This window comes from Haliotis rufescens, unplaced genomic scaffold (genome assembly GCF_023055435.1).
Source record: "Haliotis rufescens isolate VD_foot unplaced genomic scaffold, xgHalRufe1.0.p SCAF_6, whole genome shotgun sequence".
NCBI lineage: Eukaryota > Metazoa > Mollusca > Gastropoda > Lepetellida > Haliotidae > Haliotis > Haliotis rufescens.
The window spans coordinates 6,767,358-7,045,043 of NW_025964334.1; the positions used below are offsets into that span (position 1 = coordinate 6,767,358).

A 277,686-nucleotide genomic window follows, 5' to 3' on the forward strand; every position below is an offset into this window, starting at 1 on the left:
TTACTCACCCACTCTCATCTTGGATGATGACAAGTTTGAACCGGCATTTCGGCATCAGGCCATACTCACACGAGATGTGAACTCATCCCAGTCTGGTCGGTAAGACTGTGTGACTCAGTATCAGTGGATCAGCCGATATAATATCCTCTACAGCAACCCTTGTAATTGTAATGTGGACAACGCCAGTTGATATCAGCTTCCGGTATTTCAGTCATGTTTGTATTAGCGTGTCCCGCATAACTCACTCGCCTCCAGTTACTGCTGCCATCAGTAAGAGGAGCTTGTAAACCGAGGCGCCAGATAATCTGGTTCCCTGTTGCTATTCCGTCCTGTGACTGGGCGCATGTATTAAGCTGGGGACTGTCTTTCCGCAACTGTCAGTGAGTGCCAGTTTAAGTTGCCAGATTGAAGACTGCGAGATTACTTTTGATGTTTCACATGCTGCTCAGGGATACTGAGATACATGTTGTTTTATTTCCATCTGAATGAGTGTCGAATGTGGTGATGGCAAACCAAGAATCAGGTCGAATCCGGGATTTGAACCTACAAACCAGGATCCTGAAGCAATGGAGGTCCGGAAGGCACAGTAGGATTATTGACAACAATGACCTCATGCCCTCTTAGCCTTCAAGTTCGACAGAAAAGACATTAGGTACGAAGATTTGACACTGGACAAGTTTGCGCAAGGCTACATTGAGGTAATCACCCAGATACTGACGGATCTCCGTAAAAACAATACCGCATAGATCACACGCAAAGGTTAATGTACCATGCCTGCTCGTTCCGAAATAGGAGGTAATCACCCAGATGCTGACGGCTCTCCGTAAAAACAATACCGCATAGATCACACGCAAAGGTTAATGTACCATGCCTGCTCGTTCCAAATGAAATGTGTCCCAGATTACCACGATGCTGTGTTGGTGGAGATCGAGCGGGGTCGGCGCCGTTGGGGACACTCGACCTGGACACTTCCTCCACTTGTTTGCCGCCTTCAGAAGGGAATGAGGAAAGGAAGCAACAGTGGGTTTGGTCCAAGTTTCAAAGCGGACAGTGTGAAGACGGTCGAAAAAAGGACTTTGCGATGGTGGGAAACGCAAAAGATGGGTCAAAGATGGCGTGTGTGTGTGTGTGTGGCTGCTTGTACTAGTCCGGACTGATGCCGATTTGTAGTGCAAGCGACTGAGATACCATGCCGCAGTTTAACATGAATACCCCACTCAGACACAGTGTACCGACTCCGAGCCGACAAGTCCTTGTTTTAGCCCCTTAATGCCGAGCGCCAGACAGGGTAACAACAAGTACCATCTTTTAACGTCTTTCGGTATGACGCGGCCGGGGATCGAATCCCGGACCTTCCGCTCTCCGGGCGGACGCTCTACCACTAGACCACGGAGGCGGTCCCTCCACATGGAGGTAAGTGACTACTTGCCTCGCCAGTTCCCAAATGCGCCTTGCCTCGACCCTGTTGCCTGATTCGCCTTGTCAGGAGTCAGTCTCGTCTGTATCGCCACATTGCATGGAGAACGGTCTTACGCCACGCCCACCGTCTTGCAATACCTTGCCTGCTTGCAGTGTCAGCATTACTCCATATAGGAAACAGAGCTTCATCCAACCGATTCTCAACAACCATAGGATAGTGCTGCAGTCCCGACCCAATAAATATGTGGATGTCCACATACCGGTGTCTTCTACATGGAACATCACTTTTCTGCGTGAACATCTACAAGCATATTGGGACAGAGACATTGTCGAATTACTGTACGTCACCCCAAGCTCCAGCGCTCGAACACACCAAGAGGCCCTCACCTACCTCACCTTACGACAAGCATAGTCGCCTTTTACGGCAAACATGGGTTGCTGAAGACCTATTCTACCCCGGATCTTCACGGCAAGCATGGGTTGCTGAAGACCTGTTCTACCCCGGAATCTTCACGGCAAGCATGGGTTGCTGAAGACCTATTCTACCTCGGATCTTCACAGGTCTGGTAGCACTTGGTGCCACTTTCGTGCTACTTTCGAACCCAACCCTCTAATGAATGAACTTGTTCTCTCCCCCCTTAATACAGTGGACAAGGATTATAGAAAGAAACGGGGGGGGGGGGGGGGGGGGGTGGGGGGTGGGGGGGGGGTGTGGTCTTAGTTGGCCCCCAGGGTCCTCAGTGAACGATGGAATCGACAAGTACCTAGACAGAGATATTTGCTTGGCCTACCCTACAGTTGACTCACTTTTGGACATTCACTATCAAACATAATAATATTCCCCTTCTGATCTTGCCTTATATAACCAGCTTTGCCTTCCTTTTTAACCTAGGTATTTCAAACTTCCATGGACCGCCTCCGTGGTCTAGTGGTAGAGCGTCCGCCGGAGAGCGGAAGAGCGGAAGGTCCGGGGTTCGATCCCCGGCCGCGTCATACCAAAACACGTTAAAAGATGGTACTTGTTGCTACCCTGTCTGGCGCTCGGCATTAAAGGGCTAAAACAAGGACTGGTCGGCTCGGAGTCAGTATACTTTGTCTGAGTGGGGTATCCATGTTTAACTGCGGCATGATATCACAGTGTGCTAGCACTATAAATCGGCATCAGTCCGGACTAGTACAAGCAGCCACACACACACATGCACGTCGCTATATAAGCGCAATAATCTTGGACGCGACGTTAAACCCAATTTCACCTCACCTCACCTCAAACTTCCATGTATATTCTAACTTATGTACTGTTGTAACCTTGCCTGGTAACACCACTTTAAATCTGCCAAATAAATTTTCATTATTTTACCCACCCTGTGTTGTGTGTTTTAATATGTGAGGAAAGCCCGAAGTGTCACAAGTGACAGGTGTTTACCGTTTGGTCGTTTTAAAAATGAAATTTTCCCACTTTTAAAGGCCGAGGGAGTCGAAGACCAAGTAGCAAAAATTTAACACCTTCCAATTTAACGTCAGCATCATTTCAGCCATAGAGCGACAGCCTGCCATCACGAACATATGTTATCTCAAATATACAACGCCGTACCGAGTCCTGGTGTCATGACGTCCATCTGTTCACGAACACGATCCGACAGATACAATTTATATGCGATCGATGTTTTATGGATATCTAATATTCCTAGTTAATGAATCACAACGTCTGCCGCTGGACCACCTGTTAATGAGGAATGTATATATTATATACTTATCATATACATCACAGAAAAGAGCGAGGGGCGGTGGGGTAGCCTAATGGTTAAAGCGTTAGCTCGTCACGCCGAAGACCCGGGTTCGATTCCCCACATGTGTGAAGCCCATTTTCAGGAGTCCCCAGTCGGGATATTGATGCGAATGCATGTTTTAAAGTATGAATGTATTGTTCTATTATGGCTTACATACAAACTTTCTTATGTTCCCATACACCACACATCATTTAACAAAGGCATCCCTTGAATACACGCTGGGTCAATCGACGCATCAAGAAATTATAGAAGATTACCTCTGTTTCCTTAAGGGGCGGGGGAGATAGCCTAGTGGTTGAACCGTTTACTCGTTACGCGGCCCGTGTTTGTTTCCGATGTCCCCTGCCACTACTACTTGAGTGAGTGAGTGAGTTGATTTACGTCGCAGTCGGCAATATTACAGCTATAACATTACGCCACGTATATAAATGGGGGACAGGCAAACCAATTGTTGACTTGAGCAACGCCGTCGGGGTAGGATAACGCGGAACCAGTCAGGTCACCGTGCTGGGGTGCTACTCGAACCCCGACCCCACGGGGAAGGTAGATATGACACAAGACACCCGATCTTCCGATTCTTTCAACAAGAAGGCATACGAGTTGAGAAAATGTTAGATTTTGATTATGACAGGCTATTGCAAGCAGTGAGTGAGTATTGTTTTACGCTGCTTGTAGCAATATTCCAGTAACATCACGGCGGAAGACACCAGAAATGGGCTTCACACACGTTGTACCCAAGTTGGGAGTCAAACCCGGTCCTACAGCATGATGGAGAATGCCTTTACCACTTACTTATCCCGTCGTCCAGGTAACGCAAGCAAGTTATACAGAGGCACTAGTGAGTTACACAGAAACACTAATGAATTATACAGATGTCAGGGAGTTATACAGAGGCACTAGTGAGTTATAACCCACGCGACTTAAATACGTGTTATTAACCAAAGATGTATTCCCTTCCCGTGTCAAGCAACCAACTTTCAATCATAATCAGGGTGTTATGTTTCCATGCAGAATCAACAGCTGGCAGCATAAACATTTAGCGACTGGTATAAATTATATACTTTTCCATCGTAACGCGACACGGCTGACAACCATGCACTGCGTCATATGACTTGTGGAGACCGGACCGCATACACCACAACTATGGATTACTGTAGGGGACTAGTTGTCCAGTTGCATTTTTGATTGACTGGTCTCCTGTCTACATGCACGCGCGAACCAACAGTGGAACCAGTTTTACATGCGCAAAGATTTCTGCGCGAACCTACAATGGAACCAGACAGGACACTGTCAAGACACATTAAGTAAAATAATTATCATGATATAATGTTATGATATTTTACATACTTAACCAGTAGAAGTGATGATATTATGGAACTCCACACATCGTTAAGCCTGTTTTTGGCCTGTTAGTGTCATAAGGTTGTGACATGGTTTGGTGTATACACATACTAATGGCATATGGCGTGCGTCGACTGACACTTTAAAGCCAAATACCGCTCTCACGTGAAAGTTTGTACATTAGTGATATGTTTAATGCATCATGCACGTGTTTCTGCCCGTGATCTGTTAACGTATAGTTATGTTAGATTTAGTATAAGTTTATTTTCCAACGATATCTGCCTCACTACTAAACACAGAACCTGACGTCATTTTTTTACATACAGACACGAAAAAACCGTTATCTGTGTACCTTCTTGTTTGTTTTGTTTTGTTTGTTTGTTTGTTTGTTGGTTTGTTGTTTGGCGCCGCACTCAGCAATATTCCAGCTTTATGACGGCGGTCTGTAAATAATCGAGTCTGGACCAGACAATCTAGTGATTGATATCATGAGCATCTATCCACGCAATTGGGATACGATGACATGCATCAACCAAGTCAGCGAGTCTGACCACTCGATCCCATTAGTTGCCTCTTACGACATGTAGTTTTACATTAAATTGTCACAAAAGATTATTTACAGACCGCCGTCATATAGCTGGAATATTGCTGAGTGCGGCGTTGAACAACAAACAAACAAACATCTAGGTTATCGGATGTTTATGTACATTTACTATGGATGAGTATCACAATGACTATTCCCTGGCTGGGATGTCGTGATGAAACTAGTAACTATGCAGTGTTGTATGCAGACCATGTCCCTTGATACATGCTACGCCCGAGGGCCAACCGACTATAGATGGTTCTGGCCATGTGTATGACAGTGTATAGCATATCGTGAAAATTTGGTGTTAATAAAGGCAATTAGCTGATCGATGGAGCGTACAACGTGACACGTGTGTCTTTCCTAAACGCAAGGTTAACAAAAGGTCATGTATGTTATTGTGTAGTCATCATACTGGTATGGCCTCGTGCAGCGCACCTGACCCTGAATGGAAGTATTAAACCACCTACCGCGTCAGCTGTCACGGACCGCTGTATATTGGGATGCGGGTGTTTGTTTATTTGTGGGTTGTTTAACGCCACACTCAGCAATATTCCAACTATATGACGGCGGTCTGTAAATAATCGAGTCTCGACCACACAATCCAGTGATTGATATCATGAGCATCGATCCACGCAAATGGGATACCATGACATGCATCAACCAAGTAGCGAGCCTGACCACCCAATCCCGTTAGTTGCCTTTTACGACATGTGCTACATGGGCAGCTGATGTTACATATGAACAGCTGATGTTACATATAGAAATCTTAAGTTACATGTGTAAAGCTGATGTTACATATGGACAGCTGATGTTACATATGGGGTCTTATGTTACATGTGGAAAGCTGATGTTACATATGGACAGCTGATGTTACATATGGACAGCTGATGTTACATATGGACAGCTGATGTTACATAAGTACAGCTGATGTTACATATGTACAGCTGATGTTACATATAGGCAGTCGATGTTATATTCTGAGATCTTATGTTACTTGTGGACAGCTAATGTTACATATGGACAGTTGATGTTACATATGGAGATCTTATGTTACATATGGACAGCTGATGTTACATATGGACAGCTGATGTTACATTTGGACAGCTGATGTTACATATGGACAGCTGATGTTACATTTGGACAGCTGATGTTACATATGGACAGCTGATGTTACATATGGACAGCTGGTGTTACATATGGAGATCTTATGTTACATGTGGACAGCTGATGTTACATATGGACAGCTGATGTTACATATGGACATCTGATGTTACATATGAACAGCTGGTGTTACATATGGAGATCTTATGTTACATATGGAAATCTGATGTTACATATGAACAGCTGGTGTTAGGTATGGACAGCTGGTGTTACATATGGAGATCGTATGTTACATATGGACAGCTGATGTTACATATGGGCAGCTGATGTTACATATGGGCAGCTGAATTTACCCATGGACAGCTGATGTTACATATGGAGATCTTATGTTACATATGATTAGCTGGTGTTAGATGTGGACAGCTGATGTTACATATGGACAGCTGATGTTACATATGGGCAGCTGATGTTACATATGGAGATTTGATGTTACATATGGACAGCTGATGTTACATATAGGCAGCTGAATTTACCCATGGACAGCTGATGTTACATATGGAGATCTTATGTTACATATGAATAGCTGGTGTTAGATGTGGACAGCTGATGTTACATATGGACAGCTGATGTTACATATGGGCAGCTGATGTTACATATGGAGATTTGATGTTACATATGGACAGCTGATGTTACATATGGGCAACTGATGTTACATACGGGCAGGTGATGTTACATATGGAGATCTTATGTTACATGGGAACAGCTGATATGGTATTAAGGTTAAATTGCAAAATCTAATCTGGATGTTTGGAAAATACTTGAAGACTAACACAACGTGTTCACCACAGTTTTTGAGTTCAAGGTAGGAGAAGAATTACAAACGAAATTAAAAGAACAATTACATGTTATCACAAGATCACTACTTTGAAGAGTTTCGAGAAATTTGATCACCAACTCATCCATCTATCAGATTCTTTGCTTTGATCTTGTCATACCTCTACAGGGAGGGGGTTTAACACCCTTTCAACAGAATTTCAGTTACAGCACGGTTTGTCATCTTGATGTGGAAGGAAAGCCCAAATTGATGCGGGCGATGTACGTAACCTTATGGTGAAAACCCCCTATCACTGGTATTTTGGTAATAAAACCCCCTAGCACTGGTATTGTGGTAATAAAACCCACTAGCACTGGTATTTTGGTAATAAAACCCACTAGCACTGGTATTTTGGTATCAAAACCCACTAGCACTGGTAGTTTTGTAATGAAACCCACTACCACTTGAATTTTGGTAATACATCCCACTAAAACTGGTATTTTGATAATAAAGCCCACAAGCACTGGTATTTTGATAATAAAGCCCACTAGCACTGGTATTTTGATAATAAAGCCCACTAGCACTGGTATTTTGGTAATAAAGACCACTAGCACTGGTATTTTGGTAATAAAGCCCACTAGCTCTGGTATTTTGATAATAAAGCCCACTAGCACTGGTATTTTGGTAATAAAGCCCACTAGCTCTGGTATTTTGGTAATAAAGCCGAAAGCACTGGTATTTTGGTTGGTGAATCCATCGGCGTAAACAACAAAGCCAGGGAGTTGATGGGGATGTGACCAGGGACGTGTGAAGCTGACCTCACTGAACTAATGAGCCGTGCAGCAAAGTAAAGTGAGGAGTAACCTGCTTGGGTGATGTGGACGAATGTATTTAGGCATTGCCCTTAAGGTCACAGCCGATACAGGCCATGTCCAGGGGGTCACTGTGGCTAATTGGGTGAATATTCTTCCAAAGCATGACCTTGAAGTCAGCCATTCATATGCAAGCAAAATCATTTAAACAGATATAGGACATCTTAGTATGGAAACGGGTATTTATCGGATTCCATACACTATATTTCCAATTTGCCCGCCTTTGATTTTGTTTCGAAATGAAAAGCATGCTCCATTGAAAAGAAGGATCTTATGAACATTTTTTAAGCATCAAATAGCAACATGTCTTTGATATTCCACATATTTCACACACCCTATTTCTGATAGCTATCATGTGGCCATTTTGATTTTTTTAAATTGAATGTTGGGAGGATATTATGAATATTCTCCGGATTCAATGAAAAACAAAATATCCAATGGTTTGGGAGGGCAAGAGGTTGGGGGAGAAACTTCATCTCCGCCTCCCCAGAAATATAGTAATTTGTTTGTTTTGTTTTCTGTTTATTTGTTTGGGTTATGTTTGGCTTGTTTGAGCTTTTAATGACAAAACAACATCGGAAACACCTAGAAACAACATCGGAAAAACCTAGAAACAACATCGGAAACACCTAGAAACAACATCGGAAGCACAAAGAAACAGCATCGGGAAAACCTAGACACAACATCGGGAACACCTAGAAACAACATCGGGAACACCCAGAAACAACATCGGGAACACCCAGAAACAACATCGGAGGCACCCAGAAACAACATCGGGAACACCTAGAAACAATATCGGAGGCACCCAGAAACAACATCGGGAACACCTAGAAACAACATCGGGAACACCTCGAAACAACATCGGAAACACCTAGAAACAACATCGGAAACACCTAGAAACAACATCGGGAACACCTAGAAACAACATCGGGAACACCTAGAAACAACATCGGGAACACCTAGAAACAACATCGGGAACACCCAGAAACAACATCGGGAACACCTAGAAACAACATCGGAAACACCTCGAAACAACATCGGGAACACCCAGAAACAACATCGGGAACACCCAGAAACAACATCGGGAACACCCAGAAAGTACATCGGAGGCACCCAGAAACAACATCGGGAACACCTAGAAACAACATCGGGAACACCTAGAAACAACATCGGGAACACCTAGAAACAACATCGGGAACACCCAGAAAGTACATCGGAGGCACCCAGAAACAACATCGGGAACACCTAGAAACAACATCGGGAACACCTAGAAACAACATCGGAAACACCTAGAAACAACATCGAAAACACCTAGAAACAACATCGGGAACACCCAGAAACAACATCGGGAACACCCAGAAACAACATCGGAAACACCTAGAAACAACATCGGCAACACCTAGAAACAACATCGGAAACACCTAGAAACAACATCGAAAACACCTAGAAACAACATCGGGAACACCTAGAAACAACATCGGAAGCACCAAGAAACAACATCGGGAAAACCTAGAAACAACATCGGAGGCACCTAGAAACAACATCGGGAACACCTAGAAACAACATCGGGAACACCCAGAAACAACATCGGGAACACCTAGAAACAACATCGGGAACACCCAGAAACAACATCGGGAACACCTAAAAACAATATCGGGAACACCTAGAAACAACATCAGTGCAAATTCGGGTTTCGAACCCACGACCATAGGTTTCTGCGCACCTAAGGGACACAACTCTGTACAGTGAATTGCGGTGCCTTAGACCACTGGGCCATCCAACCAGTGCCATGACTTCAAGTTGCGACTCATCACAATGTCAGTTTATGAATGCGTGTAAGTAAATTGTCGAACTATCATGCAAAACATGTGTGAAGAAATCACCAAGCCGTTAATTCGTATTCAGTTTATATTAAAGACATGCACAGTCACCTGCCTGTTGGTCTATCAGGAAGCGGTATCACCCCACAGATAACATCCTTACCTTGTTGGTCTATCAGGGAGCGGTGTCACCCCACAGATGACACCCCTACCTTGTTGGTCTATCAGAGAGCGGTGACACCCCACAGATGACACCCCTACCTTGTTGGTCTATCAGGGGGCGGTGACACCCCACAGATGACATCCTTACCGTGTTGGTCTATCAGGGAGCGGTGACACCCCACAGATGACATCCTTACCTTGTTGGTCTATCAGGGAGCGGTGTCACCCCACAGATGACATCCTTACCTTGTTGGTCTATCAGGGAGCGGTGTCACCCCACAGATGACACCTTACCTTGTTTGTCTATCAGGGAGCGGTGTCACCCCACAGATGACTCCCTTACCTTGTTGGTCTATCAAGGAACGGTGTCACCCCACAGATGACACCCCTACCTTGTTGGTCTATCAGGGAGCGGTGTCACCCCACAGATGACATCCTTACCTTGTTGGTCTATCAGGGAGCGGTGTCACCCCACAGATGACACCTTACCTTGTTGGTCTATCAGGGAGCGGTGTCACCCCACAGATGACATCCTTACCTTGTTGGTCTATCAGGGAGCGGTGTCACCCCCACAGATGACATCCTTACCTTGTTGGTGGTCAGGGAGCGGTGTCACCCCACAGATGACATCCTTACCTTGTTGGTGGTCAGGGAGTGGTGTCACCCCACAGATGACATCCCTACCTTGTTGGTCTATCAGGGAGCGGTGTCACACCACAGATGACATCCTTACCTTGTTGGTCTATCAGGGAGCGGTGTCACCCCACAGATGACATCCTTACCTTGTTGGTCTATCAGGGGGCGGTGACACCCCACAGATGACATCCCTACCTTGTTGGTCTATCAGGGGGCGGTGACACCCCACAGATGACACCCTTACCTTGTTGTTCTATCAGGGGGCGGTGTCACCCCACAGATGACATCCTTACCTTGTTGGTCTATCAGGGAGCGGTGTCACCCCACAGATGACACCCCTACCTTGTTGGTCTATCAGGGAGCGGTGTCACCCCACAGATGACATCCCTACCTCGTTGGTGGTGGTCAGGGAGCGGTGTCACCCCTTACCTTATCAGCCTACTCACGGGGCTAGCTTCCTTGGGCATGTGTTCGACCTCGGATCAGAAGTCCGTGATTCGAATCCCAGCACGGGACTCGGAAAATTTAGGCCCGACCAATGCGAGGCTGATCCCTTTCAAGGACAATGTATGATAAAGGAACGCTTTGACCCAAGGGGTATATGCACGATGAAGACTTGAACCAATCGTTTTGAAAGTTATCCGCTGTGTTTTCATATGCATGAGAGTTGGACATGGATCGTTTCATCAACTGAACGTGGGGACGTGTAACAACTATAAATGAACATGACAGCCTAGAACGTCTCTAAAAGAGGTTTTTAGGAAGCGTTTTTTCTGATATTTGAACATGAGCATGTCTTTGCCTCACGCTGATTTATATAGGAGATGTAGATAAAAACAGTACAAACACTGGGGGGAAAGTTCATCTCGGGTCACTGACGTGCTCCTGCTTACGTTTTCTCTTTCCACGGAATATCGTCCTATTTCATTCACTTTGGCCTTACGTAGCTAATCATGTCAAAACCAAGCCATGCATGTATAAGAAAGGACGAAAGATTGTAAGCCATCTGAACATGTTTGAGAATGTTCATACCGATTTCAAATGTGACATATCCGGTATCACAAAACAGCCCTTACCTCGCCCTGTGAGGTATATAAAACCCTGTCCCAACTATGCTGCAAAGACGATACTCTGAAAGGGGTGTCTGTCATTTGCATTCATCTAAAATAAACCAAGTTTACAAAAGTCACTTAAATTTGAACTCACGAGAAGAATACACCACATGTGAATTTTGTGTGTAAACTTTTATTCATACCTCAGTCCTTTTGAGGCTGTATTCTTTTCACGTTTGCCTTTTCTACGTGCTATGGGTATGCTACGCTATTTTTGTCATATGAAACATATATATTATTGAATTGTTTCTCTCGCATCACCAAGCCAAGCCTTTAACCGTAACAATCGTTCATAGCGTTTTCTCCCCGCGATCGAACCTGCATATATTGAATGTAATCCACTGCTGCATTGAAATGAATGTTAATGTAACAAAGGAATATTTAGAATATACCAGTCTGCAACGCAGGGCACACTAAGGATGCTCACCGAAAACAAAGACCATCACAACTGCGGTAATAAAGCTCTTCTGATATTTCGTCCACGCGCACGATGCGAGTGCACCAAATCAGTAAACGTACCTGTAGATGACTTGTCCGAGTGTTCACCAACGCGCCGAACCACCACTGGTTGTGCCGATTGCCCAGCTGCTGAATGAATATACAGGTATATACGGTCGAGAGACACATGCATATACAGCGCTCTGTTCCGCATGCGCGAGTCGTCCCCAGCTGGTTGTGGATGACGTTCTGTCGACCTCTCTCTCTCTGACCTGGCGATGAAGGTTCGGTCACGCTTCAGCGCTTGTCGATAATCAATTAGACAAGAGACAATTGGATAAAGGATGTCCCATTTCCGAGAGAATAGATGAGTGAGTGAGTGAGTTGGGTTTAACGCCGCTTTTAACAGTATTCCAGTTATATCACGGCGTGTCAGCTTAATGTGGGAGGAAAGCCCGAAGTGATGCAGGTCTCAGACGTTTACCACATCGGAGAAACCCACGAGCACTGGTATGGTGCTGTCAAACCTAGAAACAAAATGGGGGGGGAACCGGGATTCGAACCAACATTCATACGTTTCTGCATACTCTGAACAGCAAATCGCGGCGCCTTAGACGACCCGTGCCTCCTGGTACAAGTACGAAGTGGGATGTAAGTTACATTTGGTTTCCCACGTTTCCTTCAGTTAGCAACGAAATGTGTGTTGTGTAGCAAAGTAAATCTCTGACCAGGAACATTCAAAACGTCAGAGACACTTTACAGACACTGCCCTCCGGAAGGGGGCACGGGTGGCCCAGTCGTCTAAGGCGCCGCAATTCGCTGTGCAGAGTTGCGTACCTTTGGCACGCCAGAAACCTATGATTGTGGGTTCGAATCCCGGTTCGCCCCAATTATGTTTCTAGGTTTGTCAGCACCATACCCGTGCTCGTGGGTTTCACCGAAGTGGTAAACGTCTAAGACCTGCATCACTTCGGACTTTCCTTCCAAAATTAAGCTGACACTCTGCGATATAACTGGAATAATGTTAAAAGCGGCGTTTAACCCAACTCACTCACTACCCTCTGGAAGACCAAGACCTTCTATACACTACCCCTGGCATAGATGATCATGAATACTCTGTAGAAAATCCTGCTAAGAGAATATTCTACGAAAAAATAGGATGGCGTCACTGGAGGATATAAAACCTGTATTTGCACCTATTTCCGCGGGAGTACATTGAGGGAATGCATACAGACGATGACCATGACAACAAGTAAAAACAACAATCTTACAATCAAAACAACCTCCGTACTACGACTGTCGTAGGTCTATGTTACAATATGGGAGTGACCTTCACCCTAGCAGTGAGATCGCTTTGTACAACGTCACCCGGGGGTACATACAGGGGTCGACGAGGGGGGGGGGGGGGGGGGGGTACATGCAGGGGGTGGGGAGGGCACGTACTCCTTTGTCGGACATTTCATTTCCGCATGTCAAATGTGAACACATGAACGAAGACGGTAACAGTCCATTACGACCCCCGATGATCACACCATATATAGCTGTTGTACATCACATCTGTGAGACGCCACTTCTTTAAGAACACGTGACCTGCAGGCCCAGTATGGAGCATCTTCCAACTGTACAAACACATCTCCCCGTGTCGTCATGGCGTCGATCAACATTCATAGTCAGGAAACAATACATAAACATCTACAATTATCTGCCATGGTGCTTTGCGTGATATAAATCGGAAATCGGTTTGCAACAATGGGTTTCAACAGCTGGTGTCATGACAATACGATAATAACGGTACAAAACGGGTCATGAACCGTTTGATATAAAACAAGTCATTGAAATAGATGTCGTTTCTAATTGGCAGGGCATCTGTGCGATCATGGGTACTGTGCACGACCTTTCTTGTACCACATAAATTAAACGCCCAGCACTTACTGGTAAACGTTTGTCAAAATACAGTAAATATAAATTCTCTGTTTAATTTATATCATTGTGATAAGGGTCCAACTATTGCATATTCTTGCCCGAAGAAATGCTCCACTGAACATGGTGGATGTTTTGAGAAAACAGTCTGGCTCATCTTTTCAGAGAAAAAATTGTATGTACGACCACGACATCCAAGAATTAATATCAGTAATTATTTGATGATATCCTGAAATACATAAATAAAAAAAGGTGACTATGCTTGTTGTGGCGACTAACGGGATCGGGTGCTCAGGCTTGCTGACTTGGTTGATGCATGTCATCGTATCCCAATTGCGTGGATCGATGCTCATGATATCAATCACTGGACTGTCTGGTCCAGACTCGATTATTTACAGACCGCCGTCATATAGTTTGAATATTGCTGAGTGCGGCGTTAAACAACAAACAAATGAACAACAAAACAAGCTATAATTGGCAATGGCAGTGGATCCAATTACTTTTTGTCTGAAGTTAGTTGATTTTTCAGAAAAGGAACTGAGGTACTGGTGTAAATAAAACAATAATTGATATAACAACAAAAGAATCATGACTGAATTACAGATATGAATTGAATTATTGATATCTTGAAAAGAATGATTGATATAAATAAATAAATTGAGATACAATTAATCCAGTTCACGACATCATTAATAAAGTTATACTATGAAGTCTTAAACATACATCATTATTATATTTCAAGACATGAAAAAGCAATTCCTGACTTCAATAAAATAATTAATTTATTGGTAAATCGGTAAAACATGTGAAAACGGCTTGCCTTGCGACAAAGTGGGGGATAAGATTCTCAGAGATAGAGCTGGAATCATCGCTCACCTCCTGTATGTCTGAGCTGGAAACGCCGCTCACCCCATGTATGAGCTAGAATCTCCGCCCACCCCGTGTATGTCTGAGCTGGAATCTCCGCCCACCCCGTGTATGTCTGAGCTGGAATCTCCGCCCACCCCGTGTATGTCTGAGCTGGAATCTCCGCCCACCCCGTGTATGTCTGAGCTGGAATCTCCGCCCACCCCGTGTATATCTGAGCTGGAATCTCCGCCGACCCTGTGTATATCTGAGCTGGAATCTCCGCCCACCCCGTGTATGTCTGAGCTGGAATCTCCGCCCACCCCGTGTATGTCTGAGCTGGAATCTCCGCCCACCCCGTGTATGTCTGAGCTGGAATCTCCGCCCACCCCGTGTATGTCTGAGCTGGAATCTCCGCCCACCCCGTGTATGTCTGAGCTGGAATCTCCGCCCACCCCGTGTATATCTGAGCTGGAATCTCCGCCCACCCCGTGTATATCTGAGCTGGAATCTCCGCCCACCTCGTGTATATCTGAGCTGGAATCTCCGCCCACCCCGTGTATGTCTGAGCTGGAATCTCCGCCCACCCCGTGTATGTCTGAGCTGGAATCTCCGCCCACCCCGTGTATGTCTGAGCTGGAATCTCCGCCCACCCCGTGTATGTCTGAGCTGGAATCTCCGCCCACCCCGTGTATGTCTGAGCTGGAATCTACGCCCACCCCGTGTATGTCTGAGCTGGAATCTCCGCCCACCCCGTGTATATCTGAGCTGGAATCTCCGCCCACCTCCTGTATGTCTGAGCTGGAATCTCCGCTCACCTCCTGTATGTCTGAGCTGGAATCTCCGCCCACCCCGTGTATGTCTGAGCTGGAAACGCCGCCCTCCCATGTATGTCTCAGCTGGAATCTCCGCTCACCTCCTGTATGTCTGAGCTTGAATCTCCGCTCACCTCCTGTATGTCTGAGCTGGAATCTCCGCTCACCCCGTGTATGTCTGAGCTGGAATCTCCGTTCACCCCATGTATGTCTGATCTAGAATCTCCGCTCACCCCGTGTATGTCTGAGCTGGAATCTCCGCCCACCTCCTGTATGTCTGAGCTGGAATCTCCGCTCACCCCGTGTATGTCTGAGCTGGAATCTCCGCTCACCTCCTGTATGTCTGAGCTTGAATCTCCGCTCAACTCCTGTATGTCTGAGCTGAAGACTCCACTCACCTCATGTATATCTGAGCTGGAATCTCCGCCGCCACGCTATGTATGTCTGAGCTGGAATCTCCGCTCACCCCATGTATGTCTGAGCTGGAATCTCCGCTCACCTTATCTATGTCTGAGCTGGAATCTCCGCTCACCTAATGTATGCCTGAGCTGGAATCTCCGCTCACCTAATGTATGCCTGAGCTGGAATCTCCGCTCACCCCATGTATGTCTGAGCTGGAATCTCCACTCAACTTATGTATGTCTGAGCTGGAATCTCCGCTCACCTAATGTATGCCTGAGCTGTGCAACTTCGCACATCATTTTGTTTTTGACGTTTTAGTATGTATTCCGTTCAATGTGTTTATGTTGTTGTTGTTCCGGAACGATGATGCTTGTGATGTCCTCCCTCCCCCCTTCCCCCTAAGAGTTAATGTCCCGGAGACGGCATGACGTTCATTGTCAACACTTTACATGTTTGCATACACCAAGTTCCGTTCAAGTTTCGTTAGGCTATAGATCGTCACCTTGACAACGTTCTAACTGCCATGCTTCACTTTCTTTCCCGCGATCTCTGGTCATGCCACGATAGTGATTCCTCAGCATCTAGTGTCCTCGTCGCATCTCTCCATGACACAGTGCGTAAGATGGATTTAACGCCGCTTTGAACAAAATTTCAGTTACATGACGGCGTGACAGTTTGGTATGGGAGCGAAGCCCGAAGCGATGCCGATCTTAGACATTTACTACTTTGGCGGAACACAGGCACAGGTTGGTGCTGAAACACCTAGAAACATAATCTTGGATTCGAACCCATTATCATAGGATAATGGCGCGTCTAAGGGACGCAGTTTGTCAGCACCATACCCGTGCTTTGGTTTCACCGAAGTGGTAAACGTCTGAGACCTGACACGCCATGATATAACTGGAATACTGTTAAAAGCGGCGTTAAACCCAACTCACTCACTCACTCACTCTAAGGGACGCAACCCTATACGGCGAATTGACGCGTCTACGAGATATTATATATACACCATTTAAAACTATAGAAGTGCATCATTTAGAAACGATATAAGGGGGAATGGTTTGTATTAGATTTATTTACTTTAGAAAAGATAGATGGGTTGTTTAATCAGATATGTCATATCCGGGGTAGAAATGTCTTCAGCAACCCATGATTGCCGTGAAAGTTGACTATGACTAACGGGATCGGGTGGCCAGGCTCGCTGACTTGGTTGACAAACAACAACTATAATTTATGAAAGATAGAAGGGTTGTTTAATCAGATATATCATACATATAATTTAGAAAAGGAAGATGGGTTGTTTCACCAGATATATCATTTACATAATTTATGAAAGATAGAAGGGTTGTTTAATCAGATATATCATACATATAATTTAGAAAAGAAAGATGGGTTGTTTAATCAGATATATCATTTACATAATTTATGAAAGATAGAAGGGTTGTTTAATCAGATATATCATTTACATAATTTATGAAAGATAGAAGGGTTGTTTAATCAGATATATCATACATATATTTTAGAAAAGAAAGATGGGTTGTTTAATCAGATATATCATTTACATAATTTATGAAAGATAGAAGGGTTGTTTAATCAAATATATTATACATATAATTTAGAAAAGAAAGTTGGGTTGTTTTATCAAATATATCATTTACATAATTTATGAAAGATAGAAGGGTTGTTTAATCAGATATATCATACATATAATTTAGAAAAGTAGATGTGTTGTTTAATCAGATATATCATTTACATAATTTATGAAAGATAGAAGGGTTGTTTAATCAGATATATCATACATATAATTTAGAAAAGAAAGATGGGTTGTTTAATCAGATATATCATTTACATAATTTATGAAAGATAGGAGGGTTGTTTAATCAGATATATCATAAATATAATTTAGAAAAGGAAGATGGGTTGTTTAATCAGATATATCATTTACATAATTTATGAAAGATAGAAGGGTTGTTTAATCAAATATATCATACATATAATTTAGAAAAGAAAGATGGGTTGTTTAATCAGATATATCATTTACATAATTTATAAAAGTTAGAAGGGTTGTTTAATCAGATATATCATAAATATAATTTAGAAAAGAAAGATGGGTTGTTTAATCAGATATATCATTTACATAATTTATGAAAGATAGAATGGTTGTTTAATCAGATATATCATACATATAATTTAGAAAAGGAAGATGGGTTGTTTAATCAGATATATCATTTACATAATTTATGAAAGATAGAAGGGTTGTTTAATCAGATATATCATACATATATTTTAGAAAAGATAGATGGGTTGTTTATAACAAATATTATTTGGAAAAGATATTGTATCGGATATGTTAACTTCATCATTTGAAACGAATGAGGAAAGGGGTTGTAACGGATATGATAGATGGAGACAAAGATCTGTTTCGGATGTATTAAATACAACATTTAGAAACGATATAAGCGGTAATGGTTTGTATAAGATATACTAGTATATTTTTTGTTTGTTTGTTGTTTAACGCCGCACTCAGCAATATTCCAGCTATATGACGGCGGTCTGTAAATAATCGAGTCTGGATCAGACAATCCAGTGATTGACATCATGAGCATCGATCCGCGCAATTGGGATCGATGATATGCATCAACCAAGTCAGCGAGCCTGACCACCCGATCACGTTCGTCGCCTTTTACGACAAGCATAGTCGCCTTTTACGGCAAGCATGGGTTGCTGAAGACCTATTCTACCCCGGAATCTTCACGGGTCACTAGTATATAAAATGAGTCAATTTCCCTAATATACATAATATCGTTGCTGATGTTGTCATAACCATTGGTTAGTTGTTCCTGGCTGTGATTTGACCGTGAGGGGGTGAAATGGAGTTTAACGTCGCTTTCGGGATCATTGCACTTACATAGCCCGATGGCAGGGTAACAAAAGTACATTCGTATAAAGCTTTTTGGTATGACGCGGCGGGAATATAGGCCTTAAATAACGCGGACAATAAACCGACATAAATAACATTCTTCTCTTACATTCACACTGTAGTCAAAACACAACTATATAACATCTTAACATCTAATGGTTTATTATCAATGTATACAAGATACAGTGCAGATAATACTCTTAGCGAGAGTCCCTCGATACAACGCAGCGGTTCATGTAATGTTTGACGCATATGGCTTATGCTACTTCACTGGTAAGGATGAGGAAGGCACCATCCATGTTGGAATATAGTGAACATTGACAGTGAGCGAAGAAATGTGCAAACGCTGTGATCTGCTATAGAGTTAGTCGGCGGTGCTACGGGTCATTTATAGGGTGCTGGAAACCTAGCCTGTCGACCATAACTGAGTTCTCCACTATAGCTTGGCAATATCCATGGTCTTGTTCTCATGTCTAGGTTCACACGCTTGTGTAGAGTGTGTTTGCTGTTTAATGCTGGTTGGTTGGTTGGTGTGTTGTTTAACGCCACACTCAGCAATATTCCATCTATATGACGGCGGTCTGTAAATAATCGAGTCTGGACCACACAATCCAGCGATGGACATCATGAGCATCGACCTACGCAAGTGGGCTACAATGATATGCATCAACCAAGTCAGAGAGCCTGACCACCCGATCCCGTTCGTCGCCTCTCACACAAGCGTAAGTTGCTGAAGACCTATTCTACAACCTGGATGTTCACGTGATCATCATGTATGGGTGTGTTTTTTTCAAAATGAGGTCAATGTCATATATGTAGATATTTTCAAAAGATAAATTCGGAATACATGTACATGAAAGAAAAAAAAAGGTTCTTAGATCATTTTCGTGTTGAATACATCATACAATTTCAGTTAGCAGACCAAGCGATGTTTGGACGACTAATCAAATATAGCTGGGACTTTCACTTGACCCTGGTCTATATGGACCATATTAACATGGCCTTTAGACTCTTTGTCAACATTGTTGACATGATAGCAGCGAAATCAACAGGTAACCCGTAGCAACGTATGTGCAACAGAGCGTGCTGTCATCCCAATGACTCAGCCTTTTCCTGTTATATTTGGTTGAATTGATAAGAGTGTAACAAAACAAATGACGTTTCGATAAAATAATGATAATGATTATCAACAAATGTATGCATCCAAAACGCTAATAACATTATACATTCAATGTCGGCCATGACTGGAGTTGAACGTTTAATCACACAATACAGACTTGATGCCGCAGTTCCTGCGACCAACTTGAAAAGGAAGCACCTCAAAAATCCTTAACAAAGACATTCTCTCAAGAACGAAGAGCATTGAATGTGCCTCGTTTGTCCAGCGCTTAGTCTCTGAAAATATATAACTTTAATAGAAACAAACAACTCCATTCAAAATGCTCCAGTGTGATGGGAGATTCAGAACCTGTAGAAAATCTAGACTTGCTTCATTTGGAGTTATAGCATTACAGCAAGGGCTGGGCGAAAGGGAAAATAATATGATTCAGGGACTGGGGCACACTAGTGTCTCGTTCTCTAAATTGAAAATAATATAACAGAGTCTCTAGTTGTCTCGACATAAGAACACCACAGATAAAATACATGATTTATACTACACACAATACACTATAATGTATTACATAAATACTGACAGAGTATGTACAACGTTTGATAGTATAAATACATACATATAATAATCACACTGTATACATTATTCATACATATAATCACACTGTACAATCATGGCATTGTGAAACAGCGGTACATGCCTCGCGTAGTACATGTAATGTCACTGATGGAAACGGGGTGGGGATGGGCACTCATGCACATGGGTGGTGGGGAAGCGTAGTGGTCCGGGTTCGATTTCCAACGAGGGTACGTGTGAAGCCCACTTTCCAGTGCCCCACGCCGTGTTATTGCAGGAATATTGCTAGAAGCGGCGTAAAATCCTTCTCAGGTAAATGGACAATTTTAATGACAAACCTTGACCATTTATAAACGAATAATGCCAGCTGCCGGGTGATAGAAACAAAATCTCCATATGCTATTCAATGAAACCTCGTTAACTACTAGTGACCCACGAAACTAGGTCGCGTTATCCCTGTATGAGAAAAGCGGAGCGTTGTTGGGGACGCTGTGAGGATCCCAATGTTTCTCCTCAAGCGACGTGTGGTCAGAGGCGGGCGGGCTGGACAGGTTTCGCCGTACATTACGTGTGCCCTCATTTCCATTTAAGCATTTATAAGGAATCTGCATATATTTTACAACAAAGTCAATCTGTATCGTTTCTATTATAAAGATGTTATGAAAACTGTACAAAATGTGCTCAGTACAGGAAACATACCTCAGCACTCGATTATTACCTATGTCCCTTAATCCTGAAATAGTACATTGGAACAAATATATAAGGCCTTGTTTCTAATCGATGTACTCTTTTTGTGGAAATACGACAATAGTAATGTAGTTCTAGCAACATGACAAATGTACATGGGCAAGAATTAAAAATATTCAGTCTGATGTTAGCTTTTATACCTACGGCTGGTAAAGCATCGTCGAGACGTTGCCATAAGATACATATATCTTACGTGCGGTATAGTAGATGTGTTTCTGACAACAGGTCTGTACAAAATATACCAGATTTAAGCACCGCGTACGATACATTTTTATATGAACTTTCAATTTAATGGCAAAACACAAACATTTTTGTTTACGATGATACATTCTCAAAATGAAAAATTAATTAATTAAACATTAAGAATCCTTTATCTATTGACACGTGACTAGTAGAAAATGTAACATGTTGTACGACTCGCGTCTGTAACTGATTTACTTCAGGTCAATGGTAATTTGACCTTGAATACTTCTGTCCCCCTTGCGTCCTCTGCTACTTTCTATATATGACCCAGTCCTTGCGACCACGTGGAGGAGTGAGTGAGTATGGTTTTTCGCCGCTTTAGGAGGAACGCAAAGTGTGAATGTTAACATTTATCAAAATGACATCAGTGGCATATGTAGGTATTCACAAGATTGTTTGTTGTTTTACGCCCCACGCAGCAATATTCCAGCTACATGACGGCGGTCTGTAAATAATCGAGTCTGGACCAGACAATCCAGTGATTAACATCATGAGCATCGATCCACGACATTGAGATACGATGGTATGCATCAACCAAGTCAGCGAGCCTGACCACCCGATCCCATTATTCGTCTCTTACGACAAGCATAGTCGCCTCGCCGGCAAGCATAGGTTACTGAAGACCCATTCTACCCCGGATCATCACGGGTAGAGTTATGATAAGATATTTACAAGAGATACATGGAAGTTAGGTAGAGATGAAAATATAGAACTTGTTCTGTTTTTCCAGGTGTATAGCTTGTACGTAATGGTGTCAACTTAAAGGACGCATCGCAACAGTGTAAGCCAATGAGTGAGTGAGTGAGTATGGTTTCACGCCGCTTTTAGCAATATTCCAGCAATATCACGGCGGGGGACACCAGAAATGGGCTTCACACATTGTACCAATGTCGGGAATCGAACCCGGGTCTTCGGCGTGACGAGCGAACGCTTTAACCACTAGGCTACCCGACCGCCCCTGTAAGCCAATGAATGAGTGGATGAGAAGGCAATGCGTGTTTTGAGCAGGTGTGACAGTTATGGCATTCCGAGGATCACCTCGCAATAAAATATCAGATTGAATTTCTTGTTTGCAGCTATCAAGGTCGCTTTATGTCTACGAGAATCTGGAACCGAGAAAGCTATTCACTTGAATATGCTTACCCAACGACTGTCCTTGTGACCTGTAACTGACCTCGATTTTCAGGTGTCTGACGGACACGGAGTTACATTGTGGAGGACTCATACATTGTAGTTAGTCTTGATGCGAGTCCAAACATTGTAATTACGTCTCTGTTGGCGCATCCTCGATAATGCAGAGCACTATATCTCCATACTATCGTGATAAATACCCTGGACCCATTCTCCACCATAGCTTCGTCATGAGTAAAAGCCGAAACAAATTTTAAATTCCACGCACAGAGAAATTCTTTGCGAAGTTACAGATCAGAGAATTAAGATGTTACGTCACTTTCAAAACGAATCAATGGTGTTGAATGGGTCCAAGCTAATTGTATCAGAACAAAAATGGTGATAACTGGATTATCAATGATGCTGTGTGTGTGGTTTCAATCTCGTGTGTTTCACAAAGTTGTCCGTTCCCTGCTGAACACGCTGAAGCGTCTCTTGATGGTTGCGCGGATCTGTTTCGGCGACCCGAGCGGCACGTGTGACAGCTTGCGCTGGCTCTTCGTGGAACCCTCTCGCTTTTCTATCACCTGGAACAAAACATACATCCGTCAGTCCTATTTATAAACTTCCAAGTTGTTCAAAATGCGCCTCCGGCAATATTCAAATATCACGACGCTGACATCAAGAAATCTACCCAAATGGAGAATTAATCCTGGACCTTCGGAATGACAAGCGGGCGCTTTAACCACTAGCCTACCAACAATACCCTTAACACAACTAGGATTTTACCAAGAAAGAAACAATCACAGCCTAAACTTTCTACACTGATTGAAATCCCATCACAGGGGTTAACGCTGTGTTCCCATACACCTGCCCGCACCAGGTAACCTGGCCACGTGTCGACAGCGCAGATTATTTTGGTGGTCCGTCTGCCTCAGACAAATCTTAGCGGCCTAAAAGTCACGGCAGCTATTTCCTGCCTGGCGACTTCATAATTACTCTATTTTCCAATAAACGCCGACGGTGATGCCCGTGTCACGTGAAACAACATAATCTGAGTCACGTGCTTGTACGTGAATCAAGGCCAACCTTGCTACATTTACGCTGAAGCATCATGTGTATTATTAACTGCGTTTTCAGATGTACTGGAGTGATACCTCGACGGATATCATAAATATATTGAGAGTGAGTGAGTATGTATTTACGCCGCTTACAACAATGTCGGGGACATACATACGCTTCACACCAACATTGCATCAAACAAGAGTCAAAGCAACATGTGTGGGCGTGTTAATTACCACGTCATCACCTCAGACTGTCAAGACATATACATAGTAAAACGTCGAAGTCGTAGTGATTATCGAGAGTGTTATTCACATTTCGCGAGATAAAAACTCAAGGATGATATTTATCCTATCAAAATGGACATTTCTTGAAAAGCGCACTTTGCAATTTTTTGTCCTTTCTGTTAGTAATATTCCTTATCGGTGGAATGGTTTGTGTTTACTCTATAAGTACTAGCGCACATGCAGCCATCTTCGTAAATTAATGTGAGGAATCGAACCCGGGCTTCGACGTGACGAGCCAACGCTTTAACCACTAGACTACTCCACAGCCCCGTCGAGATGAGTGAGTGAGTGAGTGAGTATGGTTTTACGCCGCTTTTAGCAATATTCCAGCAATATCACGGCGGGGGACACTAGAAATGGGCTTCACACATTGTACCCATGTCGGGAATCGAACCCGGGTCTTCTGCGTGACGAGCGAACGCTTTAACCACTAGGCTACCCGACCGCCCCCCGTCGAGATGATGAAGGTCAACTTAACGATCCCGAGACCCCGCAACGCTTGTAGCTTTCGTTTTCGTTGAGAAAAAACAAAATTATCATTTGTATTTTTTCCTTCATGGTCGACACATTATGGGTGAGGTAATAATTCCACAAGTCAAGATCAATCAGAGCTATTCTGTTAGCGCGATCGTTAGTTTACTATTCTATGATAAAACGCACTTGTTCATCGCAAAAGTATGTCTTGTTACCGTATGTAATTATCATAGCATCTTACACAAGAAGTGAGATGTCAAGAAACTAAACCCGCATTAGTCAAAATCAGCGCGCACCCAATTGTATCAATACATTGCGCGTACGAGGGGAACAAATTCGTGATTTCCCGTTAACGCTTTGCTGATAACGCCCTCTGTTGTGAGAATTGGTTTCCTTACTTTCAGCGGAAGTCGGCAACGAACCATTAGCAACAAATCTGTACTTGTCCTTAACCAGGCGGTACTTTAGCACCGAAACAGCCTTGCCTGTTTCTTGGCTCACAAAGGCATAGCCTGATTTACATGTGGCCGAGGCAAGATAGACACCTATCTGTAGTTTATGCTAGAACCCCTGTGTATTGGTTAACAACACAACTTTCAGGGAGCAGATAAACCCGTCATCGGCTATTGCACGGAAACTCAAACAATAAATCCATCAAGATAATTAGAAGAAGCGTTTCTTAGTTCAGCAAACAAATATAATTGAGAAAGGAATGTTTGTGAACATAGTCATGATGTCGGGTGTTGTTGCGTTAACCGAGATTTCGCGAAAAACTTAACGAGATGTTAAACTCTGCCTCCAGTTTTGTTGAGGAAAACAACTGATAAAGACGTCCTGGTGCCATATACTAATAATGAACACGTTAATACTATTGACCTTTCTGTAAGCCGCAACACTGCCAGGCTATAAGAAACAATTAATGATGTTTTCAATGTGCGTTTGAAGAACGGTAAAACGGACTGATGTGTAAATGTGGATGACATAATCATGATAATGGCTCATCTACACGATAACATATTTATAAACAAACAACAGTAGATGAATTTGAACATTTTTCTTCTCATTTTGTTTCACCATGTCCGGTTATGACCTGCTTCGGGATTATCCTCCATTACCGGAAGTGACTTAGGGATCAAGATCTGTCCGGTACTGACATACAAGATTAAGATAGACCAGCTTAGGGATTATCCTCCATTACAGGAAGTGACGTAGGGATCAAGATCTGTCCGGTACTGACACCCAAGATTAAGATAGACCAGCTTAGGGATTATCCTCCATTAGAGGAAGTGACGTCGGGATTAAGATCTGTCCGGTACTGACACTCAATATTAAGATAGACCAGCTTAGGGATTATCCTCCATTACAGGAAGTGGCGTAGGGATCAAGATCTGTCCTCTAATGACACCCAAGATTAAAATAGTACAGCTTAGGGATTATCCTCCATTAGAGGAAGTGACGTAGGGATCAAGATCTGTCCGGTACTGACACCCAAGATTCAAATAGACCAGCTTAGGGATTATCCTCCATTAGAGGAAGTGACGTAGGGATCAAGATCTGTCCGTAACTGACACCCAAGATTAAGATAGATCAGCTTAGGGATTATCCTCCATTACAGGAAGTGACGTAGGGATCAAGATCTGTCCTCTAATGACACCCAAGATTAAGATAGACCAGCTTAGGGATTATCCTCCATTAGAGGAAGTGACGTAGGGATCAAGATCTGTCCGGTACTGACACCCAAGATTCAAATAGACCAGCTTAGGGATCATCCTCCATTTGAGGAAGTGACGTAGGGATCAAGATCTGTCCGTAACTGACACCCAAGATTAAGATAGACCAGCTTAGGGATTATCCTCCATTACAGGAAGTGACGTAGGGATCAAATTCTGTCCGGTACTGACATACAAGATTAAGATAGACCAGCTTAGGAATTATCCTCCATTACAGGAAGTGACGTAGGGATCATGATCTGTCCGGTAATGACACCCAAGATTAAGATAGACCAGCTTAGGGATTATCCTCCATTACAGGACGTGACGTAGGGAACATGATCTGTCCGGTAATGACACCCAAGATTAAGATAGACCAGCTTAGGGATTATCCTCTATTACAGGAAGTGACGTAGGGATCAAGATATGTCCTCTAATGACACCCAAGATTAAGATAGACCAGCTTAGATTATCCTCTATTACAGGAAGTGACGTAGGGATCGAGATCTGTCCTCTAATGACACCCAAGATTATGATAGATCAGCTTAGGGATCATCCTCTATTACAGGAAGTGACGTAGGGATCAAGATCTGTTCTCTAATGACACCCAAGATTAAGATAGATCAGCTTAGGGATTATCCTCAATACAGGAAGTGACGTAGGGATCAAGATCTGTCCTCTAATGACACCCAAGATTAAGATAGTACAGCTTAGGGATTATCCTCCATTAAAGGAAGTGGCGTAGGGATCAAGATCTGTCCGGTACTGACACCCAAGATTAAGATAGACCAGCTTAGGGATTATCCTCTATTAGGGGAAGTGACGTAGGGATCAAGATCTGTCCGGTACTGACACCCAAGATTAAGATAGACCAGCTTAGGGATTATCCTCCATTACATACAGGAAGTGACGTAGGGATCAAGATCTGTCCTCCAAGACACCCAATATTAAGATAGATCAGCTTAGGGATTATCCTCGATTACAGGAAGTGACGTAGGGATCAAGATCTGTCCGGTACTGACACCCAAGATTAAGATAGATCAGCTTAGGGATTATCCTCTATTAGAGGAAGTGACGTAGGGATCATGATCTGTCCGGTACTGACGCCCAAGATTTAGATAGATCGCTTAGGGATTATCCTTATTTTCAGGAAGTGACGTAGGGATCATGATCTGTCCGGTACTGACACCCAAGAATAAGATAGACCAGCTTACGGATTATCCTCCATTAGAGGAAGTGACGTAGGGATCAAGTTCTGTCCGGTAATGACACCTAAGATCAAGGTAGATTAGCCCTAGCCATATACTCGTTGATATGATGCATGTTATATCGCCTATGATACCCGCACCAATTGCATTGCATCGAATAATCATTTCTTGTTTGGTCATTCTTAGCCTATCCGTGAAGATCTGGGGTTAGCACTGGTCTTCAGCAACCCATGCTTGTCGAAAGAGGCGACCAGCGGGATCGGTGACCAGGCTCGGTCACTTGGTTGATGCATGTTAATTGCAGGTCAATTGTCCGGTCCATACTCGATTATTTACAGACCGCTGCTATACAGCTGGAATATTGCTGAAGGTGGCGTTAAGCAACAAACAAACGTTTTCATTTTTAGCTACATATCAAACAAAGATGAGTGTAGCATACGGAAAAAGCCGAGTTGACCCGAATGCACTGACCTTCCTGATGAGGCTGTGGAATGCATCAACAACGCCGTCGGAGTCCTCGCACGCTGAACACTCCGTGCTGAGGAAGACGACGCCTTGGTACTCGCTGTCGAAGTTGTTGAGCGACCGCGATAACACCCTGAAAACAAAGGACACCTATATCACCTGCATGTTTCATACAACATACGCCCGTGTGCTGAACATGTGATAACGAATGTTATGACACGGGCATAGCCATCGTTGTTATGACAGAGCATAAGACGGTTTTCATAAACATATTTGCTTTACATATCTAAAGTATTTTGCGGGCAGCTAGGAAAACAAGTAAAAACATGATGATTTGACGTTTCGATTCATCATCATTTACGCCTGGTGAAAGACGATCTACGCGACCGATAACCCATGTCATATAGGGTTTTTATGCCCTGTGGAATCTTGATTCGACATATATTCGAGACTGATCGTTCTCTGATGTCGACGTTTTGAATATATAATGTAATATAGGTAGGAGTGAGTGAATATCCGAAGCAGATTTAAACCCATCCGATCCGATCAGATCCGATACGATCCGATATGTCTTACTTATCCCTAAAATGCAATACGCCACGTGTCGTATATGTGACCAACAATCGGCGTCACATGTACTTACTGTACATTGAATAGCATATACAATATAAAACGACAAAGCCATGAAATAACCATGCAGTTTCGATTATCCCATGAAAAAGATTTCAATTGGGGGTAAAATGAGAGATTAAGGTTAAAATTATGTGAATGGATCATTGAAAGTCAGTGATGACACCAGGTGCTTGGGAAAAGGGTAAGCATGTCCTGCCCCACAAGAATACTTCTATACTTGAAATGTCTACAAATTGTGTTTCGTGAGATATGTTTTGCAAAAAGAGTGGTACTTTTGATTCAATTATTGGTCTGTGGGTGAGTTTTTGTGCCCCTTATCCCAAGAAATATTTTCATACATTTTACCAATGTGAAAGGTAATGGCGCTTATGGATGGTTGAATTAATGTTATCAAACAATCATATCACCATTGAATTATTTCCCATAACCCGATATCCTCTGTATTCTATATTGGAAATTATCCTGACATACAAACAACACTCAGCTAGTTTTATCTAGTTACGGTTTTGTTCATATTCTTTACCTCAGGTGGTCCATATCACATTTATTCCCCAGCACCAACACTGGAAGATTGGGGTTTGACTTCCGGTCCCGCTTGAGCCAATCTACAATATTCTCTGCGACTTCATAGCTCTGTCTGTCTGTGATGGAGTAGACCACCACAACTGCGTCAACTTTAGAAAAGATTTCTTTTGAAGACGAGCGGCGCTCCAAGATCTGGAAATAAACCAGATAAATAAATACAAACGACAACAGATAGAAGTATGTATTGTTTTTGTGGTGCGACTAAAATACTTACATGGGATCGGAATCACTGAACGTCAACAACAACAAAAACGTTTGGGGATTTTTATTTTGTTTTTATATGGCTCTCAAAAGAGTTTATTGTCCATCCTATAATTGCTCAATGTTATAAGCGTGCGAAAAAGGATATTGTGAGGTATTTCTTTGACACTGCGGATTCACAATTGTTTCTATTCATGGTTTACCAATATATTCCATGGCAGCGATTTTGAGTTCTTGGTCAGATTTGGGAACAAAGGAAACTTCAAAGATATGAGTTTGGTTTAACCCTTTGAAAAATATTTCAGTTGTAACGGCGTAAGATCTTAATGTCGACAAAAAAGTGACGCAGGTGATACAGAAAAAAGTTAGGTTTGTTTGTTTGTTGCTTAACGCCGCACTCAGCAATATTCCAGCTATATTGCGGCGGTCTGTAAATAATCGAGTCTGGACCAGACAATCCAGTGATTGCCATCATGAGCATCGATCCACGCAATTGAGATACGATGACATGCATAGTCGCCTTTTACGGTAAACATGGGTTGCTGAAGACCTATTCTACCCCGGATCTTCACGGGTCACCAGTTAGGTAAAACCAAGAGGATCGAGTAAGGTGCAGCCACACCAAGGATCATAGCGGGGTCGAAACTTGGAATCGAACCAACGAACGGCGAATTCACGGAAGCAACTACTACTAGCAGTAGTGCTGATAGTGCCAGTGCTGGCGGTGGTGGTGATTGTAGTAGTGATAGCGTTAGGTCACATTTTTTTAAATTTAATGTTGCGAGGATTTATTCCAGCTTTTCCATACAAGGTCGGTCGAACTATAATTAAAAATAAATAGCCATGTCAATCAGTTATTTACTTATAAGAAAGTCACCTTGCCGTGGCGTTAAAACTGGAACTGGCTTCTTGAATCACTGTTAGTGATGTACATAGACATGGAATTTATATATAACACTTTATGTTGTATAAGAGGGTCTATAAATAAATATTTTGATGTTTAATTTATTTCTTTTCCAGCTGTTTTTCGGCAGGGGCGGTGGGCCCGTGAAACGAAAAAAATATATGGAAAATTAGTGGCAGTGGTTGTACGAGTAGTAGTAGTAGTAGTAGTAGTAGTAGTAGTAGTAGTAGTAGTAGTTGTTGTTGTTGTTGTTGTTGTTGTTGTTGTTGTTGTTGTTGTTGTTGTTGTTGTTGTTGTAATGGTAGAAATACCAGCTGCCATCAATGGCGACCTAAGCTATAGAAGACCTAAATTGGCGCTGTCTGGACGCAGTGCAGCTCAATTGGTCGGCTTTTAAATTTCACAATCTGAATTCCAAGTAAGAATTTAAAAGACACGACGTAAATAATGTGCCATTTTAATTAAATCCTGAAGATGTCGTAATTGCGTAGGCAACAGAAAAGACATAACAACTACGATATAAACCGTCAGTAAGATCCTAAAAGACAGGTCAATTTGTCCCCAAAACACTCACACTTCATCTTTGACGTTTTCGATTGTCAAATAAATTGCTAAGGATGTGTGGCAATTTTTAAGTAAACACTGCATTCATCAAGTTAAAACATCCATGTCACCCGCCTCTGTATCAGACCTGACGTGAGGCACCAGATTAGGAAGCTATGCATCAACCAGTGCACGTTTACTATGTTGCAGCCATGTAAATACACGCGTTGTGTCGTGCATCCCGATATCACGGTTGGCAGGTGCCCGACTGAGACATACCAACCCCTCTAATTACACAGTGTCGAGTGACTGAGATATGGTGCTAGTGTTTTTCGGAATAAAAGTATAAACCAAAAAAATGTTAAAATGATGTACACCATTTATCTATTTCTATGCCCAGCGCAGTGAACTTGCTTTAAGATACACATCAGCTATCTGACGCCTCCGTGGTCTTGTGGTAGAGGGTCCGCCCGGTGAGCGGAAGGTCGGGGGTTCGATCCCCGGCCGCGTCATACCAAAATCAGTATACAGTGTTTGAGTGGGGTATTCATGTTAAACTGCGGTATGGTATCTCAGTGGGCGAGCACTATAAAATCGACATGAGTCTGGACTAGTACAAGCAGCCACACACACACGCGCGCGCATGCACGTCGATATATAAGTGCAATAATCTTGAACGCGAGCACCCCATTTCACCCCACCCCATTCAACTGTCGCACTCAAAGGTACCAGACTCTAAATGTGTCAACCTTGGAAGTTAAAGACAATGGAATGTTACGACTTTTTACTAATATTGTAACATCTCGTCAAGACTGACATTTCGTGTCTGTAATGGTAAGATTTTAAGTTACGGACTTTTAAACCTATTGGTAAGACTGACGAGCATGTTGCTTCACAATTAATCTGAGGCACAGTTTTAGCAATATTTCTGTAATATCCCGTTTGGGAACAGCACAGAAATGGTTTTCACACATGGTGGGGAATAGAACCCGGGTATTCGGCGTAACGAGAAAACACTTTTACCACTAGGCTACCCCGCAGCCCCAGAAGGTGTGATGTGTGTGTGATGCACATGGATTGTAGACAATGGCATGTCACGTGTCTACTTCATCATGGCAAGCACCTGTTGACTGCATGGAGAGCGGGTTGTTTACCTTCCGCGGCATTGATTGACATACGTTTGCGAAACCAAAAAAACTCCCACCGTTATCTTGCCAACATACACTAGACACAAAGGCATTAGGAAGACACGAGACACCAGCAACATGAGACAAATGGCATTCCGTTGACCATGTTTTTTCACTAGTGTCACTACGCAAGCACGTGTTGGTTGGTGTATTTCGTAATTAAACTCCATCTGCACATTTGAAAAAATCCCTCGTGAACCCAAAGCATTACTGTGTGTAAATCAAATTTGTTTGTTTGTTTCTTTGTTGTATAACGCCGCACTCAGCAGTATTCCAGCTATATGACGGCGGTCTGTAAATAATCGAATCTGGACCAGACAATCCAATAATTGATATCATGAGCATCGATCCACGCAATTGGAATACGATGACTTACATCAACCAATGCAGTGAGTCTGACCACCCGATCCCGTTAGTCGCCTTTTACGGCAAGCATGGGTTGCTGAAGACCTATTCTACCCCAGATCTTCACGGGTATCTCCACATAGGTACAGTGACTGAAGCCCCTGCCCTGAGTGAAGGAAACCTGCCGTTAAAAGCGACGTTAAATCATTTTCACTCACTCATAACAAGCACTTGCACATATTCAACAGTCGATTTAGAAAAATACAACTACGAACACTATTTGTTAAAATTCCAACCGAGAAGTCTTCCGTCTACTCCAGACTAGCTGTTTTTTTAATGGAGTACAACGTGTATGTCCCAATCTGCGTTGATAAACCACAGTGCCCAGCTGATGGCAATGCATGGCCCCCGTTCGTGAGTACTCGTGTCATTCCGGGACAAACCTTGCAGCTAACGGTGACGAATGAATGCCCGTGAACCACTTCGTCCTTCTTGAGCAGAACACGTTGTAGAATGTAAAACACATACTTGTAAGTTGACATGATACATCTCATGCCTCTCAGGAAGCTGCACGTGCAAACCCGCTTGCAACTGCACACCGAGGGAAGGGTTGTCCTGACCAGCACGTGGGAGTTGGCTCCCGATCTCTGCTGCATATCCTGCCGTAACGGCTTATTTACATCACATCGACGGTAGGTTGGGGTGGCCTGGTGTGGGTACAAAGCGATCACTCCTCACGCTGGGCCCGGGCTAGACTAACATTTAGTCTCTGAAATCTTATGTTACACAACATCCTTCTTGACTCTAAAAATAAAAAAGAATTTCCCTATGCTGATTTCAGCTGTGGAATAGAGCTAGCTTGAGCTGGCTAGACTTGCTTTTGTATGCGTTTCTAGATTTTTTTTCCATAAAATAAATATATTCCATGGTCATGGTGCAGGACTAGGCCCGGGCTCAAAGCCCGAACTCCCCTTCATGATACTGCCGCACGATCGCATCCAAAAGCGGGAGAGATATGACAATCGGTAATTATAGATGGGAGAAAAGGTTCAGGACATCGACGTGAGGATTGTGAGAATACCCCGGAAATACCCACCTGAGCATAAAATGGACTTGTCCGACATTGCCGGGGTCGTATTCTATCGAGGGTGTCATCATTATTTAAATACGGGCAATCTTTTGTAAAACTTGACTGTACATTTTATCATCATCCTTAAAGAGGCTGTACATAATGTTCATATATAAGAATTAAACGACTCGTCGCTGCGCCCTTCATGGTTTATTCTCCCTGCAGCGTTTTATTGTACGATAAATAACTACCACCCGTCGTTTATTTCTTTGATAAGTAGGTAAAACTATACTCACTCTCTCTCATTATTTACACTCAATAACTCACTATACAGAGAGACTTAACGGAGAAACAAACGAAAGTACACTGAGTTTGTTTGTTATGTAATTGAAAATTGAAAGAAGTGTTCGTTCCTGCCATAGTATTCTGTGGCTGGGTAATGTTGTGTAAACATAAATTGGTTCAATGAAGATTTGGGTTAGAAATGGATTTGAAACCACATGGTCCCTTTCATATTTGAAATGTAAATATGTGCGGATAAAAGCAAATTTATTGACTTTCAAAGGTGAGATAGCAAGAGAACAATTATCAGTTGTGTATTATGCGAAAACATAGTTTTACTTTTTAATGTTTTAAATGAAACTATATTTTAAATAATAAAACCATGAAGAAGTATTCTTAAAGTGTTGACTACGCAACAGTACAGTTCATTTTTTAAATATAATATCGCTAACTAAAGATATTTACAACTGAAAATCAAACATAGGATGAAAGCAACTGAGAGATATAGTTTCTTTTGCTCGTGAGTTTATCAAACGTGTCTCGGCAGTAACAAGCGAGCGGGGTTTAACGTCGCTTTCAACACTATTTAAAACGTATTGATAATCAGGTCTTTGAAAGGCATTTAGAAGTGGCACACATAAGGAAGAGAATATATGGATGTCAACTTCTTTATGAGAAACACAATGTTTCGGAGTATATGCTTACTCCTTCATCAGGTGAAATGATTATATAATAATGTTACAATAATTAAAGTTATATTACAGCGCGTCAGCAGGATCAGGGGTGAAAGCCATCTTGCCGAGGCAAGGGAGTTAATTGACTCTTAAAAGTCCACAGTCAGTTAACTCCCTTGCCTCGGGTGAAAGCCCGTTTATGAAAGAATACCCAGATGCAAATCTGCCGCAAAAGGCGACTATGCTTGTCGTAAGAGGCGACTAACGGGATCGGGTCACGGTGGTCAGACTCGCTGACTTGGTTGATGCATGTCATCGTATCCCAATCGCGTGGATCGATGCTCATGATGTCAATCGCTGGATTATCTGGTCCAGACCGCCGTGATATAACAAACAAAGAAAGTTGTTTGGGTCGTTAGGTCAAGGGCAAATAACCCTGGCAATGTTAAACATCAGTGTATGGAACATCCAACCCTTGCTTCATGTAAACCGAGAACACCATTACAATCTTCACAAAGAATGAGGTGTATCTGTGGCCATTTTGGCCCACGCTGTTTGTAATAAAAGCTCCTGTGATCTGTGTTCAAAGCCTTCAAGGGGACCTGTGGTGTCATGTTACACAAAGATGAGTTATTTTGGCAGTTCGGGGTTATTTTGGAACCAAACAGGTGGGGCACGGTACATGTATACAATATTGTAAAACAAACGTGCTGATTGGTTAAAAGATGTAGCAGTATGGGACTTATTACATGTTGTTTTAGAAAGCAGATCACTTTAACCCTTGGAGTCTGGACAGCTTCTGAACGAATAAAGGCGTAGGCATGATTAACGTTTATATCTTCTGGTCTCGGTTTAAGCCTTTTTGGTCATAATGTATTCATGTACGGGGGACCGTCACTTTGAATTTACAATAAATTCAAATGTCAGTCATTGTTTGGTGACGTAACGTGCAGTTTAAGTGTCGTCAAGGACATGTTATTTATGTTGCATAGGTTCGCAAGGAGAAATTGTTGCCAAATAATTGCTGATATTTTTTTATTTACAATATTGATAAACATAATGTGTTTTCATATTTGATGCCCATTTATTCTTAAATTTGAAATTTCTCTGCAAAATTGCCCCATTTTGTCCGCCACAAAGAGTTAAGATTCTAAAGTAGAATTTAAAAAAAAACCATGCCAGTCTATGATGGTTTTAGAAGTCTAGATTTCCTGATTTTTAATGTGGAGGTCCTAACTTCGTTCCTGGATTACGTGAGAATGAACTTAACGCTGTTAAAACAGAGAATAGATAAGCTCACCTTTCCGCTGACGTCAGTAATTCGCAGCGTCACCTGGCGGTCGTCCACATACACAGGCCGTTCGTACGTCACTTCCTCCAGTTGCGCAAACTCGGTGAGATACCTGCGCGTTAAGAAGCGGACCACCAGAGCTGAAAGGAGATAGGTAAATGGCAGCGTGAAAGATAAAGAAAGTCCCACCTGGGTCAAAATGCATGGCTAATTAGTCAGGAGGTAGACCATAATTAGAGCCGACAGGGAGATCTGAAATGTCGACAGCATATCTGATTTCCAGACGGAGCGCCCAAATAACCGTCGACTGATGATACTGTGGGGGATTAAATCAGATAAAAAGCACAGGACCATTTGTTAACCTGGTTTAGAGCTAACATTCATCAGCATCCTCGAGATTAACACACAAAAATACCATCAGACATCTTGCGGTCTCGAATAAGGTTAGTCACACAGAGAATATTAGATTTGCAGTAAACATTTGATGTTTCAATAAATATATTAACATTATGTATGCAGAAACCGTATTTCCTCTATTAGACGCCAGATATCAAATACACGTCATACGCTCTGTTAAAAAAATATAAGCCGGGACTCTTTTTGATGCCCGGTCTCTAAAACTGTGATACGTTAGTGATTATTAATTACCGTTTCCTGCAAATGTACGCTTTGTACGAATATAGAATTTGGGATAGGTGACGTAGTGAGTTGTCACTAATTAGCATTAAACAGAATAGACGCCGGACCTTTGATAGAAGCCGGATCCACGGCTTTGAGGGCGTCGAATGGAGGAAATACGTTATGGCATTTCCATATATGACCAACATGTGTGTTCTCAACTCAGCAGCACGGGACTATATTGCTCTAGTGCGCGTGCTATATTACTAGAGATACTATGTTGACAATTATATATTTTTACACATATGCTAGTGTTTATATATTACTCAAAGAAAAACGGTTTTAACGAAGGAGTTCAAGCTTAAACAGTTTGCTGTGTATTGTGACTTTATCGTTGGTGATACGTTAGTGATTATTAATTACCGTTTCCTGCAAATGTACGCTTTGTACGAATAAAGAATTTGGGATAAGTGACGCAGTGAGTTGTCACTAATAAGCATTCAACAGAATAGACGCCGGACCTTCGATAGAAGCCGGATCCACGGCTTTGAGGGCGTCGAATGGAGGAAATACGTTATGGCATTTCCATATATGACCAACATGTGTGTTCTCAACTCAGCAGCACGGGACTATATTGCTCTAGTGGCACGTGCTATATTACTAGAGATACTATGTTGACAATTATATATTTTTACACATATGCTAGTGTTTATATATTACTCAAAGAAAAACGGTTTTAACGAAGGAGTTCAAGCTTAAACAGTTTGCTGTGTATTGTGACTTTATCTTTGGAGGACACCCATGTTCACAGCCAGTCCAGTAAAAGCAAAATGATTTGAAGCGGAACAAATATATCAAATCTTTTTGGGTGAACATCTTACGAATGTCAGCTAATAGATAACAAATATACGACAGAGGTCAATGCGAAAATATATCGTTTGTCTCCATGGCGTAATCTCCAAGCAACATCTTACCAATGCTCGTGGGTTTCACCAAAATGATAAACGTCAAAGAAACGGGTTTGATACTACACATGGGCACAATTTGTGAATCTGTCTTTGTGTTTCCACGCTGTGATTTTGCAGTACAATCCACAGTAAAACTCGATACCTCATTCACTGTCTTCCGTGAAGATCCGGGTCAGAATAGGTCTTCAGCAACCCATGCTTGCCGTAAAAGACGACTATGCTTGTCGTAAGAGGTGACTAATGGGATCGGGTGGTCAGGCTCGCTGTCTTAGTTGATGCATGTCATCGTATCCCAATAGCGTAGATCGATGCTCATGATGTCAATCACTGGATTATTTACAGACCGCCGTCATATAGCTGGAATATTGTTGAGTGCGGCGTTAAACAACAAGCAAACAGACATTAATTCACTCACTCACTCACACAATCAGCAACATCGTGTATCGCACCCACACATGAATTAACAACGCTCCTTAAAGGAGTACTCGACTCGAGCAAATTGGCAGTCCAAGCAAATTTTAATTGAAGTCGTTCAAACACCACTTCGTCTCTTAACTTGAATCAAATGGTATGATGGTCATCATTGTAACGGTTAATGATTATCTAATTACACGGAGACAATGTTTCATACCGGAGCAAGCTACATAGAATAGGTGAAAAGGAACAAATGGTCCCCTTGCATAAAATTTAAATTAAGTGAGTGCATGAGTAAGGTGGATTTTACGACGCTTTTAACAATATTCCAGCTTTATCACGGCGGCGAACACAAGAAATGGGCTCCGCACATTGTACCCATGTAGTGAATTGAACCCTGGCCTTTGGCGTGACGAGCGAACGATTTAACCACTAGGCTACCCTCCCCTCCCCACCATCTTCAATTTGGCAAATGCTTTCTGAATACCTCCACGGGGAGGAAGGGGGGTATTTTGAAAAACATAAATCTGTTCACGAAAATGCTAGAAAAACATAGTTTGTCATCAGATCGTTCCAAAAACAATAAAAATCCGGATCTCAGCAGATAACAAGGTTTCTTGGTAGCTATCTTCAACAGTTGGTATTTACCCTCTACGGTCGTCTCAAGCACTTGCTGGCTGCAGAAATATATATCGTCGTTGATTAACATGTCCACTTACACTCGTTTAATGAGCATGTAATTACCGTGCAGGGATAAGCGAGCTCATGGGCCATACATTGGATGTTCTATTTCCGCTGACACCCGTAAGCTCCATCAGGGACTCGACAATGTTTGGAATGTGTATTAGTTCTCGCTACAGTGGGAACTACCAATCCGTAGCTGTCTCCGAGTACATCGCTCGGATTCCCGCACTATCAGTGGTCCCAGACTACAGCCGTGGAATTATTATGGAAGTGATTTGCCTGAGATGTGGTCCAATTAGACCTGTTAACAGCGGAGTAAACAGAGTCGGACGTATAGTATTCCCGGCGGGGTAGCCAACCCAGGAATGAGTTATTAACAAGTGAGGGCTTAGGAAGTTAGATGTGACGCAGGTCGGAGATGTTAACCTCATTGGTGGACTAGGTATCACCGGAATGGTGCAGACTGACCGAGCATCATAATCAGGACGAATCGTGGAATCAGCAGATCCTGGCAGCTAAGGGACGCAACTTTATATAGCGAGTCGTGAGGCACCTTGCGCAGGTGGTGAGATCTCAAACATGGGAAATTATTCTTTAAGTACCTTTTCTGATTTTCACCTAAATGCAATATGGGCCTTCCAAACAGTAAATGCTGTGCATGTGTGACTGGTGCAGAGAGTATAATTCAACTCGAACGACATGCATAGTTACTAAGAAACAATTCTATCCCGTAATTCACATGCAAGTTCCAACTGTAAATGAATCTGGCATATATCCTAATACCCAAAACGCACTGATATGCGAATCAACTTATATGCATGGATATCCTCTCAGTCTGTTATTCCATGATACGCAAGCTGATTACTTATACCATGAAGGGGCGGTGGGGTAGCCTAGTGGTAAAAGCGTTCGCTCGTCACGCCGAAGGTCCAGGGTTCCGTTCCCTACATGGCTACAATGAGTGAAGCCCATCGTAGGTGTCTCCCGCCGTGTTATTGCTGCAATTTTGCTAAAAGTGGCGTAAAACCAAACTCACTCACTTACACCATGTACATACAAATATAACTCTAGGCAAGGTCGAGCGGTTGTTGTTGGTGATAAAATAAGATAATGCCCACGTGTAACTAGAGTGTGATATGATGTATAATCATTACACTGCTGGTCTGACATACATGTACAGCAAATTTGAGTTACCTGTCAAAAATGGATTTTGAATGAGTGGATCCAACTTGCTTGGACTGCCAATTTGCGCGAGCCCAGCAAAAATAACTTAAATAATTATACACAGACTAAGCATGGCACACTATTACTTACTAAATAAACATAAACATATTCCAATTGAAGATCTAATGGAACATAGTTATTATTTATTCTTGCGTTTCCCGCCATGATGTTGCTGGAATATTGCTAAAAGCGGCGTAAAATCATGCTCACTCACTTATTATATCATTTATGTCTTACTGATTTACCCAAGCCCTGTGAAGCTTAACTGTTTTCAATTTTAAAATAACTTGAATATCGTTCCTAAACACCGACTGGTCTAACCTATACTGAATCAACTATTCCCTGTCTCTAATGGCATCCATCCTCTTTGAAATGACATTACCCAATTTCACGTCCATCATTAAGCCGTACCTCGGGACGCCCATTGATTTGGCTTAGACATTCAACTTTGAAATTCGACCAACCTTCAATCTCTTTGCTCTTAAATGATGCATTTATATCAGTGAACGCATAGAGCGGTTTCCTGTCTGATAATTTAACGAAGTTGCTATAATGAACATGTTATAATCTAGTTATTCTGTCAGAAACGCCATTCGGCCTGGTCGGAGTGTCTCTGTGAGGCGCGTTATGACGTATATATACCGTGCTAAAGAGCATGGCAGGGGATAACGTGACTAGCGTAAATATCAACCATGTGCGGCAAAGTTACAGCAAATAAATTCATCGTAATTAACAAATCAGTGGTATATATTATATATGGTGGTAGTATGTTGTTTCGATAAAGAATTTGCATTTTTTGGTTTTGAAACATGAAGAATTTAAGCAATATCCCAATAGCTGTTTTAGTTCAGGATACCGTTGTACAAAGCGTTCTTAGCGCTAAGGTGATCGTAACTCCCATACCTTAACATAGACTTACGACAGTCGTAGCGCAATGGTTGTTTTGTACAACGGCACCCAGATCAATACTATTGTTTTGGCCCTTGATCTTGGTAGTGCTAATTATGAGTTTAGATAGAAGGTGTGTTTTTTATTAATGATTTCGAACGATTTCTATTTTAGGAAAGGGCTCAAAGATCTTTAGCTTTTGACATACAAAATTAGTTAATTAATATTGGTTTTTAGACGCATATTCCCTCTATAGCATATGGTGTGCTGTAAATACTCGACCCTGGGACAGGCAGACCGGTGGTTGATAGCATGAGCACCGTGTCGTGGTAAGATGAGCCACAATAAGCCATGTCGCATGTTGTAGTCCATCTTCCCGAGGCAAGGGAGTCAAGTGACTATAAAAGTCCAGTTTTCATCTTCTTTTCAGCCGAACTAAGCTGGAATTATGGAGTTATATTTTGGCTGGACAAACGAGTCTATGCATAGTCCAATCGAAATCGCGTAACGAAATTGACATCCGGTTCGTAAACTGTCGTGCAGATTACGGTCGACTGCAGGATTTGGGAATCGAACTCGGATTGCCCGTGTGACAAGTGACTGGATAACCCTAATGGCCTATGTTTACACGACGGTTCCGAAGAGAAATTTTAAAAAATAAATAAACCTTCTGATCATATTATGTTGTGGTTCTACAGCAAGATTGATGTCATGAAGTTGTATATCAGAATGTATATAAGTCAACAGACGGTGTGATGTACCCTGCGTGCGACCCTATGTACCCCCGAGCCGTCAGGCTCACATAGACTCACACAAGGTACATCACACCATATGCCCCGAGGGATCGGCTGACCGCGTACGCTGTAGGTGTTGTACTTTTATATATTTCCTTGATTTTCATACAGAGTACGACTACTTTAATTGGCATAACTTCAAAAGTTATTGACACCATTCTAGGGCAGAACGCGGTGTAAATGTGAGTGGGGTTGGTTATACCCCGCTTTGAACCGTATTTTGGTAGTTTCAATGTGTGACCACTTAATGTGAGATGTGGACATATTGGGTACATGTAATACAACACGTTTTGCGGAGGTTGCTGTTTCCAATTTTTCAGCTATATGAAAATATGTAAATAATCAAGTGTGGACCAGGCAATCCAGTGACTGACATCATGAGCATCGATCCACGCAATTAGGATACGATAACATGCATCAACAAAGTCAGCGATCCTAACTACCCGATCCTGTTGGTCGCCTCTTACGGCAAGCATGGCTAGCTGAAGACCTATTCTAACACGGATCTTCACGGGTCTTCGGGAAGTTCAATGAGTCATCTGGGCCTTCGATCAAAGACGACCAGCTTCGAAATGATGAGTGAGTGAGTGAGTGGGATTTTACGCGACCCGTTTGTACACCCGATTGTTCGGCAAAAACGAGGCTACCTAGACTTGAACAAGTCTCTAAGGCAATACTTATTAGTTTAAATCAATTTCCAGATTATATCAATAATAAGAACAAGTTGTCCCATTGATGACTTGCGCCTTTAATGTCTGCTTAACTAACCTTTCCTATCATGAAGATTAAATTTAGATTCATGGACTTATCTTTAGGGGCGGTCGGGTAGCCTAGTGGTTAAGGCATTCGCTCGTCACGCCGAAGACCCGGGTTCGAATCCCGACATGGGTACAATGTGTGAAGCCCATTTCTGGTGTCCCCCGCCGTGATATTGCTGGAATATTGCTAAAAGCGTCGTAAAACCAAACTCACTTACTCACTCACTTATCTTTAAGTACAGCCTTGGAGCATGCAGAGATGAGAAGTCTTTTCTACCACTGTTGAATCTGAGCATGGACAAGCTTGGAGAACATGGAACCATTTCTATTCTTCAACCCCCATAAGTGTGGTAAAATAGCGAAAATTCATTGTGTTGTGAAATAGATATAGAGTATAGGAAAACCTTACCAGGCGTAACTTGTGTTAGCGATAGAAACACTTTTAGTCCACTAGTCCTTATAATGACAACATATAGCAAAACTCCTAAAAAGGGCAAATTTCTACTCATCCTTAGGATACCTTAACTATTGAAAAAGACTATAGGACTAGTGCCTATTTCTGAACACTGAATTAAAGAAAAGACTTCGGTCAAGAGTAACAGATGAACGCTAGAGTGTTGCGCCCTGTCTTGTAGTCTGTAAGGTATTACGTTTTATTGGTGTATATTTTGAGCAAATTCATTGTATTTGTCTATATTCATTTCAGATATTAATTGGATGGTGTATTATCTATTATTGGTGATTTATTCAATGTTACTATTTTGGGAAAATAGGGTGTACTATCTATTATTGGCGATTTATTCAATGGAACTATTTTGGGAAAATAGGATGTACTATCTTTTATTGGCGATTTATTCAATGGAACTATTTTGGGGAAATAGCATCTTTCAACATGCACTGTGCAAACTAAGTACTGTGCATGTTTCACAGAATTCTCTGGCGATTATTGCTATTGCGCTAGTTCTATATATCAGGCGAGTTGCATCTGCAGGTGTACGTGCGCGCAATTAAGGTAATTAGTAGAAATTACGCCTTTTAAGATTACATCATGATCTGATAGGTGTTACCTGTGAAATTAGTTAAAACCCATTATGAATTATCTATTTCACATACCCGAGATATCAATTTCCCCATTAATGGAGAATATTTTTTTACAGATAATAGTTTAGTTCAAAATGTTTGTTACAAGATATCACACTGGTGACTGTGGAATACACTCACACCAGAAGCCTTATCTGACTAATAGAACGATAACACCTAATGTACCACTTGTTAGTTAATCCTTATTCAACATTGCGAGAACATATCACAACATAATCTATGTGTCATTGTGTATTGTTTGTTTGTTGTTTAACGCCGCACTCAGAAATATTCCAGCTATATGACGGCGGTCTGGAAATAATCTAGTCTGGACCAGACAATCCAGTGATTGAAAACATGAGCATCGATCAACGCCATTGGGATACGATGACATGCATCAACCAAGTCAGCGATCCTAACCACCCGATCCCGTTAGTCGCCTTTCACGACAAGCATGGGTTGCTGAAGACCTATTCAACCCGGATCTTCACGGGTCGCCCCGTGTTTAACAGGCAAGACCCATGGCGTTCCTAAGCCGCGTCCAGCGTTAAGAATAACTACGAAAACATCCACAGCCGCATTGCATATAGCTATAGCAGTTGGAGACATTTACTAGCTCCGACATACGTGGAAAGACTAATATATATTCTCCGAAATAAAGTGATCTATAACGTGACATAAATATTATTTCTGCAAAACGTGAGGTGTGTGGCTGTTTGTACTAGTCCGAATCTGATCCCGATTTATTGTGCTCGCCCACTGAGAAACCATGCCGCAGTTAAACATGAATACCCCACCCAGACACAGTATACTGACTCCAAGCCGACCATTCCTTGTTATAGTGCCTTAATGCCGAGCGCCAGACAGGGTAACAACAAGTACCATCTCTCAACGTCTTTTGGTATGACGCGGCCGGGAATCGAACGCCGAACCTTCCGCTCTCCGGGCGGACGCTCTACCACTAGACCACGGAGGTGGTCATTTCTGCAAAAGGACCCTTGGGAACTAACGAACCATCAAATCTCTACGTTTCAGGTTAGAGCTGCAAAAGGGATGAGAGTGCACGGATGATATGTGTGAAAGTTTTATTATATATATATATATATGCTTTGTGGTCTTAAGATAGACTAAACATGAACAAGTGCTTGCTTTATTTGGTTTCGTGGAAGCTGATCAAGTTAGTTCATATTCCACCCTGGTTGTCAGTGGTTTGTTGTTTGTTGGTTTGTTGTTTAACGCAGCACTCAGCAATATTCCAGCTATATGACGGCGGTCTGTAAATAATCGAGTCCGGACCAGACAATCCAGTGATTGATATCATGAGCATCGATCTACGCAATTGGGATCGATGACATGCATAAACCAAGTCAGCGAGCTTGACCACCCGATCCCGTTAGTCGCCTCTTACGACAAACATAGTCGCCTTTTACGACAAGCATGGGTTGCTGAAAAGCTATTCTGCCCCGGATCTTTACGGTCGGTTGTCAGTAGTACTCAAGATACAATGTACGTGTGAATCAAGTTAATTTAACGCAATAGCTGAACAAACGTGCCCACCAATTTGTTTTTACCCAGAAGGTAAATAAAATGTTCTTGAACATTGAGCTGGAGAACAGTACAGTGGCTTCCTACATACCACAAGTCCTTTGAAACATTTAGCGAGCTATCATTAAGTTTAATTGCAGAACAAAGCTTAGGACAAGCGGAAGGATTTAACGGTATGTCTGTAACCGCCTACTGTCTGGTTAACCACGGGAACGGGAAGTAGGAGTGGAGACGCGGCCTATCCTTTGGGTTGTATACCCTACCTACAAACAGTTGTCTTTATGTAGAGTAGAGCAGCAGGCCAATAATGTCTTTACTTACACCCGAAACGCCCCATTCATGTGAATATAAGGCCGGGCTCGCTACATTCTTTTAATGTTAGATTATGTTAGTATACTTCCGTGAAGTGAGTGAGTGAGTGAGTGAGTGAGGTTTTACGCCGCTTTTAGCAATATTCCAGCAATATCACGGCGGGGGACACCAGAAATGGGCTTCACACATTGTACCCATGTCGGGAATCGAACCCGGGTCTTCGGCGTGACGAGCAAACGCTTTAACCACGAGGCTACCCGACCGCCCCACTTTCGTTAAGACCTAAGTGTATACTAAAACCAAACGCATCATTCCTATGGTACTTGATAAAATATGATAAAATATGAAGAAATAATTTTGTATTCCATTTCTTTCAAGAAAATAGCACATTCACAACGACACGGAAAATTAAATATGAAAATCTTTTGAAACAAAAGATAAAGAAATCCTCCAAGGCGTATGAACCTGCATCGGATTACAACCTCGATGAGTTGCAAAAAGGACATAAAAAAATTACTCACCAGTTTTTCCAACTCCTTCTTTACCAAGAACAAGAATTTGAATTGGTCCCTTCATAGCGGTGCTTGTCACATTTGTCCAGTCTAGTCCAATATATATATCCAAGTCCCCGCTAATCGCTAATGTAGCTGTACTTCCTGGAAATGAGAGCAGATGAGTGAGCTTCCTTGTCTTCACGCCGAGCAGACGATAACTATCGGCTGCTCTTCTGACAGCTGCGCGTGGCGCGTGCTGTAACGAGATCTCGTTCTCGCGATGCCCGTACATCCCGCTGTCACAGGTCGTGCATTCCATAACATTTTGCATGGAACTATTGAGGAGGCTTGTTTTTAGCCTAGAAAATATTCTATAACAATACAGCTTATTTTTTTACCAGAAAAACATGACATATCGATTACCGTTTCGTTGATTTAGTGTACCAACTTGCACGGTGTGCGCTCGTGGAAAAGCATATGTCAGTGCACAACAAGCTCGGATTACAAAATATTATCATAATGAAAAATAACATTACCGCAAGAAGGCATTAACACTTTATCCTTCGTGAATTCCGTATACCATATAAAAGACGATGTTACAAAAAACAACAACCTTTTATTAATCAATAACGGTGTAAATTTATCAACTAGCTGCAACTTGGAAATCATATCGCATTGATTTGTGACCATGTTACAAATTAATTAAATATATCAATTAATACATTCCTAATGATAACGCTATCAATATGAAACACGTGCGTGCTTTTTGATTATGATAACGATCTGGCAAAAAGCCCTTTCTCAGATCGTGCATGATTGTTATGAAATATGATATGAAACATGCTTGAATCTAGCTCAGGGGACGTGTCATGAAAAACGGCGAAGTTGTTGATAGGATATAAAGGAACGTTCACTCATTCATTAACTCTAGGAGGGGTGGGCATTAAGTGCGCTAGTTTAACATCAGGGACGAAATGGTCATGGTTGTGGCAGTTCGTTTTGACTTCCAAGGAACGTTTTCTTTCAAAAGTAACTTTCATGAGAAGAGCATATGGAGCGTGCGGTTCTCTCCCACCCTCTGTAGCTGTCAGGGGGACATGCAGTATCCGAATTCTGTTTGGTCTTACTCTTTATCACCTGCTAATTTAAGTTGATGGATTTTCACACTTTGAAAATGTTACTGCCTTGTAGTACTCGTAGATTACTATTAATTGGATTTAGGTGGTCGTATATTTTGTCCTTGCCCAACTTACTGTGGCCTTGAGGATCCCGGAGATGGGTGGTACCCGTCCGATTCGGACACCTTGGATCATCATTGATTCGCGAACACCTGGTGCCATCGCTACTGTTTCAATGATTCGCGAACACTTGGAATCATCGCTAACGTTTCAATGATTCGCGAACACCTGGAATCATCGCTAACGTTTCAATTTAACGCGAACACCTGGATTCATCACTACTGTTTCAATTATTCGCGAACACCTGGTATATTCACTAACGTTTCAATGATTCGCGAACACCTGGAATCATCGCTAACGTTTCAATTTAACGCGAACACCTGGATTCATCACTACTGTTTCAATTATTCGCGAACACCTGGTATATTCACTAACGCTTCAATGATTCGCAAACACCTGGTATCATCACTAACGTTTCAATGATTCGCGAACACCTGGTATATTCACTAACGCTTCAATGATTCGCAAACACCTGGTATCATCACTAACCCTTCAATGATTCGCGAACACCTGCTGTCATCACTGACGTTTCAATGATTTGCGAACACCTGGAATCATCTCTACTGTTTCAATGATTCGCGAACACCTGCTGTCATCACTAACGTTTCAATAATTCGCGAACACCTGGCATCATCACTAACGTTTCAATGATTCGCGAACACCTGGTATTATCACTGACGTTTCAATGATTTGCGAACACCTGGAATCATCTCTACTGTTTCAATGATTCGCGAACACCTGCTGTCATCACTAACGTTTCAATAATTCGCGAACACCTGGCATCATCACTAACGTTTCAATGATTCGCGAACACCTGGCATCATCACTAACGTTTCAATGATTTGCGAACACCTGGAATCATCTCTACTGTTTCAATTATTCGCGAACACCTGGTATATTCACTAACGCTTCAATGAATCGCGAACACCTTGTGTCATCACTAACGTTTCAATGATTCGAGAACACCTGGTATCATGGCTAACGTTTCAATGATTCGCGAACACCTGGAATCATGGCTAACGTTTCAATGATTCGCGAACACCTGGTATCATGGCTAACGTTTCAATGATTCGCGAACACCTGGTATCATGGCTAACGTTTCAATGATTCGCAAACACCTGGTATCATCACTAACCCTTCAATGATTCGCGAACACCTGCTGTCATCACTAACGTTTCAATAATTCGCAAACACCTGGTATCATCACTAACGTTTCAATGATTCGCGAACACCTGGTATCATCACTAACGTTTCAATGATTCGCGAAAACCTGGTATTATAACAAACGTTTCAATGATTTGCGAACACCTGGTATCATCACAAACGTTTCAATGATTCGCGAACACCTGGTATCATCACTAACGTTTCAATGATTCAGGAGAGTAGGTACTGAGATGTATATATACTCACTAACATAAGACAAGCGGCAGCGGCTGTGTGTTTGTAATTGACCTTCACCTCGAGCCATGGTGTCCATGCATCTATATAGAACCCGTGAAGATCCGGGTTTGAATAGGTCTTCAGCAACCCATGCTTGCCATCAGAGGCGACTGTGCTTGTCGTAAGAGTCGACTAACGGGATTGGGTGGTCAGGCTCGCTGACTTGGTTGATGCATGTCATCGTATCCCAATTGCGTGAATAGATGCCCATGATATCAATCACTGGATTGTCTGGTCCAGACACGATTATTTACAGACCGCCGTCAAATAGCTGGAACATTGCTGAGTGCGGCGTTAAACAACAAACAAACAAACAAAACGTCTCGTCGCGGCTCCCGGCGTTCCAGTAAATGCCCGGACAGAAGTACATGACAGGGTCACGTGATGGTCGTGAAGAAAATATACACATTTCTGTTGAAGGTCATTTAATAATTATGTTCAGTTATTGGTAGTATATGAATTAATAATTAATGATTAATGTGGTTTCATAAGAAAAAAACTAATGCGGCATGTCGTCGCCATTGGGAAAGTTAGTAGGATATACAGAAGCTGTTTGGGAGGGTCGACGCAAGAAACTTATATTCAAGGAAGGTTAACTGTTTCGTACAAAATAAAACAACAAAAAGACAAAAAATCCGAGGCCAGTTCTCATCGTTGGGTGATTCTTTGTTAGACTAACATTTAGTCTCTTTTATGAAAATATTTTAAGGTTTAGTGATATTTTCATTCAGGATACAACAGGAAAGATCCCAGATATTCTTTTCATCATCAAAAGTTAAAGAAATCTCGATGCGACAGTATTGTAGACTTGCTTGGGAGTTTGGGTATTTTGGTTTCAGGGTATAGTAGTCTGTCATACAGACCCTGAAATATATATATATCCAATACAGCCCATGCAAGTCTAAAATAGTTGGCAAGTCTAGATTTCTACAGTTTGGGCTCCATATATATCTGAAATGAACATTTTGTTACAGAAAAATGTAGTTGTTAAAGTATACTGTGGCATCGAGATTTCACCCACCCACCCACCCACCCACACACACACACACACACACGCACAAAACAAAAAAATAAAAATAATGTGCAATAATAATGGACGCGACGTTAAACGCCATTTCTCCTCAACTTTTACGGGAAGGATGGGTTGCTGAAGACGTATTCTACCCCGGATCTTCACGAGTCTATTTATTACAGAAAAAAAGTTATCGCCTATAATATGTATATTATTAAAATACTTTAACAAGTATACTTTACTGTAAAGTATAATCATTACAGAGACTAGATGCCAGTCTAGTTCAAGGGGCACGCTTCGTTGTGTGAGAACATGGTATCAGGTATCACAAGCTCCCATCGCGGCCGTGACCAACTGAGTCATCCGGGTCATCCCGTTCACGTAAACAGATTGGTTCAGCCGATGATGCCGACAAAGGTATGACGATATAGATACTTATCTCTGATGACGTGATGTTATCACTCCCTGGAGCGGCCCAGCAGGCAATGTCTGTGCATGGTACATCGCACGTGCAGTACTGGACGCCCAGAAGGTATTACATAACTCCCACACATCTGCACGCGGGATAACGAACACGCGTACTGGTACAAAGAGACAAGCAAAGCACATCCGCCATGGGGGAACTCATTCGTGGAGAATCATGGGGAGAGTCTTAGAGGGGGGCATCTGAATCAGACGAACCGTCGCTCAGCTAAATTAATTACTTCTTAATTGCTTTCGGAATTACACGCGGAAGGCCTGGGTTCGATTCATATGGGTACAATCTATGAACAGTCGTAGTATGACAGGAAGATTGCTAAATCAGGTCATTCCTTCAGCAATAACCAGTTGGGAGTTTTTTTCTTGTTCTTATACACTGTTCTTGTTGACTTTCTGAGTTTAGTCAAACAGGATACAGCTTTTTTAAAGAGAGGGAGGGTGTGCGTGCGTCAGTGCGCGGGTTTGTCCGATTGGGCGGGGATCACAGTTTCACAGTTGAAAGTGTGTGTACTTCAAATAAACAAAATGTTAGATAAATGTAAATAATTCATTCGGGAAGCGATTTACGTTTGTAAGACAAACATTACTGAAATAATTGTTATTTTTGTTGAAACCAACTCTATCGGTAACATGGGTTTTGTGTATACTAACACGATTAGGATGCTTCGAAAAGGGGCACTCCTGCATCATTTACACCGTCCTCCGGACCGTCCTATGTATATTTGAGACAAGGAATATCACAACACGCATCATATGATGGCAAAATGATAAAAGTTGGACTGATGGACAAGCTAAACGTTGGATAGTTTTTTTGTTTTTCAAAGACCGCTGAAGTCCTTTGAAAAATGTGCATAAAGCTCGTTTATTCAGTACAGTAAATTAACGTCGGGTACTAGATTTACTTTAATTACGGTATGACAAACCTAGAAACATAATCGGGGCGCACCGGGATTCGAACCCGCAATCATAGGTTTCTGGCGTGCTAAAGGGACGCAACTCTGCACAGCGACTCGCGACGCCTTAGACGACTTGGCTACCCGTGCCCTCGCTTGACCATAGAAGCAAAAACCATATCAACCTGTTCATTGGTGCCGAAAAAGGGCCGTATTCCAAAGATGACGTCACTTCCGGCGTAGCGGCGGACATGTTTGTGCCAGGTGTATAATTTTGTATGTTTGTTTAATTTAATGCCACACACAGCAATAGTCAATCTCTGTAAATAATCGAGTCTGGGCCAGACAATCCAGTGATTAACATCATCAGCATCGATCAACCATGTCAGCGAGCCTGACCACGCATCCCGTTAGTCGCCTCTTACAAGAGGGGCGGTCGGGTAGCCTAGTGGTTAAAGCGTTCGCTCGTCACGCCGAAGACCCGGGTTCGATTCCCGACATGGGTACAATGTGTGAAGCCCATTTCTGGTGTCCCCCGCCGTGATATTGCTGGAATATTGCTAAAAGCGGCGTAAAACCATACTCACTCACTCACTCACTTACGACAAGAATGGGTTCGTCACGGGTATTCCCGGGATCTTCACGGGTCGCCAGATGTATAAAAGAGATGTTTCTAACCATGAGTGTATTAATCCGCCAACGGTTTAATTATAATTTTGAAATAATAACAATGTTTAAAGAAAATTATCAGAAAAGTGAATGAGTAAAATAAAAAGGTTCGATTTTAAGAATGTACTAGGTTCAGGCACATTAACAGTCCGGGTAATTAAGTTGGATTCAAGTCGTTCAAATACCACTTTGTCTTCTGACTCAACTCTTATTATGTATTATATTAATCTGACAGGTAATTGTTACTTTTATTATACAGAAACAATGACCCAATGTCACGCAAGTGATTACAACATCTAAACTTAGACTGGGCAGTAGACGGTGGAGCGTAATCGACCTATGACCTTTAGGCCAAGGACGGCTGATAAAGGTAAAATATACTGATGGAAATAAATGAGGGAACACTTTTAGACACAGTAATATGATATGCTATCATGGGTTCCCGGTCGTGACTATCAAACGCGTTGGAAACAATGCGCACAAATACATCTCAATATTTGATTCTGGCATGTTGAAAATGTCTTCGCGCTGTTTCGAATGTACTGACAGTAAAGCTTATTTCCCTATACTTTCATTGTCCCCTTATTCGTTTCCTTCAGTATATTAACAGTTGAAGCTTCAAGTCTAAATTTCAACAAGAGAACCAGGCTTACCTGCCAAGGGCCGCGTTCAGGTGGTATATGTTACTGGAGGAGAACAGGTACCTTATATACTCAGAAGTGTAAACTGACGTATTTCAAGAATCAACGCAATGTGCCCCTTGAACCCGACTTTGAAACACGATAACAAAAGTCCTGGATCGAGAAAGAAAACACATGCATTGTGGTTTCATCGGTATGTCAAACACGGAAACAATACCCTTCTTACTACATGTCTGTTAGCGAGTCTGGAACTGTAGCGCATGATGTCTGCATCTGGTCGTTTAAACTCATTAACGTCATCGCACGTGGTGCACGTGCAAGGACGTTAGCATGTGTTGGAGTGTATGGTCGCGATGTTTACGCTTGTAAACCAACGTGACTGACGTTCCGTGCTCCTGTTCAAGAGGCGAAATTCCTTTGTTGTGGTAGTAAAACTAGGACGTTCAATGCAGGTATTTGTGGTGCGGTGTTTTCAAATGAATTGTGTAGGGCTGTTGCCATGTTTCTTTCACACACAAACACGTGTTATTGTAGAAGGAGACGGACTCATTGATGACGTGTCATGCGTTGATTGGATGAGACGGGTTATTAATGTCTGCAATACACGTCGCTGGCTTTACCGTACTCGTGGAGGAGAGTCTGGGAATGTTTATTACAAGGTGCGCGTTTGACATTTTGGTAATTAAAGTTCTTGGAGATGCACAACACGAAGGATGTCGACACCATACCTCCATAACACCTTCAAATATCCGCTCAGAACGACAAAGAATGCTTGACATGCTGCTATGCATAAATTAGATGGTTTCCTCGCTGGGTTTGCAATTTACGTTGAAGGTTATGATTGTGCAAAGCACCTTTTAGCAACACCTATAAGAGGTGTCGATCCCGGACAGGCGATGAACTTTACGAATGCATTAACTTTGGGGTCAACAATCCGACACAGCGTTAAAAATGAGTGTTTCATTCAGACGGTGGGTGAGCATCGTTGGTCATGTCAGTTATGCGGGTTCGATCCCTCGTGTGGATATAAATATGTCACACCATGAATGTCAAAACAGCTGTCTGACCGAGAATGGCCTGTGAGGAGTCCAATACACTTCTACTACCATGCTTTCCATACACTTCTACTATCATGCTTTCCATACACTTCTACTATCATGCTTTCCATACACTTGTACTACCATGCTTTCCATACACTTCTACTACCATGCTTTCCATACACTTCTACTACCATGCTTTCCATACACTTCTACTACCATGCTTTCCCTACACTTTTACTACCATGCTTTCCATACACTTCTACTACCATGCTTTCCCTACACTTGTACTACCATGCTTTCCATACACGTGTACTATCATGCTTTCCATACACTTCTACTACCATCCTCTCCTTACACTTCTACTACCATGCTTTCCATACACTTCTACTACCATGCTTTCCATACACTTGTACTACCATGCTTTCCATACACTTGTACTACCATGCTTTCCATACACTTCTACTACCATGCTTTCCATACACTTCTACTACCATGCTTTCCATACACTTCTACCACCATGCTTTCCATACACTTCTACTACCATGCTTTCCATACACTTCTACCACCATGCTTTCCATACACTTCTACTACCATGCTTTCCATACACTTCTACTACCATGCTTTCCATACACTTGTACTACCATGCTTTCCATACACTTCTACTACCATGCTGTTCATACACTTCTACTACCATGCTTTCCATACACTTCTACTACCATGCTTTCCATACACTTGTACTACCATGCTTTCCATACACTTCTACTACCATGCTGTTCATACACTTCTACTACCATGCTTTCCATACACTTGTACTACCATGCTTTCCATACACTTCTACTACCATGCTGTTCATACACTTGTACTACCACGCTTTCCATACACTTCTACTACCATGCTTTCCATACACTTCTACTACCATGCTTTCCATACACTTCTACTACCATGCTTTCCATACACTTGTACTACCATGCTTTCCATACACTTCTACTACCATGCTTTCCATACACTTCTACTACCATGCTTTCCTTACACTTCTACTACCATGCTTTCCATACACTTCTACTGCCATGCTTTCCATACACTTCTACTATCATGCTTTCAATACACTTGTACTACCATGCTTTCAATACACTTCTACTACCATGCTTTCCATACACTTCTACTACCATGTTTTCCATACACTTCTACTATCATGCTTTCCATACACTTCTACTACCACGCTTTCCATACACTTGTACTACCATGCTGTTCATACACTTGTACTACCATGCTTTCCATACACTTGTACTACCATGCTTTCCATACACTTCTACTACCATGCTTTCCATACACTTCTACTACCATGCTTTCAATACACTTCTACTACCATGCTTTCCATACACTTCTACTACCATGCTTTCCTTACTCTTGTACTACCATGCTTTCCATACACTTCTACTACCATGCTTTCCATACACTTCTATTACCATGTTTTCCATACACTTGTACTACCATGCTTTCCATACACTTCTACTACCATGCTTTCCATACACTTCTACTACCATGCTTTCCATACACTTCTACTACCATGCTTTTCCATACACTTCTACTACCATGCTTTCCATACACTTCTACTACCATGCTTTCCATACACTTCTACTACCATGCTTTCCATACACTTATACTACCATGCTTTCCATACACTTCTACTACCATCCTCTCCTTACACTTCTACTACCATGCTTTCCATACACTTCTACTACCATGCTTTCCATACACTTCTACTACCATGCTTTCAATACACTTCTACTACCATGCTTTCCATACACTTCTATTACCATGTTTTCCATACACTTGTACTACCATGCTTTCCATACACTTCCACTACCATGCTTTTCATGCTCTTCTGTGCTTTCCCTACACTAGAAATGTACTATCAAGAAAACACACAGAGAGCTGGTTTGCACATTAAAGAGACGCTTGGCAAGGGGCCGACGACAGTCGCATCACCTTTGACTCAAGTCATGCATAGACCTCTATCATTGCCTCCTCACTTAAACTTTATGGTTACCATCAAACAATTTGCCTACCCTAATATATTTGAGAAAGTGTTTGTTCCAGAAAATACTTGAAATATTTTTTAAGAAATCAGGTCTTACAAAAAAAGCTACTATCGCTCTGTACGGTCGGTCCCAAAGTCTTGGATAACGATATTCGTTGGTTTTGAGAAAGTTACAATCTCATTAATTTCAGACCTATTCTTGACACGATAGGAGTAAACGATCTTATATTATTCTGTGACTGTTTATTTGTGCCCTTGGATTGGAAATATGTGCAGTAGATCATGTAACAATCATGTGAACAAACTGTGCACCGACAAGGATAACTTACTTACTTGCGACTGGGATTTCGTCTGAACAGCCGCAACAGCTCCGTAGTCTTAACGCTGGTGAAGACAACTGTTTCCTGAGGCCTGTGGCGTGGTCAGTGATCGCTTGTCTGGATGGTGATCACAGGCCTAGCTGAGTTCAAGTGGCTATATATCAATGTGATCGTCAGATATCGGACGTCTTCCTTATCAAGTCATAATGTTGAGTGCCTTGCACTCAAGCGTACCTTTAGGGTCTTGAATAAGTCATTAACAATATCATCGGAAACGTGAACTTTGTGTAAGGCAGTACACGCATAGGTAAAACCCGTTGTGATTATCTTGAACTGCACACACACACGAACGCACACACATAGTGAGTGAGTGAGTTTGGTTTTACGCCGCTTTTAGCAATATTCCAGCAATATCACGGCGGAGGACACCAGAAATGGGCTTCACACATTGTACCCATGTCGGGATTCGAACCCGGGTCTTCGGCGTGACGAGCGAACGCTTTAACCACAAGGCTACCCGACCGCCCCGCACACATATAGACACTCACAAACACAACGCATAGACACACAGACATGCACAGACACGCACGCACAAACACACACGGACCACAGAAGCACGCACACACTCACACAAACACACGCACGAACCCACCCATACATACAGTCACGTACACACAAACACACCACACAGACACTCACACAGACATAAACAGACAGGCAGGCACGCACGCACGAGCACAAATACACACGTACCACAGACACATTCACACAAAAATACGCATGCACACATTCACACAAACGCACGCACACACACATACAGACACGCGCGCGCACAGAAACACACACACACAGACATGCACAGACACACACGTACGCAAGTAAACACACACATACAGACACGCGCGCACACAAATACACACACACACAGCACTCACACAGACATGCAGAGACACGCACGCACGCAAGTACACACACACACACAGACATGCACAGACACGCACGCACGGAATAACACACACACACACAAACACACGCACCACAGAAACACTGATGCACGCACACACAAACAGACACGCACGCACACTGAGACGTAAGCTCATACACAAGTACGCAAGCGCGTAAGCACGCACACACACACGCGTAATCTGTGAGGAATGCCGACAAACGTTGTGACCACAGGTCATAATCGACATTACTGACCACGTCCATCCGGCAAGAGGGGTAACGGATTCGACGTCTCTGACACCGGCTACTTGTGTCCAGCTGTGTTGTGACGTCGTGACATGAGGTGGTAGAGACTGTATACTTGACGTGCAGTGTCACACACGTGTCAAAGTTTGTGAACCAATAAATTCTGATATGGGTGAGCATTATTACAGATTCATGAATGAGGTGATGAGTGAGTGAGTATGGTTTTACGCCGCTTTTAGCAATATTCTAATATCACTGAGGGGGACGCCAGAAATGGACTTCACACAGTGCCGGGTCTTCGGCGTGACGAGCGAACGCTTTGACCACTAGGCTACCCGACCGCCCTACGGCGGTGATGAGAATGCATACTACATAGTACAGGACTAGTATATGAATTGAAGATCCGGGGTAGAATAGGTCTTCAGCAACCCATGCTTGCTGTAAAAGGCGACTATACTTGTCGTAAGAGGTGACTAAAGGGATCGGGTGGTCAGGCTCACTGACCTGGTAGAAACATGGCATCGATCCCAATTGGGTGGATCGATGCTCATGATGTCAATCACTGGATTGTCTGGTTCAGACTCGATTATTTACAGACCGTCATATAGCTGGAATATTGCTGAGAGCGGCGTAAAACAACAAACCAACCAAACAACCAAGTATAGGAATTAAACGATTCGCTATGCGCTGTTTTGTAAATACGTTTAGATGAAATCCGAAATACCAGTGAGTGAAAGTTTAACGCTACAACCTTCAATATCACAGCCACCACACGGCGGCCTGTAAATTATCTGGGCCTGACAAACCAGTGACTGAAAGTATGAGCAACAAACCACGTCATCAGGGAATGATGACATGCAATCAACTAAGTCACAAAGTCTAAAAACTTGTCTTCCAAAGTCGCCTCTGTCAAACGCAGGGATATTGGGTGGTGAGGTGAGGTGGGGTGAAATAGGGTTTAACGTCGCGTCCAAGATTACTGCACTTATATAGCGACGTGCATGTACATGTGTGTGTTTGTGTGGCTGCTTGTACTAGTCCGGACTGATGCCGATTTATAGTGCTAGCTCACTGAGATACAATGCCGCAGTTTAACATGAATGCCCCACTCAGACACAGTATACTGTCTCCGAGCCGACCAGTCCTTGTTTTAGCCCCTTAATGCCGAGCGCCAGACAGGGTAACAACAAGTACTATCTTTTAACGTCTTTTGGTATGACGCGGCCGGGGATCGAACCCCGGACCTTCCACTCTCCGGGCGGACGCTCTACCCCTAGACCACGGAGGCGGTCGCAGGGATATTGGGGACCCGGAATCGCCAAGCAGTATTTTTAATAATGGAGTTGCGGGTAAAGCGTTCCCTCGTCACACCGAAGACCCGGGTTTAATTCCCCACATGGGTACAATGTGTGAAGCCCATTTCTGGTGTTCCCTGACGTGATATTGCTGGAATATTGCTAAAAGCGGCGTAAAACCATACTCACTCAGCCATTCGCCCACGCGCCGTGGTGTACGGCTATATTTATATAACGCGTCTACACTGACAGCAAGTACATCACTGTTGTTGTTTTGAATGAAAGAGTGACAATGTACTGACATCATGACGCAATCATTGGGGTTGTTTGTAGGGATGGGCGTTCAGGTATTTTTTTTCCCTCCAAGAGGAAATTCCAAATAATGAACCAGGAAGCTCACCTCAACCACATGTGCGTGCATTTTCAGTTGGTTAAAACAATTTATGCATCAGACGTGCAGGTGTTTTATGCACACGCTGAACTCGTTAGTCACGAATTTGCCCCAATGGTTTCACCACGACATCACGAGTCGCGTTCAAAGAAACGTCAAAGGTTGCAAAAGCACCACTTGAACCGGATCCACATCTCCAGTTTTACAATCCGGTTTGAGTGAACTGTTTTCGGAATGGTTTAACACCTGCAGATCCCAGAGCGTTCACGTGGGTGTTTGTTTACGCGCGAGTGATTTATGATCGGCCTGTAACTGACATGGGTGACCAGTCTGCCAGTGCCGATATCACGCTATCTCAAAGCCAAGACCTTTCAAAGATGAATTAGCAGTCAAAACAAAACCAGATTAGACTGGATGATAGCTACCTATTTGTAGCAGCACGCTGTATGGTCAGATGGAACCGGTCAGTTCTGCTCAATGCACGGATGGACGGATGACGGTATCTGTTATTAGTTGTAGGATGCTAGTGTTTGTTTACCATTTCCTTATGACTCTGATCGCAATACAAAGCTACAGGTAATAACATCACGGGTTAAGATACTGACGTACAAGTGTTTATTCTGTTATGCGTGTTAATAATCAATATAGTTGATGTGTGCCTGGAGTTATTTTAGTAATGGTGGGTTTAGTTTGTTTGTTAGTTGTTTAACGCCACGCTCAGCAATATTCCAGCTTTATTGCGGCGGTCTGTAAATAATCGAGTCTGGACCAGACAATCCAGTGATTGACATCATGAGCATCGATCTACGCAATTGGGATATCATGACATGAATCAATCACCCGATCCCGTTAGCCGCCTCTCACGACAAGCATAATAACCTTTTACAGCAAGCATTGGTTGCCTATTCTCTGCCGTTTTTTCGCCTAATTTTCAACAATGTCGCTTGAGTGGACGTCACCGACTTCAACGGCAAGCTGAGCGTGTTTGTGGTTAATTTCATACATACCATTTACCTCTTTACTAACAGTTAAAACTCGACACCTGAATAAACATTTCAGTCCCAATACAAAATATTACTCGGTCATTTCTAGGTTACAGAATGTTACAGATCTAGGCCCTGTATGTTTACATGGAACATGTTCAGGAATAACGGGAATCGACTGTATTTTTATACATGTCCATCCTACTGAGACTGAGTACGGGTGGCCCAGTCGTCCAAGGCGCCGCGATTCGCTGTGCAGAGCTCCGTGCCTTGGACACGCCAGAAACCTATGATTGTGGGTTCGAATCCCGGTTCGCCCCGATTATGTTTTTAGGTTTGTCAGCACCATACCCTTGCTCGTGGGTTTCACCGAAGTAAACGTCTACAGTGACTGTAGGCCCAGTGGAAAAACTGTAGGCCCAGTGGAAAAACTGTAGGCCCAGAGGAAAAACTGTAGGCCCAGTGGAAAAACTGTAGGCCCAGTGGAAAAAACTGTAGGCCCAGTGGAAAAACTGTAGGCCCAGTGGAAAAACTGTAGGCCCAGTGGAAAAAACTGTAGGCCCAGTGGAAAAACTGTAGGCCCAGTGGAAAAAACTGTAGGCCCAGTGGAAAAACTGTAGGCCCAAACATTTCAGCTGAACCAGGGAGGTATGCTCTTGCAAACACAACCTGTCAACCAGTCAACCAGAAGCTTTTACTGCTATCACACCGAGTTCTCAGAGAAAATAATAATAAAAGGAATTTTAAGTACGATTTATCATCACATAGTTCCCGATCATAGTGGCTTTCCGCTCTGTGATATGAAAAAATACCAGGAAATACCTCCGTTGTCGAAGCTTTCTATAAATAACACGTGCGAAGATTCGTTCCATAGTTGGTGTCGTTGGAAAGCTCTGAACATCAATACTATTACAGTAATCTCGCCAGGAGTATTTTCGTATTTAGATTTCAGATTAAAACGAAAGTGTTTGGCTAATTCGTGTTATGGTGAACGCTTAACGCAGGAAATCATGCCTGTGACAAAGATTTCTCATGCATATATTTTGACACTAAATATCGTGTGCGAAAAATCGAGGCGGCAAATGCCGAGGTGTGTCATTTGACTTACATTACACGATTGCACGAAACATGGAAATAATATCTTAGATGTAAGTTAATTAGTTTGACCATTTGTGGGTGAGTGAGTGAGTTGGGTTTAACGCCGCTTTTAACAGTATTCCAGCTTTAAGTGGGAGGAAAGCCCGAAGTGATGCAGGTCTCAGACGTTTACCACTTCGGTGAAACCCTCGCCCACGGGTATGGTATGGTGCTGACAAACCTAGAAACATAATCGGGGCGAACCGGGATTCGAACCCACAATAAACGGTTTCTGGCGTGTCCAAGGGACGCAACTCTGCACAGTGAATCGCAGGGCCTCAAGTGACTGGGCCACCCGTGCCCCCTGACCACTATTGGAAATATTTTTGTTGATTTTATTTATGACTTTATTTAATTTATTTACGATTGCTTGAATCGTCTTTAAATTGCTCTTTTCATGTTTGATATGAGCCCGTTGTCGAAGCATTTGTCCCAGAGTTTCTTTTGCAATAACATTGCGGGAATTAGTTCATAATTTTAAATCTATTGATAAAATATGATAAATTGAAATAAAATACGTATTTTCTCACTTTGTGAAAAAGTGATAGATTTAATAAATAAAAGATAAGACAGGTAGGTTGTAGAAACTATATATTATTTTGTCGGGGCTACGATGTGGCCGATACACCGGCCTCCGGTGCTGAAAGAGTTAACAGCGGAGTTCTGTGAAGCTGGACCCCGTTTCACCAAGCAATCTCCATGTTATGATTCATTTACCATGTTTACAGCTTAAAATAAACAGCAGGCAGAATGGGCCCGCTGAAATTTAAAACTCCCAGCCCGAGAACAAATCTGTCGGCCTCGCGCCTACGTGCCGATGTCTGTTTCGAGCACTGCAATCCAGTGATTGATATTATGAGCAACGATCCACGCCATCGAGAAACGTTGACACGTCATCAAGACATCGAGCCTTACCACCCGATCTACCAAGTCGCCTCTTGCCACCAGCATAATGGCGGGGACCTTTGGGGAATCCCGCGAGCACGGGTGTGGTGATGTCATATCAATACTAACAAATAACAAGGTCAATTCTTGGGTTTCTGTGTTTTCCAGGTGAACAAATGTGACTTGCCTTTGCATGTGTATGTGACGGGTGCCACCTGTGGGGCAGGATATGCTCACCGTCTCTGTGTGTGGCTGCTTGTACTAGCTTGGACAAATGCCGATTTTATAGTGTTAGGCCACTGACATACCATGCTGCAGTTTAACATGTATACCCCACTCACAGAAAACTGACTCCGAGCCGACACCTTGTTTTAGCCCCGTTTTAGCACCTTGTTTTAGACAATAACTGGTTGCTCGAGATGAGAAAGGGATGAGTACTGTCTGCTAGAGCTGAGAAGGGGATGAGTGCTGGCTGCTAGAGCTGAGAAGGGGATGAGTGCTGGCTGCTAGAGCTGAGAATGGGATGAGTACTGTCTGCTAGAGCTGAGAAGGGGATGAGTGCTGTCTGCTAGAGCTGAGAAGGGGTGAGTATAGGCTGCTAGAGCTGGGCAGGGGATGAGTGCTGGCTGCTAGAGCTGAGAATGGGATGAGTACTGTCTGCTAGAGCTGAGAAGGGGATGAGTGCTGTCTGCTAGAGCTGAGAAGGGGTGAGTATAGGCTGCTAGAGCTGGGAAGGGGATGAGTACTGGCTGCTAGAGCTGAGAAGGGGTGAGTACTGGCTGCTAGAGCTGGGAAGGGGATGAGTACTGGCTGATAGAGCTGGAAAGGGGGTGAGTACTGGCTGCTAGAGCTGGGAAGGGGATGAGTACTGGCTGCTAGAGCTGGGAAGGGGATGAGTACTGGCTGATAGAGCTGGAAAGGGGATGAGTACTGGCTGCTAGAGCTGGGAAGGGGATGAGTACTGGCTGCTAGAGCTGGGAAGGGGATGAGTACTGGCTGCTAGAGCTGAGAAGGGGTGAGTACTGGCTGCTAAAGCTGGGAAGGGGATGAGTACTGGCTGATAGAGATGGGAAGGGTGTGAGTACTGGCTGCTAGAGCTGAGAAGGGGTGAGTATAGGCTGATAGAGCTGGAAGGGGATGAGTACTGGCTGATAGAGCTGGGAAGGGTGTGAGTACTGGCTGCTAGAGCTGGGAAGGGTGTGAGTACTGGCTGCTAGAGCTGGGAAGGGGATGAGTACTGGCTGATAGAGCTGGGAAGGGGATGAGTACTGGCTGCTAGAGCTGGAAGGGGATCAGTACTGGCTGATAGAGCTGGGAAGGGGATCAGTACTGGCTGATAGATCTGGGAAGGGTGTGAGTACTGGCTGATAGAGCTGGAAGGGGATCAGTACTGGCTGATAGATCTGGGAAGGGGATGAGTACTGGCTGATAGAGCTGGAAGGGGATCAGTACTGGCTGATAGAGCTGGGAAGGGTGTGAGTACTGGCTGATAGAGCTGGGAAGGGTGTGAGTACTGGCTGCTAGAGCTGGGAAGGGGATGAATACTGGCTGCTAGAGCTGGGAAGGGGATGAGTACTGGCTGCTAGAGCTGGAAGGGGATCAGAACTGGCTGATAGAGCTGGAAGGGGATCAGTACTGGCTGATAGAGCTGGGAAGGGTGTGAGTACTGGCTGATAGAGCTGGGAAGGGTGTGAGTACTGGCTGATAGAGCTGGCAAGGGGATGAGTACTGGCTGATAGAGCTGGGAAGGGGATCAGTACTGGCTGATAGATCTGGGAAGGGTGTGAGTACTGGCTGATAGAGCTGGAAGGGGATCAGTACTGGCTGATAGAGCTGGGAAGGGTGTGAGTACTGGCTGATAGAGCTGGGAAGGGTGTGAGTACTGGCTGCTAGAGCTGGGAAGGGTGTGAGTACTGGCTGATAGAGCTGGGAAGGGGATCAGTACTGGCTGATAGAGCTGGAAGGGTGTGAGTACTGGCTGATAGAGCTGGGAAGGGTGTGAGTACTGGCTGATAGAGCTGGGAAGGGTGTGAGTACTGGCTGATAGAGCTGGGAAGGGGATCAGTACTGGCTGATAGAGATGGAAAGGGGATGAGTACTGGCTGATAGAGCTGGGAAGGGTGTGAGTACTGGCTGATAGAGCTGGGAAGGGGATCAGTACTGGCTGATAGAGATGGAAAGGGGATGAGTACTGGCTGATAGAGCTGGGAAGGGTGTGAGTACTGGCTGATAGAGCTGGGAAGGGGGTGAGTACTGGCTGATAGAGCTGGGAAGGGGATGAGTATTGGCTGATAGAGCTGGGAAGGGTGTGAGTACTGGCTGATAGAGCTGGGAAGGGGATGAGTACTGGCTGATAGAGCTGGGAAGGGGATCAGTACTGGCTGATAGAGATGGAAAGGGGATGAGTACTGGCTGATAGAGCTGGGAAGGGGATCAGTACTGGCTGATAGAGCTGGGAAGGGTGTGAGTACTGGCTGATAGAGCTGGGAAGGGTGTGAGTACTGGCTGATAGAGCTGGGAAGGGTGTGAGTACTGGCTGATAGAGCTGGGAAGGGGATCAGTACTGGCTGATAGAGATGGAAAGGGGATGAGTACTGGCTGATAGAGCTGGGAAGGGTGTGAGTACTGGCTGATAGAGCTGGGAAGGGTGTGAGTACTGGCTGATAGAGCTGGGAAGGGGATGAGTATTGGCTGATAGAGCTGGGAAGGGTGTGAGTACTGGCTGATAGAGCTGGGAAGGGGATGAGTACTGGCTGATAGAGCTGGGAAGGGGATCAGTACTGGCTGCTAGAGCTGGGAAGGGTGTGAGTACTGGCTGATAGAGCTGGGAAGGGTGTGAGTACTGGCTGATAGAGCTGGGAAGGGTGTGAGTACTGGCTGATAGAGCTGGGAAGGGTGTGAGTACTGGCTGATAGAGCTGGGAAGGGGATCAGTACTGGCTGATAGAGATGGAAAGGGGATGAGTACTGGCTGATAGAGCTGGGAAGGGTGTGAGTACTGGCTGATAGAGCTGGGAAGGGGATCAGTACTGGCTGATAGAGATGGAAAGGGGATGAGTACTGGCTGATAGAGCTGGGAAGGGTGTGAGTACTGGCTGATAGAGCTGGGAAGGGGATCAGTACTGGCTGATAGAGATGGAAAGGGGATGAGTACTGGCTGATAGAGCTGGGAAGGGTGTGAGTACTGGCTGATAGAGCTGGCAAGGGGATGAGTATTGGCTGATAGAGCTGGGAAGGGTGTGAGTACTGGCTGATAGAGCTGGGAAGGGGATGAGTACTGGCTGATAGAGATGGGAAGGGTGTGAGTACTGGCTGATAGAGCTGGGAAGGGGATCAGTACTGGCTGATAGAGATGGAAAGGGGATGAGTACTGGCTGATAGAGCTGGGAAGGGTGTGAGTACTGGCTGATAGAGCTGGGAAGGGGATCAGTACTGGCTGATAGAGATGGAAAGGGGATGAGTACTGGCTGCTAGAGCTGGAAAGGGGATGAGTACTGGCTGATAGAGCTGGGAAGGGTGTGAGTACTGGCTGATAGAGCTGGGAAGGGTGTGAGTACTGGCTGATAGAGCTGGGAAGGGGATGAGTACTGGCTGATAGAGCTGGGAAGGGGATGAGTACTGGCTGATAGAGCTGGGAAGGGGATGAGTATTGGCTGATAGAGCTGGGAAGGGGATGAGTATTGGCTACTAGAATTGGAAAGGGGATCAGTACTGGCTGATAGAGCGAAAAGGGGGATGAGTACTGGTTGCTAGAGCTGGAAAGGGGACGAGTACTGGCTGCTAGAGCTGGAAAGGGGGATGAGTACTGGTTGCTAGAGCTGGAAAGGGGACGAGTACTGGCTGCTAGAGCTGGAAAGGGGGATGAGTACTGGTTGCTAGATCTGGAAAGGGGATTAGTACTGGTTGCTAGAGATGGAAAGGGGGTGAGTACTGGCTGCTAGATCTGGAAAGGGGACGAGTACTGGCTGCTAGATCTGGAAAGGGGGTGAGTACTGGCTGCTAGAGCTGGAAAGGGGGTGAGTACTGGCTGCTAGAGCTGGAAAGGGGACGAGTACTGGCTGCTAGAGCTGGAAAGGGGACGAGTACTGGCTGCTAGAGCTGGAAAGGGGGTGAGTACTGGCTGCTAGAGCTGAAAAGGGGACGAGTACTGGCTGCTAGAGCTGGAAAGGGGATGAGTATAGGCTGCTAGAGCTGGAAAGGGGGTGAGTACTGGCTGCTAGAGCTGAAAAGGGGACGAGTACTGGCTGCTAGAGCTGGAAAGGGGACGAGTACTGGCTGCTAGAGCTGGGAAGGGGATGAGTACTGGCTGCTAGAGCTGGGAAGGGGACGAGTATAGGCTGCTAGAGCTGGGAAGGGGACGAGTATAGGCTGCTAGAGCTGGGAAGGGGTGAGTACTGGCTGCTAGATCTGGAAAGGGGGTGAGTACTGGCTGCTAGAGCTGGAAAGGGGACGAGTACTGGCTGCTAGAGCTGGAAAGGGGGTGAGTACTGGCTGCTAGAGCTGGAAAGGGGGTGAGTACTGGCTGCTAGAGCTGGAAAGGGGACGAGTACTGGCTGCTAGAGCTGGAAAGGGGGTGAGTACTGGCTGCTAGAGATGGAAAGGGGATTAGTACTGGCTGATAGAGTTGGGAAGGGGATGAGTACTGGCTGCTAGAGATCGAAAGGGGATTAGTACTGGCTGCTAGAGCTGGAAAGGGGACGAGTACTGGCTGCTAGAGCTGGGAAGGGGATTAGTACTGGCTGCTAGAATTGGAAAGGGGATCAGTACTGGCTGATAGAGCTGGAAATGGGGTGAGTACTGGTTGCTAGAGCTGGAAAGGGGGTGAGTACTGGCTGCTAGAGATCGAAAGGGGGTGAGTACTGGCTGCTAGAGCTGGAAAGGGGATGAGTACTGGCTGCTAGATCTGGAAAGGGGGTGAGTACTGGCTGCTAGATCTGGAAAGGGGGTGAGTACTGGCTGCTAGATCTAGGTAGGTGGTGAGTGCTGGCTGCTAGAGCTGGGAAGGGGCGAGTACTGGCCGCTAGAGCTGGAAAGGGGACAAGTATTGGCTGCTAGATCTGGAAAGGGGGTGAGTACTGGCTGCTAGATCTAGGTAGGTGGTGAGTGCTGGCTGCTAGAGCTGGGAAGGGGCGAGTACTGGCCGCTAGAGCTGGAAAGGGGACAAGTATTGGCTGCTAGATCTGGAAAGGGGGTGAGTACTGGCTGCTAGATCTAGGTAGGTGGTGAGTGCTGGCTGCTAGAGCTGGAAAGGGGGTGAGTGCTGGCCGCTAGAGCTGGAAAGGGGACGAGTACTGGCTGCTAGATCTGGAAATGGGGTGAGTACTGGCCGCTAGAGCTGGAAAGGGGACGAGTACTGGCCGCTAGAGCTGGAAAGGGGACAAGTATTGGCTGCTAGATCTGGAAAGGGGGTGAGTACTGGCTGCTAGATCTAGGTAGGTGGTGAGTGCTGGCTGCTAGAGCTGGAAAGGGGATGAGTGTCGGCTGCTAGAGCTGGGAAGGGGTGAGAATGGGATGGGGGTTCTGTAGGAGAGACCGACAGCACCAGTGTTTATTTTTGAAACACGCTTCATCAACCCCACAACTGATTAAGATTAATGTTAGGGACTGCGTGATTCTGTACACTCCAATACACATATCACTCGCAGCTGTTCCGTTACTGCAGTGATCTACTAGAACACGTTTTCAGATAACCAGGTGTCATGTATCGACCGAACGCACCCAGTGACATCATGTGAGAATACCTTCAGAGACAGGAAGATTGGGAAGTTTGATTTAAGTAAGGGAGTGAGTGTGTTGGGTTCAATACCTCTTTGTCATGGCGTGTCAGCTTAATGTGGGAGGAAAGCCCGAAGTAATGCAGGTCTTAAACATTTGTGTGAAACCTACGAGTACGGGTATGGTGCCGATATACCTATATACCCATATACTAATAATCAGGACGAACCGGGATTCGAACCCGCGATCATAGGTTTCCATCACTCCCAAGGGTCGCAACTTAGAATGTTAATTCAATGTGATATGTCCTACTATAAGGTGCATCCTAATCCTAAACTTGCCATCAAAAGACTTGTTAGATAATTAATCGTTTGAACGGTTTTAAGGGAAATAAATAATTCCAATACTTGTGAAAATGCCAACATGCCTGCTATACTCAACACGTCAATCCACACGCCCCCCCCCCCCCCCCCCCCCCCCCATACAGCTGTGCGTGAAAGATTGTGCTTCATACAATCGTTTACACGGAGCTGAGACAAAGATTTACGTCAAGAGTCTGACAGCCTGGTCGTTTAAATGGCAGACAGTTAAACATGCATGTTATTGTTTAGTTTTTGCAATTAACCAAACTTTAAATTGTACTCGAGGACCTCAGACACGCCAGGGCTTAAACATGCGCAAGAATTTTCGGGATGCTCCAAAAGCTGATGGAAAGAGAGTGACAAAAGCGAGCCACGCCTTCAACCTTGAGTGAGTGAGTATACTCCCCTAGGCGCTGAGAATGAAACACTGATCAGCTGACAGGGATAATACTACACTGTATTAGTAGCAGGAGTAGTAGTAGCAGTAGTAGTGGTAGTAGTAGTAGTAGCAGTAGTAGTAGTAGTAGTAGTTGTCGTAGTAGTAGTAGTTTTCACTAATTCTTAATTTGTATATCATTATCATTATTATTATTATTATTATTAGTGCGTTGTATCATGGCTTCTATATACGTATCAGAATACTTCATGTGTGTACATATAAACACGAGTTGTAACACGCCACGCCTTCAACCTTGAGTGAGTGAGTATACTCCCCAAGGCGCTGAGAATGAAACACCGATCAGCTGACAGGGATAATACTATTAGTAGCAGGAGTAGAAGTAGTAGTAGCAGTAGTAGTAGTAGTAGTAGTAGTAGTGGTAGTAGTAGTAGTAGTGGTAGTAGTAGTGGTAGTAGTAGTAGTAGTAGTAGTGGTAGTAGTAGTAGTAGTGGTAGTAGTAGTAGTAGTAGTGGTAGTAGTGGTAGTAGTAGTAGAAGTGGTAGTAGTAGTAGTAGTGGTAGTAGTAGTAGTAGTGGTAGTAGTAGTGGTAGTAGTAGTAGTGGTAGTAGTAGTGGTAGTAGTAGTAGTAGTAGTAGTGGTAGTAGTAGTAGTAGTGGTAGTAGTAGTAGTAGTAGTAGTAGTAGTGGTAGTAGTAGTAGTAGTAGTGGTAGTAGTAGTAGTAGTGGTAGTAGTAGTAGCTGTTTTCACTAATTCTTATATTGTATATTTTTATTATTATTATTAGTGCGTTGTATCATGGCTTCTATATACGTATCAGAATACTTCATGTGTGTACATATAAACACGAGTTGTAACAGCATCAAGTGTATAATTGATGTTTCGCTATTCCGAGTGACGCGTTTCCTGGCAGTTTGATACAGACTCCGCATCTTAGACAGTGTTCCCACGACAACCAACATCCCTTGTAAGACCGACCGCCTCCGTGGCCTAGTGGTAGAGTGTTCACCCGGGGAGCGGAAGGCCAGGCGTTCGATCCCCGACAGCGTCATACTAAAAGACGTTAAAAGATGGTACTTGATGTTACCCTGTCTGGCGCTCGGCATTAAGGGGCTAAAACAAGGACTGGTCAGCTCGGAGTCAGTATACTGTGTCTGAGAGGAGTATTCATAATAAACAACGGCATTGTATCTCAGTGGGCTAGCGCTATAAAATCGGCATTAGTCCGGACTAGTACAAGCAGCCACACACTCCTGAATTCACGTCGTAACATATAAGTGCAATTATCTTGGACGCGACGTCAAAACCCATTTCACCTCACCTTGTTATTTTTCCCTACCTTCAAACACCTTCACATTATCCTTGTTTCCTAAACAAAATCGACAAAAATAATTTTAACATACCAGGTGTTTCTTCTAATGCTGCACCCACGTGCCGGGTGCCTCTGATCCCGAGATAAGCTGTACAATGACTGAGCCCTTCATACAAATTCCAAAGCGATGGGATGGTTTACACAGGAAATAACGTTTACGCGATGGTCACAACACAAATAGCGCACACGCATCATGACAAGTGAACTAGTTCCCCGTGTACCGTAAATACCGATATCCTTTTGTTTATGTTCGTGTCGTTCGCGCGCGATTTGGCCATTGGAGAGAAATATTTTTGTTCGTGATTAGGTAAATATTATGGTTTAAGTACACAATAACGTTCCACGGAGGCACGTTATATGAATAACAGGGTCATAATTTCCTTAAATGACCTTAATTATCAACATACCCAAACAGACAACCCTGATGCCTGAATTGCATGTGAACGTAGGTACCCATTAACGTTTGTTTAATTGTTTGTTTATTGTTTAACGCCTAACCCAACAATATTCATATATGAAAAGAAATGTACTGAAGGTCAACGGTCTGAAGTATTCATAATCATTAATGTAGAACAGTGAGTCGGAACATGACTTGGTTGCCCCTGACAACTGAAATGGCACTATCAAACAATCATTTTGACATTTGTGTATTTTACACAAAACACACTATTAATTTGTTTTACTCGATTATTTTCAGACCGCCGTCATGTAGCTGGACTATTGCTGAGTGCGGCGTTAAACAACAAACAAAACAAAACCTATAATGGTAAACCTAAAGAAACCCGGTACATCACTTAAGAGAGGCCACACTCGGGTCAATTGACAGGCATTACAAGTTTGATCCAAGTCACTCTATTGCCTCTATTTGGATCCAGAACATTTAAAGTTTATGTTGTGTATCAATCTTGATGTGAAAGAGATAACTGTAGGGAGATCCTGGAACAGTTACACACAGGTGCAAATACAACGTTTGAAAACGACTGGATATAGGCGCTATAGTGTGTGGAGTGTAGCCACCCCCCCCCCCCCCCCCCCCCCCACCCCCCCCCCCCCCACCCCCCCACACCCCACCCTTAATGTCTTGCGCATGCAATGCATATCTATATACAAATCGTACTCGATATAACAAGTCAAAGATATCTACCACTGTGGCATTTCTCTTTCTCACAATTTAAACCAGCTCTTAATGAGTCTCTACAGAACTCAAAATAGTATTAGTGAGATTTGAAAAAAAAACAGCCGTTAAATTTGAAAAACAATATCAGTTAAATTTGAGGGGAAAAATACAGCTAAATTTGAAAAAAATATATTCAGCTTATTTTGTTTAGTAAAAGACTGCCGTCCTTTGTGTAATGTCGATCAATCTTGAATTACTGATCACTGAGGTACGAAAACCGGAATAACATTTATCCTTTAGTACAGCCTTGGGGAGATTAGACAACCAGTGGGTTGTGACTTTTGCAAGTTATAATTCGGCAGTATAGTTGATGCGGCGCGAAATACATGTAGGTAACGTGTCTACGTCCATCGAAGTCATCGCAGGCACGGCGGACAGCGTTATACTGCCCTGCTGGAGATTCATGTATAAACAAGACAGTGAACTGAGGGTATAAAACCTGGTCCAGACCTCTGACCCTAGAATCGTCCCAGTGTGTCGCTAACGTACACTGTGAATCTCAGCACAGGGTGACTGCAGCTTGGGGGTCAGTTTGACCAGCGAGCGCAACCCAACAACCCAACAACTCACAGTCAGTTCTATCCAATGTGTACACCCAAAGCTGAGATAATACTATGGGTGGGGTTATTTACTGACGTTTAAATCTTTGAAAGAAATGTTTCAAAATCATATAATGATTTTATTTCTTCACCTCTGGCATTTTTCCTTTGGAAACTTCAAAACTTAAACCACATGAAAAGGACTGTTTTTATTACAAACTTATATTCTTATTGTTTTCATTACATTACGTACATTATCTTAATCTGATTAGGACGGTCGGGAAGCCTAGTGGTTAAAGCGTTCGCTCGTCACGCCGAAGACCCGGGTTCGATTCCCTACATGGGTACAATGTGTGAAGCCCATTTCTGGTGTCCCCCGCCGTGATATTGCTGGAATAGTGCTAAAAGCGGCGTAAAACCATGCTCACTCAATCACTCACTTAATCTGGTTAGTCGCTATATGGCTGAAATAATGCCGAAGCGACGTTAAATTTTAACTTATTCACTTAATCTGATAAACTAAAAGATTAACTGTCAGTGTACAGTATTCTTAATCGTGCATGTGCACAATGTACACAATGTACATGCAGTAAAGTCAGCTGCTTAAAACGCTTAAAAGATAATTCGCATTATCACAAGGATATGTAATGTTTTCTTTCATCTCACTGATCATCTTTTACAAACTATGTCAGCCATGGTGATATATTACATCGCTTGTGTCGGCCACCTGCGTCGATGATTGACATATGCCGCTGCGCTCTCACGTTTTGCACGTGCAACACGGGCACCTGTGATGTCAATTTCTCCGTTGCATTCCACCTGTCTGACTTTTCTTAAAATTACATTTTTTATCCATTCGAGTGAGTCAGTTACGTTGAAAAATCATGTTAAAAATTTAAAAAGATGTTATTGGTGTAGATAACTTGTGAATCTGTGGTTTATTTCATAGAAGCACATGTTTCTTTTATTATTTGATGACCTATCATTAAAAACTTGGAAGATATGAGTATGATAAGACATGTACTTTCATTTAATTGAACTATTTACACTCTGTGTAATTTTGATCTTGACAACATGAAAAAGGATTTTTAAAGAGGTTTTTAGTAACGTTTCCCAGTTCGCATACTCCGTATATATATGAGGGTTGGAAAGTTTATTTGTGTAAATGTGTGTTTTAATAAGGAGGACAACTTAAAGCAATTTCAGTCTGCTCTCGTCCAAAATTGTTGTTAACATGGGAAATACGCACGGCAAATAGGATAGTTTTACTCTCTAATCATCCGGGTACTCTGGACCGACGACCCGGGATAAACCAGAGATATTTTTTGTGAACACTTGACTGTCTACCTGGTTTATCGATGGATTGGTATTGGTTGATTGGGTGTCTCCTATCAGTGACTACTTTCGTCGATTGGGTAAACAAACATGGCGACTAAATGATTTTTTTAAGGGAGCGTTCAACTGATGAAGATGGTATAATTATTTCACGTATTAAAAAACTCAGTGTAAATCTCTGTATATATGTATATCGAAACCCGTCAGTCACAAAGGCTCGAATAGGTCTTCAGCAACCCATGCTTGCCGTAAAAAGGCGACTATGCTTTTCGTAAGAGGCGACTGACGGGATTGGGTGGTCAGGCTCGAGGTGGTTGATGCAAGTCATCGATCCCAATTACGTGGATCGTCTAGTCCAGACTCGATAACTTACAGATCGCCGTCATGCAGCTGAAATATTGCTGTGTGTGGCGTTAAACAACAAACAAACCCAAAGCAAACTTTATCGATAAGTGCTGATATCTTGACATATCATGTCAAAAGGGGACGAAGCACCCACAGGGGCTCCTATTGGAGATAATACGGTGTATTTTTTCTCTCAACGTCACCTTGAGGTGGCTTCCTTGAACCCAATCCCCGAGCACGCGCCTATTTATAAATATTATAAATATATCCCTACATGTGGAGCCGAAGTAAGTGATACAAAATACTATTGCCCCTCAGACAAGGAAGTGCAAGAGAGGTCACGTGGTAGTGGCACTTTTATACAAGGACGGAACCTCCAATGGCCGTTGTGTGGACATAATCTCGTTTATTACACCTGTCACAAACAATTGGTCCCAACATCCCCAACTAACTTGAACCATTTCCTAAGGACTATTAATACGCGGTCATCTCCGACTTACCACTGGAAATATACATCGTTATCCGAATAATATATTTTGGCGTACGTACTGTCGCGTGAGAAAGTGCCCGACACAATGTCTGAACAGAAAGGTATTTATAACATAAAATATATTTTGGCTTTGGTTTTTAAAGTAGGCGTGACGTTGGGTAGATGGGTAGGGTGATCATTTAATTTTGAAATCTGGACTAGACGAACCACTGGTTAAAATATGGCTAGGTGAGGTAAAATAGTGTTTAACTTCGTGTTCACGTTTGCTTCAATTGTATGACGAGGTGCATGCACGTGTGTGGCTGCTTGTACCAGGCTATGCCGCTGTTAAATTTTGGGTTGTTTGTTTGCTTGCTGTTTAGTGTCGCACTCAAACAAACCAGTCTGGAGTCTGGACCAGACAAACCAGTGGTGGAGAGAATGAGCAATAGTCTGTATGTGACCAAGACTGAAGTTCGGACAAGAATCACGTTATTCACGCCTTCATAACGTTATATTGTTGGTTGGTTGGTTTGTTGTTTAACGCCGCACACAGCAATATTCCAGCTATATGACGGCGGTCTGTAAATAATCAAGTCTGGAACAGACAATCCAGTGATTGACATCATGAGCATCGATCCACGCAATTGGGATCGATGACATGCATCAACCAAGTCAGCGAGCCTGACCACCCGATCCCGCTAGTCGCCTTTTACGACAAGCATAGTCGCCTTTTACGGTAAGCATGGGTTGCTGAAGACCTATTCTACCCCGGAATCTTCACGGGTACATAACGTTATATAAAAGTCTGATGCTGATTTTGCACTTGTCTTCACAAGCTGCCAGAGTGCAATTAAATGACCCCGATTGGATGTTGTTTTATGCTTGCAGCAGCCAATACCCCGTAAAGATCCGGAGTAGAATAGGTCTTCAGCAACCCAAACTTGTCATAAGAGGCGACTATGCTTGTCGCAAGAGGCGATAAACTGGATCGGGGGGGGGGGGGGGGGGGGGGGGGGGGGGGCAGGCTCACTGGCTTGGTTGATGCACGTCATCGTATCTCAATTGCTCATGATGGGTCGATGCTCATGATGTCAATCACTGAATTGTCTGGTCTAGACAGAATATTTGTCATCTTCCCGAGGCAAGAGAGTTAACCGACTATAAAAGTCCAGTTTCCACCCTTGCCGAACTAGGCTGGCATTATAAGAGTTACATTTTGGCTGGACAGACGAGTCTATGCATAGTCCAATCAATATCGCTCAACCAAATCGAAATCCGGTCCGTAAACTGTCGTGCAGATTTTGGTCGATTGCAGGATTTGCAAAGCATGTGCAATATAGATCTTGATTAGCGACTGATCTTCTTGACTGGGCAGCGCTATTTTGTTTGAAGCAAATGCAAGCGATACAAGGGGTGGAATCTGATTGGTCCAAAGGAGAGGCTTAGAGGGGACATTACTCGTAATAACCACTGGTGGCAATCGAGCCCAGGAATTCCAGCCTATTTCGGCAAGGGTGGAAACTGGACTTTTGTAGTCAGTTAACTCTCTTGCCTCGGGAAGATGTTATTTACAGACCTCCGTCATATAGCTGGACTATTGCTGAATGCGGCGTAAAACAACAAAGCATTTTTCTGCTTCCTAATGTCTATAGACGTTACTGCAAGGTATTCACAAAATAAATACAAGATACAATTGACTAGAGATGTGTTTATTCGTCATCTATAGAAAATATTTATCTAAATACAGTGTGAGACAATGTTAGAACAAAAATGGTTTAAATTATATAATAAATAGTCACATACAAAATCTGTAACATGTATGCCATACAATCTACGCTATACAGTGCCGTCAAACACTGAGGCCTCTGAGGATGGGTTAAATGACAAAACAAATTGCTGCATTATCTCCCCTTAAGAGTTCTTTTCACACCCAGGTTATTCTCTATTGCCAGGATTCAAATAACATTAAAATTCAATTATTTACTTCTAAACAAAATTTTGAGTCAAACTCATTAAAATAAGATCTTAGGACTCACTACTGCAACTTTGTTTAGTGGTAGGAGAACTAAGATCGGATTTTCATTTGATTTTGAATCAGAATTCTCTTAAACAAATAACTTACCGATTCTTACAAGTTTGCGAATTATTGATTATGTGCTTAGAACATTAAAATCTATCAACAACAAGCATATCCGTAAGTGATCATATTTACCTCAGTTTAATGAAATTTGTTATAAATGGACTTTCTCAAAATATTAATTTTGTTCTATATTTGTGAAGTTAAGGTTGAAAGATTAATGAGAATGTTATTTCGACTGATAGCAGTATACTAAAACCAATGACTGCGTAAACACGTGTGTCTTTGATTGGTCAACATTTGCAATAAAACCATCAGCAGAGCAATTAATTCGAATTTATCTCAAACTGACATTATGTTTTATAAAATGTAGCCAATTCATTTCACACTCAAAGACCCTATGCCACCATGTTACCTCTTTCTTTGATTAACACAACATCAACTTATATTGAGATTCTTTAACCCACACATTGTTATGACAGAACATATGCCCATCTCCGCTGATCTTCTGGAATCATATTTTTAAAAGAATAGGCTGTCGGTCACTTGTGCCAAATTTATTTGAGTTTCAGAGCCAAGTAATTATTATTAGTTTCTATAATGGCTAACACTACAATCTAAAGCACCCATTGTTCAATTAAAGGTCCAGCTATGAAACATGTTTGGTTGTAATTCATTCAACCTAGTTATTTTGTTGTAAACACACTTGGAATGATGAACTGGAGCAGAATTATTTTTTTTAAAAACAAAAAATTAAAGAATTAAAGTTTGTTAGTTTGAATATAACTCCTCTTTATAATAAAATACTTAGTATTATGAGATTTGTGAGGAAAGAGAGTAACCTCCCTTTAGGAATAGATAAACAAGCTTAATTTAAATTCATTTTTTAAATAAACATGTCATCAACCGCTTCCTGTAATTCGTAATACTATTATTTTGCACATATATTTGGCAGATTATTAATGAAATTTAGAAATATTATTTTAAGGGTCAGCATATACCTAAACCTAATAACAAAGGCCAACACAGTTCGGAGTAACAGCAACGTCATGATACAGCATCTACTTTGGCAATTGTGAAAACAATTACAGTTGAACAACCAAGGATGTAAGGGTGACAATGAATTTCGAGCACTGTGATGAAGAGTATGATGCATAACGTGAATCATTGATGGAGAAATATGGTGTTAACGTGTTGATATTATGGAATGAAAACAATGTACACATTATATAATGAAATATTAATATTAGTGAAAAATTCAGATCAAAGAAATTGTTACTTCATTCATCTTACTATATTTTAATGAAACACATAACTGGATACTGAGGAATTGATATAAAAATTAATTAATCAAAACATTGTTAACTTTAATGAACAAAAAGGCACCAAAGTCATACAAAATTCAATAAGTCACACACATGAAATGAATGTATATATAAAACAAATTGACACATTTGTTATTTTATCAAACATTAGAATGAGCGAGTTAGGTTTAACACCGCTTTGAACAGTATTCCAGTCATATTACAGGTGTGTTAGCTTAATGGAGAAGGAAAGCCGTAAGTGACGGAGGTCTTAGACGCTTACCACTTTGGTGAAACCCACAAGCACGAGTATGGTGCTAACAAACCTAGAAACATAATCAGGGCGAACAAGGATTCGAACCCGAGATCACAGGTTTCTCGCATGTCCAAGGGACGCAAATCTGCACTGTGAATTGCGGCGCCTTAGATGTCTGGGCCACCCATGCCCCCATCCAACTATTTCAGTGCAGGTATTATACAAACATTCTGAAATATCTTTCACTTTTGAAAATGAACTTGGAATATATTTACATTGGTTCTACTTCAATACATGTCAATAAAATCAAAAAGGATACAATCCTTTGGATGTTTCATCATCTTCTCATGATAATTGCTTCAAATATTTACACAGTACAAAAGAGAAATATATCATGTAATGGAAGTTAAATTGACTGTTGTTTACAGTTTAAAATACTTTTCCACAAATACATATTTCATGAAAGGGCATTGTTTTACAGGAGGAACTATGCTCAGTTATCAAAGGTACCAAATCTGCATTATAGTATCTTAAATACCCTTGCCCATTCACTGTCTTTGTCTTGAGCCTCATTTGAATAATGTTATAAATAGCCAGCCAATCAAATGAATCAGATGGATGAGAGAAATTCTCTTTTAAGTAAGTGGTAAGTAACAAAGTGGTCCAGGGTATTTATCACAATGGCTTGGCTTGGCTTGGCTTGGATTGCTTGGTTGGTTGGTTGGTTGGTTTGTTGTTTAACGCTGCACTCAGCAATATTCCAGCTATATGACAGCGGTCTGTAAATAATCGAGTCTGGACCAGACAATCCAGTGATTAATTTCATGAGCATCGATCCACGCGATTGGGATCGATGACATGCATCAACCAAGTCTGTCTGTTACGAGACATAATACCCTGGATCACTTGGGATGAGAAGAAACAAGCTGTTATAAAATGTATTAAATTCCTTATGTCTATCATCATATACAGATTTCTCAGTAGGGATAATGCATAATTACACCATGTGTTTACAGGTCTGTAGCTCTTTGAAGACAAGCAAATACTCACAATACTTCTAAATAATGAAACATCACTATAATGATAAATGTAACCATGGCAACATATCAAGTAAACAAGTATATTTCTAAATACTATGTACAGCATAACTGAATCTTAGTCTGTCAATAAATATTTCATGACGACAAATATTGCACTTCAAATAATTCCCAAATTCATGTGGGTTGGAAACTTAAACCTCATTATAATTAACAGTTGTTATCAATATTTCTGTACTCTCTTTGTTAATCTGTGTTAAATCTCCCAACCTCTGCAGGCACACCGAGATGTGACGACCTGGCCTCATCTGGGGTTACTACACCCCATCATCCCTTCCTGTTTCAGCTGTTCAACTACTGGGGGCTACGCATTGACCAATCAGATGTGTGCTGATGTGATTTACTATTCACTCATTGGCTACAAATCCTAAAATGCTTTTATACACCAGTCTTTTCCCGATTCACTTTCACATACATATATTTTCTTTCATCGTAGGTGATGATGAACAAGGATTTTAGACCCAGTACTGGTTTTGCCAAAAAGGAAAGATAAAAAACAATTGGCTAAAAAGGAAAGATAAAAAACACAACAATTGGCTAAAAAGTGAAACACTTATGTTAAATGACTGAGTGAGTATGGTTTTAAGTCGCTTTTAGCAATATTCCAGCTGGGGGACACCAGAAATGGACTTCACACATTGTACCCATGTGGGGATTTGAACCCGGGTCTTCAGCCTGACGAGCGAACACTTTAACCACTAGGCTTCCCCACGGCCCCTTTTATGGTAAATGAACAAATGAGACTGTGGTCAACACTGCAGACTAGACAATTCTTACCAACCAAATCTTGTGTCCACATCTCCAACATGTCTACTAGTGGTTCTTCTGCTCTACATTACACTTGAGAATCACAGGTGTCGTGATTCACCATGAATCTAACCAGCCGATACAACACAATGATTCACGTTTTAAATCAATATTGATTTCCTAAAAGCCTTAAACCTGCCTTACACCTAATGGATCCTGTATTAACTGCACATATTCCATGAGATAAAATACTGTAAAAGATCGTATTATAATATCAGTATAATTTTAGCCAAAAATTAATCAGTCATGCAATGAAAACAAAGTAGTAGATAGCAACAAGCTCTCGTCAGCTGTGCCACATGCACAAATTAAATATGGTGACTTAAGTACAGCAATGTGTATTGATACCCGAGATAGGTGTATCATGACACCTCTATAAGAAAATATTTAATATCCATTTGATTCTTGTTTTAATGCTGCCCTCAGCAATATTCCTGCTATATGACAGTGGCCTGTAAATACTCAAGTCTGGACCAGACAATCCAGTGATCAATATCATGAGCACAATCCACTTCAACAGAGTACAAACACATGCAATCAACCAAGTCACCGAGCCTGACCACAAATCTATTTAGTCCCTTCCTAACCTGGGCCCCGTTCCACAAAGCGATCTTAGGGCTAAGTTGATTGTAACTCACTAAGTACACGATCTTAAATTTTGGTTACGATCAGCCGCCCGTTCCACAAAGCAATCTTAACCGAGAGAGTTGTAAGTTAAGATCAAAATGCTAAGTTGCTCCGGACCAACTTAGGATCGCTAAAATCAATCTTAAATATTGTACCATAACAACAAAGATGGCCATATTTCGACAATGCGTCGTCTGCTAAACATTACCAAGGGAGGCCACTCTTAGGGAAACTTTCGTATCTTCATGGCTGAAGATTCCGATCTTTGTTAAGATCGGCTACTTAAGAACTTGTAAAGTTACAATCGCCCTAAGATCGCTTTGTGGAACGGGCGTAAACTTTAGCTAAGACGATTTTATAATCGACGTAAGTCTCTAAGATTGATTGTAGTTACGATCGCTTTGTGGAACGGGGCCCTGGGGACCTCTTCTTACCCTGAAATACCCACAGGAGATTTGAGATTTCAACATGGGCCCTTTGCATTTAAAAGAATCAATAACATCACAACATATTTTCATTTTTCACTTCCATATGGTTTCTTGGACAACATACATATCAACAAATTCTCAAGCCATGTAACAAATGCCTACTAACAATTAGTAAAATATGATTCCAGGCTCAGGTACGACGACAAAAATCTGTCAGATTAAAAAAAAGATGCGTATCGTTCAAATGAAAATTGTTCATAAATGTAGCACTCTTGATATGCAATATTAACTGAGATTCTAAAACATATTCACCCTTAAACAAATGATACATGGGGGTGACATTCCTGGTAAAATGCATCTAAAAGTTTGACGTGAGCATGAAATCTTTGAACACAATACCTACAACACCGGTCAACAAACATGGCCGGCCCATCTGCAGGCAAACATCTGGATTTCTCGGAACAAGATGAAGGGACATTACATGAACTCTGTCAATGAGTGAGTAGGTCGGGTTTTGGGTAAGGGTTGCTTTGAACAGTATCTTGGTTCTAAACATACTTTTTGCTCCCTTCAATTTAATATACTTATCCTGGGGTGCCAGCGATACAAAACATGGATCCTCAAGTTTGAGACGTGTTTAGCTATTGGTACATATCAAACATGTGACCACAAAATTAATTTGGCAATTGGAATTGACAGCTCCCTCAAATAAAGTTAAGTCATGTCATCTGATTTGGAAAATTAATTCATTTCAAAATAATGAATCTAAAAGTTAAAAAAATGTTATAACTTAAAATTTCTAAAAAAAAGTTATCACAAACTAAATTAAGAATACACAATATACAAATAATGACCACGATTAATGATGATATGACACTATTTCTTCAATTATGCGTTCTTCACATCCTTGACCATGGACCAGTTGCTTCTACAGATATATTTTGGGTTTGATACGGATGACAGGATGCTATAAACAGTCTACAATCAAATCACACTCATGTGAGATGAATTCTCAGGGTAACCGATAATTGAGATGAGTCGTCACATTTATTGATTAAAAAACGTGTTGAATCTGATAAAAAATGATAGGATAATTGTGCCCCATACAATAACGATTGAAGCTGTGGAGTTCCTGTGATGCATACAAGGAAGTAAGTCCCTTGTTGGGAAAATATACTACTCTAAAGAAGTTAAGGAACACCGAGTTTTTCATATCATGACAAGCCAGAATCATATGAAACAAGTGAAATGAAATACTCATATCCCCCGCCAATATGACATGTCTGGTTGTGTGGAAGGCATTAGCCCCTGTGAACTATCAAAACGCACCAGTTTACCACTAGACCTATCTATGTGCCAAGTTTGGTGATTAAATATTGTAAGATTTTCACGATCTGTTTCGGAAAGGAGCACTACCACCATTTTCAGTCAAAGTCGTGGCCATGGAAACTCGAAAAAAATATTGAGTGAGTGAGTGAGTGAGTGAGTATGGTTTTACGCCGCTTTTAGCAATATTACAGCAATATCACAGCGGGGGACACCAGAAATGGGCTTCACACAATGTACGCATGTCAGGAATCGAACCCAGGTCTTCAGCGTGACGAGCGAACGCTTTAACCACTAGGCTACCCGACCGCCCCGCACCGTATAGATACTCACAAACACATCACCTATCTATATGCAAAGTTTAGTTAAGAAATCTCTCCTCGTTTTCTAAATCTCTATGGAAACGAAATGCGACCGATGGACAGCACCCATTCCTGTATCCCCCTTCCACTTCATGGCGGAGGAAAGAATTGGTGTTCTTTAACATCTCTGGAGTAGTATATTTGTTACGATGAAACAGATCATGTCCTCCAACAGCAATGGTTACTGGCAGCTGGTTGTTTCATATACCAAGTAAAAATTGACAATGAATGTCACAAAAGTCTTTGGTAAAACAATAACTAAGTACTTAAACAAACATTTCAAAACACATCATTAACAATACGGGTTACTTCACCAAAAAATGTCTCAAAAATACTGAAAAGTGCATCAACTTTGGTCAAACAACATAAATAACATATCTTATTCAAAGATATTGACATTTCAGTAACAATATTCGTAAATGTCGACAAATACGAAAAAATAAAATTACGTGATTAACAGGCAGATAATTAAGTTTAGGATTAAACTTATGGTGAATATAAGAACTTCCACTTGTTCTGACAAAATATTTCGTCTACAGACTCAATTCATTTGAAAATTTACAACCGCAAATCAGGTTTGATAAAATCTTGAACACACTCGCCATCATTTCATGAAGCACGTCACCGATTGTGACGTGGCAGTTTTGGGTCTTGCCCACAATAGCTCAACAATGACATGCACACAGCGATATCCAGTTCCCTTCGGATATATTTCTGACTGTACAAATGCTGCAATAAATTGGACTGGTTCCTGGTTGCACTTGAGCTGCAGCACCTTCATGTCCCCTTTGATCTATTGAAATAGCACTGATCTGTCCAGCGTCCATGACCTTGTTAATGAGACACACAACATGCTGCTGTGCATGACCAATGTACGGCGCCATAAACCGTACCACTTCCTGTGCACAATCCCAACAGCTTTCCCTCCAAATTTTTTATGTACTAAACAAAACAAAAAGTCTGATCATAAAGTACAATACTGGATTTTCCCCCATTTGGTAATCATGTTACATAGGATATGCTAAAGGACAAAATGGCTTCTGTCAAACTCAGAGTCCCAGTTCCATGTATCATGGCAACACCTCGAAAAGTATGCAGTCTGTATCCCCGATACCAGCTGAATGTTGCCATGTCTCCAGCCAGAAAGAGTTTCCTGTGTTATGTTTAGCATCAGCCGTTCGTTGAGTTAAAGTATTGAACGCTACCCAATACCAAGGCCACAGGAAATCGATTACTTGTTTTCCGATTCAATAGATTAAATGCATTTCGCTTCATGAGATTTTGTGAAAATGTTGGTGCTGGGTCTACCATTGGAAAGTATTACAGCCCTACCTTGTGGTGAACATGTGGTACAGATGGATGCAGATTGCCAAAATTTACAAATTTGGAAATCCACAAACCCATATATGGCACAATCTCATTAAAATCAGACCTTAGTTCTCGCTACCGCTAACCAAAGATCTGAGGACATCCCATTAGGGGTCACGTCAGAACGACCTTTCATCTGACCAATCAGTATGTTGCTTACCAGATTATGAAAGTGACAGTCGGAATGTGATTTCTAATCATGCAATCTCGAAAACTTTCGACCATCTATTAGCCATTCAAGAATGTTTTTTTGTTTGGGTTTTAAAATTTGTAATCGAGAATTTGTCAAAATATGTTTCGAAGCGTAGTCGCCAATTTGAAATTTGTGCCGTAAAGCACGAGAAAGCTGCCTTCTGATTGGTCATTCCATTGGTCAGTCAAAGTTCGCGCAAGGTCGGCCTGACATGACCCGTAATGGGATGTCCTCAGATCTTTGTTTAGCGGAAGCGAGAACAAAGATCTGATTTTAATGAGATTGAGATATGGCATGGCCTGAACGCTGTTCGGGACAAATCCATGATTTAAACACCAAACAGAAGATCATGCCTGCAACCTGGACCACTTGCTCCCCATGATGAGTGAGTGAGGTTTTATGCCACTTCAGGCAACATGCTGGGAGACTCCAGAAATGGGTTTCATATATTGTACCATATTGGATTCAAACCCTGGTCTGACAAGCGAATGCTTTAACCATTGGACCACCTCACCTCTACTTTAATGATACAGCATGTGGGGTTGCATCTTACATCACCTGCCTGGCCAAAGAAGTCTTCTACCCAGGGTGCACTGACAAACAGATCTTAACCTATCAATTTCTGTCTCAAGGACATTTTTTGATTGTAAAGGTACACACTAAAAGAAAAAATAAGCAAGAAACTATTAAAAACTTATACAAGAATGTCAACCTGTTTCTTTCTCTTATTAACAGCTGCTGAATCTGTTGTGAGAACATTTAGAACATAATATTAAAGAATCTTTAACAAATTTAAAAGTACTAATCCCTTAACAGTGAAAAACTGCATTCCAGCCATTAGCTGTTTATCATAATACATTTCTGTAAAGGTCTTCAATACCACTAACACAACAATGTATCCATAACGTTGTACGCTTTCTTACAAAAATGTGCCTTGACCATTGTCTGGAAACACTGGTAAGGGGAGACAACTTGTGTTCAAGGGAGGTAATCAGCATACAACGATGTGCCTTCAACATTGTCTGGATACAGTCAGCTCACTTGGTAAGGGGAGACAACTTGTGTTCAAGGGAGGTAATCAGCATACAACAATGTGCCTTCAACATTGTCTGGATGCAGACAGCTCACTGGTAAGAGGAGACAACTTGTGTTCAAGGGAGGTAATCAGCATCCTTCAGGCAGCTGGAATGCATCTTGTGCAACTGTGACTGCTATGGGTGACAGACGCTCGGTCTTCACTTCATAAACACTACTCAAATCAAATGGCGGGGAATCGGGCTCCTGAAATTATAAATTGTTACCAAATTAAAACATGCATATGAGTGTAGCTTGACAACTAGTTACATATGTCACAAAAGGTCAAGGCGCATCATGTGAAATGACAAGGTCTGTTTGGCCAGTAAATATTTTTGGACCTGACGTGCTGATGTCTGACATTTTGAACTGAAATTGTGCCGGAAATAATCTGCAATTAATGTTTTTGACAACGTGTTACTCACTGTTTTAATGAGGATACCATCTCCCCCCTCTTCCTTTGAATGGAACCTCCCTCCTTCTCCTCGCGCTCGATTCAATGCGTGTCGGTGTCGTGACTCGTGAAGATATTTCTGGAACAAAAGTCAATTATATAGTCAACTTAACAAACACTCAAACAACTAAAGCCTCTCTTTCACACGAAGATCAAAATTGTATAGGTAATCTCGATACTAAGAGGTAAAACTGTCATAGTATTTCAAGTGAGGAAGTATTGCATTGATTTTTTTCCTTATTACATGAACACGATGAATACATAACATTTCTAATTATAAGAATCCGGTAATCTTTTTGGTTCAAATTACACATTAAAGTGCAAAGTGAGCGAATAAGTGAGTTTTGCTTCATGCTTCTTTGAACAATGTTTCATTATCATTGGGGCGTGTCAGCTTGATGGGAGAGAGTGAGTGAGTGAGTGAGTGAGTGAGTGAGTGAGTATGGCTTTATGCCCCTTTTAGCAATATTCCAGCAATATCACAGCAGGGGACACCAGAAATAGGCTTCACACATTGGACCAATGTGGGAAATTGAACCTGGGCCTTCGGCGTGATGTGTGAACGTTTTAGTCACTTGGCTACCCCACCGCCCCATAAGCCCAAAATGAAGTAACCACTTTAATGAATCGGGCTGACAGGGCAAACCAGGATTAAGACCCTAGATCATAGGATTCTGGCATGCCTAAGGGTAGCAACTCTGTACATCAAGTTACAGAACTGGACCAATGGTGCAATGTTAGTGCCATGTTAAACTGATGTCATTCAAACTTTTTCACATATTACTTCAATACCTCAACAAGCGGGGTAGAAAAGGTCTTCAGCAACCAATGCTTGCTGTTAAAGGCGACTAAAGGGATAGGATGGTTAGGCTTGCTGACTTGGTTGATGCATGTCATCGTACTCCAATTGCGTGATCGATGCTCATGACATCAATCACTGGATTATCTGATCCAGACTCGATTATTTACAGACCACCGCCATACAGCTGGACTATTGCTGAGTGCGGCGTTAAACAACAAACACACAAGAAAACATGTTCATGAAGTAAAGGCGACAGTTTAACAGCTTCGTGTAGATCTGATCATCAGATTCTGATGTTACAGTTTTCGTCAAGAACACAAGACATCACAACATCTCTACACAAAACCGACAACTTCCAAGAGACTCAGCAGAGAAAAAATGCAAACATGCAAGAAATCAAACTGATTTCAATGAATGGTAAAAAAATGTGTTAAAAAATGCTAAGAACAAGAATCAGGGCCAGTTCGACAAGGCAATCTCAGCGCTAAGACAGTTGTAAGTCTAACATGCAACAGTAAACCACCACAACCAATACATACTTTTTTCCCAGTCCCAAATTTATAAACATAGCAATGAAAACAAGCTATCAGACACGAGCAGATTGAGAAAGTGACCTTTTATGCCGCTTTTAGCATTAGGTAAAAAACACCAAAATACTTGTATTTTGGTTGGTGCACCTATACCAACAGGCTTACATCTTCCTGAGGCAAGGGAGTTAACTGACTATAAAAGTCCAATTTCCACCCTCACCGAACTAGGCTGGTATTATGGAGTTAGGTTTTGGCTGGACTAACGAGTCTATGCATAGTCCAATTAAGATTGCGCAATGAAATCAAAATCTGGTTCAGTCGATTGCAGGATTTGCAAAGCATGTGCACCGCCAAATCGTTGTCAACGGATATTTTCCAAATCTTTTCATGTTTTTAATGAAGGTGCTCATGTGATTTGATGCACTTCAAGACCAACCCGGTCTTAGGTCGCCATAACAGGAGGTACCGGGGGAGGCTACTCTACTGACCTGGAATCCCAGCTTGGAGAGATGGTAGTATTGCTTGAGGGCGACCATAGGCGAATCCAGTGGGGGGGGGGGGGGGGAAGGTTTCCCATTTCCCAGAGATATTTCGGACCCCTCCCTTTCAAAAATCCTGGATTGCCCATGGTGACTTTGACAAGAAAGAAGGTGTGTTTGTGACCAATTTGCTGGAGGCTGAGTGAGTGAGAGTTACCTCCCTTGGTCATGAATACTCTGTTTATGATTTTGAGTCAAATGTATTCAATTGGGGTAATGCAAATAGACCTTAAAAATTTTGCTTGTTTTCTTTTTTTTGGTCTTATACGATGAGTTTGGAAAACAGGTTAGACAGGTGTGCTGTAAACATATTAAGGTTATGTGCTACATAAAGTAAAACAAAGAAAAAAATTAAAAATTTATCATTTGTGAACTTGAATAGCATGAACAGAGCACTTGTTATGTGAGACTAGCAGAAATCTTCCCATTGATGTTTACTTCTTATCATTGCATTTGGTTACCATAGTTACAGTGAGTGAGTGAGTGAGAGTGGTTTTATGCCGCTTTTAGCAATATTCCAGTATTATCATGGCGGGGACACCAGAAATTGGCTTCGCACATTGTACCCATGTCGGGAATCTAACCCGGGTCTTTGGTGTGACCAACTTTAACCACTAGGCTACCAGACCCCCCCCCCCCCCCCCCCAAGTTACAGAAAGAAAGTCAGCGCAACAGAGCTGGACACGGAAATGACTTAAACTAGAAGCAAATTAATATTTAATGCTGCATCTCAGACACATAGCGACGAGATGAAAACTAGAAAAAGATAACACTTGTAAACAGAATCTTATAACAGCAATCATTTGTGTCTCAGTAGGTTTTTTCCAATATTTTAGGATTTAGTTTTTCTTAAAACAACCCTTTTTACAAAGTACAAGTGAAAACTATTGTCAGGTGAAATAAAGAAAAAAATCCATTAACTTATAAGAAATGCCCATCAAAGAAGATGGAGTGGCTTCTGTTACAAAAGGATCAATATGTGTTAACGGTAATTCCTGTTTCAAAACTGACGGACTGATTGTGTTTGATGTTCTTTCCCTCACTTGTGAAATATCAGGTCACCTCCCTCAAAAACTTGTCCGAGGTAATAAGAGGTAATAAGAAAAACATCCTTTCAACATCACATTCATCCTGACAAAAGATATGAAAATGCTGTTGTAGTTGTGATGAAAATTAACTCTGATATGATATGTTCAATATGGCTGCCTTGGAGGCCATGTTCCTGACTCAGGTTACAACCCTATAATTTCAAAAATGCAACCGTTCAATGAACAGACAGATGAACACAACATGAGACAAGGTGAGCTAACACACACACACACAAACCGACTGTGAGACACCAGGTGAGCTAACACATACATACCGACCATGCACATACACAATATAAGAATCGGGCAGATCAACCTATGTCTCACCAAAAGTCGTTCTCACCCGTCTCTCTTTAGATATTTTGCCGTCTGCCTCTAACTTGGCACGGGCTTGACGGCGTTTCAGTATCCGATGATACTGCTTTGCGTTTACATATAATGGTTCATCATCATCAACAATTTCTGGACAGGTGAGCGGGACTCTTTGAACGGTGGGGGTGTTTGTGGAACCGGGAACAACCTGCAATCAAGAACACATTTTTGGAATTTCCCAAAGAAATAGTTGCTAAAGTGATTATCTTATCTCCATGTCAGAATGCTGACATCTGATTGGTCCATGTGATTTTTGATAAAATATCACATATTCCCCCCTGGGAAGGAAATCAATTTCTCTATGGGAGAATACACGAATGCCAGGATGCACATTGATTTCTAAATGGGATAATAAATCTCTTGCACCCCGTAACAAAGCAAAAAGATGCATGTTCTTTATGACTATGAGTCAATGAAAGTCAAGTGACACATCACAAAGTTTACTTCTGCTCGGTCAACCAGTTGTCATACTGGTCTTGGAGGTTTATGACTTTAGGTTGGTTGGTTTGTTGTTTTACGCCACACTCGGCAATATTCCAGCTATATGACGCCGGACTGTAAATAATCAAGTCTGGACCAGACAATGCAGTGATTAATATCATAAGCATCGATCCACACAATTGGGATCGATGACATGCTTCAACCAAGTCAGCGAGCCTGACCACCCTATCCCGTTAGTCGCCTCTTGCGACAAGCATAGTCGCCTTTTCCAGCAAGCATGGGTTGCTGAAGACCTATTCTACCCCGGATCTTCACGGGTCTTAGGGCTTTGGGGAAACCTTCAAGCACGGTGCTGATAAACCCAGAAACTTAATCAGGGAGAAAACAATATTTAAACCCAACATCATTTCAAAGTTGCCTGCACAGAGAATTGTAGTGCCTTAGATAATTGGGTCACTCCTACCCACAGCCTCTTGCAACAAAACTTCGAGGCGAGTTCTGCCTGAAATGACCCGGGGGATCTCATTGATCCAGTTACCTACCATGACAACATTTCCATTGTCGGCGTTGTTGGTGACAGGCATCGGCGACGGTGACTGTGTTGTGGTCTGTGGCGCACTCACCACCTGATTGGCGTCAGGCATCACTGGAGTTTGGGTGGACGGATAGGCTACCTGGTACACTCCTGTGGGAGAGACGCATCACGTGTGAGATACTAGCCCATGGCATGGGTTCAAGGGGGTTCAACACCCCTCTTTTGGAGTGAGTGAGTGAGTGAGTGAGTATGGTTTTACGCTGCTTTTAGCAATATTCCAGCAATATCACAGCGGGGGACACTAGAAATGGGCTTCATGCATTGTACCCATGTCGGGCTACAAACCCGGGTCTTCGGCGTGACGAGCGAATGCTTTAACCACTAGGCTACCCGACCGCCCCTTAGAGTGAGTGAGTTGGGTTTAATGTCACTTTGAACAGTATTCCAGTTATATCATGGCGTGTCAGCTTAATGTGGGAGGAAACCTCCAAGTGAAGCAGGTCTCAGACCTTTACCACTTCGGTGAAACCCATGAGCATCAGGGTGAACAATGGTGAACCGGGATTCCAACCCACAATCAGAGGGACGTAACTCTGCACAGCAAATTCTGGTGAGGTGAAATTAGGTTTAATGTCACGTCAAAGATTATTACACTTACATAGCGATGTGCATGCATGTGGGTGGGTTGACATGCGTAGGTTACGTGTGGCTGCTTGTACTAGTTCGGACTGATGCTGATTTATAGGGCTAGCCCACTGAGATACCATGCCGCAGTTTTAACATAAACATCCCACTCAGATACAGCAAACTGACTCCGAGCCGACCAGTCCTTGTTTTTGCCCCCTAATGCAGAGGCAGGGTAACAACAAATACCATCTTTTAATGTCGTCTGGTACGACGCGGCCAGATCGCACCACGGATCTTCGGTTCTCCGGGTGGACACACTACCACTAGACCACGGAGGCAGTCCTGTCCTTTTGGAAATCACATATGAACCCCAAAATGTAGCCCACCCCTAAAAAAGACCCTAGGAGACTGTCACTGACCTGACTTATGTATTGATAAATTTAAGAAACTCCAACCTTATTTTGGTACACAAATCTAAAGTGAGTTAAAATCAGAGGAAAAGACTTACGAGTGCGAATAGTGATGACAAATAGTTATGGCAAAAAGACGTTTTCAATTTGTTTATTATCAGATCTAAATGCTGGTAACACTCATACACAGTTTCAACTCTATAGTTTTAACTGAGATCATAAAACTTTATTACCGTATTTTCTTGAGTAAAGTGCGCACCCGTATATAATGCGCACCCCCCTCTAGCAGGTTCAATATTTTGAAAAAAAGAAGAAATTTGAATATTATGCGCAGAAAAAATTTACACCGTACCCTTTCAGCGAAGTCCGGCAAACGAACGGGTGATGAGAAACTTCGTCAGCATTGTCAGTACAAATTCGAAATTTGAGATAAAAAAATCACCAGACATGTTTATTTACCGATTAAATAGTATTTATTGTTCTGCTAGGCATTGTTTTATATCCAGGGATTAAGATTACCTTGTGTATTGTCTCGTAAACTAAGCCGGAAACAGCAATCAGCTGTACACACGTTTTCTTGGAATCGACCGGTGATTCGGTCAAGACACACCCAATGATATAACTTTATAGGATTTTTAATGCAAGGATCGGCAACAATTGTATCTGAAACTATTTTTTTTATCAGGAATAATATATTCCATTATTTACTTAATTATATGCAGCCTTTACTAAACATATTTAAAATAATAATAACCCGAAGCGAAGCAGCTGATCGCTATTCCCGGGTATTATTTTTTACATGGAACCAATCTGACCAGTCACCGTCAAGGCTCACGCGCACATGATCGCGTGATAGCGAGAATTTCATGTTGACATAGAATCGTCAAACAAAAACAAATATGACTTTTAACGAATCAAAGTATGTCATTTATGATATATGTATCCATTCTCTGTCAACTAAAGTTTGTTTCAAGGCGTCAATAGCGGTATTCTGACCATGGTTGCTGTTAATAACGGTGAGTTGTGCGATATTCCGATCGCTTCACACACGATTTCGCCGAAATTAATAAAAACAATATTAAAAGGAATTTTGAATAAAATTAATGAAATAAGTTACAAACATAAGTCCCGATATACAAATAACACTTTTTATAGCCAGACAGTGTAATTACATGATTATTTTGCGTACTTCAGTATGGATTTGTTGACATGGTATTTCCGGTGTTTCTTGCTCACGGTAATGTCTTTCCATGGGGGAAAAAAACATCCAAACTCATAATTCGTGTATAATGCGCACCCCCTTCCACACAGCTGTGTTTTTTGGAAAAAAAGTGCGCACTATACTCAAGAAAATACGGTAAATGTATGAGGGCAAGTGAAAATATTGCAGGTCGAGTACAAAATAATATCTACTTGCCCTGCAGGATGACAAGTTCAGTTTAAAAAGAAAATTTGACCCTGCATCCCAATTGCTACAGATTTGGGCATATTCCACTGAACACAAAACAACACAAGCAGTTGTTCATCGGAATTGAATTTACACCATAGACCATAAATAGATCATATACAAATGCTTTAAGCAAAGTTCTAAATCATTGTTTCAACTGGTTATGGAAAGATGTTTTCTACTTGAAACAGGGATTGGAAGGAAAATTCAAGGAATCTTCAAGACAGGCCTCAAAATTCAAAGACAAGGTCATTCAGCATGTGCACAGTCCATTTCCTTACCTTGTGACTGGAGTTGCGCCTGAGCAGAGTTATCTGCCCCTGCTACATGCTGCTGCCACAGTATCTGACCGTTCTGAGCATTGATGAACTGCCCGAGAACCTGATTCTGTGTCTGAGGCTGCTGAATAAATACCTGGAAGCACATAGCATCACCATGGAAGAGCGGAGTCTCATGTGGTTTACTCAAAATGTACTGAACACTACTGAGATTCTGTTTAAGGAGAAAGGAGGTTTTAGTTCAAAATGTGGACATGAAGGACGTCATTTCTATTGTCATTCCGACCTCACATCACAATAAGATTCGAATGAATTCAACAATGGCGTCTGGATGATGGAAACAATACAATGTTGTCTAGTGACGTGATGTGACTCTAGGGCACACACAATTTATATGAACCCCGATATGTGTGCCCTCGTAGGTAATAAAGTGCCTTATTCAAGTGTGGTGACTTTATAGCATAGACAGCTGTCAAATATGGCAATGTCTGACATTCAAATTAAGAATTGACTTCAATATTTTTTGCATTTATGGAAGTATGAACAGTGAGCACATTGGTTTTTATGTTGATTTGTCCATAATCGCAAAACATATTGCAGTAAATTCTTTTAAATAAAAAGAGTCAACAATAATTACTTAACCCTTAACCCAAATACCCTTTGGTCAACTTGCTGATCTACCATTTGGGTGCAAGAAATAATTTAACGACGGTAAAATTGTATTTTCCTGAACTGTTTTATGCCAAAACAAGTCGCCAGATATCAGTTATAGCTATAGATGAATAATTACATCAGTGCTCAAACATTTGCATCATCAGTCAGGCTTGAATCTGAATATAGGGCCATGAATTGTTGGCTCGTCAAAACATGTCATCTTTCAAGATGGGGTGCACCAATAGAATATAATACAATTACTGTAATCGACGAAATAACCGCCCTGGGTGCTCTCAAAATTAGAAATAGGGGGCTCTTATTAGAATATTATTTTGGTGAAAAAAACAGAGTTGAAAGATAACATTCGTGGTTTATGCTGACAGCCTTAAATGTTTATGTACGACAGATATATTTTTCCAGAATTTAATTCCCCATAATTAACGGTGCATATAACACACGAGTGCGTATTATACGCGAATAAATCAATCTTGTGTACATTGATCAATCGGAAGGGGTTCTAATTGGGATTGTTCACTTGCGAATATATTAGCAAATATCGCCATGGGCGCTTATTAGAGCAGGGCGCTTATTACGTCGAATACGGTATCCTTAAATGAGATCACCATTTGTGGAAAAACCTCCCATGAGCATGCTTACACACTGCTATAAAAAGTATTTCATTAATACTGCCTCCTATGAGTTTAATTACAGAGGAAACCCACAGGGGTGCAGACAAATGACAGAATAAAGATTGTAGTCTGGGCCAATGAAGGATCAGAAATATATCAGCAGATCCTGGCACTGGTAAGGGATGCAACTCTGCACAGAGTCAGTCCAAGCCTGTGAGCACCGCACAGCTTGGATACCAGTTTACTGTACATGACATGTTTGAAAGTGACTATTTGAGACAGAGTGTGGTGGACGTACTGGTTGCGAGACGTTCTGGTGCTGGTTCTGAGGCATGGCCTGGTTTCCAGCATACAGGGGCAGCTGAAGAGAAGGAGGAGACGAGGGTTGGTGCCCGGAATCGGGTCATGAAACACAATCATGGCTTAATGTGAGTGAGTGAGTATGGTTTTACGCCGCTTTTAGCAATATTCCAGCAATATCACGGCGTGGGACAACAGAAATGGGCTTCACACATTGTACCCATGTCGGGATTCAAACCCGGGTCTTCGGCCTGACGAGCCAACGCTTTAACCACTAGGCCACCCGACCGCCCCCTGGCTTAATGTGAGTTGTATTCATGCATACTACTTAAAAAGTTAAAGAACACCAATCTTTTCATATGACCATAGTTAATGTGTCATGGCTGTTTGTGTTTGAATCGGGTCATGAAACAATCATCAGCGGTTGGTTAGTTGGTTGGTTTGTTGCACACAACAAAATTCCAGCTATATGACGGTGGTCTGTAAATAATCGAGTCTGGACCAGACAATCCAGTGATTAATATCATGAGCATCAATCCACGAATTTGGGATCGATGACATGCATCAACCAAGTCAGCGAGCCTGACCACCCGATCCCGCTAGTCGCCTTTTACGACAAGCATAGTCACCTTTTACAGCAAGCATGGGTTGCTGAAGACCTATTCTACCCCGGAATCTTCACGGGTCTAGAAACTAGCAGTTTTAGTCCACTAGTCCTTATAACAACATATAGCAAAACCCTTAAAAATGGCAAATTTCTAGTAGTCCTTGGGATACCTTAACTATTGGGCAGTTTGGGAAGGACTATAGGACTAGTGCAAATTTCTAATGCTGTAGCATGGCTTATGTGAGCTGTATTTATGCATACTACTCAAATGAACATAACGAACACAGACCTTTTTGCATGACTACAGTTTATGTCATGCCTAATGGGTATTGCAACTCACAGCCTTTCAACAGTGAGTACTCTTAACTTGTTTTGAGTAGTATGTATATTTATTCCAAGTAGTTGTTTATATGGGTGGGGTTTCATAAACAGAGTGGGGACTAACACAATTTCACTGTTTTAAGTATTTTATAAAATATTCTAATGTAATGGTTCTTACCTGCTGCAGAATTTGTCCATTCTGTCCCTGAAGCTGTATAGTCTGTGGGAACTGGCCCTGAATCTGTATATGTTGTCCCTGGGGCAGGGTCTGCAGCATGAAGGACTGTCCTTGCAGGAGGCCATTCTGCCCAAGCTGGATCAGCTGACAACACAACACATGGTCAGGGCTGCATGGTTACATAACACATGGTCAGGGCTGGATGGTTACACAACACATGGTCAGGGCTGCATGGTTACACAACACATGGTCAGGGCTGGATGGTTGTATAACACATGGCCAGGTCTGGATGGTTACACAACATGGTCAGGGCTGGATGGTTGTATAACACATGGTCAGGGCTGGATGGTTGTATAACACATGGTCAGGGCTGGATGGTTGTATAACACATGGTCAGGTCTGGATGGTTACACAACATGGTCAGGGCTGGATGGTTGTATAACACATGGTCAGGTCTGGATTGTTACACAACTTGGTCAGGGCTGCATGGTTACACTGTAGGGAGATTTACCTTAGTTCCTAACTTGCAACAGGATACCTATAATATCAAGTTGCAATTGTTTTTTGTTTGTTTGTTGTTTAATGCCACACTCAGCAATATTCCAGCTATATGACGGAGGTATGTAAATAATCAAGTCTGGACCAGACAATCCAGTGATTGACATCATGTGCGTCAATCTACGCAATTGGGATACGATGACATGCATCAACCAAGTCAGCAAGCCTGACCACCCGATCCCATAAGTCGCCCCTTACGACAAGCATAGTCAGTCACCTTTGGGGGCCAGCATAGGTTGCTGTGCCCCTTTTCTACCCGGGATCTTCACAGGTTAGTTTTTCCTACAATACCAGATATTTAGGATTCAAAACCCTTGGCAATGACAAATTGGAAAAAATTATTCATTTTGTTCAAAATTGAGATTTATCTAACATTTTATAGCTCTTTCTTTCAGTTAACCTTAAAGGGTATTTAACATTGCATTCAATGAACTAATGTAAAACAAAGCGCTTCATCTTTAAATGTCCTGTTGTCAGACAATGAAATACAATTCACCTCAGCAAAGCCATAACATTATCATGACTAAATTGGGACTTTGTTATTCCAAGTTGGTAATTCTGTACTGCCATTTGCTGACTATCGACCTCTGGTGTGGTCTATGTAACTTCCTGCATAAAACAATCCCTATATGATATGTGAAGTCAGACCAGTTTTCTATCTGTGAAAGAGCAGTATTCCATTATCAATGGGAATTACTTATGACAAACTAAGAGTTGTACTGAACCACTGATACACTTTGTGACAATTATGGTGTATTAGATCTCGTTCCATGGTAAAGTAAGACAAGATCGACAACATGAAAACCCCAAACAAGACATCAGTGGGGAGAATAAAAAATGTTAATACAGTCAAGTCTCGTTAATCCGACACTCGTTAATCCGACACTCGGCTTTATCCGACACAAATGATGGGAACCGATTGATTCAGCGCTATTTAGTCCCGTTAATCCGACATTCTCGCACTCCGACTCCGACACACCTAATTTGCAACGAATTACCGAAATCACTCATTAATCAGTCTCGTTAATCCGACACAGTGGTCAGCGTACTCCGTGGTCATCTGCCCGCGAGTACACAACCCCGTGTTTTGACACGCACCGGCTGCAGAGATTAACCTTAACAATTAACACTAGATGCCGGGATCATAAAGAATTTCAAGCTTTATTATAAGAAACAAATGAAATTACACCTCGACAATGTTGATGCTGAAGAACCACCAGCCCTAGACGTCAAGCGAACAGGGGACTTTGAGAAATGTGCCTTCAAAATGTGAGAAACAGAAAACACTGACAGACTATTTTAAGTAGATGAAGCAAGTTGTTAAGACAGTAGCACTTGCATTTACACGAGGAAACACACGGTTATTATCTATCGTGAAGATGTCCGATTTTCGATCACAAATCACTTAATTTCGTTAATCCGACATACTCGTTAATCCGACACAATCATGTGCAACCAACGATGTCGGATTAACGAGACTTGACTGTATTTGCAGTCAGTAGTATTCCAGCTACATTCAGGGGTTAATCTGGACCTGCAGTGGCCCATATTCGGCTTCAAGTCTGCAGCCAATGCTACTACAAATTCCCAAATTTAAACTACAAAAATCAGCGATAGAAACTAACTGTTTTAGTCCACTAGTCCTTATGATAACAGAGCAAAACCCTTAAAAATATAATAAAAATGGCAAATTTCTACTAGTTCTTACGATACCTTAACTATTGGGCAATTTGACAAGGACTACAGGACTAGTGCCAATTTCTACACTGAAAATTTCCCAATTCCTATAGTTACAACCAATGATATAGCATTGTAGTGGTGACATGTATTTCAATTGTAACCAATAAAGATGCTCGAGAAGGCTCTAACGCTTAGTTTTACAACACTATTGCATTGAAAGCAATACTAAAATACCTCTTAATTGTTATTTCATTAAGCATGTTAATCATTTCCCTGCTGTTTACCCAGTATACTTAAGCGAAAGTATATTTAGCATAAAAATCGTCCCAACATGGTATATTTTTTATTAAATGTGATTTCTAAGTGTATAGCTAAGGCACTGTGAACAAACCTGTGGCTGTGCCTGGAGTTGTCCCCCTTGCAAGGGGAACTGGATGGTCTGAAAGGGAGACTGCACTACGGACACTCCGTTCTGACTTGCATCATACGAGTTCTGCACTTGGAGCTGCTCCATTGGACCACATGGGGTCTGGGCAAACATAGGAATCAACATTATCACAGTATGACGTGACACAGAAAATGTGCATCCAGTACGTACAATCGTACAGATTGGACGCATGAAGAAATATATATTGCATCCCAAATATGCCCACAACCCACAATAGTATTCCTCATACCAAATTCTTGACATGAAATTTAAAATTCCTGTAATTTAAGAAATTATCCATTACAGTACACTACACCATTTCATTACTTTTCAGGACCTTATATTTCCTGCGAGGCGTTAGTCGCCTCTTACGACAAGCATAGTCGCTTTTTACAGCAAGCATATGTTGCTGAAGACCTATTCTACCCTGGATCTTCACGGGTCTAATTACTATCAATAATGCTTTAATATTTATCTACCAATAACAAAATGCTCAGTAATCATGGCTTTCTGATCAACCATATTATCTTGTTAAAGGAAACAGAATTATTTTGTTTAACGATAGTCTGGAATATTCCAGCTATGGCACATGGGCCTGTATACAATACAATCTGTGCCAGATAAACCAGCTTTTGGTGTTGTGGGTATTTTACCCATGCATTTTAAAATCATTGGGTATCAGTAATTCTATCAGGGTATTCAAATTTCTGTTACCCACTAGTTTTTATACATGTGGGTATTTATTTAATTAAGTTAAATATTTAAAAACACTATTCATCTAGTCCCTGCAAACTGGTGTCGTGTGGGTTTGAGAGCTTTATAGGACTCAAAATACCACGATACTTCCACAAGAAAGTGTGATGGCAAATGATCATGATGTAACTGTCATCGTGGAGTTTAGCAAGGTTGACGGAATGCCCGTTTATAATTACAAAATAAGTTGCTGATTTGCTAATTGAATCGAAGGGTTACTTCACAATATTTTGATGATACACACAAGATTTATTTTTGTAGCGTATCTGTAATGTTTGTTGCGTATTTGATAAGCTTGAATTTTATTTTACTGTGTATTTCTGCATTTCTGATGCGTATTTTATGCAGATACGCAGCTTATCTGGAGCTCTGATTAGGACATAAATATTCTGTATTCACTCATCAACAAAAATGAGATGTAATTGTCAATCTACAACCCTTCACAGTTTCTATTCTCGATCAACCCAAACACTTAACAACAAAAAATATGCTAAAAAAATTTGTTTTTGATATAAATATTTCACATAAAGGTTGTAGTTCATTTATAAAAATGTAAATTGCATCATCCAAACACTTACCTAACAAAACAAGTAACAGATTATTGAAGATCAAACAGCTTTACTGAAAGTCAACGAAAAGACTTCCTTTTTTCCAGTTTCACTACAATTATGTCCTTGACTCAAATACAAGGATCGTAAACCTTTCATTTGCTCAACACAGAATAGACACTTAGCATGCTTAATAGTAGTCTGTCTTACAGACCCTGATACAAATATATATCAAATACAGCCCATGCAAGTCTATAATGTTTGGCAAGTCTAGATTACTGCAGTACTATTTCTGAAAGTGAAGAGAGTCACTGGGCTCCTTTTTATTATATTTTTATTAAGATAACTGAACAACTGTGTTTTTATGTACGATATGTTCATTTAGAGACTAGATGTTAGTCCAGCTTAATGGTCATAAAACTAATTGATAATTACAACACATCTGTGCCATAAAACTAACCATGGTAACCGACCAATGAGAGTCCACTACACACAAAAAGAGAATGGACACAGAAAAAGAAAATAAATGTGTCCGTCCGGAGGGACACATAATAATATCCGTTGTACTTACAGTGCATCAAGAGCAGTTATGGGTGTCTGTTATTTCATCAATCAATGACCACATGATCATTTACTCATTGTAGACTCTAAAGTAATTATCAAAACGTACAGTATACTACATCATTTGATTACTTTACAGGACGTCATATAGCCTACAAAGACCTAGTCGGTCATACAGACCCTGATACAAATATATCCAATACAGCCCATGCAAGTCTATAATGTTTGGCAAGTCTAGATTACCACAGTACTATTTCTGAAAATGAAGTCTCTGGACTCCTTTTTATTGACATGATTAAGATAATTTAACAACTGTTTGTTTTTTCTGTAAGATATGTTCATTTCAGAGACTAGAGGATAGTCTAGCAAAGATTATGATTGGGGGTCCTTTGGTAAAACACTGACCATGAACACTGCAAAGCCATAAACTGTGCTTATTGACACCACAAAGCCATAAAAGTGTTTATCTACGGTGTATACAATATTTGCTGACAATGCTTTGATCACACCATCTTTTATGCCACTTATTTAGTAAATACAGTACCTTCAAAACCCAATTTAGCAATCTGTGATGAAAAAAAATAATAATAATAAAATTATTATGAAGTTTGCAGGACAAGTCTAACATGAGGCTATCAAGCTATCCTATTGACAGAGGTATCGGGTTAACATTTACATTGAACACATGGTTTAGATGTTGGCCAATATGTATATTTATCTATTAAAATGTGATTTTATAATAAAACATTTGATCATTCATATAAAAATCCACAAAAAAAAATCATGTCAATAATTCATCAGAAGCATAAAGTCATGCCTACCCAGGATAGGCGGAAATTATCTAGGCTGTTTGGGGGTAATTTCCCCAACAGGAACAATGAAAGGGCGAAAGGAATGGTATTTTACCAAGATATTTAGAAGTAGTCTATTCTGGTATGTTTATATTATGAAATAGGGACATACCCAAACAACGTCTACCTTGTGTCTACTCGCCCACTCGCTGTCAAATTGATTTTTACACCATGATGCGTAGTTCGTACAATGGGATCTAACACTGAACGGGGATACTGGATCTAATCGGTCACTATCAAGCAATTTCATTGAGATCGACCAGACATGGGACAAGATCGCGGCACATTTTGAACACTACAGAGTAAACATGGTACTCTAGAACGTAGAAACAGCTCCATTCACTCAATCAACAAAAACAACAAGGCACATTCGTTGTTCTTACTAGAACATGGGAAAACAAAGACAATGACCTAAATTCTCGTGATTCCGAATAAATTTGCACGAGCCATCGAGATTCACGTGCGCTTTCCCGTACAAATGTATTTTCAAAACATTCAAATATCTCGACAAATACGCAAGGAGTACACACAACGATTACAGAAGCACAATGAATAAGAAGATAATTTGCGGACTTACATTGGGCCGGTGATTTCAGTGCGGTGCCGAGGTGATTGGTTATGGAAATCAAGCCGAGATGGACAACGAATCATGAGAAACTACCCTTGCGCACCTCGTCCGCCATTGGCTCTGGCCATTGTGTACAATCCCTCCCTCGTTGAAGCAAGTCTCTGCTAAAACCTTTTTTTATTGCGAGGTAACTGTATCTACAACTTTACGGGAATGATGCTGTTTAGTTTATGTGAGGTCTGTTCCTTTACTAATGAAATACATATCGTAACTCAAACTGAAAATGACAATTTCTAAAGTCACACGAGGGGGTGTTACCAGTCGATAGAACAGCCGAACGCGAGGTCACGAAAATGTCACCGCCTGTCAATAATCACCACGTGACAGACAGCACATGGAAGATGGGCTATGGCAGAGAGTTGGACGAGGGAGAATGACGGTTTGCCTCGTCGTGTTTATTCATGGGTATTGCACTACGTTTTCAAAAGCGTTATCGCACGTTCTTGTACGCTACAGACTCTTGTACACGCAACTGATAGCTGTTTTACCTGTCGGTGTTCAGTAAATGTGAATTTGAGCTTCAAAGTTGTAGCCACATGTTGCATTTCCTTTTGTTACCGGAAACCGCCATGCTCGCGAAACAGAATTTCAAATGTGTGAGAATGTAGCATGTTTGTGGCTTCTGCGTGAATAAAACTATCGATAACGGTGTGCCGTGCGTGTATAATTTCTGCTGTATTTGTGTCAGCGTATGTTCGATGTTGTCAGATTCCCAATGAAATGTTGTTCAATACCTTCTACTTACACGGTTGGCTGCATCGACCGTGTTGACAGTGATTGTGGGCGGAGTCTAACCCACGTTTCTTGATAGTTTGTGGTGGAGGCTTAATCTTGTTTACTTAAGTTACTGGCTGAAGAGCCCGACAAAGCTGAAGAGTATCGACCACTCAGTATCAGTCTTTGACAAACTTAGTACTTATGTTGATTGTTTCATTGTCTTCAATAAGCCTATTGTAAAGTCTTATGAGCTGAATTGTTTGAGAGGCATTTCTTGTGAGCCCTTGTCAAAAACGTAAGAAACTTTGGTTTCTACTCTTTGAGAGACATTTTAAGGTTAGACAATGTCCCATCCCATCCACCCCAAATCCTAGAGAACATGTGTGAACCATCTAGATCACCTGTCCCCATGGATGTGGAAACATAGGTTGGCCCACCTTCTGGCCCAGATCGAACCATCAGTATAAAAAGACAAGGTGCCAATTCTGTTGCTGTTGCCAATTCTGATGTGAAATCAGCGCTGTAGCTTATTTTGTATTCACTAGGCCTGGATGTAGGGGCAAGAAGTATCCCTGAAACATGGTTAGAAATAATAAAGAAGTTACCAATAAATGTACCAGTCTTTAGATTACTCAACTGAATCAGGTATTTCTTTAAATAGGCGGGGTACGTGGTCGGGTAGCCTAGTGGTTAAAGCGTTCGCTCGTCACGCCGAAGACACGAGTTCAATTCCCGACATGGGTACAATGTGTGAAGACCATTTCTGGTGTCCCCCGCCGTGATATTGCGGGAATATTGCTAAAAGCGACGTAAAACCAAACTCACTCACTCAGTTTAAATAGGCTTCAGTGTGTTGCATGTTGACTAAACTGGCAGACAGGCGGTGTGGGGATGACAGAGCATAATAATTACCTGAGTCCCTATGACATGTCCTGGAGGCAAGCGTGCCTTCTCTCTCTCCCTCTCTCTCTCTCTCTCTCTCTCTCTGCGGGCTCCACTTCAATTTATTAGATAAGATAATTTTGTTCTATGACAAAATGTTAGTATCTCGCATGCAGAGCTCTAGTACCAATAGTTGTGAGGGGGATACAACATGCAGTCAAGACAGACGCATTTGCATCCTTTCTTAAGTTTTCATGCATATAGGATCAGGGTTGAAATGATACATTGGTGCACCTGGTGCATCATGAGTTTTCATGCGATGATACAATACACGATACATTTTTTTCTGTAACAATACAAGATGATATACTTGCTGAAATAATCTACTCACTATTTGTTAATTCGTTTTTGTTGTCGTGCCAGAAATATGGGATCGGTTTGCCCTGATAATGTTGCTTGGTTTGTCAGAACCATATTTATTCTTGTGAATATGATCATTGGGATTTTTATGACTCTTTGTGAAACCAGCAATAGTTCTCACAATTAAATCTCGTTTTCAGGGTGCCAACAGTTATGGTCAGCTAGCCCAAGGACATAAAGATGATGTCCTTGAACCAAGGGAAGTAACTTGCGTGCCTGATGATATCCTCAGTATCTGTGGTGGAGGGGGGCACACGCTGGCAATAACAAGTGAGGAACTGCTTTGATGTCACCATTGTGAGAATGTCTTTGTGCATCTTGTATTTGTCCAGACCAGACACTTCAACGTGACTGGAGAACGATTGCCCCGTGGAGAAGTGTCTGGCTTCGATTCCGCACATCAGGACAATGTGTGAAGCCCATTGCTGGTGTACTCTGTGTTATTGCTGGAATATTGCTAAAAGTGGCATAAAGCCATACTCACTCTGACATTGGGAATTTTATTTAACTCATGTCTGGAGCAAATGTCATTAAAATTCCCAAATTCAAATTAACATCCTTTCCAATTTGTGATACTGTAGAAATGACAAGTTTTAATGCCTTTAGGAGACCAAATGATAAAGAGGAAGAGCCTTTGTTGTTTAAGATTAAACAATTTACATGCAAGGGGCACTTAGTTTGGAATTCCAGATCAATCCCTGATTGTACCTATGTTTTTGCAGGAAATGGCAAGTTACTTTCATGTGGATCTGATGAGAAAGGTCAGGCAGGTAAAGGTCATGATAAGACGACCTTGACATCTGTCGAAGAACTGGAAGATCAACAGATAATAAAGGCAGCAGGTGGTTGGGATTTTACCCTTGCTCTGTCTGGTTAGTATATGTGTATAAGGAGGAACAATTGCTTCTGTTAAGCACGTTAAGAGTCGAATATGCCTAATTCAAAACAAATTGAATGGAACGCTAGAGTTTATCTTACCACTACAGATGTTGTCAGCCTTGTTCCAGTACGATCGCATTGTGGAACAGAGCCCTAAAGCTTTCCATGTTGTCTTATGCAAAGGGTGGAAATACAATAAAATGATTCATATCCATGGTCTGTGGCAGGAAACCTTGACAGGCCTTGCATTTTGTGTATTGACCCCGGTCAGAGAAAGTTTAATCAACCCTGTGATACCAGGTGAGAGTTTGTCTGAGCACAATGCACCAGTCGGACGAGGCCACTGAAAGCTTCAGGTGGTCAGACTTGGTGACTTGATGTGTGTCGTACCCTGGTGGTCAGACCTCCTGACTTGGCTGATGTGTGTCGTACACTGGTGGTGTGGGACACAATTCATGTTATCAAATACTGGTTTGGACCCGTGAAACCTGGGTTGGAATAGGTCTTCAGCAACCCATGCTTGCCTAAGAGGCGACTATGATTTGGGTGTTAGACTCGTTGACTTGGTTGATGCATGTCATTGTATCCAAATTGCGTGGATCGATGCTCATGTCAGTCACTGGTTTGTCTGGTCCAGACTCGTTTATTTACAGACCGCCGTCATATAGCTGTAATATTACTGAGTGTGGTGTAACAACAAACAAACAAATACTGGTTTGTCTGGACCGGACCTGAGTATTTACATCAGCCGTCATGGTATGGCTGGAATATCTTGAGACTACGGTTGGTTGGTTGGTTGGGTGGTTTTAATGCTGCACTCAGCAGTATTCCAGCTATATGACGGCAGTCTGTGAATAATCGAGTCTGGGCCAGACAATCCATTGATTGATATCATGAGCATTGATCTACGCAATTGGGATCGATGACATGCATCAACCAAGTCAGCAAGCCTGACCACCCGATCCCGTTAGTCGTCTTTTACGACAAGCATAGTCGCCTTTTACGGCAAGCATGGGTTCTACCCCGGATCTTCATGGGCCTTGAGACTATGGCTTTATACAAGCATGATGAACATGGTAAAGTAAAAAGACCTTGACATCACTCTCCCTCTTGTCTCCAGTTAAAGGAGAAGTGTTTTCCTGGGGCTCCAATGCTTTTGGGCAGCTTGGATATCACACTACAAAGTCTTCTTCTATTCCCGTGAGTAGAGAAGAGATATTTGATCACATTTGACGATATACAGGAATATAACCGATATACAGGAATTTTGTACAGAGCTACAGATAAGCTGCGTATTTGCATAAAATACCCCCCCACCCCTCCAAATATTCAAAACCCAATGACTTTCAATTAACTTGCGTACAGAAATGCATGCATTAAATGAAAAACTCAAATGTATAATAACAGCGTGTGTAAATACCCAATGAAGCTTTTTCAGCATGCGTACAATCGAGCTAATATTCGAAACACAGTTTCGAGCTAATTTCCTTTCCAAGTCAAGCCTATAGTTAGAACCCTTATATACGTCTAAAACATTATTTATTTATTTTTGAAATCTCAAAATATTTTACTCATTAGAGGAAAAACCCAATAGAGTGATGAATAGATTAGTGAAAAAATATTGGTTACCCTATGAAAAATGTGATAACCCAATTTAAATAGAAACCTTTGAGTAAAAACTCTATTGCTCAAAAGGTTATCTGGAGTTTTGATTGTAATACAGCTGTTGGCAATACACATATTGCAATACAAACTTTATGTATCAATATTTTCCGTTACAGAAGAATTAATATATGATTATATAAATTATATCAACTATTGAGGCACTTGGATGGACTGGATTCTTATAAAAACAAGCACTTTGCACTGTTTACATTAATATTGCATATTTATAACCGAATAAGTAGCCTCGTTGATCCATTCCATCATAACCCATCTCACAATCTGAAGTCTAGATTATTGCGTGAAAGATCACCCTGTTTTGAGTTGTCATTTGTTCGGCATAATCATTTAAAGATTAAACCATCAGCCATGAAGTGTTATGGTTTTTATTTCCCCATTTGAACAGTACAATATGTTCACAAAGATTTTCTAGCCCCAATATGTATTGCACTGCAGTTCTCCACATTGTGATGTATGCAATCACAGGAGTCCGTATCTAAAAATAGACGCCCTCATGCATATTCATGAGGGTGTCTATTTTTAGATACGGACTCCTGTGATGCAATACAATTAATGTGTCCATACACCAACCCTTATACTCTGGACAAACCTTTTCTTTCTTCTTTTTGTCTTTGTAGGCATTTTAATTAAAGTCCTTGCCTCAGTTGTGAAAAATTTAAAATCGCGTTTTTTTTCTTTTCAGCACAGTGACTAATATGAGTGCTTTAAATTTGTTAAAAATTATGTGAGGTGGAAACAAAAACATCTTGTGTCATGTCTGAGGTTACTTGTTTTGTTTTATATAGATGGTGGTGAACATTCCTGGCAGGCCCAAAGTTGTTGATGTCTCGGCTGGTCTGAGACATGCAGTTGCCATCACAGGTAAGGAAAGTTGGAAGAAATTGTCTCAAATATTATTAATAATAAGATAAACATACAGTGTTTGCAGTGGAGAGCGTGGTTACCTGTTGATTTAACCACGCTAAATTGAATTTGGAATTGAATTCGCAGTACTATTCTAAAAATATTAGCTTCCATGATGCGGCCATCAAATCGGCTTTTCTAATCGTAGGAGGTTTATTGTGATTTGACAACCTCTGACTGACCAATTAGAATCAAGTAATTTTCAAATTCATGTTCAATTTTGATATCATGTTATGATGCCTTGCAATTTTTTAACATGTCGACTTAAAATTGTATAATGTATTTAGCAGTAATATTTATTAGAATAGTTATGATTAATGTGTATTTATGAGGACCCTAAATAATATAAAGACTCCTTGGCCTCATCCACAAAGTAATCTTATGTCAATGGCTGTCCATTGTCAGTATGGCTTGTAAACACAACCGTCCTCGATCACCCAAGAATACATATGCACATTTGCCAGTGTCATCCCTATTTTAAACCAATGACTCAGAGAATGGCCAAGTTCCACCAATGAGGGCTCAGCTTACATCGCACAAGCTACAGTTTATTATCCCTTGCTACGAAGTGTCCATCTGTCCTTCAGTCCTTCCATCCGTCCGTCACGTTTCATTCCCAGAGCAGAACTTAAAAAACAGATATCTTAACCATACTTGGCAGATAGATAGGTCTAGTGGTGAACTGGTATCTTTTAATAATTTGGGATTTTTTTAAAATTTGATTTTTGAGTTTCCATGGCAACAACTTTGACTTAGACTGAAAATGGCAGTAGTGGTCATTTCCGTAGTGCTAATGCCTTGCACACAAGCGTACATGTCATATTGGCGGGGGCTGTCATGTATTCACACATTTATACTCAGGAATATGCACGCTCGTGTGCCATGCCAAACACAACAGAACATGGAAGGAAGCCATCATAGTTTACTCAGACAACGCATCGATACATGACATCATCGTGTATTTTGGATATTGCGGGAAACTGTATCACACAAGATGTAAACAACTACAAGGAGAATACACTACAGGGGCAACATGCAATAGCCTTTTGGCTGTCTGCTTTGCACATTGTGAAACCCTACCACTGCCCGCCAACAAAGGTCATGTATGGAGGAGGAGGTAGGGTTTATAACCCATCACTCCTGCATGTAATCGTGTATGTTTGCATTCATGGGTAGTGGAAAACCACAGTGATGTGCATCAGGAGTTTATTGATGGAAGTAGAGCTGACATCACACAGCTCTGGGCTAAATAGGCCCCAACTATAGTGCAGGGGACTCAGGTGGCCTTAACGGGCGTGACAGTTTGCTGTGCGTGACAGTTTGCTGTGCAGAGCTGCGTCATTAACGCTTAGGTTCAAATCCCAGTTTCCCTTCTTGGTTTGTCAGCACCATACATGTAATCGTGGGTTACACCAAAGTGGCAGATATCTAGTATCTATACCACCTAGGGTTGTCCTCTGTCTTGATGGGGGGCATGGGTGGCTCATTTGTCTAAGGCGCCGCGATTCGCTGTACAGAGTTGCTTCCCTTGGGAACGCCAGAAATCTATGATTGTGGGTTCGAATCTCGGTTCGCCCTGATATGTTTCTAGGTTTGTCAGCACCATACCTGTGCTCGTGGGTTTCACCAAAGTGGTAAACGTCCGAGACATTCATCACTTCTGGCTTTCCTCCCACATTAAGCTGACACGCTGTGATATAACTGGAATACTGTTAAAAGCGGCATTAAACCCCAATCACTCACTCACTCACTCACTCACTCCTCTGTCGTAAAATAATTCTGTTCATAGTGGCTTTAAATCGCTCACTCAGCTCAAAAGAACTTAGTGTCTAACAATGATAGTTGCAGCAGGTGTTCCCACCAGGCCTGGCTGGATTAAAGTAGCTGTAATTATTGTAGCTGTTGAACATGTCCAGCCAAGATATTTTGAAAGAAAGTAACCTTTCTTGTTACAGAGTCAGGGCAAGTTTATACATGGGGTCAAGGTCGGAAAGGTCAGCTTGGCGTTCATCTGTCGCCTAAGGTGCACGAAGTTGATCAACCAACTGAAGGTGTGTGTTAATGGCAGTCAGTGTAAAGTGTTGCATGGATAATAGCACATCTACATAAAGGAAAGAACATTTGTTGAATTTTTGCCTGTGTTTAAGAATATGATGTGTCAGTCTTACATCTTCACGATAACATTACACCAATTGGTGTGGTGATTGTACCATGGTTTGGGAGTGTGGACATGAATCGTAAAATTCAATGTCTAACACTGTTGTGTTGTTTGTTTTTCACACAACGTATTATGGACATAAGAATGGAATTTCAGTTGTCAAGATAGACACAGATCAGGTTTCATACACTGATTTTATATTGTGAAGACACATGACTCATGCAGAAAACGAATAAATCTTTTGTATGAAATGAATGAATAATCATTTTAATCTTGTTAGTTAATCGACTTATAATAATATTAAGTGGAGCTCTTAGCAATGAATACAAAAACCTATTTTGGGTGTATTTTAAAAAGTGTTTTTTGATGTATTTTTGCAGTCAAGTTTCCAGGCAGTTTGTCAGCTAGACTTGCAGTGGCAGGGTCAAACCACACAGCGGTTCTCACCAGTATGTATTACATGCGTTTACTTTTGGTATGTTTGACGTCTCTTGTGTAAGGAGCTAACATTGTATGTGTTAAAACATTTTTCAATAGATGTTAGAAATGTTCATTTTCAAATCACACGATTTTTGTGACTCTTGGCTGACATTTTTCAGTCCTATTGATCTGCATTGGATTGTAGGAAAGGCAAGCCTAATAAGGGGAGATAACTAAACAATTACCTCCCTTTATTGAAATGCCTCTTTTCTCAGACTGTAATTGTTTCGTTAAGATGTTTGGAAAGGACAGTATGTTTTGTATTTTATACACAAGTGACAATCGTTGCCAATTATCCCCTTGGCCCCAAATTTATGAATTGAAAGTACTGATTATAGACAAGCTGACACACTGTTGACATGTCTGTCCAGACTGCTGAAATATAACGCCAGTCTGTCGGTTACTCTCTCACTTGGGTCCAGTCATATAAGCACTGCAATTTGCTGTGCAGAGTTATGTCCCTTAGAGTGCGGGATATTTGTGATCATGGGTTTGAATCCCAGATTTTCATAGATTATTGGCCTTGGTTTGTCAGCACCATGTACAGTATGCGCATATGGTTTACCAAAAGGGGTTAACATCTGAGGCATGCATCAAGCTGAGACCCTGTAGTATAACTGAAATACTGCACAAAGCTGCATTCAGCCCAACTCACTAAGGACCCCATGTTTCCAAGGCAAGGGTGTTAAATGACTATAAAGGTCCAGTTTCAACGCTTTCGAAACTAGGCTGGAATTCTGGAGTTACATTTTCGCTGGACTAACGATTCTATGCATAGTCCAATCAAACAAAGTAGACATCCGGCTCAGAAACAGCATGGATTTGGATGAGTTTGGTTGACTGCAGGCTTTGCAATGCATGTGTACCACCAACTGGGCATCGACATATTTTACACATCTTTTCATGTTATTAATCAAGATGCTCAAGTGATTTGATGCGAGGTGGAATCTGATTGGTCAATAGGAGGACATAGAAGGGATATGATTTGTAATAGACCCTGCGTTATGATTGAGCCCTGAAATTCCAGCCTAGTTCGACAAGGGTGGAAACTGAGTAGACTTTTGTTGTCTGTTGCCTCGGGAAGATGTAATGACCCTGTATTATGAACTGTTATCGCCAGGTACAGGTGAGGTGTGTATGTGGGGCTGCAACAGACATGGCCAGATGACCTTCAACCCAGAGACCACCTCCCAGCATGCATTACCACACCTAGTTCCCTCAGAAATGTTCGGTGGGAGAAGAGTTGTCTCCCTTCACTCAGGTTGGACCCATCTTGTATCGTGCACTGGTAAGAACTTTGCTCGTGAGTTTCACCAAAATGGTAAATGTCTGACCTGTACCACTCAGGATTATGATGTTTTACCATCGTGTTTAACATCCAAGACCTGAATCACTCCTACATCTAGCTGACACACTGTGATATAATTGGAATACTGTTCAAAGCAGTGTTAAACCCAACTCCACACTCACTCACTCACTCTATTTAGTAGACGTTTTTTTCGTATGGCATTTTTTCTTTGCTACATATTTATGTATGGGTCAGTAACATTTAACACTTTAGTGACATTTTAGTGTTATTGGTGATGTTATGTCTTTTGAGTTAATGGCCTCACGTAGAAAATGGCTTTCAAACATGATTGTGCTTTACTTTATTGAATGAAATGTTAAATACCTCTCATTGTAGAAAAAAGTTCTCTCTTTTTTTAAAATGTTCGTTATGTTATTTTTTCCCCTTTGGCCTGTCGACAGTTTGAAATGCCAGCTAAACGGCTGAATATTTTCTAAAGATGTTTCATTCTTGTTTCAGAGGATGGATCAGTATATACCTGGGGTCGTGCTGACTATGGTCAACTCGGGAGATCATGTGACAGATCACATGACTGGATACCTCGACCAGTCATCAGTTTGCAGAATAGTAAAGCTGTGACATGTGGATCTGAGCACAGCCTGGCCATTGATGGTGTGTACTCTCTCACCTGGAAATGAATTACACTTTGTCAGCAAGGGCTGAAAATGTTTGGGGAGAGTTGTGTCCCTTAGCCGTGCCAGGATCGGCTGTATGTTGGTTCAGATCTAGATTTGCCCAGGGCACTGTTCCACAAAGCGATCTTAGCGCTACGACTGTCATAAGCCAGTGTTAAAGTATGGGTTGGTTGGTTTGTTTTACGCCGCACTCAGCAATATTCCAGCTATATGACAGTGGTCTGTAAATAATCTAGTCTGGACCAGACAATCCAGGTATTGATATCGTGAGCATCGATCCACGCAATTGGGATACGATGACATGCATCAACCAAGGCAGCCAGCCTGACCTTCCAATCCCGTTAGCCGCCTCTTACAACAAGCAGGGGTTGCTGAAGAGCTATACTATCCCAGCTCTCCACGGATTTTAAGTATGGCAGTTACGATCACCTTAGTACAAAGATGGCTTTGTGAAACGGGGTCCTATTTATGATCCTTGGTCAGTTAGCATTCTTGTGCCTATTAGTCTCATCAAAATGGTACACATAGATTTACAACCTTCATCCCAATGGAACAACTCCATGTACGTTCTTGTTGCGTTCTAGTCTTGTTGCAACAGTTACACGGGATGGTGGGGTAGTCTAGTGGTTAAGGCGTTCACTTGTCATGCCGAACACCCGGGTTCGATTCCCCACATGGGTACAATGTGTGGAGCCCATTTCTGGTGTCCCCCTGCTGTGATATTGCTGGAATATTGCTAAAAGCGGCATAAAACCAAACTCACTCACTCACTGTAACAGTTACACACGTTAGCTTATCCTGACTCATAATTATTGCTTGTCTCATCTCATTTCCGAAAGGAAGTGCAATAAGTATGAGTCAGGATAAGTATATAGAAATTATTTCTTCAAATGCATTTTTGAAAACTTTGGATTTGTTTCTGGTCATAAATTTCTGATTTTGAAATCTTTGACCTGCTGTTCTTTAGGACATCTAAACAACCACATAAAATCATCATTAGTACATGGCCCACTTGCCTGAACTATTTCGGTAAAGGCGAATACAGATAATGTTTTTCTCAATTTGCTCTTGCAGCGTCTCCATGTTGATAGGCTGTGTTTTGTGAAAATACCCAGATATTGTGTGTTTCAGCGGACGACCATCTTGTGACGTGGGGCTGGAACGAACATGGGATGTGTGCTACTGGAGATGAAGTAAATGTCAAGGTTCCTCACAAGGTGGCAGCACTGAATGACAAGGAAGTCGGTCATATTGGATCTGGCGCTGGACATAGTTTTGTGATTCTTGCAGGAACGCCTTGATCCACGTTGCAGGAACGCCTTGATCCACGTTGCAGGAAAGCCTTGACCCATGTTAAAGGTACACCTTTATTCATGTTGCCGGAAGGCCTCGATACATGTGAAATTCAAGATATTAGAACAAAGGTACTGTGATATTGAATGGACTGTCAACTGCTTTGTGATTTTCATTCCACTGTGCATGATATTTTGTTTAGTATTGTTGATGATGTAAAACACAGGACAATCGGCGATACATGTGAAGTGTTGAAACATGTGATAGTGCGTACACATCCACCAACATAACAACAGATATTATACCTCACCACAAAGTGGAAGGGGGATATAGGAATGGGTGCTGTCCGTCTGTTCGTCCGTCACGTTTTGTTTCCGGAGCAGAACTCAAAAACCATGAGAGATATCTTAACAAAACTTAGCACATAGATTGGTGTAGTGGTGAACTGTTGCCTTTTGATAGTTTGGGATTTTTGAAAAAAATATTTTTCAAGTTTCCATGGCAAGAACGTTGACTTAGACTTAAAATGGCAGTAGGGCTCCTTTCTGAAGCAGATCTTGAAAACCGTACAATATTTCTTCACCAGACTTGGCACATAGATAGGTAAGCTGGTGCCTTTTGATAGTTAAGGATATTTGAAAACTGTACATTTCAAATTTCCATAGCAACAAGACATGTCATATTGGCAGGGGATATGAGTATATCATACTTGTTCTGTTTTGAGAAGTATGTTGGAAATTGTTCAAATTATCTACAAACATCTTTCCATGAATTTGGAAAATCCTCAATTCTCAATGGTCAGTCAGATGTTTCAAGTTGTATATCCATCTCTGGGTGAAAACCCCACAAGCTGAAGACCTCTCTTATCTCTCAGGGAAGATGGTTTGATGTGGCCAAATCTATCTTACTGCCATGTTTATCGTTACCACAGTTTGAATACAAACTTGTATGTCGCCAAAGTGCCAAACGACAAGTGGTTTATGTTTAGTTTCTGTGTACAAGGGTGGATCAAGCAATTATAAAAGGGAGGGGTCCAAAATATCAAAATCCTCAGTCTTTACTACCTACAGTTTTCAAAAGAACTGAACCCCCCACCCACCCCCTCTGGATCCCCCTCCCTCTGGATCCCCCTATGTTGTATCACGTACATCTGAAGTAAAAAGTGTACCTTGCATGATGCCGTTTCGCTGTAAGGCGCTTGAATTGCAGTAATTACAGAGATCAGACAGACAAGCACACTGTTGCCATGATGGGGTATACCGTATTCGACGTAATAAGCGCCCTGCTCTAATAAGCGCCCACGGCGACATTTGCTAATATATTGGCTAGTGAACAATCCCAATCAGCACCCCTTCCGATTGATCAATGTACGCAAGACTTATTTATTCGCGCATATTACGCACTCGTGTGTTACATCACCCTTAATTATGGGCAATTAAATTCTTGAAAAATATATCTGTCGTATGTAAACATTTCAGGATGTTTGCATAAACCACGAAATTTACGATCTTTCAACTCAAAATAATATTCTGATAAGCGCCCCCTATTTATAATTTTGAGAGCGTCCTGGGCGCTTATTACGTCGAATACGGTACTTCTTCCTGAAGTACACTGCTGTAGCCCACTGCTGTAGCGGGCTACATACAGAGCTCCAGATAAGCTTTTGGTGTTGTGGGTATTTTACCCATGCATATTAAAATCATTGGGTATCAGTAATTCTATCTGGGTATTCAAATGTCTGTTACCCACTAGTTTTTACACATGTGGGTATTTAAGTTAAATATTTAAAAACACTATTCATCCAGTCCCTGCAAACTGGTGTCATGTGGGTTCGAGAGCTTTATAGGACTCAAAAATACCACGATACTTCCACAAGAAAGTGTGATGGCAAATGATCATGATGTAACTGTCATCGTGGAGTTTGGCAAAGTTGACGGAATGCCCATTTATAATTTCAAAATAAGTTGCTGATTTGCTAATCGAATACACAGGGTTACTTCACAATATTTTGATGATCCACACAAGTTTTATTTTTGTAGCGTATCTGTAATATTCGTTGCGTATTTGATACGTTTGGATTTTATTTAACTGCGTATTTCTGCATTTCTGATGCGTATTTTACGCAGATACGCAGCTTATCTGGAGCTCTGACATAGTTATTAAAACCTCATTCACCAATAAAATCCCAATATTTTACATGTAAGAGTATGTTTATCTCTGAATTGACACTTGGCATATGCAGTGGAACCTTGTTTATCTGGACGGTACTGCCCCAACTGAAGTTGTCCAGATTAACAAGTTGCTGTTAAAGAGTAGTGTTGTTAGTATATATGTGGACTTTGGGCATGCCAGAAACGCTTGATTGTGGTTTTGAATCCTGGTTTGCCCCGATATGTTTCTTGGTTTGTCGGCACCACTCTGTGCTCGTGGGTTTCACCAAAGTGGTAAACGTCTGAGACCTGCATCACTGTTGGCTTTCTTTCCATATTAAGCTGACACGCCGTGATATAACTGGAATACTGTTAAAAGCGGCATTACAGAGATCAGACAGACAAGCGTTAAACCCCACTCACTCACTCACTCACTCACTCACTCACTCACTCACTCACTCACTCACTCAGAACCACATCAAGGTACAGGCAGACTTTTGATCTGGGAAGGGGTTGACGGGGTCCTTAGCTGATTTTGCCCTTGGACACCACGGCAACGAGACAGGCAAATCTAGAAATCTAAAATTCTAGAAATCTAGAAATACCAGTGTTACTAGCTTGCAAAGATACATAACAGTAACAATGTTAAACATTGTGTGGTAAAAATCAGGCTAAAAAAGGCTTACACTTGAAACGATACAGCAAGGTGACGATACATATCATGATACATAGGTAAAGATACGCATTCTTATGTCAAATCGGATGGAAACTTCTTGACATTTCAGAGCAAGTTCAAAAGGAAAAGCTGGCTGTAGACACATGTTCACTGGGCTATATTTAGTTGGCAAATTACAACACATTTTGCGATGTCTGACTGACAAAAACAAAAAGGATCATTAAACAAGTAGTAAATAATTTATTTCAGCAAATGTATCGTCTAGAAAAAAACGTATCATGTATTGTATCGCCACATGAAAACTCACGATGTGCCAGGGTATCGTTTCACCCCTATAAACACAAGAAAACGCAACTCATAAGTTTATGTAATACTTAAAATGCATTATGATATACAAATCTATGCGTAGTAGAATCTTTGGCAGTTTACCGGGCACAGCCCGGACTCTACCATCCAACACCACTTGGCGATCCTTAGGGAAACTTACACGTCTTTAGGGTCAAACACCCCTTGTCGATCCTTAAGGTTAAGGTTAGGGTTAGGGTAAGGGTTAGCCTTAGCCTCCAATTCTCACACGTCTTTAGGGTCAAACACCCCTTGGCGATCCTTAGGGTTAGGGTTAGGGGCTAGGGGTTAGGGTTAGCCACAAATTCTTAGCTTTCCATTCCTCGAGACGAGCTGCAACACAGTCCAGAGAGGGCGTGTAGACGTGCTTCACGGCATCAAGGAAGGCCAGGGACTGTCCACCTTGACATGCCCTAGCGACAAAAGCTTGCCTGATTTCCTGGAAGGGAAGATGGGTTCTTTCAACTGCATTCTTCATGAATTTGTAAAAGCCTTTCTCAAAATCGTTCCCAGCTTGCTTCCATTTTTCCCAGTGCTGGAGAGTGAAAAAAAATGCTTCAGGGTTCTGCATCACTATGAATATTGACAATGATTAAAACTAAATCATAAAAGTAACAATATGTTATGAAAGGAATTCACAATGGTTATCCAGCATACTTGAATTTGTGTTAAATAAATAAAATGCAACAGTAATGAAGCTCAAACTTGTTACTGTGACTCTTCAGTACTTCCTGAAGTACACTTGATTCAACAAAGTATATATGGAACACTGAAGCTTCTTACACCACCATTAGGTTACCTTGGTGACGAGCAGAACACACGAGGTGCACGCTGACAACAGCATCCTTCCAGCTCCCTGGAATGGAAGAAAGGTTCTTGCAATTCTTGTCTCACCCTGATCTGCTCTCCATCCCAGTCATTGTCAGTCAGATTCCTCATCCAGAGACGGCCATAAACTCGCAGCAGAGTGATGTGAGATCGGATCATGTCTTCCCATGCTTGAATGTGGAACTTTTTAAACTCGAGTTTTGTCGATGTTATGAAAATAATTCACAGTGGTTATCTAGCTTGAATTTGTGTTATATTAATGAAATGAAACAATAATAAAGCTCCTTGTTTCCTGGGCACTTCTTCAGAAATTGGATTGCTGGCAACATGGGAGGAGAGCTTCTTGGCATTTTCTTCTCATCCGAACTGCAGATCCATTTTTGCAACATCTGTGTGGCTTGGCAACACAGTGCATGCTGAGGTGCACACTGACTGCCCACGTTGGCATGCAAGGGAGGGTGTCCTTGTTCCCTTGAAAGGGAGAAAGGTTCTTGCAACGGTTTTCAATCCTTGTCTCACCCTGACCTGCTCTCCATCCCAGTCATTGTCAGTCAGATTCCTCATCCAGAGACGGCCATAAACTCGCAGCAGAGTGATGTGAGATTGGATCATGTCTTCCCATGCTTGAATGTCGAACTTTTTAAACAGGAGTTTAGTCAATGAACCTGGGTTTTTTATTCACATGAAGGTGTATCAGGCTCCAGGAAATACAAGGTCCTGGTTTTGTTCTCACTTCTGACTGTGACTCTCATGAAGCACACAGACTTGAACAAAGCACACAGACTTGACCCGAGCACACAGACTTGACCAAAGCAAGCAGACTTGACCAAAGCACACAGACTTGACCAAAGCACACAGACTTGACCAAAGCACACAGACTTGAACAAAGCACACATGGTACCTCTCAATCTTCATTACCCTGTTAGGGGGCACGGGTGGCCCAGTCGTCTAAGGCGCCGCGATTCGCTGTGCAGAGTTGCGTCCCTTGGGCACGCCAGAAAACTATGATTGTGGGTTCGAATCCCGGTTCACCCCAATTATGTTTCTAGGTTTGTCAGCACCATACCTGTGCTCGTGGGTTTCACCGAAGTGGTAAACGTCTGAGACCTGCATCACTTCGGGCTTTCCTCCCACATTAAGCTGACAGGCCCCGATATAACTGGAATACTGTTAAAAGCGGCGTTAAACCAAACTCACTCATTCACTCACTATTGTCTTAATGAGATGGTCTTTCATCCAAGTGCTAGCCACTGTGGTGGCTGCTCCAATGTGAAATGTGTGTCCTCTGTACTCTTGGCATTTTCTATTTTGTCTGTTTTTGTCTAATCCTTTGTGAAGGATTTTATTGTCTCATCCTTGTCTTGAGCTCTGCATTTATCACCTTGTTCTCTGAGTTTTGTTTCAATCTTTTCTGGCCTTCTCATATCAGCTGATGAGAATGAACAAAGCCAAGTTGGAATACCTAGTTGTCTTGACATTGCAAATAAATCTTTCTGAGCAGACTGCCAGAATGGTGGAGTTCCTCTTGTAGGTTTCCAGAAGTCGTAGCCTTTATCTTTTTTAAATATCTCATATCAGCTGATGAAAATGAACAAAGCCAAGTTGGAATACCGAGTTGTCTTGACATTGCAAATAAATCTTTCTGAGCAGACTGCCAGAATAGTGGAGTTCCTCTTGTGGGTTTCCAGAAGTCGTAGCCTTTATCACCTGTAAGATTTTCAGAAGTAACATTTCTACCATGTCACTGGTCCCTTTCACATTTTATCAAAAACATTTGACATAACTTGTTCAACTTCAGAAAGATATTGAGCAAAACATATGGAGTCAGTGTTTTGAGCAAATCGATGATCAGCGTTCATGCGGCATGTTTGTCAATAACGTGCAAATGTTATTGTCTCTTCACAATCATCACGGAAGGTAGGGACCCTGATGGGAACAAAACTGGAAATGATCTTGCTTCATTGCTTTTGTCTGTGAGGACTCGGACAGAATTATTTTCCTCAGCAGTGCAACACAGGTTATCTCTTCCAAATGTTGATCAAGAACTTCTTGGCCAATATCAAGAGGTTGTAGACAGGTACTCATGAGAAATCCATGCTATTTCTCAGACTTCTTTTTCATGCTTCTACATCACTAGAATATTGACAATGATTAGAACTAAATCATTATAAAAGTAACAATATATTATGAAAATAATTCACAGATGTTATCAAGCTAACTTGAATTTATGTGTTATATTAATAAGATGCAACAATAATAAAGCTCCTAGTTTTCTGGACACTTCTTCAGAAATTGGATTGCTGGCAACATGGGAGGAGAGCTTCTTGGCATTTTCTATTTTTGTCTAATAATAATAATAATAATAATAATAATAATAATAATAATAGTAATAGTACAATACAATTGGATTAACCCAACTGATCAATCATCGATTATGTAATCAGTTAAATGACCGATTCCTAAAAGTAGATGTCCTTCTCTAACGGTACATTTTTGATTATTTTATTGATTGATTTTTCTACATTCATGATCATCATGGAAGATTGGGGACATTTCACATGTGACAACGTTGTCAAGGAAGGATGTTATTGTCTCATCCTTGTCTTGAGCTCTGCATTTATCACCTTGTTCTCTGAGTTTTGTTTCAATCTTTTCTGGCCTTCTCATATCAGCTGATGAAAATGAACAAAGCCAAGTTGGAATACCGAGTTGTCTTGACATTGCAAATAAATCTTTCTGAGCAGACTGCCAGAATGGTGGAGTTCCTCTTGTGGGTTTCCAGAAGTCGTAGCCTTTATCACCTGTAAGATTTTCAGAAGTAACATTTCTACCATGTCACTGGTCCCTTTCGCATTTTATCAGAAACATTTGACATAACTTGTTCAATTTCAGAAAGATATTGAGCAAAACATATGGAGTCAGTGTTTTGAGCAAATTGATGATCAGCGTTCATGCGGCGTGTTCGTTGATAACGTGCAAGTGTTATTCTCTCTTCACGATCATCATGGGAGGTAGGGACCCTGATGGGAACAGAACTGGAAATGATCTTGCTTCATTGCTTTTGTCTGTCCAAACAGGGACAGGACTTTTTTCCTTAGCAGTGCAACACAGGTTATCTTTTCCAAATGTTGATCAAGAACTTGTTGGCCAATATGAAGAATGTATGTGTTATATTAATAAGATGCAACAATAATAAAACTCCTAGTTTCCTGGACACTTCTTCAGAAATTGGATTGCTGGCAACATGGGAGATGAGCTTCTTGGCATTTTCTATTTTTGTCTAATAATTATGATAATAATAATAAATAATGATAAATTATATTAATATAAATGATGATAATAACAACAACAAAAATAATAATAATAATAAACAAGACTCGTCAGTGAATAGAACTTGTCCCCACTTCATGGCTGTCCAGTGTTATTCTCTCTTCCCGATCATCATGGAAGGTTTGGGACCCTGATGGGAACAGAACTGGAAATGATCTTGCTTCATTGCTTTTGTCTGAGGACTCAGACAGAATTATTTTCCTCAGCAGTGCAACACAGGTTATCTTTTCAAAATGTTGATCAAGAACTTGTTGGTCAATATCAAGAGATTGTAGAGAGGTATTCATGAGTAATCCATGCTATTTCTCTTCTTTTTTTTCATGGTTCTACATCACTAGAATATTGACAATGATTAGAACTAAATCATTTTAAAAGAAACAATATATTATGAAAATAATTCACAGATGTTATCAAGCTAACTTGAATTTATGTGTTATATTAATAAGATGCAACAATAATAAAGCTCCTAGTTTCCTGGACACTTCTTCAGAAATTGGATTGCTGGCAACATGGGAGGAGAGCTTCTTGGCATTTTCTATTTTTGTCTAATAATAATAATAATAATAGTAATAGTACAATACAATACAATTGGATTAACCCAACTGATCAATCATCGATTATGTAATCAGTTAAATGACTGATTCCTAAAAGTAGATGTCCTTTTCTACCGGTACATATTTGATTATTTTATTGATTGATTTTTCTACATTCATGATCATCATGGAAGATTGGGGACATTTCACATGTGACAAAGTTGTCAAGGAAGGATGTTATTGTCTCATCCTTGTCTTGAGCTCTGCATTTATCACCTTGTTCTCTGAGTTTTGTTTCAATCTTTTCTGGCCTTCTCATATCAGCTGATGAGAATGAACAAAGCCAAGTTGGAATACCGAGTTGTCTTGACATTGCAAATAAATCTTTCTGAACAGACTGCCAGAATGGTGTAGTTCCTCTTGTAGGTTTCCAGAAGTCGTAGCCTTTATCTTTTTTAAATATCTCATATCAGCTGATGAGAATGAACAAAGCCAAGTTGGAATACCAAGTCGTCTTGACATTGCAAATAAATCTTTCTGAGCAGACTGCCAGAATGGTGGAGTTCCTCTTGTAGGTTTCCAGAAGTCGTAGCCTTTATCACCTGTAAGATTTTCAGAAGTAACATTTCTACCATGTCACTGGTCCCTTTCGCATTTTATCAAAAACATTTGACATAACTTGTTCAACTTCAGAAAGATATTGAGCAAAACATATGGAGTCAGTGTTTTGAGCAAATCGATGATCAGCGTTCATGCGGCGTGTTTGTCGATAACGTGCAAGTGTTATTGTCTCTTCATGAACATCACGGGAGGTTGGGACCCTGATGGGAACAGAACTGGAAATGATCTTGCTTCATTGCTTTTGTCTGTGAGGACTCGGACAGAATTATTTTCCTCAGCAGTGCAACACAGGTTATATTTTCCAAATGTTGATCAAGAACTTCTTGGCCAATATCAAGAGGTTGTAGACAGGTATTCATGAGAAATCCATGCTATTTCTCAGACTTCTTTTTCATGCTTCTACATAACTAGAATATTGACAATGATTAGAACTAAATCATTACTAAAGTAACAATATATTATGAAAATAATTCACAGATGTTATCAAGCTGACTTGAATTTATGTGTTATATTAATAAGATGCAACAATAATAAAGCCCCTAGTTTTCTGGACACTTCTTCAGAAATTGGATTGCTGGCAACATGGGAGGAGAGCTTCTTGGCATTTTCTATTTTTGTTTAATAATAATAATAATAATAATAATAATAGTAATAATAGTACAATACAATACAATTGGATTAACCCAACTGATCAATCATCAATTATGTAATCAGTTAAATGACCGATTCCTAAAAGTAGATGTCCTTTTCTACCGGTACATATTTGATTATTTTATTGATTGATATTTCTACATTCATGATCATCATGGAAGATTGGGGACATTTCACATGTGACAAAGTTGTCAAGGAAGGATTTTATTGTCTCATCCTTGTCTATAGCTCTGCATTTATCACCTTGTTCTCTGAGTTTTGTTTCAATCTTTTCTGGCCTTCTCATATCAGCTGATGAAAATGAACAAAGCCAAGTTGGAATACCGAGTTTGTCTTGACTTTGCAAATAAATCTTTCTGAGCAGACTGCCAGAATGGTGGAGTTCCTCTTGTAGGTTTCCAGAGGTCGTAGCCTTTATCTTATTTAAATATGTCATATCAGCTGATGAGAATGAACAAAGCCAAGTTGGAATACCGAGTTGTCTTGACATTGCAAATAAATCTTTCTGAGCAGACTGCCAGAGTGGTGGAGTTCCTCTTGTAGGTTTCCAGAAGTCGTAGCCTTTATCACCTGTAAGATTTTCAGAAGTAACATTTCTACCATGTGACTGGTCCCTTTCGCATTTTATCAGATGCATTTGACATAACTTGTTAAATTTCAGAAAGATATTGAGCAAAACATATGGAGTCAGTGTTTTGAGCAAATCGATGATCAGCGTTCATGCGGCGTGTTCGTCGATAACGTGCAAGTGTTATTCTCTCTTCACGATCATCATGGGAGGTAGGGACCCTGATGGGAACAGAACTGGAAATGATCTTGCTTCATTGCTTTTGTCTTTGAGGACTCGGACAGAATTATTTTCCTCAGCAGTGCAACACAGGTTATCTCTTCCAAATGTTGATCAAGAACTTCTTGGCCAATATCAAGAGGTTGTAGACAGGTATTCATGAGAAATCCATGCTATTTCTCAGACTTCTTTTTCATGCTTCTACATCACTAGAATATTGACAATGATTAGAACTAAATCATTATAAAAGTAACAATATATTATTAAAATAATTCACAGATGTTATCAAGCTGACTTGAATTTATGTGTTATATTAATAAGATGCAACAATAATAAAGCTCCTAGTTTTCTGGACACTTCTTCAGAAATTGGATTGCTGGCAACATGGGAGGAGAGCTTCTTGGCATTTTCTATTTGTGTATAATAATAATAATAATAATAATAGTAATAGTAATAGTACAATACAATACAATTGATTAACCCAACTGATCAATTATCGATTATGTAATCAGTTAAATGAACGATTCCTAAAAGTAGATGTCCTTTTCTACCGGTACATTTTTTGATTATTTTATTGATTGATTTTTCTACATTCATGATCATCATGGAAGATTGGGGACATTTCACATGTGACAAAGTTGTCAAGGAAGGATGTTATTGTCTCATCCTTGTCTTGAGCTCTGCATTTACCACCTTGTTCTCTGAGTTTTGTTTCAATCTTTTCTGGCCTTCTCATATCAGCTGATGAAAATGAACAAAGCCAAGTTGGAATACCGAGTCGTCTTGACATTGTAAATACATCTTTCTGAGCAGATTGCCAGAGTGGTGGAGTTCCTCTTGTAGGTTTCCAGAAGTCGTAGCCTTTATCACCTGTAAGATTTTCAGAAGTAACATTTCTACCATGTGACTGGTCCCTTTCGCATTTTATCAGAAACATTTGACATAACTTGTTAAATTTCAGAAAGATATTGAGCAAAACATATGGAGTCAGTGTTTTGAGCAAATCGATGATCAGCGTTCATGCGGCGTGTTTGTCGATAACGTGCAAGTGTTATTCTCTCTTCACGATCATCATGGAGGTAGGGACCCTGATGGGAACAGAACTGGAAATGATCTTGCTTCATTGCTTTTGTCTGTGAGGACTCGGACAGAATTATTTTCCTCAGCAGTGCAACACAGGTTATCTTTTCCAAATGTTGATCAAGAACTTCTTGGCCAATATCAAGAGGTTGTAGACAGGTATTCATGAGAAATCCATGCTATTTCTCAGACTTCTTTTTCATGCTTCTACATCACTAGAATATTGACAATGATTAGAACTAAATCATTATAAAAGTAACAATATATTATGAAAAAAAATCACATATGTTATCAAGCTGACTTGAATTTATCTGTTATATTAATAAGATGCAACAATGATAAAGCTCCTAGTTTCCTGGACACTTCTTCAGAAATTGGGATTGCTGGCAACACGAGAGGAGAGCTTCTTGGCATTTTCTATTTTTGTATAATAATAATAGTAATAGTACAATACAATACAATACAATACAATTGGATTAACCCAACTGATCAATCATCGATTATGAAATCAGTTAAATGACCGATTCCTAAAAGTAGATGTCCTTTTTTACCGGTACATTTTTGATTATTTTATTGATTGATTTTTCTACATTCATGATCATCATGGAAGATTGGGGACATTTCACATGTGACAAAGTTGTCAAGGAAGGATTTTATTGTCTCATCCTTGTATTGAGCTCTGCATTTATCACCTTGTTCTCTGAGTTTTGTTTCAATCTTTTCTGGCCTTCTCATATCAGCTGATGAAAATGAACAAAGCCATGTTGGAATACCGAGATGTCTTGACATTGCAAATAAATCTTTCTGAGCAGACTGCTAGAATTGATGAGTTCCTCTTGTGGGTTTCCAGAAGTCGTAGCCTTTATCTTATTTAAATATCACATATCAGCTGATGAGAATGAACACAGCCAAGTTGGAATACCGAGTTGTCTTGACATTGCAAATAAATCTTTCTGAGCAGACTGCCAGAATGGTGGAGTTCCTCTTGTGGGTTTCCAGAAGTCGTAGCCTTTATCACCTGTAAGATTTTCAGAAGTAACATTTCTACCATGTGACTGGTCCCTTTCGCATTTTATCAGAAACATTTGACATAACTTGTTAAATTTCAGAAAGATATTGAGCAAAACATATGGAGTCAGTGTTTTGAGCAAATCGATGATCAGCGTTCATGCGGCGTGTTTGTCGATAACGTGCAAGTGTTATTCTCTCTTCACAATCATCATGGAAGGTAGGGACCCTGATGGGAACAGAACTGGAAATGATCTTGCTTCATTGCTTTTGTCTGTGAGGACTCGGACAGAATTATTTTCCTCAGCAGTGCAACACAGGTTATCTTTTCCAAATGTTGATCAAGAACTTCTTGGCCAATATCAAGAGGTTGTAGACAGGTATTCATGAGAAATCCATGCTATTTCTCAGACTTCTTTTTCATGCTTCTACATCACTAGAATATTGACAATGATTAGAACTAAATCATTATAAAAGTAACAATATATTATGAAAATAATTCACAGATGTTATCAAGCTAACTTGAATTTATGTGTTATATTAATAAGATGCAACAATAATAAAGCTCCTAGTTTTCTGGACACTTCTTCAGAAATTGGATTGCTGGCAACATGGGAGGAGAGCTTCTTGGCATTTTCTATTTTTGTCTAATAATAATAATAATAATAATAATAATAATAATAATAATAGTAATAGTACAATACAATACAATTGGATAAACCCAACTGATCAATCATCGATTATGTAATCAGTTAAATGACCGATTCCTAAAAGTAGATGTCCTTTTCTACCGGTACATTTTTGATTATTTTATTGATTGATTCTTCTCTATTTATGATCATCATGGAAGGTTGGGGACATTTCACATGTGACAGTTGTCAAGGAAGGATGTTATTGTCTCATCCTTGTATTGAGCTCTGCATTTATCACCTTGTTCTCTGAATTTTGTTTCAATCTTTTCTGGCCTTCTCATATCAGCTGATGAAAATGAACAAAGCCATGTTGGAATACCGAGATGTCTTGACATTGCAAATAAATCTTTCTGAGCAGACTGCCAGAATGGTGGAGTTCCTCTTGTGGGTTTCCAGAAGTCGTAGCCTTTATCTTATTTAAATATGTCATATCAGCTGATGAAAATGAACAAAGCCAAGTTGGAATACCGAGTTGTCTTGACATTGCAAATAAATCTTTCTGAGCAGACTGCCAGAATGGTGGAGTTCCTCTTGTGGGTTTCCAGAAGTCGTAGCCTTTATCTTATTTAAATATCACATATCAGCTGATGAGAATGAACAAAGCCAAGTTGGAATACCGAGTTGTCTTGACATTGCAAATAAATCTTTCTGAGCAGACTGCCAGAATGGTGGAGTTCCTCTTGTGGGTTTCCAGAAGTCATAGCCTTTATCACCTGTAAGATTTTCAGAAGTAACATTTCTACCATGTGACTGGTCCCTTTCGCATTTTATCAGAAACATTTGACATAACTTGTTCAATTTCAGAAAGATATTGAGCAAAACATATGGAGTCAGTGTTTTGAGCAAATCAATGATCAGCGTTCATGCGGCGTGTTTGTCGATACTGTGCAAGTATTATTGTCTCTTCACAATCATCATGGAAGGTAGGGACCCTGATGGGAACAGAACTGGAAATGATCTTGCTTCATTGCTTTTGTCTGTGAGGACTCGGACAGAATTATTTTCCTCAGCAGTGCAACACAGGTTATCTTTTCCAAATGTTGATCAAGAACTTCTTGGCCAATATCAAGAGGTTGTAGACAGGTATTCATGAGAAATCCATGCTATTTCTCAAACTTCTTTTTCATGTTTCTACATCACTAGAATATTGACAATGATTAGAACTAAATCATTATAAAAGAAACATTATATTATGAAAATAATTCACAGATGTTATCAAGCTAACTTGAATTTATCTGTTATATTAATAAGATGCAACAATAATAAAGCTCCTAGTTTCCTGGACACTTCTTCAGAAATTGGATTGCTGGCAACATGGGAGGAGAGCTTCTTGGCATTTTCTATTTTTGTCTAATAATAATAATAATAGTAATAGTACAATACAATACAATACAATACAATACAATACAATACAATACAATTGGATTAACCCAACTGATCAATCATCGATTATGTAATCAGTTAAAAAAGTGTAGGTTTCCGGAAACCTTCCGGATACCTTCCCATTTTGGATCCGGCCCGGATACCTTCCGGAAACCTTCCAAAAATAATGTCAAAATTTGGGGGGTGCATTTTGTTCACTTAAGTGTGAAACATATAAAAAAGTTATCTTGAAAATACCAAGAGATTTGAAGGTTGCTGAAGGCATTTGGAAGGTATCCGGATGCAAATTTTCTTCATGTATTTTTTAACAATAAATGTGTCAGTGTGGGATATCATTCAACTGCAGTGATTTTCTGAGTCATCACATTCCTCAATATCCTCAGTAATGTTTGAGATTAAATCAGTACATATAGTGTAACTTCATAAGGAGTAAACACTAAAACAAAAAAACTTCCCCCCTCTGCCTTTTAGATAGCTTAAACTCAGTGGGCATTATTGTTTAATGATATAAACTGTGAATTTTATGGACATAAACAAGTCCTCGGGAAAGTACTTGCAATAGGAGACTTAATGGTTTGAGTGACCCCAACTCGAAGGGATCCTGCTTGTATGTAATGAATCATTACTTCAGCTAAGTTGACTGATGAATAAGGATATTGGTTGAACCTACTAAAGCCTCAATTAGAAGATAAATTGGAATCTGACATGGATTAGATAAATACAAAGGCATAACTACAAAAATCAAGTGCCCTTCAGGCACCAGGAACTTCTTAACCGTGTCATTGTCACTGTAACACAAAATGTTACAACCTGAATAATTATAAAGATTTCAACCAGAATCAACTGCCATTCACTTATTGTCATTGGACTGACCCAAAAGAACTGGTATTTATAACCAAATTTGTTGTTCAGTGATCCTTTTTTCACCCCATAGATAACTGGTCATCCTGGTAAATAAAGACAAAAATGATGCTCAAAATTTCATGTGCTTACATTCAAATCTTTTATTTATTTTTACAGCCTTAAGTCAATCTTCTGTCAATCAATGGGGCATGTTGCATACAATTGCCTTCCTTATTGAATGGTAAAATTTAGAGTTCCCTTTATTCACTAAGTGGACACCATCAGGCAGAAACAAGGAATCCCGCATGTTAAACTGGCGGCTGTGGTCCCATATGGTGACATGAGGGTTGTCACCCAACTGTTCCTGGAGAGTCTTGTTAATTGTCCTCATTTTCTTACTATAAGCATTTCTGCTCATGCCCCTTGGCTTGAGTCTGTCAAATAGAGATCCAAGAATCAGATGTGATGTTGGCATTGCAGCACTGACATGGGAAGCAAGTCTTTCCATCGCGTTTACAATTTCCCCAGCGCCTCTTGCAGAACTGATGTCATTCTCGCCTGAAAAATACAATAGTTGTAAAAGATTGGACAATGGAGTTGGGTGTTATAAGCCTTCAAAATAAACAAAATAAGCAAACAGTTACCCTAAATAATTTGATATTTATGATTAAATTTAATTAAGTCCAATATTAGTTTTCTGACCATGGGTGAATGGCCGGTATTATGACTAGGGGTCTTAAGCTAAATCTAATAACAAAATCACTTACAAAAGCCAATACATATTTTACTTACCGATCTGCATGAAAATTATCCCACAGAATCCTTGAGGGAGTTGCCTCACCTCTTCCATCATCCTGGCTACATCAGCACCACCTATCCCTCGAAAATGTGCTGTGACCCCATTGAGATCTAAATCCCCATGAGCATGAGTGCTTAGCCTCTTGACAAAACTGTGTCCCATGACGTACACATTTATCTTATTCATATTTCAAAGTTAGTGGGAAAATGGTGAATATATCTGGAAGAAAGTAGAATATTGTGGAACTGACTGGTCTCAAAGATGACAGTCACTTAAATATCACCCAAACCGTTGATGCCAAGCTTGCAACAGGTAATTGTTTTGACAGCAATACTAACATGTTCTCCAAAAACATTCTCCGGAAGTGTGATGTTTACACAACCTCAATAGACTTAAGCTGCTTAACATATTTATCTGGGAGAACTGCTGGATTGTATGTAATATTTATGTAGTTTAAGTAAGCACTTATTTCCATTGAGGTTGATGCTTATTACAACATTCTAACATCTGTGTACCCAGGGTAGTCTAGTGCCAGTTAAGTTGGCAAAGCAGTGCTAGATGCAGAAATGACTGTATCAAATGTATGAAATACACATAGATAGAGTACAGCCAGGAAGTAAAGGAATATTAATCATCATCCAAGGTAAGTGTGGTTGTGAGATATTATTTTTATACCAAAAGGCAGTAAAATGATTTGTTTGACTTAGTATGGCATTAATGTATTGAGCCAGTGTGAATGATTTCATGAAAAATAATCATGAAACTAAAACGACACCTGAGTATTCATTCACAAGTTTGTACTGCTGTGCCTTCCAACGTATCAGTTCTTGTGGTTCTTTGAATACAATGTGTTTAATACAACTTTTATCAATTTTACAAGTTGACAAACCACATGTCATACCTTAACTCACTTGAACATTCAGTAATGATGGTAGAAAACAAAATACACTACATGATAAAAAGGGACAACAAACAAACAATGCTTAAGATATATATTTCATTTATTAGTAATTATATTTTGTATGTACATATCACAGATTTAACAGTATTCACATGATAGTGACAAATAGCCATGGTGAACTATGACTTCCATTAACTGACACAATAAATAACAAGCACGCACAAGTTCACATACTCACAACCTATTTGTAATTTCTTACCCCGCACCCAGCACTATTCCAGCTATAGCACGGCGGTCTGTAAATAACCGAGTCTGGACCAGACAATCCAGTGATTGACATCATGAGCATCGATCAATGCAATTGGCATCAACCAGGTCAGCGAGCCTGACCACCTGATCTTGTTAGTCGCCTCTTACGACAATGTTAAAAGTTATTAGATTGGTCTGGGTGAAATTGAATAAATAATGCCATACTATATAAACACAGTAGTTGATCATAGTTATCATGTTCACAACATAAAGAGCACTCAAGCACATTCACTCACACTTCACAAGAAAAAGACATCCACATAGACAGTTATTGCACTAATGTACTGAAAAGAAATTGGTTGGTTATATGCATGAAATAAATAGGATAATAAATAAATAAGTACTATTCATAATCAACTATACACAATGGCTTCTCTAGGAAGATGACAAATTGTGTTCTCATGAAGGTTTGATTTGTCAGTTTTTGTAAATCAGCTCAGCAATATTCCAGCTAAATTATGTTGGTATGTAAATAATCGAAGCAAAGCCAGACAATCCAGTGATATAATGTGCAAGGACACATTAAAATTAAACAACTCAACAAATAATGCAAATGCTATTCTAGTGTGCAATGTGAGAAATACTTATGAGTACGAAAGGAAAATGAGTGAGTGAATGCTCAATGACACTCAGCAATATTCCAGCTACATGGCAGTGACCTGTACAGTAGTGAGTCTAAACCAGAGAAACCAGTGATAGATGTAATGTCGTACACCACCATGGTACATTGTCACACCATCTACAAAATCATTGCTATTGACCACCCAATCCATTTAGAAGCATTATAGGCAAACATAAGGTACTGAAGACCTATGCAAACCTTGAATCCCTGAGACTTAATTGATAAAATTGGATAAATAAATTAAAATGTAAATCAAATGCTATTCTAATGTGCATTATGAAGAATACTAGTTAGTATCAAACAAAATAGTGTGAGAGTGAGAGAGAGAGAGAGAATGCAAAATAAGAAAAAAACACTAAGCAATATACCAGTTACATTACAGTGACCTGAAAATAACTTATCCTTGATCAGACAAATACTGGGAGTGAGTTGGGTTTAATGCCGCTTTTAATAGTATTCCAGTAATATCGTGACGTATCAGCTTATGTGGGAGGAAAGCTCGAAGTGATGCAGGTCTCAGACGTTTACCACTTCGGTGAAACCCACGAGCACGGGTATGGTGCTGACAAACCTAGAACCAGGATTCGAACCCACAATCCTACCAAATATCATTATGTATTCGCAAAATCATTGATAACAAACATAAATGAACAATGATACAATAAATGTATCAGATTTTTTGTCTGTGATTCAAACTTGAAAAAGGTATTTCAACAGACAAAAAATCTTTAGTCTTAATTTGTATCACAAAGTAATCTCATCTGAGGTAAGGATTTCTCTGAGTATACTCAATAGAAACTGTTCCTGTTTTGAAACTACATCAGTTGACAAGTTGTCAAAGTAAGATTTGGCGGTGGGGTAGTCTAGTGGTTAATGTGTGGCCTCGTCACACACCCTTATCTCATGTTGGGGCTCACACCCTACTGTGATAATGAGGGCCTACACTTGACTGAAATCCAATATGGAATCGGGTAGGATGACATTTGAAATATCATTATGTATTATCATAATCAATGATAACAAACATAATGATACAATAAATGACAATCTTTCTGATTTTTTGTCTGATTAAATCTTGAAAACCATTTAATGGAGGCATTTCAACAATTTCTCAGACAGAAAATCTGAATTTGTAGCACAAATAATTTTATTTGAAGGTAACAATTTCTTTCTGTTTACTCAATAGAAACTTTCCTGTCTTGTAACGGCTACATAAGTTGTCAATGAAAGAGCAAAGCAGTTAATGCGTTGGCCTGTCGCACCAAAGCCATGGGTACGATTCCCCACATGGGTTCAAAGTGTGAAGTGCATTTTCCGATGATGAAATACTGCTAAAGGCGCCCTAAAACCATACTCACTCAAAGTAGGAGGAAATATGAAATGATCTCAACAATGCAGTGTTATTTCATTTGCTTCATAATATTACAAGTTTACATCTAGCCCAATACAGTGAAGCCCCACCTTAACATATCTCAATCTGTGTCATGGTTACTCGTAACTAGTTTCTAATGATGAATAAACATGTTTTTGCTGTAGTTTAGGCGACTATGCTTGTCGCAAGAGGCGACTTAAGGGATGGGGTGGTCAGACAAGCTGACTTGGTTGATGCATGTTGTATACCAATTGCGTAGATCAATGCTCATGATGACATCATGCTGGGTGTGGCGTTAGCTGGGTGTTAGCTGGGTGTTAGCAACATTCAATTACAAAACATGATGGCGTTTTGTAAAGAAATCAAGTCTAGACCAGACAATCAAATGATTGACATCATGAGCATCAATCCATGGCACATGTAATGACATGTAATTAAGTCACCGACACCAAAGACCACCCAATTAATTACCTCCTACAGCAACCATGGGGTGCTGCCAACTTGCAGGGGATCTATATTCTTACACGGAATCCCCATTAGTGTTCTTACTGTAGACTGCAGTTGGCAATACATTATCAACATGACAATTGAGATGTGAGAACAAATGATGCTAAAAAGGTGTGTTAGTCCACAAATGATAATGCAAATAGTGCTAAATAAATATAATCAGGGTTTATCTCAGGAACTAACGAGTAAGTGCCTGTGGCTGGCAACTTTTTGCAAGAACAAAATGATTGCATTTTAGTGTTAAATATTTGTAACATTCCGAGCAAGACTAACGTGTACAACAATTTGAATTAATAATATTTTGATTCAATTTTCGGAATATATCCGTACTTTTGCCATGTATACCCTTAACAAAGACCCACCTCAAACCAAGATAAAACCCTGAAAATACTAATTACCTGATCTCTATACTTACAACCTACTGTTCGCTTGTCCTGTTTGGTGTAGGCTGACTGGGGCTGGACTCAAGCAAGGCTGGAAATAACAAAACCTCCACATTGAATGCTCATTTTGATACTCCGAGGCAAAGAAGACAGAACCATGTCTAATGTGATTAAGCTTTGCTCACATAAGTACAATGCAAGAGATCTGTTACTGATGTACCCCTCTCAAGATATCTGCAATACTGCCGAAATCTGAGTAAAAGCCACATTTCAACCCATGGTCTCAATCATCAACAGATGCATAATTACATATGGGCTTTCATTTACCAAGAAAACTATCGATCAAACGCATGTTAGGGGTGTCGGATTTTATGGAAAAACTAATTAAGCTACAGACTGTTAAAAAAGGGGAATGTTCTGCAACACAATTTACATTGTTGCTGACAGATTTTCTAAAAGAGATATGCAGGCTTATAGTGTTAATTAAAAAATAACTGGTTATCACACAAAATCCCAGCTCCACCCCAAGAATATCAAAATGGCTGGTCACAAAATGAAAGGTCACCGTTTTGTTAATCCAAATGTGAATTTTAAAATTTACGTTTTTGTCCCACATTCATAAACTACAGACAAGTCTAAAAAAGAGCATTTGACATTTACCATCTCTCACATGCGTGGATCGAATGGCCCATGACGGCAACTTCTTCGGCATGGGCTCCTCACAGCTCCTCGTCGGGTCGTACTCCAGCTTGGCCTTGGGTGGTCTCCTCACATGCTTCAGAGCAGCCTCGGTCCGTTCGTCTAAATACTTCTTTATGTCCACCATCTGTGTGGACTCCCACTGTATTTCGTGAACCCATCTCATCCCAGGCTGGTCATCGTCGCTTACATCTGGAGAGGTACACTCCCGGGTGAGGACTTCTTGTACGCGTTCCTTCCAGGCTGCTGGCTTGGGGCACTGGTCCAGTGAGTTCTGGCGGGACTTCAGTTTCTGCAGAATTAATGAAAATTGATTGTTGCCATTGGTATGCAACGACTTAATTATTTCACTTATGAATTACTGTTTCTGTAATGTAAGGTAAACAGCTGTAAGGTAAATCAGCCAGTATTGATTTATGTTCTTTCTGCTTGCAGTTGCAGTTATCAATAATTTATACGAAACATTCTTAGATTCTTATCTAATCTTAATAGGGAAGAATGATTTATGTTCCAACAAAGAAACTTAGTAAAATCTAACTATTTGTTTACATTTGTATACTTATCCTGCATTACAAATAGCAAAAGAAACCTACTGATATTTACATGGCAAATTATCACTTACTGCTGTTCTTCTCTTGTTCCTCCTGGCTGCTCGTCTGTGGTCTGCTTTCTTTCCGGTGATGCTGCGGGTGTAGTCGTCTTTCTTGTTGATCCATATGTTCTTGAAGGCTGCTACAAGTATAAGTAACATTCACATTGCAGTAATTTCCACAAGATTATTTAATGAATTTGATAATTAGTATACACATCTGAATGAACACTTTCAAATGTGTGACTGAACATTTTTACTGCAGGTCTTGTTTTGCAGATTATGTATGTCTTAAGTTCTTGTTTAAGTACAAGTAATATGGACATGTATGTATTAATAAATTGTGTCTATTGCCTGTCATAAAAGGCGACTAACGGGGACGGTTGGTCAGGCTCGCTGACTTGGTTGATGCATGTCATGGATCCCAATTGCGTGGATCGATGCTCATTATATTAATCACTGGATTGTCTGGTCCAGACTTGATTATTTACAGACTGCCGTCATATAGCTGGCATATTGCTGAGTGCAGCGTTAAACAACAAACAAACAAAAAAATCTTGTCTATTGGTATCAGACCCATGGCCTGTTTCCTTAGTACTTAACATTCACAGGATTCTGATTAGTGTATGTGCTTTTGATATAGTGTACTCCCAATACCATACCTCGCAAAGTGTCCATGTTGGCCCATTCCTTCTCTGAGTGATTTTTCAGGACCTCTCCAATCACCCGATCTCTCGCAACAGTGACCGAATCACTGTTGTAGCTGAAATCACATCACAGTTACATATAGGATCCAGTGTTTTCGTTTACTTTGAAGATACATTCCAGAGAACTTGTACATATCCATAATTTACGTAAGACATTATTCATAAAACAACCATAAACATCATTTCTAAACAATCAATTTGGTAGACATGTACTGATTTGCAACTGACTAATGATAAAGAACTCATTTGTGAGCCCCACTGTTATAAACTCTGATAATTGTGTGTGATATTTTTGTAGAAAATTCAGTTTCAATAAATTCAAATTATTGCATATACAGAATATACTCACTCAAGATACTCAACTACAAGAGGTGAGTCCTTCTCAGTCTGGAGGATCTCCATAACCCTCCGTATCACACTCTGAAACAAAGATAACAATAGTGATATTCTCATATCATTACATTACCGGTTGTATGAGAGTTTGTAAATAATCAAGTCTTGATCAGACAATCCAGTGACTGACATCATGCGCATCAATTGTGATATGATTAACCAAGCCAGTGAACCTGACCACATGATCCTGTCCATCAAATCAAATAAATCAAATGTAATTTCGAAATCACAATTTTGACTATACCAGTTTACAATAACATTATTACTTTTTATAAATAAACCTTCACAATGTAGCTAAAAAGTAAAGATTGGTAATTAGAAGGAAGAACATGCATCTTAGATAACATTAATAAAACATTGCTGATGCATTATGTGTTCTGCCAGGACAATTTATAGCTGTCGAAATTGGAGAGATATAACAGATTAAGTAATCCTTGTGTTTGTAAACATTGCATAAAACCTAGTCAGATAGTTAGGCCATAATCAATTTCTTAATAGTTTTCTTAGACAGATGTTACAGAAGCCTTTGCACGATTAGGAAATTGAACAACTGAACAGATATTTTACCTGACATTTCCGCAAATTGGTCTTTCTGCCCACTGGCGTTGAAGAAAAGCTGGCCGGGTCTTTCGGAAATCGTCTTTCGAGGGAATCTAAACTTCTCTGAATTCCGTCAAGTCGTCCCATGACAGTTGGATATGAAGTTTGCGACGATGACGGTGTAGAAGGAGGTGTATCCATGTTGGCGATTATCGAAGATGACGTGATTAATACTTGGCTGACGATTGAAATTGAATGATAAGCCATGATGACAGCTGAGTCCGTTTTATTTACATCCATGTTTCAAAATGGCGCCTTCGTGATGGATTATGGGTAAAATGTGTTCCACTTATTTTATTTATTTATTTCAACTATGTTTTGCTTCGTATACGAGATATACCATTGCAATACATATGTTGACTTTATTACAAGATATTACATTCTAAAGTTTACAAATAACTCGTAATCATTCAATTGAAATCATTTTCCGATTATGTCCGGAAACACACGAGTGTAACAACGATGTTACGGAACACACCGAACACCTTACAATAAAGCATTTATTTTTTTAAATACTTAAACAGTACGGTGTTTAAACATTATAAAATGTATAAGGTTAATACACATGCGTTTTAGTGTATTGTTCTTATAGAATATATCGGTTTTTTAGTATCCGAGTACTTCCGGAAAAAACGTAAACACTCATTGCACATCCGGCTGTATTGAGAACAACACGTATTTCGAAGCTTGTTTTGCTTATTGGTACAGATCGTTGTGTTTTTGAGGCATCAATTCTGCAGTAATGTCTGTTGATAAAGTTTTATGTACACATTGTGATACATTTGTCTCCCGTCGTACGAAATATTCCCACAGCAGGCTAGATTGGCAAAGCAAGTTACCAGACTATGAGGCGCGGAAGCGACGGATTCTTGCATCAGGTAAATGATATGTTATTTTGGTAATGCTTAGTTTAACTTGGTTAACACCATCTTAACAACCATCACCTGGCTGGGATTGTTTTCACCTTTGAATTAATGACAACTTCACCTTAAATGTCTCAACTAGATCTACTTCACTTACATATAGATCTATGTTTATGTACATGCACAATTTCATGCTTTCTAACCTATGCTCAATTTTTCAGATGTGGAGAAAGATGATATTTCCAAGAAAAGGAAGGCTAATGACAGCGTCGAACAGGAAAAAGAGACACACAAGGTATTATATTTTGCCTTCAAGTGTAACAACTTTACACATTTGCTATATCCGCTTAGCTATGGTCACACTGTCTTTTCATTACATTCTTGCCCTATTCTTTTGAAAGAGAGTTTCATGTGTGCTTGAATTTTATTTTTTTTTAGTTCATATCTTATCATGAATCTTTTCTTCTTCGCCAACAGCAACCATCCGGGACAGCGTGTTCAAGACTAGATATCCGGAAGGATACAGTAAATGATGGTAAGCTTTTCTTATATTTACTCCACTTTTCTAAGGATGTCAAACCAAGTCATCAGGCCTGACCACCTGATCCAGTTAGTCACCTCTTACGAACAAGCAATTCTAACCAGAAATCCTCACGTGACACTTCATCTATTAGACCTAGTTATTATCCTTAAAAATAAACAGTTTTAGAATCATCATTTTAAATACCATGTCAATCTTCTAAAAACTACTAGAAAAAGTATTGTAGTTGTTCACACTATACTGTGAAAGTATTTTTTGTTTGCACTAGATCGGTTTGTCTTTGAGGCCTTAATGTCCCATTCCCTATTAGTATTTCGTTTAATTTTGCTACAACACCGAGGTTAATCAGTGAAGATTCAAATTAGAATTTATCTTCACCAACCCATGCTGGAGGTGACTAAAGGGATCAAATGGGCAGGCTTGCCGACTTGGTTGATGCGCGCCATTCTATCCCAACTGCGTAGAGCCATGGTCATGATGTCTATGAATGAATTGTCTGGCCCAGACTTGCTTATTTACACTTGCAGCCTGTCATCATATAGCTGAAATATTGCTGAGTGCGATGTTAAATAACAATCAAACAAAATCAGATACTGTGACCTGGTTACAAGAGGAAAGATTCTATGTAGAGCATATTTCGCTTTTCATATTTTAATATCAATCAATGTTTATTGATAGTCATCTCTTCAACTGACCTGATTTGCGCCACTTGAGAACACATCAAATGTTAAGGTCACAAGATGAGATGCACAATATTTGACAAGAAAAGACAAATGTTCTATTTATTTTGTTCTTTATTAGTAATTTTGATGGTTTATAGCCAGAACGCCATAGTGAGGCGTACTAAAAGTAGTTCTGAGAGCAGGTATTATTTCATTGAATGAAATTACATGTTAATACCTATTTTAGATTTTCAGATAAATATTTTATCACTAAATACATAATAAATATACTTATATATAGGTTATAAATGAACATGTTGCATGTAACCAGTACAATAAGATTACACATAACTACACTTGGCGAGACTAATGAGTGGGTTGGTGATTGAGGATGGTTTTAGACATTGGATTCATGTGGAGCCTCGTCTTTGGGGTGACGAGCAAATTTTTTAACCCCTAGACTACCCATTGCCCCTCTAAGTTAGTTTAAGTTAAGGAAGTTCATCTGTTTATTTCACCGGTTTTCAGATAGATATATTAGGCTTACTCAATGAATCAGTGTCTATCACACAATGTGTTGTGAATATATAAGTTTACATTTGGTGAAAATAATGCTTTTCAGATTATTTTTTTCTGGTTGTAGAGTTGGATGAGCTCAGTGTTTTAATAACCTCGACTGTATTTTCACAAATACGTTTATGTCACATGCTGTCATGTGAAAGGTTGTTTAAGACAGGCTGTTTGTGAGAAGTACTTGAGGTCTTTTTCGTGTTCAAACTCATGAATAAATCAGGCATTTAGAGAAAATGTTCAATACTAAAATGCAATTAGAAGTGTAGGGATTTATAGCTGCTAAGTGGAAGATAAGTTTTGCTTGTTTACCAATCCAGATTTCTTTTGAAATAAAAATGTTTGAACCAATCTGTTTTAATTTGGTGTCAGCCTCTGTTCCCTTTGGTAAGGGAATTTGGCAGATAATGGATCAATGTTTACATTTCATGATTAATTGTATCAGGTTTATGTGCATGTCCTTAAGTCCTTACCCCTATAGTTTTTAATGTAACTATATATCTCTTACTTGAATAATAGAAAATACACATTTGTTTCAAAGTGGAATTGAATGTGTCATTTAGGGCCAAATGCATTTTACTAAGTTTACAAAATAGACATCCTTGAGCTTTACTAACTATGGGTTATTTCATTTTTGGTGGGTACTGCACATTCAACAGTGACGTGTGTATTGTCTAAGTCTGCTCGTTTCATCTGTCTGGCTCCACTCTTAACGACATCAATTAAATATAATGATTAACTGTATATAAGCTGATAAAGTTGTCTGTTAAGATGTGTTTATTGTCCAAGTTTGCTTGTTTGCTTGGTAGGCTCTGCTCTAACGAGATCAGTCATAAAGCAGTCATGAGCAGTCATAAAGACACCTGGCTAAATTCCATGTTATTGTTCATTAGTTACACCTGATTGATTTTTATTGCCCAAATGAGGTGATGCTTGTACATTTTCACCTAGTATTACATAGATGCTTATTTCCTTCTTATTATTAGTTACTGATTTTTTGTCAGCTTTTTTCACATCCAATTCAGGTTATTGATTTGCCTTAAAAGTATGACAGTTATGATACATTTATGAAGTGCATGAACTTGTAAGTCACTGATCTTTTTAGTGATATCATTATGTAAGATACTTAAAAAAGTATAATAATACTGATATAATACAATACATACTTTTTAAGTTAAAATTTATATGGGCCAGTTTTTTGTGTAATACGTGTCTCATAAGATTTGTTGCACGAACTGCTTATAAGGAAATTATTTCTTGATTTTCAGAACTTCCACCAGACAGCCCCTGGATTCCCTTGACAGAAAAACCTTGCAACGCTGATGCCTTTGCAGACACAATCAACATCGATAGCAAGGTAAAATATGTAAAACTTATTTAATAGATATTTATGCTGACCTAATTCAAAATATATCATTTTTAGTTTTAACAAAATCAGTAAATGTGTTATCATTTCATAAGATTTTCTGGTCCATGACTTGATGGTCTGGTTTGTTTACAGGGTATGCTTAGCCCTTTCCTGAATACTTGGTGTAATCACTGATTTTCAGTGATCTGTTCACAGAATTTTCATTGCTGTTTTAGATAAGTTGTGTCTGTTTCGTTTGATAATCGAGACTGGTATTTTCTGGCATTAACGTTTTATATTTACATGTTTCAATTGCAAAGCCACATACAACAAAAAAGATACCACAAACTACTAAACATTCAATGCATTTTGCTGATGCTTGCCAAACTGATTTCAGAATTCTGTTTTATGCAAGTTTTGTAAACGCAGTTTGGATGATGTATCATGATAAAGATAATCCTTTCTTGACCTTTGATATTTGTATCTCTATCAGCATATGACCCCAACGGATATCATTTTTATCCATTGGCTTTAATAGAAACCTACCCATTTTATGATAAATCTCAAATATCTCACGTTGTAAAATTTATAATAAACATGGCATACTTGCCAATTATGCAGCCAAATTTTTACACCATTTTAAAGTATAATATGACATATGTAGTACCCAGGAAAAATGAATACTATTTTATATATACAAGTAATCAGTAATGTATTGAGTTTTGATTGTTAGGTCTAACCCATGCTAACCTCATGGGTTAGAATTGGCTCCCAGCAAACTATGCTGGTCTTAAGAGGCAATCAAATGGATTGGTCAGACACAGGTCATAGCCTGCTATCGTACCTATCAATCACTGTATTGTCTGGCCCAGACTTGATCATTTACATCCCAACGCCATCCATATACATAGTTGGAATATTAATATGTGCAGCATTAAAGAAAAATAAAAAAGAACCAAATCCCACAGTCTGTCATTTCAAATACTTCTGTAATCATGTGTTTTTCTTTGTTCAAAAGGAGGGATTCAGCGACAAGGAAGGGAAAACAAGTGAAGCAACAATGGGCCAAAGTGACAGAGACTTATCATTTACTGGTATGTTTATGTTTGTTATGTTTGTTATACTGTTCTTCTAAACATCATTTTTGTTTGTGTTTTTTTTGCATCCTTCCCTTTTTTCGGGCTGCAGTAAACAGTTGATTTTCTCAATGCACATCAGTCTATACTATGAACTATTTTGAACTACATTTGTAAATGGGAGACCTTTTAATAACAACAATGAGTTGAATGTTTATCAAATGTATATCTGACTTTAAATATGGCATCAGTCATCAACATTGTAATGACTTGTGATAAACTGAATATTGATGATGTTTGAAATCTTAAACATTGCTATTTTATTGTGTGTATATTGATACGTTTCATATGACTTGATGATTGTACATCTTGATGATTGAGAAAATTGAATTGTGATGAAAGAGATAGTTTCATGTAAACTGTGAGGCTGGCCTTGCTTCCTCTAAGCTCGGGGCGGTCGGGTAGCTTGGTGGTTAAAATGTTTGCTCGTCACGCCGAAGACTCGGGTTCAATTCCCGACATGGGTACGATGTGAAGCACATTTCTGGTGTCCCAAGCCGTGAAATTGCTGGGGTATTGCTAAATGTGGCGTAAAACCATACTCACTCACAACTATAACAGGGATTATATTTGCTCATTACTAAGTCTTTTAGATGTATTATGTTTGTTTTGATGTGTATTGATATTCATGTACTTACATACGACATCATTGAATTATCTCAACTTGCTTTGGGGCACCTAGTGGTTAAGGTATTTTTCTTTTCACATGGGGGCAGTAGGGTATTCAAATGGTTAAAGAGTTCTCTTGTTACACCGAAGACCAAGGTTCCATTCTCTGAAGCCCATCTTTGTTGTCCCCTGTCGTGATGTTGCTGGAATATTGCTTAAAGCTGTGTAAAACCATACTCATTCGCTGCTGTTCACATGGGTACAATGTGTAAAGCCCATTTGGGGTGTCCTCCCGCCATGACACGTATATAACTGTTTGCTGAAAGGGACATAAAACAGTACTCTACAACAGCCCCTCATACCCTTTGCATTATTTGTTAAGGGTGTCTACTTGCTCCCTTTGATCTGTGGCTATTGAAGAAATTAACAAATAAGGTCATGGTTTCATGTAGGGCAAAAGAGTACTGAAGACACTACTAGATTGTCATTCATTTCCAGTTACGTCTTCGTTAGTAAGAGCAATGTGCAAAATGAAATGCAGGATAAATATTTCAAAATAGACAATATTCTTGATTATGTAATTTTTCGTAATGTATGTTTGTACTGAACTAGAATGGAATTTTCTTTGCAGAGGCCATACCGTTGCCAGTTGATGAAAGTTTTGTCCACACTGGAGACAATGAAAGCTTTGTAAGTAAACAATTTTGTTGTATTTTCTGCTTGTTTGTCTCTGCCATTTGTAGAACATGTACATGAAGTGATGTCATTACAGTTGAATTATCATTGTTCCCCTTTATGTTGCATAGAGGGCAGGTACTTAAAAACTGGTATGAGGGTGTAGTTCTCATACTTTTCACCAAACCAAATGGTATCACACTAATGTTAAGCGGAATGGAAAGGATTTCGGGGTTCATCTATAAATATTGATGAGAGGACTGCCTCTGTTTTCACAAGTACTAGTAAACACTTTCCTAGTTGATTCAATGTTTGATATCTTTGTTGAATCGCAAAATGTATTTAAGCATGTCAACTCGAGGAATGATAATGATAATAACATTCCCATATAGCAGATTGTCAAAAGAACATTGTTCCTATCCAGCATCACAAGCTGCAACCAAAGTTTGTGCACGTAGCTAGTGTAACACATGGTTTCAGATGGCCTGTGTGACTTTTTGTTTCTGAAATCAATTAGACCAACCCACAAGTGTTTTGTTTTAATTTTAATAACGTTACTTTTTGAGAAAACAGCCTGAAGTGTCAAGGATATTGGTGCAAAGAACCTGTCCAATTCATTTATCAAGAGTTTTATACTTTTAGTGTGTTATGACTCCCTACAATATACTAGGTGTCTCTATAATTTGGTCAGAATGCTCTAATAAATGTTGTGCAACAAGTAATGTGTTAGAGGTGGGGTGTGTTAGAGGTGGGGTGTGTTCACAAAATAAATCATGCAAGTTATTTCAACAATATCAAAGCTATGGATATTTTTCAATAATGAGTCACTAAGAGATATTGATTATGTATTCATATTTATTTCTTGGAAATGCTTCATGGTAATTTATCCTGGGCAATAAATTCTATCGGTTGTACAATCTATCATGTTCATATGAGCTTTAGAAAGAAAATAGAAACAGTACTTTATGGGTTCTTTAAACAGTTCTACCCTCGACACTACAGCATTTTGTCTTCAGTAGGAAAGTTCTTGCCCATTAAATTATTGTCGTGTTGAATCATTTGTGAATCACCAGTTTTACAATATGTAATAAATTGTTTCAGGAATGCGGATTTCAAAATGAAGACCATACAAGGGACCACCCAACAGAGCAGAGCATTCCACAGAAGGCACAAGACATTGTTAAATGGATTGTGACATCAGTTTTTTCAATTCAGTTGACACACAATATTAGCAATGCTGGCATTGTTAAGGTTCTGATCCTGATTGGGCAAATTTTGGCTCTGATGGCAACGATTCCTAAATTATTGTCGTCAGTTGCAAAGATATTCCCAACTAGTCTGTACATGGCCAAAAAGCTTCTCAACATACAATGTGATAATTTCACAAAGTATATCGTCTGCCCTAACTGTTGTGCACTTTATGCATATACCAGTGTCATTCATGTTGTTGATGGCACTGAGGTTGCTAAGAAGTGCACGAACATGGTGTATAGTTGTCATGCAGCTGGCAAATCGGGTAGAAAACAAGGCAAAGTTCATTGCAATGCTACCCTTGTTAAGGAAGTATGTCTTAAGGGTGGGAAAATACATTTTTCCCCTTTAAAGGTCTTCTGCTACAGTGGCATCATTGAAACTTTGCAGCGTTTTCTCTTGCGGCCCAAGTTTTTGGACAAGTGTAACATGTGGCGTCACAGGAATGTTCCTTCCAATTTATTTGGTGATGTGTATGATGGGGAAATTTGGAAGAGCTTTTATGAGCATGGTGGCACTGACTTTCTCTCTCAACCACATCACTTTGGGGGAATGTTAAATGTTGATTGGTTTCAACCTTTTGATCGTCGGAGCGACATATCAGTAGGTGCACTGTACATGGTCCTCATGAACCTCCCACGTGATGAAAGGTTTAAACGAGAGAACTGCTTGCTTGTTGGTATTATCCCAGCTCTCTCGAAGGAACCAGAGAGTTTAAACTCCTTCCTCACACCATTAGTCACAGAGTTAAAAGCACTGTGGAATGGCGTGTTGATGGAAGTTCAAGGCTCGTCAGCATCTGTGTCAGTGAAAATGGCTTTGATGTGTGCATCAGCTGATATTCCAGCTGCCAGGAAACTTTGTGGTTTCATGGGTCATGGTGCCACTCAAGGCTGTTCTCACTGTACAAAGCCTCTTTGGTCAAATGGCATTCGTGACTGTGGGCTCCCAAATCTTGTCCAGTGGCCAAGCCGCAACAGGGAAGATCATCTTCGGTGTGCAAGTAAGGCCAGTGCTGCTACTTGTCTCACAAAGAAGAAGCAGGTTGAGAAGTTTTCTGGCTATCGTTACACAGCCCTTCTGGAGTTGCCTTACTTTGAACCCTCCAGAATGAGCGCAATTGACCCAATGCACAATCTCTTTCTTGGGACAGCCAAGAAATTGTTTGGTCACTGGGTCGAGAAAGAGATCTTATCTTCAGGGAATCTCTGAGATAAGCTCCAAAATTCAGTCAATCAATGTAACCTCAGAGGTCGGTCGTATTCCCACTAACATAGCTACAAACTATGGACAAATGACTGCAAAGGAATGGAAGAATTGGGTACTTGTATATTCCCTCATTTGTCTGAAGGGCCTCTTGCCAGTGAACCATCTTCGCGCATGGCAGACATTTGTTCTGGCATGCAGACACTACTGTCAACCTTGCATTAGCAATATCAATATAGATATTGCTGGAAGGCTTATGGTAAAATTCTGCAACCAAGTGTCAGAGCTGTATGGTGCTCATTTTCTGACACCCAACATGCATTTACACTGCCATTTGGAAGAGTCTGTTCGTAGCTTTGGTAGTATTTATGGTTTCTGGCTATTTAGCTTTGAGCGATACAATGGAATACTATCTGACTTCTCAACAAACAAAAGGTGTGTAGAGGACCAGCTGATGAGAAAGTTTCTCATGTATTCTGTCTCACATGTTGATGTTGATCCAGAATTTTCACCCCTGTTAGAGAAACTTTTGGATGTTTCATCAAAAGCTGAAGTCTTAGTCTCATCACCAGAGGTTACATTAGCATCAACAATGTCAGTACGTGAAGTTTCCTCCAGTGTTTGGAGTGACATGTCACTTATCACTCTCAAAGATCGGAACACTTCATTCCATAGTCTTGGCAAAGAGCATCTTGACAATTTATGCAAGGTGTATTCTTTCATGTACAGCAAATCCGTTCATTTGGGCATGCTGTCATGTATGTACAGCAGACGCACATCATTGTCTTGGAACAATGAATCTCTTGGCTGTGAGACGAACAACCGTTCTCTTCGGAACAGCCTAATCTATGTGTCATGGGCAGACAGTCACTCATGTTTGTCAAATGTATTGTCTCCTCGCCCAGCAAGGGTGAAGTACTTCATACTTCACAACCTTGAATTACATCCAGGTCAGACAGTTCAACATGTGTTTGCATTTGTTGAATGGTTCAAAGTTTCTGCAAATGACTTAGGCTATCTAAACCCAGTCACTGTTTGGTCAGCCAAATGTCAGAACGATGGGCCTGCCTCATTTCTGCCTGTGCAACGCATTCAGGGTAAATGTGCTTGGCATATGGAAGTGCAGAATTGTCAGAGATTCATTGTTACTTGTCCAGTGCCCAAATCATTCTACTTGTAGATGCATGCCTCCCAAATATCCACATCAGTGTGACTAGTCTTGGTGGTTTACACCGACACTCTACAAATCTGAATAAAAAATGCCACGTCAGTGTGACTAGTCTGGGTGGTTTACACCGACACTGTACAAATCTGAATGAATAATGCCACGTCAGTGTGACTAGTCTGGGTGGTTTACACCGACACTGTACAAACCTGAATGAATAATGCCACAGCAGTGTGACTAGTCTGGGTGGTTTACACCGACACTGTACAAATCTGAATGAATAATGCCACAGCAGTGTGACTAGTCTGGGTGGTTTACACCGACACTGTACAAATCTGAATGAATAATGCCACGTCATGGTAGCATTGTCTAATTATTGTATTGAAGCCAATTTTGAACAAACTGAAACCTGTTTCTTGTGAGGCCAGCAGTGTTCATTGATATATTATTTGAGAAGACTTTTCGAAATAACAGGATCGATGAGTTCACAGAAATGTCAGCGTGTAAGTCAGTGAGAGAAGATGATTAATTACTTGATGTGTTTGCGCATCTTCTTGTGATCTTTGATATGTATCTGAATGACTTATGCCACAGAAGTGTGACAATGTCTGGGTGATTTACATGGACACTGACACATGTATATCTGTTAGAGAATGATGTTGAGTAATTACTCTATGTGCCTCTTCTTGTGGTCTGTGATATGTAAATATGAAACATTATGCTTATTTGTTGTCGATCAATAAATGTATTTTTTATCTTAGAATTTTTTTGTTTTGTTTCATTAGCATCAGTCATAGATGTTGAGATTCAGATTACCTGATACGCCAGAATAAAGCTGCTGGGCATATATTCAATATGTCAATGCTCTTAATGTTTTCTGCAACTAATACTGCACTTTGAACAGTTTTTATTGCTGTGTCTGTCGAAAATAACAGCTTTTGTCTCTGTGATGAAGTTTATTTAGTTTATACACTATTTATGCCATGACTGTTATGCACCTATATGGGAAAATAATCACTGATGAATTCTGTTTTATGATCTCACTAGGACCAAAGGCCAAAGTGAGCATATGGTGGTATGATGGCTGTCAATGTTCTTCCTAAGTACAAATTGTATGTATGAACATAAAAGTTAAGAATACTGTTAAGCTCCATAATAGAACTCGCATTGCCTATTGCAATTATGTCAACATATAAAGATCATAACAAAAGAAAGTTGTGAAAAACTTCAAAAAGACAGCATGCCCAAAGATTTCTATAACATGAGGAGATAGCATGTGCTGAAAATTACTGCAGTTGTATGATATGCCCAAACCATGAAGAAAATTTGCATCCAGATGCCTTCAGCAACCTTCAAATCTCTTGGTATTTTCAAGATAACTTTTTTATGTGTTTCACACTTAAGTGAACAAAATGCACCCCCCAAATTTTGACATTTTTTTTGGAAGGTTTCCGGAAGGTTTCCGGAAGGTATCCGGGCCGGATCCAAAATGGGAAGGTATCCGGAAGGTTTCCGGAAACCGGAAACCTACACTTTTTTTGCTGTGTACAATACAATACAATACAATACAATTGGATTAACCCAACTGATCAATCATCGATTATGTAATCAGTTAAATGACTGATTCCTAAAAGTAGATGTCCTTTTCTACCGGTACATATTTGATTATTTTATTGATTGATTTTTCTACATTCATGATCATCATGGAAGATTGGGGACATTTCACATGTGACAAAGTTGTCAAGGAAGGATGTTATTGTCTCATCCTTGTCTTGAGCTCTGCATTTATCACCTTGTTCTCTGAATTTTGTTTCAATCTTTTCTGGCCTTCTCATATCAGCTGATGAAAATGAACAAAGCCAAGTTGGAATACCGAGTTTGTCTTGACATTGCAAATAAATCTTTCTGAGCAGACTGCCAGAGTGGTGGAGTTCCTGTTGTGGGTTTCCAGAAGTCGTAGCCTTTATCTTATTTAAATATCTCATATCAGCTGATGAGAATGAACAAAACCAAGTTGGAATACCGAGTTGTCTTGACATTGCAAATAAATCTTTCTGAGCAGACTGCCAGAATGGTGGAGTTCCTGTTGTGGGTTTCCAGAAGTCGTAGCCTTTATCTTATTTAAATATCTCATATCAGCTGATGAGAATGAACAAAACCAAGTTGGAATACCGAGTTGTCTTGACATTGCAAATAAATCTTTCTGAGCAGACTGCCAGAATGGTGGAGTTCCTCTTGTGGGTTTCCAGAAGTCGTAGCCTTTATCACCTGTAAGATTTTCAGAAGTAACATTTCTACCATGTGACTGGTCCCTTTCGCATTTTATCAGAAACATATGACATAACTTGTTCAATTTCAGAAAGATATTGAGCAAAACATATGGAGTCAGTGTTTTGAGCAAATTGATGATCAGCGTTCATGCGGCGTGTTCGTTGATAACGTGGACTCAGACAGAATTATTTTCCTCAGCAGTGCAACACAGGTTATCTTTTCAAAATGTTGATCAAGAACTTGTTGGCCAATATGAAGAATTAATGTGTTATATTAATAAGATGCAACAATAATAAAGCTCCTTGTTTCCTTGGCACTTCTTTAGAAATTGGATTGCTGGCAACATGGGAGATGAGCTTCTTGGCATTGTCTAATAATTATGATAATAATAATAAATAATGATAAATTATATTTAATATAAATGATGATAATAACAACAAAAATAATAATAATAATAAACAAGACTCATCAGTGAATAGAACTTGTCCCCACTGCATGGCTGTCCAGTGTAGACCAGAACCCGTATCCTTTATCACATTTAAAGATCAGTGTTTTGAGCAAATTGAGGATCAGCGTTCATGTGGGGTGTTTGTCGATAACGTTCAAGTGTTATTCTCTCTTCACGATCATCATGGAAGGTTTGGGACCCTGATGGGAACAGTACCGGAAATTATCTTGCTTCGTTGCTTTTGTCTGTCAAGACTCGGACAGAATTATTATGCTATTTCTCAGATTCTTCTTATTCAATAGTTTGTATATGTGAGCAATCTTTATCGAGATCAGGTAATATGTCAGTCAGTATTAGATCATTTATTTCATCTTCCACAATAGCTGGCAGGGGATTGACCCTGTCTTCATTCAAATTCACATTTTTATCCCTCGCCACAAAGTGTGGCAGGGGATATTGGAACTTAGTTCGTTTGTCCATCCATCCGTCCTTCCGTCTGTCCATCCACTTCTCAATGGGGACAAATTTTCTCAAAAACTATTCATGTTAGAGGAATTAAGTTTTGCACACTGATGTTACCGGTCACAATCTCAAATAAGTTGAAAGGTAACCTCCCAAAACCCCTACATCCCATTTCCCCTACAGCTTAAGAACAACAAAGTTCACGGTCCATGGCACTGCTAATCCCTAGTCTGTTACCTATTTCATACAATGGAACAACCCAAGAAACACGAATAGATTGAGATAAATATTTAATTACAATTACGATATTATTCAAAATTCATAATACATTATGATAAAATGTTCATTTTTTCAAAATTCATAATACATTATAAAAAAATGTTCATTTTTCAAAATTCATAATACATTATAATAAATATCATCTCAAATGTTCAATTCACTCTTTATCCCAGCCTGAGGAGATGGCCAACCGCATCTAGAACTTGTATTGGGGATTTGACCTCTCTATTCAACTCATCCTTCAGGCGGAAGAGACAGTTCTCCACCTCTCTGTACACTCTCTTCCTGCCTCTTGGAGCTGCTCCAAAGTCGAGCTGTAAAATCTTAGCTCATTCTGCCTGTTCCACCTTCCTGACTACCTCCACAAATCGGTAGATGTTGGGATGTCGGTGAGGGAAACCTCGGTTGAGTCGGTTATGAAAGCCTTCCAGATTGTTGTTCGTCCTGGGACCTGTTGTACCGTGATGGTTCCACAGTGGTAGGGGGAATCGTGCTCCGTGGTCGACCCAGGTAGTGATGATGTTGTCGTTGAAGTCGACAGCTCTTGCCAGTCGGGCCTTTTTATCCCCCGCCGCGCGAAAGCGCGAAGCGGGGGATATAGTATTCACGACCGTCCGTACGTACGTCCGTACGTCCGTCCGTCCGTACGTCCCACCTGTTTCTTGCCGCGATATCTCAAGAACTAAACACTGGATTGTCTTCATATTTGGAACTATGGTGTATATACAGACTCCGCAGACACCAGTCGGTTTTGGTGACCTTGATCCCATTTTCAAGGTCACAGCAGGCAAATCTGCTTTTGGAGTTAGAAAACGGTGTTGCCGCGATATCTCAAGAACTAATCGCTGGATTGTCTTCATATTTGGAACTATAGTGTATATACAGACACCGCATACACCTGTCAGATTTGGTGACCTTGACCCCATTTTCAAGGTCACAGCAGGCAAGTCTGTTTTTGGAGTTGGAAAACGGTGTTGCCACAATATCTCAAGAACTAATCGCTGGATTGTCTTCATTTTTGGTACTATGGTGTACAGGCGGGGGATATTTCGTCACTCTGTGACAAATACTTGTTGATATAGTATTCACGACCGTCCGTCCGTACGTCCCACCTGTTTGTTGCCGCGATATCTCAAGAACTAAACACTGGATTGTCTTCATATTTGGAACTATGGTGTATATACAGACACCGCATACACCAGTTGGTTTAGGTGACCTTGACCCCATTTTCAAGGTCACAGCAGGCAAATCTGTTTTTGGAGTTGGAAAACGGTGTTGCCGCAATATCTCAAGAACTAATCGCTGGATTGTCTTCATATTTGGTACTATGGTGTATATACAGGCGGGGGACATTTCGTCACTTTGTGACAAATACTTGTTCTGTGATTGTTTTCTTTGCCAGAGATTGCATAGGAGAGACTTCTAAAGAAACAATTGCCATCACCTTCAATGGGTACTGTTCTACATGGTTCACCAATTTCCACGCCAAACTCATGATCTTGACACTTTGATAAACATTGATGTTGAATATTGAGTTGTTCACATAGCTGTTCACACATATCTGATGATATAGTGCCGAAAAGCGTGACATTTTGGCCAATCTTGATTCTTTCCACATCGCCATCTTGTGACTCTTCTTGGTCATCAATGTGCATCCCATCATGTTCTCTCTTCTCCGTTTCTCTTGCTGTATCAGCATGCTTATGTTCAGAGCTGCGCAAATGATGATCTGTCACATGTGCCTCAACATCAGAGGTGATTCTCATGCCTGTCACTTCAAATTGTGTGTCTGCATTTAGGTTCATTGAGCGTGCAAGATTCACACAGTGCTGCTGGACGTGAAGGAGAGTTGTGTACTGTATAAGAATTCTAGCCCCATCAGGCACTTGTAACCCTGCAGTGTTCCGACAGTGGGGCTCAAACACATAGTATTTCTCATTTCTTTCTATAACTGCAAATGTTGGTCCTCCAAATGTCACAAATGTAGAGTTACGTTCTGAAAATACAGTGTGAAGTGACAGCAAGACTCTTGACTCTTTTGATAACATCCTTCAGCACAAAGCCACTGAAAGATTCACCACAGCTGAATGTATATTCTTGGTCAAAGAAGTATAAGTCAGGACGAATCTCAGACACCAGAAGGTATGGATTATGAGTAGTTGATGATCTCTCATCTATTGAATCTTCATAAAGTTTATTTCCTATGCAAAGACTGTTATGAAGATCAAAGCGGTACCTAGAGGAAATATCCTCAATTTGGTTGAACAGCATTGCAAATGCACTGTTAGCAACACTCTTAAGAATGACTTTAAAAGTATACTAGCCACATAAAAAAAATGTGCACGGAGAAAATATATTCTAGTTTGAAATACAACACAGACAGAACAAAATGATGCAGACGCTGTAGCAGCTGAATGATCGGACCATAAGAAAATGTCAACGGGACCTGAACAACATCTGTTACGATGACGTCAGAAGATCAAAATGGAGGAGGGGGTCAAACAACAAAGTCACAAAGTCAATAACGGGTCTGACCACCCTGTGCGTGAATCACAGCAGTGCATCGGCGACGCATGGAGTCCACACAATGGGCATGGAAGGCCTTGGGAATGGCCTGCCATATCCTCCTCAAATCCTGTGCCAAGTCACGGACGTTATCTGGAGGATGTGGAAGACGAAGCAGACGGTGCTCCATTTCATCCCACACATGCTCCAAAACGATTCCTCTCCACAATACAGTGGTGTGTATAACATTCTCCCAAAAGCCGGTAGACACGTTGGCGCCCGTCACTGTAGGAAATGTTGAACCTCGATTCATCTGTAAAGACAACATTTCTCCACCATATTCGAGGTTGGCGAACATGATTTGGACACCATCTTAGATGGTTGACTCGATGACAGTGTGTCAGGATGGGACGCATGGCAGGGCGTCGTGGCCGAATCCCGTACTGACTTTCCTATCTAGAGATTTTTAGAATTTTATATTTTTGTCTTTTCCATGGAAATATGATGAGCTTAGGAAATTTGAGGGTAGTGCTCTTGTCCGGACCATATCTCCCGAACCATACAACTTAGCTTCTCATAAGTTTTTACACCTATCAAGCAGGTTATGTAGTGGTGCCTTTGCTATTAACAGATTTAAAAAAAAATATATTATTATTTCAATTTAAATGAACAAAGCCAAGTTGGAATACCGAGTTGTCTTGACATTGCAAATATATCTTTCTGAGCAGACTGCCAGAATGGTGGAGTTCCTCTTGTGGGTTTCCAGAAGTCGTAGCCTTTATCACCTGTAAGATTTTCAGAAGTAACATTTCTACCATGTGACTGGTCCCTTTCGCATTTTATCAGAAACATTTGATATAACTTGTTCAACTTCAGAAAGATATTGAGCAAAACATATGGAGTCAGTGTTTTGAGCAAATTGATGATCAGCGTTCATGCGGCGTGTTCGTTGATAATGTGTGAGTGTTATTCTCTCTTCACGATCATCATGGAAGGTATGGACCCTGATTGGAACAGAACTGGAAATGATCTTGCTTAAATCAATGCAGACTGACATTCTTTTTTCAGTAATGACCTTCGTTACTGTACATCGTAATTAATGAGATTATATGACAATTGGAATTGTGTTAAAATAAGTTTTTTGTCTGTTTACCAAATTAGCTTCATATATTTATTTTAGTGAAGTAAATATGTTTAAAATACTTACGCTTCAAATCCTGCCGCCTCTATGGCTGCCCTCATCTTCCTTGATTCTTCTTCTTGAACCTAGAATAGACATTGTATAATTATATGTACATTTCTCAACAAATTATTGTTTCTTGATATGTACATGTGTTTCATGTGTACAATGGTGTGTTATGGCTATCTACGTTGTACCGGAGTGTTTGAAATATATATGTTTAATGTGTTGTAAAGGCGTTACAAATGTAGAAGTATTGTTTATGTTTGCATGTCGACGAACTCTTGAAGCATGCAATTGTTCAAAATGTATAACTCACCTTTATTGTGGTGGTTCGTGTTGAGTTTACATCTCTTGTTCCATGGAACAGTCCTACAGTAACAGGACCCACTGTTACCGTCTTGTGTAATGGAGTGGCAAGGGAGCTCGACTCGTCCCATAATTTAAGTTTTATGGTTTCTGATTCTTGTTCGAGAACAACTACCTTGAGTTGTTTTGCAGCGGCTTTGCCTGGACTGACCTGGGAAATGAAGTTGTCATTTTATTAGTGTGGAAAGTAAAATATGACATAAATGGTGATAGAAACAACACATATTCAATGAAACATATTTTGGGGTAACTTCTGTTCCCATAAGACTATGAGGTACATAAATATTTTGGGGTACAGCAATTAGATAGTTTCTATTGGTATTAAAATTGTTTCTATTGGTATTAAAATTGTAATCTGTTGTATTTCCATGTCTGCTGATTACATGGATTAGGTGATATCAGTTTTTCATTAATGAAGTTTGCGGCATTAATGAAACTTTTTTTCTATAGTGCCCGTGATAGAGAAAGACACCTTTCTTAAATGATATTGTCATAGTTTATTAAACATACACAATATAACTTGAAGGTAAAGATAAACTTTGTTCAATTATATTAACGTATTTGGTATGAAGTTACGGTGTTTGTTGTAACTGGTTTGTTAATCGTATTTCAAATATATAAATGAGTTGTCAGGAAACATTTATCATTAAGAATTATTTTTAAACTGTATAAAGAACAATTAGGGAATTATGCAATTGTATCAATTAGTTTCAACGGGAATTGAAGAAATATATTGCTATACATGTTTTATAGGATATAATGTGTTAGATAGTTGTATATTACTGGAATGTTGTATTTTCAATCTATGGTTTATATAGTAATAAATACAGAAATAAAGGTAATGGGAGTTGAAGATGTTGATAAGACTGTAAAAGGTGACTGATATTCTGATGCTCATGTGTTTCACAATATATTATGCCAATATGTGATAGTAAGCAGGTCTTTTAAAAGCAATATATGGAGTTTTAGAAGTGGTTTTTAGAAGTGAAGACACTTGGAACATCATATGACTGTCTGATATTATGTACCGAGATAACCTTGCCTTTGACGGATAACCTGGTCTTTGCTGGTGAACCCAGTGCCTCCTGTATGGATTTGACGGGGGGGATTTTCGTAACGATCCACAATCCCTTCTTCTTTGCTGGTGAACCCAGTGCCTCCTGTATGGATTTAACGGGGGGGATTTTCGTAACGATCCACAATCCCTTCTTTGCTGGTGAACCCAGTGCCTCCTGTATCGTCTTGACGGGGGGATTTTCGTAACGATCCACAATCCCTTCTTCTTTGCTGGTGAACCCAGTGCCTCCTGTATGGATTTGACGGGGGGATTTTCGTAACGATCCACAATCCCTTCTTCTTTGCTGGTGAACCCAGTGCCTCCTGTATGGTCTTGACGGGGGGATTTTCGTAACGATCCACAATCCCTTCTTCTTTGCTGGTGAACCCAGTGCCTCCTGTATGGATTTGACGGGGGGATTTTCGTAACGATCCACAATCCCTTCTTCTATATTGAAAGGTAGTGTGGATAGGACCTGCAATTATGAAAATATCTATAAATACACAATTCAAAAATAAAATCATTGTTGACCTTATTTCACCGAACATTACATTAATGTTTTTGTTGTAAAAACAGATGATGTATGTTTGTTTTAATCCCATTATCGTGAAATTCAATCAGATTTTATAATTAAGTGACAGCTAATTGTGTTTCGTCAAATACTTCTACTAACATATATTCCTTGGAAAGTATTTATTGTTTGATGAATTTGATTAGTTTATCTAAAAGAAGGATAATCTTAATGCGATGACCAATCTATAATGCCTTAAAACATTTCAGGTAACATCAAAAGTAATAAAAGATATATGTTGTGTGCATCTTTTAATATAGATTAATAGTACATGAACTTCAACACTATGAACAAAGTATATGAATAAAGTGTGAGACAGAAGTTATGATATGTATCCATGTGGTATCCAAAGAGTAGTTTACTGTAATATACTTACTTTGCTGCTGCGTTGCAGCTCGGTGATTTGTCTGTTGCATATGCAACATGGGTAGCCATGTTGTAACCCAATTTTAGTGTCCGAAGGTCGTGCGGCATTCGGAGGAGAGTTATTTCGTCTGGAGAATTCTTCAAGATAACGTGGGCTTCTTTGTAGTCTCCATACCGACCACTCATCAAGACTTCGGGTGTGAAATGATAGAAAGTGAGATTTTGGTTGGCCTGAAACAATATAGATAAAGTGAGACAACAGGGTAAGGACTAATGAGGTTCACAGTCAATCAAATAGGAGTTAGTGTGTATAAGACGGCTTAACCTCAATTTGTAGCAATATGCAGGACATTAACAGACATTGTGTTTATATAATTTCAGGGGTAATGGCAACACTGTTCACAGGTAAATCAACTCATAGCCATGATCATGTAAATTGTGTTCACTGTAATCAAGTCTTTTGAAACCAACATGTGAGTAAATTCAATTATGGAGATAGTATATAAATATGACAAATAACATTACAGATGTAAGCAGAGCAATCAGCAGTTTATTTATATGGTCCAGAGATGGAGAGTTATGTAGGAAGATATATTGAAAGGTTGAAAAAATAGTGAAAGTTTGAATGATGTCAGTAAGTTAGACTTAAGTGCTATGGTGATATGTGACACAATATACTATGATATATTTCTTACTTCATAGAACAATAAATAACTTGTAAATTTAAAACTAAATAATTTATTTGTGTGTATATAATATCATTTGAGCATGGTGATTCTAGGTTGGGTGTGTGCAGAGTTATTCATATTTGAAAACAACATGTCATTAGGGAAGAGAATTTATGTTACAGCTGGTTATACGCCAAGACATGACTCGCTGTGGGGTTGTGATCGGTTTTATTCAGATGAATAAACGTAGAAATGACGAAATGGAGAAATGGAAAATTTGGCCCTGAAACAATTACAACAGAATAGAAACGGCCATACATTATCATGATTATATCAGTTATACATACATATCACAAGTAGCTTATAGAAAGAATATATTGATACTATGGTATCTCATAACACATTGTAAATTGTTACAAATTTATCAATTAGTGATGACACATGTTGTTGTAAGCGATTTACTTTTAAAGACTCATTTCCCGCCTCAAGAGTTTGCATAAACTCTTGTTACGCTTACAAATATTCAAACGAGGTTCTCCCAGTTTGGGTGGCACTCTGAGTAATAGAGTAAAGCTTAAATCCTAAACAAAGGGACAAACTACAATATTATTCCACATACTGATTTATTACCATTTTCAAGTGTTTTGTAAATGATATACAAGAATTTCCAGTTCAGAACCCACTAAATATAAAACCACGGAAGTATTACCGACCAGTATACATGCATTACATGTTCAGACACGGTTTACACACCAATGGAAGTATTACCGACTAGTTTACATGTGTTACAAATTCCTACACAAACTGGTTTACAAACCAATGGACGTATTATCGACCAGTATACATGTGTTACAAATTCCTACACAAACTGGTGACAACTCAATGGAAGTATTCTCGACCAGTATACATGTGTTACATGTTCAGACACAAACTGGTTGTTACAAACCAATGGAAGTATTCTCAATATCGAACGATAGACACGGAGGCGTCAACCGCTTTCACTATTCACAGTTCTCGAACATATCGAACACACTCGGTCGAACGATAGACAAAGAGGCGTCAAACGCTTTCACTATTCACAGTCCTCGAACATATCTAACCCACTCGGTCGAACGATAGACACAGAGGCGACAAACGCTTTCACTATTCACAGTCCTCGAACATATCTAACCCACTCGGTCGAACGATAGACACAGAGGCGTCAAACGCTTTCACTATTCACAGTCCTCAAACATATCTAATACACTCTCGGTCGACACACCGGGTCCAAAGTTTTGAAACTTCTTTAGCCTAACCAACACTGGCACACAATTTCCAGCAGAAAATATTACAAGGCTACGTGCTAAATCTATCCCATTATAACAAACATGATAACCTGCTCATAAAGAAAAAATGGTGTGACTGGGCAAATAAAAAGAATAAACTACTACTAATACAATTATCTTACCATACCGAACGCACGTGTGCACAGATTCCGGCAAGCCTGTCCCCGGAGCCAGACGCTGACTGAAGCTCGTGCGGCACGCACTAGCTTAAATATCCCTTTTCCAAAACCCGGATGTTCGAAACACCCGTATGAACCAAGGTAACTTCCTGTTCCGGTTGTGGCGAGTGTAGCGTGTAAACTTCCGTTACATTGTCATGCCAAGGGAGACAATTTCCCGCCAAATACAACATTTTGCCCACACACTCAAAATTAAAACAATATTTACACATATACCTAACATACACATAATTCCACAAGTAAGCTGACGTACATTTAAATAAGCATGTAGTAACCCTCAAAGGCTACATACAAAGTGTACATGAAGATAAAATATATTTAAACATGCTAATGAGGCTTACCTATTTGTGGAATTGAGCCATATAATTGAACGTGGTGACTCACGCTTGATGACCATAGATTGTCTGTAATTCACAAACACAATCATACAACATTGTGACAATGCATTCACCATCACTCAGGGTCTCCGCTCACACCATTCAAACAAAACCATTTTATATATATACACACAGCCAACTGACAAAAGCTGACGTTTAATAACTATTTTAAACTCTAATCAGAACATTTGTTGCAACTTTCTACACAACCACATGGACTTTAGGTTTGATTTAGTTGACAAAACATCAGATACTTTAGATACTTAAATACATTATTTAACCTTATCATTTTTAACAAGATACAAAATGACATTAATTTCTAAGAAACAACATACTAAATGAACATGTAAAAGACATAATAAATCTAAACATAATTTAATGTTTAAGTATTTAACTGACCTGTTAAATCCTACTGCCACCTTGCTGTTGCCTGTGCGGTGCTGTGATTGTGAGTTGGTTAGATTGGTGCAAAGAAGACTATCTTAGTTTTTTAAATTAGCCAATGAGAAGTTAAGAATTAGGGTCAGGTGATAAACAACTTTCATCCTGGATCCAGAATGAGGCAATACTCTTGATCCAGCATTATACTTTACATAACTCTGATGTCATAACCATTCAGATAAATGAAATTCATAGGAACTAAGAGATAAACAAAACCAAATGTCAATCTAATTGACATTCGCTTAAAACCACAAACATTAGAATACTGCCACCAACCATCAATATTTTTAACAACCTTTTTATGACTTATACATTATTTTTATTCTTATTTTACCTTTAAACCATAAAATATAAAACACCATGTTACATCCAATCATATATATGATACAAAGGAACCGAATTATGACATTAATATACCCTCAAAATGTCACGGCTACATTTATAAATATCAATTTCTTTATTATGAGGAACAGAATGTTTCAGAGTACATGCTCACACCTTCAGCAGATGATCATGTACTCCGAAACGTGGTGTTTTACATAATAAATAAGTTGACATGCATACATTCTCTTCCTTATGTGCATCATTTCTATATGTCTTTGAAAGGAGTTAATGTCATTACATATCCTTTGAGAAAAGCATTTAAGTTATTAGTTAATAAATACAACAAAATAACACATGTTGTTTTTGTAAAATTCTTTAGATTATCTGATATTGTAAAGTTTTTGAAGAGCTATACAATATTTTAGTCAACTTTGTTTTATGTCATGTAATGGTTTTCTTCTGACCTACTGTTAAAATGTGTTTATCAATGCATTAATATTTTGAATTCTTTCATCAATTAGGATTTTAATTATATGTTTCTATAGCTTGCTTTATGTTACTTTGGATGAAGCAATGCATAGGCTTTTAATGTTTTAATACCATTGTAATATATTTTAGGCATAAAAATTCTTGTACATTATTAGGTAGGTACAATTATGAATGTGAGATACATTAGTGATTTAATTATTTTTATTTATTTTTATTTATCAAGTTAAATTTATGGTACAGTGTACTACAGCATTAATGACCAGTTTCATTTTGATTAATAGGCTCCAACTGTTATATTTGTTATGTTTTGTTGGTATAACTAATTGTATGTGTTTCATTCAAACAATTAATGTGCTTACCTGAGAGAACAGTGTATATTGTTTTGACAGGTGTGATGGGCCGATTGGGAATAAACAGACAATGAATAATTAATAAGTGAACCAAACGTACTGGTTGAATATTCTCTAGCTCTGATATAAGTTGTAAATCTGTCGTCATTGGGGATCGACACTTGCCCAACGGTTTACAGTAATGATGGTCCACAATGTACACATGTTGTGCTATGTGGAAGTTGTTCTTCAGAATGGTTTAGGTTTTTACTGACTATGAAACATTCGATTTTGTTTGATCGTAATCGTCATGAAACCGTTTTTGAACTAAATAACTAATGTACGAGAATAACATAACTTTGAAAGTGTTGTGACTCTTGAAGTTGACGCTCCTTGACAAGTTCCAGCCATGGTAAACAGTATTGACGCAGGCAAACGTATATATCCAAATGAATCAAACTGCCGTGATGCAAACGTAGATATCCAAAAGAATCAAACGGTGCTGATGCAAACGTAGATATCCAACAGTATCAAATGGCGATGAAACAAACGTAGATATTCAACAAATCAAACTTCACTGGCGCACACCAAGATCGCCAACAAAATCCAACGGTACTGACGTAGATATCCAATAGAGTCAAATGGCGTTGACGCAAAGGTATATATTCAACAAAATCAAACGGCGCTGGCGCAAAATTAGCTATCCAACAGGATCAAAGGATAATGATGCAAACCAAAATATCCAACAGAACAGGTACTTATGCAAACAGATATCCAACAGAATGCAGAATGTAAGAAGACAGGGTGTCGATGGCATTTAATTGCATGAACCTGGTCAAGATGTGCAGCCAATGAAATCACTTTCTCAAAATTCAGCCAATGAAAAGGTAGGTTCGTTTCTACCCATTGTAAACCATAGGTAGGTGGGGAGCTGGGTGATTCCATGTTTCTAATGAATTCGATGTTTATAGGTGGGTAAATATGTATACAAGTCGCACTGGGCGTGGCCTAACACATATGTTTTCACCAAATCACCAACGTTGCTTCATCTGTAAAGGAACTGGTCACGCAGTATGTGTATTATTGTGTATAGTATGGTAATGCTCTTGACGAAGCATCTCGTAACAGTCTCTCGTTCAAATTTATTGTTTAAGACACATCTTTCTGAGTTTCTTTTGGCTTCCACATACTTTTAGCTTTCACATACTTTTGGTTTTTGGTTTGTCCATCAGGTGTCACTTGATGAGAAAAGAATAGATATACTATCCAGTTTTTATCCCCCGCCAGGCCAGAATGGCCGAAGGGGGATTATGTCGTGGCTCAGTCCGTCCGTCTGTCTGTCCGTCCCACAGAGGGTACTAAGCTTGTGAAATCAACTCCTCCTACAGTTTCCAGAGAATATCCCTGAAACTCTCCACATAAGATGTTGACATGTTGATGATACGCATATCACAGTCCCGTTTCATTTCGACAAATTTTGACAGAGTTACTGCCCCTGTTTTACGGAGCTTCATGAAATCTACTCCTCCAGTTTCCAGAGAATATCACAATATCTAACTATAACTATAACTATAGTAAGTTTCCTTGTTTAAGGCTTTTGTGGCTGAGCTACATCCTTATGGCATTAGCATTCAGACTGGATTACTCCCAACAAAATGTTCTGCACAATTTGTTTCAAATGCAGTGCCATCTACTGTTGTTATTTCATAAAATACAAAGAAAATATAAACTCGTTAAAAAAATTCATGCGGGGGATGTTGTGCTCACAGAGCACTCTTGTTGTATTTTCAAAACTGATTGTCTGTCATTCAGCAAATCTACAGATAACTGGTTAGCATTTCTCTTCCTCCTTGTACAAGCACTGCTGTTCAAATGTTTCTCACAGTATTTGTCTGTACATGAGTTTCTCAAGACACCAAGAAGAGTGTTCTCACAAACAACCACTTTGTAATGTAAACCACCCACATGATTTAGATATATGCATCTGCCAGTGTGCATGGTGTGTGGTTCTTCTGTGTCTATCTGACGGCTTGGATATCTCAACCATCTGTTATCAGTGAATGTGCAAATGTCAATGCCCCTAGATTTGCAGCTGCAAGAATCTCTTTTTCTTTTTCTTTTGCCCATGTTCCAACTTGCCACATTCTTGATAGAGAGATGTATTGCTCAACAGAGTCATAACCTGATCTTAAGAACGGATGGAAGCTTTCAGCATGTTCTCTTAGGTGTGCCACAACAGCCAGTTGGGCTTTAAGTGATTGTTTTCTTTGCCAGAGATTGCATAGGAGAGACTTCTAAAGAAACAATTGCCATCACCTTCAATAGGTACTGTTCTACATGGTTCACCAATTTCCACGCCAAACTCATGGTCTTGACACTTTGATACAACTGTTCCCACATATCTGATGATATAGTGCAGAATAGTATCACAGTTTGGCCAATCTTGATTCTTCCCACATCGCCATCTTGTGACTCTTCTCGTTCATCAATGTGCAGCGCATCATGTTCTCTCTACTCCGTTTCTCTTGCTGTATCAGCATGCTGATGTTCAGAGCTGCGCAAATGATGATCTGTCACATGTGCCTCAACATCAGAGGTGATTCTCATGCCTGTCACTTCAAATTGTGTGTCTGTATTTAGGTTCATTGAGCGTGCAAGATTCACACAGTGCTGCTGGACGTGAAGGAGAGTTGTGTACTGGATAAGAATGCTAGCCCCATCAGGCACTTGTAAAACTGCAGTGTTCCGACAATGGGGCTCAAACACATAGTATTTCTTGAAGCATGCAATTGTTTAAAATGTATAACTCACCTTTATTGTGGTGGTTCGTGTTGAGTTTACATCTCTTGTTCCATGGAACAGTCCTACAGTAACAGGACCCACTGTTACCGTCTTGTGTAATGGAGTGTCAAGGGAGCTCGACTCGTCCCATAATTTAAGTTTTGTGGTTTCTGATTCTTGTTCGAGAACAACTACCTTGAGTTGTTTTGCCGCGGCTTTGCCTGGACTGACCTGGGAAATGAAGTTGTCATTTTATTAGTGTGGAAAGTAAAATATGACATAAATGGTGATAGAAACAACACATATTCAATGAAACATATTTTGGGGTAACTTCTGTTCCCATAAGACTATGAGGTACATAAATATTTTGGGGTACAGCAATTAGATAGTTTCTATTGGTATTAAAATTGTAATCTGTTGTATTTCCATGTCTGCTGATTAGGTGATATCAGTTTTTCATTAATGAAGTTTGCGGCATTAATGAAACTTTTTTTCTATAGTGCCCGTGATAGAGAAAGACACACCTTTCTTAAATGATATTGTCATAGTTTATTAAACATACACAATATAACTTGAAGGTAAAGATAAACTTTGTTCAATTATATTAACGTATTTGATATGAAGTTACGGTGTTTGTTGTAACTGGTTTGTTAATCGTATTTCAAATATATAAATGAGTTGTCAGGAAACATTTATCATTAAGAATTATTTTTAAACTGTATAAAGAACAATTAGGGAATTATGCAGTTGTATCAATTAGTTTCAACGGGAATTGAAGAAATATATTGCTATACATGTTTTATAGGATATAATGTTAGATAGTTGTATATTACTGGAATGTTGTATTTTCAATCTATAGTTTATATAGTAATAAATACAGAAATAAAGGTAATGGGAGTTGAAGATGTTGATAAGACTGTAAAAGGTAACTGATATTCTGATGCTCATGTGTTTCACAATATATTATGCCAATATCTGATAGTAAGCAGGTCTTTTAAAAGCAATATATGGAGTTTTAGAAGTTTTTTTTAGAAGTGAAGACACTTGGAACATCATATGACTGTCTAATATTACGTACCGATATAACCTTGCCTTTGACGGATAACCTGGTCTTTGCTGGTGAACCCAGTGCCTCCTGTATGGATTTGACGGGGGGATTTTCGTAACGATCCACAATCCCTTCTTCTATGCTGGTGAACCCAGTGCTTCCTGTATGGATTTGATGGGGGGATTTTCATAACGATCCACAATCCCTTCTTCTATATTGAAAGGTAGTGTGGATAGCACCTGCAATTATGAAAATATCTATAAATACACAATTCAAAAATAAAATCATTGTTGACCTTATTTCACCGAAAATTACATTAATGTTTTTGTTGTAAAAACAGATGATGTATGTTTGTTTTAATACCATTATCGTGAAATTCAATCAGATTTTATAATTAAGTGACAGCTATTTGTTTTTCGTCAAATACTTCTACTAACATATATTCCTTGGAAAGTATTTACTGTTTGATGAATTTGATTAGTTTATCTAAAAGAAGGATAATCTTAATGTGATGACCAATCTATAATGCCTTAAAACATTTCAGGTAACATCAAAAGTAATAAAAGATATATGTTGTGTGCATACATCTTTTAATATAGATTAATAGTACATGAACTTCAACACTATGAACAATGTATATGAATAAAGTGTGAGACAGAAGTTATGATATGTATCCATGTTGTATCCAACGAGTTGTTTACTGAAATATACTTACTTTGCTGCTGCGTTGCAGCCTCGGTGATCTGTCTGTTGCATATGCAACATGGGTAGCCATGTTGTAACCCAATTTTAGTGTCCGAAAGTCGTGACACATTCGGAGGAGAGTTATTTCGTCTGGAGAATTCTTCAAGATAACGTGGGGAGGTCGGGTAGCCTAGTGGTTAAAGCGTTCGCTCGTCACGCCGAAGACCCGGGTTCGAATCCCAACATGGGTACAATGTGTGAAGCCCATTTCTGGTGTCCCCCGCCGGGATATTGCTGGAATATTGCTAAAAGCGGCGTAAAACCAAATTCACTCACTCACTCACTCAAGATAACGTGTGCTTCTTTGTAGTCTCCATACCGACCACTCATCAAGACTTCGGGTGCGAAATGGTAGAAAGTGAGATTTAGGTTGGCCTGTAACAATATAGAATAAGTGAGACAATAGGGTAAGGACTAATGAGGTTCACAGTCAATCAAATAGGAGTTAGTGTGTATAAGACGGCTTAACCTCAATTTGTAGCAATATGCAGGACATTTACAGACATTGTGTTTATATAATTTCAGGGGTGATGGCAACACTGTTCACAGGTAAATCAACTCAAAGCTAATGTTTTCCATGATCATGTAAATTGTGTTCACTGTAATCAAGTCTTTTGAAACCAACATGTGAGTAAATTCAATTATGGAGATAGTATATAAATATGACAAATAACACTACACATGTAAGCAGAGCAATCAGCAGTTTATTTATATGGTCCAGAGATGGAGAGTTATATAGGAAGATATATTGATAGGTTGAAAAAATAGTGAAAGTATGAATGATGTCAGTAAGTTAGACTTAAGTGCCATGGTGATATGTGACACAATATACTATGATTTATTATATACATATAATTTTTTAATTTGAAGCTTACAGGATATACGGCTTTTCCATTGGACGAGAGGAGGTCACATGACCGCGAAATTGACCTACATAAGTGTATGAACGACACAATTTGACGTTCATACGTTTTTCACGAGACCTTTTCACGGACTACTTCCACATTCCTGGGGAAACCCCTGGGAATTCCATAACACGAAAACATACATAAGCGTTCTTTCTGATCATTTAGAACCTTTATTCTTGGTCTCAGCGTTTCAGTATACATTGAGAAATGTTAGAAAGCGTGACTGCATGATTGTTCACGAATATCCTCGCTACGGCCTATCCTATCCTAATGAACAAACGAAGAAATGCACATCTAAACCATCGTAGTATCGACTCGATTCGTGTCTAGGCTGACACTGACCGTCTCCAGCAATCTAGGAATTTACCTTAGTGTCTGTTTGACGCATCTTTATTCACCTTTCAATGATCGGCCAGTTGATCAATGATGACTAACACATGTAACCGCCACAGGTTCATTAACAACTTCGGAAATCTCTCTCCTCACGTTTATAGTGTCGGCCATTTTGACGTCTTGTACTTGATGTAAATGTATTACGACGCGCTGTCATTGTGACTGACTTACTGGGGTAGTTCTTTACAGAACTTTCAATCACACAGTGCTGCTGGACGTGAAGGAGAGTTGTGTACTGGATAAGAATGCTAGACCCATCAGGCACTTGTAACCCTGCAGTGTTCCGACAATGGGGATCAAACACGTAGTATTTCTCATTTCTTTCTATAACTGCAAATGTTGGTCCTCCAAATGTCACAAATGTAGAGTTATGTTCTGAAAATACTGTGTGAAGTGAAACAGCAAGACTCTTGCCTCTTGTGATAATGTAACGTAGCGCGAGTCCTGAACGACCTCAACGCTCGTACATAAATAGAAATAGGTTCTTGAATTAAACCCTAATTATCGGCTGTCCGAATCCATTGCTCAAAGCAGCTTGACTCAGGGAACTAAAGTACAACATCGGAGCAGATTTACATATAGTTTATTGAAATAACATTCTCATACAAAAACAAGCTATGATATAACAAACACTGCTCTGACTCAATAATATAGGAATGGCGGGTTGCTAAAAGATCTATCTAACCTAGCACGTGTTAAATAGAATAATAGGTATAGACTAATCACCACAGGCAGTACAAATGAGCCAGTGTTTCATGTGTACAATGGTGTGTTGTGGCTATCTACGTTGTACCAGAGTGTTTGAAATATATATGTTTAATGTGTTGTAAAGGTGTTACAAATGTAGAAGTATTGTTTATGTTTGCATGTCGACGAACTCTTGAAGCATGCAATTGTTCAAAATGTATAACTCACCTTTATTGTGGTTGAGTTTACATCTCTTGTTCCATGGAACAGTCCTACAGTAACAGGACCCACTGTTACCGTCTTGTGTAATGGAGTGGCAAGGGAGCTCGACTCGTCCCATAATTTAAGTTTGATGGTTTCTGATTCTTGTTCGAGAACAACTACCTTGAGTTGTTTTGCCGCGGCTTTGCCTGGACTGACCTGGGAAATGAAGTTGTCATTTAATTAGTGTGGAAAGTAAAATATGACATAAATGGTGATAGAAACAACACATATTCAATGAAACATATTTTGGGGTAACTTCTGTTCCCATAAGACTATGAGGTACATAAATATTTATGTTGTGCTCACAGAGCACTCTTGTTGTATTTTCAAAACTGATTGTCTGTCATTCAGCAAATCTACAGATAACTGGTTAGCATTTCTCTTCCTCCTTGTACAAGCACTGCTGTTCAAATGTTTCTCACAGTATTTGTCTGTACATGAGTTTCTCAAAACACCAAGAAGAGTGTTCTCACAAACAACCGCTTTGTAATGTAAACCACCCACATGATTTAGATATATGCATCTGCCAGTGTGCATGGTGTGTGGTTCTTCTGGGTCTATCTGACGGCTTGGATATCTCAACCATCTGTTATCAGTGAATGTGCAAATGTCAATGCCCCTAGATTTGCAGCTGCAAGAATCTCTATTTCTTTTGCCCATGTTCCAACTTGCCACATTCTTGATAGAGAGATGTATTGCTCAACAGAGTCATAACCTGATCTAAGAATGGATGTAAGCTTTCAGCATGTTTTCTTAGGTGTGCCAACAGCCAGTCAGGCTTTTCTGTGATTGTTTTCTTTGCCAGAGATTGCATAGGAGAGACTTCTAAAGAAACAATTGCCATCACCTTCAGTAGGTACTGTTCTACATGGTTCACCAATTTCCACGCCAAACTAAAGATCTTGACACTTTGATAAACATTGATGTTGAATATTGAGTTGTTCACATAACTGTTCCCACATATCTGATGATATAGGGCAGAATAGCGTCACATTTTGGCCAATCTTGATTCTTTCCACATCGCCATCTTGTGACTCTTCTTGGTCATCAATGTGCATCCCATCATGTTCTCTCTTCTCCGTTTCTCTTGCTGTATCAGCATGCTGATGTTCAGAGCTGCGCAAATGATGATCTGTCACATGTGCCTCAACATCAGAGGTGATTCTCATGCCTGTCACTTCAAATTGTGTGTGAATCTTGCACACTCAATGAACATAAATGCAGACACAGTGCTGCTGGACGTGAAGGAGAGTTGTGTACTGGATAAGAATGCTAGACCCATCAGGCACTTGTAAAACTGCAGTGTTCCGACAGTGGGGCTCAAACACATAGTATTTCTTGAAGCATGCAATTGTTCAAAATGTATAACTCACCTTTATTGTGGTGGTTCGTGTTGAGTTTACATCTCTTGTTCCATGGAACAGTCCTACAGTAACAGGACCCACTGTTACCGTCTTGTGTAATGGAGTGTCAAGGGAGCTCGACTCGTCCCCTAATTTAAGTTTGATGGTTTCTGATTCTTGTTCGAGAACAACTACCTTGAGTTGTTTTGCCGCGGCTTTGCCTGGACTGACCTGAAATGAAGTTGTCATTTAATTAGTGTGGAAAGTAAAATATGACATAAATGGTGATAGAAACAACACATATTCAATGAAACATATTTTGGGGTAACTTCTGTTCCCATAAGACTATGAGGTACATAAATATTTATGTTGTGCTCACAGAGCACTCTTGTTGTATTTTCAAAACTGATTGTCTGTCATTCAGCAAATCTACAGATAACTGGTTAGCATTTCTCTTCCTCCTTGTACAAGCACTGCTGTTCAAATGTTTCTCACAGTATTTGTCTGTACATGAGTTTCTCAAAACACCAAGAAGAGTGTTCTCACAAACGACCACTTTGTAATGTAAACCACCCACATGATTTAGATATATGCATCTGCCAGTGTGCATGGTGTGTGGTGCTTCTGTGTCTATCTGACGGCTTGGATATCTCAACCATCTGCAACTGTTATCAGTGAATGTGCAAATGTCAATGCCCCTAGATTTGCAGCTGCAAGAATCTCTATTTCTTTTTCTTTTGCCCATGTTCCAACTTGCCACATTCTTGATAGAGAGATGTATTGCTCAACAGAGTCATAACCTGATCTTAAGAACGGATGGAAGCTTTCAGCATGTTCTCTTAGGTGTGCCAATTGGATTGTTTTCTTTGCCAGAGATTGCATAGGAGAGACTTCTAAAGAAACAATTGCCATCACCTTCAGTAGGTACTGTTCTACATGGTTCACCAATTTCCACGCCAAACTAAAGATCTTGACACTTTGATAAACATTGATGTTGAATATTGAGTTGTTCACATAACTGTTCCCACATATCTGATGATATAGTGCAGAATAGCGTGACATTTTGGCCAATCTTGATTCTTTCCACATCGCCATCTTGTGACTCTTCTTGGTCATCAATGTGCATCCCATCATGTTCTCTCTTCTCCGTTTCTCTTGCTGTATCAGCATGCTGATGTTCAGAGCTGCGCAAATGATGATCTGTCACATGTGCCTCAACATCAGAGGTGATTCTCATGCCTGTCACTTCAAATTGTGTGTCTGCCTTTAGGTTCATTGAGCGTGCAAGATTCACACAGTGCTGCTGGACGTGAAGGAGAGTTGTGTACTGGATAAGAATGCTAGCCCCATCAGGCACTTGTAACCCTGCAGTGTTCCGACAGTGGGGATCAAACGCATAGTATTTCTCATTTCTTTCTATAACTGCAAATGTTGGTCCTCCAAATGTCACAAATGTAGAGTTATGTTCTGAAAATACAGTGTGAAGTGCAACAGCAAGACTCTTGACTCTTTTGATAACATCCTTCAGCAAAAGGCCACTGAAAGATCCACCACGGCTGACTGTATATTCTTTGTCAAAGAAGTATACGTTAGGATGAATCTCAGACACCAGAAGGTATGGATTATGAGTAGTTGATGATCTCTCATTTATTGAATCTTCATAAAGTTTATTTCCTATGAAGATCATAGCGTTCCCATGAGGAAATATCCTTAATTTGGTTGAACAACATTGCAAATGCACTGTTAGCACACAATGACTTTAAAAATACATATTGCTGAGGACAATTGGAAAACCTCCCAACAAAACAAATTATTATGCATGTATTTTATTAAGTGTATGCCAGTGTAAATATACAAGACGTCATAAAATCAATACAGGATGTGATTAAAAAAAATGGATATTTGAATAATAATAAACGGAATATATAGTAAGCTGTTGTCAACAATTTTCCAGGTGTCAGTGATACATTTCTCAGACACAGTTGCTACATCGCTTCCATACATAGTTCTTTTGCGTTGAACAACCAGGTTTTTGAAAAGTCTTTGATGACACACTGAGCACCCAAATTCTGTCCCTTCAGAAATGCTCTTGACAAAGCATCTCGTAACAGTCTCTCATTCAAATTTATTGCTTCAACGTAAACTGCCGGGGCACTGACCACCCCTGGTGACGGCACAGTGCCCGCAAATCCTCCGCTGCCCCATTGCAAAGCTTGCTATCTTCGGGGATACGGGTCATTTGCCCGACCTCTCAGATCTTCCAGAGTGGCCCCGGGGCGGATCAATATTGACGCCAGGTGTCAATATATATATAATAAATAAATAAAAATTAAAAAAAGAATAAAAGAAAAGAAAAGAAATAAATAAGAAAACAGAGACATCTTAACTAGACAGTTCATTTGCCAAATCTTTCCATTGTCTGTCAAACTGTCTTATTGTATTGTTTTTGTGTGCAGTTGATTTAATTGGCCACTTAATTAATTAATTAACCAATGGGAGATAAGCCTATTCACGTTGGCTAAAGCTAAACAACCCTGTCTTGTTAATGAGAGTGTGTTTCTAGAACATGGTCTTTTGTTGCCCCAGTTAATCACTCAATCCCTTAACTAAATCTTCCAAAGACTTACTATCCGTAGACCCTTTCTGTACCTCCATAGAAGCCTGTAGCAAACTAAAGCTACCCGAATCGGCTAACTCTATTGCTTCCCATTCTAATGCAAATGCTACAGCATCATCCAAAGTCTCAAAATTCTGATGTCTCATTTTCAATCTCAAATCCCGATGTTCCACCTTATTGACAAACTCACTAATGCACAAAGCCTGTCTAGCTAACGAATCAACCTGAGAAAAAGCTACCTCACAAAGTGGACAAAGTTCCACAGCAAAATCGAGATATGTCTCTCCCTAACGCCTAACGCGCGTCTGAAATTCCACCAGCCCTAAAGCCTGAGTACCTCTAGGTCGAAACTTGCTAGTCAAGGATTGAACCACCAACCTATAACTAGTACGAGTCTCCTCGGACAAATCAAAATAAATTTTCCGAGCCCTACCTTCTAAACGGACTCCTATCATACTAGCCATGTGCCTATTAGTCCAACTATTGAGCTGTGCATACATCTCAAACGTTGGAATCCAATCTGGCCACTCCTCTAGTTTCTCAACAGTGAAAACTTCAGGAAGCAAAGCCACATCCGCAGGAAAAGAATCAAAACTGCCACTATTCCTAATGCTTCCTACCTCCCTATCACCTATTAGACTGAATCCTCTACCACGACCAGACGGAGTATGCAAAACACCCTCAGACTGAGTAGACCTACCCGCAGAAGTGGAAGACACTGGAGTAGATGTAAGAGCTTTCTCAACTGACTCTTTAACAAAAGTTACCTGTTCCTTCTTAAGACTCATGATGACGTACCTACTACTAAACTTACCAATCAAATACTACTAGACTACAAACTAACCTAACTGTAATAAACTACAAACTTAACCTAACTGTAATAAACTACAAACTTAACATAATTCTGATAAACTAAAGACTAACAAATACTAACCTACACAGATATAGAATTACCTAGCAGACATAATTATAACTTAAAGCCAAAGAAAATTACTGAAATTAATGTGGTGCCTTAACTAAAGTTAGTAAAATGTTACGCTAAAAAGGATAATGGCTTGCCGGGACTCTGTACACACTGATAAACTAACTAAGTATTAATTTATACCTACATGCCAAGTCACACCAACTAACTAAATTAACTAAAGTACCTAACTAACTAACTAGATACTAATGTTACTGACAAAAAGCAAAACACTCCTCAAACAAAGTGCCGATCAAACAAATCCTGCCGACAACGCCAATTTGTATGCGATTTACGTCATTATAGCATTATTTCCGTTTTCATAAACTCTTGTTACGCTTACAAATCAGAATTAACAAAAAAGTTCTCTGAGTTGTGTGGCACTCTGAGTGAGGGATTAATGCTTAAGTCTTCCAAATAAGGGACAAACAACAAAATTGTTCCACGTACTGGCTTATTACAAGTCTAGGTCACTATACATCGAACGATACACATGTGTTTCAAGTCCGGTCACGACTGGTTACAAACCATGCACAGTACAAATGAGCCAGAAAACACTTGAGTTTATGTTAAACTAAGAAAAATGCTTCACAACAGCAAAATTCGACGGGCACAGTATTTAAATTATATAATTGGTGACCCTGAGTAAGTCTATCTGGCTAGCTTTCCAGCCGTTCAATCTTCAATATACTTCTCAGTGGTGCAAAAGCTCAAAGCTAAACTTAGTCTGCCTCAACACTCGATATTCATAAAATCAAAATGCTACAGTCCAAACAAAGGTGATACATTCTGCAACACTTTCAACGCTTTCATAATCATAGTCTTCGAATATATCTGACACATCACTCGGTTGACACACCGGGTTCAAAGACTTGGAAAATCTCAAAATAACACTAGCACATAGATTCTAGCAGAAAATGTCACCATAAAACACACGCTATATCATTATGATAAACATGATAACCTAGACTAAAATGGTGTGACTGGGCAAAAACTAATACAGTTATCGCACCATACCAAAAACGTGTGTGTACAGACAGCTCTGGTTACATAACCAGTATCAGACACTGTGGGAACTCTTTCCGACACGGGGGCACGGGTGGCCCAGTCGTCTGAGGCGCCGCGATTCGCTGTGCAGAGTTGCGTCCCTTGGGCACGCCAGAAACCTATAGCTGTGGGTTCGAATCCCGGTTCGCCCCGATTATGTTTCTAGGTTTGTCAGCACCATACCCGTGCTCGTGGGTTTCACCGAAGTGGTAAACGTCCAAGACCTGCATAAAAGTGGCGTTAAACCCTCACTCACTCACTCTTTCCGACACCTTGCCACTCAAACGACTCAGTGAAGAAAATGGTGCAGGCAAAAAAATGACATCTCAAAACCCACTAAACGAACTAATGTTACCCCTTTGTCCAAACAAAGTTTCGAACCCAGTAACACCAGTCTGCCTGGAACCAACACTTTGTGCACTACCCCCATCAACAGAACTCCTTACAGCAGACAGAATAGTTCCAGAACGTTCATCTTGCCTAGGCCAGACATAGTAACCTACCGCCGGCCTATTTCCCTGTGAAGAAACCGAACCCGTCCTCTCGTTATCCAAATTATTTACTACAGGGGTACTCCCACCATCCTCTGGCTCAGAACCACTAGTGCTAGCCAAAACCTCCTCTACCCTAGTATCCAACGCTAGTTTCTTCAACCGGTTCACATGTACCACTTCTCGCCTAATACGTCAATTGATCTTACCCTTCACTCGTACAACAACAGGATTTATCTTTTTAGTAACCTCTAAAGGCCCTACCCAAGGCCGGGTCAACTTACGAGATCTGCCTCGTTTGACTCTAGGGTAATGCAACCAAACCATATCGCCAACTTGTAGGTCACCTTGGGTGGTACGTCTGTCATACTGTATCTTTTGTTTTTCATGACTGGCTTCCAAATTTTCCTCTACTACCCTAAAAGCATCCTCAAAACCCTGTTTCATGTGTCTCACATAACGAGGTAACTCAACTGACTCCTGTCCAGGTGAACCGCTGACAATATCTACAGGTAGATTAAGTTCCCGACCAAAAACCAGATAGATAGGTGAAAACCCTGTGGAATCCTGTTCCGCACATCTGAACGACATAAGCACTTTGGGAAGATGTACATCCCAATCCCTCTGAGAGTCCTGAACATATTGGCTAAACATACCCGACAAAGTCCTATTCACTCACTCTACCAACCCATCACTCATAGGATGGTACGGCATGGTCCTGGTCTTCTTAATGCCCAATTCTGCACAAACAGACTGAAAACCTTACACTCTGATCGAGGCGCAAATTTTGAGTCTAACGAAACCAACATACAAATTCATCCACAAACCTCTTGGCCACCATTTCCACCTGACTGGGGATGGCATAAGCTTCCACCCACTTGGTAAAATAGTCCTGTACCACCAAAATATACCTATTTCATTAGTAGTCACAGGCCAGGGCCCTGAAATATCCATTGCCACTCTCTGAAAAGGATAACCTGCCGTAAACCCATGCAACCTGGCCTTACCACGAGGGATAGGGGATTTTCTTTTTGCACAACCCGGACATGATTTTACCCAAACCTCTACATCTTTACGCCAACCAGGCCAATGATAACGGACCTTGACCTTCGACAGACTTTTTTTTATACCTAGATGTCTGCCTCCAGCTACGGCCTCATGAACTTCGTGCAAAATCTCCTTAACCATACTAGGTGGAACCACACTGGTTAACACTAGAACCATCCAACTTCCTCACCAAAACCCCTTCCACAATAGCTAATGAATCCCATTGCTGCATTAATACACTGACAGATTTTGTAAACGGGCGTTGTACTAGGGACTTATCTTGTTGATCCACGGCCGTATATAAGCTACTCAAATCACCTCGTGCTTGTTGAACGGAAATTGAACGGACATTGCTAGAATTTCAACTCTATTGCACTGTCGACAAGGTGTACGGGGCAATGCATCAGCATTTCCATGCTTCTCTCCAGGTCTATGTTTGATCTCAAAATCATACTCAGATAAAACCTCTAACCACCGAGCTACTTGTCCCTGGGGTTCCTTAAACCTCATTAACCAGGTTAATGAGCCATGATCGGTCCTGATAAGAAACTTCCTGCACATAAGAAAATGTTTGAAATAAGTCACACCTGTCACAACGGCTAACAATTCTCTCCTGGTGGCACAATAATTTCGTTCAGGTCTAGACAAAGTTCGACTCCCATATGCTATGACACGTTCTTTCCCTTCCTTTTCTTGACTCAACACAAAGCCCAGACCAACTCCACTGGCATCAGTGTCTAAAATGAAAGGTTTCTCTAAATCAGGATATGCCAAAATGGGAGCAGAAACCAACAAACTTTTCAACAATTCATAAGCACTCTGACAAGCCTCAGACCATTCAAATTTTACTCCCTTTTCAGTCAACCTCGTTAAAGGTTTAGCCACACTGGAAAAATCTTTGATGAACTTACGATAATAAGTTGCCAAACCGAGAAAACTTCTAACCTCAGAAACTGTACTAGGAACGGGCCAATTCTGTACTGACTCAACCTTCTTTGGATTTGGCGCTACGCCCTCACTAGAGACTCTATGCCCTAAATAAGACACCTCTGTAGCACAAAACATGCACTTAGAAGGTTTAACCTTCAACCCACTCTCTCGTAGTCTTTCTAGCACTTGAGATAAGTGATCTAAATGATCTTCAAAAGTCTTGGAGTAGATAATGATGTCATCAATGTACACCAAACAGATTTTCCACTGCAAGCCAGCCAATACACAATCCATCAACCTCTGGAAAGTTCCTGGGGCATTACACAACCCCAACGGCATAACGTTAAATTCATACAGACCTCCAAGTGTTTCAAAAGCTGTTTTCTCTCTTTCTCTATGGTGCATTTCGACCTGCCAATATCCTGAAGCTAAGTCCAGAGACGAAAACCAAGAAGAACCAGCTAATTGCTCTAAAGAGTCATCAATACGTGGTAACGGATAGGCGTCCTTAATCGAGGCATCATTTACCTTTCTAAAGTCAATACAAACTCTCGTAGTCCCATCAGGTTTGCCAACTAGTACCATAGGGGAAGCCCAAGGGGACTCTGACTCCCTGATAATACCATCCCGCTCCATATCGTCAATCAACTTCCTAACTTAGGTAAACTTTTCCAGAAGGCCCGGATGCAAAAACACCCGTATGAAACGAGGTACTATCCTGTTCCGGTCGTTGCTAGGGTAATAAGTTCTGTAAATTTCCGTTACATACACATGGGCAAAATATGTGTTCAGTGACACAAAATCATGATTTACATAAAAAGTTGAAAAGTGACAATAAAAGCAAATACATATGAAGGTAGAGAATTCAATTCTCTTTCAAACTGTACAAATACATATAATATTGACTTAGAAAAGTGGAAGAGAAATTACGCTAATTAGCACAGCGTCACAGTGGGTCCTCCAGAACAACCCGGCCCCGACACCTCTGGGACCAGCGCGCCATGGAGTAAATAATGATAATGATAATACTATTGATAATAATGTTAATAAAAATATTAATAATAACATTAATAATAAATACTTAGGTCACCGCTGAATTCCATTCAAGTTGTGCAGAAAATACCATGTCCTGTGTGCTCGGAGCCTCATTCGTCTCCTTCCACTCAGTCGTGTGGACCACCGGGAAGCCGTCTCTGTCCATGGACGCTTCCCACAGATGGCACTAGCTTGTCTGTACCTCCATTGTCTGTCCTGGAGTTTAATCTGCTCTTCAATAGTTCAATGTCCGCCTCTGTAAGGTCAGTGTCATAAAGCGATGTCGTCTTGAAAAGTGAGTCTAGAGACTGATGACAGAGGTGTATGTAAGGGTTGTTAAGCAATCATGACACTGGTGTCATAAACTATGGAAGCCCAGACAGTCGTGTGGTAGCCGACCCTGTCCTGGAATAATAATGATGATGATAATAAATAATTAGTTAAGTCACCGCTGAATTCCTTCAAGTTGTTTAGAAAATACCACGTCCTGTGTGCTCGGAGCCTCAACAGTCTCCTTCCACTTAGTCGTGTGGTAGCGGTCCCTGTCCTGGAATAATAATGATAATGATAATGATAATATTGATAATACTATTGATAATAATGTTAATAAAATATAAATAATAATGATGATAATAAATAATTAGTTAAGTCACCGCTGAATTCCTTCAAGTTATGCAGAAAATACCACGTCCTGTGTGCTCAGAGCCTCAAACGTCTCCATCCACTCAGTTGTGTGGACCACCGGGAAGCCGTCTCTGTCCACGGACGCTTCCCACAGATGGCACTAGCTTGTCTGTACCTCCATTGTCTGTCCTGGAGTTTAATCTGCTCTTCAATAGTTCAATGTCTGCCTCTGTAAGGTCAGTGTCATAAAGAGAAAAGTGAGTCTTGAGACTTGAGACAGAGGTGTATGTAAGGGTTGTTAAGCAATCATGACACTGGTGTCATAAACTATGGAAGCCCAGACAGTCGTGTGGTAGCCGACCCTGTCCTGGAATAATAATGATGATGATAATAAATAATTAGTTAAGTCACCGCTGAATTCCTTCAAGTTGTTTAGAAAATACCACGTCCTGTGTGCTCGGAGCCTCAACAGTCTCCTTCCACTCAGTCGTGTGGTAGCGGTCCCTGTCCTGGAATAATAATGATAATAATAATGATAATATTGATAATACTATTGATAATACTGTTAATAAAATATTAATAATAATGATGATAATAAATAATTAGTTAAGTCACCGCTGAATTCCTTCAAGTTGTGCAGAAAATACCATGTCCTGTATGCTCAGAGCCTCAAACGTCTCCATCCACTCAGTCGTGTGGACCACCGGGAAGCCATCTCTGTCCATGGAGGCTTCCCACAGATGGCACTAGCTGTCTGTACCTCCATTGTTTGTCCTGGAGTTTAATCTGCTCTTCAATAGTTCAATGTCCGCCTCTGTAAGGTCAGTGTCATAAAGCGATGTCGTCTTGACAAGTGAGTCTAGAGACTGATGACCGTGGTGTATGTTAGGGTTGTTAAGCAATCATGACACTGGTGTCATAAACTATGGAAGCCCAGACAGTCGTGTGGTAGCCGTCCCTGTCCTGGAATAATAATGATGATGATAATAAATAATTAGTTAAGTCACCGCTGAATTCCTTCAAGTTGTGCAGAAAATACCATGTCCTGTGTGCTCGGAGCCTCATTCGTCTCCTTCCACTCAGTCGTGTGGACCACCGGGAAGCCGTCTCTGTCCACGGACGCTTCCCACAGATGGCACTAGCTGTCTGTACCTCCATTGTCTGTCCTGGAGTTTAATCTGCTCTTCAATAGTTCAATGTCCGCCTCTGTAAGGTCAGTGTCATAAAGCGATGTCGTCTTGAAAAGTGAGTCTAGAGACTGATGACAGAGGTGTATGTAAGGGTTGTTAAGCAATCATGACACTGGTGTCATAAACTATGGAAGCCCAGACAGTCGTGTGGTAGCCGACCCTGTCCTGGAATAATAATGATGATGATAATAAATAATTAGTTAAGTCACCGCTGAATTCCTTCAAGTTGTGCAGAAAATACCACGTCCTGTGTACTTGGAGCCTCATTTGTCTCCTTCAACTCAGTCGTGTGGTAGCTGACCCTGTCCTGGAATAATAATGATAGTGATAAAGTACACAGACTATTCTAGATGACACATTTTGTAAGAACTTTTGCTGCGACATGTTATGTACAAAATATACAAAATACCATATTTTCATGTGTATAATGCTCCAGATGTGAGTATATATCATTTTAAGAATATTTTCTTTTAAAAAATATATGCCATATTAACTATTAAGAGATTTACACAATGATGAGAACAAACTAAATATAAGACGTAAAGCAATAACCAATGTAGTATAGGGATGGGTAGATAGGAAAAGTAGTTCCGAAACACAAGTATACATTTGTAGTATATATTTTGAAAAAGAGTTTATTAAACACACGATAATATGGTATTAAAGCTGGTGCATCAATCATTCAATTTTTAGCCTTCCAAATATCTGCGGTCCACTACATCTTTGTGTTTGTGTATCACTTTCACATGGTCGCCGGAGAGCAATGTCTCTTAAACGACATGACTGTCATTGCCACAAGTCAACGACTCAATGAATGTTTTAAAAGAGTCCCTTCCACATTTAGTTGAAGCACACTGTCGGAAGTTTAGCACTTCAGCGAGAATGAACATTTTAAGTTTAACTTTAGGTTTGTCGTTTTCATTCGCATTTTGCAACTGTCACATTTGAATGTTGATGTCACAGGCTTAGCAGCCAGGACATGAGGACAGTGTGTGCACGCACATGATGTCAGGACCTGCACACTCTCAATTGACCCGACAGAAGTTGTCACGACCTTTCCAATGTCCGTGGTACACTCAAGGTTCACAACTTGATTGATTTTTGTTGCGGGGCTTGTCTCCCGCCTCGCGAAAGCGCGAAGCGGGGGATATAGTATTCACGACCGTCCGTCCGTACGTCCCACCTGTTTGTTTCCGCAATATCTCAAGAACTAAACACTGGATTGTCTTCATATTTGGAACTATGGTGTATATACAGACTCCGCAGACACCAGTCGGTTTTGGTGACCTTGACCCCATTTTGAAGGTCACAGCAGGCAAATCTGCTTTTGGAGTTGGAAAACGGTGTTGCAGCGATATCTCAAGAACTAAACACTGGATTGTCTTCATATTTGGAACTATGGTGTATATACAGACTCCGCAGACACCAGTCGGTTTTGGTGACCTTGATTCCATTTTCAAGGTCACAGCAGGCAAATCTGCTTTTGGAGTTAGAAAACGGTGTTGCCGCAATATCTCAAGAACTAATCGCTGGATTGTCTTCATATTTGGTACTATGGTGTATATACAGGCGGGGGAAATTTCGTCACTTTGTGACAAATACTTGTTGTAAGATGTTTTCCCCCAGAAAACTCCTTGAGAATAACATGGGAAAAAGTATACGTGCTGTTGAACTAGGCCTTTTCCCGGAGGTTTTCCCACAGAACGAGTTGAATGCACGACGTCTCGTCACACAGAAGAACTTTCTTCATCTTCTTTAGTGACCCGTACATAAGGCATTCACATTCAATCAGCACGCACCCAATTTTTCCAGTGACGTTCATCTAAAAATTAGTGAGGGCAGATGATATACTCTGCGAAATTATCACATTGTATGTTGAGAAGCTTTTTGGCCATAAACAGACTAGTTGGAAATATTTTGGTAACTGAAGACAATAATTTAGGAATTGTTGCCATCATTGCAAGAACTTGCCCAATAAGGATCAGAACCTTAATGCCAGTATTGCAAATATTGTGTGTTAACTGAATCGAAAATAATGATGTTACAACGGGCGGTCAGGTAGCCTAGTGGTTAAAGCGTTCGCTCATCAAGCCGAAGACCCGGGTTCGATTCCAGACATTGGTAGAAGCCCGTGTCTGGTGAACCTCGCCCACTATACTCACTCAGGCAAGTCTTAATTTCTTCAAGAATTTTCTTCATCTTCTTAAGTGGCCTGTACATAGGCATCAGCATGCACCCAGTTTTTCCATTGACGTTCATCTAAAAACTAAATGTAATGGTTTTAAAACAACACCTCAATCAATGTACCATTCCAGTTATGCTACAAAAGAATAATGTAATAAGACTTACTCGGCAGTGTGATATTTTCATATGAGTTTAAATTACACTCATCTGAAAATATCACATTGCCGACATGGCTTTGTCATTGACAGCCATCTCACACGATGCACCTCTGATGGTCTAACTTGAGGTTCATCCAGTAGATCCTGCCATATCTGGAGGTTTGATAAACACTTTGGAGAACGGGTAAAAAAGGAACAAATAGTGTTCAATATACTCTCGTAATACGAGGCCTCCATCACAGATTTCGCAACATCCACACATGCCAAGGCCAGTCTGTGTGCAACACAATGCATCTCAACAAGATGAGGACAGAAATCCTTCATGTTCGCAGCCACACCGCCCCGTTTGCCTGACATCACAGCAGCACCATCTGAACCCATCCCATACACTTTCCCCAACACAACACCAGAAGTCTTAAAAAAAGCTAACAAGGGAGAAGTAATGCTCTGAGCATCTGCAGCATGTACACGTAACAGTTTCACAAATTAGATAGACAAGACGCCATCTTTCAAATAACAGATATATAGTATCAAATGTTTTTCACTAGATAGGTCTGTACTTTCATCAATTATGAAAGAAATCGCTGGACTTGCACGAATCTCCGCAAGTAATTCCTCCTCAATGAGATCCGAGATAATATTTACGAATTCCGACACTGCCGTATCTTCTCTATAGAGCTTGGATGTGATTTTGGCTCCGTGTAATTCAACAAGGTTTTTGAGAGATTTGAATTTCTGGAGGGGCAGGTTTTCCGAAGCAACGAAGTAAACATTCCTCAGCAGGGTGACCACTGCCTCGTCGGCTTCCTCAGTACTCTGTAATTTAAAAAAATATTTGTTAAAATATTTGTAAAACCGACCTATTGTATATTATTTATTTATAAATAATTGAAGACAGTAGCGACAGTCATATTCCTTTGATATATACGTTTTATATAAAAATATTATATTTACCTTGTCAAATAGAGCCTGAAGTGGTTCATCTGCCGACTTTGCTGCAGAAAGCAAAGCGTCGCTGTGATCTTTGCTGCCTGCATGGTCTGTTAAGGCTGTCTTTCTGAAGTTTTGTGATCCCTTCACAAAATTTCCTTTCAGACCGTGCTTCTGACACATCTACAATAAAAAAATATAATTTTAAAATTACATGGAATTACATGGTCAGTCTTCTAATTAATATTCATGAGTTGTATCTGTGTTTATGCTTTGTTACAACTGGATCGAGAATATATCCCATATTTGGTGGGGTGGTTAAGCAATAATGACACTGGTGTCATTAACTATGGAAGCCCAGACTGACCATATAGTGACCATGATGGAAGCACTGCTTCTCCTCAACACACGTCTTCCGCTAGGTGTTTATGCCTGTGGGCTCCTGTGTTAAGTGACACAAATTCATACACCGCTTGATGTGGCAGAGATGGCAGACAGAATGTCACCGGCATCGCATGATGACTGCCAAATGTTAACTCACTCATTCACTCAGTGTTGAAACCTTCATTTCAAAGTTACAGACTAGTCTTGGTTATACATTTTGTGAAGACATACAGACTTTTCTGCATGACACATTTTGTAAGAACTTTTGCTGAGACATGTTATGTACAAAATATACAAAATACCCTATTTTCATGTGTATAATGCTCCAGATGTGAGTATATATCATTTTAAGAATATTTTCTTTAAAAAATATATGCCATATTAACTATTAAGAAATTTACACAATGATGAGAACAAACCAAATGAAAGTAAAGCGATAATCAATGTAGTATAGGGATGGGTAGATAGGAAAAGTAGTTCCGAAACACAAGTATACATCTGTAGTATATATTTTGTAAAAGAGAGTTTATTAAACACATGATAATATGGTGCATCAATCATTCAGTTTTTAGCCTTCCAAATATCTGCGGTCCACCACATCTTTGTGTTGGTGTATCACTTCCACATGGTCGCCGGAGAGCAATGTCTCTTCGATGACATCGCTGTCATTGCCACTATTCAACGACTCAATGAATGTCCTTGGTACAGTCAAGGTTCGCAACTTGATTGATTTCTGTTGCGGGGCTTGTTGTAAGATGTTTTTCCCCAAAAAAGTCCTTGAGAATAACATGGGAAATAGTATACGTGCTGTTGAGCTTGACCTTTTCCCGGAGGTTTTTACTACAGAACGAGTTGAATGCACGATGTCTCGTCGCACAGAAGAACTCTCTCCATCTTCTTAAGTGACCCGTACATAAGGCATTTGTCTTCCATCAGCACGCACCCAATTTGTCCAGTGACGTACATTTAAAAATTATAGTGCACAACCATTAGGGCAGACGATATACTTTGTGGAATTATTACATTGTATGTTGAGAAGCTTTTTGGCCATATACAGACGAGTTGGAAGTATTTAGGCAACTGAAGACAATAATTTAGGAATTGTTGTGATATTATATAGTGATATTATATTTATAATTTCGACAGTTTGAAGTATGTGTTTGAAAGAAGTTTAAGGACACATATGATTATCTTCTATTTATATGTAACATACTTACTTTAGTCCTCTATAGAGCTTGGATGTGATTTTTGCTCCGTGTAATTCATCAAGGTTGTTGAGAGATACGAATTTCTGGAGGGGCAGGTTTTCTGAAGCAATGAAGTAAACATTCCTCAGCAGGGTGACCACTGCCTCGTCGGCTTCTTCAGTACTCAGTATTTCTTTGTTAAAATATTTGTAAAACCGACCAATTGTATATTATTTATTTATAAATAATTGAAGACAGTAGCGATAGTCATATTCCTTTTTATATATACGTTTTATATAAAAATATTATATTTACCTTGTCAAATAGAGCCTGAAGTGGTTCATCTGACTTTGCTTCAGAAAGCAAAGCGACGCTGTGATCTTTGCTGCCTGCATGGTCTGTTAAGGCTGTCTTTCTGAAGTTTTGTGATCCCTTCACAAAATTTCCTTTCAGACCATGCTTCTGACACATCTACAATAAAAAAATAATATCATTTTAAAATTACATGGAATTACATGGTCAGTCTTCTAATTAATTATTCATGAGTTGTAGCTGTGTTTATGCGTTGTTACAACTGGATCGAGAATATATCCCATATTTGGTGGGGTGGTTAAGCAAAAATGACACTGGTGTCATTAACTATGGAAGCCCAGACAGACCATAAAGTGACCATGATGGAAGCACTGCTTCTCCTCAACACACGTCTTCTGCTGGGTGTTTATGCCTGTGGGCTCCTGTGTTATGTGACACAAATTCATACACAGCTTGATGTGGCAGAGATGGCAGACAGAATGTCACCGGCATCGCATGGTGACTGCCAAATATTTACTCACTCATTCACACACTGTTGAAACCTTCATTTCAAAGTTACACAGACCAGTCTTGGTTTTACATTTTGTAAAGGCTCAGATTTTTCTGGATGACACATTTTGTACGAAATTTTGCTGAGACATGTTATGTACAAAATATACAAAATACCCTATTTTCATGTGTATAATGCTCCAGATGTGAGTATATATCATTTTAAGAATATTTTCTTTTAAAAAATATATGCCATATTAACTATTAAGAAATTTACACAATGATGAGAACAAACCAAATGAAAGTAAAGCGATAATCAATGTAGTATAGGGATGGGTAGATAGGAAAAGTAGTTCCGAAACACAAGTATACATCTGTAGTATATATTTTGTAAAAGAGAGTTTATTAAACACATGATAATATGGTGCATCAATCATTCAGTTTTTAGCCTTCCAAATATCTGCGGTCCACCACATCTTTGTGTTGGTGTATCACTTCCACATGGTCGCCGGAGAGCAATGTCTCTTCGATGACATCGCTGTCATTGCCACTATTCAACGACTCAATGAATGTCCTTGGTACAGTCAAGGTTCGCAACTTGATTGATTTCTGTTGCGGGGCTTGTTGTAAGATGTTTTTCCCCAAAAAAGTCCTTGAGAATAACATGGGAAATAGTATACGTGCTGTTGAGCTTGACCTTTTCCCGGAGGTTTTTACTACAGAACGAGTTGAATGCACGATGTCTCGTCGCACAGAAGAACTCTCTCCATCTTCTTAAGTGACCCGTACATAAGGCATTTGTCTTCCATCAGCACGCACCCAATTTGTCCAGTGACGTACATTTAAAAATTATAGTGCACAACCATTAGGGCAGACGATATACTTTGTGGAATTATTACATTGTATGTTGAGAAGCTTTTTGGCCATATACAGACGAGTTGGAAGTATTTAGGCAACTGAAGACAATAATTTAGGAATTGTTGTGATATTATATAGTGATATTATATTTATAATTTCGACAGTTTGAAGTATGTGTTTGAAAGAAGTTTAAGGACACATGTGATTATCTTCTATTTATATGTAACATACTTACTTTAGTCCTTGGGGAAAACCTGTGTGTGTCTTCTTGGCCTTTTTGACATGTTGGTCCCCATTTTGAAGCCATTGTCCAAATCTGGAAAGGTGTCGTTCATCCCTATTGTGCTGATTTGACGGGGGCTTCTGTTGAGAATGACAGTGGCTTCTTTGTAGAATCCATGCTTTCCCTTTCTTCTTGACGTGTCCCCAAGAGAGTAAAAACATGTTCCCACTAAGTTTGTGCTGTAACAAAAACAAAATGTCATCTTTGTTATTAAAGTGCATAAAGTATTAAGTTTGCTGTTTTGTTATATAAAAGGAAATAACACTCCAAGTTTGAAATATGGATGGGCGTTTTCTTCACGATTTGCTTTTTATGGATTTTTATTTTGACCCCCAACGGGTTTCAAGAGGGTCCGAAACTCATCGCGCTGGGGATTGTTCAGTTCCCAGAGTAGGGCCAGTCCATATAGTGACCATGATGGAAGCACTGCTTCTCCGCAACACACGTCTTCCGCTGGGTTTTTATGCCTGTGGGCGCCTGTGCTAAATGATGTGGCAGAGATGGCTGACAGTTAAGTCACCGCTGAATTCCTTCAAGTTGTGCAGAAAATACCACGTCCTGTGTGCTCGAAGCCCCAAACGTCCCCTTCCATTTATAGTTGTGTGGACCACCGGGAAGCCGTCTCTGTCCTCTTTACGTCTGTTGTCTATCCTGGAGTTTAATCAGTCAAGGTTCACAACTTGATTGATTTCTGTTGCGGGGCTTGTTGTAAGATATTTTTCCCCAGAAAACTCCTTGAGAATAACATGGGAAAAAGTAGACGTGCTGTTGAGCTCCACCTTTTCCCGGAGGTTTTCCCACAGAGCGAGTTGAATGCATGACGTCTTGTCACACAGAAGAACTTTCTTCATCTTCTTTAGTGACCCGTACATAAGGCATTCACATTTCATCAGCACGCACCCAATTTGTCCAGTGACGTTCATCTAAAAAATATAGTGCACAACAGTGAGGGCAGACGATATACTTTGCGAACTTATCACATTGTATGTTGAGAAGCTTTTTGGACATATACAGACGAGTTGGAAATATTTTGGTAACTGAAGACAAATATTTAGGAATTGTTGCCATCAGTGCAAGAACTTGCCCAATAAGGATCAGAACCTTAATGCCAGTATTGCAAATATTGTGTGTTAACTGAATCGAAAATAATGATGTTACAAGGGGCGGTCAGGTAGCCTAGTGGTTAAAGCGTTCGACCCGGGTTCGATTCCAGACATTGGTAGAAGCCCGTGTCTGGTGAACCTCGCCAACCATACTCACTCAGGCAAATCCAAATCTAGTAACCTTCTTGGTGTATACAGTCTCTGGTTTCTTCAAACACTGGAGTCCCAATGTGGGTCAGTGTACATGCAACATGGTGAATGTGCACATTCGTTATCAAAATGTGACTGCAGTGTCAAGGTGGTGTTTCCGAGGCAAGAGCGTCCACTAACCTTTTTGTCAAAGTCTTGTTTCCCCCCTTGCCACATCAAGCCCACTTTCCTGTGCTAAATATGATTGGACTATCGCCCATATCGATAGTCCCATCAGAGAACGTTTCACAAAATCAGCATCCTCGACTGGTACACCTTCACCTTCATATGAAAGTTATTTGCCGGTGCATGTTGATGTGAATATGTCTTTTTCATCTTTTAAATCCCCCAACGATTGGGATGAAATCGTGAATATTATTGTCATCTGTTCGATGAGGTCGTCACCTATGGTAGTGTGAACAGTATGAACAGTGATCTGATTGGATATCGCGTTTTCATTACAAGGGGTACAACTCGTGATCTACAAGAGGTGGCGCCAGGTACAAGCCAAGAAAAGTGGCCTTGATGTGGCAAGGGTAGAAACTAGGCTTTGATAGTGGACAGGCTTGCCCTGGGAAGATGGATCCGGAGTCGGCCAAGCTGTTGTGACTAGACTGATTATATATTGTCACAGATGAGAATACTCACAAACATGAGCAATACGAGGTACAAAACAATGTTGAGACTAATATCAATGATGGGGAGCGGATGACTTCAGATTAGGTTTTAATACAAGACAAATAATTAATTACAGGAGGCGGCCATGTTCTATTCTACTAACTATGTCATCACTATTTGTGGTGACATCATCTGTTCATGAGTACTTAGGCATTCATGACCAACTCGTGTTATTCCGGGACAAGCCGAATAGCGACTCGTGCCCCTCTCGTGGCCATTTTGGCGACTAGGTTCCGTCTTAGCGCAAACGGGCATACCTAAAACAATTGTCAACTCGTTGCGTAATGGTTCACATATATTTCCCCATATATTATATATATTTCAGATGCAATTTAAAGGACATGGGGACGTGTGGAATTATACAGTATGATTGAACAAATTTAACTGTGTCTTGGGTATATTTTTAGATGAAAGACATATGTAAAATCAAAAATTATTTCTGAGGGATTATTTGACAAAGAACTCGAAATCATACGCGCATTCTGATTGGTTTGTCGTATTTTCGCACATAACATTCATCGATAGGGGGACGAGTCTTCTTGCAGGTTACGGAAAGGGGCGAGTGGTGACGAATGGTACTTAGGTACACAAGTACTATTAGGCACAACATATAACAGTAGTAATAACCTGACTGTCAGGGTACTCTGATGACTGTGATACTACTGAGACCATTCAGTATGGATGATAAAGTTGAGCAAAGTTAAAACAAGTAAGGATAATTAATAGTGTAAGTCACAATAATACCTGTTAGTAATTACAAAGTAATATGATGATTAATTTATTTAATATGAGAATACCTGTTGTGATACATTCTTTCTTAAGCATATGTGAAGGTACATGTTACCATTTAAGTGATAACTTTACAATTTATCCAAATCTATTGTTTTAACCCACTAATTTGATAAAGTGTATTACATGGATAAACTGCAAGTTTAAGATATGTCAAATAAGGTGGTACTGTAACCAGACAACTATCGTAAGCCTATGTTAAAGTATGGGAGTTATGATAGTCTTAGCACTAAGATCGCTTTGTGTAACAGGGCCCTGGTCTTGTCAGCCGGAGATGAGATTTGGTAAGAACCAAATGCATTATGGGTAGACCAGGGAGTATCCTGGGACAACATGAAACTGCATACACGATACAAACAGTGGCTTAAAAACAGTGGACTACACAAGAGCAATTGTGGTTGTGACTTGATTTTCAATCTCAATCAACAGAAACATATGAATTTGGTCATAGAAACACTTGAATGTGAAGCTTTGTATACATCCAGACAATTCTTATGCAATGGAATCTCCACATTGATATAAGTTGAATTAGGCTTGTGGTATAAAACCTAACGAGGGACGCAGGAAACCCCATGTACCTCTCGTGATCCTGATACAAAGAATTTATCTAACCTCCATGTTTTAATATGACATTGTGAAGAATTAAAACAAATTCAAAATTGATAGAAAACGGCTGTTTGACTGAGCTTAAGTTAACTTGTGCTATGTCACATGCTCGTGGCGGGGTATAAGAGATTTATTCCCCCACTGAGAAATTTATTTCCCTCCAAGGTGGGATACATATTAGTTTATCAGGATCATGTGGACAAATCAGATCTCATCATTATGACATGGAGGTATGATAATGCATCTTATTAGTTCCAATACTTATTGAATTGAAAAGTGACAAATTTCTTGGGTTTTTCCATGTTTTCTCTTCACCCTATCCTTGTTTTTTTTCATGTGGCAGTTGTAGTCCTCAGATGTTAACGTGAAGAGATTAATTAGATTACAATTCCAACTCATGTTCCTTTTTATCTTTGAAATATTTTAGAATTTTACTTTGTTGTGACCCTTTTGTTTTGGCCATACCTTGAAATGCATTTCTGTAACTTTCTTCTTCTGTGACATTGCCAGACAGAGGAAGCCGAGCTTTGGAATAAAAAAATATCTTCTTTTGTTGACATTGTATTTTGTGCACACATGCAGAATTTGGCGTTAGTTTGGGTATTGATGCAGAAAGTATTTGAATATCAATGTCAAGTAGCAACTGTTGTTAAGCGTCTGTTGACATTTTACACTGTTGACTATATATATCCAGGTGAGCTACAGTTCTATGGAGCTACTTTGTTTTTCTAGAGAAATAGTCTTCTTCTGAAAGGTCTTTGCATTATGTGTATTCTTAACTGCTCCCTTAAGCAAAACAAGTTGGACCACTATGATTTGGCCATTTAGACTGGGTTTGTGGCCATTTTGACATTTAGGTGTGGCCATTTTGACTAGGGTGTCTGTGGCCATTTTGACACCAGGCCGTTGATCTGTCCTCTTTGATTTACTACTACAGGTCCTGACAAGTGTACATGCTTGTCTTGTGGACAATTGTCTTGATTATCTCAAGAATCACCATTCTATTTTGAAAATACATTTGACCCATTTGCAGTCATAACTTTATTCCAAACTGGTTTCATATGGCATGATGCTAAAAATAGCCGCCAATCAAATATCTTTTCTCAATAGAAATACTGTGCTCATTGAGAGATAGGGGCAACAGGAGTGGTGACATCACCTCCGGTACAAAGATAGGGTGGCGAATGGGTCCAGAGTATTTATTGATACTGAATGTAGATATGATACACCAGATAATTGCTGATGACTTAAGACTGCAAAAGTCCTTATTTTCTTCACAGTGAAAAGGGGCGGTCGAGCAGCCTCGTGGTTAAAGCGTTCACTCGTCACACCGAAGACCTGGGTTCAATTCCCGACATGGGTACAATGTGTGAGGCCCATTTCTGGTGTCCCCCACCGTGATATTGCTGAAATATTGCTAAAAAAGGCATAAAACCATACCCACTTCACCGTGGAAAATAAATTTCTAAACATATTACAGATTCAATATTTTCGTCCATTATATTTTGTACTTCTGTATTTTGTTTTTTTAGAGAAACTGCCATGTTGTTTGTTTCGTGTTTATGACGGCAAGATCTGAAAAATCATACTCTTATGTTAATTGGTAGTCATATGTCTATCTGATTTATTTTTGTTATTGTCAGTGCTGTTGTTTGTATAATATTTATTATTAATGCCTTAGTAACACAAAATGTATTGTATTAGAAAAGTATGTTAATATCCTGATACAACTTAGTGCAACAAAGTTTGGGGCGTGATTTCAAAGGATAAATCAGTAGCTTGCAGCCACCTGTTGCAAACTTTGGGAAGGGAAATAGGGGAGGGACCTGGTGGAGAAACATGTTTTAAATTCTGTGTAATTGGGGGCAGTCGGGTAGCCCAGTGGTTAAAGCGTTAGCTTGTCACGCCAAAGACCCAGGTTCGATTCCAGACATGGGTACAATGTGTGAAGCCCATTTGTGGTGTCCCCCGCCCTGATATTGCTGGAATATTGCTAAAAGCGGCGTAAAACCACACTCACTCACTGTGTAATTAGATTGTAGAAAGAAGGTAATTGCATAATGTTGTATCAGGAGGAGTATGCTAACATGATAACTATATATGTTAATTGTTTGTAGTACTGAAGAACATCTGTCTAGGAACCCTGAGCTTGGTGTGTGAACATTGTTATGTTTTTCATGTTTGTCTATTAAACTGTTGATTAAAAAATGTAAAAGTAGATTGATCTTGCGTTGCTTATTGCTTTTAATGAATGTCTTTGGACAACAGGTGCCCCTTAGATACAGTTGTTGTAGGAGCCTGTGATGGCTTACTGAGGTTTCTTGGTTTGTCGGGGCGGTCGGGTAGCCTAGTGGTTAAAGCGTTTGCTCGTCATGCCGAAGACCCGGGTTCGAATCCCGACATGGGTACAATTTGTGAAGCCCATTTTTGGTGTCCCCCGCTGTGATATTGCTGGAATATTGCTTAAAGCGGCGTAAAACCAAACTCACTCACTCACTCACGGTTTGTCAGCACCATGACTGTGCTCTTGGGTTTTACCACAGTGGTAAACTTTACACCTTGGGACCTGCATTATTTGGGCTTTCCTCCCACATATTAAGTTGATAAAAGCAAACATCTTACCCAAGGGCGTGGATTGAGGCTCATAATATCAATCACTGGATTATCTGGTCCTGATGCCATTATTTACACGTTGTCCTCACATCTGCATTAAGCAACACACAGTATGCAATGGCTTCTTAATAATGAAGTTTTTCACAGCCTAAGTACATGTTATACTGTTGGTAGACACATACACTGTTTTATGTGGTGGCAGCACAGGTCACAAGTCGTTCAGGTCAGGAGAAGGCGACTATGCTTGTCGTAAGAGGCTAAGCTTGTCGTAAGAGGCGACTAAGAGGATCGGGTGGTCAGGCTCGCTGACTTGGTTGATGCATGTCATCGTATCCCAATTGCGTGGACCGATACTCATGATGTCAATTACTGGATTGTCTGGTCCAGACTCAATTATTTTTCAGACCACGGTCATTTAGCTGGAATATTACTGAGTGCAGCATTAAACAACAAACAAACAAACATGATATTAATCACTGGATCAAGGGCAGGAGAGTTGTTCGATGTTGGATAGGAGACCACCTTCAGCAGCTAAGCTCCTGAAAGTTTCTACAGCTCCAGCCCAGTCCAACTCAAGCGCTTGTCGCAGGTGTTGTCTCCTCAGGAAATGGACTTTGTTGGAAACATGCCTGGGGAGGATGCAAGGGTGATGTGAACTTCTAGCACCTCCTGGCAGCTTGGGTTGCATACTGCTAAGGGAGCTGAGAATGAAAATCAACTGAGTGGGATAATAAAGTAGATCATGGTCTCCAGTTACAAAATTTGAAATGTGAAATTAATTTATCATCAGATCACCATTGTAACCTATAGTTGCCATTAGTTGGCTTTTACAGTGACCTGGGGACGTTTTGTTAAAATGATATGGATAAGAAAATCCTAAAATACACAGAGGGAAATACATAAGGGAACGCATCAATTTGAGTTGGTATGGTTTTACGCCTCTTTTAGCAATATTCCAGCAATATCACGGTGGGGGACACAAGAAATGAGCTTCACACATTGTACTCGCGTTGGGAATTGAACCCTGGTCTTCAGCGTGACGAGCGAAAGCTTTATCCATCAGGCTACCCCACCACCTGCATCAATTTGATCAGAAAATCAGTTTTACCACCAAGGAGAACAACACTGACCACAATGATACCGAATATTAGTAACGTGTCCAAGACTCTGGACACTGCCTGGCACTGCATGGGAATGATTGATATGAGGTTCCTAATGATAGATCTTGGAAAGCCGCGGCATTCATGTTGGAGAGCTGAGAAAAGTTCCTCCAAATTTTGAGGTTGCACACATGCTCTGACAGGGCGACCAAGAAAATCCCACATATACTCAATGAGGCTCAAGTCGGTACATACGGCTGGCCAGGGTAGTTATTGGCTTTGTCGGCCAGCAGATCCATGGAGAATTGAAGAGAGCGAGTATGGGCGTCGCCCTGTCAAACACGAACAGTTACAGTTGCGGGTAAATGGTGCCATGACTGGCCTCAACACTTCGTCACGACAACATATACCAGTGACCCTGACATCGAGGTGAATGAATGAGTGAGATGGGGTTAACGCTGCTTTGACCAAGATTCCAGTTTTGTCACGTGTCAGTTTAATGTGGGAGGGTAGTCCAATACCGAATATCAGTAACGTAACGGTAGGGCTTTGATGAAACCCACCAGTAGGGTATGGTGCTGACAAACCTTGAAGCATAATCGGGGCGAACTGGAATTCGAACCAACAGTCTGCAACAGAATTGCGGCTCTTTGAACTACTGAGCTACCCGTCCTCCCGAGCAAATGTGGACAGTCCTGTTGTAAAACGTGACCCTGCTCCACAATATCACATCTGCCATCACATCTGTCATTCTGTCCACAAGACGTTCCCGAATGGGAGGGTTTACAATCTCTAGTAATCTCGAGGAGACATGGATTGTCCAACTTATAAACCGACTCATCGCATAGACAACGTTTTTAATTAAATAACTGTAATGAAAACTCTCAAATGTATAACCTGTATCTGAGATGAAATATCGCCTGCAGTCGTGAACTCGGTTCAATGAAACCGGTGACCTCAGCACGTGGGTTTCGCAACGGTGCGAAATCTGCACGTGCGTCTCGCAATGGCACGAAATCTGCACGTGCGTCTCGTGGGCTGTTCGTAGTTTTTCTTCTATTAAGTGTTTACAATGACTGTAGGCCCTCCTGCGAGGTGTTACAATCGTTGTAATACCTCCTACGAGGTGTTACCACAATTTCAAAAACTCCATATCGAGTTACACAAACAACCAGTAGGTTTGTAATAGTCTGCCTCAGCCTGTCCTGTAGAATAAAATAAACGGTAATTTCTGTACTGAACTCATGTATTGTCTTGCCATGTTTCCACAGTGAAGACGCGCGACGATGCACGTGCGTATTGTCTCTTCACGTGCGCCACATCGTTGACACATGCTTTCTTCATGCATGTGAGTTTCATTGCGTTTGGTGGCATCGCTTGTTTGGATGTTCTTTTTTAATGGCTTCATGAAATATGCGTTCCTTTATATTTTTCCACCCGTATACATTACAGTAAATACAAAGAGATAATATATGCCTGAGAACTTGCAGCTGGGTATCAGAAGTGTTTGGTAGTCTCACTGACGGTCAAGTGGTTGAACAGACACCTGTCTGCACCAGCACGAACGTCATGTGTCCATACCTCCGACTGTTGACGGTAGGGGCAGCAGTGCTGGTGTTGTCTGTGTATAGTGTCAAGGTGGCTGTCACACCTGAGGATGTGGATACCCTGACATTGCTGCTGTCGGTGCAGGCGCCGTGGAAGTGAGTTTTCCTTCAGCTTGTCACAAGGCATCCTTGTTTGTTATTCTATCATGATAAATACCCTTGGCCCATTCACTGTTCCAGGGGTTGGGCGATGGGATGGCCTAGTGGTTTTAACGTTCGCTCGTCACGCCTAAGACCCGGGTTCGATTCCCCACATGGGTACAATGTGTGAAGCCCATTCTTGGTGAACCCCGCTGTGATATTGCTTGAATATTGCTAAACGTGACGTAAAACCATACGCACTCACTTACTGTTCCAGTGTGGCATGACGTCTCAAGCTAAGGCGCCACAATTTGCTGTGCAGAGTTGCGTCCCTTGAGCGTGCCAGAAACATGATCGTGAGTTTGGTTTGTCAGCATTCTTGGTTTGTCATCCTCGTAAAATGGTAAACGTCTAAGACCTGCATCACTTCGGGCTTTCTTCCGACGTCAAGCTAATTTAACTGGAACACTGTTACAAGTGCCACAAAACACAGCTCACTATCATAGCATCACTCTAAATAATGGTTAAATGTTTGTTTATTTGTTTGTTTGTTTGTTGTTTAACGCCGCCCCCCCCCCCCCCCCCCCCCCCCCCTCTCAGCAATATTCCAGCTGTATGACGGCGGTCTGTAAATAATCGAGTGATTGACATCATGAGCATCGATCCACACAATTGGGATCTATGACATTCATCAACCAAGTCAGCGAGCCTGACCACCCGATCCCGTTAGTCGCCTCTTACGACATGCATAGTCGCCTTCCACGGCAAACATTGGAAGCTGAAGACCTATTCTACCTATCTTCACGGGTCAATGGTCAAATGTAATAGCCGTCCAAACAATTATGATCCGTTGGAGAGAAGAAGATAGTAGTGACTTCCCAATGACGTAATGTTAGTGAATGGGTCCAGAGTACGTATAAACAGAAGGTAGATAAAATAGCCTTGCCGAGTGAGGATGAGAGTGTGGTAAATAGGATTCTTCTTGCACAAACGAGTGGGTGAATATATATTTTTGCAGCAACATTTTCATCCAAGTCACAGTTTGAGACATTGGAATAGCCTTCTTTGTGGACGATTGATAACTTTAACAAGATTTTCATATTCACGTGACCGCCTCCCATGTCTAGTGGTAGAGCGTCCGCCCGGAGAGCGGAAGGTCCGGGGTTCGATCCTCGGGCGCGTCATACCAAAAGACGTTAAAAGATGGTACTTGTTGTTACCCTGTCTGGCGCTCGGCATTAAAGGGCTAAAACAAGGACTGGTCGGCTCGGAGTCAGTACACTGTATCTGAGTGGGGTAAGCCGTGATATAGCTGGAATAATGTTAAAAGCGGCGTTTAAGCCCAACTCACTCACTCACTGAGTGGGGTATTCATGTTAAACTGCGGCATGGTATCTCAGTGGGCTAGCACTATAAATCGGCATCAGTCCGGACTAGCACAAGCAGCAACACAAACACACACACGTACATGCACGTCGCTATATAGATCTAAGTGCAATAATCTTGGACGCGACGTTAAACCCAATTTTACCTTCACCTCACCTAAACGGTTAAAAGTAACGCATTAACACCTCCAAGACAGCCTTCTAGTATAAGTTATACGATAGGAATTGTCAATTGGCCATGTGAGGTCAGTCAATATGAAACAAAGTCGTCCCCTGTGGTAGGATGAACAGGATGAAAGACCTCACTACGGTATCTGCCATCATACAATGTACATGTCTGTGCATCCGTTCACACCTACTCCAAAACACATCTGACCCGCCACAAATACATATTCAAGTATATGAACTTCGCAAAGTGTTCACTTTTGGTATGGCAAACTCGACGGTCGCCTCGTTCCCCCTCCTGATGAAACTCGACACCTCTGTGAACTGACTGCAGAGAGTGTCATTTCAGTTGCGGGCGGTGGGGTAGCTTAGTGGTTAAGGCGTTCGCTCGTCACGCTGAAGACCCGGGTTCGATTCCCCACATGGGCTCAATGTGTGAAGCCCATTTCTGGTGTCCCCTGCCGTGATATTGCTGGAATATTGCTAAAAGCGCTGTAAAGCCATACTCACTCAAACATTCCAGTTGCCATGGTCAGTGGTGAAGATTAGCAGAGGGAGGTGGCTCCACTTACATTCGATTGATTAGGTCTCTTTCTAAATGTGGCACAGGTCACAAGTCGTTCAGGTCAGGAGAAGGCAACTATGCTTGTCGTAAGAGGCGACTAACGGGATCGGGTTGTCAGGCTCGCTGACTTGGTTGATGCATGTCATCGCATCCCACTTGCGTAGATCAATGCTCATGATATCAGTCACTGGATATTCTGGTCCAGATTCGATTATTTACAGACCGTCGTCATTTAGCTGGAATTTTGCTGAGTGCGGCGTTAAACAACAAACAAACAAACACTCTCCATATCACTCTGTGAAAATATACAAAGTAGATCCTTGAATTATTGTCCTTGAGTCTGCATCATTGTACATTACCAGCAACTGCATAGCGACAGTAGAGACACCCAAGCTGCTCCCTAGCAACAAGTGGCACAGCGTAAAGCAGGTGGATGTTGATGGGTGCGACTCGGGACCGATCAAAGTCTTCATCCGCAACAACACCAACCCCAACTACCCCTGCACCAGCAGCAGCATGGTAAGGGTTAGACAGCTCGACCACCATGCAGCCAGGATCGGATCAACATAAACTCTTTGAAGTTCTTTCTTACCTGACTATGCCTTCACTCTGATCTGACTCTTGCCTGACCTTGACCTGATTGTCTGCACTCTGACTATACCTACGACTTAGTACGACCTGACTTTGTCTTTACTGTGACCTTGGTACGCCTTCACACTAAAGTACTCATGGAAATGGAAAAAAACCTGTTTTGCTGGATTTAATAATCGACACAAAGCATTACGTAGATGTAAATACGAAATAACAAAACAACTGGAAAAGTACTAGTCTGGATTTGCTAGTTTTATCTCAGTGCTCAATACAAAATGTACTTTACAGGAGGTAATTTGTAGGCACTTTCAACATTCAAAAATAAAACTAAGTCCAAATTGACATGGCAGAAACAGGCTATAGGCATTATGCAAATTAGCCTGGAAAAAAGTTATCAAAACAACAATAAAAATAACAGCTATGTTTACGTACATAATAATAATGACATGTAAGTTGTTGTTTGAGAAGGGAATATGTTACTTTTACGTTCTGATATTTTGACGATGATTCACTATCCCACAATGCCACTGACAAATCACTAACCACTGACAAATCACATGCACGTGGGTTTCAAGCACCTGTTTTCACCTGTCGTCAATGTGTCATAGGTCATGGACATTCACCTTGATCTACTAACACCTGGTTATGTTCAGTTTCACAATAGTCTGTTTTGTTCATATTTTTACACACTTTTACGTGTAAAAAGACATAAAAACCTTTGATACGCTGTATTTGTGCCAAGGCCCATTTAGTACTAATTCAGTTGTTTGAATATTTATATATTTTGTATATTAACTGCATTTATTTAAAATCTGAGATAAAAAAACCAGGTTTTTTTTCATTTCCGCGAGTACTTTAGTCTGCCCCTTCATCTTGAACCAACTATGCCGGTGCCTCACACTGACCTACTTCCTTTACAGGTGGTTGATGTGACATTCTACTCCGCGGACGTCCACGCCATGCCCCCCACGTGTCCCATCTGCTGGAACGGCACCTACCTCACCCCCCACACCATGTGGGCAAACGAGTCCCTGTTGCCCGGATGTGAGACGTCAGACTCTGTAGAGGGCTACCACACGACTTACTACTGGTTCCATATCCTGTCCTGGACAACTAATAAACCTATAATATAACCGAGTCACTGAATCTTTGGTGAGACCCAAGAGCACGGGTATGGTGCTGACAAAACATTGATCATAATCAAGATGTATCTTAGGTTCGAACCTTGATCCTAGGGTCCGGACATATCTAAGAACACAAATTCGAAATGTGGACTACAGGCTTTCCTCCCACTTTAAACTGACACGCCGTGATATAACTGGAATAATGTTAAAAGCGGCGTTAAACCAAACTCACTCACTCACTCGAAATGCGGAGCCTTACAAATCTGGGCCTCGAGACAGAAGGACCCTACAAGCCAGTGCTGATGTGATGGGTGAACGGGTTCCTAAATTTAAGAACACATGTGACCAGACGCTGGGAAAATATGATTCTTTGTTATTTAACGGCGCACTCAGCAATAATCCAGCTATATGGCGGCGGTCTGTAAATAATCTAATCTGGACAGACAATACAGTGATTGACATCACTCGTATCGATCCACGCAATTGTTAGGTTGGTTGGTTTGTTGTTTAACGCCGCACTCAGCAATATTCCAGCTATATGACGGCGGTCTGTAAATAATCCAGTCTGGACCAGACAAATCCAGTGATTGACATCATGAGCATCGATCCACGCAATTGGGATCGATGACATGCATCAACCAAGTCAGCGAGCCTGACCACCCGGTCCCATTAGTCGCCTCTTACGACAAGCATAGTCGCCTTTTACAGCAAGCATGGGTTGATGAAGACCTATTCTACCCCGGGTCTTCACGGGTGTCTAACAACTGTGGGACAGAAGACGTCCATGGTGTGGTATAAGATTCATATCGTCGTACACGCTCAGAAGAGGTTGACACAGTTACAATACAAATATTCAATACAGCGACAATGTCACCTGAAATGTAAAACACGCTTATAAACACGGACCTTTAAAGAGTTGACCGTATAAAGAGCAAGACTCCAGACGTAGGAATCTCCAATCTGCTTCGCTGTCTTCACAAAAGCTAGGTCTGGCAATAATGCACATACAGCGAGGTGCCGCAAGTTCAGATTGATGCTGTTGGGGTCGGCGTTGTTGGTGCTGTCGATGTACAGTGCCGACGTTGACTTCAAACCCGACGATGTTACGTCGCTGAAGGTTTTGATGTCGGTAGACGCTCCCTGGAGGTGGGAATCATGTATTTACCATAAATGAGTGAGTGAGTGAGTCAATCAGTGTCGGCGTGTCTGAAACGGTATGTGATTCAATGAATGTCTTTCAGTGGCTATCCTCCCGAACAAGGAAATACACGCAGTGGCGTCCCCGTTGCATTGGGGTACATACCCTCTCTGTTGAGGTACATGCTACCCGCCATGTTAAGGTGCATGCCCGTTTTATCCAGGTACACCATACCCGCTTTATCAAGGTACACCATACCCGCCATGTTAAGGTGTATGGTGTCCTGATTAGGATTGGCCCCCAACTACCTTTGTTGGATATAAGAGGCAACCAGATAGATCGGGTGGTCAGCTCAGTGAATTGGTACCCCGACGGCGTGGAACATTCTCAGAATATAAATCACTAGTTTGTCTTGTCCAGACAAGATTACTTACAGGCTGTTGTCATATACCAGGACTATTGCTGAGTGCAGCGGTAAACAAAATACAGTATACTTTGGTGGAATAGTGTTTGTGGATACTGATATAAAAAGCGGAGAAATACCGATAGCAGAACATTATTGATAACATGAACTATTGAAACCAATGTAATGTATAGTATACCTCCCAACTGAGTGATACAACAGGTAGACAAATCGTCACACGTCTGGATGAACCAAAGTGTATAACCCCAGATCCCATTGTGACCACTCAATCCTCAATTTTGTCCCCTGGGTGCCGTGGATCTTCTGTCCTTGAGGGTTTGATGCCAGGAAAAGAGTACAATGTTATATACATTAACGGAAAAGATAACTCTGCTTAATATAAAGCTCAATAAAAATAAACTTATTCTGAAATTAATTAATACATCTTTGAATACATATTCATGAAGACATCTCGACTTCAAGGACGTGATTAATAATTTGCACATGCATGTTCATGCACGGCGCACAATTTGGATGTTTGCGTCTTTGTTAGAAGCATGATACGCTCATGATACACGTGACTTTTTAATGTGAACAGCTCACAATGATTGTGTAGCTGTCCACGTGTGACGTCACGTCAACACGACAACCATATTCGGTGGGTGCATCTATAGAATCTATACCAAACAACCACATTCACATCTCGGACAATTCAAATAGCAGCAGAACCGCACGCAATCGGTTGAGGGAGCCAAACATCCGGCCCCGACGTCCAGCGATTCGCCCAATATTGCTTCCGCGTCACCGTCAGGCACACCCAGCTTGGTGTAGACAGCGTCTGAGGATCACAGGACAAGACTGGGACAGTCTACTGTTCACAGATGGTCCAGGTTCATCTGGACAGCTCTGCTGGTCTTGCAAGAGCTACAGGCGCCCAGGGGTACGTTTTAGCCACGCTGGTGTAAATTTCGGGGTGGCAGTGTTCTGATATGTTTTCTTGCTTGCTCAGTTGATGCAATTCTTGGTTGACTTTTGTAAAAACAACATCCCCAAAGGCTGTGCTCAATCATCTGGTGTCTTTAATGAGCCGCCGATAGTAGTTGGTAGCAGTCATGAGTGCGCATCCAAGATGGCAGCACTCCCGGTTCCGATGGCGCATTCGCATCCAAGATGGCGCACTTCCGGTTTCGGCTGCGTTCGCATCCAAGATGGCGGAACATCCGGTTCCGGGAGGTGTGCGCATCTACAAAAGGACGTCACATCCGGTTCCGGGGAGGGGGAGGAGGACATAAGAAGCGCTCGTAAAGGGGGGGAGGAAGGTGGGAGGAGGAGGGGGAGGGAGGAGGAGGAGGAGGCGACCTGAGACCTGTGAGCTGACTCCCAAGGCCTTTACTCAAGGTTACACCTTGTGGGTGGTGGATCTCACCCCAGACCTTGGCGCTGATGAAGGCATCAACTACTCTCGACACACTGGCAAGTTGGGTTTGGAAATCCAGTTTGGACAAGCTCTTGATAACCCGGTCACCCTCATCTGCTATGAGGAATACGAAAATGTTCTGGAAATAGATAGTTTCCGGAATGCGATGATGGTATAAAAAGAGCGGCGACAGACAGTCATGCCACACTTTTTCCCCCCCCCTACAAGGGACCATGGATGAACCATTCGGGTTGAGCACCTTGGATTTAGAAGCCATCGTGGATGATGACGAACCACTTCATGCCATCTACCGAGGCACCCTGGCCAGAGATGACTTTGCCAGACTGGGATGACCCCTTTTACCCCAAAGTCTACGTGGTCAAAATAGGATTCAAGCGATCAACCTGGCACACACTGGGTGAGCATCTACCGTCCAGCTCCTGGATCGGTGGAAATGATGGATAGCTATGGACTGTATTCATTACCCCTGTTTAAAGAGACATTGAATCGCATGGGTCAGATTCAACAACGATGGAATACACGCCACTTACAACATGGATACAGCACGTTGTGTGGCATGTACTGTCTCTACATGCTGACCTATCGCGTGCGTGGGTGGACTTTTAATCAAGTGTTAGATACGTTGGACTGGAAGGACATCACCAAGAATGATGCCACGGTATAGCATGGTTTCATACCAAAGTGTCTACCTCCGTTCCTGTGGATGAGATGCCTGCCTTTCGATTGAGTGGCCAGATGCGTACCCTACATCAAAAGAACCAACCTTTCTGTATATTCTTTTAGTATATTACAAAATGGAGATGGTCAGGCTCTCTGACTTGGTTGATGCATGTCATCGTATCCGAATTACGTGAATCGATGCTCATGATATAAATTACTGGATTGCCTGGCCAAACATGAGTATTTGATGCACTACTTTCAGTAAGATGTATATGTAAGTCCGATGCCTTAGGCTCAACAACCTTTGTATAACGATCCCTTTCAGTGATAGTATAAACATACATGGCTGCAAATCACTGGCACGGAGTGGGGCTAATCACTGGCACGGGCGAATCACAGAATCAACTCATCACTGGAAGAACAGAATTCTTCCTAGACCGTACAGAGTGTGTTAGTGAGTTTGGGCTTCACACATTGTCCCCATGTGGGGAATCGAACCCGTGCCTTCAGCGCGACGAGCGAATGCTTTAACCACTAGGCTACCCTACCTCCCCTGACAGATATGAGTGAGAGAGTACCATACACTCTTCATCATGTGCAAGTTTGGTGGAAACGTCTGGCAGAAGGGCGGAGGATTTTGTTGTAGAGTCACTACATGGAACCTGCACACTCGATCTTCCAACTCTTATTGAGTGTAATGGAACACCAGACATGATATATAACATGTATTTCCTCTTCAATTACGAAGGAACAGGGAGCGGTCGGGTAGCCTAGTGGTTAAAGCGTTCGCCCGTCACGCAGAAGAACCGGGTTCTATTCCCGACATGGGTACAATGTGTGAAGCCCATGTCTGGTGTCCTCCGCCGTGATATTGCTGGAATATTGCTAAAAGCGGCGTTAGATATAAAACTCACTCACGAAGGAACAGTATTTCATTTATTTCACGGCGTGTCAGCCTAACGGACCGAGCAGGAAGAATTATTTTTGATCGTGCCCTACGATGTTTGCAGTGCTGTCTCACCAATGGAGGGCATAACGTAGCTAGTTAACCACAGTCCTTCATTTCGATGTTCAGTCGTTTATTCACATTAAATGATAGAAGGAGAACTATACCCCGAGTAATACTGCTACAAATACATCATGATTGGTCATCCAAATGACATTATTCACCAGGAAAACACATCTGACCTATATTCCTATATACCTGGGCGGCTGTTAGTCGTGTTACCTTAACCTGTCATGAAACCAGATAACTTGCAGACTTTGTCTTGTCTTTGGGTCAGATTACAGTTTGTGTACGTTTGCTTATAGACCATTCGTAGGTCATGGGATTTATGTATGAAATAACACCTTTCCAAATCTGTATCTTAAAATGAGGTTACGAGCCTCATTGTTTCAAAGTTCATTAATTCCTCAAATCGAAATATACATTTATTGTCTGAACAGATATAACACGGTCTCAGCGCATGCGTCAGATCTTATCACGTGGATAATCTTGAGATTGCTTATCATTCCCAGTCACCATGCATACAGCAGTGCTCCTCACATTACTGGTTGTGGGTTTGGTGGAAGGGAAAGAGGATTCGGTAGACCTGTATGGAGCCTTGGATGGCACTGTGGGGATAAAATTTCTTGTCACTGTCAATGACACCTGGGACGAAAAGTGAGTAGAGCGGATTAACTTGGAGTGAGTCGAGTGGCGTTGACTCCGATTAAGTGTGTTAAAAGGCGTTGACTTGGAGTGAGTGGCAGACGTGGTGCATAGGCAATCAGACAAACCACTGTTTGTCTAGAGACGCGTTGACGTGGCATGAGTGAGTAGACACGTTGACTTAGGGTAATTGAGTAGACAGTCGTTGACGTACCGTGCATGAGTTAGTAGAAATGCGTTGACGAGCTATGAGTTAGTAGACCGACGTTTACGTAGCGTATGTGAATAGATCGACGTTGACTTGGCATTCGTGTGAGTGAGTAGAGTAATGTTGACGTTGCGTGAGAAAGTAGAGTGACGTTGACCTGGTGTGGATGGGTAAAGTGACGTTGACGTGGCGTGAGTAGAATGACGTCGACGTGGTGTGAGTAGAGCGACGCTGACGTGGTTTAGGTGAGTAGCATTATGTTGACCTGGAGTGAGTGAGAAGAAATCTCACCGTTGAAGTGGTGTGGGTGAGTAAAGAGACGTTGGCGTGGCATGATGTTAACGTGTATAAACTAGAGCGGCGTTGGCGTGATTAGAAAGAATGACGTTGGTGGTGGTGTGGGGGAGTAGAGTGACGTGGAATCGCGGGTAAGTAGAACGACGTTGAGGAAGAGTGACGTTGGTGTGGTATAAGTGACAGTGATGTGGTGCAAAGGCAAGCAGACAAACCATCTGTTGATCTACGCCGTTCTTGGTCATTCATGCCATGTAGTTTTACAGTCTTATCAGTGGGTACTGTTAACATGGAAAAAATTAAATAAATAACTTTGCGGACTGAAAACAAAGACTGAATGGGTGGATGAGTGATTTGGGGTTTAAAATTATAATAGATTCATTCATTCATTCATATTCGGAGATTTAACGTGCGAAATGATATTATAATAGGTATCATTTCAGTCTTAAATCATGTATAAACTGTTGAAAAAAATCTATTTTACAGTGGATGCATTGCCACCATTGTGACCCCTATGCTAACATCTGGGGTCAAATATAACCAATCAGACGCCTTCTCTGTTGGATCATGTGACCGGGGTCCTCTGAGGTTCAACGTCCAACAGCTGAGGGGACAAAAGACCTCCATGGTGTGGTATAAACTTCATATCGTAGTACACGCCCAGAAGAGGGTGATGCAGTAACAATACAAATTTCTCCTGAAATGTATACATGTAATATACATAAACATGGACCTATTAAGAGGTCTATGTGGTCAGGCGAAAATAGTATTTACCGAGGACGAAGTACGTAGTTTATTTTATTTATGTCTGGTTAATTGAAGTCAATTTGTATCTGTATATATGTCAGAGGGGACATCACAGGGGGAGAACTGGTCGTCACACAATGTTGTAAATCCCACTATCTGACTGATGTCGAATCTTGACGACTCTCCTGATGAAGAGGGGGGCACGGGTGGCCAAGTCATCTAAGGCGCCGCGATTCGCTGTGCAGATATGCGTCCCTTCGATACGCCAGAAACCTATGATTGTGGGTTCGAATCCCGGTTCGCCCCGATGATGTTTCTAGGTTTGTCAGAACTATACCAGTGCTCGTGGGTTTCACCGAAGTGGTAAACGTCTGAGACCTGCATCACTTCGGGCTTTCCCCCCACATTAAGCTGACACGCCGCTTTATAACTGGAATACTGTTAAAAGCGGCGTTAAACCCAACTCACTCACTCACTCACTCTCCTGATGAAGAACTTATTTGAGAGCCATTAGAAGTTTGAGTACTAAGTAAGGATAACATATTTAACTGAACAAGTTCTTTATAACAGTTGGGAGCGACTTGCTTGATAACCAATGCAACAATGCATATCCACCGTCGTCACAATCCGACAATCCGAAAAGGACGGCAGTGGACTCTGATTAATTATGTTTTAATTTAAGATATCACTTGCTATTTGTTTTAGTTTTTGAAAGCATATACGTAAGTGTACCAGTGTACACACTGAGTAAATCAGTGCAAAAACATATTGAAATATAATCTTATAAATAAATACGTCACACACTGCTTATTTATTTATTGACAATAAAAGCTGTGCATAACAATACGAAATCAGTGACATCGCGCAGGGCAATAACGCAACACAAGCACCGCCCATTCTGTCAGAAAAGTTATCAGCCAATCAGGAAACAGTAGTCTGTTAGTAGGCGTGGCCTAATTTTTTCTGTTTCTGACAAGACAAACGCAACATAATTTACGACGGAGCCACTTGCAATTCATTTATTATATTAATACTTAGATTTGGTGTATTGGCATATACAAGTCCGTTTGACTCCAAATGAGAACGATGAATTGCAAAGTAACTCGAAATCCAGAAAAGTGTTTGAAACATCAATACGGTACTTGACCATGAATACCCTGTACCCAACAAAATGTGAATTTTGTTTGATTTAAGACCCATGACGGATGAAGTTCTTTAAGAAACTATCATGTAATTTTGTATAGAAATGTGTACATGACACGTAGGGGGACAAACCGTGGAAGGAACAGCGCAAGCACGGTCTGCACGTGCTACACAGTGACCGTGTTCATTCAATGACAAGATGCGCTACTCAGCAGACGTTAAACAGTTATGTTGAATGTTTATGATTTCTTTAGAAGAGAAGCAGAAAGAGCAAAGCTTTTTTATGCAATTAATAAATTCTTGAAACGAGCTTCAAAAGCTCTTGGTATGTCCCCTCAGAAACTTAAAAATGTTGTTAGTCGACGAGATACAAATAGTCAGGCCAAGGAGGTAGGGAACATGACAAAACCACGCAAGGTTGATAAATAAGACAGTTTTCAGAGGGATCAAGTCAGACGTGCAATTGTTAAACTGCACTCAGAAAATAAGTACCTGTCCCTAAGAATTTTGAAGAAACACCTTGAAACTGACCATGATTTACGTGTTACAAAGTACAAACTATGGCAGCTGTTGCATACATTTGGTTACAAATACAAAAAGATAACTGGAGAAAATAGGGCTGTGTTGTTTGAACGGTCTGACATTGTTCGTCTCCGAAATCATTACCTTCGTACCATCAAGCAGAAACGTGAAGAAGGATATGAGCCCGTCTTCTTAGATGAGACATGGGTAAATGCGTCACACACAGCCAGCAGTCAGTGGGTACCCAGTGGTGACTGTAAGGAGTCTGGTAGAAAGTTACCAATGGGAAAGGGTGAAAGACTCATAGTTCTCCATGCTGGTTCTGCTAGTCAGGGTTTTCTCCCAGACTGTGACCTCGTCTTTAGAGCCAAGGCCAAAGACAACAGGGACTACCACACAGAAATGAACGGCAATGTATTTCTGGAGTGGGTGAAAGAAAAATTAGTCCTTGCTTTGCCTACCAAGTATCTCATTGTCATGGACAATGCACCGTGTCATAGTGTGCAGGATCCAGACTCCAACCTCTAATAACCGTAAAGGAGACATGGTTACTTGGCTGCAACGGAGGAACATTACCTTTCCTTCTCGAGCGACGAAACCACAGCTCTATGAAATCATCAAAACTATGAAACCTGACCCCGTGTATAAAGTTGACAGTTACATCAAGGGTCAGGGTCACGCTGTCTTACGACTGCCACCTTATCACTGCGACCTGAATCCAATCGAGTTGGTATGGGGCATCGTCAAGGGTGACGTTGGACGATCGAACACAACGTTCAAATTACGAGACGTTGAACAACTCGTAAAGGAATCCCTTGGTCGGGTAACAGTAGAAACATGGAGGCGTTGTGTGGCCACAGTCGTTGACGAGATAGAGCCACGTTATTGGTCACGAGATGGACTACGGCCAGCAACAGTCCAACCTATAATAGTGGCAGTCGGTTCAGGCACCAGCAGTTCCGACGACGAGATCTATGGCATGAGCGAGTCAGATTGCGACTGAAATTATCATGAGCCGGCCCCTCTAACGCTCTGTCATTTCCCCTACCACAGAACGTGCAGTGCATGCGTGCTTGCGCTGTGCCTTCCACGGTTTGTACCCCCTACGTGTCATGTACACATTTCTATACAAAATTACATGATAGTTTCTTAAAGAACTTCATCCGTCATGGGTCTTAAAATAAACAAAATTCACATTTTGTTGGGTACAGGGTATTCATGGTCAAGTACCGTATTGATGTTTCATACACTTTTCTTGATTTCGAGTTATTTTGCAATTCATCGTTCTCATTTGGGTTTCACCAACATTGTGTCCATGAAGCTCGAACCAGAAACATCGTTTGATGAGCTTTGATTAGGGTAGCCCTTTACTGACGACGTTCACCGGCGACCCAAGTACGTTTCCATACAGAACTTTTATACGCAACTAAGTGACCGGAAGTGCATGAGGATGTGAAGACAGTAGTCATGCGGCGACCCAGATGGTGTGTGTGTGTGTGTGTGTGTGTGTGTGTGTGTGTGTGTGTGTGTGTGTGTGTGTGTGACTTGAGTTAGTAGAATGACGTTGATGTGGTGCGATGCAGTAGAATGATGTTGACGTGACATGAGTTGGTAGAATGACGTTGACGTGACATGACTGAGTAGAATGACGTTGACGTAGCAAGAGTTAAGTTAGTAGAATGACGTTGACGTGACATGACTGAGTAGAATGACGTTGGCGTGGTGTGGACGAGTAGTATGACGTACAACCTTATAAGCAACTCATTTGGTGATACGTTTAGAAAAATAGACTCGCAAATACGTATATTAGCTTGTGATCACAAAACGTACAAGACCTTTTAAAAACGCTGCATCCGCGTTCAAACAGCGCTGCATTAAATGGTTGAGATTTTCAGTCGCTAGCCGCTGAATAACACGCAGAGACACGTAGAAAAGCCACGCCGGTTCCGCCACATGACGTTGGTTACTAGGCATCGTTGGAATTGTCGCCTTTCTGTCCGCAGCAAGTGGATCTGACCTTCTACTCCTCCGTGATTGAGGACGCCTCACCCCCCACGTGCTCCCTGGCGTGGAACGGCACTTACCTGGTCCCCAAGACAATGAACCCCGGGGAGTCACTCCTACCTGGCTGCTTCGTCATGGACTCACGCGAGGGGTATCACATGACGTACTACTGGTTCCACATCTTGGAGTGGGCTTTTTATTAAATTGAATTTCGCATGACAATATTCCTGTCTGTCCTTTGTTATATGTTAATTGTTTGTCTTGGAAGTTTACATTGCATGAGCTGAATATGAGCATGCATGTATGTATGTTTGTGTACTATTCTGTAAATATTATGACAACAAGTCACACATTGTTGTTATTTACAAAAGTTCTTATCCAATGAAAGATTGACATTTGATCAAGTGGAGTACATTTTTCATCTTGACCACAATACATTACTCGTTTCCACTGGCAAATTCCGCTACCTACATAAACTGACGAGCTAGAGAAACTCAAGCAACAATGCATATACACCGTCGTGACAATCCTACAATCCGAAAAGGACGGCAGTAGACTCTGTTTAATTATATTTGAATTTAAGATATCACTTGCTATTTGTTTTAGTTTTTGAAAGCATACACGCAAGTGTACCATTGTATACACTGAGTAAATCAGTGCAAAAACGTATTGAAATAAAATCTTATAATTAAATACGTCACACACTGCTTATTTATTTATTGACAATAAAAGCTGTACATGATAATTCGATATCAGTGACATCGCGCAGGGCAATAATGCAACACAAGCACCGCCCATTCTGTCGGGAAATCTATCAGCCAATTAGGAAACAGTAGTCTGTTAGTAGGCGCGGCCTAATATAAACATTTCTGTTTATGACAAAACAAACGCAAAATAATTGACGTGGCATTAGTGAGTAGAATGACGTTGACGTGGCATGAGTTAGTAGAATGACTTTGACGTGGCATGAATGAGTAGAATGACGTTGATGGGCATGAGTGAGTAGAATGACGTTGATGTGGCGTGATTAGGTAGAATGACGTTGACGTTGCGCGAGTGAGTTAGAATGACGTTGACGTGGCATGAGTTAAGTTAGTAGAATTACGTTGACGTGGCATGAGTTGGTAGAATGACGTTGGCGTGGTGTAGACGAGTAGTATGACGTACAACCTTATAAGCAGTTCATTTGGCGATACGTGATACTCACAAACACGTATATTAGCTTGTGATCACAAAATTACAAGACCTTTCAAACAGCGCTGCGTCAAATGGTTGAGATTTTCAGTCGCTAGCCGCTGAATAACACGCAGAGAAACGTAGAAAAGCCACGCCGGTTCTGCCACCTGACGTTGGTTAGTGGGCATCGTTGGTATTGTCGCCTTTCTGTCCGCAGCAAGTGGATCTGACCTTCTACTCCTCCGTGATTGAGGACGCTTCACCCCCCACGTGCTCCCTGGCGTGGAACGGCACTTACCTGGTCCCCAAGACAATGAACCCCGGGGAGTCACTCCTGCCTGGCTGCTTCGTCGCGGACTCACGCGAGGGGTATCACATGACGTACTATTTGTTCCACATCTTGGAGTGGGCGTTTTATTAAATTGAATTTCGCATGACAATATTCCTGTCTGTCCTTTGTTATATGTTAATTGTTTGTCTTGGAAGTATATATGTTACAGGAAACAAGTATAATCAGTGATTAAGTCTAATAACTGGAAATTTCAGTGATTATGTCTAATAACTGATTCACTCGGTGGTTATGTCTAATTACTGAAATCTTCAGTAATTAGACATAATCACTGAAATGAACCAAGGGATTTTATAGTTATTATAAAAAGGCAGGGATATGCTTTCAGTAAACAAGTATAAAATCCCTTGGTTCATTTCAGTGATTATGTCTAATTACTGAAGATTTCAGTAATTAGACATAACCACCGAGTGAATCAGTTATTAGACATAATCACTGAAATTTCCAGTTATTAGACTTAATCACTGATTATACTTGTTTCCTGTAACATATTTATATTGCATGAGCTGAACATGAGCATGTATGTATGTATGTATGTATGTATGTATGTATGTATGTATGTATGTATGTGTACTATTCTGTAAATATTATGACAACAAGTCACACATTGTTGTCATTTACAAAAGTTCTTATCCAATGAAAGATTGATATTTGATCAAGTGGAGTACATTTTTCATCTTGACCACAATACATTACTGGGTTCCACTGGCAAATTCCGCTACCTACATAAACTGGCGAGCTAGAGAAACTAAGCATCATCTAGGGTGGCAAGAAAACGAAATCGAAACACCGGGTGGCAATAATGTACAGTGTAACTGTATTTCAACAATAATTTAATTGTGAAACAAGTGATAAAAACACAAAACGATTACATACATCACAGTCACTTAAGCACATGAGGGGTCACAGTGGATAATTCATACCAAAATGCAAAATATGGTCATTATCTTGTGTGGCCCCTGTCTGTATGAAGGCAGGCAAACACACTCACAGATGTCGTTATGTTAGATCGGGATCCACTCTACCACTGGGACTCGTTCAAGATGAGCCAGAGTGTTGGGATCTGCTCTGATCTATGTATCCAAATGGTCCCAGCGGCGATAGAGGAGCGGGCATGGGTCTTAGAACTGTATATATTTGTGATACATTTTGGCGACCTCACCTCCTTTGCTGTGTCATTGTTTCATGACAATAAATTACCACTCCAGTCCCTGTGGACCACAACTGCCGCCAGCTTGTGTTGTGTCACGTGTCACGATATTAGTTCCAGTACGAATACCTATACATTTCCAGTAGTATCAAAGTGAGTCAGTGAGTTGGGTTTAACGCCGCTTTTAACAATATTCCAGTTATATCGCGGCGTGTCAGCTTAATGTGGGAGGAAAGCCCGTAGTGATGCAGGTCTCAGACGTTTACCACTTCAGTGAAACCCGCGAGCACTGGTAAAGTGCTGACAAACCTAGAAACATTATCGGGGCGAACCGGGATTCGAACCCACAATCATAGTTTCTGGCGTGCCCACGGGACGCAACTCAGCGAATCGCGGCGCCTTAGACGACTGGGCCACCCGTGCCCCCTTCCAGAAGTATCAAGAGCCTCGTTTAAAGACCCCAGTACTTGTAATGGGACCATGTGTTGCGCATGCGTGTGTGACAGTCTGATGGAGAGGATGAAGGGGATGACAGGAGTCTGTGATGAAGATGATTGTGAACTTCTGAGTGTCTGTGAACAGTTGTCAGTATTCTGGGCCAAACGTTTGCCAAACTTGACATTACTTATAATGAGGGTATGAAGATGACCGTAAGACTTTAATTACAGGAATCCAGTGCACTGCTTACAACTGCATTTTAAGATCAAAGTTGGGAACAGCTTTCAGTGTTGACCCCGCAGGGACCCGGGGTAGAATCCACCCCATTGCTGGTCGTAAGAGGCGTCCAAATTGGGCAACTCGTTTGCCTTGGGTTGCACTCCTGTGTCGGCGGAGGAAGGGATTCTGGTGGTTGAGGGCAATGGTGTTCCTTTTGCCCAACACACTACTTTGACCCCAACTTCACCAAGACGGGAGGTAGAATCGACCCGATTCTCTCAATCGGCTGGTCACGCCATAGCCTGTATGGACAACTTGAATTTCAAAACAATGTTATAGCAATATTTTGTTTAACATGAAATATTATGATCGCTATATGTAATTTTACCTAGAGTCCTATGCCAGAATGTGGTGGCTCATTAACCAATCTGGCACTATTTCTGTTTTCTTCATGTGCCTGTCAAGGGCGGGTTGGCGGGTGGTGGAAAGGGTGTCGAATATAATTTCTCATTCAAAAACAAAGGGAAGGCATATTGATACAGATACGGTTCTATTTTCTGATGAGGAACTGTATTCAATATTGAATCTTCGGCCACGATTTCTGGTTGTCTAAGGAGCTGATGATGAGCCACACGAAAGCAACCCCTCCGTGGTTTCCAGATCTGTTCAAGGAAGATATGGGATTGTGGAAAACGTTGCTCTAGTCGGGTCCGGTTTCTTGTTTGTGGAATGTATACAGAGACAACAATCATTAACTCCTCTTCGAGCACACCATCCTTCAAGTTCTGAGATTGTCTCGGTACAAAAAACACTGAATTCATGTAGAGCCGTTGCAGTGATCGTGCAAAGTGTCTCTCAAACATGTCTGAAGAGGAGACTGTTGCAGAAATGAAGACTGTCTATTTACGGTTTAGTAGGAAAGATAATGACAATTATATTAAAACCAACAAATGCCTATTTACATTTTCCCTCATATTGTAAATAAACCTGGTGAAACTTGGCTACACATTCTTCATCAAAGTACTTACCTCAATTTAACAATACAAACAGCAGCAAGAGCGGAAACATGTAAATTGTCACACTCGGATAATGGGTTGGTTGGTTGGTTTGTTGTTTAACGCCGCACTCAGCAATATTCCAGCTATATGACGGCGGTCTGTAAATAATCGAGTCTGGACCAGACAATCCAGTGATTAATGTCATGAGCATCGATCCACGCAATTGGGATCGATGACATGCATCAACCAAGTCAGCGAGCCTGACCACCCGATCCCGTCAGTCGCCTGTTACGGCAAGCATGGGTTGCTGAAGACCTATTCTACTCCGGATCGTCACGGGTCTATTAATGTAGTTTGGATTACACTTAACATTTGATTGTTAGCGGTAAAAAATAAGTTTCATCTGTTGGTAAGTCTTCCTTGCACTCCTATCGGATATGGGGGCACGGGTGGCCCAGTCGTCTAAGGCGCCGCAATTCGCTGTGCAGAGTTGCGTCCCTTGGGCACGCCAGAAACCTATTATTGTGGGTTCGAATCCTGGTTCGCCCCGATTATGTTTCTAGGTTTGTCAGCACCATACCCGTGCTCGTGGGTTTCACCGAAGTGGTAAACGTCTGAGACATTCCTCCCACATTAAGCTGACACGCCGCGATATACTGTTATTCTGTTAAAAGCGGCGATAAACCCAACTCACTCACTCCTATCGGCTATCAGGTGCGTGCCGAGAAGACCCAGTGATAAATGGTTAGCCACTCCAGCAAACAGACCTAACCCTCACAAACAAAAGTCGAAACTTATGTCAACACAAGTCTTGACTCTTATAAGGGAAATATTAAGCAATTCGGTCCGATTCGGTAAAAATATAACGCTTTTTGTTCACGTCAGTCTCGTCAGATACGAAGTATTTACACTCGACATCAGTCTGACCCGCCTTGTGAATGGCAATGCATGCGCTGCGTTTAAGGTAACTTTACACAGTCGAAGAGGTGGCCAGTCGAGCAAACAGTTTTAAGCGTAGGGACAATGGACAGACCTCGCGTCAACACCAACTGAGGGTGTAGGCCAGACTAGGTGAAGTTATAAGGTATAATCAAAATGTTGATTAAAAAATCCATTTGCGAGCAAGTAATACCTCATACATTCATCCTCATACACGTCTTTGCAAAACTGACTCAAATTCACTTTTCAAATTATATTGTAGCAAAGAGTTTGCTTCCATCTATCGTTTCGGTTAAATATTTTACAGGTAACAATTGTGTTTAAACAGTATCAACACTATTCAAGACACATCTGTAGAACGTGTCCTAAACGTTTGACGCACATTTTAGTGACGTTTTGTGCATGTTTTCATCATGGAGATAAGGTATATTCTGCGTGTGGAAAATATTTTGATAATAGATACCATGTTCAGACACAAGAAAACTGTTCATCTACCACAGCCAGCACAGATAAGGTCATCAGAAATGCAAAATAACATACGATGTGGAACTTGTTCGTTTGTTGTTTAACGTCGCACTCAGCAATATTCCAGCTACATGACGGCGGACTTGACCAGACAATCCAGTGATTGACATCGTGAACATCGATCCTAGCAATTGGGATACGATGACATGCATCAACCAAGTCCGCGAGCCTGACCACCCGATCCCGTTAGTCGCCTCTTACGACAAGCATAGGCGCTTTTTGCAGCAAGCATGGGTTGCTGAAGACCTATTCTACCCCGGATCTTCACGGGTCTAGTACTTGTCGACAAACTAAGAATAGAAAAGTTGTGTGTTCCGCAATAAGAGTAGTTTTTTATTCAAAGCACAGGTTTTAAAATTAATATTTTTATGGTTGATTGATTTGATGTTTGGCCTCAAAAGTCTCAGAGAACAGTTCACAGCCATATGTCTTCTAGAAATATGCAAACACATACTTTCGAACTACATCCGGGTCACATCTTGCCACATTACTGTCCTTCTGATGCTTGATGTTAATCACTGGATTGTCTGGTCCAAACTCGATTATTTACAGACCGCCGTCATATAGCTGGAATATTGTTGAGTGCGGCGTTAAACAATCAACCAACCAACCAACCTTCTTCTGCTCATTATGAATGAGTGAGTAAGGTTTTACGCCGCTTTTAGCAATAATCCAGCAATATCACGGCGGGGGACACCAGGAATGGGCAACAAACTGTACCCATGAGGGGAATCGAACCCGGATCTTCGGCGTGACGAGCGAACGCTTTAACCATTAGGCTACCACCGCCCTCTGCTTATTCCTACCAAAGTAATATAGTTGCAGTTTGGAGGCCGTTTCTCTGTTCATCTGAGGCTTCCCATTCCTCGAGAAGGAGTTTACACTTGTGGCGGCATGCATCTGCGCATGCCCGACTGAGATAGACAACTCCTGCGTGTGCCATATTTCTAGGGGACGCATTTGTTTCGGTCAGTCCTTCACCGTGGACAAACATGTTCCAAAGTGAAATTGGTACAACTGGATTTATAGCCAACAGATTCCGTGCAAATGTCTGCCATTATTGTAGGTTGTTCTTAGTTCGCTCTTCCCAAATAGAGGTCGACCCTCAAATCACAGAATGTTTGTAAACCCTACATTTACTCCGAATGAAGATGGAAATTCCATTTCACACGATTAACGTCCTTCTCTTTTCTGCGTAGCCAATCTCTATTGTCCTCTTATGAAACAGGACCAATCATTTTTAATGTTAATTATAGACGTGATGCCAAACGGTATTCTAACCAATCAGCTTGCTTTACCATTTCAACAGCCAATCTATTTAAAATATTTTATGTCTAGACATAATGCTTGTGCATAACCATTTGTCTTTCCATTCAAACGTCTTCCAAATCAGAAACATAAATTGTGAAGACGTTTGTGTGCATGAATTTCCAATCATGTCAACGTAGATAGGCTCGTACTACTTTATTCCAATTCGGTCAACTCTATGTTACTAAACTGAGGACCAAAAGAAACGTTACCAACATTAACTGATTTGCCACTTTGAAACAAAGATGCCAACCTGTTCAAAAACAGTAAAGAACACATCTCACGAATACAGCCTTCATGTTCTCTGTCGTTCTTTGCACGTGCTTTGCACGTGCTTTGCGGATTTTGGGAGATATTGGTGTTTTTCAGCAATTTTTTAAAACATTCTTTCCGAAATTATCGTGCAATTTCCGGGTATAAATTACGCACGAATCTGTTCCCTATCATTGGTTGCGATGATTAACACCAACGAACATGCCAAGACTGACCGCTGTCCAGAGGGAGAGAACCATAGGTATGCTGCAGATGGGAGCGACACAGAGAGGGGTTGCCATAACACGAACTGCTCCAAGATGACCATTACCAGACTGGTCGCACGTCTCCGACAGACTGGCAGAACCGCAGACCGACCACTGAGTGGCAGACCAAAGGTCACGACCCCGCAGGATGACCGCTTTTTACGGGTACTTCATCTGAGGAACAGATTTCTTACTGTGACGTCATCAGCTGCCAACAGCTTAGGACATCCGGTCAGCAGACAAACAGTGACCAGACGACTACGACATTATGGTCTCCGGGCTTATCGCCCTTTCAAGGGCATGACCTTGACCCGTCAACATCGACGTGCCAGATTGACGTGGTGCAGGCAAACTCAGCGATAGCAACAAAGGGAATGGCGGCGAGTGCTGTTTAGTGACGAGAGCAGGTTCCAACTCCTCAAACCTGATGGGCGGACTGAGTTTATCGACGACGTGGTGAACGTAAGGCTCCTTGTTGTGTCCAGGAGGTGGAACCTTACAGGGGCGGACGTGTGATTGTCTGGGGCGGCATTTGCGGGGACGTGAAGACGCAACATGTCAGCATCGAAGGCAATCTGACAGCACAACGCTACATTGACAATATCTTACGGCCAGTGGTTCTTCCTTTCATCCAGCGTCAACAACGGACGGTGTTCCAACAAGATAACGCCCCACCCCATAAAGCCCGTATTACTAGAGACTTCCTCAACGCCAACAACGTGACTGTCCTGCCGTGGCCAGCTCGATCACCAGATCTGTCACCCCTAGAACATCTCTGGGGCCAGCTAGGGCGTCGTCTTCGGAAACGTCAACATCCTCCCTTCACGAGACAAGCGTTGATCGTTGCCCTCCGTGAGGAATGGAATCGGATACCTGCAGTCGATGTGGGGACGCTTGTCTACTCAGTTCGACGCCGCATTCGAAGATGCATTGCCGCTCAATGATATGAAGGTCATATCCCGTATTGAACGGTCTGGGCCGTCGTCAACTTAAAGTTGTAACCAATGTTGTTGATCGAATACTGGACGAATGACCCCTTGTCAAGAAATGTCCCTGTTAGAGGTCAAGGACGTTGTTGTTGAATTAGTAAATTCGCATTTTACTGTTCTGAATGATGAATTTCTACAATACAATTGTTTTGCTGCTTCAAATTGTGTTGGTCATAATTTATCCTAGAAATATCGTTGGTAACGTTTCTTTTGGCCGTCAGTTTATCTGTATAGATGGCAAGGTGTTTAATTGTGTTGAATAATAATACAAATATTGCAAACCTGTGACATGTGGAGATTGGGACACAGCAGAGAAGATGTTCATTGCGGACAGCCTACATTAAGCTGTAAAGGTGATATAACTGGAATACTGTTAGAAACGGCGTTAAACCCAACTCACTCACTCACTCAATATATCTAGTATAGAACGAAACAATGGTTCCTCTGAGAAATAGCTAGTACGTGTAGGGATACAATTCAATAAATTGACAAAAATGTCTTCCCATGTTCTTTTCGGTTTTCTATCAATCCACTCCTCTGACTTTCCTTGCTCTCGGTATTTTTTCCTTTGAAGTGTCATGTCCTCTCGATACATATCCTATAACCATCATGGGGAACCTCAGAAGGGTCGTTCTAAATGTCATCAAAATTATCACTAATGAAGCTTTCGTTTGTATGACCGTGACGAGAGGCGTGATGATGAAGATGATGATGATGATGATGATGATGATGAGGAGGAGGAGGAGGAGGAGGAGGAGGAGGTGGAAGGCCCTGATGCATCCGTCTTCTGTGTCTCTGCATATAATCACATCTGGAAAGTGTTTTCTACAGTCTGGACTAGATGTTGACTCCATGGTGACCTGTCCAACACTGGATCTCAGTTAGACGTGTCTGCTCGTTAAGGTGGTGCTGGTGGCATGGCTTCTCATGGCCTTATCTGTGCTGGTAGTGGCGGATGAACAGGTTGCTTGAGTCTGAACGCAGAACATTGTACCTTCTTCTCCATGATGCCATATACGCACTTCTATCCCGTCTTGTCATCTCACCCTTGATCATGGATTTTACTTTAACTTCATCTTTCTTTCTTTGGTCTTTTTCATAGTAATTATGTTCTATATATATTTTTCATTTGCTTGTCGTTTTGGTTTTGGACATACACTAGGTACAAATATATCCAATGACAGAGAGCTGGACCTTCTACCCATGTCTATCTTAAGGTGTCTTCATCTCACAGCTTCTTCCTCTGAAAATGGCTTGAATATATGTATATGCGTTTTCCATGTTTCATAGTCTGTCATTAATACTTTTCTACCTAAGAACACCGATATAATAATTATTTCCATGACAGGAGATGGACAGTATTGTTTTAAATGAAATGTCACCTGTTTAGCATTATTTTGAATTTTTGCACCGTAAAAACAACGATTTATCTCAATAAAACTCAAGTTTTTTTTTTTTCAAAATCCAGTCTCAGCGATGTTTAAAAGTACTAGTTTCAATCTTAAACACCTAAAATCGAAGATAACAGTGTTTTTTTATGTGTGCAAGATGCTTTTGCTATCCACAGTGAACTCACATTTCCATATGATACAACTTCTTACACTAGGTTCCCAAGCATGGCCAACGATCTCTCAAAGCAGCAGTGTATGTGGACACGAAATGTAGGCCACTTTTCTCCCCATTAGCCCGCCGAAGTCAGGTACACATGTGTTCAAACAATTTTCATTCTTAAGGCTGAGTAGATGGTGACGTCTCTGAACAGGGCACTGCAACTTTAACGACTCGTTCCATAGGTCGCGGCAAGGGCAATATAGTTTTTAATATATAGGTTACGGTATATCACAGCGGGGTTATGAGTTATAAACTGAGGACTGTCAATATAGTACCACCTCTTGGATTTATAAACAGTTCTGGTGAGCATGCCTTTTGGACATTCGTGTAACATTTCAAGATGGTTTCTCGTGAGATTGTTCTATATGGGGCACATAATAAAACTGAAAATACAGTTTTAACTTGCTCGAAAAGTTTTTGTTTCTTTGTTTGGTGTCTTTTTGTTTGTCGAAAATAAACGTCGGAAGGTACATTATCTATCTTACAAAAAAATATGTCTTCAAACAAGGCTATTTCATTTTTTCACGTGGATATGATTGTTGGTACTGGTTAATCGTGATTTATAAGTGTGAAATAATGTGCAACACAGATAATTTCGAACCAAAAATATTCACATTGTGAATAATATTCTGAAACCAATAAAATACCAACGAAGGTTTTTCATGAAAAATAGTACTTATTGTCGTCAAACCTATCTTTCTCGTCCTAAAATACAGACAAGAATATTTATTGTCACTGTAACTGAATGGGTCCGCATTAAACTTAACCAACATATTAAGGCAGTAAGGGTGTTGACATAACGTTTGCTCATTGTCCTGACTGGGGACAAGTCTGTTTGCTTAGCAGACAGCTTTGCTTCCTATGTAGAAAATGTCATCAATGGACATCGACAAAGAACGCCACCCCGACTTTGTTCGACTTCCGTGTCGTACTAATCACTTCTTATATGGAAACTCATTACTATGCCTTGTTCTGCTTTGTCGAGAGTCGAAGGACTAATTGCTTCATTGCAAAAAAAACACCAAGAGACCCCTAGCCTACCTCCACCCGACTTAGCCATCAGCGGCTGAGGCTCGATTTGTTGAATGCGGTCATCGAACCTATGGTCCCGCCCTCTTTATGACGTCATGCATGTCTATTAGCATAACAAAAGGCTTATGAATATTCAATTTGGAAGGCGTGACTGTACTAAAGTATTACTTACGTACATACATAGATTTCGACAAGAAGACTTTGTAGACTACCTACAACAGAAACTTATCTTATCGCACTTCTTTAACCAGATAGTCGGACAGAGTACGGTGAAAGTCACCAAACGCGCGCTGCATGGAGGTGGCGTTGATACTGGCGGTACTGACACTAGGGGGCGCTGTCTGGAGCGACGACCTGGAGGACCTGTACACGTCGCTGGATGTGACGTTTGGAATACGGTTTCTGATATCTGTGAATGATTCACGAAATGGCAGGTAAACACATCAATACTCGACGATTATTCACGCAGGGTCACGTTACTACCAGTTATTACTGTTTGTGTTTAACGAGTGTCAGTTCCCACAAGACCCGTGGAGATCCTGGGTAGAGTAGGTCTTCAGCAACCCATGCTTGCGATAAAAGGCGACTATGCTTGTCGTAAAAGGCGACTGACGGAATCGGGTGGTCAGGCTCGCTGACTTGGTTGATGCATGTCATCGATTCCAATTGCGTGGATCGATGCTCATGATGTCAATCACTGGATTGCCTGGTCCAGACTCGATTATTTATAGACCGCAGTCATATAACTGGAATGCTGCGTTAAACAACAAACGAACGAACGAATTCCCACAATCTGTGAATCCCATTTTTGGGGTTGTGGTTGGAATACAGCCAAAATGGCGCATAAACTCAATTCCATCTTTCACGCATGCGGGAACACGGGTGGCAAAGTCACCTCAGGCAATTATCCGTGCAGAGTTGCGTCCCTTACCATTGCCAAATCCTCTGGTCGTGGTTTGAATCTCAGAATTACTAGCTTAATTCGTGGGTTTGGCTAAAAGGTACACGTTTGCGAGTAACATTTTTTTAGCTTCCCTTTCCACCAATATCAAACCAACACGATATCACTAAACTCGTTTTCAAAGCGACTTTAACCCAACTCACTCATATTTCCACAGAAAAGATTGAACTTGTCATGCTTTTACTTTTTTAAGAGGTTCTGCATGCTGGGCTAAAAAATAACCCACCGCTATGACGACAGACGTAGAAACGATCGTGATGTATTTATGTTATTGACCTTTCAGCGAATGTGTCGCATCAGTTGAAACACCGATACTTGTTCCCGCGGCCAACTACAGCCAATCAAAGGCCGTGTCTGTGGGCAGTTGTGACGTCATGTCCCTTTTGTTCAGCATCAAAGGATTCAAAGGACAAATAAAGGTATAAACTATAATACTATTTACCACTAAGTGAACACGACTACTTACAGTAAAATATGTGAACACGAGTTCTTACAGCAAAATATACTGAACCGCAGAAGAAACGTCCCTTTATGAAAATAATTCATGAAATATCAATGCATTTTATTTATTTATTTTTTTTGGGGGGGGGGTCTCATTTTTTGCCATTAGTCTGTATATATAACGTTAACAGCCGAAACGTGACACGATTTATGGATATAATGGTTCGCCAAACGCATCTTAACAAACGTCCACGGTACAAAGTCCCGAATGAATTCCACAAAAATCAAAATTCACTTGCGTTTCCTTGTGCCTTTTCTGATAAACGGCACCCCAATACGTGGATCTAACATTCTCCTATTGATACTAGCACCACGCCAAGACTAACGAAGAATCAGAGAAATAAGGTTTATAATGACTGCATAAACTTTCATGAATTATTTTCATGAAGTGACGTTTCTTTTCCGGTTCAGTATACGTGAACAAAGGTACTTATAGCAAAATAAGTTTTCAAGATTTTATAGCAAAATAAGTGAACCTCGCCGGGGCCAATCAGATTTGAGAGTAGCGTTCGGGGTTTACCCATATGTAGAATTCACAACCTTCTAGCAAACAAGCAAATAAACAAACAAATAAAGGAACAGCAAATGAGCGATACAACCCCAAACAATATGTGTTACAGGAGCGAGAGTGTGTTATTTTGCGCCACAGCGTGCAATATTCCAGCTACGTCAAGGTAGACTGTAGACATTCGAGTCCGGACCAGGCCACCCTGTGGTTGAGGTCATGAGCAACGATCAACGTCGGCAGGGAACGATGGCAGACACTGTCGAGGGTCCTAACCACCGTTTGGTACGCGGGGTATTACTGAGTGATAATCCGGAGGCCAGTATTGCACGCTGGGTGCCATTAAATGCTTATTCTGGTAAGCGGATGCCAATATTTCAATGTTGACGTATTTTGTCGGTCTTTCTTTCTCGCAAATGGTCACAAATCAATACAATATTTAGCTCTAAGCTTATGAGCATTTATGGCCATAAGCAGTGCTTTGATGATGGTCTACAGCCTCTGCCCGGAGAGCGGATTTGTTTGTTTGTTTGTTGTTTAACCCCGCACTCAGCAATATTCCATATGACGGCGGTCTGTAAATAATCAAGTCTGGACCAAACGATCCAGTGAGTGAAGGTCTGTTGTTAGTGCTTCGATCACCAGCCGCTTCCTACAAAAAGATGGTACTTGTTGTTACCCTGCCTGATTCTCGGAGTTTACGTACGTGTAATAATCTTGAGTTTAAGTTAAACCCCATTTCACCTACCAAACCTACCAGGTACACGTGTGTTCACTCAGTACACTCACGCACACATGCACGCACGCGCATGCACGTGCACGTCGGTATATAGGTGCAATAACCTTGAACTCGCCATTTGACCGCAATTCACCTCATTACCTGCTTTCAAAACCGCTCACTCCCTCTAAGCCGCAACGTTTCTACAGCAGGTAAACGTGACCTTCTACTCCACCGTCATCGCCGACGCTGAGCCGCTGCCCTGCCTCATACCGTGGAACGGTACCTACCCGGTCCCCAAAACTACAGACCCCCGCAAGTCCCCGCTCCCTGGGTGCTTCATAATGAACTGGTGGAGCAAGGGCCACATCAGTCACTACTGGTTCCACATCCTCAGCTGGGTTCACTGATAAATAACCGAGGATGGTCTGCAAGCTCACTGAGCGAAAGAGTAGTTTGCGCATTTTTTTCCTGAACAAAGATTTCTACCCGCAAATCCACCGGATTGCTTTTAATACAAAGGCACTGGGTTCGATCGATTTAGCAGTCCCAATAAGTTTCATTAAATATGTTCAAAGACCTATCTGATTGTCTCCCAACGCGATATTATTTTATATTATGTTTCACGAAAGTATAGGTTTGTACTGGCCCTTGCTTCAGCGCTTTTCGGTTGAGAGGTGGTCTGTCGTGGAATCCATAAAGTTTTGCATTTTTGACCCCTTCTTTAAAACTGACGGATTGAGCTATGCACAACTGTGAAAACCGATTTGGGCCCAATACGACTGCGCAATCCATTGACACTGTTGATTTGTTTTTTTAACAGCATTCAGCAATATTCTAGTTAAATGATTGGGACCTGTGAACGAGTCTGGAATAGACAAGCAGTGATTGATATCATGAGCAACGACCCATGCCTTTGAGATACGTAGACACACTATATGTAAACCAAGTCACTGTGTCTGACCATTCCATCTATTAAGTCCCTTTGAAGTCCCCAAGTCAATTCTAACCTGGAATACCTAGGGGTGGTGCCCCCAGTGGTGCATTATTTTTTAGAACACCAGCAAACTCTTGACCAGTGTCCTGTTCCTTTAAGTGAGCCTCCAATACTCTAGAATTTGCAATAGCCTTTGGGTCAAGATCAAGAGACGGAATTCTGGATCAGGCAAACCAGTGGTTGAAAGCGTGAACACGCATTACTGTCGCTGATACAGTTAGTGATTTCTGACTCCTTTCTGACACTGTTGAAATAAATATATTTTAAAATTTATTTATATTCTGCAGCATATTGTTAAGTCTGGGGATCACACCATGTGCTGAAAGTGTACACTGACTAGGGCTGGGATGGGGAACTGGGGTACTCAGGTCAGGTGGGTCCTGAGTATGACCTGGGTGCCCACAGGACTACTGAGACCTGTGATGACCCACGTGATATGTTGTTTAATGATGATAACAGTCAAACTCCACGGTTACACAAGTTGCGATGTTTCCATTTCTTTCTGACTTCGCATTCATTCGTTCTGACTTTTATGTTTGAGTAAAGATAAAGCGTTTGTCAACTTCAGTGTATGCATGATCACATCATTTTATGCATATACCTTAGCAGCGTTTGCCAGGACTCCAGTAGAACTTGAGACCTACAGCGGGTAACCGGGTAGGGACAGGTAATAGGGGGTCAGGTACCCGGGTAGTAAATTTAGACCTGTCCCAGCACTCACACTGACCCATGCTTGTGTCAAATTGTCACCAGGGAGTTGCAACAGATACATATTTATACACCCTGAACTTCAAGAAAATCAGGGCTGATGTCTTCCCACAGTCGTCAAGATATTGAAGACACAGTGCATTTTACAGAATGATAGAATATTTTAGTAAGAATTGTTAGCTGCAATGCCTGGACCATACAAGCCAGTGGTTGACAGTATTGGAGTGAGTGATTATTGCTATTTAAAGCCACAGCCAGCAATTTTCTGGCCATAACATGGCAGCCTATCTGGACCGAATAAACCAGTGACTGATAGCCTGAGCAACAAACCATGAGGCTGGGGCTCCATCACATGCAATCTGTGAAGTCACCAAGCCTGACCACCCAGTCCTCTTTACACAGCTCTTTTTGAGATTTATGATATCCGACCTCATTGGGAGAATAGTGTCCACAGTCAACAATATTCCATGTATGTCAGGGAGGTCTGGAAGTTATGTTTGTTTAACACCCCACTCAGCAACATTCCAGCTTTATGCTGGCAGTTTGTGGTGAGGTGAGGTGAAATGGGGTTTAACGTCGCATCCAAGATTATTGCACTTATATAGCGACGTGCATGCACATGTATGTGTGTGTGTGTGGTTGCTTGTACTATTCCGGACTGATGCCGATTTATAGTGCTAGCACACTGAGTACCATGCCGCAGTTTTAACATGAATACCCCACTCAGACACAGTATACTGACTCCGAGCCGACCAGTCCTTGTTTTTGCCCCTTAATGCCGAGCGCCAGACAGGGTAACAACAGGTACCATCTTTTAACGTCTTTTGGTATGGCGCGGCTGGGGATCGAACCCCGGACCTTCCGCTCTCCGGGCGGACAATCTACCACAAGACCACGGAGGCGGTCACTGGCGGTTTGTAAAAAATCAAATCTGGACCAGACAAGCCAGTGATTGATATCGCTCTAAACAGTTGGGATATGATGACATGTATCAACCAAGTCAGCGAGCCTGACCACCCAATCCCAGTAAGCGCCTCTGACGGCAACACGAATCTTTACATGCCCCAGATGACACCTGATCCTAATTTTATGACAACATTTCTGCCCTGGCAACCCACAGGTGGTGATGAGAAGAAACTAACAAACTAACAGGTAAGTACAAAATACTTTATCAATTCAAATAATATGAATAAAAATGATGTAATGAGGTTCAAAATGTATATACACTCCACATGACTGAACACAAAGTGATAACATAATATACTGGCACAGAAACCTGTCATTCATCTATTAACAAAATATTGAACCGTCCAGACCTCTATTAAGACGAGCTACAGTAAAATCAACAAAATACTGATTGGGTTTTATCAACATGGTTTTATGAACAGGTTAGTTGAAAATGACAACTCCCATCCTAATACTGATTAAGCTCTAATACATGTCATTTAGTCAAGCTGCTTGTAGCAGCATTGAAAACCCTGCACATGAAAAGATCACATGACTAGACTTGCATAGGGAGATAAACATGGTCTCAGGCGTGAGGAACTATCATCCAACCACTCGGCTGCTTCAGTGACCTTTAACAGAAAACATATACTATCTGCATGACCTTTAACAGAAAACATATACTATCTGCATAGCGACTGCTTTTGGATTTCAAAAACTGTGATCTTTCACCTTATCATGAAAGAAATATTAAATGTATTTATAAGGATATTGTTATGGATAGTGATACTTCTAAATGAAACCCTGTCAATCCATATATTACAGATTCAAGTAAGATTCTCCACATAATAAATTTCAAATTAACAAATGATAAACGCAATATATTCGAAATATCCAACAGTCACCATTTGGAGTGAGTGAATATGGTTTTACGATGCTTTTAGCAATATTCCAGCAATATCACTGCGGGGGACACCAGAAATGGGCTTTACACATTGTACCCATGTCGAGAATCGAACCGGGGTCTTCGGTGTGAAGAGCAAATGCTTTAACCACTAGGCTACCCGACCGTCCCATAACCATTTGGAAGTCACAGTTTCAGTATAGCATCATTGAAGCGTTTCATGGTCTGCCTTATCCAGTGGTGCAAATGGATCTTGATGACCCAAACCAACTGTTGATGTTTCGATAGTAATTAGATGATTTTTTTCATCAATCTAAAATGTCCAATAAACAGATTCTGTTCGTGAGAGTGATTGAGTTGGGTTTATTGCCGCTTTGAACAGTATTCCAGTTATATCAAGGCGTGTCAGCTTAATGTGGGAGGAAAGCCTTAAGGGCTGGAGGTTTTAGATATTTTCCATTTTTGTGCAACCCACAAGCATGGGTATGGTGCTGTCAAACTTGGAAACATAAGGTGAACCAGGATTGGAACCCACAATTATGGTTTCTGGTGATGCCAAGAGTCTTGCCTCATTTACACACCTCGGGAAATGAGACCATTGGTGTGACAAGCCAACAAATTAACTGAAAGGCTGTACTGACCAGTTCTTGTGAAAAGAAAGCAATACTGAACAATATCGTTAGCTACAAGTATACAAAGGTTTCAACACAATCCATGTCATGACAAACTATCAAAGCACAAATAAACATGGTCATCAAAACATTCTTCATGCAAACACAGCAAACTTAGGATGCATTTTATGACAAGAAAAGTAAGACAGAAATCAATCACAAGCATACCTGAGTTGACTAATTAAGTTCAGGTGAAACAGGAAAGGACATACACTATTCTTCTTCAATGTAATCTGATATTAACACAAGACCAGTTTCATGCAAATTCAAACTTATTCGGCCAAACTGGATGAAAACGGAATTGACATGCCTGATTGTCTTTATTCCAATAAAACATTACACTAAATGTCAACATTTCCATTAGGACCAGGTATTGATCATTCAGAGTATCCTTCTATAAGTGTACCGGTAATTGTAAGATACACAGAAAACATTTGAGGAGTATTGTGACTTGCATAATGTCAAAAAGAACATATTTTCATGTAAAATAAAGAAAGATTCAGGTTTCAGGAAAAAAAGATCCTGACAAAAGTATTCCATGGTTACTATATCCTTGTTATACTAACAAACAGAGCACAATGCAGCCATACAAACTTCATATACTTGCAAATATGAATACCAAAACAAAGAGTAATTGTTGCAATTTTGACACATTCTTATTCTTTCAATCAAACGACCAGTGCCCCTTTCCACAAAATGATAAACATCCAACATAACTCCAACAAAGGCTGAGGGTCATTGTCTGAGATTGCTTTGTTGAATGGGAGCTGTGCTGGATTTCATAAAGCTATCATAGAACTACTGCTTTTGATCCACAAATTACCAAGTGAGTCTGTGATGGACTAACAGGGCTTAGGACAGCATTTCTGTACTATCATGTCCTATCAGCTTAATGTGAGGAAATCCACAAGTCACTCAGGTTTTCACCATATTGTAAAAGCTATCATAGAGCTACTGCTTTTGATCCACCAATTACTAAGTGAGTCTGTGATGGACTAACAGGGCTTAGGACAGCATTTCTGTACTATCATGTCCTATCAGCTTAATGTGAGGAAATCCCCAAGTCACTCAGGTTTTCACCATATTGTAAAAGCTATCATAGAGCTACTGCTTTTGATCCACCAATTACTAAGTGAGTCTGTGATGGACTAACAGGGCTTAGGACAGCATTTCTGTACTATCATGTCCTATCAGCTTAATGTGAGGAAATCCCCAAGGCACTCAGGTTTTCACCATATTGTAAAACTCATGAGAAAGGGTGTGTTGGTGACAAACCAAGGATGATAATCTGGGTGAATCTGACATGAACCCATGACCATCGGATCCTAGCATGACCAAGGGACATAACTTGCAAAGTCTTAGATGGTTGTGCAACACAAGACCCCCTTCCTTCTCCACCAAAATGGCTTTGTTTGTCGTTTACTGCCACACTCAGCAACATTCCAGCTATATGACGGTGGTCTGTAAATAATCAAGTGAACCAGACAATCCAGTGATTGACATGAACATCGATCCACGCAATTCGGATTTGATGACATGCATCAATCAAGTCAGTGAACCTGACCACCCGATTCCGTGTCGCCTCACACGACTATGATCAACAGATCATAGCATGACTAAGAGACACAACTTGCAAAGCCTTAGACGGCTGTGCAACACAAGACCCCCTTCCTTCTCTACCAAGATGGCTAAAAGGCTCAACTCTGCCCTATTTCAATAAGCAAAGATAGCGTTACTGATGAGGCAACTCCAATATTTTATCACCATATATACAAGAATTTCTAGGTATAGCACTAACACTGTTTGGAGGCTCACATCAGCTTTGTTACGCAAAGTGATTGTAGCATCATGATTATCATAACATACACTTACTCAGATCTCCGTGCTATGCACAGCCCTGAATAACAAACAAAGTTTCTCCCAACTGGGGGCAATGCAAATGAGGTTCTAAGGTAGTACAAATTTGTACTTTTCTGACTCTTTTGGCAACACAAATTTGGCTGCAACATTCAGTGGCATATGTAACATGAAAAGTGACACAAAATAGTTGAGTTGAGTTGTTAAGTTGGCTTGGTCCAGAAAGTCATCCCTGCAATATGGCTATCAGTAATCCCACACTCTAAGAATATAACATAACACTTGTGATGGTTGCAGTGAAAAGCCTTAAATGTGAACAATGCCGTGGAGTGTGAGCAAGGCCGTGGAGTGTGAACAGGGCCGTGGAGTGTGAACAAGGCCGTGGAGTGTGAGCAAGGCCGTGGAGTGTGAACAAGGCCTTAAATGTGAACAAGGCCCTGAATGTGAACAAGGCCGTGGAGTGTGAACAAGGCCGTGGAGTGTGAACAAGGCCCTGAAATGTGAACAAGGCCATGGAGTGTGAACAAGGCCCTGAAATGTGAACAAGGCCATGGAGTGTGAACAAGGCCTTGAAATGTGAAAAAGGCCGTGGAGTGTGAACAAGGCCCTGAAATGTGAACAAGGCCGTGGAGCGTGAACAAGGCCCTGAAATGTGAACAAGGCTGTGGAGTGTGAACAAGGCCCTGAAATGTGAACAAGGCCGTGGAGTGTGAACAAGGCCCTGAAATGTGAACAAGGCCGTGGAGTGTGAACAAGGCCGTGGAGTGTGAACAAGGCCGTGGAATGTGAGCAAGGCCGTGGAGTGTGAACAAGGCCCTGAAATGTGAACAAGGCCATGGAGTGTGAACAAGGCCCTGAAATGTGAACAAGGCCGTGGAGTGTGAACAAGGCCCTGAAATGTGAACAAGGCCGTGGAGTGTGAACAAGGCCCTGGAGTGTGAACAAGGCCCTGAAATGTGAACAAGGCCGTGGAGTGTGAACAAGGCCGTGGAGTGTGAACAAGGCCCTGGAATGTGAACAAGGCCCTGAAATGTGAACAAGGTCGTGGAGTGTGAACAAGGCCATGGAGTGTGAACAAGGCCCTGGAATGTTAACAAGGCCCTGGAATGTTAATCACTACACAAGCACAGGAAGGTGCTGACAGACCAAGAATCATTATAAGGGAAATCTGGGATTTGAACCTATGACCAGCAGATCCTGTCATGGCTAAGGGACACTACTCTGCACAGTTAATTCCAGTGCCTAAAGTGTTAACAAAGCATGTAACAAAACAGTCAATAGATGCCTTCTTAACATATATACACAAGTATCTACACAGATCTACAATGATTCCAAGCCCAAAATCATATCATAAAGAATGGTCCTTTACATCTGCATCCATTGTCAGCGCGACAAACAGATACCATACTTCATGTATTTACTGCACAGTGCTTTTTTTAATAAATGGAAAAAAATTATATTAGTTAACACATCAGTGAATAGGTCATAAGGGGCTGAAAACAGATGGTGACTATGTAGGTGACGATGTAAATAGGGGTGATGACCCGCTATCAAATTTTCAGTTTCATATCAAATCTAAAGAGTACAGGCAATGATTTAAGCTATAAACAATGGTAAATCATCTAGGAGTGAGTGAGTATGGTTTTACGCCGCTTTTAGCAATACTCCAGCAATATCACGGCGGGGGACACCAGAAATGGGCTTCACACATTGTACCCATGTCGAGAATCGAACCCAGGTCTTCTGCGTGACAAGCGAACGCTTTAACCACTAGGCTACCCGACCGCCCCAAATCATCTAGGAAACATGGCCCCTAGACTAAAAAAGATGTTTAAGAACTGGTCATTAAAGATGTACATGATTTTTACCTGTAGACAGTGTAACACAAGGGATGCTGTTATGGGAGATGTATTTTTCAGAAGGAAATAATCACAGCAGCAAGCGATCAGCTTCAGTTTTACTGACAAAGCATTAAGTAGCACTAAAAATTCTTCAATAAGCTATGATGTAAGGTGTAGATTAACCACTTTTGGGAACCCAAGAGCATGGGGAGGGCTGACAATTCAATGATGATATTAGTGGTGAATCTGGGATTCAAACTTGTGACCAGCAGATCCTATCATGGATCAGAGAACCAACCGAGCTAAGGCCACCCGTGAATATTCTCCATGTCATGAAACAAAATATTACATTTTTTTACATGATGGTGACTAGAGTATTATGCCTAATGATCCCAAGCTGACATTGTTGGCATGTCTGTGGTAGCTGCTTGATGATGACTTGTTCACTGTGAGGATGAGGCAGACACTGTCTTTCTGCTACGTTATTTCAGCCTTGGGAACTCCTCTTGAAACAATGTGTATCTCCTGCAGGTGGGACATGTTCTTTCATGGCCCAGCACCCACTCTCGGATACACTGCAACATGCAAGCCCACACGGTGAGTGGGAGGCTGGATGGACGTGTGGGTGTTGGCATGGCTGTGTGTTGAGTGTAGATGTGGGTCTGTGAGGGTGTGTGTGACTGGGTGGTGAGTGTGGATGTGGGTCTGGTTGGGTGTGTGGCTGGCAGGTGTGTGTGTGTGTGTGTGTGTGTGTGTGTGTGTGTGTGTGTGTGGCTTGGTGTTGAGTGTGGATGTGGGTCTGGGTGTGTGTGTGTGGCTGGGTAGTGAGTGTGGATGTGGGTCTGGGTGTGTGTGTATGGCTGGGTGATGAGTGTGGATGTGGGCCTGGGTGTTGAGTGTGGATGTGGGTCTGGGTGTGTGTGTGTGGCTGGGTGTAGAGTATGGATGTGGGTCTGGGTGGGTGTGTGTGGCTGGGTGGTGAGTGTGGATGTGGGCCTGGGTGTTGAGTGTGGATGTGGGTCTGGGTGGGTGTGTGGATGTGGGCCTGGGTGTTGAGTGTGGATGTGGGTCTGGGTGGGTGTGTATGGCTGGGTGATGAGTGTGGATGTGGGCCTGGGTGTTGAGTGTGGATGTGGGTCTTGGTGTGTGTGTGTGGCTGGGTGTAGAGTACGGATGTGGGTCTGGGTGGGTGTGTGTGGCTGGGTGGTGAGTGTGGATGTGGGCCTGGGTGTTGAGTGTGGATGTGGGTCTGGGTGTGTGTGTGTGGCTGGGTGTAGAGTACGGATGTGGGTCTGGGTGGGTGTGTGTGGCTGGGTGGTGAGTGTGGATGTGGGCCTGGGTGTTGAGTGTGGATGTGGGTCTGGGTGTGTGTGTGTGGCTGGGAGGTGAGTGTGGATGTGGGTCTGGGTGTGTGTGTGTGGCTGGGTGGTGAGTGTGGATGTGGGCCTGGGTGTTGAGTGTGGATGTGGGTCTGGGTGTGTGTGTGTGGCTGGGAGGTGAGTGTGGATGTGGGTCTGTGTGTGTGTGGCTGGGAGGTGAGTGTGGATGTGGGTCTGGGTGTTGAGTGTGGATGTGGGTCTTGGTGTGTGTGTGTGGCTGGGTGTAGAGTACGGATGTGGGTCTGGGTGGGTGTGTGTGGCTGGGTGGTGAGTGTGGATGTGGGCCTGGGTGTTGAGTGTGGATGTGGGTCTGGGTGTGTGTGTGTGGCTGGGTGTAGAGTACGGATGTGGGTCTGGGTGGGTGTGTGTGGCTGGGTGGTGAGTGTGGATGTGGGCCTGGGTGTTGAGTGTGGATGTGGGTCTGGGTGTGTGTGTGGCTGGGAGGTGAGTGTGGATGTGGGTCTGGGTGTGTGTGTGTGGCTGGGTGGTGAGTGTGGATGTTGGTCTGGGTGTGTGTGTGTGTGTGGGGGGGGGGGGGGTCTGGGTGTGTGTGTAGGTCTGGGTGTGGGTCTGGGTGTGTGTGTGGGTCTGTGTGTGTGGGGGGGGTCTGGGTGTGTGTGTGGGTCTGTGTGTGGGGGGGGGGTCTGGGTGTGTATGTGGGTCTTGGTGTGTGTGGGGGTCTGGGTGTGTGTGTGAGTGTGTCTTGGTGTGTGTGTGTGTGTGTGTGTGTGTGTGTGTCTTGGTGTGTGTGTCGGGGGGTGGGGGGGTGGGTCTAGGTGTGTGGATGTGGGTCTTGGTATGTGTGGGTGTGTGGGTGTGTGGATGTTGGTCTGGGTGTGTGTGTGTGTGTGTGGGTCTGGGTGGATGTGTGGATGTGGGTCTTGGTGTGGATGTGGGTTGTTGTGTTGCTGGGTGGTGAGTGGGAAGCTGGATGGAAGTTGTAAGCTGGTGAGTGGTGACACATTTATGCATTAATAACTTTGTTGAAATTTAAGATTTAACAAAAACAGTTGCTTTTAGTGTTCAGCAACTGACATGATTGACTATATCAAGTCTTTTACAGTAAATTTAAACTTTATTTCATCACAATAGTTTACGTCAGATATTATCGATAACACAATTTTCATATCGATAATGGTTAATCTTTCTTCCCATCCACAATAATTCTGATTATGGATCTTGTTAGCCAGCCCTAGCCCACACCATACATGACCAGGCCCTAACTTACTTACCTTCGTATGGAAATCATGCCCACAGTCCAATCTCTGCTTCTTGGCAACAGAAAAATCCTCAAAACATATTGGACAGACATCTTCATCATTCACTGAATTCTGAAATTGATAGAAAATATCATTTGTTGCCTTGACAGTTCAAATACATATCAACAAATTCTTGTTGGACATAAAACATCATTGATGTAACTCAATGGAATTGATAAGCATAGCATAATTGTGTCTTAAACTTGTCATAAAGGACAAAATTATACAGGGATGAGAATGGATGTTTTCCTTTTCAGCTGAAACTTCTTTCAAATTGAGCGTGGTCCATAATTTGGGGGTGTTGATGTGGTAACTAAAATTTTCAGATCCGTGGAAGATTCTCACCCCTGAGTATACCTACAAAACATAACAAGATTTCAAAACTAGGTTATCACTGTAATTGGGTATAAAATACAAAACAATTACTGGCGTAAGTGTCCTGACGTATTTTCATGGGATCTTCATGAACCACTTTTTCTTTCTTGTCTTTTGCACCTGCAGTAGAATCTGTCTAAACCGGATTCTGACAAATCTGGATCTGTCAATATTGGACCTAATTTGCTGTCCTTAATATTACCATGTTACAACTTGATTGCTACGTTAATTTATAATGAAGTGAAATCTGCCTAATTGGGACTTCCTTCTATGGAGAAAATAATAACATATCACCATATTATCTTATTCAGGCTCCCTAATCTATCACACATCTCACTGGCATGTCTTGTAAGCTGCTGTCATAAAAAAATGAAGACTGTTGCCAAGGAAGATATTTATTAATAAATGTATGTCTTATTAAGTTATGTTTCTTTGATCAAATAGGACATAACTCTTGCTAGAAGAAGATTTGGTCCCACCCAAGTCCAGTATAGACAGATACCACTGTACATGTAACAGGACAAACACGGGAGTAGTGAACCTTGTTCTTGTCTTACCCCTGGGGAAGTGATGGCCGGCCTGTGGGGTAGATCTTTCCTGGTTGTCTCGTAATACTTCTGAAACTCAGGAGTGCTGTAGATGTTGCCGCCTTTCTGTGCTGCTGCTGCTACCTACAACAGATCAACCAATGATGCCAATTTATAGTGCTAGCTCACTGAGATACCATGCCGCGGTTTAACATGAATACCCCTCTCAGACACAGTATGCTGACTCCGAGCTGACCAGTCCTTGTGGTCTAGTGGTAGAGTGTCCGCCCTGAGAGCATAAGGTCTGAGGTTCGATCCCCGGCCGCGTCCTACCAAAAGACGTTAAAAGATGGTACTTGTTGTTACCCTGTCTGGCGCTCAGCATTAAGGGGCTAAAGCAAGGACTGGTCGGCTCGGAGTCAGTATACTGTGTCTGAGAGGGGTATTCATGTTAAACTGTGGCATGGTATCTCAGTGTGCTAGCACTATAAATCAGCATCAGTCCGGACTAGTACAAGCAGCCACACACACACACATACATTCACGTTGCTATATAAGTGCAATAATCTTGGACGCGACATTAAACCCCATTTCACCTCACCTCACATAACTGTATCATGTTTTGCTGATAGTCCCTTTTAAATTAATGACCAGTCCCTTTTAAAACCATTCTGCTCTATATTCAATTATTGTTCATGTAAAAAATATTACTAGCTTCCACAACAATCTGTCTGAAGAAGAAGTGAGACATGTCCATATCTGTTTTAATTTTGATCAGAATACAAACAAACCTTTGGTACATGTTCAGGTACAAGCTTGGCCATCATTTTCTTCTGAACAATTCCTCTGGCTACATCAACGATGTCATTCAACTTCATCCCAGTCAAGCCCCCTCTCTGTGATCGTACAGAGGTTACCAGCTCAATCACTTCTCCCCTGAAACATAAACATGACACATAACACAAATCAATCTGAGCCAGTGCATGTTGTTTTAGGTCATCAAAACACCATGAGGAAATATCATCCATCATCAATACTGCATGGGTTTGACTACACCACGTTCCCGTGAATACATATGACTGATAAGCTGTGTTGTGATGACGCCTAACTAACTGAAGCTGAGCAAAGATAATGAGGCCTTGCATAACACAAACCTAACATCCTGGAGTCATATGCAGAGTAGCTGGCCAAAAAGCTGTGGCACATGTATAATTCCATTTAAACTTAGTGTGTATTGGTCAAAGCACTCTCTGGTTTCCCTCTAACTGGGAGAAGGCAGTAGCTTAATAAGGGTTCACTCTAGGAATTTTCTGACCTGGGCCCTTTATGTGAAAATTTCAAATATTCCATAGATACACCCACACTTGCCCATACAGCACAATGTTAAAATGCCCCATTGTATTTGAAAATGTGGGCCTTTTGTCAAATTTAGGGGCTAAAAGTACAAGGCCCCACCCTAGAATGATCCCTGCTTAATTCATTGTCCTAAAAAAGAGACTACACTGTATAGAAGTTGTCAACCTATTTACCGTTACGTCTTAAAAAAGCTAATGTAACTAGGAGTCCAGGTTAAAATCCTAACAGATTTGAGAGATCATACGCTGGATATCAAGGATGTGCACATGGTAATCAACTGATTATATCAGCTGGCTCTTGAGACCTACGACTCTTAGGGTAGTGGGAATTTACTACTGCCTCATTCAATGAACAAAAGAGATAAAATGAGATGGGACACTGGGATTTGCTAATCAGTGGTGTGAAGTGACCTGTTCTACACAGGTTTGATACAACTTGCATATCAGGGAATACTCAAAAACATACGTAAACCAGAAAACACAATATTTGTCGCCTAACTTGACAGGCCAATGCCAAGAACCTTGACACATTACAGCAAAGCAAAAGGCACCTCTTGCCCAAATACTTATCTGTAAATTATTGGCTGTGTAATGTTCTCTTGTTTTACCTACCGTGATAAGAATGGAAAATGTCTGGCGAGATGCTCCACAAGTTTGTCAAAGTTGTTTCGTGGAGCTTTGGAAGCCCCCTTGGATGTGGCTGCTACGAGGGCTGTGCTTGTTGCTGGCTCCGCTCGTGTCTGATCTCTCTTTCTTTTCTTCATACCAACCTGTAGCAGATAGCACAGCAATAGAAACTAACAGATTCAGCCTGTAGTCCTTATGTATAAGTTATAATGATAACATGTAGCAAAACCCTTAAAAATTGCAAATTTCTAGTAGTCCTTAGGATACCTTAACTATTGGGCAGTTTGGCAAGGACTATAGGACTAGTGCCAATTTCTAACGCTGTAGCATAATCAATAAGTACGTGAAAGCAGTTTACAAATTAGTAGAGCAAGACATTTGTGTGTAATTGTGTTACAGATATGATAATCCTCAAATATAGGGAAAAAAACCGAACAATTAATCACAACAAATGTAGACTTATGTAGGACCTCAAAATATTTAATAATGTACATACAAGACCATAAACTGCACGGACAAGACTGTTTCAATAATCATGGTGCACATTGTGACCACCCAAGCCCCATTAGCCAGCTCCTACAACAGGCCTGGGGTACTCAGGGCCTGCCCCAGCATCCCACCGTTGTCTTACCGTCTGCCAGTCATCTTCATCAACCTGGGAAGGTTCCAGTTCTGGTTCTGGTTCTGGTTTGGAAGGCTTCTTTCCTCCTTTGTTCTCTGAAACATCATAGGAATGTGTTCAGAAGATATCATAAAAGGGAAAAGGGAGTACCATTTTCTTATTTCTTTTTCATTTGAAACACACAAAAACTAAAATATACCGACTTGCATTATGGTTTTACATTTTTCAAAGGGAATGAAACTCAGGGTGCCCTTGTCACAATTCTGTAAAATAAAGACAAAGGTTGCATCTGATCCCACTGAAATGTGCTATTTTCACTTCATTTTATCCTTTTCATTGAGTTAACTGTTTAGGAGAAATACAATACAATGCCATGAGCTCACTCTGGTCTTAGAGTGAGTGAATGAGTGAGTTTAATTTATGCCACTTTTAGCAATATTCCAGCAATATCATGGCAGGGGACACCAGAAATGGGCTTCACACATTGTACCCATGTCGGGAATCGAACCCGGGTCTTCTGCGTGACAAGTGAACGCTTTAACCACTAGGCTAATCGACTGCCCTTCTCTGGTTTCGTAGGGCTAATAAAAGGCTACTTACTTTTTTTCTCCTTCTTCAACCTTTCATTCACATTGGCATTGTTCTTCAAGAGTCGCCCCAGAAAGTTGGCATCAGGCTTGTTTGGTTTGCGTTCCTTCTTAACACCAAAGTCCTCGATCTCATCAAGCCCCGTACAGGACATCTTCCTGCTCTCCCCTAAGTCTCTGAAGGCTTGTGTACTGCTCACTGAGCTTGATGTGGACATCTTGCCAATTTCCTCAGTTGGGGTACAGCTTCTTGAGGAGCTCTGGGACTTGGTCTGGAAGTCTGTTGTTGAAGCCCCACTTGCTTGTTTCTCAGAAGCATTTCTGCTTCTACCTCTAAATGATCCGCTTCTGGATCCTTGATTAGTCGAGTTTGTCGGCAGTTGTTGGGAGAGATGCCTTGACCTGTAGGGTTGGTCCCAGGTGTCAGGAGTGGTGCTTCTAGTCAAGTTCCGGGATCCTGGGTTTTCATCTGTGCCTCTTGGAGGGTTAATAGGTCTAAAATATACAGGTCTCTTAACATCTTGTTTACATGTAAACTCTTCAGGATATTTTTCACACTCATCTTCCCAGTCCTCATCTGTTTCAATCTTGGTCGCTTTGACAGAAGGGAAGAGTTCCATGGGGTCATGAGTCACTGGAGATACTCTTCCCCCACCTCTTGGCTTAGTTGTTGATCTCTTCCTCAGTGAGGTTGCCTTCGTGGAACTGGGAGGGCCATGCTGCTCAAATGGATTAGTGTCTTCAGTGGGTACAGGAGTCAGTCCAGTAAGATGGGTGCTGACCACTGCAGCAGCTTCAGTGGATCGTTTGTCTTTCAGGATGTAGGATCTCAATCCTGGAGGTGTTGTCTCGGAATCTGTAGCAGTACCAGATATAATAGGCTGAAACAATGATTGACCACATGCCTTCATTTCAGGTGGGGTAGTTGCTTTAAATTTGAACATGCTTGGATTTTGAGTCTTTACATCAGGTACTGCTGCCTGCTCTGCCTCAGACTTCCCCCTGCGAGCCTGCATCATGTTGACAAGACCTATGGGATTCCAGGCAGCGCCACTGGACTGAGCTGTATCAATAGGTCTAGCACTTCCCATAGCCATGTTAGCACTTCCCATAGCCATGTTAGCACTGATGGCATCTGATGATGTTGGGGCTTGTAAAGGGTTGGTGTTCTGGCCAAGTGGACTGGCATAGTTCATCTGTATTGACTGCAAGTTCTCTGATGCAGGATGTGCCTCGTGATATGGCCCATGATGTGCCTCTCGATGTGCTTCAGGAAGTGGCTTGGGATGTTCTTCAGGATGTGCTACGGGATTTCCTCCGGGATGTGTTCCTGGAATGCCCGGACCGGCTGAGGCCGCTCCGGGTACTTTCATATAGGACTGCAGCACCATTGTTTGTTGTACACACACTGTCTGCAACATCACTGGGTTTGACGTGAGTTGAGGGTAGGCCTTAACAACTTGTGCCAACACAGCTTGAAACAAATTAGGATTCAACTGATCGGGTTGCATCGCCTGTTGTACAGGTGGCTGTGGTACTTGCTGAGATGGTGGCTGTTGTTGCTGAAGTTGTTGCTGGGGGTGAACTTGTGGTTGATTGATCTCTGATGATTCAGTATGATGATTTGTATTGAAGTTTTCCTGGGGTGTTTCTGTCAAAGGTAAACCAAAACCTTGACATGGATTACTTAAAGGTGATGCACTAATATTATGATTTGTGTTGAAGTTTTCCTGGATTGCTTCTGTCATAGGTAAACCACGGCCATGATGTGGATTACCTGAAGGTGGCAGATTTACATCCATGTGGTCTGGAGATGGTTTCTCATCTACTACAGCTTGTCTGACCCCCAGTCGTTTCATAGCACTAGCCTTCAGATGGGAAACTACTGTTTCTCCTCCTCTTTCTCCAACCCCTCGCTTCACCACCTTGGACACCTCACCAGTTCCAGCAACAGACCTCCCTGTTGACATCACAAATGGTTGCTCGTCCTCAGAGACATCAGAAGACAGAGTGGTTGTCAAATCTTGTGGAGGAGGCAAAACATTCATTGGTTTGTTCGGCGAAACATCAGTCCTTGGCTTGTCTGGAGAACATTTGTCCTGTTGTTTTTGTGGAGATAAGGTCTTTGGTTTGACAGGGGAGCCAGAAATTGAAGCCTTTGCATCCAGTCTGCCTTTCTCTGCTGCAAGTTGGAAGTTCTGAAGAACATTCTTGGCTTTCTTCATAAGGAGGTTAGTGTTCATGCCACATTCAACAATGTCATTAATGTCTTCCTCAATGTCATTCTGTAACAATTCCAAAACACATATAAAGGTATTACAACCAATAACTGAATGACACTATGACATGTCAATGACAATAAACATGCATATGTTTGATTGGTTGGTTTTTTTTTTGTTTAACGCCGCACTCAGCTATATTCCAGCTATATAACGGCAGTCTGTAAATAATCGAGTCTGGACCAGACAGTCCAGTGATTGATATCATGAGCACCGATCCACGCAATTGGGATCGATGACATGCATCAACCAAGTCAGCGAGCCTGACCACCCGATCCCATTAGTCTCCTTTTACGACAAGCATAGTCACCTTTTACGGCAAGCATGGGTTGCTGAAAACCTATTCTACCCTGGAATCTTCACGGGTCGCATATGTTTGATAGCTAAACAATGCTGGAAGCATTAATACCTAGATCATATACCCTGTACAAACTAATACTAAGTCGGAGAAGTGGTAGGACACTATATATCTCACCAAAAAATACCACATGGTACAAGTTTCCCTCTAAGACAACCAAGTAAGACAACCACCCAACTTTAGATATAGTGTACTGGTACCTGAGTATTCTCAAATCCTGGAGGAACTCTTTTGTCCAAGTCCGGTTTCACAGCATCAAGTTTCATCTCAGTTGCATCCCCAGAAGCCCTCTCCTCTGTATCCGTGGCAACAGGTGTGGAAGACAGGCTACTGCTCGCAGTTTCGTACTCAGAGTCCTGTTTTGAGCTTCGGTCAGGAGAGCCGACAAATTCTGACCGCCTTCTTGGGGGCAATCTCAGAGGGAGAGGGGGGATGGGTTTTGGAAGTGACCCTAATGATGATCCTTTGGATGAGATTCTTGTTAGTGGTTTTGGCAACGAAATGTTTTCACCACTTTGGTTTGGTTCATGTTCTTGTTGTGTGTCATCTAGGGTGACAGGAGCATCAGTTCTTGTAGTTTCTAGGTTTGCAGTTTTAATAGTTACATTCATATTATCTGTCATTAAATTTTCCACACATGGTAATGGTTCAGGCTTGGTGACATTGTCAGTAACAAGTTCCTCTGACTCAGCACAATGTCCTGTTTCAGGATCAGCAGATTTCTCAGGGGGTGTTAATGATGTGGATGTTCCTTCTGAAAGTTCAGAAAAGTGTTGAGATTCAGTTCCAGCAGTTGCATCCTCAGTGACTGAAGACTTACTAGAACACTGTGATGACATCTGTTCAAGTCTGTCACCCTCACAAGAAGACAACGAAGATATCATCACAGGATTTAAGACACAGTTGGACAAACTCTCCTGACTGGAACCAGATACAAGTTCTAATGAAGCAAACATTGCTGTTTCTGAAGAACTGGCAGTAGCTCCCTCATTTGCTATAGACAAAGTAGCTTCTTCACTGTCGGAGTTCAATATTTCTGATCCCGATTCTACAGAACTACACTTCCGGACAGCCATGGCAGAAGGTTCAGCTCCAGAGTCATGAATGGAGGTAGAATCCGATTCCTGGCCTTTCAGAGATTCTGACTCATGAATTTCGGCATCATCAGAATCTGGATCTTTCAATGATCCCGACTCCCGGATTTGAGGAGCATCAGATTCGCTGCCTTTCCATGACCTATCTCTTTGCATTTCAAGGAGGGTTTCTTCCACAAGTTGTCGGGTTGGTACTCTGTCAAACCCTTCATCAGCAGACACTGTATTGAAGGAAGACATATTTTCTACACCTGCATCAAATGGCATGGTTAGGGGAGGCGATGGTCTTTCAGAAATTTCATGAACAGTACTCTTGTATGGTGACATTCTTTCAAATCCTAACTCATAAGGCATGGCCTGCTGTGGCGATACTGCTTCATTTCCAGGAATAGTTTTGCATGGTGATATATTTTGAAGACCTGGCATCGTCTTTTGGGGAGATAGTCTTTCCAAGCTTCCACAAGTGGGCATTGTTTTCAGAGGACATACACTATCCATAGTAGCTTTGTCTCTCTCATGTGCACGTTTCCGTGAGCGTGGAGATTCAGTGTTCACATCTGTTGGGGGACTCCTCAGAAACTTCAGCTGTAACCAATGACAAAACAAAATGAGTGAGTTTGGCTGAACACCACTATGAACAGTATTCCAGTAAATCACAGTGTCAGCTTCATGCGAGATCAAGCTCTAAGTGATGCAGTTTTTAGACATTTACTACTTTGGTGAACCCACCAGCACTGGTATATGCTGACAATCAAGAAACATAATCGGGGGAATCTGGGATTCGAACCCACAATCATAGGTTTCTGGTATGCACAAGGGAAGCAACTCTGCACAGCCAATCGCGGCGCCTTAGACGGGTGGGGCACCTTGACCCCTGCACCATATACTATAGAGCTAAGCTGAAGTAACATGTGGAAATATGTGTGTACCTCTTTAGGTGTATAGACTTCATTGCCCATAATGGTGGGTAGGGTGATGCTGAATGCTGGGATGGCAGACAGTGGGTGGCCACACTGGAGATCCTTCAGACAGTTCATCAGGTGAATCTGTGACAGACAAGCCATGCAATGTAACGTAATGATTATGTCATAGAAATATCAAAAATGGAAAACCATGATCTACTCCAGATGTAAAACTGTTTCTTTAGCTCAGGCTAGTTTCAATAAAGTAGGTTTCATCAATGATTGGTTTGCTTCAGCTTTCAACTCATTGGGATTTCTGGTTAGAATTGGTCTGCAGCAACCTATGCTGGTTGTAAGATGGGATGTAATGGATCGGGTGGTCAGGCTCAGTGACTAGGTTCATGGCTTGACACCCTACCCAGACGGTGTGCATTATTGCTTATAATATTGATACAATAGGGGGGTATCTATTTTTAGACATGGCTCTAATTAGTGCGATGGATCATTGATGATGACATCATCGCGCGAGGGGTGTGGGATCCATGTTTTGTTTTGGCTTGAGGCGGGGTCACAGATTTCAACTTCCATCACGTTCGGGTAAATATTAAAAGTAAATTAGAAGTAATCGTAATTATAAATCGCTGCAATAGTTTAGACAGAAATCTTATAAGTGCTACATCTATTAAAATATTGCAAAGTTATTAAATCTTTGTTGTTTGTACATTTGTGTGTTCAATGCATAATTTTAGCTGGCAAACTTGTGTAGCCGTAACTTGTTTGGGGTCGCCGATACTTAATACCAACAGGCTTCTGCTCTGGCCCAACTCGTAAATAATCCAAACAAGGCTTCCCAGGGGCTTTACAATTTCAACAAGCGTATAGTCAACAAAGTCATCTATATCCCCCGCCATTTTAACATGTTATGGTCCCAAACCAGGTAACTGACCCAACATTTCTCTTAGGCCATGTCAAAATAGCTGCAATGGAAATTCTAAAATAAACATTTATAAAACTCCTTAATATCAAATGGCACCAGTTCAGTATGTGTCTGGTAAACATGCAAAGTTTTGTAAGAAATTATTTAACGGTTTTTGAGTTACGCTCCGGAAATGAACAGCACCCTTATAGAACCTAAGTCCAACTTGTTGCCATGGAAACGTAAAAAAAAAATAAATAATAAAATTCCTAAATAGCAAAAGGCACCAGTTCAGTATGTGCCTAGTAGACATGCAAAGTTTTGTAAGAAATTATTTAACGGTTTTTGAGTTACGCTCCGGAAACAAACAGCACCCTTATAGAACCTAAGTCCAACTTGTTGCCATGGAAACGTAAAAAATAAAAATTTATAAAACTCCTAAATAGCAAAAGGCACCAGTTCAGTATGTGCCTGGTAAACATGCAACGTTTTGTAAGAATTTATTGAACGGTTTCTGAGTTATGCTCCGGAAACGATTTCGGGACGCACACACTCACGAACACACGCAATCACACACGGACGGAACCCATTTCTATATCCCCTCCCAACTTCGTTGGGGCGGGGAAAATTACTAATTATCTTGTACAGACTTGATTATTTACAAGCCACCATCGTATAGCTTGAGTTTTGCTATGTGTGGTATTGAAGAACACACACACAAACACAGGCTTCAGCCTCCAACCATGGACATTATCAGGTAATCCGACAGACTTCTCTTGATCATTCAAGTCAACATCATGAACATTTCTGATAAACCTACCCATAATTTTACTTGATAGTATAACCAATAATAAAATGATAGTAAAACCGAGAACCAACCAAAGTTGTGTTATCTGAAACAAGCATACTTCTTGTAGTCCAAATCTAAAAGTTATAACCCTTAATTAAATAAAACACATTAATACCTTGGTCTGTGCTATTTCCTCTTGCAACCAGACAATTCGTGCATCCACCATGTCTGTCAAGGAGTCTACCCCAGACCTACAACACAGCGTACCATGGTGGTCAAACATGAAGATGAAGGATCAAGGGATCCTTGTCATAATATTAATGCTAAGTAAAGATTTGAGCTGTCAAGAATGGGGTTATGACCACACAAGCTTGAATTTTATGCCTTATATGGAAACTGAATATCACAGAAATAAACCTCAAGGAATCCGGGGGCACGGGTGGCCCAGTCTTCTAAGGCGCCGCAATTCGCTGTGCAGAGTTGCTTCCCTTGGACACGCCAGAAACCTATGATTGTGGGTTCGAATCCCGGTTCGCCCTGATTATGTTTCTAGGTTTGTCAGCACCATACCCATGCTCGTGGGTTTCACCGAAGTGGTAAATGTCTGGGACCTGCATCGCTTCGGGCTTTCCTCCAACATTAAGCTGACATGCCGTGATATAACTGGAATAATGTTAAAAGCGGCGTTAAACTCAACTCACTCACTCACTCAAGGAATCCGGCGAAGACACTTAATTTCTGACATTGCATCTCCGCTTAGGACAGTAACCAGTAACTTAATGGACCTGCATTAAACAACAAACAAAAAAACAGTAAGCTCATGTATTCCATGTTGTAGTCACCTTTTACAGCAAGCATGGGTTGCTGAAGACCTATTCTACCCCGGAATCTTCACGGGTCAGTAAGTTAATGGACGCATTAAACAACAAACAAACAAACCAACAGGACGCTAATGTATTCCATGTTGTTAACGTCACAGGTTGTGCAATATTCAAGCTACTTCATGGTGGATTGCCAACAGTCAGTTCTGGACAAATAAACCACGGGCTGTAGAATGAGCAATAACAGCACTATTTGGTTCAATTCCACATGAAGTCGGGTCTAGCCTACCTTCTCTCACATGACAACCATGGATTACTGGGGGCCCTGAATTTCCACATTGTTTGTTTGTTGTTTAACGCCGCACCCAGCAATATTCCAGCAACATCATGGCAGTCTGTAAATAATAGAGTCTGGACCTGACAATCCAGTGATTGACATCATGAGCATTGATCTACGCAACTGGGATATGATGACATGCATCAACCTAGCCAGTGAGCCTGACCACCCGATCCCATTAGTTGCCTCTTACGACAAACATAGTCGTCTTTTATGACAAGCATAGGTTGCTGAAGACCTTTTCTAATCCAGACCTTCACGATCCGCCTCCGTGGTCTAGTGGTAGAGCGTCCGCCCGGAGAGCGGAAGGTCCGGGGTTCGATCCCCGGCCGCGTCATACCAAAAGACGTTAAAAGATGGTACTTGTTGTTACCCTGTCTGGCGCTCGGCATTAAGGGGCTAAAACAAGGACTGGTCGGCTCGGAGTCAGTATACTGTGTCTGAGTGGGGTATTCATGTTAAACTGCGGCATGGTATCTCAGTGAGCTAGCACTATAAATCGGCATCAGTCCGTACTAGTACAAGCAGCCACACAAACACACACACGTGCATGCACGTCGCTATATACATGATATAAGTGCAATAATCTTGGACGTGACATTAAACCCCATTTCACCTCACCAGACCTTCACGGGTAACATAGAACTAATGAACATACTGTGGAGAGAAGAAGCTCGTGATCTGCATCTTGCTGTGTTGAAGGTCGTCCAGCTGCCGCTGCAGCTCGCTGATACAGATCTGGGCCTTCAGGTGACACAGCTGCATCTACAAGAACAAACATCAGCTGCACCAGGTGATGAAGTCTGTGACCATCCGAAGTCAGCTGGGGTAAAGGCTGCTTTGAAAAGTACTGCAACCGTCCGAAATCAGCTGGGGTAAAGGCTGCTTTGAAAAGTACTTCTGTCATACGACATGATTCTGTATTTCAGTCGTATCACAAAAGTAATGGGGAAAGAAAGTCCAAACATGTCCCAAAGTGATTAAGGTCAAGAACTTGACCACTTTCGTGAAAAAAAGAACATGCGCTAACATACCAAGGATCTTGAAACGACAACTACACCAAATGTGTTTATGCACCAATGATATTAATCCAAGCATGTATCTGAATTAACCTGTCAATCTGTGAACAGCTACTCTTTTCAGCCTTACTAATAACATGATAAAGATAAGGATCAAACCTGTGTCTCAATCAGCTGTATGTCCCTCTCAGGGCACACGTCACATTGCTTGGCAACCGGGTCATCAGTTGACCCAACCTGCACTCCTTGACTTTTCATCTTGGGCCCTATCTTGACCTGGACCTGTCGACATCTTGTCTCAACACAGGCATTCACACCTTGACTCTTCATCTTTACCACCATCTGTGGCGTGAAGAATTCCGATGTCTCATCAGAACACGCTTCCTCTGTGTTGACTCCAACATCTCGTGGTTCGAATGCAAGAGGAGTTTGAACATCCACATCCTTTATTCTAATCCTCTTTGTATTCACAGCAACATCGACAAACAAAGCATCTGACTGACATGGAGCCTTTGGGGTCTCTGCCTCTGGTGTTGGTGCATCCGCAATGTATACATCTACTCCCGAGGAATGGTTCTTCTTAAACAGTTTGCACACATCGAGTTCATCTGAAGCTTCAGTTTCATCAGTGTCCTCAGGATCAGGTTTATTCTTTGCCTTATCCCTGAAGAAGCTAGGCTTGAACTCTGGACTATCAGGATTCAGAGACAAAGCTGATGGCGATGCTTCTTCAGCAGTAAATCGACATTTAAATTCCTTTGCAGTGGCATCAAGTCTTGACGAGAAGGGCACAGGATTAAATGGAACGGCATTCACATTGAGTTCATGATTGAGTTCAAGGTTGAGTTCACAACATGCATCTTCAATTATAACCTTAGCAAATTCATTTGAGAAGTCACTCAGGTAGCCGTCCGACTTTCTGGAGCATCCTTCAGATGTTGAGGACTTGGCATCAGTGTTGTCCACACTGCCAGAGTCAGTGTGAGCATCTGCGTCTTCCTTCCAACTCACTATGGAGTTAATATCAGAGTCATCTCCACTCTGGGATGCTGTTCCACTTTCCGTATTTGATACAAGGGCACCTGTTCTTGTTGAAGGTTCAGCTTCGGCAGCAGTGACTACTATCCCACGTTTGAGGGCAATTTCCATGAACCTGTCTGCTTTAACTCTCTCTGTGAAGTATTTCTTCACGGATGTCATCCTCGATCCTAGTTGGTCCCGAGTTCCAAATATCCTTGCATCAACACTTTGACTGGCTGTTTTGGAATCGACGCCTGTTTCAGTATCTTCAACTTGTAAGGCTGGATATACAATAATTTTTTATCCATATGTTTCAAAATGAACAAGAAAATATTCATCTTTAGGAATAATATGTAATTAGAAGACAAACATTATGTGCTTTAAGATTTACGGTTTAATTAGTTTTTGATGAGAAATTTCATTTGGAATCCAAGGGTTTAACTGGAGGTCTCACATCAACTGTTCAACATAAACTAGCAAATGTGAAAACACAGTGTGTACCAATAGTGTAAAATACAAAAGGTAAGTCATTTCCTGAAGTACACTCTAGCTATGTGAGTTCTAACAGTTGTGAGACAGACTGTCCCTCTGAAATGCTATGACATCTCTGGAATGCGATGACATCATGATACAATGGATGACATCACATGCTTCTGTGACAACTGAACTCGCCCATTTAAACTCGCCCAGAAAGTGAAACAAAACAAGTAAATCAAAACTTTTCTGATAATTGTTGATCAAAGTTAATAATTAACTAAGTTGTATCCGTTTCTTCAAAGTCAATTAGCACTTTCTTAAAATTTGGAAAGAGAAATATTTTAACAAAAACAAAAGCACTTCCCCATAAAGAAACTAGACAAATTGCATGAACAGCAAAATAGACCTGGGGATTCGAAATTGAAAAGAGCATTTCAGTGAAACAGAAGAGGCAAACTGTTATAATTACAACTTCTTTTATAGGGTATATATATATAGAGGTTGTCATGCATGTGGTTGGGGATGGTAAATATCCAAAATAGGAATAAACATTGAACTTAGCTAGCCTTGGCGAAAAAATAAATACATAGTTATTATTCCTAATATAGAATGTTTCCCATCCCAAAACACACAAGTGTGATATGTCATTCTTATATTTGTTGTGAAAAATATCTTCTTATCAGTCACAAATGGTAACTAAGCAAGCAAACATTTCCTTGAATGTGTGCACTGGTATATTTTGTCAGTGATTAGTCAGACAGTGACCGCAGTCAATATAGTTGAAACTGATGCTTGCTTTTAGACAATTGTTTAACTACTACATAGGCAAGAAGACAATTGCTACACACCATAATGTTTCAAGGTAAATCATAAAGCACAAAAATAACTCTTTCAGTAATCGCCTTTTGCAGCAACCCATGGGATCAATCCCTACAGATATTCAAATATCCAACATTTATTTAGAGCTTACCAGGTTACATCTTGCAAAGGCATGGAGTTAACTGACTATAAAAGTCCAGTTTCCACACTTGCCGAACTAAGCTGGAATTCTGGAGTTCTATCATGGCTGGACTAACATTTACCACTAGACTGATCTGTATATTGTCCTCATGAAACAGGGAAAATAAAGACAAAAAAGAAAAATCACCAAATCACCAATAGACTGATCTTTATAGCAAGTTTCATCCAGAAATATTAAACAGTTTTGGAGTTCTGCTAATGAGCACTACCTTCAATTTCAGTAACGTAAAAAATGTCTTGAAATTTGTCATGAAAATAAAATTAAAATTAAAATAAAATCCCAAATCATGAAAAGGCACCAGTTCCCAACTAGACTGATCTATATACAAAGTTTAAACAAGAAATATATATATATATGGTTTTGGAGTTCTGCTCCGGAAACAGAAAACGGACAGCTGACGGACAGACATGCTGATTGCTATATCCCCCCGTTTTTTAAACTGGGGGGATAATAAAGAAATAAAAAATCAATCACCATTATTTTTCAGCATAGCAAAAGGATGCGGTGCAATAGGAGGGCCATCATCATCTACTGTAGAGGAGCCAGACTCTTCATGAATGGCCGTGGACCAGGCATTCTTTGAAGGGGCATCAGAGGTGACAGTAGTGTTGATGTCTGTCATTCCATAGGCAGACTTGATGTTCAAGGGCACATTCTGAGACTGATAGCTAGACTTAGGAGGAGCAGGAGATGGAGCAAGTACAGGAGTCTTATCAAGGACAGGTGCTTGGACACGAGTTGAAGCAAGAACAGGAGGGGGGACAGTGGTTTGGGGAAGAACAGGTGCTGAAAGAGGATTAGAGGCTGACATCATAACATCCATACTTTTCTTTTCTGTGGACTTTGTCCACATCGAGGAGTATGTGCATGATGGCCCAGTAAGATATGGCACCTGCTGCGAGTTTGCGAGACTGGAAAGAGTGGGTTGTACTGGTCTAGAAGCAGCATTAGACGGAATATTCCAAGGTTTAATGTGGACAGTGTGTGAAGGAGGTATGGCAAGGGGTTGGGTCAAGTGATGGGATGGAGCCGAGTTGGTAGGAGGTTGAGGCAAAGTGGCAGATAGGGCCTGAGTCTGACCTTGAGCCTGAGCTCGAGCTTCATTCCAAGAGAACTGATATGTTTTTTGTGGACTGGTAACTGATGGTTGATGCATGCTGTATCCATGTGGCATTGGTGGAGGCATGTGTCCGGCTCCTAGCACTGCCCTGCCTGGAACCTGGGGATTCCCCACTTGCACTGGAACACTCCCTTGCGGATATTGCATGGCTGTGTACTGAAGCCCTTGTTGAGCTTGGTAGGGTTGGGGCAGCGGGAACAGGGGCTGCTGGGAGACCCCTGGCTGGGCGACCAAGTAGGGGTGCTGGGGATGACCCGACCCAGAGGTCAAGAAGGGCTGGAACATGATCCTGTTCGTTGTTCACTACAGGACGCTGAAACAGAAAGTTTCAAAAAAAGGCTATGAATGACTGGAACATGATCCTGTTCGTTGTTCACTACAGGACGCTGAAACAAGAAGTTTCAAAATAAGGCTATGAATGACTTGAACATGATCCTGTTCATTGTTCACTACAAGGGGCTGAAACAAGAAGTTTCAAAATAAGGCTATGAATGACTGGAACATGATCCCGTTCGTTGTTCACTACAGGACGCTGAAACAAGAAGTTTCAAAATAAGTTTTTGAGATTTTGAAATCAGTATGTGATACTGACATTCATTTTTCTTTAGAATTATTTTAAATTTGAGCCAGGGTAGCCCACATGATGGAGACAACTCAAGGAATGAGAAGAAGCCTGTCAGAAGGATTTCAATATGATGTTTATCCAGGGCAGACAATAACATGTAAAAAATACATGTATCGTGAAAATGGTCCATATGTCAATGTTATGCACGATTCTTGTTATTCATCTTTTAATCAGTAACCATAGATTGCTTTTTCAAAATAAACATCAATATCTAATTTTTAAACAATTTAATGACAAGACCCAATGGGATATTACAATTAACCATCTGTTAAATGCATTTATCACCCATGTGGTGAAGATACAGGTGGTAAGATACTAAATCCGTACGTCACGTGTGTGTCATACAAGGTTGACCTCGTTTTATTCATTTTGATTGGATAACTGTGACCTCTACCACACCAGAAGTACTTTTTTCATTCATAAAAAGATCACAAGACATCATTTACTTTTACACAACGTATTAAAACTAGCCTACAAGGCGGAACCGAAAGAATCTCATGAAGCGAGAGACATTTACAAACACTTTTTTAAACCAAATAAGAAAGTCACACGCATCAAATTCGCTTTGCATTCTATATTAGTTATGCAAAAAGCTACAAGAGGCATTATATAATCAAATTATCCATTTGCAATGTACAACTACCGATATTGCTTGATGAGTTCATAGTAGGCGGATGGGATGAAATAGCCTGGATCTACCTATGTTATCCCACTCATGTAAGCAATTGTTATTACTGTTAATCCTCCAGTGTTACTCATCCACCTACTATATATATTCTGTACGATGTCCCTCATTCAGTCTTGCTTGACAACGGTATAAGGATATATATACCGAAACGTCGCTTGTTACAGTATTAAAGAAGTTGTTATCCATAAAATTGTGTCTACCTTGAGTATAACATTTATTTGTCTGTTGTTTAACACTGCACATAGCAACAATCCAGCTATATGTTGTTGGTAAATAATCAAATCTGGACCAGGTAATCCAGTTATTGACATCATGAGCATCAATCAACACAATTGGGATATGACATGCACAACCAAGTCAGCAAGCCTGACCACATAGTCATAGGCGCCTCTTATGGCAAGTATGGTTGGCTGAAGACCAATTCTAGCCCAATTATAACATGTTAAATGTGGTGTCTTTGGCAACTTGACGTAGTTCACAACTTACGACTCACTCAGCAGTAAAATGGTTCCTTGTAAGGCTTGGACGAGTCCAAATTTACAACCCGGGTACCCACCAAGCTATTACCCGACCCTACCCGGATACCCGCTATATGTCTCAAGACTTGGGTGTAAAAAGTCCGATTGGGAAACGTTTGACTGTAGCCCAGGTAAAATGTATTTAGATACACGTATAAAACGATCTGGTTATGCATACACTGAAGTTCAAACCTATAACTTTATACTGCATACACTTTATTCAAACCTATAAAGGTCAGAAGGAATGGGTGCATAGTCAGAAAGAAATGCCAACAATAGTGACTTGTAGTGTAACCATAGAGTTTTAGATATTTTTTTGTCATGAAACAATATATCACGTGACTAACCATGGGTCTGGGTAGCCCTGTGAGTACCCGGGTCCTACTCAGTACCCACCCGACCCGAGTACCCGAGTCACCTGTCCCAGCCCTAGTTTCTTGCCATTTAGAGGCGAAGCAAGAGGATTTATTTGGTACCATTTTTGTATATTAAAGGGTGGGTGAGATTAGTCATAAGAGGACTGTATCATAGTTTGCACACTTGCTCACACACACACACACACACCATTTTATGTAGATCTGACTTTTTTTTATTTATCCTCAACTCCCCCCCCCCCCCCCTCCCTCCCAACTAGCCCCACCTCACATGCAAGTTTGGCACCAAAACACTGAATTTAGCACACATCAAATAGGCCAATAAATCAGGAATATTATTTAAATCTTGGGTGATACCTTGAAGCCTAACTGTGTATTATCACAGTCTAGTGCATAGACTGGAATGAAGTATCTTTGTTTGTGTCTTCACCTAGATCTACAATCATCAACTTTGATGACTTTCATAATATTGAAACGAGGATTCGAGGCGGACCGTTCTTCCAATCCACATGCTTTTAGGTTTGTTTTTGTTTGTTTCACAATTCAAAACATAAACATGGATAGTACAATCTTCCATTTTCTTGATTTGTGGAACATACTCAAACTTTGAACTCGATTTAAAATGTTGCTGTCCGTAACAACGAAAATAGGCCTCATAAGAGTCAATGCTGATCATAATCATTCATCGATAGGCCTACTTTCCATTGACACATATACAGTGGGCAGAAAGGTCGCTGAGCGTGTAGTGTGCACTCATCTGGAACAACATCTGTTCTGCAGCTCAGACAACTTTGTGTGTCTATGGTTCATTTTGATTAAAAAAAGTTCAGGTCAATGCACAGACCCTCGAACACAAACACATCTTATATAGGAACACGTCTAAAAGTGGCAACTGTTTGACAAATACATACACGCGTCGTCTCCTCGTCACGTGTCAGTTTTATCATCAGCTGTCATTGCAATTCTAGGAGCTTGAGGAGTCTTCGTTCACTAGCTTCTTGAGTTTCACCGCAGAGCGAGCATCCCTGTCAACAATGACTTCTTGCGCGTGGGTCAGGCATGTGCAAATACAGAACAAATAGTACATCATGTTTACGCAATATCACTTTCTATTTATTCGTAAATCCTATCCTTAAGCAACCATGTCATGTAAACTGTGTTTATGTTTTAGATAGAAGCCTGTCAAAGACACAGTGATTGTTTTGAAAGGCGCGCGAGACCCGAGACCCGTTTATCCATACAAGAGATTACTATTTACAATGTCATATTAACGAGATCACAGAAAAAAGTGCACCCAGACGTGTTTTTATTTTCTTTCAAGTCTGACGTATGGCACATTTACCTTTTCGGCACGTAATGACATCAAATTGTTTATTCCAGCTGATATTGATAAATGAGTACCGATATCTTAAGATATTGATATTTTAACATAGATCTAGGGAATTTAATGTTTGTCTCTCTGGTAATTTCATAAATCGTGAAAGAATTTCACAGAATTTTCAAACGAAAATCGGAGTTGTAATATCTAAAAATCTGATATATATTTTTAAAGAATCATCTCGAAGCATAGATGTGTGCGAATTATTTTACGCGGTTTACGGCAGTGCGGGAGCACGGGTACGTACTGCATGGTAAGCCAGTCGACTGCTGAAGGTGGTTGTGTGGAGTTGCGTCCCTTAGGCGTACATACCCTAAACCTGTTATCATGGGTTCGAATCCCAGATTTTTTCTGATTATATTTCTCGGTTTGTCAGGACCATACCCTTGGGTTTCACCAAAGTGGTTACCACGTCCGAGACCTGCATTACTTCGGGCTTTCCTTCCTCACCAAGCTGATACCCCGTGATGATAATGATAATGATGATGATGATGATGGTGATGATAGGCCATTTATTTTGCGCATACTTCCAGACCACACAGGGGCATGGTCAATGCGCAATTATTACCCCGGTCACTTTATCAGTGTGCGCGCAAGAATCATTCTCAGCTCCCTGGGGAGTATATATACAAATCAAGCTGCATGTTAGGCGTTAGGTTACCCAACAAAACAAACTCGTGACGATCCGGGTTAGAATTTGTCTCCAGCAATCCATGGTTGTCGTAAGTGAAGCTAAGTGGTGACTAACGGGATCGGGTGGTCAGGCTTGCTGAGGGCGGTGTTAAACAATAAACAAACAAATCCAATAAGCGCTGGGTGCGAAGCTGCTTACAACACAGTAAACACGGTCTCTCAAAAGAGAATCAGCAACTTGCATTTATGATGTAGTACTACTAATTACAGAGTATACATCTCTTCTCAGCATGTACGATATCAATTTTGTAGTTCTTCGGTTAACACTCCGGTTGCACTTTCATGTTACCATGTTCACGTTCGCTCTCTATCTTGAAATATATTCTGTATCGATGGGTACACGTGGCATCTCTACTCATTGGAGAACCCAGCTCATCGTTGTTCATGGCAACATAAATGGCGCACGCAGCACGTAACGTCACGTTGCAGCCCGCCCACATGTTGCACGTCATGTTTTGAGGCAGCATGACATTGCTGTACTGCCAGGGCCGGCTGTTTCTCTAGACCTCCATAAAACATACCTGATAGGATGGATCGACGCCAACGATAGGACCAACACCAGCCGGTAACGCTAGATCAGTTGTACCAATCTCTGGTTGACATTTGGAATAAAAGCGACAGACCCCTTTCCATATTCATAAAAACATTCTGCCAAAAGCACACTTGACTCTCGTCGCAAACACATGCAAAGGCAAGTCAATTGTTCTGAGAAAAACAACAACATGGGAGCATATGGGTACAAGTGAAAATAGGGAATTGCATCGGACATCATCTTTGTCACTGATGCGTCAAATTTGGAAATGTCCTCCACATGGCTACCATAAAACGTTTTTAAAGCTTTGCTGAGGCCTTGGATTTTGTAACCTTGATCAAACAACTTCTGAGCAAGAGTCGTGTGACGGTCTTTGAAATCTTGGAAGAAAGAGTGAGTGAGTGAGTTTGGTTTTACGCCGCTTTTAGCAATATTCCAGCAATATCACGGCGGGGGACACCAGAAATGGGCTTCACACATTGTACCCATGTCGGGATTCGAACCCGGGTATTCGGCGTGACGAGCGAACGCTTTAACCACTAGGCTACCCGACCGCTCCTTGGAAGAAAGAGCATGCGCGATTGTACCTCAAGAGTTGTGAAATGTAAACACCAAAGGCTGGAACTGCTGAATTTATCCATCTTGTCATTTAATCTTAAGGGGAGTCTTTTGTCACTCTGAATCTTTATGCATAGATCTAAATATGATACATATGAGAGGATCGCACTCGTCTCCTTTATTTCAAGTTCAGGTGGGTAAATCAGTGGAAAGGAATCGGCTATTTGATGGTTTTTAAACGATATTAGATCATCGATATACCTGATGCTGAATACATACACTCTTCAAAAAAAGAAACGCAAAGTTAGATTTTTAGTACATTTATTGTACCCAATAAAGTCGATATATTTCATTTAATATCATAGATATTGACATTTGGATGAACTTTTGGAGCTCGATAGTTACATGTTGTCGTTGTACAAAGGCATTGAAAATTGTTCATTGTCATGTCACATAATGCCATGCACAAGGTTGCACTGAAATCAGTATCTCGTGTGACCGCCCCGGGCAGCAATCACGACTCTGCATCTTCTCGGCACTGACCGGATAAGTGTACGAATTCTGTCCTGCGGAATTCTGCGCCATTCTGATTGAAACGCGTTGGCCAGTTGTGGGGGTGTCTGCGGCGTGTTCTGACGTTGACGTACACGTCGATCGAATTCATACCAGAGGTTTTCGATTTGGTTGAGATCTGGAGATCTCGACGGCCAGGAAACGACGTTGATGATGGCATTAGGCGGGTAGTCTGCCGTGACACGAGCTGTGTGCGGTGGATCGTTGTCCTGTTGAAACAGCTCCCTCTGGCGGTCAATGATTGGAGAAAGGTGAGGCTTGAACATGTTGAAAATTGAATGACAAATTATTGGGTTATGCTTGTCTTTTTATAGCCACTACCACGAGATATGAATGTCATAACTTGCACGTGCATTTTGAATTACTGGTTTCCTCCATAACATTTTTGAAAAGCGTGAAAACAATGCCGTCTAAGACATTGCAAATCCACAATGTTTGCGTTTTGACGCACCGTTTATCGAACATCAGGCCACCAACATTTTCCAATAACATATATCCAATTTATATATCGGATTTATTATGTAGTAAGGTTCAATGAACTATCGGCAAATTGTGATAAGAGGCTCTGTATTTAAGAAAAGGCATTGGTATATTGCGGGAAAGTAACACACATTTTTCGAAAAGAGGTGAGTCTTAAATAGCGAATATAGAATAACCCCTTGGAACTAGAGAATGTATTATTTGTCCGTTATTGTATAAAATGATCTCGTAGTACAGATTCAACCTAACCATATATTCATTACAAAATTCATATATATCCAATTTCGATTGAAGGTATTTCGATTCTGGAATACTTCGCTAAGTACACACTGGTAAAACATTTTATTACATTAGATAACAAATATTTTTTGTTTTTATTTATAAAGTTATCAAGTTTAAGGATTTTCTTTGACTGTTCAGACCACTCTCGCAGGTAATTTTCATTAGGAATCGAATCATGGAACTGAATGTTTTGAATGAGCTGTTGCATGACGGAATACATGTTCTGCCAGATCGCGTATACGTAACAATACACTATTAGGTTAGGTGGCTTATCGAACATGTTGTTCGACTGCTCCAGTAGTCGTTTGGTTAGATAGGTCTTCCCACTGCATGTTCCTCCAATCACTGAGATAGTCGTAGGCGTCTGTATGGGTAACAGACACTTTGCATGTTCTGGAGTCATAGTGCCATCGGTTAAGGAGGACATGTTGTAATCGATAACAGCGATTGCTAACTGAACCTTAGCACCATCTGCATGAGTATTTATGCCGAAGCACGAGCTAACAGTCTGGCTCTTCTGACGGCTTCATCTCTAACAAAATTGACATGATCGACTTTGAAGATAAATGTTACCAGCGACGTGTGTCGAATTAACAGTCGTTTGCGCATAGGGTCTGTTGTACTCGAACGTACAAACTGTCTCAGAACAGATAGATACGTGTTGTTTTGGTTTCGTTGGAGAAAACGTCTCCTTTCATATCTGGTTACAGGTAACTGATTATTCAGTAAGCGTCTCACGATAGCTACAACGCCTAACATTTGCTCCCTATTCATACCGATGATATCTTCTATAATTTCAGGTCAGGTAGCTTAGTGGTTAAAGCGTTCGCTCGTCACGCTGAAGACCCGGGTTCGAATCCCGACATGGGTACAATGTGTGAAGCCCATTTCTGGTGTCCCCCGCCGTGATATTGCTGGAATATTGCTAAAAGCGGCGTAAAACCAAACTCACTCACACTCACTCACTATAATTTCACGCCTGTCATTGAATGCTAATAAATGCCTTAGAAAATCGTAATGTCTCAGCACGTACCGAGCCATGACCGTATCCGCGGTGAACAACAGAACACAATGAGCTACAATCATTTTTGCTTTCATATTTATTAATTAGAGAAATTATAAAGGCATTTGTAAAGTTTATTATGTAGAAACTATATACATGCATACAAAGGTACTAATGGTAAGCGCAACGAGGTGTGCACGAATGGGTGCAGTATCTAAAATAACGACAAATAAAATAGAAAACATAGGAGTCATTGATATGCGATTACTAGTGTCAAACTGATTGACAACATCATACAAACTCACTCTAGTTTTTGTTTTGCAAAGTAGATAATATAAACAATAAAGACCGCATACAGTAGAATCCGATGATTGTATCTGTACAGTGTTGTAGGTATAATGCGATACATGGGACTTTAGGTACTGAACAATTGCGTTATCAGGGTGGTGTCCTAGGCTGTTGAACAGATCTGCTGTTTCCCTGATCATAAACAGCTTGCCAATGTTTACCCTTCTGCGTACTGCCTGCAGTGTTAACAATAAAACCCCTTCTCTGTTGGTATGTGATATGTGTGGTAATGTATCGGGGGCGTACGCACCTAGTACATGTGTCCTTAAACTGCGATCACACCGAATGGCGCACAGTAACTGTGAAGAGTTCATAGCCTTATTTCACAAACACGTTTCGTGCTTGGTCAATTTCGATGATACTGTTTCTTTCACTGAGTACAATGCAACTGAGAGTCTTGGTGAGAGCTGACGTGAACTCTACCTCCAATCTTACATTCCCACTTCTTGCTAAGTTGAGATAATCCGATTCAAGAAAGACAGGTTCTAACGAGAATACAAACAGGGCATTTCCGAGTCGGAATTCTCCTCTAGAAATATCATTTCCTACATTCTTCCCCCACGAGTCTGTTCCATCAAACAGGTTAACGTAGGCCCCTATGTCGTCTGTCTCGACTGGTCTTCCAGGAACACTGACACCATCCACAAAAAGGCTCACAGTTTTTATCATTGATGATTGAAAATTGAAACAGTTCCCCGTATAGCTCCCATTGAGACTGTCACTATCGACAAAACCTACAACGTAACGATTGGCTACGTAACTAGACACGTTGTCTATGCTGTGACTCAGCTGGGTCGATGGAATGCTAGTCACCTTCACCTCTGTTTTAATGTAAGGATAGAGAGCAGATTGTTGTGAGTCAAAATCAAAGCTGAGTTCACCTTACAGACTTTACAGTTTACAGACTTTTAGATAGGCATCTAGGAGTTCATTATTGTAGGACGGACCGCTCTTTCCACTCATTAACCTGAAGGAAGGTGATGTTCTGTAAAATTTTAGGTTCATGTCGACACCGTTAACTAGGTGACGATTCATGTTGAACACATCCTCGTAGATGGGACCGGAAAGAGTCAGACTCTTGCTTGTTGCAATAAAGTTTCCACGCATTGATAATCCTGTATTAGTTCTTGCTTTCAATGTCGGCATTGGTCTCCCCTGCATCCTTGTAAACCAACTGCGATCGCAGCTGCGATCTCTTCGCATCCATTCCGTAGTAGAGTAGAGTCTTCATCATGCTGTTGTAAGCATAGTGGTTGTTTGTCGATGATACAAGTTGTCCTTGCAGGTAGACTGTCACCTGAGACCATAAGGCTTGCATAAACAAGTTAACAGGTGCCACGTGCTCGTCTTTAGCTAGCGCCGAGCCGTCTGCATGAGTGACTTTCAACTTCAGATGCAAGCGTGAGCGTTTCAGATCAATGTAATCACTTCCTGAATTCGTTACCTGAACCTCCACTGGTGAAGAATCGTTGATTTGACTCAGTGGGCGAATGTTGACAAAATAATGTTGAAATATACTGGTCTGATAAGGGGGCAGATTGAATAGCGAGAGGCTAGTCGTGCACAAGTTCTTTGAAGTCCTTGTCATTTAACACTGACATAGTGTTTTTGCTTGTTTTTTAAACTAAAGATATCTTCTTCGTCAACAGGTGTGCTTTTTAGAACTTTAGCAGTTCTTGAAGGTATGTTTGCAGTGCGACGTATTTTCTTGGATGTGACAATCTTCTCACCTGCTTTGCGTTTTATAGCCTTGATGCGTTTTTCTTTCGCACCTGCTCACTCAACTTCGCTCTGCGATTCAGATGACACTCGTAGTGTAACTTTAGTGGCTTCCTTACGTTTGTCATTTGACACGTTATTTGAAGAAATAATGTAATTCATCTTCTTAGTTTTACCCCCAGTGACATTTGTCACTGCTCCTACAATGTGTTTCTCAAAGTACTGTTTCCATTAAGAATAGTCAGGTACATAAACGGGTAAGTGCTCCATGATAAAATGTTCAGTCTAAGGAGGGATACTGACGTAAGAGTAGTGTCGCATGCGTCTCTTCTTTAATAAATGATTCAGTTGTTCCATTACTAGCTCTTATATGTAATTCTACATTTGGCGTCTCCTTCACAGAGACAGGAATGTAAAAGGGTTTAGCGAACAAGTTACTGGGTCCATTTCTTAAATCAACACGTCTCAACAATGTGCTCTGTCTTTCACCTACCACAGAGCTATCGCATATGTTGCACAGAATATCAACATAGGAGTCGTTCATGTCCTTAAGATCTGTCTTTCCGAAATTGAGTTCAACTAAAGCAACAAAAACCCTCAAACGTTAACCTCTGATTTAATTTTACTCTGAAGTGATATGGCGTGTTTTCTGGGAAATATGACATTTTAGAGTCTGAGCTCTTAAGAAACAGATATTTCTCCATTTACTATTTACACGTCTTTCAAACCGCTTTCTTTAACATATGAATCGAAAGAACAAGGCCAATCCAACCAACGAACCAAATAGTAGATTTTCCCCTCACATGCTTTTTCTTAAGGACATTCTCCACTTTACACTCGATGTCCGCGTCTTTATTTACTTATTGCAGTTCATAAGAATAAAAACTTCCTTTCACTACTTCCCCATAAAAGTCTTTTACACGATAAATAGGTATGCCTTGTCTACGTGTGCGATTAGCTATTCTAAACAATTCCTGAGTCCAGCGAACGTCAAGTTCTTTACTGAAAGGCTTTCTAAGCTATGAGATGCGAACCATGTCACCAACATTATATAGAAATTTTTGCAATCTTTTGTTTGTTTTTAAGAAGGTTAACATTGGTTTCACATAAAGATATCGCCATACCTTGATCTCGTTGGCTTTGTTCACTTGTGCTTGCGATAGATCAGGTAGAGATGAGTGCAGCGTGTGATTGTAATTACAGACAAGGTCTTGTAACACATCAATGTATCGCTTTGTGTTGCTGTGTGTCATGTAGCGTGTTAACAGCGATTTCAACGTTCTATTGAAACGTTCCACATAATTGCTTTTTATGTTTTCATTATGTGTGACGATAAGTTTTATATTGTGCTTTTCAATAAAAACTTTAAAGGCACCCTTGAATTCACTCCCACCATCTACGCGTATATTCTTAGGAACGCGACCTTCTTTTAAGATGACTTTGAAAGCCTCCACAACAGTGTCTGGCTTTTTATTGAGAAGAGGTACTGCGCATGCGTACCTAGATAATATGTCGACGCACGTGAGAATAAATTTGACTGAGTCTCTTTGCTTCGTGAAACGCGACAGATCTGTTAAATCTAGGTCAAATTGATGATTTATAAAATTCACTCTCACTTTCAGTCGATTAAATCTGTAGTTGACTGGCTTATGTAAGTTGTATGCATCTTGATCTCGGAGAAACTGTTTCACTTTACCGAGTTCGAAATGTCTTTCAGTACTTCTTTTCAACGACTTTTGAAATTTTGTTGGTCCATAAAAAGCGCCAGGTTTGCGTGGATTGAAATAATAATTTTCTAGTGTTTTCTTCTCAGTCGCGTTTAAAGGTGCTTGCTGAAGAGTAGACATAATTCAACTGAGGGAACGTGAAACATTTCTTGCAATATATATATATACAGTAAACTACGTTTATAACGAACTCGCTTATAACGAACTGACGGATATAACGAACTTACTTTTTGGTCCCGACTATTTTCTTTAGTTATGCTGTATATATGCTTATAACGAACTACGGTTATAACGAACTAAAATTAGTGGTCCCTTTGAGTTCGTTATAACCGTAGTTTACTGTACATACATATATGTGTGTGAACAAACACAAAGGAATATGTGATACTGGTAAATTTAATACAAGCAATTTAAGTGCATACAATGTTCACAACAAACAGTTTTATAAGGTACAATGTGATAATGTTTATCATTGTTTTGTACATTCTTTAAACATACAAAAAACGTCTTTCAAAGTGCAACATTTTCTTAACACGCTGTTTCAGTTCGTTGATCCACTGGGTTGTCTTGAAACTCGCATCACGATAATCCTTACACTGATATTGACATAAAATAAATGGTGACACGCAACTTACACAAGGGTCATCGTGAATGAGATGAATCCAGTTTTCAATAACACGATCATCATTCAACTCAGAAAACCCCATTTTGAAATACTGGTTGACCTTCTCCTCTTCCGACATGTTGTGACATGTATGAATATGTTCATTTTCCTCTTCAAACATGCAAGCGAAACAGAATTCGTTTGAAAGTCGTTTAATAACTTTTGTAAGTTCTAAGGTATAACATAAGGTGAGTAAGGATTCAATATACTGAATATAATGTACAGACTGTACTTCATCAACTACGATAGTGAGTGAGTGAGTTGGGTTTAACGCCGCTTTTAACAGTATTCCAGTTATACCACGGCGTGTCAGCTTAATGTGGGAGGAGAGCCCGAAGAGATGCAGGTCTAAGACGTTTACCACTTCGGTGAAACCCACGAGCACGGGTATGGTGCTGACAAACCTAGAAACATAATTGGGGCGAACCGGGATTCGAACCCACAATCATAGGTTTCTGGCGTGCCTAAGGGACGCAACTCTGCGCAGCGAATCGCGGCGCCTTAGACGACTGGGCCACCCGTGCCCCCCAACTACGATAGGAAGTGGCCGTATTTTCTAGATAATAATGCGTTTAGTCGACTTGCCTTCGTCATGATATTTTGTTTTTGCGTCTTCAATACATTGTTGGCGGTCTTGAAACCATTCAGATGACTGCGTCATCACAGTTTCATTGAGAAGATCGTCGGTACGATGAACGTTTTTCCATGTGTAGAAATTTAACATGTTCTTCATGATTCAAAATAATCAATTCATTTCCACCAGAATGTAGCTGAGAATGTCTAACACGTTTTCCAAGTGTTTTCTGTTCAAGGGGGATTGAACAGTTTAAAATTTGCTGTGCTGTCAGCACGTTTAAATGACATATCATCAGCTTGTAAGATAATGCTGACTGAAAGGAGAGAACATTGTATAGAAAAATACGAACCGCTCGGGAGACTGTGTGGCCGTGTTTGCGGGGATAGGTGGTGTAGTCAATGTGGAACGACCGATAGTGAGTGAATCTTAATGTCGAGTGCAGTATAAGGGATGGAAAAACCAATCTTCATAACTATATGAAACATGAAATATGATTGAATAATGGATAGAACATTTGAATCATAAAATCTGATTTGGTAGTTATGCATTCAAACTAGAAATAACATTTACAGCGATTGGTCTAAGACATGTCATTTCATAAAGTAACTTGAAGTTAGTAATTTAAGAAGCCTGAGTTTAAAAGTTTGTACCATTTTTGCGCAGATAGTAGGAATAAGACAACACATAGAAAAGATGGATCTTTACACAGACAGCGTGGGTTTCAAATCACGAACACCTGAAACAGATTGGAGCAAATGTGAAACACGGTTGTCTAGTTTTACACCGAACTGGCCTTTACAGATGAAACAAAAAGCTAAATACATGGCTCATGCAGGGTTTACCTATGAAAACACAGGAGACACCTGTGTCTGTGAAAACAGAGGAGACACCTGTGTCTGTGTTAAATGCAAGATTCACCTGAAGGGATTGAAAAGTACAGATGATCCGTGGATAGAGCATGGGAAGTGGTCTCTGGAGAGCGACTATATATATTATTAAAAAAAGTAGGGGATATTGGATTTACAAGATATATGACACGGAAATTGTGAACCCAAAGAGGAAACAAATGACGAAAGGACATTAAGGGAACATTTGTCAATTTATTCCACACCTTTGGTACTGCCGGTGAAGCACAGATTTTCCATACTAAGGGCAAAACCAAACCCAGGGTCAAACAGCAAAGTTGCCATGACATGAAAGCAAAGTCAATAACGGGTAAACCCCCCTCTGTTGGCTAGACAGGCACGGATACGACGTGGCATACTCCTTACGAGGCGTCCCACGTCATTTTGGTCAAGGTTATTCCACTCCTGTTGCAACGCAGCACCAAGTTCTTGGACAGTGGTAGGACGTTGTTGACGCTGACGTAACTGCTGTCCAAACATGTCCCAGACATGCTCGATGGGGGGCAGGTCCGGACTCAGCGCTGGCCATGGTAATGTGGTGATATGCTGCTGTTGGAGGTAATCTGAAACAATCCTGGCCCTGTGACATCTTGCATTGTCATCCTGGAAGATGAAACGGCGGCCATGACGACGTGCAAACGGCACAACATGGGCTGCCAAGATGTTGTCCCGGTAGTACTAGCCTGTGACACGTCCGGCAACAACATGTAAGTCCGTTCTTCCAGCAGCAGTGATGCCTCCCCACACCATTACAGATCCACCCCAAAATTGACCATGTCTAATGACGTTAACATCATGGAAACGTTCGTTTCGTCGACGCCACACCCTCCTACGCCTGTCCAGGAAGTCCACAGTGAACCTCGACTCATCTGAAAACATTACATTGTTCCAACGTCGATTATCCCAGTGTTGACGATCCCGACACCAACGGCGTCTTGCCCTAATGTGATGATCTCTCAAACATGGAATGACGCGAGGACGTCGGGCGTGTAAATGACCTCTGTGCAGTCGATTTCTGATCGTCTGGGCACTCACTCTCACACCAGTGTCTGCTTGTAGTCGAGCTCTAATCTGACTAGCCGTTATCTCAAGGCTAAAGTACGGATAAATCGATCCTGTGCATGAGTTGTCGCCCTTGGTCGACCCGAGCGTCGTCTATCGTTAACAGAATGTGTAGCACGATATCTGGACCATAATCTGCTAATGACAGACTGTGAAACGTTCATCGTCCGTGCCACAACGGTCTGTGTTGTGCCAACCTGTAGCATGCCAAGGGCACGTAACCTTTCATTTTGTGTAAGTCGGCGCATGTCACCCTTTTGGTAACTGAGTTCCAAAACAATTAAACTGATGTTTCCACATTCAAATTTCCTTCCACAATGGGTATAACCTTCAAATTCAAAGTCGTGAAAATCTGGTGTTCAACCCCCATGATCATCACTAGCATCACGTGCAGATCCTGGGGTTGCCATTGTTGTGTTTGGGGGCCGAATTTCACTGGAAATGTTTCCTCTGTAAGGATCTATATTACTTTGTCTCGTATTCATTTGCATTTGTTACAAGTATGATCGCAAAATGAAATATCCCCTACTTTTTAAAAATAGTATATTAACATTGTAGGTGTGATTGGTAAAAGAGAGGGTGCGATTATGATTAAAAAAGAAGATGAGTTCACTACCAGAGGCGAGGCTAGACTTTTTTGCCGAACTACCTGACAAAAGAGAAGGAAGGTTTCAGTTTTGGACAGGGTGGAATGTTTTTTTTTGCTAAAGCACAGCAGTCGAACTGGGATAGTGTGTTTCTGTTCTAAAGTGGATGATACAGACATTACTGTAATAACTAGTGAACATGAATGTTCGACTTGCAAAGTTTACTATTTTAATGATTGGTTGTCTGTTATATACAGATACATTGACGAACAAAAGCAATAGCTGTTCTATTCATTCACTTGGTGTTGCGACATACAAGAAGATGCTCAGTTCACCTTGGTACAAGGTCAAGGTCATCGGGTACAAGGCCATGAGGGATGAGGGTTGATCTACTTCTATTGTTCCTTTCAAGGTCATGAAAGTTGGGTGAGGGTTGAGGGTTGACCTACTTCTATTGTTCACTATTGTTCTTGGGTATTGTTCCCTTTGTCTTCACGACGCGGCAACTTTCTACCTACTGTGATACGTATCGCAATACGGCCTAGTATGTACATTTGTGAAATGTGAAATGTCAGAAACATTATCCGATTCAGCCGTCAGATAGCTGGTTAACCATTGGTCAAATACAGGTTAGGATCAGATGCCAATACCCAACACCTGACTTCATCACACCTAGCCTGAACATACTGCTCCTGCATGCTCCTTTCCTCCCAGTCAATGATTGTTACGTTCCGCCCATGAATCACATCCGCCGCTGCTGGGTAACGAGCACCATCAAGTCTCACAAACAGAACATTGTAGACTGGTACTTCTCTCCTCACAAGCCTGTACAGAATGACGTCCACCTGGTGCTGCCACATCGGGTCCTCCACAGCAAACTCTGACACCACGATGACAAACGTCGGACACTTCCTCATCCCTGCCCCGATGCCTCCCAGTTCTGTCTGACCAGGGTGGGTGTCCCTGTTGTGTATGTAGGTAGTATCACCTTTCTCTGTGATCACTGAATCAATTATCCCTACAGACCACCGGGTGTCCTCTTCACAGCACACAATATATGTACATGTTTGATTATATCTACGTGATTGTCGTGATCTCTGACGTTTAAGAAAGCACAAAGTGATAACGATAAGCCCAGCACAAAACACAATGAGGAAAACCAGTATGAGGCAAAAAAAACCCAAGAAAATGAACACATATAATTCAATAGCACGATTGTACAGGGACATCTCCTGAAGTGTATATTCATTCATCGTAGTATAGCCAGCCGTAGGTTTAGCCCAACCTAAAACATCAATTATCAAGTCCAGAAATGGTGATCGCGAAGGCGCTATGATATAAGACTGGGCATCCTCTATTTCTATCAGCTCAAATCTTCTTTTTTTAAGATTGAATATTCTCCGGAAATATGACACTGACAGATTTCCAAATGCCTTGGGACACATATGGATCCCAGAATGGGAAAATAATACATTGTGGGAAAACAATGCTGTATTCAGAGGGATTTCTGTAGAACTAAAATATGTCAATTCTTTTTGTCCAAGGATATACGTAATATATATATACATCAGCCACGAACCTTGGTCCTCATCACAAACTAGTTCCAGTGGCTTCCCATTTATAGCCTTGTCAACATATATATATTCGGAGGAGGAACTATAAGAAAATCTTACTTTGAAAATTCCACCATGAGGTACCATAATTGTTTCCACCTGTGGCAAATCTTCTATAAGTATATATTCACATACAGCAGAATACAGAGTAAACTTGTTTCGAAGCTGCACCTCCCCCCTTCGCACAAGATCCTCTGCTGTTTTATTCCAATGATTTACAACAAGTGAATATGTACCAAAGTCTCTGTGTGTAAGGAGACGTATTCTCAAAACACGTGTTCTGTATTCTGTACTGTTTCGCCAAAATATGTCATAGCGCCGGGAGTTCACCAGTTGTTCTCCATCTAATAGCCACAAAGGCTGTCCACCATTAAATGGGTACTGGCATGTCATTTCCGTGTCCTCACCTTGGAATCCCCTCAAAGTGTATATAAACTTAGTGAAGTCATCATGACGTGCAGTGTATTTTGTATGATTAAAAAAGAAAAATCGCTGATGAGGTGATTCTACAATATGATGGTCCAGGACTGATATAACTCTGGGCATGATGTACAACCAAAGTAAAGAACAAACAACAAGAAGCAAATGGAAAGTGAGGAGATATATCGAAATCGTTGCTCTGTTGTATATGCGGACATATGCGTTGATACCCAGACGGCAGACAAGGTTTTTTATATGGATGACCAGGAAAAGTATCGGTCTAATATCGACAAGACAGATTATGTCACAGTCAACATTGTGGACTAGGCTATAAACCACCAACAGCAGTGCACACATGTACAGATTGGTCATCCTAATCCATTTCATGACATCCATCTTAGTCAGATTGAACGAACTGAAAGTTGACGATCCACTTCGCTTAGCTGAAACACATTTTCATCACGTTGTTGTGATCGGAGTTTTCATCTCGTACTGGTGTTCTTCTCGCTGTATTCTGAAAGGACAACAGAACACATAATTTAAAACTTCTGAACATGAAACAGGGTTTTGACAGAGTGCCTGTCTACCTAGACGAGTACACAGGCGATGGCCGACTTCTCGAACGCTGAGATAGGACGACACACAACATAGCATTCACTGATATAGGACGACACACAACATAGCACTCACTGAGATAGGACGACACTAAACATAGCATTCACTGGGTTAGGACGACACTAAACATAGCATTCACTGAGATAGGACGACACACAACATAGCACTCACTGAGATAGGACGACACTAAACATAGCATTCACTGGGTTAGGACGACACTAAACATAGCATTCACTGAGATAGGACGACACACAACATAGCACTCACTGAGATAGGACGGCACTAAACATAGCATTCACTGAAATAGGACGACACTAAACATAGCATTCACTGAAATAGGACGACACTAAACATAGCATTCACTGAGATAGGACGACACTAAACATATCATTCACTGAGATAGGACGACACTAAACATAGCATTCACTGAAATAGGACGACACTAAACATAGCATTCACTGAGATAGGACGACACTAAACATATCATTCACTGAGATAGGACGACACACAACATAGCACTCACTGAGATAGGACGACACTAAACATAGCATTCACTGAGATAGGACGACACTAAACATAGCATTCACTGAAATAGGACGACACTAAACATAGCATTCACTGAGATAGGACGACACTAAACATATCATTCACTGAGATAGGACGACACTAAACATAGCATTCACTGAGATAGGACGGCACTAAACATAGCATTCACTGAGATAGGACGGCACTAAACATAGCATTCATATATCATTCTCAGCCAAATGGGGGGCGGTCGGGTAGCCTAGTGGTTAAAGCGTTCGCTCGTCACGCCGAAGACCCGGGTTCGATTCCCGACATGGGTACAATATGTGTGAAGCCCATTTCTGGTGTCCCCCGCCGTGATATTGCTGGAATATTGCTAAAAGCGGCGTTAAACCAAACTCACTCACTCACTCACTCAGCCCAATGGGCAGTATACAGACCAAACTGCCTTATGAGGCGCTCGCAGGTTAACAGTCACATGACCATCGCATCCTATGTGATATTTTTGGCATATTTCTAACAAAGTCTCTTGTCTTAGGAGTCACTTCATGACACTTAGAATTCCACAAATCTTCCACTTCTGCATAGCACGTGTATACGCATTGGTCCGTCTATGTATGCATCTTTGCTTCGTTCGTAATGTGGTTACTCACTATTGTAAATCCACGTGTGCATGACCCCACGGTATATGTGATCCGGTGTTGTGGGTATTCCACAGGGATAGTGTTTACACTTTGGAAATGAACAGACGTAATTCAAAACCTGACTCCTTCCTTGCTGTGCATTATGTTTTGCGAGACACGGTTGACACTGGTATCAGGGTTTGGTAGGTCAATAGATTACCGAGACAGTACCTGTGCATATAAATAGACATGATTCAAACCTGACTCCTGGGAGATTGTGTTATGCATTATGTTTTGACAGAAACCCTTTTTTTGATTAAAACAATTCTTGGACACTTTCCGAAATATTTCCGTTATTTATCACACGCGACTATCGGTGTTTAGATCGTGACATAACGAGGTATCGAATGGGAGAAACAATTTTAGTTTAATGTGACTGAATAACGCCCCCTTCTGTCGGGTCACGATGACACGCGATCCACCAAGTCAAATTTAATCAACTCTTCTACGACTTGAGGGGTCCCCACTGGAGTATTCGCTGTCGTATGTGGTGATTTAGTTGCCTTATTAGTATCCTTAGGCTTCAAACGGATTGGATGGACATATTTGAACGTTTCACATGAAAAGTCACGGATAAATGGACCGAAATAAAATTGAACATTAATTGCATAAGTTAAACTTTGTGAATAGACGCAATGAACCTGCACACACGTATGTTGTGACCTGCCGGGCGTAAGAGACAAGTGTCACGTGGTCACATAAGCTCCGCCCACTCATGAAGTTGTAGGATAAAGGGCTCTACACACGTATACCAAAGATTAAAATCTAGTCTCTGAAATGAACATATCGTACATAAAAAAACAGTTGTTTAGTTATCTTAATAAAAATATAATAAAAAGGAGCCCAGTGACTCTCTTCATTTTCAGATACTGATACTGCAGTGATCTAGACTTGCCAAACATTATAGACTTGCATGGGCTGTATTTGATATATATTTGTATCAGGGTCTGTAAGACAGACTAACGTATACCACTGTGAGGGGAAATGTTGGCGGGTTATAAATAGACGTTGAACTATGTATTCAGGTAAGAGTACTTTGACCCTTTTAAAGAGGGCAGTAACATAAAACAGAGCAGCTTTGTAGATATTCCAGGAGCACATTCTCAGTTCACTGTGGACAGCATACTTTGAGGGTGTACGCAGAGACCATATACGGATATGGTCTCTGGTGTACGTTATGAATTGGTACACACTAACAGCCAGCTCCATATCTCAGGAATGAGTGAGTGAGTGAGTATGGTTTTACGCCGCTTTTAGCAATATTCCAGCAATATCACGGCGGGGGACACCAGAAATGGGCTTCACACATTGTACCCATGTTGGGAATCGAACCCGGGTCTTCGGCGTGACGAGCGAACGCTTTAACCACTAGGCTACCCGACCGCCCCTCTCAGGAATCAAACAGTGGGCACCAACACTGGTGTTTGTCAACAACATGGCTGAAAGGAAATGGATTTAAAATTGTCAAAACCGTAACTCTTCTTTTAAACCTAATTTCAATATTTTACAATGTCAACTGGATTTTGGTTGAATGCCTAAGCTTCTGCCTGTTAAACAAGATCTTAACTTATTACCCCTGGAACAACAATGTGTAGAGGACGGTGTATGGCCATCTGCTGGACAGCGTGCGGTATATATAGAATACTACACTCATTCACGTTAGATACCATTTTTACGACACTAGTGGACTTTCTATGGTTATCTGACCGAGCGAAAGCGAGGTCAAATACCATAGAAAGTTCACGAGTTGCCTGAGTGAATTAGTGAGCGCATAACTGTTGACGTCATAGCATTGGACGTCAATGTGTGTGTGTGTGTGTGTGTGTGTGTGTGTGCGTGCGTGCGGATCTGATAGGACGACTGCCTTTGTTTCCGGTAGTTCCGGTGTGACTTTGAGTACATGATGAATTGCCTCTAATTCAGCAGTGAATACTGTCTGACCATCAGGTAGGCGAACCGAATGTGCTTGGGGTTTGGAGCTACGGATATGGATCCCGTAACCAACACTGTTGTTGAGGATTTCCTGGATCCATCAGTGTGTATATGGGCCCAGCTGTCCCAGTTAGTTTGAATTTTAGTGATAGCTACTGTTCATAGTAAGGTTGGCTTTTCGTTTTTAGTGACTTCTGATGTTAAAGCAGTGTTGACTTTGGGAGTTTTTAAAGTCCAGGGAGGGTGTAACCCTTTGTAGTGACTTTCTGGTGCCTGAATGTCATCCCAATAGTGACTTCAGATGAGTTAATGCAGTAATATCCCAAATGGCTTTAGTGAGGGATTCTTCCGAGCTGGGGCGTCATCTGGGGTGTTTTTGTCCGGTCTGGGGTTAACATTCGAGCTTTGTATTGTATTCTGTCGAGGCAGCTCAATATAGTATTTGATGCTGAGTGAAAGGCTTAAATCCGTAGTCTATTTTGGCTCTCCTCCTTGTAAAGGTCCAGCTAAGTGTCCCTAGAGGTACCGCAAGATGTACCTGACATTGCCCGCAATACGTTCAGGTCTTCATGCCATCTGTTCTTGACTACCTATTATTTGACTAATTACCTATCTGGCTTCTGTTCAGGTTATTTGCTTTGATGAGAAGACTGTTTCATGTCACTGCAACCTATAATGTGACAAATTTACTATTTGCTTGTTTTACGTTTTATTTACCGAGAACACAAAGATAATGAATGATGACAGTGTTGACATTTGTTATTGAGGAGATTAAACTAAACTAAGGAGTCTTATTCATTTTAGTCAATCTGTCTGAAATCCAGTCTTATTTTTCAGGCAATATGTATACTGGTTGGAAATTTCAGTCAATATGTGCATTGCCTGAGTCAATACACATATACATATTGCCTGATTGTAGACAATGCCTGTAACATATATAGTTATTTTTTAGTATTGTTCCATATATTTGCCTGAACATTTCCATATTTGCTAATAGAGCTAGGTGTGTAGAGATTATTAGCAGAGTGTGTTTCCTGATGATTATGTTTGGAATAAAAATGGTTTTAAGCGAGCCTGACTTATTTCTATTCCATAATATATATACTCAGCAACAGAAGTTCCTGTGACACGATATAAACCAAGAACATGATCGAAGTAGACGCACACATCTGAAAGAATTCTTATTTTCAAACAGACAATGGACGAGTAAAACAACTTTACACATATAATGACACATGTCTTGCACAGAAATGACGTTATGACAAGAGAAACATGTAAGAACAGAATTGTCAATCTATACGTCAGTAGCGTGTGTGTCCCCCTCTCCCTTGGATACATGCAATGCATCCCCTTCGCATTGAACGGATCAGACATCCAACACAGTATTGTGGGATGGCATCCCATACCTCCACCAGCCGGTGTCTCGGTTCCTGTACTGAAGTCGGAGACAGCGGTCCATTTCATCCAACATGTGTTCAATTGGAGAAAGATCTGGAAAGCGAGCAGGCAATGGGATGACATTCACGCTGTTCTGTCCAAATGCTTGTTGAACAATCCGGGCTACATGTGGTCGGTGTTGTATGCTGAAAAATCATGCCATGTTGATTCAAAAACGGCACAATGATTGGCGGGATGACCTCGTCACGGTAACGCTGCCCGTTAACGGACGCTCGTAAGGGTGGGCCTGTCGCTCCTTGGTCGGTCTCTGACAATGTTTGTTTGCTGCCATCGCTTCCATAACGTCCAAATGGTGTTTCTGTGCACGTTCAATCGCCTAGCAACTTGACGCTGCGACGTTCCTGACTGGAGCATACCAATGGCTCTCAAGCGGTTATTTTCCGATGGGCGTGCCATTTCCAACCCTTGAAATTGATGTTTTTCCGTGTTGCAGTTGTCAAGACAAGCAGAATCAATGCACATCGGTACACTGACAAGGTAAGGGTGTCATCTGTGGGATGACTCCACACCCTGCTACACTGACAAGGTAAGGATGTCATCTGTGGGATGACTCCACGCCCTGCTACACTGACAAGGTAAGGATGTCATCTGTGGAATGACTCCATGCCCTGCTACATTGACAAGGTAAGGATGTCATCTGTGGAATGACTCCATGCCCTGCTACACTGACAAGGTAAGGATGTCATCTGTGGAATGACTCCATGCCCTGCTACACTGACAAGGTAAGGATGTCATCTGTGGAATGACTCCATGCCCTGCTACACTGACAAGGTAAGGATGCCATCTGTGAGATGACTCCACACCCTGCTGCACTGACAAGGTAAGGATGCCATCTGTGGGATGACTCCACGCCCTCCTACACCGACAAGGTAAGGATGTCATCTGTAGGATGACTCCACGCCCTGCTACACTGACACGGTACGGGTGTCATATGTGGGATGACTCCACACCCTGCTGCACTGACAAGGTAAGGATGCCATCTGTGGGATGACTCCACGCCCTGCTACACTGACAAGGTAAGGATGACATATGTGGGATGACTCCACGCCCTGCTACACTGACAAGGTAAGGATGCCATCTGTGGGATGACTCTATGCCCTGCTACACTGACAAGGTACGGATGTCATCTGTGGGATGACTCCACGCCCTGCTACACTGACACGGTACGGGTGTCATCTGTGAGATGACTCCACGCCCTGCTACACTGACAAGGTAAGGATGTCATCTGTGGAATGACTCCATGCCCTGCTACACTGACACTGTACGGGTGTCATCTGTGAGATGACTCCACGCCCTGCTACACTGACAAGGTAAGGATGTCATCTGTGGAATGACTCCATGCCCTGCTTCACTGACAAGGTAAGGATGCCATATGTGGGATGACTCCACGCCCTGCTACACTGACAAGGTAAGGGTGTCATCTGTGAGATGACTCCACACCCTGCTGCACTGACAAGGTAAGGATGCCATCTGTGGGATGACTCCACACCCTCCTACACCGACAAGGTAAGGATGTCATCTGTGGGATGACTCCACGACCTGCTACACTGACAAGGTAAGGATGTCATTTGTGGGATGACTCCACGCCCTGCTATATATATATCTTACATTCAAGAAAATAGTGAAAAGCGTTTTCGCATGTTGAACCGCAAGAACAAGAAATAGTGTCCAACAAATTAACTCTAAATAAATCATCATTCGGGTTGCTTTATCTGTATCAAAGTAGGATAGGATAGGAAAAGTTTTATTCCATACTGACAGGCCCCAGACCCATAGTACAATTCTGTTTTCGGAAGTGGTTACAGATCCGTTTAACAGGTCATATTCTAATTAACATAGCATGATAAATGAACATTAATAGATTTTTTAGAGTATCTTTATCAGTTGTTGACATGATCGTTATAATTTTTTTGTAGAGTGGGATGTACTTAACAAGGCAGATCAATATATTTTCTTCTAAGGTGGTCGTATTTTGGAAAAACTAACAGACTAACAAACTAACAAACGCATCTTCAATCACATTTAAACCACATTGCTCACACATTCTCAAATCTCTGGCTATGTTTCTATGCCTGCCTACTTGGATTCTAAGTCTATGAGAGCTGCATCTAAATTGTGCTAAACTTATTCTAAACTTTTTAAAGTTGATTTCAAACAAATAGTATTCTGGGGAAATTGTTGTCTTGAAAAGCTTGTAATAATTGCATTTTTCTGAACTTAAAACATGCGATGCCCATTTTTGTAAGTATATATCCTTAAGTCTTTGGCGTGTCCTAAAGTCTTGTGTGTATAATAATAAGTTTACGTTTTCCACTACTGAAATAATATGGAGATCATATAAAATTAAGCGATATAAGTACCATTGTTAACATGTTCATTCTTTGAATTCAATTGTGTTAATAATTCTATAATAAATGACGTTTGAAACGTACTTGTTCTGGCAAACGAGACAGTTATCTTATGTTTGTTACGTATGAGTGAGTGAGTGAGTGAGTTGGGTTTAACGCCGCTTTTAACAGTATTCCAGTTATATCGCGGCGTGTCAGCTTAATGTGGGAGGAAAGCCCGAAGTGATGCAGGTCTTAAATTTTTAACACTTCGGTGAAACCCACGAGCACGGGTGTGGTGCTGACAAACCTTGTTACGTAAGAATAGGTCTTATAAATGTCAGATAACTTTTTTTTTACATATTATATATATTTAATTTATATTTAAGTCTATGCATAGCGGAAACCACTTTTGCTGTTGATTTAGCAATAATTTCAAAATGTGCTGTCCATTTAGTATCTTGAGATAAAGTGACATTTAGGTGTTTATGAGTTTATATATGTTTGTAACGAACTTCGGTAATAACGAACTAAAATTACTGGCCCCTATGAGTTCGTTATAACCGTAGTTTACTGTGCATTTGAACATGTTTTACTTGTCTGAGATTGTCATCTATATGTTCTTTTGTTTAAGCGCCGTTGAGCCCATCCAGTTGGGGTGCCTTAAGCTGATAATCTTTGGTTCTAGAAGCCTTTCTTCTGAATTTCGTGAAGCGTAATGGCAAAATAGTTTCGTGTAATTTTTTAGGAGACCAAGTCGTTCTTTTGGAAGATCTAGAAATAGTGTTACTTTTATGTCCACTTACAAAACATAAACTCCCTTTGAAAGAATTACTGAGTGACAAATCAAAGATGGCGTCGTTGTCATGTTGTGATTGTTTCTTTGTATTATTTATGCATTTGAATTTTCTTCAGAACACTACACGAAAAACATGATCGTTGAATTGATAACAGTTTTTAAAGTAAATAATAATCTCACAACCTGAGCACAAAAACAATGTATCTATTTCACCACAAACAACCAATGAAAATACAGTAAACTACGTTTATATCGAACACGCTTATAACGAACCGACCGATATAACGAACTTATTTTTTAGTCCCGACCATTTGTTGTATAAATTCTATATATATATGCTTATTACGAACTACGGTTATTACGAACTAAATTTAGTGGTCCCTTCGAGTTCGTTATAACCGTAGTTTACTGTATTGCTCACTTGCGACCTTTTTCATATAATACCGTGTATGAATCTGAAGTTCTTCAAACGCATTGGCAACTGAATGCCATCATCAACCATAGCGTCGAAATATTGTACTTGGTTCTTTGTATTATTTTTGTATTTTAATTTAGCAATTCGGTGTAAAGTTCAAGTAAATGTCATGGTTATTAATGTGTCGATTCCACACTGACTCTGCCTCCTTTTATCGTCGTTTCTTTCCCTGCGCCCAGTCATGAGGCTGAGTTTGTGTGAGAATAGGCCATTAAATCATGTACTATTTATTCGTGTTGTCCTGACTGCGAATTATTGAAAAAAATGTGATTAACAGTAAAGATAATATTTTCCCTTATGGTTTTATCCACCAGAGTACGACAGAACAAATATGACGTCATAACAAACAAAAAAGTGATGGGTTATGTTATGGTTAAAAGTGGCGATTTGGGGGGTAGAGTCTGTTCCCAGTAACTAGTTCTTGTCACGAGGCGACTTACATGGTGACTTGGTTGCTGGGATCTCAGGGAACCCAGGTGGTAAAGACTCTATTATATACAGGCCACTGTGGCAAAGCTTTATTTTGGAAGAGAAATATAACTTCTTTAATAAATTTTAATATCTGTGCCATTTGAAATAGTTGGTACTTTGCTCGATGAGGTAGAAATATTGTTAATTAAATACTATGATTAGAAGAGAAAAATACCATCTCATGATAACATTCTTTGTTAATTGTCTGACATTTACGATTATAAACGTGACAAGTACTCTAAAAGTATGAGTTTTCTCCTAGCTGGTACTGGTCAGCACAATCTTGGGACAAATAAATCCCTGCAACTTGCAGTAAAGAGATATACATTAACTATGGCTGGCGTTGCATTTATAGAAACTTAATGTCTGTTGCCCAATACACTAATACCTGTGCTGGCAAATGCAATTGGCTTCCATGTCACACTGAAGAAGTCACCTGACCAGGGACTACAATACTTGGAGTCTAAGCAGGCCAGAATCATAACTAGTTGTCAATGCGACAGCACATCACATCGGTCCTCAGAGAGCTTCTAAGAACATTTCAGAGAATGTGAAGACTCCCCAACACTGCAGCTTTCTGCATTACCCAGATTGTCAGAAGGGCTGTATTCCTGGCAGCAAACCTGGATACCCTCCCAATGTCAGTCATGACATTTCGTAAGTGAGGTCCATATATTTGCCATGTTTTTTCCTGAATCTTGTCAATCACATTACTGTCAAAAAGGACAGAAAATTCAATGACATAAATGATTTCAATGGATTTATCAACAAGGACAAGTTCAGGTTTGTTGGCCTGGCAGCCTCTACGGGCCTATTCCAAAGCATTTCATAATTGTTATTTTCCATGACGCCCTCTACATATTCTGGGTCGTACCATGGATGGACCTCTGTGTCAAAACCACAAGCATGGTGAGGATGCTACTGAGAGGATCAAACCACCCCATCATGTCACTTAAGATATTGTGTTTGTGCCAAAGCTTGGCATCCACTGACAATGTGTTGGACAGTCTCATTGAAATCATTGAATAATCTACATTTTATATTTGTTTTGTTGCAAAATCACACATTGATGGTTTCGAGTGAGGAGTGACTGTCTTGAGCAGCAAACAGAAAGCCTTCTGTTTTAGTTGTCAGGCCAGCCGATCTCATCCAAACAAACTACCTGTGCAGGGTTGCTGTTCCTCTTAACACACTGCACATAAACTCATTTAGAGAAAAACAGAGCCTGTGCCCATTTGATCCTGCCATCGTATTTTGCACCTGTCTTAGATATTTAGCACTTGGTAAAAACCAATGAGCACAGGTATGGCGCTGACATCCCTAAGTCATAAACTGGGCCAATCATGGTTCAAACACAAATCATTAGCTGCAACTCCACTCGTCTCTGCACAGTCAACTCTGACTTCGACTACTGGGCCACCCGTGCACTCTAGAAGCATGAAGAACTGGGCTCCTGTGTTGCTCCAGAAAGCCCATAATATACAGATACAAACTACATACATTGTTGTATACATCATTTTAATATTTTTGACAAAAAGGTACAAAGTAAACTCTCAATTTACAAAATACATGAGGTCAAATACAATCTCATTGAAAATCATATCTTTTACACTTATTTAATACCTCTCTGCCAAGAGATGATGTATTGGAGTAAAATATGTGATTTTAAAGAGATGTCACATGTACATTAACTGTGATGTACAGACATGAAACAGAGATAATAATAGTCAAAAACATGCTCTACCGTAGATATTGCTGGGAAAAAACAACAGGTGGGCCCTATTGCAGTATGTCTTCTTAACATAAACATGTTCAAATGAAGAGATTCTGTTCTACATCTAAATAACCACATGCATTGATAATCAGGACAACATAGAAATTCTGAAATGAGACTGGGACCAACATAATTTCTTGTTTCACAGATTTCTGTGGTTAATATACCAGGGCCCACTTGCACAAAACGATTTAAGACTATCGTAACTCTATGTTAATGTATGGACGTTAAGATCATCTTAGCGCTAAGACTATTGTAACTCTATGTTAATGTATGGACGTTAAGATCATCTTAGCGCTAAGACTAAAGTAAGTCTATGTAGATGTATGGGAGTTAAGATCATCTTTGTGCTAAGACTATTGTAAGTCTATGTAAATGTATGGGAGTTAAGATCATCTTAGCGCTAAGACTAAAGTAAGTCTATGTAGATGTATGGGAGTTAAGATCATCTTAGCGCTAAGACTATCGTAAGTCTATGTAAATGTATGGACGTTAAGATCATCTTAGCGCTAAGACTAAAGTAAGTCTATGTAGATGTATGGGAGTTAAGATCATTTTAGCGCTAAGACTATCGTAAGTCTATGTAAATGTATGGGAGTTAAGATCATCTTAGCGCTAAGATCGCTTTGTGCAAGTGGGCCCAGGAGGCAAACTGAGGTTATTATCCTTACAAAAGAATATATTGAAACAAAAGTAAAAATAAATAAAAACATAATTTCAATTAAACAACATTAATAAATTTTTTTACATTTTATCAGAAAGTAACACATCAAAGATAACATCAATAACTTTTTACATTTGTCTTTTACTTTTCAGAATTACAGTTAGCCTGATCTATCTATAAAACAAGAAAACATATTGTTCTGGCAAGATTAGTGTACAATTGGTCTATTCAGGGTGATTGCAGGATTCTCAACAGCAGAGTGTACTACATGTACTTGTAACTAAGTTACACAAACAGGTATCAGCATGATCAGCTATGGCAGTGATATCTGCATTGTGATCAAATGACAGAATCATGGATGTGCGTTATCATCAGTGGTAAAAAAGGAAGTTTTACTCAATCTTATGCCGGCTTCAATATAAATCACAATTCTTACCATATCTTATGATCCTGGTTTAGAGTTTTAGTTGCATGTTGAAAGGGAAATATATCTCAAAGATAAACCATTATTCTACCATGACTGGAAGATACACATTCTGATCGAATAATCTGAGGTTTCAAATCACAATAACCACCTCTGATTTAAACAGCTTTGTTTTGGTTCCAAATTCAATTTATCATAGTAGAACTCTACATTGAAAACACAGCAGGCTTATCTCCTGATTGTTGCACTTATTGTGATATTTCCATAAGTTTTATGACAAAATATTTCATCCTCAAAAAATGTGTCCATAATGAAATGCCATACTGTATTTGCCATAATAACGAGCACAGGATGGATGCTTCTCATTACAGCACACAACGATTTAAATTGGGTGTCATAGATCAAGAGGTAGGTCAAACTTTAATGTTTGTTTGTTTGTTTAACGCCGCACTTAGCAATATTCCAGCTATATTATGGTGGTCTGAAAATAATTGAGTCTGGACCAGACATCATGAGCATCGATCTATGCATTTGGGAAAGGATGACATGCATCAACCAAGTCAGCTATCCCGTGAGTCACCCGTTTACGACAAGCATAGTCGCCTCATAGAGCTGAAGACCAATTCTAACCCGGAATCTTCACGGGACTCACACTGTAATGAGTTCAAAACCTTTACGATAATAGTTACTATACATTTATGTATCCCTTCTACACAGCTGTGCTTTCTGTAAATAATCTGTATCACAAGAAAATACGGCCTGTTATGTTAATGTTCCAACGAAGTAAGTGATGCTTATAAAGATACACACAGATCTGGTCTGGACCATTGTCGGGGGTGCTTAATATGGCGAATACAGCATGTGTATTCAGTATATAATGCAATGTTCACATTAAAACAAATACATTTTTAGTACCAGGTTATTCTATCCTTAAAGAATACATTTTAAGATTAAAATACAAAATTTTTGGTATTGAATCTAACAGATAATAAAAAGTACTGCAACATCACACGTACAGGGAGAACCTCCAGCAATACGATCTGGTGCCCTGTCTGGCCACCGTATGAATCATAAATGATCTTCAAAGCCATAAAACTTGGAAAAGAAAGACTTAAATATGATGTGTGGAATGTGATGGGTTATCAAAGCACAAAAAAAGTTATGAAATTGTGTAAAAGATATTCATAATAAACAATGTAATTCGAAATCATAAAATACCTCAATTAATAACTACCTTGCAATCATGATGAGTGAGTGAGTGAGTTGGGTTTAACGCCGCTTCTAACATTATTCCAGTTGTATCACGGCGTGTCAGCTTAATGTGGGAGGAAAGCCCGAAGTGATGCTGGTCTTAGATGTTTACCACTTCGGTGAAACCCACGAGCACGGGAATGGTGCCGACAAACATAGAAACATAATCAGGGCGAACCGGGATTCGAACCCACAATCATAGGTTTCTGGCGTGCCCAAGGGACACAACTCTGCACAGCAAATCACGGCAGTTACACGACTGGGACACCCATGACCCCCGCAATCATGATGACTTCCTGTCGTAATCAATTAGTGGAGAAAAAGGTATAGTTTGAAACAATGTACTAGTTACACTACAACTGATTATTATCCTTATTTTTCTTAAAAGTATACCATTTTTTACTTCACATTGATATATTGTTTCTTATTGCCTACCTTTACTGTTACATCTAAAGAGACTAAAACTCTCATGTGAAATGGCCGCCTCCATGGTCTTGTGGTAGCGGAATGTCTGGGGTTTGATCCCCGACCGCGTCATACCAAAAGATGTTAAAAGATGGTACTTGGTGTTACCCTGTCTGGCGCTCGGCATTAGGGGCTAAAACAAGGACTGGTCTGCTCGGAGTCAGTATACTGTGTCTGAATGGTGGAAAACTGAGACAGT

At 41.1% G+C, this 277,686-nt stretch overlaps 13 protein-coding genes across 15 annotated transcripts in view; 6 read left to right on the top strand and 7 right to left on the bottom strand.

Moving 5' to 3' along the window:
- The window catches only part of LOC124148792 (poly [ADP-ribose] polymerase tankyrase-1-like), a 4,838-nt gene extending 4,698 nt beyond the window's left edge, over positions 1-140 (bottom strand). Inside the window, exon 1 of the mRNA XM_046520086.2 lies at positions 9-140. The gene's annotated coding sequence lies outside the window, so the exon portion shown is untranslated. The remainder of the gene's footprint in view (positions 1-8) is intronic.
- Positions 141-14,920: 14,780 nt separating this feature from the next.
- On the top strand, positions 14,921-16,499 carry LOC125374681 (leucine-rich repeat extensin-like protein 3). The gene is made up of 2 exons (XM_048385908.1): positions 14,921-15,644; positions 16,390-16,499. Exons 1-2 carry the CDS (start codon positions 14,921-14,923, stop codon positions 16,497-16,499), a joined length of 834 nt encoding a protein of 277 aa, XP_048241865.1.
- Positions 16,500-22,390: 5,891 nt separating this feature from the next.
- On the bottom strand, positions 22,391-69,150 carry LOC124148791 (ras-related and estrogen-regulated growth inhibitor-like). 2 transcript variants are annotated; one of them, XM_048386388.1, is made up of 6 exons: positions 69,009-69,150; positions 45,504-45,638; positions 35,707-35,837; positions 29,140-29,333; positions 27,990-28,116; positions 22,391-23,365 (listed from the first exon to the last, which is right to left on the bottom strand). In XM_048386388.1, the coding sequence occupies exons 2-6, from the start codon at positions 45,556-45,558 to the stop codon at positions 23,231-23,233; spliced, it is 642 nt and encodes a 213-aa protein (XP_048242345.1). In that variant the 5' UTR covers positions 45,559-45,638; positions 69,009-69,150; the 3' UTR covers positions 22,391-23,230. The 2 variants fall into 2 exon arrangements, with proteins under 2 accessions (XP_048242345.1, XP_046376040.1); XM_046520084.2 differs by lacking the exon at positions 69,009-69,150 and having other exon boundaries at positions 45,504-45,698.
- LOC125374682 (T-box transcription factor TBX6-like) lies at positions 62,425-81,910 on the bottom strand. The gene is made up of 5 exons (XM_048385909.1): positions 81,849-81,910; positions 64,007-64,607; positions 63,604-63,801; positions 62,893-63,398; positions 62,425-62,566 (listed from the first exon to the last, which is right to left on the bottom strand). The coding sequence occupies exons 1-5, from the start codon at positions 81,908-81,910 to the stop codon at positions 62,425-62,427; spliced, it is 1,509 nt and encodes a 502-aa protein (XP_048241866.1).
- A 953-nt stretch (positions 81,911-82,863) lies between these two features.
- Positions 82,864-100,048, bottom strand: LOC124148788 (nuclear transcription factor Y subunit alpha-like). 2 transcript variants are annotated; one of them, XM_046520078.2, is made up of 9 exons: positions 99,932-100,048; positions 96,606-96,743; positions 93,977-94,120; positions 92,869-92,931; positions 91,291-91,423; positions 88,533-88,675; positions 87,505-87,697; positions 84,190-84,297; positions 82,864-83,971 (listed from the first exon to the last, which is right to left on the bottom strand). In XM_046520078.2, the coding sequence occupies exons 2-8, from the start codon at positions 96,726-96,728 to the stop codon at positions 84,194-84,196; spliced, it is 903 nt and encodes a 300-aa protein (XP_046376034.1). In that variant the 5' UTR covers positions 96,729-96,743; positions 99,932-100,048; the 3' UTR covers positions 82,864-83,971; positions 84,190-84,193. The 2 variants fall into 2 exon arrangements, with proteins under 2 accessions (XP_046376034.1, XP_046376033.1); XM_046520077.2 differs by having other exon boundaries at positions 82,865-83,971; positions 87,521-87,697; positions 99,932-100,047.
- Positions 100,049-100,234: 186 nt separating this feature from the next.
- LOC124148789 (secretion-regulating guanine nucleotide exchange factor-like) lies at positions 100,235-111,548 on the top strand. Its single transcript, XM_046520079.2, has 10 exons — positions 100,235-100,387; positions 102,142-102,271; positions 102,724-102,873; positions 104,001-104,080; positions 105,349-105,424; positions 107,422-107,517; positions 108,005-108,073; positions 109,225-109,392; positions 109,912-110,064; positions 111,219-111,548. Exons 1-10 carry the CDS (start codon positions 100,331-100,333, stop codon positions 111,386-111,388), a joined length of 1,149 nt encoding a protein of 382 aa, XP_046376035.2. The 5' UTR covers positions 100,235-100,330; the 3' UTR covers positions 111,389-111,548.
- Positions 111,549-128,089: 16,541 nt separating this feature from the next.
- On the bottom strand, positions 128,090-134,471 carry LOC124148786. Its single transcript, XM_048385583.1, has 6 exons — positions 134,156-134,471; positions 133,545-133,615; positions 133,151-133,251; positions 132,522-132,631; positions 131,861-132,191; positions 128,090-131,291 (listed from the first exon to the last, which is right to left on the bottom strand). The coding sequence occupies exons 1-6, from the start codon at positions 134,426-134,428 to the stop codon at positions 131,236-131,238; spliced, it is 942 nt and encodes a 313-aa protein (XP_048241540.1). The 5' UTR covers positions 134,429-134,471; the 3' UTR covers positions 128,090-131,235.
- Positions 134,472-134,533: 62 nt separating this feature from the next.
- On the top strand, positions 134,534-144,974 carry LOC124143986. Its single transcript, XM_048385581.1, has 7 exons — positions 134,534-135,066; positions 135,273-135,346; positions 135,529-135,586; positions 138,093-138,181; positions 139,191-139,266; positions 140,549-140,607; positions 141,694-144,974. The coding sequence occupies exons 1-7, from the start codon at positions 134,931-134,933 to the stop codon at positions 143,053-143,055; spliced, it is 1,854 nt and encodes a 617-aa protein (XP_048241538.1). The 5' UTR covers positions 134,534-134,930; the 3' UTR covers positions 143,056-144,974.
- Positions 144,975-191,300: 46,326 nt separating this feature from the next.
- Positions 191,301-195,355, top strand: LOC124144000. Its single transcript, XM_046513208.2, has 3 exons — positions 191,301-191,530; positions 193,993-194,149; positions 195,142-195,355. The coding sequence occupies exons 1-3, from the start codon at positions 191,397-191,399 to the stop codon at positions 195,352-195,354; spliced, it is 504 nt and encodes a 167-aa protein (XP_046369164.2). The 5' UTR covers positions 191,301-191,396; the 3' UTR covers position 195,355.
- A 5,110-nt stretch (positions 195,356-200,465) lies between these two features.
- On the top strand, positions 200,466-207,169 carry LOC124143999. The gene is made up of 4 exons (XM_048385910.1): positions 200,466-200,647; positions 201,624-201,765; positions 205,553-205,750; positions 206,911-207,169. The coding sequence occupies exons 1-4, from the start codon at positions 200,508-200,510 to the stop codon at positions 207,148-207,150; spliced, it is 720 nt and encodes a 239-aa protein (XP_048241867.1). The 5' UTR covers positions 200,466-200,507; the 3' UTR covers positions 207,151-207,169.
- Positions 207,170-217,004: 9,835 nt separating this feature from the next.
- Positions 217,005-220,739, top strand: LOC124143998. Its single transcript, XM_046513204.2, has 3 exons — positions 217,005-217,239; positions 218,050-218,185; positions 219,700-220,739. The coding sequence occupies exons 1-3, from the start codon at positions 217,100-217,102 to the stop codon at positions 219,898-219,900; spliced, it is 477 nt and encodes a 158-aa protein (XP_046369160.2). The 5' UTR covers positions 217,005-217,099; the 3' UTR covers positions 219,901-220,739.
- A 1,609-nt stretch (positions 220,740-222,348) lies between these two features.
- LOC124144023 lies at positions 222,349-249,543 on the bottom strand. Its single transcript, XM_046513234.2, has 14 exons — positions 249,415-249,543; positions 245,653-246,611; positions 242,820-243,961; positions 242,300-242,406; positions 240,659-240,734; positions 238,805-238,921; positions 236,982-238,460; positions 234,158-236,429; positions 233,567-233,652; positions 232,921-233,078; positions 231,745-231,889; positions 230,984-231,097; positions 230,025-230,123; positions 222,349-227,988 (listed from the first exon to the last, which is right to left on the bottom strand). Exons 2-14 carry the CDS (start codon positions 246,581-246,583, stop codon positions 227,896-227,898), a joined length of 6,819 nt encoding a protein of 2,272 aa, XP_046369190.2. The 5' UTR covers positions 246,584-246,611; positions 249,415-249,543; the 3' UTR covers positions 222,349-227,895.
- A 9,344-nt stretch (positions 249,544-258,887) lies between these two features.
- On the bottom strand, positions 258,888-265,583 carry LOC124143985. Its single transcript, XM_046513191.2, has 2 exons — positions 265,418-265,583; positions 258,888-264,138 (listed from the first exon to the last, which is right to left on the bottom strand). The coding sequence occupies exon 2, from the start codon at positions 264,018-264,020 to the stop codon at positions 262,200-262,202; it is 1,821 nt and encodes a 606-aa protein (XP_046369147.2). The 5' UTR covers positions 264,021-264,138; positions 265,418-265,583; the 3' UTR covers positions 258,888-262,199.
- Between the last annotated feature and the right edge of the window lie 12,103 nt (positions 265,584-277,686).

Coding starts and splice junctions, on each gene's coding strand:
- LOC124148788 (XM_046520077.2), bottom strand. CDS start 96,728: ATGGAGCAGCTCCAAGTGCAGAACTCGTATGATGCAAGTCAGAACGGA. Junction 94,121..96,605: donor AACTCCAGGCACAGCCACAG/GTTTGTTCACAG, acceptor TTGTGTTGTCAG/CTGATCCAGCTTGGGCAGAA. Junction 91,424..92,868: donor ACCAGAACGTCTCGCAACCA/GTACGTCCACCA, acceptor ATGTGCTTCCAG/GTATTTATTCAGCAGCCTCA.
- LOC125374681 (XM_048385908.1), top strand. CDS start 14,921: ATGTATGAGCTAGAATCTCCGCCCACCCCGTGTATGTCTGAGCTGGAA. Junction 15,645..16,389: donor GGAATCTCCGCCCACCTCCT/GTATGTCTGAGC, acceptor TTGACGTTTTAG/TATGTATTCCGTTCAATGTG.
- LOC124143999 (XM_048385910.1), top strand. CDS start 200,508: ATGCATACAGCAGTGCTCCTCACATTACTGGTTGTGGGTTTGGTGGAA. Junction 200,648..201,623: donor AATGACACCTGGGACGAAAA/GTGAGTAGAGCG, acceptor TCTATTTTACAG/TGGATGCATTGCCACCATTG. Junction 201,766..205,552: donor GGGGACAAAAGACCTCCATG/GTGTGGTATAAA, acceptor TTCTGTCCGCAG/CAAGTGGATCTGACCTTCTA.
- LOC124148786 (XM_048385583.1), bottom strand. CDS start 134,428: ATGGATGTAAATAAAACGGACTCAGCTGTCATCATGGCTTATCATTCA. Junction 133,252..133,544: donor CTTGTAGTTGAGTATCTTGA/GTGAGTATATTC, acceptor ATGTGATTTCAG/CTACAACAGTGATTCGGTCA. Junction 131,292..131,860: donor ATCCACGCATGTGAGAGATG/GTAAATGTCAAA, acceptor TGTTATTTCCAG/CCTTGCTTGAGTCCAGCCCC.
- LOC125374682 (XM_048385909.1), bottom strand. CDS start 81,910: ATGAAGGTGCTGCAGCTCAAGTGCAACCAGGAACCAGTCCAATTTATT. Junction 63,802..64,006: donor CTTCCCAGCTCTATCAGCCA/GTACTCACACCC, acceptor TCCCCTTCCCAG/CTCTATCAGCCAGTACTCAC. Junction 62,567..62,892: donor CTTCCCAGATCTATCAGCCA/GTACTGATCCCC, acceptor ATCCCCTTCCAG/CTCTATCAGCCAGTACTCAT.
- LOC124144000 (XM_046513208.2), top strand. CDS start 191,397: ATGTGTCCATACCTCCGACTGTTGACGGTAGGGGCAGCAGTGCTGGTG. Junction 191,531..193,992: donor TCGGTGCAGGCGCCGTGGAA/GTGAGTTTTCCT, acceptor GTACATTACCAG/CAACTGCATAGCGACAGTAG. Junction 194,150..195,141: donor CCTGCACCAGCAGCAGCATG/GTAAGGGTTAGA, acceptor CTTCCTTTACAG/GTGGTTGATGTGACATTCTA.
- LOC124143998 (XM_046513204.2), top strand. CDS start 217,100: ATGGAGGTGGCGTTGATACTGGCGGTACTGACACTAGGGGGCGCTGTC. Junction 217,240..218,049: donor AATGATTCACGAAATGGCAG/GTAAACACATCA, acceptor TTGACCTTTCAG/CGAATGTGTCGCATCAGTTG. Junction 218,186..219,699: donor GATTCAAAGGACAAATAAAG/GTATAAACTATA, acceptor ACGTTTCTACAG/CAGGTAAACGTGACCTTCTA.
- LOC124144023 (XM_046513234.2), bottom strand. CDS start 246,583: ATGTTCCAGCCCTTCTTGACCTCTGGGTCGGGTCATCCCCAGCACCCC. Junction 238,922..240,658: donor AGGAAATAGCACAGACCAAG/GTATTAATGTGT, acceptor TGTCTGTCACAG/ATTCACCTGATGAACTGTCT. Junction 227,989..230,024: donor GGCATGATTTCCATACGAAG/GTAAGTAAGTTA, acceptor TGCATGTTGCAG/TGTATCCGAGAGTGGGTGCT.
- LOC124148789 (XM_046520079.2), top strand. CDS start 100,331: ATGGCAGAGAGTTGGACGAGGGAGAATGACGGTTTGCCTCGTCGTGTT. Junction 100,388..102,141: donor CTCGTCGTGTTTATTCATGG/GTATTGCACTAC, acceptor TCTCGTTTTCAG/GGTGCCAACAGTTATGGTCA. Junction 102,874..104,000: donor TTTTACCCTTGCTCTGTCTG/GTTAGTATATGT, acceptor TCTTGTCTCCAG/TTAAAGGAGAAGTGTTTTCC.
- LOC124143986 (XM_048385581.1), top strand. CDS start 134,931: ATGTCTGTTGATAAAGTTTTATGTACACATTGTGATACATTTGTCTCC. Junction 135,587..138,092: donor GAAGGATACAGTAAATGATG/GTAAGCTTTTCT, acceptor CTTGATTTTCAG/AACTTCCACCAGACAGCCCC. Junction 138,182..139,190: donor CAATCAACATCGATAGCAAG/GTAAAATATGTA, acceptor TTTGTTCAAAAG/GAGGGATTCAGCGACAAGGA.
- LOC124148791 (XM_048386388.1), bottom strand. CDS start 45,558: ATGAAGGGACCAATTCAAATTCTTGTTCTTGGTAAAGAAGGAGTTGGA. Junction 29,334..35,706: donor TTACTGACGTCAGCGGAAAG/GTGAGCTTATCT, acceptor GTTTATTTCCAG/ATCTTGGAGCGCCGCTCGTC. Junction 23,366..27,989: donor TCCACAGCCTCATCAGGAAG/GTCAGTGCATTC, acceptor GTTTTGTTCCAG/GTGATAGAAAAGCGAGAGGG.
- LOC124143985 (XM_046513191.2), bottom strand. CDS start 264,020: ATGGATGTCATGAAATGGATTAGGATGACCAATCTGTACATGTGTGCA.